This window comes from Lagenorhynchus albirostris, chromosome X, assembly GCF_949774975.1.
Source record: "Lagenorhynchus albirostris chromosome X, mLagAlb1.1, whole genome shotgun sequence".
In the NCBI taxonomy this organism is placed as follows: domain Eukaryota; kingdom Metazoa; phylum Chordata; class Mammalia; order Artiodactyla; family Delphinidae; genus Lagenorhynchus; species Lagenorhynchus albirostris.
In genome coordinates, this window is record NC_083116.1 from 36,300,708 (window position 1) to 36,589,065 (window position 288,358).

Below are 288,358 nucleotides of genomic sequence, written 5' to 3' on the forward strand. Positions count from 1 at the left end.
TGAGGAGTCAGTCTATATCATGAAGGTATACGTTTCACTTTGAGAAATTTCACACTGTCCAATAGGTACACCTTTTCTTCCAAGAATGAACTATCCTTTTCACCATAAGTATCTCGCTTTAACCGGAAATGCAAGGTGCTATATATGTTTATGCCAGAGGGGGAAACAGGAGATGATTACAGAATTTCAATAGAGAATTTTTCAGTCAGGGATTGGTAATGAGTATGTTTTATATGAGCAGAAGCCTCTAACATAGGGCTTTTCTGGTGGAAGTACAGTTTGAGAGTTGACCCCCACTGGTGCAGCGTGTTACTGCAGTAGAATTCTTAATTAAAGGGACAAAAATGCCCAGATCAATGCAGGGAGAGGGCAAAGTCTAGAAGTCCCCAAGGGTAGAGTTAGGTAACTTCAGCAACAAGAAAGACATCCCTGTGGTCATGAGGATGAGGGACGTGACCAGTGGTAATAGACACCTAATTTTCAAATGACAAGTGAACTGCCACAGGGCTGGAAGTTACTCTCCATCCAAGGTTCTTAACTCAGCCTGTTTGGGAGCTGTCTTCTGGTAACATGTCTCTAATTTTATGACGGCAGTTAGTAGGAAAATAGGATCTACGTCAGACTTAGAGGCTAGAATGCTTCTAGTTGATAATGTGAAGAATGTTTGATAAGTGGTTTCACAAGTGGATGCAATTAATTTCAAGTCACTGTTGAATTGACAGAATGATCAGTAATGCTTCCTTCTGTTATATTTCCTCAAAGTAGTAATTATACATTTAAAATGAGTATCTGTAGGTAGCCTCTCAAGGAACCTGGGTAGTCATTAAAAACAACAAAGCCAGCCACAAAAGGCTGTAAAGACAAATTGGAACAGCGGTCCCTCCCTTATCATTGCCCGCATCATGATCTACTTATTGCCCTGGTAGGCATGAGAAGAATGAGGAGTGATTGAACTGGGGAAAAAAATTCATTGCTGCTAAGTAGAAATATCTACCTGCAAGACTAAAATGATTGTTAAATGAGGAAAATTGCTCCCCTAGGGAGAAATCCGAAGTGATCTGCCTTGTGTTTGAACACAGAAACTTATCACCATTGTTCTGTGTTCTTCAATCGACAGCACTCTCTTAATTCTGAATGGCAGCATGGCTGACAGACATGGCGCTTTAGAAAGAAAGAAAAGCTCATGCAGCATGTTGGAGTCCTCTAAAATGGTACAGAGCCTAGAACTCGTATGGTGACACTATTTGGGAGCCATGTTTCCTTTTAAAGATCTGAAAGAAGATGAAACCAATGACATCACAATCCCTGGAGTTTGACTCGTGGGGTGATTCTAGGTGTATCATCTACTAGCTGCTCATTTTCAGGGAGATATAAATGAATAAGCTTTTTGTTTGTAGAAGAACTTGTATAGCAAGTATGCTACCAGTGATCCTGTGGGGAACCGATGTAGCAATTTGCTGACAGATGTCAAAATATTTTATAAATTGTAGTCAGGCATCTTTTTTTTTTTTTTTTTTTTTGCGATACGCGGGCCTCTCACTGCTGTGGTCTCTCCCGTTGTGGAGCAACAGGCTCCGGACGCGTAGGCTCAGCGGCCATGGCTCACGGGCGCAGCCGCTCTGCGGCATGTGGGATCTTCCCGTAACGGAGCACGAACCCGCGTCCCCTGCACCGGCAGGCAGACTCCCAACCACTGCGCCACCAGGGAAGCCCAGTCAGGCATCTTTTATCTCTGCTTTAGAGACAAGATCATTTTGAAGGTATGAGGAAGAAATATTTTTTGTATCCTGAAGTAGACCTTCAGATCATATTTCAGTAGATTACTGACATTTTCACAAACCATAAGGTACTTTTTGCTATATCTAGCTCCCCAAATCACTGAGATCTCACCTGTGTATACAGCTGTCACTTGTGGTCCTAAGGCAGACGGTTCCTTTTTAGCACCCAACACTTACATGGAATAAACCCATGCTGGGTGGGGCTGGCCAGCATGATCCTTATGTGATGCCAAAAATCTGTCCCCAGACTATAAAGCTAGACCTCAAGCCCCTAGTCTCACTCTGTCCCTAAAGCACCCAAGCTTGCTGGACTGCTGGTACTCAGAGAGCTGCACTTCACTTTGAAAGCACACCTCTTGAATGATCACAGCTGATTTCTGACGTGGTCAGTTGCAGTTAATAATAGGGTGCTTTTGTAGCAACCTTCATGAGTAAACAGATGAGATGAATAAATCAGCTGCCATCGTTATCTCACATATATTTGAGAAGTTCATGTTCTTTTCACCCTCTCTCCCCACTTAAAGGTTTACCTTTTTCTAGCTCCTCTTAATGTTCCACTGAAAACAGTGTTCCCATTCATACACAGATGGTTAGCATGACTCACAAAGTCACCAAGTGAAATGACTTCTAGTGGTACGTGTTCTGTCAACCCCCAGCCCTTGGTTATTTTTTCCCAACTGTGATATACACTATGTTTTGCTTCTCCTCTAACTGAAGATTTCTGCCTTTTTTAAAAAAATACATAGGCTTCATATATCCAAGAAAATGTTTTTCACAGTATTTTCTCAGGGACCTTGAGGTTGTTGTATAAGATGTCACTATCATTATGATAATTTAGTCTTTGTCCTGATGCTCTACTTTAAATGTTTTTTCAAGTGCTGTGGAACATTGGGAAAGGAATGCTTCACGCTTCCTGGCCATCTAGAAAGAATTTGCTGTGAATCAACAATTCAATGTATCAGAAGCCTAGTGAGGAAGCAAGCCGAACAAAGTAAAGTGACTTCTAGAAGGTGATTTAATGCATAAAAATTTCCATTGGCTATTGATACTCTTAGCGAAATGGGCTGCTGTAGTCCATTCTCAGGCCTCCTCCAGTCGCTTCCTGCTTCCCTCCCAGTGTGTTGTTTGGTGGTGGGAACGTTTTCCTGCTTCTTCCCCCAAATCCATAAACTCTTCCACCCCTTTCCCTAGTAGTTGCATTCCAGTCTACTCTTTCCTGTACACTTTGACTCTGTGTGTGTATCCCTGGCATTTGATGAAAAGAGAGTACCGAATTGTGGGAACGAGGGGACTCGGGTTCTCTTCCTAACGGCCACTACCCAGCTTGGTGACCTTTCTGGATCTCCGTTTCCTCACCAGGAAGCTGGAAAAGTTGGACTAGATAATTCCTAAGGTTTCTCAGGATGCTGACACAGTGTGACGCTGTGACTCCCGTTTTAAAAATGGCTTGTTTCGTTTTACTTCCAGGGAATCAATCACTGCTAGCCATTTAGAAGTCGTAAGAGGTCCCTAACTTTTAAAATGGCCATTGCCAACTTAAATGTAGGCAACAAAGTGAAAGATAGTCCAGTTTTAAAAATTTTACATTCTAGATTTCTTTTTCACAAAAGGATTTTCTTTAGGAAGAAAAATATTCTAAACCATATATGCTTCTATTATATTACTGCATCATCCTCTCTAAGTCAATATTATATGTATAAATCTAAATTAAGCAAACATATTAGGGAGTGATTATTCACTTTACAAATAGATATTTTCCTTTGCAGAAGGACACTAGGGTTTCTTTACTGTCCTCCTCATGACTTGAAGATTAATTCATTTACATAAGTTCAACCCATATGGAACTTTTTAGGAACAAATCTCTTTTGTAGACTGAGTGACACTATATTGAGTCAGATACTCAATGTACAGTTGTAATGTGTATAAGATTTTTCTCAGTTTCTTATCAGGCAAACATTATTTTTATATTGGGTACATTTGCAAGAGGTGTTTTTCCCTCAGCCTTTGAAAAGCAAACTAAATCACATCTCTAGGTTTTAAGAAAATTATTTTATTACTTTAGTTTCCTTGTCTGTAAAGTCACCCCCTTCCTCATTCCCTTTTTAAAAATGGTAGGAATGCACTTTTCTAACTTTTGACAAAAAGCAGGCTTTTTATTTAAAGGTCACCTGTGTTGCCTGAACTTTCCTTGGAAAGCTTCAGGTTGTTCAGTTTTTAAGGAATGCTCATTATAATTAATCATTACAGAGAATAGTTTTTTTTTTCCTTAATTGCATTCTGAGCTGTCTCTTGTTCCCTGCAAAACCTTAGAGTAAGAACAGTTTCTTTCACTGCAAATGATATATAAACATGTTTGGCTCCATAGCTTTTCAGAGCACCTCTTCATTAGCCATGCTTTATTTTAAAATCTTAAACTAATTCTTTCAGAGTTCATGGGGGTGATTATTAGCTAGTCCAGGTATTTTAGAGCTGCACGTATATTAGTTAAAATACAAGTTTTCAGATTGTTGTTCAGTGGCCTTTGTGAAATAAATTGGCAGCCTTATGTTCCTGATAGACAAGATGTCTAAGTCTCCTACATCTCCTACATGAATCAAAATTGGCACTAATTGGTGTTTTGGTAAGCTCTGCAAAAGCCAAGAATTGGTCCATGGAGACCAAACTAATTTCTAAGCTAAAGGTGTCCGATTTGCAGGGATTTTAGAGAAGAGCAGCTTATATGTATTTTGGTCAAGGAGACCTTTGCAGTTGTTTTCACAAAATAACAACAGGGGAAAAAAAAAAAACCTCAGCTGAGGTAGATGGTGAAGTGGAGTTTTTATAGTAGACTATATTAAAAGGTTACTTGTGCCCAAGTGACGGTTTTGCAGTCAATTACCCTTTTTGATTTATTTGTGTAGTATTTCTTGTGCTTTTAAGAGCTTCTCACTTGAAGGAGATTTGAAAGCAAGTACAGCTACAGGAACTGGTCAGATAATGGATAAAAACAGCCTAACAATATAGTCCTTGTTGACATCTCATTTGGTTCAAGAGAAGATTATTTTTTAAGTCACGAAGGCAAGAGTTGTCTCTAGGTGGTACTAGGATTACATGTCATCTTTATTTTCTCCTTTATACTTTTCAAAAGGGATTTTTTTTTTGGTAATATGCACGTACTATTTTTATAAACAAAAAAAAATCCATGTTTATAATTTTTAAGGTTTACAAAAGTAAAAATTACTGAGAAAAAAACCCTGAATTGCAGCAACACTGTTTTTAAAATTTATTATTTGGCCAGATTCTGAAGTGTTAATTGTTAACCATTGTTAATTGTTAAGTGTTAATTGTTAATCAGATGGGCACTTTCAAAACTTCAGACTTACTTCTGAAGTTGATGGGAGGATTAAAGCGATGAGGAATCACAACTTTGAGGATTTGATGGGCAGATCTGGACAATCAATACGTAGTCGACATTGTTTTTGTGTAGTCGACATTATCAGGATTGGGGGAAGTGTTTCATTAGGATCGGTGCAAATTGTCATCAGCCTTTATGATGAAAATGCTAATTTTACTTGCTCAAATAAGAACTATTCTTGGTGGAGACCCAAGTTTGGAGTATTTTCTTCTTTTATGTGGAATTTGCTTTCATTGGGAAGAGGAAGAGTCAGTCTGCAGAAGGCTGAGCTGGGGGTGGGGCAAAAGGTACCGTGGGGCTATGAGCGAATGAGTTGAAGGTGCTGCGTTATGGGTTTTGTGCTTTCAGGCAAAAATATCACTTGTGGCTTTGTCCTCCTACAAATATTAGAAACACCAGACTCTGGGTCAGACCCATGGGTTGTCCAATGCAGTGTTTGTTTCTGTCCGTGGTACCACAGGCTGTTTTGTGAGAGAGCATGTGTGTCTCCTATGATGCCAGCCTCTAGAAGTTAGGGGTGCCCTCTCCTTAGAAACAGAGTCCTTCCATTCAATTCAATGGAACTGGCAGACTGAGCCTGGCAGGTCAGTCTTACATGAATGACCAGCGACTGGCTGCTTTGTTAATTGCAAAGCCTATTTTGCCAAATGATATCAGCAACAAAGCCATGTCAGACAAACGTTTGATTCTTTGACCTCCTGATATTTTTTATTTTATTCAAGGTGAACCCACTGAAAATCAGTGGAGTGAGCTATGGCCATAACGTTACAGGGAAACCCAACATTTGGTTCTGAAAATGGGGACGAGTGGGACTAACTGTGACATTGCTAAGACAGGATGAACCTGAGGAAGTAAATTGGTTTTATTGGCCAGGATGTGATCAGGGGCAGATTTAGCTTTGAGGGTCAGGACCGTGTAGGTAATTGGGGACCCAAATGGTCCAAGGCTTGCGTGGAGCCTACTACTCCACTTAACCAGAGCACATTTTATACTCACTGATGCTTTTAGCCAGATGACTTTTTCATGTTTCAGCATATCCAGATTGTTGGCTTGCTGATTAGGTTCACAAGTAAAAGCGAGACCCTTTTGTAGTGCTGCTAGTGAATTATAGGACTAACACTTGCCTTATAGACAGGCTCAACTTTGTGCAATTGAGCAGAGCATAATATGGACTACGTATTATAATGAGGAGGGAGAGGGCACTTATTTTTAATGTTCCTGCGTTGAGAGTCACTGCATTAGGGGGTAATAGTTTTAAATGAAGCCACATTTCTAACAAGGGACCAGATAACAAGGATAAATGAAATCTGCAGACAGTCTAGAAGCTTCATTTTAGCCATTATTTATAATCTCTTCTCCTACCAAACCTTTTTACTATGTAGCAAAATTGATTAATTTGCGTGTATCTCTTTTCCCTGTGCCCACGTGCTCTCCGATAGAGCAGTGAACAAATAGAGAGATGGACAAGAGACGAAAGAGGATGAGGCCGAGGCCAGGGGGAGTTGGGGATGCATAATCCCCACACTGAATAATCAACTCCAGAATAATCAAGATATATTTTAGGGTCCTAACATTAATCTTGATATTTAATCATTCTGGGTGATGTTAAAAACAAAAGATTGTATAATAGCATTAATAAAAATCACTTGCTTTGGAAAGGTTCGGAATAAATATGGCTTTCTTTTTAACATGAAATAGGAATCTGTTGAACTGCTCTTAATGTCTGCTCACAGCACACACAGATACAGCTCTGTTTAATTCCATATCCTCTTATCTATAAGTCCTACATTTAATTTGCTACCATTCGAGTTGATTTATAGCTTTGCTTAGCAAAAGTACAGTCTTGATTAAAAGGACATTATCACAGCTGATGGACCTTGAAAGCATTTTTCTCCCCAGACCTTCTAATAATTTTGAAAATGACCTGAAGACTCCGATAAGGCTAGATTTGCACGTCTCCAGCTTTTGCTCACCTGGCTGTACTTTGGGCAGTGGTGGCTAGGGGTGTTTGGTGATGTAGTTTTCCCATATGCTAACTCTTTATCCATCCTGAGAAATGGAAAGTTACTGCGATAGAGTTTTCTAGCAAGTTTGCCTCAAGGAATCCCAGACCCCTGGTTAGCTGATCTCTTATCTAGCTGATCATTGCAGCTAGAGCCTTTGTCTCTTGGGATGCTGCTGGCCTGAAGGATTCTCCAGTCTGTTGAAGGGAGGATTCAATTATTATACACGAGGGTTCCATTTTGGAGTTGCAGCTGTGACAGATGCCTCCCTCCAACAGTACAGAATTCGTTTTGGTGCTCATTTCAGTGGAGATGACTTAATTTGCAAAGCCAGTGATTACCACAAGTTGGCCAGATTGGGTCAGTCTCCACAGCAGGCCATTTTCCACTCTCCTGTTCTGATTGCGCAGTATGGCTACTTGGTGGCGTCTGTGGTTCTGGGAGCGAGATGCTGTTGCTCAACAGGTGACAAAAGGCTATATTATACTTTGATTCTGTTCAGAACGTTATTACCATTCTCCTGATTCCACTAGTTGAAAGAAAAATGAGTCACTCTGGCTTTGGCTTTATATCTCTGTGGAGTATATTTTTGACCTAAGAAATAAGTTATTTCTCACAAAGGAATCACTTGGATATCACCATACCTACAGTGCAATTTACAGGGGCTTTCGATTGTTCAGAATCGTAGGAACACAGAAAAGAATTAAAAATTGTAAATGTGGTACTAATTCAAAATGGGGGAATTTGGGTAATTTTTTTCATGTCAGATTTGACGGTGGGGCTTCTCAAAATACAACAGTAAATCAGTTTTATCCATGAGTAATTTTTATTTTGGTCAACATGTCCTTCCAGTTTGGTCTTAACCTCTTCATATGCATATATCTTTATTAAGATATTATTTGCATACCATGCAATTGGTCTTACCTCTTTTCATTTTTAAATTACTAGGCTTCAAAATCTCTGTCATTTTTGTTGAATAGCACAGAATGTACTCCTATGAAGAAAGGATTTATGTCTAAATCACCTCCAATTTGCCTAAATCACTTTTTTTCCCCCAATACTTAGCCACAGTTTGTCGGAGCTCGACTGATTATTAGAGGTTATCTAGTTAACCCGGAATAAAGATCACTTGGGGAGTTATTCTTTTTACAAACTATACTTGCTGAAGTAGGAAACCTGAAATTCTGATAACCTTCGCAGCCCGCACCCCGACCCCATACCAATTAAACAGCACTGATTGAGTCTAACATTCTCATCTCACAGATAGGGAAACAGTCTTCCTCTCACAGTTTAGATGAGACACCTTAATAAACACCAAAACTCTTTTCAATTTTAACATGACAGATTTTTTGATACATTGAGTTGAAGTTGCAGAATTCACCTCAGTGAATGATGGGAGCATAAATTATTTATGCTGTATGTTTTTAAAAACAAATTATGAAGGATCTAATATTGTTGAAGGAAAAAATTTCAAAGTCACTGATCAGAAAGTCAGTATACAGAAACGGTTGCAAATTTGTCATTGTCTCCGTAACGTGTCAGGCACTAGGGAGATTAGTAGATGTCCTTTATCCTGGAAATGCCTGATAGCTAAGCACTCATATTTCTTCTCAGCTGTCCATAGTCATTTCCCACAGGGTATGAGAGGCCTTACTGTGTTAGTTTTTAAACAGCTGCCCTGATTGCATTTTCAGCAGAAGGATATTCATAAGAATACTGATATTAGGTAGAAGAAATAGCCACAGAGATAGGCTTTAATAAAAAAACATCAACTGCTCATAAGATCTGACAGACTCTAATGGATGGATGTGTGAAGACCTGGGGAAAAAATAAAATGGATTTTCCAGAGGACTTCTTATTCCCTGAAAAACTGGGAAATTTCAGGCTAAGCGCAGAAGAAACAAAAGAAGTCTTCATGGACCCCTTTTCCTCTTCTAGACCTTTACCTCCATACAGATGAATGGATATAGCCACCTGCTCTGAAAAGAAGCCCCTTTCTCTGGTAAAAATGTTTACCCTCCTGGACCTTGGACAACCTTAAACTCCACCTGGGAACCCTTGATCTAAAGCAACCATAGATTTGGGAGAGCAGAATGGAGTTGTTACACTTTTGAAATGTCATTTTTGTTATCACTGTGTATAAGGAAGATAACTTTTTGTGATCTTTAGCACTATACACTATTCTATGTGAGACATGACGGGAAAGGACAGATTCCTTTTGATTGAGTGCTAATCAAAGAAAAAGTAGATTACTTTCTTAAAACATTAGCAAGAAATTGCCCACACTTACTTAGGAGACCACCTTTTTTAGGGTACCATCAAAAGTTTGTCTTTCACATGATAAAGTTATAGTGGTCTCTGGGTTAGTATATAAGAAACTGTGTAAAAATGCCCTGCCCCAAAGTCATTTGAAATCTTTATTGCTCTCGGATTTGGCAGCAGTGTTGTAGATATACAGTGAGGGTTTGCCACCTGCGCACTTGAAGCCATAATACATTTTTTTAGAAATGCCGTAATGGGTGACGATGCAGGATTTGATTGTTAGATTTTTTTCAGTCTTATCTGTGTTTGTTTATCTACATATAATTCAAGGTTTCAAAGAGACTAGACAGTTTGGGAAGAGAGTCAGCAGTCCCAGAAGTTTTGAAACTCGATCTGAAATGGTGATTATCCCTGAAAGCAGGATGGTTGCTTGCTATCTCTCTGAAGTCGGTTCCCTTGGTCTAGTTCCTTATTGTCATGAGCCACAGTTTGGGGGTGGGGGCAGGACTCTTGCCATCATCGATTGTCTTATTCTACACACAGCCCCAGAATGGTGGTCCTGGTTCCAAACAGAATGGCATAGCCCGGTGCATGCTGGGCACATGCAAAAATCAGTGTTTTCAAGTCTCCATGGCCATCATAATGGCCTTCAATCCTCAAAGTCAGTGTTTCGGAAAGAGAAAACAGATATGCCCTTCCAAAAGCAAGGGGAAGGGAAGAACTGCATTCTCTGAAAGTTAAATTATAACTTTTTCTTTCTGTTTCTGTGAAGAAGACTGTACTAATAAAACTGCCAATTTCTTTCAGGTGGGTGTACATGGCATTAGAATAGAATTCATCAATGAAAAAGGATCAAAACGCACCGCCACCTACCTACCGGAGGTTGCAAAGGAGCAAGGTCACTGTTGTACTTTATTTCATATGACCTAGTGAAGAATTTAAACAAATAATACATATTGAAATGCGCTATCTGACCTTGCAGTTGTATCTGGTAATTGATCACTGTCAGATTATAAGAAATGACTCTTCCATCGCTGCCACTGCAATGTCTGTATGAAATCGGTGAATTACACAGAAGTTGAATCTCTGCAGTGAAGTTTGGCAGCAAAAACATATAAAAGTATACTTTCAAAAAAAGCATAGATTTGTAAAAGGTGGGCTTTATTTTAGGCGATGGTCTGCTATGAATTTTAAGTGCCATTTTCCCATATTCCACTGGGCCGTAGCCTTGTGGCATAAACAAGCCTCTAGTTTGACGATCAGCCACACCGTTCATTGTCAGTATCAAATGTTTCCTTCTTAGGTGGTTGCCATTACTCCTTCTGCTACTATTAAGATTGTAAGTGTCCCATGAAGAAAAGGAGCATTGAGAATACATGAACTATTAGTGTTTTATATGTTCCTAATCAACAAACGTTTTTCGATTTTACAGATATAGCACAAACCTTTATGAACTACCAGTGTAACACAAAATAACGTTTCACTCTGTAGTATCTTGTCCTTTCTAGCCACTACTAAATTATAGTTTCATGTTAGTTGAAATGAATACCTCTTCTTTGTCTCATGGAGCTTTTCTTCTCATCAGAAAGCATTGGTAATTTGGTTTTCCCATATGTTTCATATAAATATGATATATAACTACAAAATTTAATATTAAACCCCCAAATGAGAGCGTTAGTCTTTAAAGCAGCTATCTGCAGATTTATTTGGGCTGCTTTCGAAAATTTCTTAATTCTGTAGTTCCACTGACTCTGTAAAACATACATAAGAGGTCGAGGGCCTCGGGTATGAGTGTGCATCCCGTGTCAGAACCCATAAAAATGCCTTTGAACGCTGCACACAGATGCACTTGATAGCCTGCAGAAGATACGGTTAGAAATGGCGATTACCATGAGTTAGTGTGGGAGTTCTAAGTACTACTGAGTTGGCTCAGTGAGGCTTTTCCTTCCCTTTTAAAGATGTCACTGTTAGAGGAGAGTACAATGTTTGTGGCTTGTTACTGAGACACGACCGAGCAGTTACTGCCCGCCAGCCTCTTAGGCTCCTTGCCTTCAAATGCAGTTGAGATAAAGAAGCCAATGTTGCTAGCCAGCAGGGATAGCTAGAATTTAAGGTGTCCCGTGGTGTCCCTGCTTCTGTACAGGATGAAATCTTAGCTCTTCTGTGTGACTGTTTTTAGGACCAAAGGGGTTGGTGACAGTGATAGCTGACCTCTACAGTCATTTTGTATTTAACCAAAAGTGCTTGTTACATGTGCTTGACTGGTATTTTATCTGGTCTGCTCTCCACAGGATGGGACCATATTCAGACCATAGACTCCTTACTGAGGAAAGGAGGATACAAAGCTCCGATTACTAATGAATTCAGGAAAACCATAAAACTGACCAGGTACAGAAAGTATTTCCTAGTGCAAGGCTGACCAGTACATTTTGATGCGTATACCTGTAACCTTTTGATTTCTTTGGTCTCTCTAACTATACTTGCTTCTCTTTTCTGAAACAGAGTGGAAATGAGTGGCAGGGCTGTACTGAGGGTGAATACAATGAACTCTGCTTGGCAGTAAAGCCCATATGATGTATGAGCCCATCCTTCGCATCGTAGCTCTGTGGGCTTACTCTGGCTTTGTTAAAGAAAGCCCTCTGAGCCTTTAGAGTACATTATTGAAGAAAGTTGCCTGAATTAGAAATTGGCCAGCTTTTGACATTGCTTAGCAGAACCCCAGGATCCTGATAAAGCAGTCCTCAAATTTGAATTTCACCTTAGAATTTTGGCAGTGATAGAAAGCTTGCTGAAAAACACAATTGACAAATGCTAAATGTATTTCTGCATGGGCTCATAGGGGTACTTATTTAAAAAGGAAAATATCAAACATTTTGGGAAAATGAGTTGCTGTTTCCATTTCTTTTAATTCCACAAAACCACATTGAATGCCTATAGTCTAAAAATGGACTATTCTCAGCTCTGAGGAGTTACAAATTTGAAAATGCCTGCATTGCTGCTCTCTCTGAGTTCATATTCTAGGAGAATAGAAGCGCATGTACAAAAATAATTATTAATATACAGCAGAATGTGATAGATGATATGAGATCATAGAGTAGGGAAAGAGGAATTCCAGGAGGGGGTTGAGGATAACAGAAAATTTCAAAGAGGAGGTAGATGCGAGGCTGGGCTTGAAGAATGAGTAGAATATTTGACAGGTGGAGAGTGGGGGAGCAAAGGGATTAACTTAAACAGAACTTGGTGAGTCAACGCATGTAGGTGGCGAAGTATGGGGCAAGTTCTAAGGAATCTTCAATAGTCTGATTTGGTTGGTCTCTCAGTGTACATAGAGAAGGTGGTCACTGGGGAAAATGTGGCCCAGAAGGTAGAGCGTAAGAAGTTTAAACCTGATGCTATAGTCAATTGGTAGCCATTGAAGGGTTCTGAACAGATGGATTTGGGGAAGTGTAAGATTAGAATTGGAAACAGGAAAAATAATTAGGAGACACTGTTATTATCTAAGAATCTGTGGCAGCAATCCAAAGAAGGTGAAATGGGAGCCTTAACACGAGCTGTGGCAGTGGGATGGGAAGAAAGGAAGGAAAAAAAATATTGTGGGGAAAATGAAAGGACTTAGTCATCATTCGGAAGTAGGGAAGAGGAGCCAGTCAAGGCTTTCATCTCAATAAAAGGGACCAAGGCAGTCCCTTCCACCAAGAGAGGGACCGCGTTGGGGAGAGTTACATTAACGTATTGATTCTGGATTTGAAGTGCTTCCTAGGCTATCTGTATAGAAATGTCCAATAGGTCACTGAAAATGTACGTGTGTAGAGCTCATGGCTAGAGATGGTGATTTGGATCATTTGTAAAGAGGACATAGTTGAAGCTGTGAGGCAAGAGTTCACTGAGCTGGGACAGAGCGTAGGGGCAGAAGACCTGAAGGTAGAAATGTAGGAAACTCCTACAAGGCGAGGGTAGGATGAGTAGTCAGAGAGATAGGGAGCAGTCCGAGAGGCAGGGGGAGAACCAAGGGAGTATGGAGTTGTGGAACACAAGGCACAAAAGAGCTTCCAAAAGGGAGTGCTGCGCGGTATCCTAATGGAGAGGTCAGGCATGATGAGGGGTGGCTTCTGAAAGAGCAGTTTCTGCGGAAGCGCGGCAGTAGAAGCCAAGAGGCACAGGGCCGAGGAGCGGTGTGAGATGAGGTAGAAAATACACGTTACTCCTCTGAGAAGTGTGGCAATGAAAAGAGACCTGAAGATGGGGGGAAAGAGGATTGAGATACCACGATCAAGACAAGTTTTTTGTTGCTACTGTTTTCCCTTAATGGCAAGACCTGAGACATGTGGACAGAAGGAAAGGAATGGTTAAAGAGGAAGCAACGGAAGATCCCGGAAGAAAAAGTAGTCAAGTGAATGAAATGCATACATGACAGTAATAGGCTGGCTTTCCTCCGTTCTTTCCTGTTAGCAAACCGGAGCTGAGGAGGGCAATACAATTTCTAGAACAATTTAAACAAGGAGTAGTAGAGTGCAAAGAGCACCCGACTCAGACTCTGGATTCCTGGGTTCTGATCTCAGCTTTGCTGCTTATTAGCTGTGTGACAGTGGGCAAGTCACTTCTTCTCTCTAGGCCTCTGTTTCCTCACCTAGAAAATTACCTCTAAGGGTCCCTCCTAGCTCTGACATTCACATGTCACCTATTTCGTGATGTTAACTTTGTCTCTTCCCTAACTTTCTTTCAGGTACCGTAGTGAAAAGATGACCTTGAGCTATGCTGAATACCTTGCTCATCGCCAGCATCATCATTTCCAAAATGGCATTGGGCATCCCCTTCCGCCATACAACCATTATTCCTGACACTGAGCCACACAACCAGTCACTGGGCCTCTCTGCAGACCTCTTCCCAGGAGACCCTACCCCTTCTTGGTCTAGCTATCTCTTTTACTGTACCATTTTATGATGATAGTTTCCGTTGCCATGGTGAAGCTTCGACATCGTCAGTTAAGATCATCATGGTAACGGGTAGGAAAATGGCATTTATTAAGATGATCCTGTTTTATTATATTAGGTCATTGATTTTTTTTTTTTGCAGCATATATGAATTTTGGGGTTTTCTTTCCTTACAATATTATGTGGAATTTTGCTTTGCTATCTCAGTCAGGTTTGTCCTTCTGTCCTTCTTGCCTTCCTTCCTGTCTTCTTGCCTTCCTTCTCTCTTCTCTTCCTTCCTTCTGTTGACTGTGGATGGAAGAATTCATGCAGTTTCTAAGGATTTCATTTAGGTGTTTCTTTCATTTTCCTCAGTAAGATAGGTCATTTTTGATAGCTGTGTTTGGGAGTAATTCATATCAAATTCAGGTATTTGTATATTACTCTTGAATTTGTCTGAAATTCATTTTGCTATGAGAGCTTAGTATGTGGGTCTTCACTGTTTAAGTATATGTTTTTCCCATGGTTAGAATAGATGAACTTTCGTTCTAGTGTAGAACATTCGAAGGTCCATGATAGGACTTGTCACAGAGAGTGAGAAATCATTTATGCCTATTGTGCTGGTTATCACAGGAAAAACTGCCTCATCACTTTATAGAACCAACTTACAAACTAAAACACTGTTTTAAGAAAGTACAAGCTACCTTTGAAATATGCTACAGAAATTATTTTGAAAAGCAGAGAATATCAGGAAGAGAGCAGATACAGAATTTAGTGCCTTTGAGAAGAATATAATTATGTGGAATTAAGAGGGGTTAGAAGAAAGGCAATTTAGAGAAATATTCTTAAAAATTTTATTGTTTCTATAATGTGAAACAACAGATTAGACAAATTGCTTACTCTTAAGTATTTTTTTAAGCTGAAAAAAATTATTTTGAGCAAATAACCAAAAAGAGACATGTGTCTATTATATATTAATTTAAATTTGTTAGCTTTAGGTTTCAATAAGTCATGATTGGCCAGAGACAATTTTAGCTACCATTTAAAGAAATAGTAAAGATAAACTAGTGAAACAAAAGTTAATACATGTCGTGATTTCAGACATGTTTGTCATGGGGACAATACTGGAGTTTTAGAAATACTATAAAATTGCTTGAATCTCTTTCTGCACTACATACTTTTGATAGAAACACATTTACTATATCGATAAGATGTTATGTTACCCCTGTAAAAACGGAGTCGGCACTTAGATACGATATAGTTGTTAGAGCCCAGCTCATTTGCAGGGCTAGTCTTCCCATGATGCATATGCAGAGAACTTCCTAATGTCAACGGGAGGTCTATATGTATATCCCCAGGAAAAATGACAGATGATTCTGGAGAAAGATTACCTTCATTTTATGGTAGTAAATATATATGTGTGTGTGTGTGTGTGTGTGTGTGTGTGTGTGTGTGTGTAAAATTTTTTTCAAACAGGAAACAAATATTTCAAGTGATGAATATGAGTGTGGTGCAGAATATATAGTCTAAAACTATGAGATGTCACTGAATATCAAGATGGCATAGCTTATACATGTAGTTGCTGTGACAAGTGACAGACTGCTAGTTCAGAATTTGAAAACCCTTTTCTAGTTTGTGAGATTAATCGGCTGAATTCCTTCTGCTTGTCCTTATGGCAAAGCAAACTGCTTTTGTTTTTGATGAGAGTTCTCAGAAGTTTGTTGGTATTCCTTCGTCCGCAGCATCTGTTGTTGGAATAACCATTTTCAGTCGTGATGCCTTAACCAAGAAGCCAATTGTTAGCCTGAAATGGAATCTCGGTAGCCAGTTCCACTGAACCTAGAGATTAGTCAGAGAAAGCTAGCTGCTGGGCTTTAGAAAGGGATTTTGAGTCCTTTCATTTCTACTTGGGAGCAGATTAGTCTTTCAGTATAAAAACAAGTGGCTACCTGATGGAAATTTTTTCTTGCCCTTATAGGGAAACTGAGCACAAGCTGAATGATATTGTCTGCTGCAAGAAAAAAAAAAAAAGTAAATAAAGCAAGCAAACCGAAGAGAGACAAAATAGACCAATATTGATCCATCTTATCTATCATCTCATCAGTTCAACAGGCTCCTCGTCCTGGGTGAGCTCATGGTTAGAAGTTTTTTTGTTTTTAAAGAAAAGATCTATCCCATACGTGTGTGTGTATACTTACAATACATACATATGTGTGTGTTTATGTATTTAACGGTGCTAATCAATTTTGAGCAGGTCACGTGACTGGTCATGCGGACTCTAAAATCATATCAGATTTTTAAAAATTCTTGATATATGCAGATGTTATACAGATTTTCTTACCAGTGTAATAATGTTATACTGAAGAAATAACCATCCTGCAGGCTTCAGAGGACGAGGTCAGCAATATTTCCCACCGTGGCTTGGGGGAAAAGGATAGTTTTGTCTCCTTTTGTGTTCAAATTAACGCACAGTGCATTTTTGTGTCTAAGTAGCTGTTGACTAAAAGACTTTGTAGTGTAAAGGGTGTTATACAAACTTGTAATGGTGTGCTTCAGACAAATGCTAGACCCTTTCACCTTTGTCGTATATTACAAAGCTGTTAAATATGTAGTTTGCATTAACTTTGAACATGTTGAAATATGTAGCATGTGTTTTTAACTCAGACGAAGATTCTGACTGCACAGGTTGTGTTCTAGCCAGTTGTGGTTTATTTGTGCAGAAACACAAATGTGAATTGCACTCTTGTCACCAGAATATTGTGTAAGTTCAGTGATCTCTAAACAGCTCAGAAGTAATACTTGAACTTCATTTGAGTAGCACAAAGTTTACATAGCCCCCCTTTTAAATGTTAATTAGTTCCATTTATGTTTTCCGTTTTCAGATGCAACTGGGTATTTTTTTCCTCTTGGAAAATAGTACGTATTTTACTTTGGTATGTAGCAAAAGGCTTCCATTTCTGGAAGGGTTTTTTTGTTCTTAGAAAAGGTCAGCCAGGTACCAGATTCTAGAAGAACAATTGCCCCTCCCCCCCCAATTAAGTGGCCTTCTGACTGCACGAGAATATGTGCTACTGCCCTGCCCGCTCCAGTCTCCGGTGTGATTGATGGAGGAAGTGCAAGGCTTGCTCTTTACCCCCCCCCCCACCCGCCCCGCCGCCCCACTTAAGGCAGTTTATAAGAGTTTCAGTCCAGAGCATACAGCCCCAGTGTGCAGCACACCGGAAGTTTGTATACTGGCCTCTGTTCATGTCTTCAAATGTGCAGGAAATCCGAAACTGTCATCTGGAATAGGCTCCATCTCTTGTGTGTGTTAGATCAAACCAAAGAAGCCCCCAGCCATGCCCAAATGCTGCTCCAAAAGCCTGCCTTCCAGTCCTTACAAAAACCTTGCAGGATTAAATGTGTTAACTTTTTTATTTTTGTACAGTTTCTAAGTGATTTTTGCTAGTGATGTTAAATTGAATTAAGTTTATTTGAGGGGTGTGAGCACCTCCTCCATTTAAATAAACTGGTGACTTTCCTTTTATTTTATAAAAGCAGAAACCCGTTGTGTGCCTCTCGATTTAAGGGTTTCTGATTACATTATTCTTAAGACCAGCATTGATCCTTTATATACAAAGATATGTTTTCCTTGTTTTTTATTACTGTTTCAGAAGAAAATAAACCTTTTATTTTGCTCTGGACCCAGTAACTGCGCTGGTACATAGACGCACTGAGAAAACAAACTTTTGTAACCACCTCTGACTGTTTTTGTATATGAAAGTTGATTACTTTTGAAATATTTGGATCTAGTTTCTAAGTTATTTTTGTGTTTTATATGTTCCCCAAAATTACTTTGAATCGGTCACCAGCATAATGAATTCTTGGTGATGCAGTGGTTGGACTTGTAATGAGCAAAGCTACCTGGAGTAGCTCTTCTCCTCGTCCCTTTCTTAGTACCCTGTTTTTTGATTACAGTAAGACATCACAGATTACCTGAAACCCCTTCAAGTATAACTAGATCCTCCTTCCTTCCACATTTAATTGCTTAATAGTTTGAAGAAACTATTGGAAATGGGCATTTTATATGACATGTATGGCTTTAAAATATTACAAATGAAGAAAAAGAAAAATGGGAAGGTTTATGTGGGTCTGTAAGGTATGGCTGTGGAAAGATATTGTAGTAGTTTTGACACTATTGTTATTACCTTTAAAATCATTTACCCAATAAAATGTTAAAACTGAGTTACCATTTGTGGTTTCTTTCTTTAACCGGCCTCATCAGAGGATTTGGGGCTCATGGGTACTTCTTACTAAAAGCTAACCAATAGTTGAAGCCTTTGAAATAACACACTTAGGAACTGATACGGGTTTCTTTCCAAACTGGCACCTGGGAAACCTCATCTGCTTACGGTTGCTCCCTACCGTGTGATTTACCTATGTCATTCTTTTACCCAGCCGTGAATCCTGGCCTGGTGATACAGTAGTCTGGCCTTTATTGGGCACCCTACCCTGGCCACGGAGCTGAGGCAAGCAGCAGACTTGAATTCCAGCGGCGGCATGGCTATACTTAAGCCCGCTCCAAATTTCTTCCAGATCAGTGTATTACTGGGTGTTTCCCTTTGTGAGCTGGTAGGGGGCAGCAGCAGTGCCATCCAGCACAATCATCTGGTGAGGTGGGAAGGCTTTCTTCTGCCGTCAAGGCTTTGCCGTTTTCTCAGTACAGGACAGAAACTAAACATGCCCAAGATGTGGCCGCTCGGAGCTTGTCCACACTCCTCATACACACGCTGGGCACATCACACACGTAAATGTATTTCCAGTTTTCCAGTTCCAGAGTGGTATGAGATGAACCCTATTCGCCACTTGAGCTTGGGGAAAATGTCTTGAGTGAGTATCGGGCAAGGCAACTAGTGCTACTGCCTTCCGAGGGCCAGATGGGAGCCTGCTTCAAGCAAGGGATCTCTCGGTGTGCTACCTCTATCAGCTGTTGCCTTAGCTCTTCCTCTATGGAAAGGCCATCAGGGACATTGCTGACATACCTCTGGCTCTTTCTAAATCATTTGCTGTCTCAGTTCCATCATGCATATTTCAGGATTAATTTCTAATGAATATATGCAGGACAATTTTCTGTTACGTTGCCCCAAAACCCCACACCCCATGTGAATTTGATGACACGTGCTCATGTCAATCACAGTGGCTAAAAACAGCCATCTCGGCTCTAGAGGACTGTTGTGGTTTGGACTAGTGCTCCATTAAGGCAGCCATCTGCTCAGGGCCAGTTTCATCATTCATGTTTAATGGTACACAGGATTTTTTAATGATTTAGACGATATTAATAGGTTCAGGTAGAATGAAGTAATTTAATGAGCCCACAGCATTCTCTTTTTATAGCATTAGTGGTTAACTCAGTGGTCTGGACAGATTTCAACTTCAGGAATCACACTCCACCTACCTAAATTCTCCCCAGAGTTTCAGCATTTCCTCTTTAGACTTCATGCCCCACTGGGCACCTTTTAAATTGCTCCACTGCTTCAGAGGGCAAGTGTGACTGTGTGAGTTGCGGCAGTTCCTCTCTGCTGATGGAAAATACTGTCATATCCGAGGGGTACCACCACTGTGAGCTGGGGGGAAGTCTGCTGTGAGGAAACCACACCTGGTCTCAGAGCTGCCAGTCAGGAGCGCTCAGTGAATGACTGCCATTCAGAGAATGGCTTCTCCCACTTTCTGCAGCTCTGACCGCATGAGCCGAGACAAGTGCGAGTTTGGACCAAGCTCTGACGGCTTCCCATCTGTCTGCCCAGGCTTTTCACCGGCCAGAGGAATAGCTGAATGGGAGGACGCAACTGAGGCAGGCCCTGGGTATACTGCTTTGGCTGCTATATTCAGCGGCCTTCCTTGATCCCTTTAGCGCATGGTACAATCCCCTGTTCCGAACCCCCCAGCCTGTTGGAAGAAATCTTTTTAAGAATCGGGGAAAAAAACTGCCTTAGGGTCCAAGCCAGTTGGACCCTCCTCATCCCAAGAACTTGGTTATAACCATGTTTCAAATGACACTTAATATATTATGTCCCGAGTAGATGGACTGTGTATCTCAAATGGTTTCAATGGACCCACCCAGAGGGCTGGTGAGCGCATACGCGTTATATGAAGAAACACTGACCTGCACTTGCAGATTTCCATCATGACGGATGATCTCACATTAGCTCGACAGAGGTTAGATGTAGGATGCACTAAGTCTGGAGCGCGCGCTGGGCGGCGGCTGCGTTACGTGCCTCCGTGCTCACAACTGCCCTGGCGTCCTTGAGTTCCTGCTCCCACTCTAAAAGGATGCAGCCAAGTCACAAGGGGCCGGTAATTTGTTTAGCCTTTAGTCTCCCTCCATGCTGGAAGAACCTCTTTGCTTTTTCATCAGAATCTTAGCTGCTACCTCATTAAGTTACAAGTACGAGACTAAAAACGGTATTTCACTGTTATAAAGTACGAATGCATACCAGTTACTTATAAAGTTAATGAGAACGACGAGGCTGTTTGGGTGACTATAAAAATTTGTAATTGGGGTGACAGATGACAGTTATAGTCTCAGCGCTCCATTGATTTCTATATTGTTTTGGCTGTACAGCAGCAAGAAGGTCCTGATTTGCAAAGAGAAAGAGGTGGTATCTTAATATAGTTTTATGAAAGTGAGTATCTATTGGCCTAAATTATAAAACCCCGGTGCAGTCACAGCCTTCTGAACCAGGCCTGACAAGGGAGACCTGCAAGAAGTCCAGGCAGGAGAAGCATCAGGCCTGAGGTTTGAACAGAATGTGTCAACTTGATGGTTCCTGCTGACCCACTGGGTGGTCTTCGATTGCCATTCTGAATGTAACACATTAGATGTTTTGGTTTTGTTTGTTTTTTTCAGTTTTTATTACAGTGTTTAAATATTATACATTTAAACACACACACGTTTTTTGAATCAAATGTTTATGGAAACTTCGATCAGTTCCAACAGAATGCCGGGTCCCGGTCCCGCGGGACAATCTGAAAACCACTGCTGCTGCCCCAACGTGCCCAGTTATTTTGAGAGCCTTTGGCAAAGCACCATTTCATCTCCTTTTCCATTTGGCCTTCTCCTCCCAAATGTCAGGCTCAACGTGATCCATCAATATTTACTGAGTGCCCGCCCCCCCCCCCCCCCCCGCCCAGAGGCACGGCACCGTGCTTGGTTTCAGAATAAAGATGGTATCATTTTGTAAGACAAATTAACAGTTCACTCTGAGCTAAGAGTTGTGAGTGGCATACAAGTTCGGTCTAGCTGGCAAAAGTCATTCAGACTGGGGCCCAGGTGACATTGGGCTGGATTTATAGTGTTTCCCTTAAATGGCTCCCACCTCAGAGTGGCATTAATGAGCAGAGTTGTAGCGGCCCTGTTGGGAAATGGCATTTCTTTGGCCCTCCAACGTGTTAGCAGCAGAGACCACCCAGAAACCGGGCACGGTCATAGTTCCTTGAGCGGAGGAGAGGATTTGTTCCCACAGTGAGGCTATCTTGCTCCCTAGCAGGAATGCCACGGTGGTTGGGAGAGAAATTATCAATACATGACCGTATAAGAGACAGGTCTGTGTACCTGCAGAGTGGCATTTGGTGGCTCAAAGTTTTGTTTTTTTTACTGCAGATCTGCCCTCTGAAAGGTATCAGGCCCTTCCCATGACCAGGAGAGAGAGAGCAGCACAGAGAGAAACTAGGCTGTTTGCTCTACGAGGCTGCCCTGAGGCCTGAAGAAAGGTTATAGTATGCTGACTAATGGAAAAATCCATTCATGAGGCAGGAGGAGAGATAAGATAGTGAGGGTAACCCACCCAGAGAGGGAAATCAGAGTCACCTTCTGAATCACCCGCTACATAGAAAGGGCAGGAAGGCGATATTAAATTTGGATATTATAAAACAGGAAACACAACTGGTACACAATAGAATGTTTAAATCACATTTTAACTGACAGGAAGCTGCGGAGAGTCGCAGTCATTGCCTGAACACCAGGCAGATTTGAAACTAGGAGCTGCTATCGTCACTTTTCATCAAAGTAGCATTTCCACCCCACCATATTCTGGAATGATCCAACGTTAGCGTATGTGTCAACATGTGTAAGTGGATTTGCGTGCGTCAGCACAGGAGACGGGCTGGCCGGACCGTTGGATGGGGCAATCAAAGTCCCCACTCGCACACAGCCTGGCAGGGTAGAAAGGGGGGTCTTGGATTAGAAAGAGCGGAAAACCCCCATCTTGTTTGAAGGACAGTACTAGTGTGAGTAACGCAAACGTTTCCCTAAACTTTCTCTACTTAAACATTCACGTGAATTCCAGGAACTCTGCATGGAGATATTGCCGCCCCGCTGGAACAGGCCTCAGCAATGGCCCCTTTCCCAGAATTGTGGTGGGGGACAGTGGTGGGTGGCCATAGTGACCTCTGTACATGAAGCCATGCCCCTCAGTGCCTAGCCTATGTGGTCCATGGTGCTCATGAATCATGGGGTTGAGAAGAGGAACACGGGGTTAATCCAGTCGTTCAAATAGGTTGGGACTGCTCCTACAGGGTACGTTGGGCCCCTCCTCCCCGCTTTGGGTTTGTACCACTCCAGAAGAATCTGTGGCCTTGGAGAAGATCAAATAGAAATTGCTAATGGTCAGCCCTAGGCTGGGAAAGTGCAGGCAACACATTTGCTCTTGGGAAGGTTACCCAGTGAGTCCTGTGAGCAGGGTGCACAGTGCACTTGAGAGTTAAAAAGAAATTCCTTTCTTTTCACCTCCTTTTGTTGACTTTTTTTTAATTGTGGTGAAATCCACATGACACAATTAACCACTTGAAAGCACACAGTTCAGTGGTATTTAGTGTATTCGCAATGTTGTGCAAACATCGGCTCTCTCTAGTTTTAAAATTTTTTCATCACTCCATAAAACGCTCCGTCTCTATTAAGAGGTCACTCCCCATTCTCCTTTGGCCATCACCTAAGTAACCTCTAGTCTTCTGTCTCTCTGAATTTGCTTATTCTGGACATATCATATAAATGGAGTCATACAACGTGTGACCTTTTGTCACTATCTTCTTTTACTTAGCATCATGTTTTCGAGGTTAATCCAAGTTGTTGCCCGTTTCAGTACTTCGTTTCTTTTGATGGCTGAGTAATATCTCATTGTATGTACAGACCACAATTTGTTTATCCATTCGTCCACTGATGGACATTTGGGCTGTTTCAATCATTTGGCTCTTAAAAATAAAGCTGCTACAAACACGTGTGTCTGAGTTTCTGTGTGGACTTTATGTTTTCATTTCTCTTGGGTAGATACTTAAGGATGGAATCGCCCGGTCATATGGTAATTCTATGTTAAGCTTTTTGAGAAACAAACTGTTTTCCACAGTGGCTGTACCATTTTACATTCCCACCAGTATGAAGGTTCCAATTTCTCCACATCCTCACCAATACCTGTTGTTATCTGTCTTTTTGATTACAGCCACTCTAGTGGGTATGAAGTGGTATATCATTGTGGTTTTGATTTGCATTTCCTTAATGGCCAGTGATGTTGAACACCTTTTCATGGGCTTATTGGTCACTTGTGTATGTTCTTTGGAGAAATGTCTATTCGAGTCCTTCACCCAATTTGTAATTGTGTTGTCTTTAAGAGTTTTTCATGTATTCAGGATATTAAACCCTTATCGGATATATGATTTGAAAATATTTTCTCCCATTTTGTAGGTTGTCTTTTTCACATTCTTGATAGTGCCCTTTGGTGGACAAAATTTTTAAAATTTTTATAAAGTCCAATTTATCTATTTTTAATTTAATTAATTTTAATTTTGTTGCTAATGTTTTTGGTGACAAATCTGTGACTCCATTGCCAAATCCTATGTCATGAAGATTTATCCCTATGTTTTCTTCTAACAATTTTAGCCCTTATATTTAGGTTGTTGGTCTATTTTGAGTTAATTTTCCTACATGGTGGTGTACTCCAATGGTTGATTTTCTTATGTTGAACCACCCTTGCATTCCTGGGGTAAATCCCGCTTTGGTCACGGTGTATAATCCTCTCAATGTGTCATTGGATTTGGTTTGCTGGTATTTTGTTGAGGATTTTTGTGTCTGTATTCATAAGGATACTGGTCTGTGGTTTTCTTGTGGTATCTTTGCTTGCTTTGGTATCAGGGTAATGTTGGCCTTATAGAATGTGTCAGGAAGTGTTCCTTCCTCTTCTATTGTTTGAAAGAGTTTGTATAGGATGAGTGTTAAAGCTTTAAATGTTTGGTAGAATTCACCAATGAGGCCTGTTTTGGTTTTTTTTTTCTTTTTTTTAAGTTGGGAGGTTTTTGATTACTGATTCAATCATCTCTTTACTTGTTCTGGATCTGTTCATGTTTTCTATTTCTTCTTGAGTCAGTTTTGGTAATTTCCGTGTTTCTAGGAACTTTTCCATTTCATCAAGACTAATTTGTTGGCATACAACTGCTTATAGTATTCTCTTATAATCCTTTAAATTTTTGTAAGGTTGGTGGTAACATCCTTGCTTTCATTTCCAATTTTAGTTATGTCTGTTTTTTCTTAATGAGTCTAGCTAAAGATTTGTCAATTTTGTTGATCTTTTTAAAGAACCAACTATTGGTTTCATTGATTCTATTTTTTTTTTCTATTCTCTATTTCACTTAACTCTGCTCCAACCTTTATTATTTCTTTCCTTCTGTTGGCTTTAGGTGTAGTTTGTTCCTTTTTCTAGTTCCTCGAGGTGTAAAGTTAGGATGTTGATTTCAGAGATCCCTTTTTAATACAGGTGTTTAAAGCTATAAACTTAACTCTGACCACTGCTCTCACTGTATCCCAAAGGTTTGGTACGTTGGGGAGATTGGGATTGACATATACGCACTACTATATATAAAATAGATAACTAATAAGAACCTACTGTAAGGGAACTCTACTCAATACTCTGTAATGACCTACATGGGAACAGAATCTAGGAAACAGTGGATATGTATAACTAATTCACTTTGCTGTACAGCAGAAACTAACACAACATCGTAAATCCACTATACTCTGATAAAAATTAATAAAAAATAAAAAAAGCATATCGCAAGAAATATATGCAGAAAAAAAATTTAAATGGTACACTGTATTTCCCTTTTCATTCATCCCAAAGCATTTTCTAATCTCCCTAGTGATTTCTTCTTTAGCCCATTGGTTAAGTGTGTTGTTCGATTTCCACGTACTTGTAATATTATCAGTTTTCCTTCTGTTTTTGATTTCTAGCTTTATTCCATTTGGTCAAAGAAGATACTTTGTTTAATTCCAATCTTTAAAAATTTAGTGATAATTGTTTTATGGCCTAAAATATGATCTATCCTGCAGAATGTTCCAGGTACACTTGAGAAGAATGTGTATTCTGCTCTTGTTGGGTAGAGTACTCTGTATATGTCTTTTAGGTCTAACTGGTTTATAGTGTTGTTCAAGTCTTCTATTTCTTACATATGTATTGTCTAAGTGCTTTATCCGTTATTTAAAGTGGGATATAGAAGTCTCCACCTATTATTGTAGAACTGCCTGTTTCTCTTTTCAATTCTGTCAATGTTTCCTTCATATCTTATGGAGCTCTGTTGTTTGGTGTGTATATGTATATAATTGTTATAGCTTCTTGATGAACTGATCCTTTTATCAATTTTATTTGTCTCTGGGTCTAAATTGAGTCTCTTGTAAGCAGCATATAGTTAGATCATGTCTTTTTAAAATCCATTTTGCCAGTATCTGTCTTGTAATTGGTGAGTTTAACCCATTTACATGTAAAGTGATTACTGATAATGGAGAATTTTTTTCCTGCCATTGTGCTATTTGTTTTCTACATGTCATATCTCTTTTTTTCCTCAATTCCTCCAGTACAGCTTTCATTTGTGTTTGATGAACTATTTTCTAGTGTACCATGTTGATTCCCTCTTCATTTCCTTTTCTGTATCTTTTATTTTCTTAGTGGTTACCATGGCGATAGAGTTAACATCCTAAATTTATAACAGTCTAGTTTGATCAACTTTTTCTTTTCCTTTTAAATAGACTATAATTTGAGAGCAGTTTTAGGTTCACAGCAAAGTTGAGCAGAAAGTACAGAGAACACCCATATACTGCCTGCCCCACCTCCTCTGCCTCAGACACACACAGCCTCTCCTACTATCAGCATCCCGCACCAGGGTGGTACACTGGTTGCAACTGACGAACCTACATGGATACCAAAGTCCAGAGTTTACATTAGGGTTCACTTTTTTTTTTTTTTTTTTTTTTTTTGCGGTACGCAGGCCTCTCACTGTTGTGGCCTCTCCCGTTGCGGAGCACAGGCTCTGGACGCGCAGGCTCAGCGGCCATGGCTCACGGGCCCAGCCGCTCCGCGGCATGTGGGATCTTCCCGGACCGGGGCACGAACCCGTGTCCCGTGCATTGTCAGGCGGACTCTCAGCCACTGCGCCACCAGGGAAGCCCTAGGGTTCACTCTTGATGCCGTAAAGTCTATGGGTTTTGACAAATGTCTAATGAAATGTATCTACCATTATAGTATCATACAGAGTAGTTTCACTGTCCTAAAAATCCTCTGTGCTTCACATATTCATCCCTGCCCCCAACTCCTCCTGGTAACCACTGATCTTGATCACCCCTTTTTAACAATTATAATAGCCAATATTTATGGAATGCTTACTGCACAAAGAGGACCAGGTTATACACTTTCAACAGCCTTATGAATTTTCGATTTTACAGACTCTAGATCAAAGAAGTTATCAGTTACCCAAGGCCACGTAGCTACAAAGTGGCAGAGCCAGGATTCAGACTGTGTTTTTCAGGCTCCAGAGACAGCTTTCCATCGTTCACTCTGCTGTCTTAATGAAGATGAAGATGATGGTGACAGTGGTGGTGGCAGTAGTGGTGGAAATGGTAGTAATGATGGCATCTAACATTTATGGAAGTAGTGCTTACAGTGTGCCAGGCACCGTGCCAAGTGTCTTATCTATTCACTCTTCACACCTGCTCTGTGAAGTCGTTATTATATTTATTATTATTATTATTATTGCCATTTTATAGACGAGCAAACTGAGGCTCCGGTTAGATAGCAATCTCCCTCAAATGGACAGAACCTACTAAGTAGAGGCTAGTGACTGTGACTGAAGACTTCGTTTTGCCTATCCGCCATCTCTCTCTAGGGCTGAAGATGGCAAAAACATAGGACAAGGTCTTTCCCAGAAAATTGGTCGGCTTGGTCTTTGAAGTTCAAAATCCAGGGACTTAGACTTGACGTTCCTGGGCTCTTTCTTTTCCAAGGACGCATGAGGTCTGACAGCACTGCTCTCCCGTGGGCAGGGCAGACTCTCCCCTTGGCTGTCCAGCCTTAGTTATTGTCTTTCTTGTCACAGGAGGACTGACCCCAGGCTTCTGGGTACACAACCAGGGCTCAGAAATAGCCCCCTAATCGGCCTCATCAGCTTTGAAGGAGGCCGCTGCAGGAGGGGCCTAAGTAGGCCAACACTTTAACCCAGTTACATGAGGGCGGCTGTAATCCGGGCTGATCATGTCTTGCTAAGCTCCCTCGGGGGGTGGTGCGGGACGGGAATGTCCCAAAACTGCTTCCTGTGCCCAAGTATCCCTGGATTTCACTGCAGACACCCCTTTCCCTTCTGGAAGAGCCTGGCCTCAAGGCTACAAGGGCCGAGCTTAATTAGAGTGGCTGCCAGGACTTGAGGGAAGGTTGGTGGCAATTTCCAACCACAGTGAATGTGCATGGCTTAGGCTACCCTAGGTGCTGCTTTTCCCCGAAAGGCCCACCGCCTAACTCTTGTTCCACCTTGTTAGACAAGGTGAGGAAGTCATCGTCTCCCTCTGCGTGGGCCAGACAGCCACTTACATCATCAACCCAGGGAGCTCAGGACAGGCTGCGCTCCCTTCCCCTGCCCCAGCCCTACCAGCTCATCTCTGGCAATGAGCAGCCCCGGGAGCTCCCCACGGCAGCAGGCTAAGCCTTCTGGCCAGGCTCTGGTTGGGAAATAAAGAAACCAGAGCTGCCGGGGGCAGCTGGCCTGGCTTGTGTGGCTCCCTCCCTGTCAGTTGGCACGGTGGGCTTCCCTGCGCAGGTGCACTCGGCTTCCTTTCTCTCACGTCCCACGGAACATCTGCCCCAAGAGACAGCCCAACAAAGGGGGCTCCCTCTGGTCAGGAAGCAGAAAGCTCGCCTGGCCTGGGTGGATGCCGGCAGGGAAGAAAGAGAGGATGGAGTGTTAGAAGGAGACTACATGCTAAAAGTTTAGAAGTTTTTTCGAACGGCCGTTCTCTACCAGGAGGGTGACTCTCGTGGAGAAGAGGAAGAATCGAAGTTAACAATGACGGCCCTTCAGTGACTCTAAGACACCTCAGATTGGAAGATGTCTGTTATTTTATGTACTGCTGAAAAAGAAAAAAATAAGTTGCCGAGTCAATTGTCATGCCGCTGACTGGTAAGGTGCCTCTCAAATTTGGAGATTTTTTTTAACACCTTTGTTGGAGGAGAATTGCTTTACAGTGGTGTGTTAGTTTCTGCTTTAGAACAAAGTGAATCAGCTATGCATATACGTACATCCCCATATCTCCTCCCTCTTGCGTCTCCCTCCCACCCTCGCTATCCAAATTTGGAGATATTAAAATCTTCTTTAAAAAGTGTCTTAGAGTCAATGAAATACAGAAAAATGCCTTAAATCTGAGGTTAGCGCCTCTCTCACACACCTCGACCACACAGGGTACAGGAAGGCGCAGCGTGTGAGTGTAGTCAAAACCCCGACCAACTCCTGTGCTCGGAGAACAAGCCTAGTAACCACGCTCTCTGGAAATAGGACCCCCTTACGTTGGATAGGACTTCGCAGTTTATAAAGCCCTCTCACACCCATTTATCTCACTGGATGTCTCCCACTGCCCCGGAGTTCAGAGAGGTCTGACTTTGTCAAGCACACCTGGGACCTAAGAGCGGACGGAGAGCTGGGACCACGGGCCCCATCTGCTGAGTCCTACCGCAAGGCTTTTCCAACGACTACAGGACCACTATCTCAGAGAGGGTAGAGACAGACTAGTGAGGGTGGAATTAAGTGGCTTTTAAACCCTCTTCCCAATGAAACTATTTACAGAGCCTCAGCGTACGAAGTGGAATAAAATTGGAGTTGTTTTGGGTGAAGCAAGGGGAAAGGCTGGAACTTCACCCACTCTGCACCACCAGCCCTGCAGGTCCTCAAGTTGGCTGCCATCCAAGCCATCCCGTTGGAAACCCATGGAAACCCACGATGGCGACCCTACCAGCAACAAATCCCTCTGTACCTGCCGCCCTTGCACCGAAGGAGGCCCTTCCACCTCCCTCCTCACCCTAAGGAGACCTGGCTGGTTTATAGCTCAGACACCTCCCCAGACTCCCTGAAGCTCTGAGGAACAATCTGGCGTAAGGGGCCTTCAACTCTCTTGGTAACATTCTTTTCTCAAAGCTGGACTTAGCTATTATTCTTCATACCTTTGGGTATGTCTTAAAATTTTCATGAAAAAACGGCACTTGGTGTAGATGGGCACGTCAAAGAGATGACTTCCAACCTGGAAGCTTAAAGTCAAAACAAAATCAAGCAGGAAGTTTGCTTTGAATTATGAGCTGGGGTGAGGCCTGGGCACTGAGTCTTTGTAAAGCTCCTCAGGTGATGCTAATATGCAGGAAAATTTCCAAGCCCCTGTATCAGCGGCATCCTGTCATCTCCAACACTCTGGAAATCTGAGGGAGGCCCCTCCATTCTCAGAGGGAGAAAAACTGGAGAGCCCAGGGTCTTTCTCAAAATGTAAGGAGACTGGGGACTCTTGCGACTAGGGAAGGAGCAGCTGAAGGGACAGGACAGCAGGCAGCACCTCTTACTGGTCCCTGGATGGAGAGGGAAGGGGGAGGGGAAAGGCGGCGGAGACCAGGGAGAACCAGCGGCTGGAGCAGTGGTACAGCTGGGGATGGGTCGTTGGAAAGGAGAAAGCCGACGCGGCCCATGCTATTGGCTCTGTCGCCTATCAGAGCTTTGTTAAGGAAGCATCTACCCTCCTTGCTATGACCTGCTGTATAGTGAGACTCCGAGGCCACCGGCCGGCTGCGATGCAGGCAGAGCCCCACTGAAGCTAGGAAGCCAGCTGTGGAGGGCAGAGCCCTTCGGGTTCATCCATCAGCAACAGGAGTAGCCTTCGCTACTGCCTTCCTGGGAGACGCTTCAGCCCCTCCGTCGCACAGCTCAGACACCCCAGATATGCAGTGGAGATGCTAGGCGAACGCTGACTGGGAGAGAGGCAGGTACAGGCAGTAACAGAGACTCCTTGACTTTGGACTAGGCCAGCCTTACTGGTTGCCAAGGTTAGTAAACCACATGGCCTTTGAGTAAGCCACTGCATTTGTCAGCCTGACATCTGTGGATCTCTGTCCCCCCACTGGCCTTGGCAAACCAGGACAAGGGGAAAACTCACTGGGGGATCAGGTTGTAACCATCAGCTGCTCCCTACGCCTCAGAGGGGTAGGTGACACATTCCATGGGCTGGTGGGGCTTTTGCCCCGGGGAGTGGAAGGGGGACCCTGGAGGGGATAGACAGCTACCAGGGATGCAGAAAAGCAGCTGGCTGCCTCACCCACACCCCGCCCAGAGGTCTAGCGAAGGGGCAGGCGGAACAGATGCCGTCTCTGTTCTCTTTCCTCACAACACGCCTCCTCACCCTGGATCCCAGCTACCCAGGGTCCCGCAGAGAAGGAGGATGGAGGCCCACCGGCTGGAGCTCGAGGTGCCCGGGCCATCAAAGGCACGGGGCCCCATGCAGGAGAACTCAGGGGATGAGCGACAGCTTGTGTGGCCTCCCACCATTTTGCAGGACTCTGGGATAAGAGCATCGTTCACCGAACACCTTCCAAGGACCAGGTCCTGGGCCAGGGGCTAAAGGATGCATCAGACCCCTCTCTGCCCTCAAAGAGCTCAACATCTACAGAGGGAGACAGCGCCCTGATGACTTCCTAGGAGGCCAATGGGGGCCCCGGAGTGAGCACCGGGGAGCCGAGTGGAGGGGTACCTAATGCATACTGGGGCTCAGGGAAGACTGCGTACAGGAGCTGACACTCGAGCTGAGACCTCTGGACAAGCAGGGAGAGCGGGGTAGCCGAGAAAACAGCGCGAAGAACGAGACAAAGCAGCGAGAAACGGCAGGGCACGAACAAGTGGAGCTCAATACGGCTGGGGCAAAGGGTCGGCTATGGATGGGTCTTTGTGGGACGTGAGGGCGAGGAGATGTTTACAAGGCCCCGCGGGAGTGAGGCTGTCAGGTCTCCATTGGAAACTATTGCCTGCAGTAGAGGGTACAGACTGGAGCAGAGACCTTCAGCAGCGGCAGATGCACGAGCCCAGGGGACGGGGGCCTTGGCCTAGGTCTTTCTGAAATGGGAGACACACAGAAAGGCCACGGGACCAACCTGCCGCACGTCCTTCCGGCAGCCTCTCCCCCCAGGGCCAGTCTTTGCCTGGCCCCCTGTAGCCCCATCCCGTTTACTTGTAGGCCTTTCAGCCGTGCTCTGCTCTGCGGCTCACCAGGGTCAGGTCTGCTGGCCACAGAAGAAAAGATGGGCTTGACCCCCTGCCTCGGCAGTCGTGGGGCCCGCCCTCCTCTCTCTCGCCTTCCACCTCACTGCCCGGTTCTCCTCCCGTTCCCCTCAGGCCTGGGGGCCCTGGGCGAGGGTCTGCCCGGTCATGCCAGCACCCAGACAGGCAGCAGAGTCCAGGGGAGAGTGCTGAGCACCGAGGCACTGGAGCCTCACCAAACTGGCTTCCCAGGCCAGCTCTTCCACTGATTGATTAGATCTGAGCCTCAGCTTTCTCCGTTTCTGCCTGTTCCACAGGGACAGCATGAGCAATCAGCTCGCCGTGTTTCTGAGGGGATTACATCCTGTAATGCATGTGGAGGGACCTAGCACCATGCCTGGCACACGGCTGTAGCTATAGCTTTACTGATGGAGAAGCTGGGGTCACAAGCCAACGAGTGACTTGCCCAAGCTGGTGGTTTTGTGGCCCAGGATGGCAGGGCCCAGCCTCTCCGATAACCTGGGTGCCCAACTACTGGCCAATGAGGAAATCCACCTGCACTGGGGACCGCTATGCCTAGCTGTGTCCCTTCTAGAAGCAGCCACAGCGGCAAAAGTCTGAGTAGGGCCTCTGTCTGGTGTAAAGGCGGGCTGGGCTGATCACAGTCACCACGGGCTGCTCAGTGGGGAGCCCTGGACAGCCGGGTCCGACTGTTCCCCAGGGGCAGGGTTACCTCCACATGGGACGGTCTGAGCTGTGTCAGCCTCGCACCTCTGCTGAACAGAGCCCGCCCTCAGGAAACCTGGGATGAGGGAGCCTGATCACGTCTGGTTTTAGAGCTGCCACCCCTAGCTCAGTCCTCCAGCCTGGCCCAGCGCACATGGGGCCCCGCGGGCCCAGCAGATGCCCCCAGCAGACAAGCCCTGCTAAGAGCACAAGGCCTGCTCGGTCCCTGGCAGCACTAGTGGAAGCAGGCAGCAGCGTGGGGGGATTCGAGGCCGCACGTCCGGCCACGCGACTCCCAGGGCAGAGCTGGACGACCATCGGCCCCTTTTGTCTACTTTTCAAAGCAGAAGCCCTACTGAGAGGGTTCTGAGAAGCAAGGCCAAGACTCCTGGGTTCTCATAAACCTTTTAATAGCAGTAAATGAAGGAAACATTTAACAGTGAGTCCCATGGTGAGGGTTCCTTTTCATTCAAGGATCCTCAACAACAGAAACACCTCAGACTAAAATTCAGAGTGCTAAGTACACAAATTAATGACCATTTATTTCCAAAGGTGACTGCAGAAACCACTGTGGTACAATCAAAAGGTTTTACAAAACAGAGAAAACATTACAAAATGCCCCAAGAGGCAAGCAAACTGGTAGGGGCACAGAGCACCCAAGAACCAGCTTGGCAAAAATACTCATTCTGCAGCTGTTTAGGGGAATCACAAAGACCGGTTCTAAAGGGAGCCGCTGCGGGGGCGGGGGCCAGGGAGGGGTGTGCCCAGCGCATAGCAATCCCACCCTGGGAATGAGGAAGGACCGGGGTCGGGGCGACGACAGAGGCACTGCCAATTTCCCGGCAGAAAGAATTACAAGTCGGACTATCTTATTCTCTCTACCACAGTAACACCAATAGAGATGAAGAATTCCTCCAAATACAATACAACACTGACACTGAAAGAAAGCAGGTTTCCAAAACCACAGCTCAGCTTGAAATGACTTTTCTTGTTGTGTTTGTTTCGTGCCACGAGTAGCAAACCAGTGTACAAAAATGTCACAAGAGCAGCAACAAGCGACTAGGTTTTCCTGAGCACAAGTGGCTCACTCTATATACAGAAGAGGAAGGTTCGCTCCCTCTCATGGACCCTACCCACCCCCACCCCCCAGAGGGCGGGGCAGCGTGTGCAGTGAGGACGCCCCTTCCCGGTAGTCCAAGGAGCATGCGAGGGCCTGCAGGACAGACGTCCTCCCTTATGCCTGGCTCCCGATTTACCAAAACCAGCACCGGTGTCTTGTCTTGTAGGGGCCACACTGGCCCTTCTTCTCCCCTCGCCCGCCTCCCCATCTCCCCTTCAGATGACTCGGGATCAACACGTACACATCCATGGAAGTCTTTTTCTGGCCAAGGGAGGGGGAGGAAGGGTCTTCTGCCAGCCTCCCCCTAACACCAGCGCGCAGAGACGTGCTGACAACCTGCTCTCCGTGGGCAGCTGTGCCCGCTCCGCTAAACACTGGGCCCCGACGCCCCACACGCCCTGGCCACGCTGCAAGCAGCTTCTGTGAATGCTGAGAAGTCCCAGGAGAAAGGGAGAAGGTTGACTTCGGGGGACAGAAGCCGTGGCTTCCTCACAAGCTGACAGAGGAACACATCACTGGGCCTCCGGGAAGAAGATAGGCCAGATCATCTTTGGTGTACAGAAGCAAATACCACGGGGAATGGAGAAGAGATGGGGGCCCACAAGCAGGCATGACCATCTGTTATTCTGAGCTGATGTCCCAAGTTGGCCAGCTGAACACACTGATCTCACTGGGCCAATCCTTAGCCAAGGCTACCTGGGGGCTGGAGGGAACACTCCTTTGCCTTCCCGGGGCCACTTTAAAAGAAACTGTCCACTTCCACAAACACACGGAGCTCTCACATGCTGGCCAATGGCACATGGAAACTTGGCCAGGATGGCTGGGGAAGCCCCTTGGCACCGACAGGAAAGCACAGGGGACGTGCCGGGCAGCCCGGGCCCACTGCTGCAGGGGCCATCCTCCAAGGCAGGCCGCCGAGGGTCTGGCCAGGTAACCTCTCCGCATGGGCCTGGCCCAAGGAGAGTCAGGTAGAGACCAATTCAGACGCCCGCTGCTGCCCAACACCTCCAACGCAGGCCATGACTCCCTGTGCAACCTGGGACGGGACTTGCTCTCTGTTCCTTCCCCCTACATGTTTCCGAGCCAACCAGAAGCCCTGTATCTCCCCTTCTCATCCCCTTCCCCCAGACAGGTGCACCTGCCTCTGACCTGGCCCAGCCAGGCACGTAGCTTCCACTTTCTTCTTTCCCTCTAAGCAGCTGAAAGCTGCCAGCCAGCGTGGCGAACTTTGAGAGGCACGCCAGTGCAAGGGAAGCTCGAGCTGACTAGCACCCCGCACCAGGCCATGGAGACACGGAGGAAGAGGCCAAGGGGCACTGAGGTCTTGCCTCATCAGCCACGCCTACACGCAGCCAGTGGGCGGGGCGAATCCAGCCCCTCAAGAGCTGCCTCTTCCGGAGGGCAACCCAGGGCTGAGAGGCACTAAGAAAAATTCGGCCAAACCCTCAAAGATGGCAGAAAATGAAGGTCATGCATCTTGAGGAGCTCACGGGTTCCCCCTTCCTGCAACCCCACACCCTGGGGATTGATGACCTCACTGCCAGCGTACCTCTGCAAAGGGATGGGCCCCGCCGTGGTTGCTTCCCTGGGCCTCGCCTTGCTAGGAGAGACTTCTCCATCCTGCTGCCTCCTGTAGGTCCACTTGCTAAAATCATGACCACTGAGTCCCTGAAACTCAATCTAGGTCTGATACAGTAACACCTGAAATACTGAATGGGCCCAGGGCAACTGGGCTGCCTAGAGTGGGAGAGGGAGTGGGGGGGCTCATCAGAGGAGGTCCCAGAAATATCTTTTCTGTTATTAAGTAATCTATTCTTAGTAAGAGCCAACAGGGAGCCAGCAAATGGTACCACCTCCTTCTTGAGGTCCATGTATGACTGAGGCTGCCTTGCAACAAAAGGTCTCCCTTTCAGAGCACTTGAACCTCCACCCATGGGGACCTGATTTTTTGGTACCTCCCTTTCAACCCAGACGTGGGCTTTCGGGCTGGGGAGCATGTGATGCCCCCCACCCCCATGCTAAACAATTCATCTCTGAGTCTGGCCGCAGTGACGACACCTGGCCCGAGGGAAACAGCACTGCAGGATCTGTATGTTCCCAAACCTAGGATGCCGAGACATGCTGCAAAACCACGAGACGGATCGACAGGTGTCCCTCCAGAGACAGGCCCTGATTCAAGGATGCTCCGAACTCAAACATCCAAAAGCAAATGGACAGACGAATACACAGAACTCCAAGAGCCAGAAAACCCAACTCTAGCTCATCCTTCCCTGAAGCTGCCTTTAAAAGAGAGAGAGAGAACATTTAAGGGGCACTCAAAATTAAAACGTCATCTATTATCAACATTAAACTAAAAGCAAGCATATGATTCAGATCACAGTTTTCTCAAGTTACCACGGCTTTTGACTCATTTCTACGCTCACTTCTGATTGGGATATGGGTCAGTTCTCAGCTCTCAAGCAGAATTTACCCAAGGTCCTGCCTAGCATTAGCTGTGGACATTTCAACCTTGCGCACTTTGGATTTGCCATTGCAATAGTGGAATCTAGCCCCTGGGCTGGGTAGCGCCCCACACCTCCCACCTCTGGCAGCATCCTGGAGGGAGTGGCTGGTTGGCCGCTTGCTTTGAGTCATGGGACACCAGTGGGAAGAATCTGGCCAGCTCTCTTTTGGCCATGAGCTGGGAAATCCCTTGGCTCTCGGCTTGCCGCTGGTATAGAAACAAGGCCTCAGTCCTCTTATGGTGAGGGCTGTGCTGGAGACAAAAGGGGACCCCAGCATAAGCCTGGAGGTCCCTGGCAGTGGAGAAATGAAACACAGCCCAATCTCATCGCTTCGATGCCAAAAGAACTACTGCTTGTTGTTCCCTTTCTCCTCAACCAGATGTTGTTAAAGCAGCAACTAGCAGAGTGAAAGCCACTGACTACTGTCTCGCCATTTAAGGCCACGAGGAGCAGGGAGAGAGCGGCAAAGGGAAGGAGGAAACGTGCGGCCCTCGGCACTACAGCCCATACTCCAGCACTACCGCCCAGGCTCCAGGACTACCGCCCAGGCTCCAGCACTACCGCCCAGGCTCCAGGACTACCGCCCAGGCTCCAGGACTACAGCCCAGGCTCCAGCACTACCGCCCAGGCTCCAGCACTACAGCCCTGGCTCCAGGACTACAGCCCAGGCTCCAGGACTACAGCCCATGCTCCAGCACTACCGCCCAGGCTCCAGCACTACAGCCCTGGCTCCAGGACTACAGCCCATGCTCCAGCACTACCGCCCAGGCTCCAGCACTACCGCCCAGGCTGCAGCACTACAGCCCAGGCTCCAGGAGCCGTCCTGGGGGAAGAGCCGGGGAAGGAAGAGTGGTGGAAGAAAGGGACAGAGAGGAAGGAAAAAGAAACACACCAAACGTCCTCCTGCCCTCTCCCATGATGTCATCAAGAGCTGGGTGTCCTCCAAGTGGAGTCAGGACTTGTTTCCTCAGGGGCAGAAGAAAAAAAAAACCCCAAAACAAAACAAAACAAAACAACACAAGCACCTTCAGTCTATTTTCTTGGCTGGAAGCCGGAGCAAATCCAGCAGATATTTACACAAGGGCCCAGCCATGTATGAGAACAGGATGACCAGCTTCCCGTGGGTCATGGTCATGAGAGTCTGGTGTCCCGAGGCCCAGATGCGATACCAGGGGCCGTAGAATGGGTCTGAGATGGCCGGACACAGCATGTTGTTCAAATTCACTTCGGTGACCTGCAGGGACAAGGGAGGTAGAGTGAGCGTTCACCATCCTTAGGCTTTCTCTGGCTTCTGCCAGTTCAGCCGTGTCTACCTCATGGGGACTAGACAAGGAGGGATTGTCAAATCCCCACCTGTTCATAGTGGGATCTTTCTCCCCTAGGTTTTCTGAGTGGGTCAAGGCTAGAGCCCTTTGGAGGTGACGGGGGAGGCCGTCCAGTGGAAAAGCTGGCCGGTTTTGCTCAGTCTTGCCTTCCAGTTGGGCCCAGTGCCCGTTGCCATTCCTAAGCATTTACTGGGTGCCTAGACCCGGAGGGGTGTCATGGGATAAAGGCAGTCCGCGGCACGGCCCCTGCCTGCATCAAGGTGGGGTGATCGGTCTACCACGTGTGACCTCAAAACAGACGGTGCTCACCAACTCTTGCCCACCATGGGATCTGAGGGCTGTACAGGACGGGGGCTGAGTTCTCAGAGAAGATTTCACGAGGGCAGTGACACCTGAATGGACTCATGAAGGATGGATGGGGGTCATGGCGAGAAATGGAGTGAACGGAGCCTTCCCTGTAGGAGGCCCAGAGGTGACACCGAGCACGGTACGTATGGTGACGTGAGCACACCGACTCCTCTGGAATCGAGGAGTCCCAGTGGAGAGCAGGTGTGAAGGTCATACTGCTTCCTCCCTAGAGAACAGGAAGCATTCATGCTATTGGCAAGGAGCTCCAACTAGCCCCCAGGCCAACCAGAGCAGAGCAACACGCCGGGATGGGGAAGACAAAATGACTGAGTGCTTCAACAAAGGCGCTGGTGACATCGGTTACACGCCCTAGTCCTGCCAGGTCCACGCGGCTAACGCTACATTAGTGCCGCTCGCACACAAAACCCGGCATGCCGCTCCAGCCTCGAGCACGGCCACGGCCACGGCCCCTGCCTTCCAAAGCCCTTCAAGCACGTTCTCCTTAAAGACAAGTCCTCACCACCTCTCGGGGTCGGGGGTGCGGGCCTGGGCCGTGTCACGGAGGGTGGAGAGCGCACTGCACTCGAGAATGAGGTGACTCACCCAGAGCAGTGGCAAGGCCAGGACTCGAACTTGGGTCTCCCGACCCCAGCCCCAGCCCCAAGCTCTTGCTACTCACTTCGCCACCACTAGTCACACCGCCCACGCACTCAGCGATCCTGGGCTCTGGAAAACTCGACTACTGAACACCCCAGAATGCCACGGGGGTCACCCGACACCACACTTTCACTGGACACACAGCTCAGGGCCCGGTAGTAGACCCAGAATGGACCCGAGGTCAGAAGCCTCCCCCAGGCCCAGGGCCCGGGCTAGCATCCTGCCTCGCATGGGGTCCACAGCAAACCACTTTCCAGCGCAGCTCTCTAGCTCCGATCCAAGCGGCCGTGAGTGAAGGGCCTCCTTGCCTCCCCAGGGGTGAAAGAAACAGTCATTACTGAAGGATTCAGAAAACTCTTCGGAGAGGCCAAGGCTGTGGATCGTAAATCAAGAGCCCAGACACAACACTCTGACAGCCTGGCCTTTGGCATCTTGTATTTTCAAAACAAAACGATACACCAGCGCCAACCAGGATTATCAAGATTTATGAAGAACGCCAAACAGAAGGGATAGAAGGGGATAGAACCAAACTTACCAGGCCCAGGATCTGCAAGACGCTGAAGTGATAAAAGAACATGAGGCCAGTCGAGAGAAGGGCCCAGCGGAAACTGCTGAGGGGCTCCGGGGTATAAGCACCTGGGGGGAAAGTGGAGACAGTGAGACAGCACGTTTGGTGACCCTCTTCTCCTCCCTTGTCCCACGAGGGTGCGGGCGCTGCGGCCACTGCTACCGCCTGCTGTTTACCCCCTTCTGCTGCCCTGCGACGGCTGCTCGAGAGACAGCCCAAACCGATTAGCTGGGTCCTCCTATCACCCCTTCCAAAGTCTGTTCTGCCACGTAATGCTGGGGCCATTACAAAGAGGGATTTTTTTTCTTTTTTTACTGTTATTATAAAAGTAATACAGTCGGCCCCCCTCTGTATCTGCAGGTTCCACATCCACGGGTTCCACTAACCGGATCGGTCCACGGTTAGTTGAACTTGTGGATGCGGAGTCCACGGATCCGGACGGCCGACTGTACTACCCCGTTTTCTATAAGGGGCTTGGTCAGCCTCGGATTTTGGTACCCGCAGGGGTCCTGGAACCAGTCCCCCTCGGACACTGAGGGATGACTGCACGTGCTCACTAAAGGAAACTTAGAAAATGTTAAAAGGTAGAAATGAGATGGAGGAAACGAAGAAGAACACCCCCAGCGCTCTACTGAATGTGACCACTGCTAGCACGTGGGTGTGTCTCTTTGGTTCCTGTATGCCTTGGGGGCTTCTTTTCTTTCTTCTTTTGATTACTAATCGGAATTTTACTGTATATATAATTGTATAGCCTTCATGTCCACATTTATTTTAATCATTCCCTCATGTTTCTAAAGAGAAACGTCACCGAGCAAGTATGGCATGGTGGTCGAGATGTCACACAGATGTGGTTTCAAACCTGGATTCTACCACTTACTGGCCGTGTGTGACCCTGGAAAAGTTGTTTCAACTCCCCGAACCTCAGCTTACTTGTCTGTAAAATGGGGCTACTTCTGAGAGTTGTTGCGCCATTTCCCAACCATTAGACAACCCTCTCCCCTTGGAACAGCAAGAATGATGTACTTTCCCTCTATCGGCACTCAGGAACTCCTATCCCAGTAGGCTTGGATGTAGTCTAGACCCTGCAGAGCAGGGGTGTGGCTTATAGGATGCTACGGGTGCGTGCATCCATGGGGGTGCTCCGGAATGGAAGGAACCTGGAACCCCTCTACCTCAAGCAAGTAGGTGGCGACAGGACATCCTGGAGTAGTGTTTTCCCAAGTCAGTCTTTCACAGATTCATCCATTCATTCACCAGTTATTAGGCACCTATTATATTCCAAGCCCTGCGCCAAACTCTGGGGAAAGGAACATAAAGAAGACGGGCTCCCTGCGGCCTCAGATGCGCGATCCGGCAGAGGAGGCAGACAAGCCGCTAACAATGAGAACCGGTGTGATGGGTGTGATGACCCAGGTCTCTGCCACGCGTTAGGGGAGGACGGAACTCAGCTTGGGGGGCGGGCGGGGAGACTGATTTTTGGTGGAGGGGGCACCGAGCAGAGTCCTAAAGGACTAAAAGAGAGGCCTAGGCATTCCAGAGCAGCAGCCTGCAGGAAGGCAGACATCTGGGGGAACGAGCCAATTCACAGAACTATGGGGAAGAGTTGAGACCACAGGGGAAGAGGACTCAGAGGTTGGCAGGGCTAGGCTGCTCCCAGCTGGGCCAGGTAGGACCTTAGGAGCCCGGCTGAGGGCTTTCGGCTTCATCTTGTGCCACAGGGTCATGACCCTAGATGCCTCAAACCTCAGGCAGGCAGGTAACTGGGAGCAGGGGGATGACTGGACAACAGGGATGCTGGAGATGGGCCAACTGGGAAGCCCAGGCCCCTTCTGAAGAGGTCAGCCGCCACTCAGTTCCACCCAACCATTGCCCTACGGGGACGTGGGCCCAGAGTTGCCAGTGTTTTCACTTTTGCAAGAGAAGCCAGAAATGGGAACTTTCATATGGAATTTCCTGATTTTTAAACGTTGGCAAATCATTCAGATTGTTTTAAGAACGCTCAACGGACCACACGAAACATGTCTTCTTGGATGGCTTTCAGCTCATTGGTGGCCAGCTTCGAGCTCTGCCGCAGAGCCACAGCAAGCGGCGGAGGGGTCTGAAGCGGGAAAGTGATGCGATCAGACGTGCGCTTGAGAAAGATCTGCCTGGCCGGGGTGCGGGGTGTGGGCTGGAGCAGAGAGAGTCGAGGCGGGGGACTGAGACAGAGACTGCTTCAGGAACCCGATGACAGAGGAGGATGGATAGCTTTGAAGACAACGGCGGTGGCCCTGGGTTCTAGCTTTGCATCCCTGGGTGGATGACGCCGTTTACTGAGATGGAGAAGAGAGGAAAAGGCAGATTTGGGACAGAAGGTGGAGAAAGGAGGCCAATGTTAGACATGTTGAAGTTGAGGTGTCCGTGAACTCTGGGAAATGCAGCGTGACGGGTAACAGTGTGGGCACTGGAGCCGGGCAGACACAGGTTCTCAAATCCTGGCTCTTGTCGCTTATCGACCTCAGGGCCTTGGGCAAGCCTCAGTATCTCTTGAACTCAGTTTCCCTCATCTGCAGAATGGGGTGCTGCCGCCTACTTCACAAGGTCGTCGGGTAGATAAGATCATTTAAGCCATGACTGGAGTGCCATATCTGGGATCTAAGAGATGCTGATTATTTTCATTATTATATGAATCACAAACTCAGTGAAAAGGACGGGGCCGAGCGTCCATATATAGGTGTCATCAGCACAGGACAGTAACTGAAATCACAGGAGCATATGCAGACCGAGTGAGGAAGAAGGTCAGAGGCAGAACAACAAGGAACACCACGGTGGGGAGTGTCGAGGGAAGGAGAGGAGTGAGATGGGGGTGACGGAAGCCCCCCGGGTCTTCTGGGGGGAGAAGCTCAGGCTTGCTCTGTGAACAAGAGGCAGGCTCACCGCACATCTGAGTCAGACGGCCCTTTGCAGGGACTGGACACATCCGTCCACTTTGTAGATGGACAAACTGAGGCTGGGAGATGGGCAGTGACACAGCCAAAGTCAACAGCAGAGCACTGGGCTCTCAGACACAATGCCAAAGGACTCACTGCTCAGTGCCCCCGCTGCCACTTGTCACAGACCTCCAGCACACCACGTCGTACCAGCTCTTTGTCTATCTACCGGTCTAGACGAGCGCCTCGGGTCGAGGACTGCGTGGGATTCGTTTCTGTGTTCCTAGCAGATATCTAGCACAGAACTTGGAATGCGCTTATACTGTGTGCACTTTCCTGTCTGCTGGATGAGTGGGAATTGGGTACCATGTTGTCACCCTGACTGCTGGGGACGTAAAGGGGAAGAGGGCACCTGGAGGACCGACAGCTGCTTAGAGCCCTGAGCAGTTTTCCCCAGGTGTCCCTTCCCTCCAGCCTCTGCTTGGCTCCCCCTGGTGGCAGCAGGGCAGTAGTGACAGACCCCACGGGCCTGGTGGTGGCCGCAGGGGGAAAAAAAGGACCAGAGGGGGAAGTATCCTCCGCCAGACTTCGGCAGCCCTCCCCCACCCTCCCCTGAAGCCCCTGAACCCTGTCCTGCCCTATATATGGGGGAAAGGAAGGCCAGGCACTGACAAGGGGCTCTCAGTGCTCTCACTGCAACCTCAGGACCATTCATTCTGTGTTACATCACCCGTCCCACGTCGAGACGATTAGTTCTCTGAGGGAGGGGCCGTTTCTGAATCGCCTCTTCACCTCCAGCACCGGCTGCACGGTAGGCACTCAAAAATCATCACTGCTTGGGAAATGAATGGGACAGGCTTTCTGGAGCACCTGTAACACTATAACCCGTTGGCTCGACAATGCTACTTTGAGGACTACCGTCCAATACCTCAAACACCCAACACATGGCCCTTATTTGCACAAAGATATTTACACCTGCACTACCCACTATACTGAAACACTGGAAACAAACCAATTGGGGAGATAAGTTAAGTAAACTCTGGTACCTCAGTATTGTGCAACAGTCCACTGCCATTCAAATAACAACCAGACAAACTATATACCTGTGTGGCCAAGTCCCTGGCTCGTGATGGCAAGTGTAAATGACAGAACACCAAACAGTACATCAGTGATGGAAAATACAGCTTAGTGGTTTAAAACAAAGGCCTTGGGGTCAGACAGCCTTGGGTTTGAGTCCTGCCTCTGCCACCGCCTAGAGGGGTGACCTTGGGCAAACTGTGCCACCCCTCTAAGCCTGTTTCCTGTAGCAACGTCTATCTCTCGGGGCTGCTGAGTGGAATAAGAGATATAAAAAAAGTAAATACACCAGCTAGCCTGGCATACAGATGGCCGCTATTTTTATCATGGCAACCACAGCCATCCAACGTCTCATAGAAGACTGGAAGACGACAAGGAATCTCGTAAAGAGGTGATCTTTTTCTGTGAAGGGGGACTTTGTGGTTGCCTCTGCCTTTTCACTGCTGTTGGTTCTTTTCATTGCAAAGGTGATCAAATATTCAATCTCTTTGAAAAAATAGAGACAAAAAAGAAAGCACCATGAGAACAGATGACCCAGTCTACCCAGATATATGCAAATTGTATGCAAACGCACATCATTCTTTTTTTATATACCTGGATGTGGCCCTTGGGAAAATCTCAGTGAAAAACCAGTTTTCTTTTAAGAGAAAATAGAAACTTAAGCACTTTCAGAAAAATTAAACACATAAAACTTTTCTTTTTTACTTTAAGAAAAAAATAAATGTGACATTTTCTGCTAGCATCTTCTACCCCAGGAGGATAGAAGCATTTCAGCTCTAAAGGTAGGGGGAAACCGAGATAATAGCTTTTTCTGAAATTGATTTCTGCCAGAAGGAAGTTTTATGAGTGCTGGGAGAGACATCAACTGTGCCACCGACAGCCAAGACTGATCCCCAGAGGCCTCTCCCAAGGGCCCTTTCTCTCATCCTCTAATCCCACCTGGGAAGGGCTTACACTGAGGAGATGAGACTGGGCAGGACGGCATCCTATTCTCCAATCTCCTTCCTGCTCCCTTCAAGTCATTCACTTTTACATATTACCCATTCATTCAACACGGACTGGCTGCACGCTGGGCAGACTCCATGCTAGACAGTGGGGAGATGGAGGCCAAGACAGGCCGTGCCCTTCAGAACTACCCTGCAGCTTACCCGTGAGCAATGAGATGGTGTGATGAGGTAAGCGCACTAAGTAATGGAGACACTGAGGAAGGGGAGCTGAAGAACATGACAGTTTGGGTGAGTTTTGAAGAATAAGAAGGAGATGGCAGCAGGAGCTTAAAGGAAGGAAAGGACATTCCGGGCGGCAGAGTACAGCCTGGGAAAAGACGTGGAGGCATGAAACAGCATGCCATTTGCATGTAATCCCAAGCAGGTCTGTGTAACTGGAGCATCAAGTGGGAGGGGACACGTGCCCAGAGATGAAGCTGGAGAGACCGGCTCAGGTCATGAAGAGCCTTGTCTGCCGTGCCCGGGACCTTGGCCTTTATCCTCTTCACAACGAGAAGCCATTGAGAGGTTTGAAACAGGGGAGTGCAAGGTCAGGTTTCTGTTTCAGCTAGCTCGACTGCTCTGGCAGCAGTGTGGGTGATGGACAGGAGAGGGATAAGGTTGAACACCAGTTCGGATGCTGATGCAGAAATGGATGACTTGGCAATTCGTAGGACACAGAGGAGGCACCTAGGCTGACTCCCAGGTCTATGAGTTCAGTGACTGAGAGGTTGGGGGTGTGCTGACACCGAATGCCTATTGGATACCCACACGGACGTCTCCAATTGGCTGTGCAAGTCTAGGTCTAGAGCTCAGAAGAGGGAGATGTCCCAGAAACAGAGCTTTGGGGTATGGATAAGATCAACACGGAAGAGTCCACAGAATGAGATTAAAGGACCAAGGACAGAGCCTGCAATTTACATTTAAATGGGTTAAGATGAAATAAAATTAGAAATCTGGTTCCTCAGTAGCCCATCACATTTCAAATGCTCGATAACCACACACAGCTAGTGGCTACCATATTGGACAGGGCGGAGAAATAACACTTCCCATCATCACGGAAAACTCCACTGGGAACACGCTTCTTTGTAGAGGTACAGTAAAGACAGATACTTCCACTGGGTTTGGCGACATGCTGGTCACTGGTGATCTTTGCTGTAGCAATTTCAGGAAAGTAGCGATGCAGGAGCTGGGTTGTAAACAACTGAAGAAAAGCTTTCCAGGTGCACAAGGTAAGGAAGGGAATGCCAGGAAAAGGGAACAGGATACGCAAAGTCACAGAGAAAGCATTAGCCAAATTCCCAATGTTTCGATCACTTCTCTGAACGTTCCCTTCATCCTTTATGCTCTTCCCTGACCTACCTCTCCCCACAAGGAAGCTGCTTCATCTCTAGCCCTCTGAAGTAGTCACTGGTTTATTTTCCCCCTGGGCCCAGGGAGGGTAGGGAACGTCTTTCTTTGCATCGCTATTTCCAACCCACTACCCTTCCGTTTCACAATTTTCTACAGACTATGGGTCATGGTCCTTAATATTCCTCAGGGCTCTTAGTACCTGGCTCGGTACCTTTCTCTCCAAAAATACCCCCATCTTATCTCTTGATCTTTTCAACATATGCCTAACATGAACCCTCCGGTACCCTGGCCTCTCAGCTCCCTGGCCTCCTCTCCTCAATGATTTCGTCCCCGTCTCACTTCAGCCAGTCGTTCTCAAGCTTGTGCCTGAGACCTTATAATTATGAATATCTACAGCCCCTCGTTAAGTCAAGCATTCCCTCTTCATCCACCACTTCTGTCTTTCCAGCTGACCCCCTCTAACCCTGACCCTAACACTTCCTTGACCCCCCCTGGAATCTGTGATCCATTGGTCCTCCCATCTTTCTTGCTGTCCCTCATGGTTCCCTCTTCTCTCCTTCAATTCCATTGCCCATCGCTCAAATTATCCCTGGCATACACCTTTGACTTCATGGCATCTCTCATTAGCCCCGTACTTATCTTGAAAAAAACCCCAGCCCTGGTTAAGTCCCAATCTCCTCCCCCGCCTTGCCTGCACCTACACAGTTGAACACGGCTGGAGAAAAACATCTGTGCTGACTGTTCTCACATCAGATTCGTGATGACAAACCTCAAGTACATCTTTCATGTTGCCAGACAGTCATACTGCACTTCCCCAGCCCGTTCACTCTCTCAGGCCACAATTTAATAATTGTCTTCTGTCTTCTCAGATCTTCAACACTTCTATCCCATCCTCACTCTCAGATGATGACCCTGATTCCTACTTCACTGAGAAAAAAGGAATCAAAAACTTCCAGGAGCTCTCATGATCACATCTAACCACTTATCTGCACCGGTGCCCAATGTGCTCTGCCTTCACCCTGTTCCCATGGATGAACTGCCCAGGACCCCAGCCAAGGCAGGCCTTCCCTTTTGTATCCCAACCCCATCCGCTCTCACCTACTCAACATCACTCCAGAAACGGTTTCCTCTCTCTCTTACGTCGAGGAGTTCTTCTCCTCTACTGGATTATTCCCATTAGCATATAAACTAAACATACTGTAACAGCTTCCATTCTAAAACAAACACACACACACTTGACCTCACTTCGCCCCTGCAAGCACCTCATCCTCTGCTCATCTGCACAGCAAAACTCCTTGAGAGAAATGTCTATACCTGCCCTGTCTAACACGGTAGCCACTTCCATACGTGGCTGTTTAACACTGAGATGAGCTACTAGTGTAAACTACACTACTGTATTTCAAAGGATATAAAATATCCTGGTAATAATTTTATATTAATTATTTGGGGGTGATAATATTTTACATATAGTGGGTTAAATATCAGATATATTATTAAAATTAATTTCACCCATTTCTTTTACCTTTTTTTTAGTGTGACTACCAGGACATTTGAAATTACATATGTGGCCTACATGTTTTTATTGGACAGCACTTGTCTATATTTCGCTGTGTACAATTCCTCTCTTCCCATTCTCTCTCAACACGAGCTAATCAGGCTTCCGTGCCTACCTCCCCACCCCTCCCTCCACCAAATCAGCTCCCGTCAAGGTCACAAATAACCTTTTCATTGCTAAATCCAGTGGCCAATTCCCAGGCCTCATCTTATGCACCCTTTCTGTCTTGAAACGTTCTTCACTTGGCTTCTGGGATGCTGCTGTCTTAGTTCTCCTCCTGCCTCACAGCCTGCTTCTTCTCGGTCTCCTTTACTGCTTCCTCCTCATCTCCTTGACCGCTAAATGATGGAGAGGATCAGCCTGCAGAACTCGGAGCTTTTCTCCTCTCTAAATACTTTCATTCCCTAGGTGATTTCAACCAATCTCACGGCTTTAACACAATCGGCGTGCTGATGACTCCAACATTTACATCTCTGCCTGGACCTCTGCCTTGAACTCCAGGCTCGCATAGCTCACAGTCTACTCAATACCTGCACTTGGATATCTAAGCAGGCATCTCATTCTTAAACCCAGCTTTTGATTTTGGCTCCTGTGGTAGATTGTTACAGTACTGGCTCCCAGTGAATCACACCTTCCCAGTATCCACACCCTTATGTATTCCTCTCCCACGATGATTTGGCCATGTGGCCCATCTGGCTCAGCCAGGGAACTTGCTTTGGTCAATGGGACTTCATCAAAAAGATGCAATCAGAGGTTTCATAAGCTCTTATGAATTGGGGCTTGCCCTCTTGGAATGCTGCCCTGAGATCCCCATGCCATGAAAGGCCTTGTGGACAGAGAGGCCCAGCTATCCCAGCTGTCCCAGTTGAACCCAGGCAGGACCAGTAAGTAGAAAAAAAAAACGTCTTAGCTCAGGCAGCCATAACAAAATACCATAAGCTGGGTGGCTTAAACAACAGAAACTTATTTTTCATAGTTCTGGAGGCTGGGAAGTCCAAGATCAAGGTACTGGTAGACTTGGTGTTGGGTGAGAACCCACGTCCTTGTCCACAGACAGACATCTTTTTGCCATGTTCTCACATGGTAGAACGGGCTAGGGAACTCTATGGTCTCTTCTTATAAGGGCACTAACCCCATTCACAAAAGCCCCACCCCCATGACCTCATCCAACCCTAATCCAACCCAAAGACCCCACCTCCAAACATCATCACATGGGGGTGGTGGTGGTGGTTAGGACTTCAACATAGGAATTTCAGGGGAGGAGACAAACATTCAGTCCATGACAAAGAATGACCCAGTCAACCGACACAACTGTGAAAAATAATAAGTCATTGTTTTAAGCTACTGAGTTTTGGGGATGTTATACAACATTAGATAAGTGAAAGAGCACTTCCTCCCCCGACCCTCCAAAAAAGCAATAAACAAGCACAAAACCCCTTCTCCTAGTCTTCCTTATCTCAATAAATGGTAATTCATTTAAGTTACTAAGGTCAACAACCTTAGAGTCATCCCTGACTCCTCTCTGTCACATCCCACATCTGATCCATCAGCAAATCCTGCTGGCTGTGCCTTCAGCATGTATCCAGAATCCAATGGCATTTCTCTGCCGCTACTCTTAGTACCCAAGCCCAAGCCACTAGCATCTCCTTCCTCTTTTATTGCAAACATTACTTATAGGTGTCCCTGTTTCTATCCTGTGCCCGTACAGTCTAATTTCAGCACAGCAACTGGGTGACCCCTTGAAAGATTAACTCAGATCATGTCAGTCCTCTGCTCAAAAGCTTCCAATGGCCTCCCATCTCCCTAAAAAGAAAATGTCAAGTCCTTACAGTGGTCTATGAGGCCCTATATATGAGCTGCCCCTCACCTCTATCCCCTCTCTGACTTCATCTGCTACCACTTCCCCCTTCCTTCACATGGCTCTAGACACACTGACATACTTGCTATTGCTAGAACATTCTAGAAACACTTCTGTCTCAGGGTCTTCACACTCGTTATTTTCTCTGCTTGGCATATTCTTCCCCCAGATATCCAGCAGCCGACAAGCCTTCGCTCAGATGTCACATTCTCAGCGAGGCCTTCCTTTACTCTCTCCTCCGATTCTGCAACACTATACCCGTTGCCCTGCTTTTTCTCTTCCTTTATACACTTAACATCATCTGACTTACTCTCTATTTTACTTATTTCTATGTACTTATTTCTTTACTGTCTCCTGCCACAAAAGAATATAAGCTCCATGAAAGCAAAACTATATCCGCTTTACTCGCTGCTTTATCCCCAGCAGGTGCCTGACACAAAGGAGGGGTTCAATACATACTTGTTGAAAGAATGAATTGAGCAGCCCAGTATGTTCAAGAACTTTATACAGTTCAGTAGCAGTGGACTATCATGTGGGAGAAAGGGATAAACAAGAGACGAGGGCCAGTTCTTTAAGAAGACTGTTTGCAACATTAGATATTTTGGACTTTACAAATCGTCTTGAGATCTTGTTAAAAGGTGGGTTCTGATGCAGTAGGTCTGGGGTGGGGGCCAGAGCGTCTGCATTTCTAACTAGCTCCCAGGTGCTGCTGGTCCTCCGACCACACTTCACATTGTAAGGGACAGAGCTCCCCATCTGGCTGCTGATCGAAATAGGGCAAGACTAGAGGCAGGGAGACCAGTGTTGAGGCTCTTGTAGTAGACCAAGTCAGGGATGATCAGATGTGAACTAAATAGAATAGGAGTGGTAGGAATGAATCTGAGAAATGATCAGGAGGTCAGATTGACTGGATGCGGTGGGAGTGGTGAAGAGCCAATGGTTATGTTAACATTTCTGGCCCCGGGTAATGAGTGAGTGGTGGTACCACTCAGCGGGAATGGGGAGCATCGGAGAAGGTGCAGGGTTGGGTATGGGGGGAGAATGACAAGTCTAGTTCCTGACAACAATGCCATCCCATCTTTGGTGTCCTCTAAATGAGACACCCTCATTTACCCGGAAGACAGAGCTCTGGGGGGTGCAAGCCCAACATGACCCCAGATGTGTGATTTCCCATCCTCAGCTGTTGGGTGCAGGCCCAAGTCAGGCTGCTTTTCTTCCAGGCATTGGATCAAATGAACTGTACCCTCTAGTCTGCTTAATGTATAAGGCTGTCCCAAGCTGGGTGTCCATGTGGAAGGTCCACCTGGTTGACCTTCTATCCTGAGGGGCTGGAGAGCCCACTCAGGCCAGGCTTCACCCTCAAACTGCCTAGTGGAGGCTGACTGGGCCACCCAGCCTACGTCTAAGGCAACGTAAAGACCCACCTTCATCCATGAGGATCAGAGAGCCAGCCCTCTGCCCAAAGCACACAGAGTGAGGACCCTGAGCTCGCAGAGACTCCAAGAGGTAGACCTGGCCTAGCAAACAAGCACTGGAGTCCAGAGACCCAGGTCCCAGCTTCTGCTCTTCTCAAGTTGCTGTGTGACCACCTGTGTGGATCAAAATCCCTCTGTGCGTCAGAGTCCTGCTGGCAGGGAATTCTCAGGCTCTCTGCTCCTTGCAGGAGCACTGTAGGGATAGAAGAGCTAAAGGAGCACAGAGATACTCTAGGGAAAAGTGCTACTAAACATAACCCGCCCCGTGCCTCACACACGTTCTACAGTTAGTACTTGCTGGGTCTCTGGTGAGCTTTCAGCAAGGGGGAACCAGCTCTTGGATCGTTTGAGGCAGTGAGGCTAAACCTTCAGTCTGTACCAGAATCCCCTGGCGGGTGGCTCTCAAGCATGAGCTGGCATCAGAATCCCCTGGAGGGCTTGTTAAAAGGCATCTTTGCCGGGTCCCACCCAAGAGTTTCTGATTCAGTAAGTCTGAAGGGGGGCCTAGAATCAGGAATCTGAGAATTTGCGTTTCTAACAGGTTCCCCCGTTAGGCTGCTGCCGCTGGTCCAAGGACCAGACTTTGAGAACCCTTGCCCTAGAGAACCTATGGAAAATGCAGATTCCTGGGCCCTGCACCAGAGACTAGAATCCAGGAGATCTGGGTGGACCCCGGAATTTCCATCTTAGGAACAAGCACCTCAGGTGATCGATGCTAGGTCCTCCAACCACACTGCCTTAGGGGGAATTCTGGAGTTGCAAGAGGTGCCAAGAGGTCCGGGGAAAGCTACCGGTACAGGGGCAGATACTGCTCCTTGAATTAATTAATCCCCTGCTCCCACAAAGCACTCCTGAGCTCCAAATACTTCCTCTTCAGCAGCGAAAATCCCACAGTCTTCAGAAACTCACCGACCCACCCTCCTGCACAAGGACCAGCCCTGGGCCAATTTCTCAAATTCCCTAGCTTTTCCCTCTAACCCCCTAACCCATCAGGAGCCTTCAGAATCTACCTGAGTCCCTTATCCTTCCTCCTGCCCCTCGCCTGACCAGCAAAGTGGAACTGGGAAGCCATTGAAAGAGAACCTTCCCAGCATCCTAAAGCTAGACAGACAAGTGGGGCAGTGGGCTAACATTGGGTGGGAGAGAAACAGGGGACACCACCTGGAACTGAGGTCGGCATGAAAACTTGGGGACGTCACAGGCCAAAGTGCTCTGGCTTTAACTGTCCTAGAAGCTAGCACGGGGGCTGTGTCCCAGCCCTCATCCTGCAGGAGATAAGTGTAAAGTCCACTCAAGAGAGAAGTGGCTTGCCTGGATCAAACAACACTGGGGTTCTTACACCCCAGTTTCCTGAGGTGTCCCCAGAGGACATATGATTTGCTTGGACTTCAAAACAACCTTGTCACCTGGGTCAAGCCTGAGAGTCCACTGTTCTCCAAGTCTGAAACAAGAGCGCCCTCTAGTGAAACCTAAAGGGGTTTCCAAGCAGCCTGGAGGTGGGGCTTGTTAGCCTTCCTGTGCCTGGCAGGGACCCCTCAGAAAACATGAGGACACTGGTGAAGCCCTTCTTAGAACAAGGTTTTATATGCATAAAATAAGAGGCAAAGGGTTATAAATGAAGCCAATGACGTTAAAACACGGTTATCAAAATATTGAAACAGATTTGTAATATAGTACGTACGTTTCTTTATTAATGTGTTTAATAATAAGAGCTAGGCAACTACCGTAATTTCAAAGCAGTGATGAGCATAAACAGTATTCTGAGCTGTCTGCCACGACTGTAACGTGATAGGAAGCCATCTGCGATTGCTACTGACAACAAATCCGCAGGTATGGCTCATACCTACATTCATGGGCTGCGTTTCTGCTAGAGGTTAGTGAAAACAAACATGTGATTATTTTTCTCGTCCAAGTTAATGGACCCCTTAATTCCTATTTGTGGACCCCAGGTTAAGAAACCGTGCTTAAATAAAAACCAACCAAGAAAACCCCACAGGGATGGAGAAAAGGGAGTTCCCAGAGTGGGGAGTTGCACCACCAGCCCTGCAGGTCCTCAAGTTGGCTGCCTTCCAAGCCATCCGTTGGAAACCCATGGAAACCCACGATGGCGACCCTAGCAGCAACAAATCCCTCTGTACCTGCCGCCCTTGCACGGAATGGCCCTTCCACCTCCCTCCTCACCCTAAGGAGACCTGGCTCTCCTCTGAGGACACTGCTTCTCCCTCTGGCTGTTCTGAGCAATTCTTTCTCACAGCAAGCTTTTTTTTTGGCGGGGGGGAGGGGGGTGGTGGTGGTATGCGGTTGAGTGTTGGGGAGGTCCTCTAAGCCCCCATGATTGCTTCTAGATGTTTTCTCTTTTCTCCGTCTTTCAAGCGTCAGCCTCTCTCCCTCAACATTGTCGCCCGTTGTCCTCCAGGTCACTATCAGATTCATCCCAGTCTTCCTTTTCCACATTAGGCCTTTTGCTGCCAGCATCCTGGGTGATTTCAACATCCCCGCGGGTGCCACTTCCAACACCCTAACCTCATGGTCCGGTGAACCTTGTCGACTCTGCCTGCCGATCTGCACCTCTACTAAACCTCGCTCCACACAACTGGCTTCGGTCAGCACCGCCAACTGTCCCACCTCACACAGGAGCATCTGACCACAGCTGCCCAGACTTTCAGCTTTCACATCCTCATTCCTACCGTGCATGTGCCCGTGGACTTCCTCGTGACCTCCGACCCCTTGGTGCCCCTTTCCTCCCCACAAGGATTTCTTCCCTGGCGGGCATAGGGCACTCTTCATCCCTCCCGCCCCACACTTCTACCTCCCCACTCACTAGCTCATCCCCTAGCTTGCTGACGTGAGAAAAAACCCCGCAGACCACGTTTCATAGGTTTGTAGGCCGAGTCCTGACACATTAGCAAGAAGAAATCATGCTAACAACAGCAAACTTATGTAGTGCGAACCAAGGGGCAGGCACTCTTAGAAGCGCTTTACATACATTAAGACATTTAATGCGCATTACAACCCTCTGAGGAAGTACAGCCGAACCGGAAACAACACGGGTTTGAACTGTGCAGATCCACTAATACGTGGATTTGTTCAATAAATACGTATATACGCACTGTAAATGTATTTTCTCTTCCCTGATGATTTTCTTAATAACATTTTCTCTTCTCTAGCTTCCTTTATTGTAAGAATACGGTATATCACATATATAACATATAACATATGTGTTAATAGACTGTTTATGCTATCGGTAAGGCTTCTGGTCAACAGCAGGCAATTAGCAGTTAAAGTATGGGGGCGGAGTCAAAAGTTATACATTTGACTGTGCAGGGCACTGGCACCCCTAACCTCCGCCTTGTTCAAGAGTCACCTGTACTATTCTTCTTATTTTATAGACGAGGAGACTGAAGCACAGAGAAGTTAAGGAACTTAGTCAAGGTCACACAGCTACTAAGCGACAGAACCAAGATTTGAAACCACACAGTCTAGCTTCATAATGGGCAGCACGTACTTTTCATCATGCACATCTCAGAAGAACCTGTCTCTATGGGCACCCAGGCCTGTTCAGTAGACCTTCCTCTCTACCCTAGCTTCTCAGCTCCTTTGACTGGGTGGGAAATAAGTTGAGGCCTGCTCTACAGATCTGGCCACCTTAGATTCTTAGGATCCACAGGAGGAAGCTCACTTAGGTGTCCAGACCAAAGCTGCAAGCTCTAGCCCAGCCCTGCCTACACTGAGGTCCTGGCTGCCTGCTCAGCTAATATGAAAGTGGCACTCTGTTTCTCATTCTTACTGTTCCTTGGGGGACCCACCCTTGGTTGGAAACCCAAAGGCATGGTTACCAAAACTCTGTCCCGAACATCCCTTGACTTCTGGGTCTTCAACACCACTGACCTTACTTCCAAAGCCCCAACCTTGAATGGATCCCTCAAGCCAGATGTTCTGCTTCTGCACTCAGGCTGCTGAGACCTCCTGGAGAAAATGGGGTAACCGGACAAACCAGTACTGGAAGAATGCAAGGAAATGTGTTTCAGGAGCGGTCCCCTCAGTGCTAACCACCAACCAGAAGGTTGAAGAAGAGCTGCGCTGTCCAATATAGCAGCAGCTATTTCAACTGCCATTCAAGTTCCTTAAAGTTAAATTTCAAATTCCCCAGTCCTAGTGCTTCGACCGCACGAGCCACATTTCATCTGCTCGGGAGCCACCTGGAGCTCATGGCTGCCATGATGAACAGAGCAGATATAGAATACCTCTGGCATCTCAGAGCATTCCACTGGACAGCACTGGGAACAGTCTAGACTTATCTCCTTCTCTCATTTCCCACAGCACTCACTCCTCTTGTCATTACCCTTCTCAGTCTACCATCAAGCCCCTTCATCCTCAGCGGTTGTCATCACCTGAGTCATTCACTCCCCTTTCTCCCAGTGCCTTCAATGTGCCCTCTCATGACCGGCTTTCATCTTCGCACCTGAATGTGCCCCAAGCCATGGGCAGAGAGGGAGGGGGAAGAGGGGAAAGCAGGGGAGATAAACCCCTCCCTTGACTCTGCAAGGCCCTTCACCCCTCCTTCCTTAATGTCCTTAAGTGCTTCTGTCCCATCCTCACATCGCCAACGACCTCACTTTCCTGGAGCCCTCTGAAACAATGTGGCACTCTGGATCACTAGTCCTTTGATGACAATTGCTAGTGCCTTCGCTTCCAGAACAACCAGCCACTCCTCTGTTGCTCTGACCATTCCTACAATTTCCTTACCTTCTTCTTCCTGTCTATTATTTACAGGTTCATGTCCCACAAGGCCTTTTTCAAAGTTCTATCTCCTCCCCACCTACACAGTTACCCTGGATCATCTCATCATTCCCATGTTTATATCCATCACCTTTATACCGAAGCTATCAAAGACAGCCTCTAGCCCAGACTCCCCTGAACAGCTCCAGAATATTCCATTCAATGGCCTCCTGGACATCTCAACCTGGAGAGCCTAGAATTGCCTTAAACTCAAGTAAAATCGCCTTCCTCCTTAAAATATGCTCCTTCCTTCTGTGCTCCCTATGCATTAGGCGCAGCCAATCCCCCCGCCCATGGCTACCCAGACCAAAACCGTGTGACCTCAGAAGACTTCATCCTCTCCCTTGCTCCTATAGCATCTTAATTATAATAAACACTATTACTAATTTAAGGATTTATTATTAATTTAAATTACGATAAAATATGATTTTAATTCTACTGGCTTCGCCAAAAAGTTCGTTCGGGTTTTCCCCTAAGATGTTACGGAAAAACCCGAACGAAACCTGAACACACCTTTTGGCCAACCCAATACAGCTTCATCTCCTGAAAAAATGAAAAGACGAGACTGCCACCTAGTGGCGAAGCACAGATAAACAATTGGATATGGAATATAAAAAGTATAAGGAACTTCCAGGAAAATGTGCCTTAGGCTGCCTAGGAAAGTCAGACACAGATCCAGAGAGGAGGTAGCACCTTTGAGCTAACTTGTAGAGGAGGACGCTGAGTTTGCCAGGTCCAAAGTAGAGAAGCTGGTTTGTGTATTGGGCAGGGGACAGGGGGCGCAGGTATGACTTTGAAGGTAAAAGTGATGGGAGTTGAACTCTTAAGTGATGGGAAATTGGGTCCAAGAGAAAGGCAAGGGTCAGATTGTGAACAGTCTTGAATGCCACGTAAAGGAGTTTGGTCTTCATCCTGTATGGGAATTTTAAGCAGCGGAGTGAATTCTGATCAATTTGCGTTCTTTAGAAAGGTATTTTGGAGACTGGATGCAGGAGAGACTGCGTGGGAGGTAGGGGCAATCAGGGGGCAGGGAGATGAGAGAAGAATCAAAGTACTGGTCCCAGCAATGGACGCTGAGAACCTGGACTAGGACAGGGGGTTGGGGGCCAAACTGGCAAGCATTTTGAGAATCTGGATCCTCAGAACTTCTGAGCTGATTGGTATAGGGGATGAGGCAGAGGAGGGGGTCCGGGAAGCTGCCTTGGATTTTGGCACTGGATGGTTGGTGGAGCCACAAAGATAAGAAATAGAGGAAGAGGAAGAACAGCAGGTTGGAGGGAGGAGCATGGAATTGAGGAAGCTGATTGCAGATGTTTAATCTGAAGTACCTGTGGCGTTTCTCGGGGCCGCATCTATAGATGGGGAATGCCAGGATCTCTGGGGCAGGCAGGACAGAGGAGCCGGAGGAGAAACAGCTGGAGAAGGAGGAGAACCTGGAGACAGGGGTGTCATGGGGCTCAAAGGAGAAACGGGCATCTAAGAGGAGGGGTGTCAGCAGTGTTAAATCCACTGACAAACATGCACTTCGTATCTGCAAGCCTGTGGCTTTAGAAGTCGGCAAGGTACAACCCTAACCCCAAGAGCCCACAGTCTAGTTGGAAGACAGATGCGAAATTAACGAGAGGCAGTATAAGCGGTTAATAATAAGAACAATACACCGCACTTACCATGCGTCAGGCACTCTTCTATATACTCTACATATATGAGCTCCCTGACCCCTCACAACACACCTACTAATCCTCATTTTACAAATGAGAAAACAGACACAGACACGGATGAAATATCCGTCACATTTACAAATGCATATACTCTTTGATTCAGCAATTCCACTTAGGGGGAGGTATCCTTTAGACACACTTGCACAGACACACAGAAAGATGAAGGCACTAGCCCAAGTGCCAGAACCAGGATTCGAACCCACAGTCTGTCACATCCAGCAACTACATGCAGTGTGGTCATGACGCCTGCCTGCCTGGTTTCAAATGCCAGTTTAAACTCTAGTGCAGGGGTGTCTAACCCTTGGGTACCTTGGATCCCTTGGGCTGTTTGGGGCCCTCTCTCAGAATAAAGCTTTTAAAATATAAATATCTAAAATACATTACATATTAAATATATTATATTTATATATTAAGTATATTTTAAATATAAATATCTAAAATAAAAGATACAGGGTTATAAAAGAAAAAATACTATCAAAATACAGTTAGCAAAATACTTTTAAATAATAAATGTCTTTAAATATTGAGGTGATGATGAAGTGAAAATGATTTTTCAAGATTATCTGGAAAAAACAAACAAACAAACAAAAACTCGGGGCTTCCCTGGTGGCGCAGTGGTTAAGAGTCCGCCTGCCGATGTAGGGGACACGGGTTCGTGCCCCGGTCCGGGAAGATCCCACATGCCGCGGAGCGGCTGGGCCCGTGAGCCATGGCTGCTGAGCCTGCGTGTCCAGAGCCCGTGCTCCGCAATGGGAGAGGCCACAACAGTGAGAGGCCCGCGTACCGCAAAAAAGAAAAAAAAAAGATTATCTGTAGCGGCTGTAATCAGTAGAAAATATCTGTGATTTATATTAACGACAATATGCCACGTACTGCAAATGCAGCTGTGTGTTGCTGCCTGCGATTCAGAACTGAAGGAAATGCTGTATTTCAGTTGGAGTTAATGCAAATGAAAACGTGATTTTTTTTTTCCCCACATCCAACGTCATGGGCCCCGTAGGTCTAGTGAACTTTGTGCGGATTCAGTGAGCTCAAGATCATCTTGTAAAACTCTTACCCAGTGCCCAGTTCATGGAAAGTGCACAATAAATGTTAGCTTGTAAGATGTATAACAGGATATGTGCAATGCGTAGTGTGTGGATATACAGTCATTCATTCATCCCTGAGATATCGAGAACGAAAGAAAAATTCCTGTCCTTAGAGTGACGGGCATGTAAACAGACACCTGCACTGCAGTGTGACAAGTTCAGCCACAGAACAGTTTCAGAGGGCTGCCTGGAGAAGGTGACTGCGGAGGTGAGTTTTGAAGAAGGCATGCTTTCCTGGCCAACAAGCTAGACATGGGTATTCCTGCCAGAAGTCATGGCATTTTCAAGGGCACAGAGCCATGAAAGTTGCACAGTAAACTCAGGGGACCCTAAGGATTTGGGTATCACCAGAGTGCAGAGAACAAGGAAAGGAGGAACACGAAGGGAAGGGGGCAGGGCCAGGGCACACAGGGTCTTTTGTGCCCCTGGGAGGACGCACAGTGCTCTGGGGACAAGGGGGAATCACTGAAGGTTTCCAAACAGGGAAGTGCTATGAGCCAATGTGGGCTTTAGAAACAGCTTTGGGAGTTGCCAGGGCCAAAGGGCTGTTAGGAGGAGTGGGGGAGGCTGGGGGCAGGGAGATCACACAGAGCCAACTGCCACGGTGGCTCAGCCCAAGGTTGTGGCCCTAGAGACGGCAAGAAGGGGATGGCCGTGAGAGCCATCTAGGAGGTAAAAGTAGGAGAACATGGTGATCTCTGTCCACAGCACCGGCACGATCTTTTCCACAAGCAGATCTGATCAGGCCGGACTATTTGATAAACAGTGTTGGGACAAATGAGAGACCATCTGGAAATAAAGCTGGTCCCTTTAATACCAGGACAAATTCCAAGTGGATAAAGGACTTAAAGGTAAAAAAATAATAATAAAAAATAAATAAATGGAACTACTAACATAGCAGAAGAAAATATGGGATATATATTTTTTATGACGTTGGAGTAGGGAAGGGCCTTCTACCCATGACTAAAAATTCAGATGCCGTAAAATACTTGATACATTACATGGAAATGTAAACATCCTACCTGGCAAAAATAAACCATGAGCAAAGTTACAAAACAAATGACAAAAGTGGGGAAGATATCTGCAGGTCGTATCCCAAAGGGCCAACTTCTCTTTATAAAGAGCTCCCAGGATTTAATTTTGTAAAAAACAAAAGCAACAATGAGAAGAATGAGCACATGAGAGGAACACATAATTCAAGGACAAGGAAATCAAACGCCAATTTAAACATGTAAAAAGAGGCTCAGCCTCACTCAAAGTAAGAGAAATTCAAATTAAAACTACATCAATAAACCATCAGTTTTACCCATGAGATGGGCAAAAAGTGGAAAGGTTGGAAATAAGCCAAAAGCCTCTTTTGGTGAGGCTGTGTGGAAACAGACACTCTTCCACATTGCTAAGGAGCATTTAAATTGGTATAACGTTTCTGGGTTTGGAAATATCCGTCACATTTACAAATGCATATACTCCTTGATTCAGCAATTCCACTTAGGGGGATGTATCCTTTAGACACACTTGCACACCTGCAAAATGGCATAGGTTCAAGGTCGTTCAGTGCAGTGTTATTTATATTAGTGAGAGGTTGGAAACAACCTAAATGTCTATCAAGAGGAGATGGGATAAATAAATTACAGTAGAGTGTTGTAGCCTTGTGTTGTGTCTAAAAGCCGCACCGCCGAGTTCAAATCCCGGTTCGGCTACTTACTATCTGAGCATGTTTCCTCATCTGTAAAACGGAGATGACATAACACCTACCTGAGAGGATTGTGGTGGGGATTCAATGAGTTAATGTATGGGAAGAGCTTGAAACAATGGTACATCACAGTGCTACATAAAGCGTTGCCATTTTTATTACCCTGTATTTTATCACCCACCCAACAGAACGCATGCTGCTGTGAATGAGAAAGCTTCCTATGGGCTTACTTGGAAAGCTCTTTAAGACACAGTGCTAAGCAAAATAGTAACAGCAACAAAACAGTTGTGTGGTATGCTATTTGGGGATGTGTGTGTTAAGAAGAAAATAAAATATTTTAAAAACTTACTTATATATACAAAAAAAGAGAAATTCTGGGAGGATATGCCAAAAACAACAATGGTGGTAACCTGTGGACTTGTTGCTCTGAATGGGGGAAGGGGTGGGAAGGTGTTTTTTCACAGAATGGCTTTCTGTATCTTGGATACAGAGCTATATCAATGAATTACACAAGAAAAGAATCAATAGGAAAAACAAGCTGATGCTATGCCCCTTCTTAAAACTTTCACTGGCTTTCTACAGCTCTTAGAATAAAGGCCAAACCCCTGACCACAAAGCCCTCCATATCTGCCCCTCAGGCCCAGGGTCATCTGCCCTCCCTCCAGTTCTCCCTCCTGCTGAGGTGCTGGCATATCTGCCATTTTGTCCAGTTTCAAGGGTTCACCTCCCTTAATCCTACACTTACCTAGTAAACTCCTACTCATCCTTGAGATCTCAGTTGAAATGTCACTTCCTCAGGGAACTCTCCCCAGAACTTCCATACTAAGTCAGCTCGTTTTGTTCTAGGCTCTCATAAAAGCACGTTCCTTTCCTTCAGAGTACTTAGCTCAGTTCTAACTATATGTCCATTTGTGTGATTACTGAATTCACATCTGGCTCCCCCCACTACATTATGAATTCTATGAGGGAAGGGGTGGGGTCTGATTTTCGCTCATCAGGGCCCCCCAGTGGCCAGCGCAGAGGCTGGCAGAAAAAGGGCACGTGTAAATATGTTGCTATGGTTTGAATGTTTGTGTCCCCCAAAATTCATGTGGTAAAATTCTAACCCCCAATGTGAACGTATTAGGAGGTGGGGCCTTTGGGAGGTGCTTAGGCCATGAGGGTGAAGCCCTCATGAATGGGATTAGTGCCCTTATAAAAGACACTCTAGAGGGATCCCTAATCCCGTCCACCACGTGAGGGCACAGTGAGAAGGGGCCAACTAGGAACCAGGAAGAGGGGCCTCACAAGAAGGTGACCATGCTGGTGACTTGATCTCAGAATTCCCAGCCTCCAGAACTGTGAGCAATAAATTTCTGTTGTTTAAAAGCTACCCAGTCAGTAGTATCTGGCTATGGCAGCCCAAATGGATGAAGACGTATGTGTTAGATGAATGGATGAAATAGATGCGAGGGTAGGGATGATTCCCAGGTTCTGCCTGGGGTGACTGGCGGTGCTACCTGTCAAAAGCCGCAGGAAGAGAAGCAGAGTTGATGGGGAAGATAATGAGTGCGCACAGACGAGATGAGCTTATGATATCTTGACTATCTTGATATGATATCTTGAGTATCAAGCATATCTTGAGTATGCTTGACATATTCAGGTGGAGATGCTTGAGTTAACAACATGAAAAGGAATCTCCTAAGATTCCGGGCTGCAGAGGGCAATGTGGTGGCCATCGCTGCACAGACTGGTGGCTAAATTGTGTAAGCACATGAGACCATGCCGGGAGTAGCAGAGCGAGAGGTGAGGCCAGAACAGAACTCTGGGGGAAATCAACAACTTGGAGGACAGAGGAAAGAGAACTCCTGCAGGAGACTTGGGAAGGCATGGTCAGTGAGGTGGGCAAGCGGGAGCGGGGGCAGGGGGGGATGTTGGAAGCCCTGAGAGTAGAACATTCCAAAAAGGAGTGTTCAACAACATCCAACGTAGCAAAGAGTGCGGGCAGGATGAAGCCTGAGAGACGGCCATTAGATTTGGTCACACAGTTGTTGGTAATCTTTAGAAGTGCTGTTTCCACGAAGAGGTGGGCAGTGTGGGTAGACATCAGATGGCAACATTCTGATGAATGAAACGTAACTAAAAAGAGGGCTCATCAGATGCAGACAAGAGTCACTCAAAGTTACGTCCTACAAAGTGAGAGAGTGGCATGGACATATATACACTACCAAACGTAAAACCGATAGCTAGTGGGAAGCAGCCGCATAGCACAGGGAGATCAGCTCGGTGCTCTCTGACCACCTAGAGGGGTGGGATAGGGAGGGTGGGAGGGAGGGAGATGCAAGAGGGAAGAGATATGGGAACATATGTATATGTATAACTGACTCACTTTGTTATACGGCAGAAACTAACACACCATTGTAAAGCAATTATACTCCAATAAAGATGTTCCAAAAAAAAAGTTATGTCCTATTCATGAGGTGATTTCAGGTAGTAAACATTTTGTTTTTAATTTAAAAGTTATATATTTAAGGTGTATTAAAATAGATAACCAGTGTACTGAATCCAGGATTTCACAGAGAGTATAAGGCTTCTCTTAAAAACAAATATATCTTAGGAAAAAAAAAATCAACAGATCAAATATTACATATATAATAATACAGGTGATTATAATGAATAAGGCAAAACTTATTATGTCCAAAGAACTGAAATTCAGGAAATATTGTTTGGACTTTTTTTTTTTTTTTTTTTTGCGGTACGCGGGCCTCTCACTGTCGCGGCCTCTCCCGTTGCAGAGCACAGGCTCCGGACGCGCAGGCTCAGCGGCCATGGCTCACGGGCCCAGCCGCTCCGCGGCATGTGGGATCTTCCCGGACCGGGGCACGAACCCGCGTCCCCTGCCTCGGCAGGCGGACTCTCAACCACTGCGCCACCAGGGAAGCCCTGAACTATTTTTTAAAGATGCTTAGCTGACAGGGAGGATGAAAGATGGAGTTGTGTGGAGTTAAAGTTTTTTAGAATAGGGAAGACTGAAAAGCCAGTAGTGAAGCATTGAAAATCCAGATAAACAAGGGACTTACTGATGGGATGAGGTTCCAGAGGAGGTGGAAGGGATGCGAGGCAACCACACCGGGGTGTGGGACCAGCCATGTGCTGGAGGAACACCACTCCCTCCAAGACGGGAGGGAGGAACCTAAGGATGGGCGTGGTTAAAGAAACTTATCAAGTGGAGAGAGGTCGCTGCGGGAAAATTCACACCAGCAAGTCTGTATTTCCCCAGTCATTTATTGGGAGAACATCTACTGAAAGCGGAGAGGACTGGAAGTTTGAATAGACTGGACAGGAAGTTTGGGGAGGGCGGTAAAGCTTTGGCATATGACTTCTGAGGGCAGCGTGTGGAGGAGCCGGTGAAAGACAGAAAATAAGCGAGCGATGCTGTTGAGAGCACAATTATAACAGAGACCATGGGATTTCTGTGGCCCAAATCTGAGTGATCTGAGAGATTTTCTCAGTAGACTAAGACTGGACTCTGGGATTAGACACTAATCCCAGTGGATGGGACAAGGGAGTGAGACAGTCTCAGGAGCTGGTGAAGGGAAAGTTCCAGTAATTGGTCATAGTGGCACAAGCTGACCGGGGAAAAGGGGAGGTTGAAAGGAGTAGATATTTGGGTCAAAGAAAAGGCCATAAAGGCTTATGATCTCAGATAGAAGAGTTTTAGTGGAAAGCAAGGGCCAGGTGGCTAGAGGGGATGCAGAAGTCACTGCAATTAAGAAGCCCAAACCTTGAGAAGCTGGGGGTGGGATGAGTGCCCCTCACCGGAAGGCTCTCAGGATGCTGGCTAGCTTGTAATGAAAACAGTGAGAGAGCCATGGGCCAAAGGCATGGCGGAATGTGGGAGAAGTGACCAAGAGGTTTAGGTGGTGGTGGTAGTGAAAAAGAGAGATGGTAGAGGAGAAAGCACTGTCAGAGAAGGCAGAGGCGAAACAGTGGTCTGGAAGAGACAGTGGAGAGCCGGGCGGCACAAAGGGCCCAGCGGAGAGAACAGCCTCCGTTAAAGGGAGTTTCAGGCAAGAGCTGGGAGGACTTTGTGTTCTGTGAAGAGCTGGGGGTAAGGGTGGAGTTGCACACGGCCAAAGTCAGAGTTGGGAGGAAAGGAAAGAGAAATAAAGAGCCCGGCTGGAGGAAGAAAAGAGCAGTGTGGACAGGGGAGGTCACGTTTACTGTGGTGGTGCTGAAGGGCTGCAGAAACGAGGGGGGAATGAGATTCCCACTTAGCACCCCCTAGACACCCCCAAACCACAGGAGAAGCAGTACCTTGCCTTTCAGGGAAACAGGGTTCCCGGGCATGGGAGCTGTCTGGCCTTGGGTAAAAACTCCTGAGCCAGCTATCTCTGGAAAATTACAAGACTTTTATTAGGGAAGAGAAGCCCCAAACTCTCAGCTTTTTGGTTTTCAGGGAATACTCTTCCCACTGTTCACTCCAGATCCACGCCCACTCTGCAAGGCCTACATCCAAGGCTCACGTGAAGGTAAAACCAACCTCAGGAAATCCAGATTTTTTATTTCCTCTATATGCTCATAATTTCCCCCAAGTGAACAGCAGATGACAGCAAAGAGCCAGAAAGGAAGCCAAGAGCACACAAGAGCCCAGAAATGGTAAAGCAGGGAAGGCGAACAAGGCTTCGGAAATCCTATCACGCTCTCACAGTTGCACTTGTCACGCTGTATTACACCTGTCTGTCTTCTCTCTCAGACAGGGACTCCCTGTGGAAGGACTGGGCCTTTCTGGTTCGTCTCTGATTCCCTAGCGCAAACGCTCTGCACATAGTAGGTGTTGAACAAATCCCGGCACACCTCGGAGTTGCTGCGGGTTTGGTTGCAGACCACGGCCATAAAGCGAATAGCGCAATAAAGTGAGCCGCGTGATTCTTTTGGTTTCCCAGCACATATCAAAGTTACGTTTACGTTATACTGTATTCTGTTAAGTGTGCAATAGCATCATGGCTAAAAAAACAAAGTACATACCTTCATTAGAAAATACTTTATTGCTAAAAAATGCTAACCATCCTCTGACAATGCAAGGTTGCCACAAACCTTTAATTTGTAAAAAAAACAAAACACGATAAAGCCAAGTGCAATAAAATGAGGTACGCCTGTCTGTGTTGAGTGACTGGCTGAAGCAGGGCAGGCTGGAGGGCTGATTCCCAGCCTGATGTGGTCAGGAGACACACATCTGTCTTTTAGGACAACACGGTGTATGAGAGAATCAAGGCCAGGCTTTGAATTCAAGCTGCAGGGCAAGGTACCTAACCTTCCTGAGCCTTGATTTTTTTTTCTCCCCTCTGTAGAAGGAGGATTTTTTCACCAGGTTAGCTGTGATGGGGACATACGCAAAACATGCCTAGCACAGTATCCTGCACAGAAAACGCTCAATGAAAAGTAGGCATTGATAGTTACACTGTGGTTGCCATTACTGTTACTACTATTACAGCCTCTTTTCAAAGCCAGGGACCAGAGGAGAGGGGAAGGCTCACTCACAGTAAACAAATAAGTAAACTGGAACTAAGACTTTGGAATCCCTACTTCCTTAGCTCGGTTCCCCCAAACAGTGCGGCAACAGATTCAAAAGAAGGCTGCAGTGGGATCAGCCACTTCTAGAAAGTGTAGCTTCCCAGGTGGTGGGATTTTTTGAAGAGGCGGGGCGCGTAGAGGCTACTGGGTATTTTCCGTGTCAGACCACTCTGGCTCGGCCAACTGACAGACTTTTATGCCACCTCAGAGCACAAATAGGTTTAACTAATAGCCATGCGCATTTGGCCAGAACTTGCATCCCACACCTCAGAAACCAGGAACCATGAGTGGAGGGGCTCTGGAGCGCTGGGACAGCTTCCTGCCTGGTTCCCTTCCGAATGAGTGTATCTCTGAGACTTAACATATTATTAGGAAGCTATTTCCTGTGCCACAGGGGACAGACCTGAGAAATGGCACAAGTCACCTAGATATTGGAACGTCAGACATCTCTCTAAAAGCTCAGTGGGGAAAAAGAGTGTGTTTAGTGCAAATTAAAAGGAAGTGTTCTTTGACAGTGTGAGACCCCAAGTGGCTATACAGGGTAAAGACAGCCTCAAAGAATATTTAGAGACAGGTCCTAAGAAGAGTCCTAACTGACAGAAACCAGGGACCCTTGACTGTAAGTAGACTCCATTGAGAGCAACAGTTCCCATCCTCCAGCATGTCCCCCGGTTGACTGGTCCTTGAGGCTCCCTCGTGCCAGGAGTTCTTAAGATTTGCTAGAATTCCTGAGTTAGAGGAAGCACGACTTCCAAACGATCTCCCAGTGGGTTTTAGGGTCCATGTGGCTTCACGTGATAGAAATGAAACCCTTGCTGCCTGGGGTGAGGTTGGTCTCCCAGAAAAGTCCCAGCAACCAAGATAGAGAGGCTGGTGGCTATGACTAGAAGAGGATGATTTCCAGGTACAGGGCCTTCCGGGAAGGTCAGAACATCGACAAGGGGGCCCTCACAGCCAGTCTCCCCTTCTCGTTTGTCTACTACACAGTAGAGGGAGGAGATCATTTAAGGGTCCTTGTGAGGTCACAAAGAGATCAACTTCCTGACCAGGTTGGCGGTCTCCCCCCGATGATCAAATGAAGATTTTCGATGCTTTGTTTTACATGAAGGTCACTGCTCTTTCACCTGCCTCTTCCCTCAATCCCATAATCCCAGTTTCTGGACTTCTTGCCCGTTTCAATACCTTTTTTAGTTCTGAGAGGATGGGTATAACGAACAAAAGCACAAGGCCCTTCTCTTCTTGTACCCTATGCTGCACACTGAGGCCGGGAGAAGGCACAAGCAGAAGCGAGTGACGGAGTGCGTGAGGCTCCGTGAAAACCCAACGTCACAGAGCCTGAGGCCTCGGCCCTAGGACAGGCCGCCAGTGGCACCGAGCTCACCCACACAAAGGATGGTTCTGGAAAGCCACCAGGCTCTTTGCGGGCCTCACCTGTGCCCGTTGTTTTCCCACTGCCTGGTGTCTGCACAGACCCAGCCAGGCAGCACCTCAAGATTCTGATAGGCACCCAAGAGGTTGTGAGGGCCCCAAACAGAAGGGTGAGGCTACGTGTTGGGATGGCACAGGGGTGGGGCCTGCTGGCCTTACCTCCTTTCCAGAGCAGGTAGATGGGTACCACGTAGAGCATAACATGCTGAATGTAGTAAATCTCCAATTCAAAGGGGAGCTGTAAGGACAGGAGAGAGAGAAGTGTTTCAGAGCAGGAAGCACTCATTCCAACAGATTCTGAAGCTGAACGCCCTCGCTCCCAAGGACCCACATCTTAGCAACCCCATGCACTTCAACCAGTTCAACTCCCTTTGCAATTAGAGAAAAAAGAATGAAATGAATATACCTATGACCTACGCTGGCATCTTCCAAAGTGTATTTTGCAGAGATGGTACTTGAAAACTGCTCCACTGAGAAAGTTTGGCGAAAAATTTAAGAAATGTTACCTACAATCTATCCCCTTGGAGATTCACCATGTATATTAGTGGTAGATTAAGGACCTGTGGGGTCTGTGCAAAGAAGAAGACTGCTTGGGCTTCCCTGGTGGCGCAGTGGTTGAGAGTCCGCCTGCCGATGCAGGGGACACGGGCTCGTGCCCCGGTCCGGGAAGATCCCACATGCTGCGCAGCGGCTGGGCCCGTGAGCCATGGCCGCTGAGCCTGTGCGTCCGGAGCCTGTGCTCCGCAACGGGAGGGGCCACAACAGTGAGAGGCCCGCGTACCGCCAAAAAAAAAAAAAAAGGCGGCTGCTTAACACTGTTTATCCGGTGTGGCCCGAAACTTATTTAGCCAGTGCCTTTGTAAAAAAAAATAGCACTTAGTGTTCTGCAGAAATATACTTGAAGAAACACAGGCTTGCGTCACTTCCTGCTCCTGGTGAGTAGCTGATGGACTACTTAAAAGCTTATTTCTCATTTGACATGAAGAACATATGGGGCAGGATTTATTATTCCCATTTTGCAGATTCAAAAATATTGATTGCCAGGTCTGGTTAGGTCTAGATCCAAGAATAAAGAGTTTCTCCACGGGATACTTGGGGTCAGTCCAGGGTTAGCCCTAATTTTGGGTGAAGACCAAGCAGCTGGGCCAGTTCTGGCGTAGCTTGCCAAAAAGAATGTCCCCACCCTCCTTCCATCCAACGTGCCCACTCATTCACTCCTGTTTCCCATCTCTCTCAAAATGGAAGCTCTAAATTACCAAAGCAGAGTGCGCTTTCAACCTGGCACGGGGACCGTGCTGCAGCGCTTGGCAGTGGGGGGAGAGTGGAAACAGCTGAGCGGCTAACTCAATTTTGGGAAAAGAACTGCAGCTGCTGGCAAGAGGCCTGGCCTCCGGGGCTTACACAGCCCTACACAGACACACACACACACACCTCCCCCCCACCGCCAAGGGGAAGCCCAGAGAAACAAGGACACCCAGGGCAAGGGTCAGCTGCCTCACTGTGCCCAACAGGGCGAGCGCAGAACCAAACATGTGAGCTCATGAGAGGACCCAGTTCTGGGCTCCCGACACCCAGGAACCCAAGGGCCCAAACCAAAAGATGGCAGAGCTCCCAGAATGGGAGCTGAGATGACTGCAGACCCTGGACAGAGTCACCGGTCTGGCTCTTGAAAATGAAAACCGACTCAGAAGGAAAATTTCCCAAGGACCCAGATGATAATCGACTATTATTTTATGCTCACAGAAAGAAATGTAAAATCCCAGAAAGAGAAATGAGGTTCCAAGCGTCTCTGCAGACCTCGCCGGAGCAGCTTTAAGGGGTCCTGGGGTTTCACAGTGGAGGAAACCACCAGCAGGAGGTAACTCTGGAGGCCTGAGAGGCCCACGGGGACCCTCAGAGTAACGTGGTCTGGGACCACTCTACTACCTTAAATTAACTGACTAGACTGCGGTCACACAGAAAGCAGGCAAGAAGGCAAAGGGCTCGGGAAGGCTCAGCTCTCTGGCGCCTAAGGGACTAGACCTCTCCCTGCTGCTCCCACAGCAGGGAGCAGAGAACTGGGCTCACCCGGGTCCCAGCCAGGTCCCCAAGCAGTATCCCCATTGCTGAAGTCTCAGACTCCAGCCGCTATTTACCCACCTAGACTCACGGTGCCCGCTTGCTTTCCCTTCCCTCACAGCCCTTCTAGAAAGCAAACTCCCCACCAGGCAGGTCCGGGGAGGCAGTTCAGCATTGCGGCCGCCAAGCAAGGACTTTCGAGTCTGCCAAATTCCTATTCTAGATTCGACTCCGCCAGTTAATATCCCTGTGGCCTCGGGCAAGTCACTTAACCTCTCCATCCCAGTTTTGGCACCAGTAAAATTAAAACAGTTATGCTGTTATAAGATTGCTGTAAAAACATTTTAAAAAATTTTACTAAAACAAACATTTGTAGAATCCTTATTGCATGCCAGGAACCATTAAGCACTTTGTTAACTATCAGTTCACCTATTAATTCACCTGTAACTGTTCCCATTAACTCCACTTTAGAGATGAGAAATTGAGGCACAGAGAAGTTAGATAACTTACCCAAGGGCACAGGCCTCATCTGGTGACAGAACCAGGATTCAAACCCAGGCAGTCTGGCTCTCGAGTTTATACTCTTAGCTTGTACACTCCCCTACCCTACGCCCCGCTCCTTCCCTCCCACAAAATCCTGACACCTGGGAGATGCGCAGGGGAGATGCGCAGTGGAACTGTGAGCCCCTGTTAACAAGGGGAGTGGTAATCGAAGCACATTAGCAACAACAGCATCAGCAATTGTCCTCCACCTGGGGCCTGGACCCAGTCCCTCCCTGTTCACGTGATGCCCGCCCTCACAGCGGCCAAGCTTGGCCCGCAACACAGGTCTCTCAGCTCCCACCGGGACTCCGGAGACACCTCGGTCACAGATCTCAGCTGGGGTGGCCAGGAGACCGGCCCCAACAGCAGCGTCTTTCCTCTGAGGGCGGCCTCTCCCCCTATTCCAAGAGTTCTCTACCTCAGAAGGACACAGAGAGTGTTCAACTAGGTGTGGGCACCGCTGACAGCTAAGGCCAGGGAGAGGAAGGGAAAGGGATGAAGGAGAAGGAGGGCAACATAAGAAAACCACGCAAGTGGCAGGGAAGGGAGCTGAACGCAAGAACCTACCAGTGGACATTTAATAACAAAGAATATTTAGAAAGTACTTATGTACCACGCACTGCGTTAAATACTTTCATGTGTCTTATCTCACTTAATTATTGCAAGATACCCGTTTCATAAACACTATCTGTGAAGTGTCTTACTTCCCCCAGAAGAAGTTCCACTTGGCTAATTCGTCTCTGCCCTCCAGAACGCGCATCTGGAACTCGAGTCTAATGTACATATCTGGGCTCCTTTTCAGCTGGGGGATTCCCGAGGCTTTAGACAGAAAGTCCTACATCACTGCAATGGAAAGCCAAAGGCAATAAAAACATTTTAAGCTACATAAGTCATAACTTCCTTCTCACGTCCAAGTCAACATCTTTTTTCAGAACCAAAAGAGTAGACGGGTAAAGTTCTCCAGGCCTCTGGAATCGGACTGGCCGAAATATGAAGCGCACGGGTTCCATCCATGGCGAGATCTCCGACCTCCTTCCTACCGACCCTCCGCCCTCTGACAGCCACACCACCACACTCTGCCGTGAAGACCACCCATCCCAGTGTGCCGAATGTCCCTGGTTACTTCCGTTACCGTAAGAAGCCCAAGACTCCCAGGTCCCCGCCCAACAGCTGAACTCTAACCTCCACATGGCTCTCTACAAGCCCGAATCTGAGACCGCCTTCCACTGCTCCCCGACGCTGAAAACCCTTCCCCTCTATCCCCTGGAACCCACTATCATCTGCAAAATCCCCTCCATCTTCAAACTCTTCTCTGAGCGGTCCCTTGACCTTCTTACTTTGATGAAAACCTGGTCGCCCCTCTGAGGACACAGCTATCCCTAGCCCTCTCAAGTGGTGGGTGCTTTCCCTCCCATGTCACCTTGTACCCCTGGGCCGGGAGGGGTCCTGTCTGCCCCTCAATGCTGTCTCCTTCCTAACCGCTGCCCTGATCTGAACCTTATGTCGTCAGTCTCTCCCACCCACTACTCTCCTTGTAGAACTCAAGTCTGGACCCTCCCTGTCACTGCCGTCCAACATGCCTTTGTCAAAATTCCCGTGTTTTCAATATTTAGCATGCACTGGCTTCTAATGCCTTGAACTCCATTCCCCTCGAGGGTCTCACCTCCATCTCACCTCAGCCCTTTATCTCCATGATCATACCTGTCACTGCCAACACCTCCAACCCTTCCATAAACTCTGTCATGCACCCCACTCTCCAACCACCACCTCCTATCTACCCAATCACTCCGCGCCCCTCACATCCCGACTAATAATCCTCCACCTTCACTAGGACCCACATCTGATCCTCCACTGTTTTCCTGGCCGTCACCTACCTCATGTCCTCACTTCTATACTTGCCCATTACTCCCTTCCATACATTTTCAACCCTTTTCCGTGCCTCTACCATGCAAGTAAGCACGGCTGGAGAAAAACGTGAAGCTATGCTGTTAACCCTTGAAATTCATGACTGCAAACTTTGAGTGGGCCCTTAATGTGACCTTATAATCCAACTACATTCAAGTCTGTTCACTCTCCTCTCTCCTGAACGATTCCTATCACTATTTCATAACTTCTCCTGTGTTCCTCAAACGTTCCCCCATCCTCCCCCTCGGCTGGTGGCATGGCTTTCTAGTTCATTGGGGGAAAAGGGGGCAACTGGAAGAGAACATCAACAAGCTCCCACCTCCACGTCGCCCTCCTCCTTGCAGCGTCCCCACCCATGCTGCTGGCTAAGGCTAGTCCCCATTCCTGCACCAGATCCTATCCTTTCTCGTCTACTCGGGGACGCACCACCAGCAATTTGTCCCCCTTTTCACTGGATCATTCCTATCATAAAACAAGCTACAAAGTCGTTCATCTAGAGACAAAAGTTCTTTTTTTTTTAACATCTTTATTGGAATGTAATTGCTTTACAATGGTGTGTTAGTTTCTGCTGTATAACAAAGTGAATCAGTTATACATATACACATATCCCCATATCTCCTCCCTCTTGCGTCTCCCTCCCGCCCTCCCTAAGAGACAAATATTCTTGATCCCACTGCACCCTCCAGCTATCACCCCCATATCTCTGCTTCCCTTTATAGAGAAACTCCTCAAATGGTTTGTCTCTCCTCACTGCCATCATTTCTTCTCCTCTGAATTATCCTTCCATCCACTCCAATCAAATTTTCATACCTACCACACCCCAACCCCCGAAATAGCTTTGATTGAGGTTACCAATGACCTCCATGTTCCTAAGTCCTCTACATATTGGAGGGGCCCAGAACCAAGTCCTTGGCTTTCTTTTCTATCTACTCTCACTCACCAGATAATCTTATCCAGGCTCCTGGCTCTAAATACCATCTATATACTGATGACTCCCAAATGAATATCTCCAGCCTAGAGTCAGGCTGTTACGACTGAAATTCTAGCTCCATCATTTAGTTGCTATGCAACTTTGGGCAAATCACAATCTTGCTGAGCTTCGGTTGGCTCATTTGTAAAGTGGGAATGATAATAGAAGCTATCTCCTCAAGTTGTGATGAAATTAGGTGAAATAATTCGTGTAGAGTTCCTGGCCCAGTGCTGGCATAAAATATGTACTCAATAAATGCTAGCTGTTATTATCATCCTCCTTTTCAACATCAAGGCAGCCAGTGAGTGGTAAAGCCAGGATTTCAACTCCAGCCATCAAGACTAATGCCAGGTCTCTCTGGGTCAAAAGCTGAACCTCATTTCACCTCACTATTCTGCCCTAGCAAGAGCTTCCAGCTAGAGTTGGTGGCACCTGGGCCTGCCCACAGCCCTAAGTCACAAATCACTATTTTATCAGACGACTACTAGGATAACTTTAGCTTCCCAGCTCAATCCATTCTTTTGGCCCATCTCTAAGAGAGAGTTTCTCCTGGAGACTTCTCTATTTCTCAAAGGAGTATCAACACTGCTCTCCCCTTCTCACCCATGACAGTCTCATTCTTACTCTCGGCCAACCAATTTAAAAAAATCATTTATTGAGACACTCCTAGGTGGCAGGTCATGTGTCTGGTTCTGGGTACACGGCAGTGATGAAGACACAGTCCCTGCCCTACAAGAGCTCATAGTCTGGTTGAGAAAGCTAACAGATAAAGGGATAACATCAGCGCAGCAAAAGAGCATGGAAGGACCTGTATATCAAGCACTGGATTTGGTTTGATTTTTCTTTAAAAGTAGGGACGGTCCTGTACGATGTACAGTTGTGCAGAGCTCCAGCTGGTGGCTGTGTGTCAGGGACTGGGAATAGAAATGTCTAAATCAAGCTTGAAGGCAGAGGCAGCGAGAGAACAGAGGATGCGCAGGTTTGAGATAACCTAAGGAAGTTGAATCACCAGGACTGAGTAACTGACACAGATGGTGGGGGTGGGGGTGGGGTAAGCAGGAGTGACAGGACAGGTCAAAGATGACCCCCAGGCTGATGGCCTAGCTGGCTGGTGGGATGTTGGGATTCCTCCCTAAGTTGGGGCCGACAGTCAAGGAAGCAGGTTGGAGGACGAGGGGCATAAGGAAAGCTGAGACCGGGCTGAGTTTGTGAGCCCAGTGTGAGAACCTCGCAGAAATGCCCATAAATCAGTGGGAATGTGGGTCTGGATCTCAAGGAGGCTGGAGAAGATGAGAAGAGTTGAAAGGCAAATGATATACACGTATATGAAATACAAACAGAGAAAAGTAAATGGATGAAATCCTAAAAGGGATAGAAATGCTGATATTCTCTTTATGCACCCAAATAGAACACCTTATGCAGCCCACTTTGCAGACCCCTGTCCATGGTACTCTTTCAAGAGTGAATGGATGGCGAGAGATGGAAGTCGTAGCTCAAGGAGAGTATTGATAGAATTGGGAGATACTTGAACATAGTTATAGATGGAGGGAAGGTGCCAGTGGGGAGAGGGAGGTTGAAGAAGCAAGAGGGGCAGGAGGCACTGGATGGTGAGAGGTCCTGAAGCGGACAGGAGGGCTGGGAGCCAGAGCACATAGAGGAGCGGTAGCCTTGGGCTCCAGGAAATGAGGAGGGAAGGACGAGCTGAAGTGAGAACAGCTGCACGGGGGAGGGGTGTGCTGGGAGTGGGGGAAGTTCACAACCCAGGAGTTTCCCCTAGCCAGCTGGGGACTTGTGTTACCAAAAGGGTCCACGGCTGCTGATGAAGTGCGAAGTGAGGATGGGTGGTTACAAAGAGAGGACCTTGCTCTCAGCTGAGCCCCCGACTGTAGCCTCTCCAAAGAAATCAGAGAATCAAAACAGATTATTGCTATGGTCTGAATGCTTGTGTCTCCCTCAAATTCATGTCTGATGGGATGGTATTAGGAGGTGGGGCCTTTAGGAGGAGATTAGGTTCTGATGAAAATGGAGGCCTCAGAGAGCTCCCTAGCCCTTCCTGCCCTGTGACCCGGAAAAGGGTCTGCACTTGACCCTGCTGGTACCCTGATCAGACTTCCAGCCTCCAGAAGTGTGAGAAATCGATCTCTGAGGTTTATAAGCCACACAGTTTATGGTATTTTGTTATAGGAACCTGAACAGACTAGAACAATAATCAATCTTCCTTCAAGGGGAAAGGATGCAGGCTTCGGTAATTCTCCTGCCAACCAAGTTTGGCTTTGGAACACTTTATTTTCATTAACTGACCACAGACTTCTACTGTGGCTACCGGTGCCTCAAACTCTTTGGGACTTAATACCACTTGTGAGAGGAGCCACAAAAGGAATGCCTACAACCTAAAAATCAACCGCGATACATTCACAGAAGAGAATACCATGCTGCCATGAAAAACAACAAGGTGCCACGGCAAACAGACAAATCCCGGATGTGGAACATTCTGCAAAACAACGGGCCTGGATTCACCAAAATGTCAATGTCATGAATGAGAGGGTGGGGGAACTGCTCCTAGATTTTAAAAAGTGAATAAACAAAACCTGAAGAGAGAGAACAAAAGCAATCTTGAAACCTGACTGGATTCAGGAAAACACAAAAACTTAAAAAAACACATTCCTGGGATAACTGGGAAAATCTGAATATAAACAGACTATTAGATAAAGAAGACAGTGTTAGAGAATTGTTGATAATTATCTTGAGTGTGATTATGGTATTGTGGATATACAAGAGAATGTCCTTTTCCCCAGGAGCTGTAGGCTGAAGTATTTAGAACTGAAGTGTCAAGATGTCTGCAATTTGAGGGGAAATGATTCAGCAAACTTACAGGGAGAAAGAGAGAAAAGAAAGTGAATAGGGAAAAACAGTAATTGCTGAATCTAGCTTGAGGGTATACAGTCATTGTTCACTATACTCTTATTTCAACTCTTTGGGATGTTTGAAAATTTTTATAAGAAGTTGGGAAGTTTTTAAAATGTAAATAAATTTAAAGAAGGTAAATCTATATGAACTAATACAGCAAAATCTTAAGGTATAATTAACTGGAAGAAAAAACAAGGTGCAATCATTTTGGTTTCTTTGCTCGTGTTTTTGTGTTTTTTTAACATCTTTATTGGAGTATAATTGCTTTACAATGGTGTGTTAGTTTCTGCTTTATAACAAAGTGAATCAGTTATACATATACCTATATCCCCATATCTCCTCCCTCTTGCGTCTCCCTCCCACCCTCCCTATCCCACCCCTCTAGGTGGTCAGAGAGCACCTGAGCTGATCTCCCCGTGCTATGCGGCTGCTTCCCACTAGCTATCTCTTTTACATTTGGTAGTGTATATATGGCCATGCCACTCTCTCACTTCGTCCCAGCTTACCCTTCCCCCTCCCCGTGTCCTCAAGTCCATTCTCTACATCTGCGTCTTGATTCCTGTCCTGCCCCTAGGTTCTTCAGCACGATTTTTTTTTTTTTTTTTTTTTTTTGCGGTACGCGGGCCTCTCACTGTTGTGGCCTCTCCCGTTGCAGAGCACAGGCTCCGGACGCGCAGGCTCAGCAGCCATGGCTCACGGGCCCAGCCGCTCCGCGGCATGTGGGATCTTCCCAGACCAGGGCACGAACCCGTGTCCCCTGCATCGGCAGGTGGACTCTCAACCACTGCGCCACCAGGGAAGCCCAGCACGATTTTTTTTAAGATTCCATATATATGTGTCAGCATACGGTATTTGTTTTTCTCTTTCTGACTTACTTCACTCTGTATGACAGTCTCTAGGTCCATCCACCTCACTATAAATAACTCACTTTCGTTTCTTTTTATGGCTGAGTAACATTCCATTGTATATACGTGCCACATCTCCTTTATCCATTCATCTGTCGATAGCCACTTAGGTGGTCCAATCATTTTGGAGAACAATTTGTCAAAATTTATAAAAAATGTTAAATACCCGTTCACTTTGACTCACTAATTTCACTTCTAAAAATTTATACCAACAGAGACACTTGCATGTATGAACAAAGCTGTATGTATAAAGATGTTCACTACAACATTATCCGTAATAACAAAAAAATATCTAATAACAAAATAGCTAACTGAATGTCCACTGGCAGGAGACTCATCAAAAAATACTCTGGAAGATTAACTCTGCAACCATTTACAAAAAAGGAGGTACAACCATTTGTAGGTAAAACAGAACAAATCTATATCGAACACAGCATGATCCTTTTTGTAGAAGAAAAAGGCCAAATTAGTCTTTGTACTTTTAGATGACTATAAATGCACAGGAAAAGCACTGGAATGATATTTACCAAACTGGGTGGGGGAAGAGGACTGGGGAGGACAGGGAAGGGGAGACTTAGACTTGGATTCTATATATTTGTATAGCTGGATTTTTATGACAAATTAATGCATTAATTTATGAATCGTGTAGCTGAAAGTTTAAAAGTCAAAAAAAAAAAAAGGTCACAAGAGGAATGTACACCTTAGCAGCAATTATCTCTGGGGAGTGGGTGGAGGAGAATTTTCATGTTATATTCTTATCTCTGTATTGCAGGCATCCTTAACCAGGAGGATGCATTAAGCTATTAAGCATGATTAGTGTGAATTTTTTCTAGTTTTTAATCTGAGCACTGTAGTGGAATAACTGAGGACATGGAAAGGAGACGTGACCCATGAGCACCCCCCCACCCAGCAAACTGGGGGCTGGTGAATAAGCCAGAACTGCAAACAGTCCTGATTGCTTTGAGCCCCCCTGGCAAACCGGGGGCATGCGAATAAGCCAGAGCTGTGAACAGTCCTGAATGCTTTGAGCCCCCCCCCACCCCCGGCAAACCGGGGGCCTGCGAATAAGCATTGAGTGCTTTGGGCGCTGATCCATGAGATGTCCTCAGTATAATCAGAGTGGTGGGAACGCAAGGAAATGTCCTTGTGCTACTTCAGTATAATCAAAATAATGGTGGGAACTTTGTGCTGCTCTTGCGCTCAAGGACGAAGCACGGCATGTCTTCAAGAAAGCCCACTGTTGCTTGTATAATCAATAAAAGCATATGTTGCTACTTTGGCATTTCTGGAATGTTAAGAAAACAAGTCTTAAAGTGTAAACCTAGATAATGCTTTCATAAAAGCTCCCACAGCAGGACAGACGGCGCTGTTTTGCCTGAGCGAGCGGCAGCCCTCTACTGCCGTGCTTCGGCACAATTGACCTCGTGCGATGAGCTTGCTTTCGGAAACCCTGACATAAGAAAAACTACAACAGAGCACGTTAGAGACTCCCTCCCAAGTCCCTTGTTCTCACTGTAACTTCCCTTGTGAGCCCACTCCCAAGCCCCAGTACGGACAGATGCCCACAGTCCTACCAGGCACATGGAATTCCACCTTACACTCAAGGTCTGATGTGGAGAGAGGGAGGGGTGGGCAACTGGCGCGGGGGAGCTGCTCCTTCCTTTTGGAGTCCAGATCCTATCAGGGCTACTCCTTACTTCCTCCTCGGTGCTCAGAGCCTTCCAGAGGGAGAGCAGGAGAGCAGAGTTGTGGCTGCTAGCCAGCTCCCTAATGTCAAACAAAATATTCTAAGCCCATGAAAGACGTTGTTTGCTCTGGTGGTGCAGTTACTTGTGTAAGTGTATTTCCTGGTACAGCAGCCCAGGCCTGGCAAGCCCACAGAACTTTACTGAGTGGCAATTTCGGGTCAGTCAGCCACTGGCTCGCCCGCAAGGCCTCCCTTTGCTTGGTTAGTTTCCTTTAACCAAGGTGACAATGAAACCTCGTAGCTCCTCTCCTCTCACCTCTAACAGACTTAGGAGCTGCTGCCTATCATCCTGGGAAACCACAGAGTGCCATTCTTTAGTACTGTTGCTGGCATCAAAAGTCATTTCTGAAAAGGCAGGGAAGAAAACTCTGGGCTTCTGACCAAATAATAATAATGATGATAATAATAGTAGTAGCAGTAGTAGTAAGAGCTAACTTTTGAGTACTCCCAGGGGCTATGTCATAACAAGTCTGTTGCATTTTCCTGAGCTGTAATGATGGAGATAATGACGGTCATAATAGCTTATACTTACTGACCGTTATGGGCTGAGTTGTGTCTCCCCAGAATCCGTATGTTGAAGCCCCAACCCCCAGTGCCTCAGAACTTGACTCTTTGGAGATCCTTTACAGATGTAATTAAGATAAAATAAGGTTATATGAGACCTTATTACATATATATATATATATATATATATATGTATATACTGGTGTATATATATATATATATATATATATATATATATATATATATACACCAGTCTGACTGGTGTCTTTATAAGAAGAGGAGGTTAGGACCAAAGAGGGAGGCCCTCAGAAGAAAGTAACACTGCTGAAACCTTGACCTTAGACTTGTAGCCTCCAAAACTGTGAAGAAATGTTTCTGTTGTTTAAGCTTTTCAGTCTGTGGTATTGGCGATGGCAGCCCGAGGAAACGAATACACTGGCCAAACGTGTGCTATGAGCCAGGCACTGTTTTAAGCACTTCACAAGTATTAACTCCTTTCATCTTCATCACATACTTATGAGGTAGCTCTTATTTTTATTCTCCAATTTTAAGATGAGGAAATTGAGGACAGGCCGGTTTCTTGTAATAGCAAGATACCGGCAACAGCAAAATGCCCATCACGAAGGGAAGGAAGAAAGGCACTGTGGTATGTTTCTGCGATGGAATGTTACACCACAGTGAAACTGTAACTACACTTATACTCAATAATAGGGATGCATCTTACAAACAGAATGTTGACTAAAATAGGCAAATCCCAGAAGACTACATACAACATAATACCCTTTTCATAAGGATCGAAAAGCAACTACAATTATATAATACCTTATTTAGGACTGTTTTACATATATAAAATATTACATATTTTATTATATATATAATGTATATAATATATATATTTATTTTTCTGTGTACATGAGAAGAGGGATAAGATTACTTTTAAAAAGAGAAAAGGAATCATAGCCGAAGTTGAGGCTAGCGGTTCACAGTGGTGGGCACGGACGTAGGGAGCAGGGTGGGGGAAGCACATAGGCTCACGTCGGTAAGTTATGATCAACGTGGCTAGTTGTTGGGTTGAGTTCATAGTTGTTTATAATACTCACCATGAATAAATAAATGCACTCATGAATAAAATTAAAGCATGCCATAAACGGACCAATGTTGAAACTTGTTAGGAATCGAGAATTATAAATATGATTTATGATTTAAACAGACCTTTGCACCAAAGGTCTGTTTAAAAAGAAAAAGCGGTAGCGGTTTCATTCAATAACTTGCCCAAGGTCTCAAGGCTGAGCCAGGATGTGAACCCAGGCAACCTGGCTCCGGAATGCATAATCTTAAAACCACTGTTGTCTATTATATATCAAAACACCAGGCTGTTCCCCTGATGGAACAGAAATAGGGTCTACTGTGAAGCCTGAAGGCCTGACCCTACACCCAGCTACCACCATATGGGCACTAGCCATCCAAGACCCCAGGGGGGCTCCAGTCACCAGAACCAGATTTACTACTGCTTCAGACTGAGCCAAAGCTCGAATTTCATGTGGAAAAAGGAGAGAAGCTTTGAGTACACAAGAAGGTACTTCAGGACATAGAAGTCCGGCCCTGAACACGTTATTTGACTTTTTACTCAAGGAGGGAAAGTAAATATTTGTATGGCTCTCTCCACAGAACTCAGGGGAAAGGCTAATGACAGAGATTGTGCAAAAGCCCTACAGAGGAACCAGGGCAGCTACAAGTCAAAAGACAGTCAGCTTGTGTGTGGAGGCCAAACCACACCTGCGGAATGACTGAGCCAGGGCTGGCCTCCCTGCTCAGGGTGTGTGACAAGGGGACCCACGAGGACCTTTTGCACCACTGACAGGACCAAGGCCTCGTTCTCCTCGGCCTTGGGTTACAGATTCCACACAGAAAATGTGAGCCATGCAGAGTGGAAGGGACGAGAGGAAAGGTACTAAACTTCCAGTCCCTCATCAGCCCAAGCAGTCTGTGATGCCATCTGGCTCGATTTTAGCGTCTTCAAAGGACTTGAGCATCAGATGGCTTGAAATAAGGCCAACCCCACACTAGCACTAGAGCAAAGGGAGGGACGAACACATCTGAGATTTGGCTCTTAGCCCAGTCAAAACAGCTCAAGGGCACTCAGTAAACAGCCCACTTCCCTCAACCAACCAACCATGGAGTCTGGTTAATCTTCTACTCCTTGGGGGCCCTTGCTTGAAGGCAACCAGTGTGCCAGGCAGCCATTTGTAAGGCAGGCCTCCCTGCCCTGTTGTCTCCAACACCAGGCTACAAGCTACAAGCTGGAGACAGGTTCAGGAATCCCTAAATCAAGGGGAGGCAAACGTCACATGACCCCTTGAGGCATGACCCTTGAGAAGAGGCCGAAAGTTGGTATTTGACAACCTCCTGACATGAGTAGACTCTGCTCACTTCTCTTTCTACTTCTTTTCTTCTCTTCTGTTTAACTCTCCCATTCTCAATCCCTTCCCAGTCTCCAAGCCTGCTCCCAGGTTTTCTACGAGCACTGAAGGGTGATGAACTTAAGACTCACAGCAGCTCCTGGCTAATCCAACACACAGAGAATGTGCAGAATCTTGATTTTCGTCACTAATTTTTAGAGAAAGAATCCTTTCGACCTACTAGGATGGGGCCCAGCATTCTAACCTGGATGGAGGAGTGCTTAACTTACGCTTGGGGAAATGCTACAGTAGGTCAGCCTCCAGAAGTCTAAATGGTAGGTGTGAGATTAGAATATTTTCTCACAGAAATGACAGGCAGTTCCCAGGAAAATGTACCGACAAGAATAATGATGTGACTAGTGTTCAAAACAACAATAAAGAGAATAATAATCATTACTAATTGCTCGTACATAGCACTTCTCGGCTAGGCATTGTCCTAAGTACTTGTATTAACTAACACTTAAAACAACTCTATAAGATAAATGCTATAACCCCCTTTCTTTGCATGAAGGAATTAAGACACAGAGAGATTAATAACTGGCCCCAGGTTAGTTACAGAGCCTGGATATAAGACAGGCAATCTGACTCCAGAGTCCACGTTCCTACCCACTGACCTACATTATAGTACCCTGATATGTGCTGAGGCCCTTTACAGTACAGAGGAAACCCTTGATTTACAAATGACTCAAATCCATGATGGTCTGATCCCCTGCTACTGAAATATTATCCTCTCTCTTCCATACCCACTATGTGAACCCAGACCTGGAATCTTCTAACTATATTGCCAAGGGAACTAATCAACACTGGAATCCACCTCCATGACCTCCCAGACACCAACATATTCATTCATTCAATCAATCAATCAATCCACAAATATATATTAAGCACCTCTTATGTGTCAACTATTATGAACAAGATACAAACGGTCCCTGCCTTCATGCACTTACACCCACCTCACTCTAAATGCTGATTTCTAGGGTTTAGAAGGGCTCAGAAATCAAAAGATGGTTTAAATCAGTGCCCCAAGGGCTCACGACCTCTAATATTAATGTTTTGTCAGCTACATGACAGGTTAAATAGCTACCAGATACCTCATAGAACTTAGTACAATACTAGACAGACATATAGTAGGTATTTATCAACTTATATAGAGATATTTCAGGAGAGCACTGAGAACAGATAGATGGCCAAACCAATGAATAGAATTAGAACATCCTCCTGACTGCCCCCAACAGGAAGGACACAGACATAAGAGGGCTGGGAAACAAGACCCGGACTTCCATTTCTGGTAATAACAAAAGCTAGTTGGTACTTAAAGAGATCTATGACCCCAAAAAGCCACACTTCAGTGTAAAGGTGTACTGCAGATACAAATTACCCCACCCCTAGAATGGTAAGGAAAATCCAGTCTCAAATCTTAACGATGAGTTGGGGTAGTAGGGGAAGAAACTAGTTAGTTCCACTAAAATCCTGGAACCAGAACCCAGCCCTCTAGAGAAATCCAGGACTCAAAAAATTCCCACAAATAACATTTTAAAGAAAATAAGCAATGTACAATAAAAGAACAATAACAACAGTAATATTTAAAACAAAACCTAAACACACAAGTAAATAAGCCAAGAGCCAGTAAAAACAGAGCTTTAAGGACCTCAGAATAGTTATAGACTATGTTTAGGTCTGGAAAAGGGAAAAATAATTGAAATGAAAAACTCTATTGATAGTTTTAACTGATATGTTTAGTTACTGATTAGACAGCTAAAGAGATAAGTGGAATATAGAGCTGAAGAAATTATCCAAAATGCAACATAGTAGACAAGGCATAGTGGAAGATAGGAACAAAAAGGATTAAGAGATGTGGAAGACAGAATAAGATGAACTAACATAAGTCTAAACATAGTCCTAGAAGAAGAAGAGGAGACAGACAAAATAGCTGAAGGCATAATGGCTAAGAATGTTCAGAAACCTGAAGAACGACATGTACCCACAGTCTCTCAAACAGAATAAGCCAGAACAAATAAACATCGAAACAAACCCTAGTAAAACTGCAGAACGCCAAAGACAAAGAGAAGATCTTAAAACCAATCAGAAAGAAAAGAGATTACTTTCCAAGGAGTGAAAGTTAAGACTGACCAATGACTTTTCAAGGCAACCGTGGAAGACAGAATATAGTAAAATTACATCTTCACCGTGCTGGGAGAAAAATAATTATGAACCAAGAATTTTATATCCAGTGAAAATATCTTTCAAGAATGAAGAAGGAATACAAACATTTTTAGGCAAAGAAAAACTAAGAGGGTTTGTCATCAGCAGATCATCTCTAAAGGGAATTCTAAAGAATATATTTCCAGCAAAGGCAAACTAATGTCAAATAGACACAATACAAAATAATGAGCAAAGAAAGTGGTAATTATGTAGGTAAATCTAAATGAACATTTTTTTCATAAAATAATAATGTCTTGTATTATTTTTAAAAGAAAAGCTAAAATAATACAGAATTAAAATACATGACAACATAAGCATATAAGTTGAGGGTGATGAATAGAGTTAAAATATTATAAGGTCCACATGCAAAAGAATCAGGTTGTAACCCCATTTCTCAGCGTATACACTCCTGTGGATATACCCAAGAGTAAAAAAGAACAAAAACAAAAACATGTCTACACAAAAAGTTACACATCAATGTTCATAGCAGCATTATTCACAACAGCCATAAAGTGGAAACAATCCAAATGTCTACCAACAGGTGAATGGATAAAAAACAATATGGCATATCCATACAATTGAATTTTATTAGCCAGTATAAAGAAACGGAATATTAATAGATGCTACAACATGGATGAATCTTCAAAACATTATGCTAATGGATATATGTATATGTATAGCTGATTCACTTTGCTGTACACCTGAAACTAACACAACATTGTAAATCAACTATGCTCCAATAAAAATTTTTCAAACATTATGCTAGACACAGAAGCCAGACACAGAAGGACAAATATTTTATGATTCCATTAATAGGAAATGTCCAGAACAGGCCAATCTATAGAGATAGATATTAGATCAGTTGTTACTTAGGGCTGGGGGCGGGCAGGAGTTGGGGAGCGCTGTAAGGGGACAGAGAGATGATAGCTAAGCAGTTACGCTTTCCTTTTGGGGTTGATAAAAATGTTCTAAAAATTAATTGTAGTGATGGTTGCACGATTCTGTGAATATACTAAAAAACTTTACATTCTACACTTTAAATGAGTGAATTTCATGCTATGTGAATAAACTCAGTAAAACTATGACCAAAAAAATGTTATAAGATCCTTGTATTATTTGAGAGAAAAAGTCTGACTGACTCTAGAACTGGGTATTTATGTTAACATTGGTAGGATAAACATTAAAAAAAACAATAACTGAAATAGTGTGTATAACTTCTAAACTAGTAAAGGGAAAATATCCAATAAATCCCCGCAAAGGGCTAGACTGAAGGGGAAAAAAAAAGACAAAATGCTCCAACCTGGAGTTTACAACCTGTATCAAATGGTGGCAGACCAAGTGACATCCAGCAGTCACATCTGTGCTAAGAAGCAGACCCTCCTCTGTGTGCCGGAGGTTGGGATGAGTGGAGGCTCACGCTCTACCCAACCCCCTTCATCAGCAGGGTCCCTGGAGAAACAAACTCCTTATGGAAGGCCTGGATCCTCCAAGAAAATACCACCTCGGGATGAGACAGCTTCCTTTGGTCACCAGGGATCAAAATTATTCCTCCAATGAGTTGAGGCCTATAGGTCTTAGGTTCTAAAGGAGAATAAGTAATTCTGCGCTGAGAGGTCATCTGAATTGTGACACACAAACTAGTTTGAACTATTAAAAGAGTGTAATGGCTGGATGATTTGTACACGTAGCCCAGTAATCCCCGGCTGCTTCAATAAGAGCCATGAGTGCACCTCGTGTATGCCATCATAGACAGGGTCCCTGCATCTCCCTCTAGGTCAGCCTGTTGTCACAGGACACGTATTTGTGCTGTAGTTATTCCACGTATTGGAGCTGACTGATGGGAATGCTGTCTAGCCCCTGACCAGAGGAGGTGGGTGCTCCCCCAGTTCTGGCCGGACGGTGGGGATCCTAGCTCTCCCGCTACCCTTGCCTCCCTGGTCCTTCTTCCCTCCTGCACTGGCATTGCAGGGCAGGGGAAGTAAAACTGAATCACATCTGGAATGACTCTTCTTGCCTAAGGGCCTACTCAGTTAAAGGAAAAAGAATCTTCCCTGGTTCCACCTTTGGAACTAAGAGTTTAGTCTTTAACCACATGAAAGCAGCCTGCCAGGATAAAGTTCCAGGCCGTATTTTACAATGGACAGCTCTGGCCCTGCGTCTGCCAACAGCAACCCCCCTGGTCTCTGCTCCGCAGAGCAAGTCGCCATCCCTTTGCTCAAGATTGGAAACAGAACAGGGCCCATCCCTTTGGCCCAAGTTGCAGCTGGCTTCTGGCTTAGCTTGGAGAGCAGGAAAACAGCAGCTACATACAGTGAATGTGGTTCGATACCCAAATGGGAGTGGCCCAATTCTTCTGACACAGTCTAGATCACCTACAAATTAGCCCTCTTTGTCATCGGCTACACATGCGCACGCACACACACATCCCTAAAGCCCTCTTCATCAATTACCGTATCCACTGGTTGCGTTTCAGTGTGCCTCGGGAAAATGGAAGTGGAGAGCAGTATTCATGGCTACTTGGAAACAAATCCTGGAAATCAGAAAGTTACGGATAAACCCCTTTCCCGGCCAAAGATGTCCTGGTGGCTCCTGGAGTCACCAGTCTGTACCTGTCACAGGGCAGGGAGCTGCTGTGAATCCGCGAGTTGTGGGTTTCTCCTGCTTTGAGACTCACTGCCCTCGAAGGAGGAGAGGGGTGGCCTCTGGATCAGCAGGGGGAGGGAAACAGCATTCTCCCCACCCTCCTGTCAGCTGGACCTCTGCTCCCATGGGACGGTCCCCACAGAGGGCAGCCTGTGAGTCAGACCAGAAGCAGGGAGGAACCAGGCAGCTTCTGGAAGATTCATGGTCTTCTCTTCCTCTCCATTCACCCTCCAAATAGCCATTCCTAAGTGGCTGTCATCTTAAAAAAAAGCATACTCCTTGGTCTATATGGACATGTTCCGCTTCTTATAGCCCCCCTCTATATCTCCCCGCCCCCGCCTATTTTGGGCCAACATAATTTACAATTCCCAGAAATGCCTGAGAAGCAGCGTATGCACTTCTGGTGCCAAGCCTGACCGGTTTTACAGATTTTCATTTAGCAGGTGTCTGTTGCTAAATCAGCAGCAGCTGCTAATTGCTTTTCCTCCCTTGAACCTTCAGACAGAATGAAACATCTGGTGTTCTCTCACTTTGGGTTAAAATCAGATACCTTATCACCCCTCCTTTGGGTTCCATTTTTATTAAAAAAGCTCTCAGCTGATGCCTGGAACAGGCAGCAGAGAGCAAGCCCGCCCCAGAAGCAGGGGAATGATTCTAAGGGCAACCCAGCAGGATGAGGCTGCCTTCCATTCCCAGACCTCAGGCACAGATGCAGGGTAGCTCGTGCACCAGTCCCCACAAGGTGGAGCTTTAAGCCCATGGCCGCCCAGGTTACTTGGGGCTTCATTTCTTGAGCAAGGAATCTGTTCCAAAGCTGACACCCTATGTCCCAGCCCGCTCGCCTCTCTCTTTAATATGCACATGCGTCTACCGCCATGAACGGGAAGCTCAGGGGGAATAAACTATATATGCCACCTTTTGGTTTGGGTTTTTTTTTCCCCCCCAAAAAAAGATCTGTTGGCAAGGCCCCAAATCTGCTTCTTGATTCTAAGCCAAAACCACTCTTAAAGGTACCTTAATAGCAACTCAGATATTTTACATTATTAATAAATAATAATCTTAGCTAAACTTTATTGAGCACTTACTATTTTTTTTTTTCAGGAAAACAAGGTTCATCATACTCATAGGTCAGAAATAGGAGGCACCCACGCCATGCAGAGCCATACGGGGAAGCACCAGTGTTGGTCAGGAGGCAAAGGGACAGGAGCGAGGGGAGAGCCTAGGCCATGGCCTTTATGAGTTTCTGCATTTCTGCAGGACAGGCAAGGCAAGGCAGGGCAGGGTAACAAGTTAGGACTGCTTAGTTTGAATAATTACAGTAGGCTCTAAGCGATACGAGTGGTCTCTGGTTGCCTGGTACCTGGTCCTGGGATGATTAAGGCAGAGGAATATTGCTTCCAGGGGGGTAAGGGCCAGGTAGTACAGGTATGGCTCTGGATTGGTGAGTTTTGAGCATTTACTATTGTGCATCAGGCATTGTGGTAAGCACTTTACATGCATTACCTTATTGAAGATTTAGGAATTATTAAGATAGTCCTCATTTTACAATACGAAACAGGCTCAGAGAAGGGCTATTGATGTTGTGGAAGCAACACTGGAACTGTGTTCTGGCTGGCTTAGAAACCTGTGCTCCGCTGACTGGGTATTTGATAATATGAAGGAATTACTGATAACGATTATAGATATGATAATGGAATTGTGATTATATTTATATATATATATATATATATATATATATCCTTATATTTTAAAGATGTATAATGAAATATCTATAGTTAAAATTATATGAAATTTCCCTTAAAATCATCCAGGTATAAGAGTGAGTGGTGGGAGGATGGGGGGGGAAGCAGTTTGAGGTAGAATAAGGCGTATTGATTAAAAAAACATTGGCTATGAGTTGATAATTGTTGAAACTGGGTAATGGATGCACTCGGATAATTTTCTTTTTCTACTTTTACATATGTCTCCATTTTCTTTAATATAAAATTACAGATCTATAGAATTATACACATACTATCCATTGCATTTTAGAACCTCCTGACTTAAGATTTTCCCTGCCCCAAACTTCTTTGCTGGCTCAGCTCCTCTGGCCTGCTCCTACCATCAAAGTTTCCTCAGCTGGTACCAGTGCAGTACTGGGACTCAGAAGTGACCACCCTCCCCTTGGACTTATAAACCCTCAGTTTGTCTTCAAGTCTCCAGTCACTTTACTCAAGGTCCTAGGTGCGTGGGACATAAAGGGAGGCTGGGAGGACAGCTGCTTTGGGAAATAGTTTGGCAGTTCCTCAAAAGGTTAAACGCGGAGTTACCGTATGACCCAGCAATTCCACTTCTAGGTATATACCCCAAAGCAGTCAAACAGATACATTTACAGAAATATTGACGGCAGCACTATTCACAATAGCCAAAAGGTGGAAACAACCCAAATGTCCACCAGTGGATGAATGGATAAACAAAATGTGACACAACCAACAGGACCTACAGTATAGCACAAGGGACTACACTCGATATTTTGTAATGACCAATAAGGGAAAAGAATCTGAAAAACTGAAGCACTGTACTGTACACTTGAAGCTAGCACAACATTGTAAATCATCTATACTCCAATCTTCTAAAAATGTGGTATATTGTACAAAGGAATATTATTCAGCCATAAAAAGGAATGAAGTACTGATACACGCAACAACCTGGATGCACTTGAAAACTTTATGCTACGTGAAATAAGTCAGTCAGAAGAGGCTACATATTATGTGATTCCATTTACATGAGATGTCCACAACAGGAGATTAGTGGTTGAGAGAGAGAAAGGAGATTAGTGGTTGCCAGGGTCTAGGGAGGGGAGAGCAGAGAGGTCACTAATGCTTTTTTGGGGAATTATGAAAATATTCTAAAATTAAATAGTGGTAATGGTTGACAACTCTGTAATAGACTAAAATTAAACATTGAATTGTACACTTTAAAAGGATAAATTTGTATTATGTAAATTATATCTCAATTAAACTCCCCTCAAAAAATGATTAAAGGGAGAAAGAAATAGGCAAGGATTCATTTGTGGAGTGCTTTTAAATGTTCAAAGCTCTTTGCTAACTCTTCTTTGTTATCTTTTGTTGTCTGCTATCTTTTCTTCCATAACACATCTGTGAGGTAGATGTCACTAAGCCCATTTGACACACGGGGAAACTGATGCTTGATGAGGTGAAATGAACTTGGTCAGAGCCCCAAATCCTAGTCAGCAGTAGCTGCACACTGGGATTGCCTGGGGTGCTTTTTGAAAAGCTTTACGTCTTGAAATTGGCTCTGGTCTTGGAATTAGCTCTGGTGATTCTTCGGTACAGCCACGGTTGAGAACCACTGGTCCACAGACTGGAGAGAGTGAACTCGCCCACTAGCTAAGGCTTTTACTGCATAAAGAAACACTGCTTGGGGGTGTGGCTCAAGGTTGAGCGAGAAGTGTTGGTTGGACGAGCCAGAGGCTGTGCCTTCTAATCGCTTTTTAGGAATAGAACCAAGGCAAAGAACTATTAAGCTCCGGAGGCAGAGGCTACTGCCTTCCATTCTCATTCACGGCTGCCACCTTCCCTATGGGTTGGGGGGCTTGGGCGTCCCTGACAAACCCAAAGGTCTCGATGTTTCATTCAAATGGGAAGAAACATCAGGTGTGGGCCTAATTCACCTGTCATGAGGGAGGAGAGGGAGCTGGCCAGTTCCCTAATCAAACAGGCTGTCTGGGAAACAAATGCAAAAAAAAAAAAAAAAAAAACCAAAGGTGCTATTAGTCAATGTGGAAAAGAAATCCTGCCACGGAATTTTAATCTCACTCGGCAACGCTAATTCTGAAACAAAGCCCACTTCACTTCACCATCACCCAACCAGGAAGCTGGGGCCAAGGTCCTGAAGGCTAATATCAAATAGCACATGCCAATAGGAACACGCCTCGATTTCTAAGATAATGTTAGGAATAGTAGTAACAACGACAGCATCTGATACTTACTAAACACTTACTATGTGCCGGACACCGGGCTGAGTGCTTACCCCACATATCTCAATTCATCTGAGCACCAATCTACAGATAAGAAAATGATATATATGGAATCTAAGAAAAAAAATGTCATGCAGAACCTAGGGGTAAGACAGGAATAAAGACACAGACCTACTAGAGAATGGACCTGAGGATATGGGGAGGGGGAAGAGTAAGCTGTGACAAAGTGAGAGAGTGGCATGGACATATATACACTACTAAACGTAAAATAGATAGCTAGTGGGAAGCAGCCGCAAAGCACAGGGAGATCAGCTCGGTGCTTTGTGACCACCTAGAGGGGTGGGATAGGGAGGGTGGGAAGGAGGGAGACGCAAGAGGGAAGAGATATGGGGACATATGTGTATGTATAACTGATTCACTTTGTTATAAAGCAGAACCTAACAGACCATTGTAAAGCAATTATACTCCAATAAAGATGTTAAAAAAAAAACTTAAAAAGCTTAAGAAAATGAAGCCACAGAAGTTTGTAGCTTACCCAAGGTCACATGAATAAAGGCAGAGGAGCCAGCCACAAAAGCAAGGACAGGCTGGCTCCAGGGCCAGCAACTTGACCACTACATTATGCTAACTCTTAACAACCAGGCAGAGACGAGAAGACCTTGAGAATACGCTGCAAACAATGTGAACGGTTGTTACTGCTCAATGTTTTCTGTTCTATTTTGGTGTTTTCCTGTATTTTCTTTTTTTTCCATTATGAATATATTACTTCTGTAAAGAAAACATTTATACAGTTGTAACGGCAGAGGCACAAAAGCCTCATGCTTTGTGTTTTCTTTTTTCTTGTTAAAACATTGAAAAACAACCACTTTTGCATTGGTGGTGATTATTTTTCTATTTCTACTTTTCTGTATTTCACAAATTTTCTTCAGTAAATATGTCTTCAGCTGTAATCAGGAAAACGTCATTATTTTATTAATTTTTTTTAAATATCATTATTTTGAGTGGTTTAAGAAATAATTCACCTGGGAAAAATATCATCTATCGTCCCTCTGTCTTCATACCTAAGATTTTATCCTGGACATGTGTGTGAAAGATCCCTGGAATTTCTCTGAGCAAGACAGAGGTTCGAGTTGACTGACTAATTCACTTACACTCTCTGTGGATACCTACCATGTGCTGGGTGCCCTGCAGGGGACAGATACCACAAAAGACACTATCCCTGCCCGAAGACACTAGTTATGATGCAGTGCTGAGAGCCTGGCAACAGGCTGAATATACAGTCCAACCAAACTATGGAATGCTAAGCAGCTATTGGAAAAGAATGAGCTACATCCATACCTGAAGAGATTACAGATTCTACTGTTAGGTTAAAGGAAAATACTCCGGAGAGATGTTTATAGTGCAATGCCAGTAGTGCAAGAAACCTAGACCCAAACAAACCAACAACCCTAGAAATGTGAACATCTTTATCTGCATTTACGAGCAAAAGAAAAATGTGGCAACATATACAAACCCTTAATACAACTTACCCATGGGGGGACAGGATTGAAAGTTGATGGGGTTAAAAGATTGGCTTTCTCTTTATACTCATCTGTTTAAATGGTTTTTCAAGGAGCGTATATTATTTTTGCAAAAAAAAAAATTCTTGAAAGTATAATCAATCCTCCAAATCTCTAATGGATGTTGTATAAAATTTCTGCGAAGACTTGACTTGACTTAATACTTGAAAATCAATCTTATCAATTAGGAAAGAGGAGGAAGGAAGCCCATGAGGTTTGGTATCAGAAAGACAGAAGTTCTCAGGCCAGTTCTGTCCATTCCTGTGTGTCCCTGGGCAAGTTATTTAAACTTTCTAAGGCTTATCTGTAAAATGGAGACACTAATGAAACCGAGCGCAGTCATCAGCTAGATTCCTTAACCCATAACTTGCTTAATAAATAATATTCTGTCACCTGCCTTCACCGACCAAGCTCGCCTTAACTATTCTTACAAACTGTATACCCTCCAAGCTGCATGAAGCTTAAAGATTATATCACAAGACTCCCTTCACCACCCCCTACGGAGGTGTTAAGTTGCTTTTCAGGAACGTGGAACTAGTCTTGCCCAGTTGAAACTGGTCGAGACCGCCAACCGCTCAACTGGGCCTGAGAGTGCCTGATGCATAACCTTTTGATATCAGAGGGCCAAAAACTCCACCCTCAGATCATGCTAAGGTCACCATTTTTCTGAACCTGCAGTCCATGAAGAAGCATGTAACTCAGATACACTTGCACAGAACACAGATTACTTCACCTTCTTGCCACCAATCATTTTACCCCAGGCCTCAGACCACCCTCCTTCCTTGTCCCATTAATATCCTGAGCCCCTCGCCTTGCGGGAGGTGGATTTGAGATCTGTTCTCCTTGCTTGGCTGCCTTGTGAATACATCTTTCTCTGTGGCAAACCTCAGCATCTCAGCATTTGGCTTGCCGCGCGTCAGGCAAATGAACCTGGCTCAGTAACGCTAATACCCACCTCGCAGGGTTTCTGTGAAGACCAAAGACTAATAATTAACAACCGATGCTGCTTGAGGGCTTCCTATCCGCCAGGCGCTCTGCTGCGTGCTTTACACATATTAACTGATTTAATCCTTGCAGCAGTTTTAGGAGGGAGGCACCCCCATATCAGAGATGAGAGCACAGAAGCCCATTCAAGTTAAGTAACTTGGCCAAGTTCCCTTCCTCCCTCCCTCTCTCTTACACACACACACAGGCACACACACACACACATGAGTAGCACAGCCAGGGTATGAACCTACAGAATCTGATCCCTGAGTCCATACTCTTAACAACTACACTAGGGTGACATATTTGTATTCGTGAAAGCTTTTGTGGTTGCAAAGTGCCATCTACTTGCAAGGAATTCTTAGCAGTGGTGGAAAAGATAAGAAATACACATAAAAGCTAAACACTACAAGGGCTAGAAGATGTGACAGAAGCGGTGTCACAGGATGTCTTCTGGTGATTGGCAAATAAGGGGCAAAGTCTATATATACGAACTGGAGTTCATGACTCTCCATCCTGCTCTTCAGACTCTCAATGAGGAGTTTACTGGTTCCTACCTCCATGCCTCTGGCCCCAGCATTCCTTTGGTTGAACTACCTCCTTCCCCTGCAATTTGCATGCACATTCTAATAGCGCTTCAAGGTTTGGTTCAGGCTTTACTTCTCCATGAAGCCTTTCTGGACCACCGCATCCAACGACCTCTCCAGGAGACAATGCATTAGAGTGCAAAGTCCTCGGGTTTAGCTTTAGTACCTACAAACCATGTAACCCTGAGCAAGTCACTTAGCTTCTTTGAACTTCAGTTTCCTCATAGGTAAAATCGGGTTCTTGTGAGAATTAAATAAGAACATCCATAAATTGCCTGGCACATGGTAGGTGCTCAAAAAATGCTGCTAATGTTAATCCTTTTCCCATTTTCTTAGAGGTCGGAACAACTGCAATTGAGCGATTGAGCCTGAATTGCCTTGCAATTTTCCTTTTTCACCATTTTGACTCTAACATTGCCATCACCTCTCAGGCACTTATGCCTCATCTTTCTAACTAAACTGCAAGTTCCTTCAAGGCCAGGAATGTATTCTGGTTGCTTTTGCATCTCCTGCAGCATACGGCACAATACTTAACACAGAAAAGTGCTCAATAAAAATCTGGACTGACTGGTATGGCTGGGCTGTATTCATGGAGGATGTAAGACCCTCAGAGGTTAATCTTGAAGTACAGGCAGCAATTAGACATATTCTAGGGCAGGCCCTAGAATTTGGTGGAAGCCCAGGCCTTCTCACCACCTTCCGCATCCCTGCACACTTGGCATTCATCTGATCAGAAACACGCTGGTGTTTGTAGAAGGTTGAGGCGCAATTTTGCCCAAATCAATTCTTCAGAAAGCTAAGGCCTCTTTTGAAAGCAAGCTTTTTCTATTTTAAGTACTATTAAGAAAGCAAAGGGAATTATAGTTTTACTTCTTTGAGCTTAAATAAGAAAAAGAAATCAGATAGCTAAAAATTACATTAACTTATCGGTCACATTACTTAAAAAAAAGCCCTCAAAAATTATCCTAAAATGTCTTGTATTTGTAATATACAATTTTTCTGTTTCAAAAATAAACTCTCAAAAATGCAAAAAAAAAAAAAAAAAAGCAAAGGGACGTTCTGTCCGTAGTTCAGGTCCAAAACCCCAAACTATAACTTTTTAAAATAGCTCAATTTCCCACTCACAGAAATAACTTTTCTAGGTCAATTAGCATGTTTCAATATGCCAATCAGCAGAGTGAGAGCCGATCTGCATTGGTGACAGCAAAGTTTTCCCAGAAGCCCACACGGGTACAAGGTGTGCCGGCGGCAGTTACATCCCAAGAACATTGAAATAATGATGGTGGATGGGGAGTAGTCACCCCAGTAATGAAAAAATCATTACTAACCTCTTCCACTCAGTCTGAGAGTTAGGAACATTCAGGAGAACCATCTAACAGAGAAAAAGAACTGGGTAAAAGGGGAGGGGTGGTAAAGGAGGAAAAAAGGAACTAATGTAACAGATCAACATGGATACACAATAATGGGCAATTTTGATAATGAAATAATAATATACTTGAGGCTTTGAGCCTTGAAGAAGAAAGGAGCTCGATGAAAAGAATCATTATTCTTTTTCTCCTTATTATTCTAGTAGAAGACAGATGGCTGCAAACATAAATACTGGCCAGGCCAGAGTCTCTGGTCTGAGAAGGGGGCTGATACAGTGTCTTAAGTTTCTTTTCTGTTTCCAATCTCCCTTGCTCAGAACACATCGCATTTATAAGAAACTGTCATGGGCATTTCAGGGCAAAAGGCACAGGTCTGGGGATGCAGCTTGGGCCCAGTGCCTCATTCTGAGGACCAGACCACCAGCTTTGCAAGGTAAGAGCTATAACTGAAAAGCTAATATGCAGGCAAGTTCCACAGGCCCCCTACTTAACCCGCCCCCCCCCGCCGTCTCTTGGCTTGCACTTTCCAGAAGGTGGTTTAGCCTGGCGTGGATGATATTCTTTGCAAAGTCCCAGGCATAGATAAGGAACCCCATCACCATCAGACCAAAAAGCCACTGGCTATAACAAGGAGCTCACAAAAGAGGCAGCTCATCTATTCTCCAAGCCATGGACTACTGACAGCTTGGGCTGGGGGGATCTTAACATGGGATCCATGGATGGGCTTATGGGCAAAAGGGGCAGGAGGTGGCAGTCTGTGTCCCCCCTGAAATTGTATGCAAACCTGTCTCTGCGCATCTGGGAAGAGGCTCTATGGTCCTCATCAACTTATCAAAGAAGCCTATGACCCAACACTTTTAGATGGAGAGAAGCTAAGCAGCATCTCCAGCATCTTGACTCACTAGTATTCAAACTCACACTGGATTTCAATCAGACAACAGGAAAAGGGCTCTGAAGTCTGAGTCAGGAGACCTGGGTTCGAGGCACACCCACCTTGGCTTTTTAGGCAAGTCATTTATCCATCTAAGTTCCCCCTCTAGAAGGTTAGACCAGACAAGCTTTCAGCTCTCTGCTGATCTAATAATAGTTCTGTGATGCATTTCCCCTCCTTCCCTCCAAGAAACAAAAGGGAAATCGCCCTTGAGACACTTCATCTGAAGCCAGAAAGAGACCTACTCTGAAATCCTGGAGGCAAAGAGCACTTACTTGTAATATGGGCCATTGGAATACACGTTCCTTCTTCTAAGGTGTCAGCTTCTAAGATGAAGAACCAGGAGGAAGTTGGATCTGGGTATTCTCTAGCTGGTCTGCAAACCCCAGTGCCAATGAGGCACAGGACAGAGTACTACAGCACATGGAAATTCACTGATGACCCAAATCCTTTAGCTGACTGTGGCAACTTCCTCCAACTCCCTCACTCTCTGTCTTTATATATGTGAGTGTATGTATGTCTGTGTTACTGGAATACACACCAATTAGTTCATTCTGCTTTCCTTGTTTCCTCATTATAGCTAATTAGGAAAAAAAGGATTAAAAAGATCAAGGGCCAAGAAGGAAGGAAGGGCAAAAGAGAAGTCAAAAGCTGACTTCCTGCCTAACTGGATCATCAGGCTTAAAGAGTTGCCTACCTTCCTGTGTCTTATTTTAAGTCAAACAAGAGGTCTGAGTTCAAATAAGGGGTTGCAAAGCAAAAAGTCTGGAAAGCCAGGGTAACCCAGGAGTGGTCCCAACCACTTAAAATAACCAGACCAAGACCAAAGCCAGTTGTCAAGACATATGCAAATGGAGCCACCATTGTGAGCTTTTATCGGCTTCAGTTTAGAAAAAGAGGACCAAGATTATTTACCAGAGTGATTGGAATCGCTAGTGAAGAGAGAGCTCATCAAAGAAATCTCAATGTTAAGGAAAGTTACTTGGACATTCTTGATAAGCTGGCTGGCTATAGCTTGACATTTATTTGGAAAGTATTAGGTGTCATAACAAATATAATAGAAAATCTGCCATTAGAGAGGGGAAGAAGGGCAGAGAGGGAAAGGGAGGGAGGGAAGGAAGGAAGGAAGGAAGGAAGGAAGGAAGGGAGGGAGGGAGGGAGGGAGGGAGGGAGGGAGGGAGGGAGGGAGGAATTTCTACTGATGTATATATAATAGGCACCTAGAAAAGTATAACCATCATAAGGGTATACATGAGTATTTGTGGAGAGGGAGTGACTAAATCCTCAGAGAGAGTGAAGTGTAGCTGTGGTTGTAGGATCTGAGGCTTAGTCTCCACTCCCAACTCTGCCACTTAGAATTTGTGTGTCTCCCTGAATGTCAGTTTCTTCTATAACAAGAGGCCATAATACTTGCCCTCACCCAGCTTAATATCTACGTTACGCAATTGTTATTGGAAAAGACCTTGTACACTATAAAATGCTATCCAAAGAGGAAGGGTTATCATTATGAGATTTAAACTATGATCTTAATGCATGAGGCAAATTTAAGTCATGAAAACAGAAAGCAGTAGGAAGGATTTCACAGGTGATTTCTTTCCCTGAGCTTTCTAACCCAGCCTGCTAATCCCTCTGCAGTCCCACATATGGGAGTCTGAGGACAGGGCCCAGCCACTCCTGTAGCTTCTGCTTCCCCTCTGCACTGGTTCATCACCCAGCCACCTGCCACAGGGGGATTCTACCTGCTAGCCACTGGGGGGATGTGTGGGCCAGACTGCCCTGTGGGTTTGGAGGAACAGGGAAGGAATCCAGTTCTTGCCCAAAGGGGCCTTTGGCAAAGCAGATTATTCTGGACCAATGTGGCCGAGTCCACACTAGAGGCCCTTAGGACACCTAGAAGCCTCTGTCGAATGGGCGGGGCCCCCTTTCTCTTCACCAAACCCTTCCAAGAGCCTCTGTAGGCTTTTTTGGTCCGTTTTGGTTCTGGCCTAAACCCTTATTAAAGCCCTAAGAGTTCCACACAATACTCTCGGCCCCATCAAGCTCCACTGTACCCAAACAGGGCTGCATCAGACCTCAACATTGAACGTGTAGCTATTTAAAAACTTACATGGAGGGGGAAGGGGTAGAAACTACTATGTGTAAAATAAACAAGCTCTAAGGACACACTGCACAGCACAGAGAATATAGCCAATATTTCATAATAACTTTAAATGGAGATGAATCTATAAAAATATTGAATCACTATGTTGTACACCTGAAACTGATATAATATCGTAAATCAGCTATACTTTAATAAAAATAATTTAAAAAATTAAAACTCACACGGGCACATGAGCTAAGGATGAGCAAGCAAATACCGTTTTGTATGTTGCTGGTATGTTCCTAGAAGAGGTTACTTACCAGCCGCGTATTTACCACAGGAAACAGCAGGGCAAGAAGAGCTCCATTCAACATGTGCATCTGTAGCCTGGAGAGGAAAAGAGATAAAGTGCAGGTCACACCCTGACTCTGATGCAGAGGCAGACAAAACTGTGTCAGGTTATGCCATGGCAGATGGGAGAGCATGTAAACAAGTGGCTCTCTGTGTAAAATGGCACTGGCGTTGGCACACACGCATAAATAAATGAAAAGCAGCATCTTTTGCATTAACTGAAATATTCTGAAGAGCACCACCGCCACCTCAAAATCCCCCAACCACTTTGTGAACACGCTTTGGTTACAACACTTCATTGCATAATGAGCTCTGGGCTCCCTAAACATGCGGTCAGTCCCAATCTCAGCTCCAACTGCTGCGGATCAGGCAGCATTACAAAGGGGAACTGCGGGAGCCAGGTGTTATTACACTAGTGTGTTATTACAGTAGAGACCTGTTTCTTAGAGCAAGGCTGCTTATTTCCACAGCCATGCCCAAGGCTTCTCCTCAGACAGAGACCTGGGCATAAAAAGGCTAGCTAATACAACCCAGGGAGCCAACTGCAGCGTTTGCAAATGCGCTCTCCCACCTTCTTAGAAACACCTTCAGGGGCTGCTGCGGGAGGTGGGGAGGGCAGAAGTGGCAGCCTTCCAAACTTTCCTTCATCTATTTTACATACTGGGTTCTGTGATTTAAAAGCAAAACACAAAAGAAAAAAGAGACAGAGACAAGAAAACCACGGGTCTCCAGCATCGGGTAGGGATACCGTTTCCCAAGTCCAGACTTGTTAAAACCCACACTAGGAACCCTTTGTAAGGGGGTTCCTGATTGGCTCAAGAACAAGCAAGTCAGGAACAAATTCTGCTTGTGTGAGCTGTGGGGATGGATTTAAGCAGCTTCCTTCATCCAGGCAAGTGGTCCTTTACTACTGAGGGAGAAGCAAAGAATGACAGTCTGTTCCTCCTGGAGAAAAGCTAATTTGACGGGTCACGTACAACCATCGCTGAGTCAAAGTGGCTTCTGGGCCTCAAGCTCACTCTCGCGCTCTCTCACACCCACACTCACAGCAGCCTCGTGATACCAGGATCTCTGTTTTGCCCTGACTGGGACCTAGAAGAACTTAAGCTCTTCTCTTGGCGCTCACAGACGTGTGCCTAAGACTAACAGAAATGTTGTAAGGAGCCCCAAGGGAACAGCACACAAGCCCCAAGGCTGCTGTTTGTTTCTTTCTGCTGCTTGTTGTTACCAATGCTGCGATGATGGTGACGATGTGCACTTAACATATTCCAGGCAAGTATCAAATTAACTGCTTTAAGTAAATTCTCTCGCCGAATTTTTACAGCAATCTTATGAGATGGGTACAATTAGTGTTTGCATTTTGTGGATGAGGAAACCAGGCTCAGAAAAGTGAAGTGACTTTGTCAGTGTCACACAGAGGACAGTAGAGCCACAATGCAAACCCAGGTTTATCTGACTCCAGACCCCTCTCACTGTCTTGTATCAGAGCCTGACTCCCTTCCTCCATTGCAAATATGACCTCAGGTAGAGAGTCACAGGTGCTCCATTTTCTTTCCTTTTGGTTACAGGGGTCTCTCTTACCACCTCCTTGGAGGTACACCAATGCAATGGCCCTCCCTGGGTTGGCCAGACTACCATGCTTTCACAACAGCATCCTTCTAGGGGGCACCCCACGCTCTCAGAAACTGACTGTTAAAAACTCTGGCTCGAGCCTCAATGCCTGGAGCAGGGCTCATTAACAGCCGTTCCAGGGCTGGGGTGAAGTAATGTTTGGCCTAACTCTGCCCCCGGACCCTCCTAAGTGACAGTCACAGCAGAAACACTCGCCCTGGGAGAGGAAACATCTCACTGATAGTCGAGGTAAAGCTGAACTCTAGTGCCAGGCTTTGCCACTGACCTTAAAAGAATGCTGGCATTTACACAAGGCCGAGGAGATATTTGGGCAACAAAAGTTAAATCTTGAGGATAATGGAACTGATCCCAAAGGCCCACGGAAGGCCAGAGATAAAGAAGATAAAAGCCAACATCAAGATTCAAAATAACCAATAAATTCCTAGATAAAGATAAGCCTTGTTCTGGGTCCTCAAAATTCAGTTCCACAAGCTACATACAGGCCAAAGGGTGAATTATACTTAATATATAAAAGGGTCTTGCATATCACTAATTATAAAAAGTATCTAACATATATTGAGCACTTTCATGTGCCAATCACTGGACTAAGTATTCAAATGCATCATCTCATTTAATCCTCACAGTTTTTATTATAATCAATATCATTTTCAATTTCACAGCTAAGAAAACCAAAGCACTAAGTGATTAAGTGACTTGCCCAAGATCAAACAGATAATAAATAAGTGGCAGAGGGAGAAGTCACACTCACCAAGTTTCAAGACCGTGTTTTTGCTGCTGTACCCTGCACTTCAAATCCATGATATGAACATTACACGTTGCGTGTGTGTGTGTGTGTGTGTGTGTGTGTGTGTGTGTGTGTGTGTGTGTGTGAGACAACAGACCAGGTAGGAAAAAAGGTTCTGGGATGCCCATGGGACAGGGAAGGTCATGCCTAAGAGCGACGGAACCCCTAGTGTGTTCTGGGGCAAAACTGCCCCAATTACACAGCTTCACTGGCCTCTACAGACCCAGGGCACAGCCCAACAGGTAAATGACTGACCACATCAGAGGCAAAGGCTTTTGCTTTTGCTTTATACCACCTCCAGCCTGCCACTCAGATTTCTATTGGGTATTGGAAATAGAAAATGAACCACTAGAAAATCCAGTGAGAGTTCCTTCATCTGTACAATGGGAATAATAACAGTACCAACTCACAGAATTATTATAAGGAGTTGATATGTATAAAGTGCTTACAAAAGTACATGGCATACAGTAAGACTCAGATACATGTTTCTTAAATAAATGGTGAAGAGCTCACCTAAAAGCCTCATATTAAAAGGCGAGAGGAATCATGAACCATGGAGGAAAGTCGAACTGTTTTAAAAATTCGAAGTGTGAGAAGGAGATCGAGAGAGAGCAAAAGGACAGACTGAAGGCCAGAACCAAAGAGTAGAGCTTGGAGATGGACTCCAGGTCAGTTCGTCACACTTATACATCTTCTTCTTGCTGGCTAGAACACTTGGCCATTACCACTGTCACAAATATTCTGTCAGCTTTTTTTGTTTCTGTGTAGGATACTGTACTAAGTTACCTTAGTTGGTAACAACCTGGGGCAATATGGCAAGTGTTATGGGTTTGATTCTCTTTCAGGTCAGTTAATTTCATTAAATTTAGTCCACACACATTAGTCCCTTAGTGCGTGTCTAATATCGTTCCTGGTGCTATAGAGAAAAGGAGATCAATATAATTAAGACCTAGTATTTGCCTTCAAGAAGCTGACAATCGAAAAAAAAAAAAAAAAAAAAAAAGAAGCTGACAATCGTATTGAGAAGCCAAGAAATAAAATAACTAGAGGAAATGTATTATAATGGTTAAGAACTTGGTTTGGAATCAAACCTACATTCAAATCCCAGCTCTACCATTTACTGGCTGAGTTGACTCTGGACAAATCACTTAAAATATGTGATTCAGAAACTTCCCTGGTGGTCCAGTGGTTAAGACTCTGCGCTTCCACTGCAGGGGGCATGGGTTTGATCCCTGGTCAGGGAACTAAGATCCTGCATGCCCCACGGCATGGCCAAATAAATAAATAAATAATAAAATTTTCAAAAATAAAGAAAAATATATGTGATTCTGTCTCCTCAGTAATAAAATGGGGCTAATAACAGTATCAACTAAAAGAGTTGTTGAGAGAATTTAATGAGGTAAGACCATGTAAAGTGATCAACATAGTGCCTAGGACATAGTAAGCACTCAATACATGATAACTATTATAATCCTTAATAAAGCAAGGTAAATGAATATCACATTATTATTCACAATGACAAATGAAGTTATTAAAAAACCCTCATCAAATGACATATTTGAATTTAGCACTTGATTATAACCAAGAATCAGAAGACATGGAACAGATAAAGTTCTCTGAGTGCCTGGAAAGGAAAATTCATAGAACGAAATTCTCAAAGGAAATTATAAAATATTTTGAACTGGACAAAAATTAAAATACGATATGCCCAAATGGGTGAGATGCTTATAACATGAAATTCTTATATTAGGAAAAAAGTATGGTCTCAGAGCAGTAACCCAAGATTCCACCTTAAGAATCCAAAAACAAGAAGAGCAAAATAAACCCAAAGCAAGCAGAAAGAATGAAATAATAAAGAGCAGAAATCAATGAAAGTAAAAACAAAAACAATAGAGAAAAATCAATGAAATCAAAAGCTTGCCTTTGAAAAAGGCAATATAATTGAGAAACCACTAGGCAGAATGACATGGATAAAAAGAGAGAATGCAAAAGTTATCAATATCAGGAAGGAAAGAAGGGATATCACTACAGTCCCTCAGGAATTAAAAGGATAATAAGGATATACTATGAATATTTCTATGCACATAATTCAAGAACTTAGAACAAAATGGAGAATTTCCTCTAAAACCACAAACCACTAAAACTCACCAAAGATGAAATAGATAACCTGCACAGTCCAAACCTTGCCATTTGGGACAACATGGATGGACCTTGAGGGGATCATGCTGAGTGAGGTAAGTCAGAAAGAGAAAGACAAATTACTGCATGATCTCAATTATATGTAGAATCTAAAACAAACAAATAAACAAAATAACAAACTCATAGATTCGAAGAACAGACTGGTGGTTGCCGGAGGGCAGGGGGTTGGGGGTGGGTGAAATGGGTGAAGGTGGTCAAAAGGTACAAACTTCCAGTTATAAAAGAAATAAGTCATGGGGATGTAATGTACAGCGTGGTGATGACAGGTATTGTACTGTGCTATTTGAAAGTTGCTAAGAGGGCATATCTTAAAAATTCTCATCATAAGAAAAAAATATGCAACTATCTGTGGTGATGGATATTAACCAGACTTATTGTGGTGATCATTTCACAATATATACAAATATCAAATCATTATGTTATATACCTGAAAGTAATATAATGTTATATGTCAAGTATATCTCAAAAAAAAAGAATCTGTAAAAAAAAAAAAATCTGTGAAAAAAAAGAATCTGTAAAAAAAAAATCTGTACAAAAAAAAAGAATCTGTAAAAAAAAAATCTTCTGAATAAGACTCAGATGGCTTCAGTGATCAATTCTACCAAGTATTTATACAACCTGGTCCAGAAAATACAACAGAAGCAAAGCATTTCTCAACTCATTTTATGAGGCTATTATTACCCAGATACAAAACCTGGGGGGCAGGGGGAGGGGAGGTGGGAGGAGGAGGAAGAAGAGGAGGAGGTGGAAAACTAAAACTAAACCAATATCCCTCATGAACACAGACCCTAAAACCCTCAGTAAAATGTTAGCAAATCTAATGCAGCAGTATAAAAAGAACACTACTCTACGACTAAGTGGGGTTTGTCCTGGTAATGAAAGGTTGGCTCAGTATCTGAAATTCAATTAATGAATTCTACCAAATTAACTGTGTAAAGAATAAAAAAGTATATGATCATATCAACTGATACAGAAAAGGCATTTGTCAAAATTCAACATCTATTTATGATAACAAAAATACCAACAAACTAGCAATAGGAGGGAACTTCCTCAACCTGATAAAGGACATCTAAAAATTACTATGCCCAAAATCATACTTAATGATACCGAATGCTCTCCCCATTAACATCAGGATCAAGATGAGGGTGCCCACTCTCAGCACTCCAATTCAACACCATGCCAGTAGTCTTAGCCAGTGAAATAAGGTAACAAAAATAATAGAGATTGGAAAGGAAGAAATAATACTATCTCTGTTTGCAAAGAATTATTATATTTATAGAAAATCCCAAGGAATCAACAGGAAAGTTCCTAAAACTAATATATGATTTTAGCAAGGCTGCAGGATTGCAAGGTCAACACACAAACATCAATAACATTTCTACACAATAGTGGTGTAAAACTGGAAACCAAATTTTTAAAAATATATACTATTTACATTATCTTCCCCAAAACTGTAATACTTAGGTATAAATCTAACAATATACGTACAGAATCTGTACACTGAGAACTGCAAAAGGCTGATTAAAGAAATCAGAGATCTAACAAATAAAAAGACATACCATGTTCAAGGATTAAAGCGCTCATCATAAGAAAGATGTCAATTCTTGCCAAAATTATCTATAGATTCAATGCAATTCTGATCAAAATCTCAGCAGGATATTTTGTAGATACAGGCCAACTGACTCTACAATGTGTATGAAAGGGCAAAGAAAGAATAGCTAAAATAATTTTGAAAACGTAGAAGGTAGATGAAAGAATCACACTACCTGACTGTAAGCCTTATTATATAAAATTATAGCAATCAAAACAATGCAATCTGGCCAAGAAAAGACAGATCAAGCGATGAAACAGAATAGCCCAGAAATAGACCCACACTGATAGATTTTGATTTGATTTGATTTTTCATCAGATTTGATTTTTCATCAGATTTGGAGGCCAGAAGGCAGTGGGGCAATGGGCAGATATATATTCAAAGTGCTAAACAGGGGCTTCCCTGGTGGCGCAGTGGTTGGGAGTCCGCCTGCCGATGCAGGGGACACGGGTTCGTGCCCTGGTCTGGGAAGATCCCACATGCCGCAGAGCCATGGCAGCTGAGCCTGCGCGTCTGGAGCCTGTGCTCCGCAGCGGGAGAGGCCACAACAGTGAGGCCCATGTACCAAAAAAAAAAAAAAAAACAAAAAAAACCAAAGTGCTAAACAGGTGTGTGTTGGAGGGGGGTGCTTGTCAACCAAGAATCCTATATCCAACAAAGCTATCCTTCAAAATTGAGAGAGAAATTAAAGACATTTCCAGAAAAGCAAAAACTGAGGGAGTTTGTTATGACTTGACCTGCCCTGCAAGAAATGCTAAAGGAAGTCCTGCAGGTTGAAATGAAAGAACACCAGACAGTAACCCAAAGCTGTATGAAGAAATAAAGATCTCAGTAAAGGAAAATACATGGGCAATTATAAAAGCTAGTACTAGTGTAACAGCAGTTTGTAACTCTAATTTTGTCTACATGATTTAAGAGATTAATATATTTTTAAAAACACAATTATTAGTCTAAAAGTTAGTGTTACTGTAACTTTGGTTTGTAATTCCACATTTTGTTTTCTACATAATTTAAGAGACTAATGCATTTAAATAGATTAAGTTTGGAGGCATACATGTATAAAGATATAATTTTGTGACATCACTAACTGAAAGGGGTAGGGATGAAACCGTAAAGGAGCGGAGTTTTGTATATTATTGAAATTAAGCTAATAAATTCAATATAAAATGTTATAACTTTAGGATGCTAAATGTAATCCCCATGATAACCACCAAGAAAATTGTTGGAGAATATATGCAAAAAGAAATGATTAGAGTATTAAATTGTTACACTACCAAAAAAAATCAGCTAAACACAAAAGAGGACACTAATGCACGGAATGAGTGACAGAAAGTTATAAAGCATATAGAAAACAAATAGCAAAATGACAGAAGCCCCTGCTTATTAGTACTAACTTTAAATGTAAATGGATTAAACTCTCCAATCAAAAGAGATTGGCAGAAAGGATTAAAAAGAAAATATGATCCAACTGTATGCTGTCTACAAGAGACGTACTTTAGATCCGAAGACAGAAGTAGGTTGAAAGTGAAAGGATAGAAAAAGATATTCCATGCAAATGGTAACCAAGAGAGCAGAGGTGGCTATAATAATATCAGACAAAATAAACCATCAATCAAAAGAGTTTACAGGACTTCCCTGGTGGCGCAGTGGTTAACAATCCACCTGCCAGTGCAAGGGACACAGGTTTGATCTCTGGTCTGGGAAGACCCCACATGCCACGGAGCAACTAAGCCCGTGCGCCACAACTACTAAGTCTGCACTCTAGAGCCCACGCACCGCAACTACTGAAGCCCACACGTTCTAGGGCCCGCACACCACAACTACTGAGCCTGCGTGCTGCAACTATTGAAGCCCGCGCACCTAGAGCCCATGCTCTGCAACAAGAGAAGCCACCGCAATGAGAAGCCTGCGCACCGCAACAAAGAGTTGCCCCCACTTGCCACAACTAGAGAAAGCCTGCGTACTGCAACGAAGACCCAACACAGCCAAAAAATAAATAAAAATTTATAAATAAATAAATAAATGTCTGCCCAAATAAAAAGAGTTTATAAGACAAGGAAGAAAATTATTTACTAGTAAAAGGTTCAATACAGCAAGAAGATATGACAATTATAAACATGTTGGTACCTGATAACAGACCATCAAAATATCTGAAGAAAAAATGACCAAGTTGATGGTAGAAATAGACAGTTCTACAATAATTGTTGGAGACTTCAATACTCTACTCTCAGTAACAGATAGAACAGTCAGACAGAAGAAAAGCAAGAAATTAGAGGACTTGAACAGCACAAGAAACCAACTAGATCTAACAAACATATAGAGAACACTTTACGCAACAACAACAAAATTCACGTTCTCTCAAGTGCATTTGGGACATTTCCCAGATAGACCATATGTTAGGTGGCAAACTAAGCTTTAACAGATGTTAAAAGATAGATATTACACAAAATATCTTCTCTAACCATAACAGGATGAAGTTAGAAATCATTAACAGAAGTACAGTTGACCCTTGAACAACACGGGCAGGGGGTGGTTTAGGAGCACCAATACCCCAAGCAGCAGATATCTGCATATAACTCTATAGTTGGCCCTCCATATCCGAAGTTCCACGTTCACAGATTTAACCAACCGCAGATTGTACAGTACTGTAGTATTTATTGAAAAAAATCTGTGTATAAGTGGACCCATGCAGTACAAACCCATGCTGTTCAAGGGTCGACTGAAAAATGGGAAAATTCACAAATTTGTGAAAATTAAATACATTCTTAAACAATCAGTGGATCAAAAAAGAAATCACAAGGGAAAGTAGAAAATAAAATGCAAATCAAAATCATAATAAGATACTATCTCACACCATTAGAACGACTACTACCCAAAACAGAAAACAACGAATGTTGGCAAAGATATGGACAAATTGGAACTCTTATACACTGTTGGTGGGAATGTAAAATGGTACAGCTGCTGTGTAAAACAGTATGGCAGTTCTTCAAAAAATTAAAAATAGAATTACTATATGATCCAGCAATTCCAATTCTGGGCATATACCCAAAAGAATTGAAAGCAGGGGTTCTCTGGGATATTTGTACACTGATGTTCATAGCAGCATTATTTACAATAGCTAAAACATGGACGCAACCCAAGTGTCCATCAACAGGTGAATGGATAAACAAAATATGCTATATACAGACAATGAAATGTCACTCTGCCTTAGACATTGTGACACATGCTACAACAGGGATGAACCTTGAGGACATTTTGCTAAGTGAAGTAAGCCAGTCACAAAAGAACAAATACTGTATGATTCCACTTGTATGAGGTACCTATCTAGAGTAGTCAAAATCGTAAAGACAGAAATGCTGGTTGCCAGGGACTGGAGATAGGAGGTAATGGGATTTATTGCTTAATGGGTACAGAGTTTCAGTTTTTGCAAAATGAAAAGAGTTCTGGAGATGGATGGTGGTGACGGTTGCACAGCAACATAAATGTACTTAATGCCACTGACCCCGTACACTTTAAAAATGGTTAAGATGTTACATTTTACGTTGTGTATTTTATCATAATAAAAAAAGATCTCATAGAACTGTATGCCAAAAAGTCAACTCTACTGTATGATAATTAAATAAAATTCAAAAATATATGAGAAGCAAAACACTCAACTCTCCCAGCCTCAGCTTTTCCACCTACAAAATAAGTGATCCTAGATTCTAAGCCTTTCAAATAGTGCTTTTTCCCTCTAGTTTTAACACTAAAATTTTCCAACATACATAAAAGTATAAAAATAATATAAAAGGAACCTCTGCGTCCAGCATCCCACTTTAATAAATTTGAACATTACTGATTTAGCTGAAGTTCCATGTAACCTTCCTGAATACCATTCATCTCCTCGACTCCCTAACCAGATGGAGCCTTTATTCTGAAGGAGTTCGAGTCCTTCCTATGTTTTTTTTTTTTCTTTGCGGTACACGGGCCTCTCACTGTTGTGGCCTCTCCCGTTGCAGAGCACAGGCTCCGGTCGCGCAGGCTCAGCGGCCATGGCTCACGGGCCCAGCCGCTCCGCGGCATGTGGGATCTTCCCGGACCGGGGCACGAACCCGTGTCCCCTGCATCGGCAGGCGGACTCTCAACCACTGTGCCACCAGGGAACCCCCTTCCTATGTTTTTATACATTATTACATTTGTATATATCCACAAACTATATACCTTGTTGTTTCATGTCTATCCCATTAAATAAATGATAAATGATATACTCTGTGTGTGTGTGTGTGTGTGTGTGTGTGTACATGCATATCCATCCCCTTCTGCAAATTACGTTTCATTCAACATGGCTTCTTCTAATTGTCCATGTTAACACACTCAGTCTGTTTTTCACTGCTGTATATTATTCAATTATATGAATATATTACAAGTTATTTATACATTGTCATGTTGATTGACGTCTGGATCGACTTTTTTCCCTTCAGCCAGGAACTACGTTAAGATTTGCTTTCTGTAATTTGTATTATAAAAACAATAGATATATTTCTATCATCCCAGAGCCTAGGGTCCTTCCACTCTACTTCTGTTTCCGTAAGCCCTTGGTCTCAGAGTATATACGTTTTGCCTGCTGTGTGAGGCCCCACAGCACAAGCCTGTCATGTAGCAGGGAATGCAGTTAGGATCTTACATCTTTGAACTCACTTATCAGAAAGCATGCCAAAAGCCGCTGAATCTAGGTGGAGGTCATAACCGTGCTTGGTGTACCGCCCTGTTCACCTTTCCAAAGGTTTGAAAAATTTCAGAATAAAAGTTGGAAAATAAAAAAAAACAAGTAAAGAAAACCAAACAAGTACAACAGGAAGGCTTGGCTGGCTTTGCCTGTGGGCACGAAGATAAACTTCCTGGTTGCAACTGGTGGTTTCCCACTTCCTTGTTCTGGACCAAATGGGGCTACACAACTGCAGGGGCTCCAAAACCTTTCTTCCTGTGAATTTCATGAAGTTGGCCCAAGGCCCAATCTGGAAAGTGCCCAACTAATGAAAAGGGTTACTTCTCCAAAGGCAGTTTTCATTCTGAAATTCTACTTATCTGCATGAAAGCAATTTTCCTTCCCTGGGATCCTAATTCTAACAGTTAGGTTAGTACACAGATGGTGAAGCCTAAGGACAAGGATAATTCTATATATTATTAACACCTATTGATTACTGAGTCTATGTTAGGTTTCACGCTAAGAGATTAACATGGATCATCTCTCATCTAATTGTCACCACCAAAGAAGTAGTTACTATTCATATCCTTCTTTGACAAACGAGGAAATAGATGCTAAGATTTAAGCCTTGCTCCGAAGGCTTAAGAAATAGCAGAACTATAACCTGAAGCCATCTACTTCCACTGCTCTCAAGATTCCACAAATCACATCTATCCAACAAACCAAATGTCGAATAACAGGGCACGGTTTAAATACATATTATGTCCATTCAAATGATGAAATACTATGCAGTCATTAGAAATCATGTTTAGAAGAATATTTAATGACACTGGGAAACAATCATAGCATATTAACTTTTACTATATTACAAAGTAGCATGTATAAAATAATCCCAATTTTGTTTTTCATAATGGGCATATATACACAGAAGACTGGGAGGAAATTATACCAACATATTAATGGAGGAATTATCACTTATTCTTATTTTCTTCTCTATTGTTCTGTAACGCTTGATGTTTTCCTTATAGTGACTGGATTACTTTTATAATGAGAATGAAATGTCTATTTTTTCTTTTCTTTTTTTTTCCTTTCTCTCTCTCTCTCTCTCTCTCTCTCTTATTTTTTTTGGCCACACCGTGCGGCATGCAGGATCTTAGTTCCCCGACCTGAGATTGAATCCGTGCTCCCAGCAGTGGAAGTGCAGAATCCTAACTACTAGATCGCCAGGGAATTCCCCCTACTTTTTCATTACCCACTGAACAGCTCCTACATAGCTTACCCAAACCTTATCTACTATCCTGTACTGTTTTTCCCTCCTGGAATTACTTTTGCCCAATAATTAGCACAGTAGATTCTGAACTTTGCTTCCAAAAGGATTAGGTGTGCTGACAAAGTACAAAGAGGCCCAAAACGATCAGTCCCCGCTCCTCTGCTGAGAACTCCTTTTCATGCTTCCCCAGATGGGAAAGGTCATCTGTATCTCCGGCCTTGCTTTTACCGGGAAAATGTGTACGTTCAAGCACATGTTGAAAGCAGAACAGCCCAACGAGGGAGAAAAAAAGGACAAAAGCAGTCCCTGCTCCAAAAGCCTTCAGAGAGACTTCCAGGAGAGAATTTGGGGAGATGAAAATACTGAATCAGAATCTGTGGGTCAGGGACTTCCCTGGTGGCACAGTGGTTAAGAATCTGCCTGCCAATGCAGGGGACACGGGTTCAAGCCCTGGTCTGGGAAGATCCTGCATGCCATGGAGCAACTAAACCCATGCGTCACAACTACTGAGCCTGTGTGCTGCAACTACTGAAGCCTGTGCACTCTGGGGCCCATGCTCCACAACAAGAGAAACCACCGCAATGAGAAGCTCGCACACCGCAACGAAGAGTAGCCACTTGCCACAACTAGAGAAAGCCCGCATGCAGCAATGAAGACCCAACACAGCCAAAAGTAAATAAAATTTAAAAAAAAAGAAAGAAAGAGACTGTGGTCTAAGACTGTAGAAGTCAAAAATTCCCAGGAGAGAACAAAATTGAATATGTACACGTGGGGAGAAAGGCTGCTTCTGCTGTGTATGGAAGGGGAGGGGAGACCCGTGAACAATCTGAAAGCTTCTTCCCTCTTCCATGCATTAAGGGAGAATATGTATAGTTGCAGGCAGCAACGTGGCAGTGGCTCAGAGGACCGCAGACACCAGAGCAGCTTCCGTATCAGAAAGGAAATCGGTGTCCTTGAATTGCTGTTTATTTACTACGGATTTTAGGTTTCCAGTATCTTTCCCTTTGAAATCTACAGCATTCATATGTACGGCTTCCTCTCCCATGCCAAGAACAGTCTTAATAAAGCTGCCCAGGTCAGAGACAGTCTCTCAAACACCCTTTTCAGTCATGAGTCCAAAGCTAGACCAAAAAGCAGCTACCTCTGAGGTGAAGATGCCAAAAGGCTGCTCCTTTGGGGCTTCCAGAGCAGCGGGTCTGTTGAGCACTAGGAGAGGGGGTGCTGAGACGGCGAAACCATTAAGACAGCAGCTTCAGCCTGAGCCCACCTCATGAACTCAGGACAGTCCTAGAGATACGAGTCTCCCTGGGGAGAAGACTGCTGTTTAAAAATTTGAGTGTATAATAAATGGGATCTAGAGAAAGAGAGGGTCACGGGGCTACTGAACTCTCATGATACCATGTGGCCCCAAGGCCAACAGGGCATCAGTCTTGCAACGCCAAGGTCACATGTCAGACTGTCGTTAATTGCCCTCACGCACCCCCATGCTTCCCTCACCTACCTTGGCTCACACCCGGCCTCCAGACCTCTTTCCATCCAGCAATGCACCCCTGCTCTCTGTAGCACAGATGAAATTTCATCTCATCTCCTTCAAAAGCCTCTCCAGATTGAGTCAGCAGACACTCATGACCAAATAATACTGCTTGCATCACAGGTCCACTCCCTTCCATGGGTACATGAAAATAAGCAGATTTAAGGGGTTCAGCGTTGGGAGGTGGGGGTGCCCGTACCCTACACTTCCTGAGGCAGAGGATGTAAATCAGCTCTGGGCTATGCACTTTTCTTACCTGGGGTGGGGTAGGGGAAGAGTTCTCTGCCACGGGTGCTCACAAGACAGCTGAGTTGACTGATTACAACCCAAAGCTAGTCACTCCCTTTTCCTCCATCTATTCCTTCAAAATACCCCAGCTCAGAGACGGGAACGTTCCAAAAGGCTGGCTTCTCGACGAGGTTCCTAGGCCCTTGTGAAACCAAGAATCCCATCGTTTTCTAAAGCCAGTTTTCAGCTTGCTTTTCGGCATCCTGGCTGCTAAGAGGCTACTGGCACTCAGAGCCCTCTATGGTGGCGGGATCCATGGAGACGGGGAAGGGGGAGTGAAAGCTAGCTACCAAGCGATGACGACCTCTTCCTTCCAACAGAGAGCACGAAACTCCGAGCTACCCAGCGCTGCCCAAGGCTGCCCTGGCCATGCCTGCAGTTCACATGACTGGTGGGCCTTCAGCTTCAGATGGGGCACGACCATATACATGGATCTGGATATGCTAACTCTGCTCTAAGAACAGCATTAAACACACCAGAGACCTGCTTCCCCCAGGGAGATGGGAGGCCACGGTTAGACTTCAGTCTCTTTCCAGGTCTTAGAAACGCTGAGGGCTGCCAAGGCTAGAGCTGGGAAGTTGGAGAATGTTTTCCACACCACTGAGAGAAATGTGGCTTGGGGTCCTGAGAGCAGCGTTGTTTCCAGAGGTGAAGGGCCCAGGTCTCCAGCTGACAAGTAAATCCTAATGGCACAAGAATCTTGGAAAGGAGGTGCAGCAACAGCTGACTCAGACGAGCGGCTGTTCCTTTTTATCCAGTGAACCTGGATAAACTAGGATAAACTAGAAACTAGGAGTTTCTAGCCTTGGGAAGAGACCAGATCATCTACAGGAAGCATCGCCAGCCGCCAAGAAGGAGGGACTGGCTGGCTTTTCGGTTGCATCTGATATGAACACTTTTGACAGCTGCAGAGGTTCCCCAAGCCTCGGGGGGAGAAAATCCCCGCTCTGATCCTTATGCCAGAAAGTGTGACTATAAACTCTGGGTATCTCTATCCCTAAAGAGCATGGGATGATATCACCAGGATGAACTGCAGCTTTCCAGAACCCCACCCCACTCCAACTATGATATTCCTTTTAAATACTCGAGAAATCTGCCTCACTGCCTTTGAGCTTTGAGCAAAGTCCCTGTACACATGGAATTTCCTCTTCCCTCCTCCTCTCTTTCTGTGTGCTAGACCGAATGGCTCTAAACGCAGGGTCAGCAAAATATGGTCCTCCTGTTACGTTTGGGTCAGGAGGGGGGTGATTTGTGTGGTGAAATACACATAATATCAAATTTACCATCTTAACCATTTTTAAGTGTATAGTTCAGTGGCATTAAGTACCTTCACAGTGTTGTGCAACCATCACTGTCATCCGTCTCCAGAACTTTTTCGACCAGTCCTCCTGTTTTTGAAAAGTTTTATGGGAACACAGCCAAACTCATTTGTATACATACAGTACTGTCTATGCTGCTTTCATGCTACAACAACAGGTATGTAGTTAAAACACAGATCACATCACCTACAACATCTAAAACATTTATTATCTGGCCCTTCATAGAAAAAGGTTGCCGACCACTACCCTAAACCAAAATATAGGGAATTCCTTGGCAGTCCAGTAGTTAGGACTCTGCGCTTTCACTGCCAAGGGTGTGGGTTCGATCCCTGGTCGGGGAACTAAGATCCCGCAAGCTGCACAGCGCGGCCAAAAATTAAAATACATATATATTTATACACACACACACATATATACATACATACACACACACTGGATTTCTAGTTTAAAATAGCATTTGCTTAACCACCACTAACACAGCCTCTCCCAGCTTTCCACTGAAATACCTATCAAGATACAGAAAATGAGAAAACTCCTCCAAATTACTGAAAACTTAGACTAATGGCCATCTTGTTACAATTATCTGGAAGAAATCTCCATTAACAATAAACCTAAGGCTGAAATGAGAAAAAAACAACCTGGGGCCAATTCGTGCAGCAGAAACCTGAAACGAGATAGTAAAACACTGAGACCTTACGCCACTGTCAGCCCCATGGCTTAGCAATGGAGAGTTCATCTAGGAACCAGCAAACTGGACGGCCATGCCTCCACTACAGGGCTACTGTTTGCAAGGAAAACCAACAACTCCCAAAGCTGGTCTATATCCATTTGGAGACTCCTCCCACACACCGAAAGGGCTGAAGTGATGGCTTTGGTACTGTCACACTGCATTCTGGGAGTGGGAGACTTCACAAGTAAAACTCAGGGACCAATGCATGTTGGAGGCTGTAGTTTTTCACATACTTTATATGTTCAGCGTGTCAGAGAATCTAGTAGTAGGACTAAGCAATTCTATATGCGTCTAGCAGAACCCACCAGATGAAGCCGCTAGACACTGGGAAATGGGTTGGAAGCTCTGTGCATCAAACTGGCCACCAGGAGTGGAGCTGAGAAGGGGTTCTAACCAATACCAAAGAGAACATGAGGATACTCAAATGAAATCCACGTGCCCTGTGTCTTGAACAAAGAATAAATCAATCTTCCTTCTAATATGCATAAACATACCCCCAAAGACAGCATGCTTCCTATGAAAACCTCTAGCAGCAGAAGGGAAATGTGTATCATTCTGAAGACTTGGAGGAAGCACAAAAGTCTACATTTAGTGTCTGAACCAGAAGAAATATTTTAGAAGATGGCATCCTCAAGAGAACACAAGAAAACATGGACTCTGTGAAACAGGTATAGAAAGCCACTGGAATCAAAACATATTGAGAAGGAAAGACACCAAACTGGAGTGAAGAGAAAGCTCAGCAAGCCAAGGAAGAATTACAAAGAAATATTGTTGCAGCAGAATTAAATTTCACATTGGAGATGGCAAAGAGCAGAATCTACCAAATTCATAGTATGGTGGTCAGATCTGAACCTCTCCCAAGTGTGCAGAGGAAAAGGAAAGCTGACCTTAGAAATCCAACAAAGGTTGTTATTAGGAAATCTATTAATGTAACGCACCAAATGGGAAGGTCAAAGGAGAAAACCCAAATGAACCTCTCAATAGATTCTCAAAAAGCGTTAGGTAAATTCAGCAACCATTCCTGATTTTAAAAGGGGGGGGTTGATAACTTAAGAATAAATTCTTTAACATTATAAAGGATGTTTAATCTTAACCAACAAACAACATGAGAGTCAACAGAGAAAACACTAGGAACATTTCCACTAAAATCAGAAACAAGGCAAGAATTCCGGCCAGTACTACTATTATTTAACATCGTCCTGGAAGTTCTAGTTAATACAATCAGACTTGAAAAAAGTTGCTCTTTGAAGGGAGATAAAGTTATCATATGGAAGTTGATACTATTAATTTCCAAAATAATCCAAGTGAAGCAGCTGAAAAACTACTAAAAGAGTTAAGCATGGTGGCCAAATATAAAATAAACATATAAAAAAATCAAAATCTTTCCTATGTACCAGTAACAATTAGTTTGAAAATATAATAAATAAATGATACCACAAACGACAAACTGTCCAGGAATGACGTTGATGAGAAATCTGCGGGATACACCATCCACACACACACCCTAGAATAAATTAAGAAATCTACCATATGTCTTTTCCCGGATAGAGAGACTCACTATGGTAATGACATTAATGAAATTTTAGATTTAAAGTAATTCCAATCAAAATGACAGTATTTGGAGGAAGAGTCTGACAAAAACATTTTAAGTTCATTTGGAAGGAAAAAATGGTTCGGACTAGCTATGAAAAAAGTGTGAGTAAAGGAACAGTCTGGGAAGAATGGTGAAGAGAAATCTGGCCTGCTGGCTGTTACAAATACAAGAGTCTGAAATTGGTGGCAAACTCAGCAGAGACGTCGATGGGATAGTATAACAAGCCACCCAAATAAACCCTAGTTTATCAAAAGCATTTGGTAAAATACAGAACCATTTCCGTTTAAAATATCTCCAAGTAAATGTGGAGACTATTTAAATATAATAGACTATTTGACAAATACCAACAGCAAATATGGAGGAACACCATTTCTATTTGAAATTAGTTATAGACAGAGTGGCCCACCAGCATCATTTTTATTTAACGCTGTCTTTGAGTTTCTAGCAAAAACAGAAGAAAATGAAATAAATGATATAACCATTGGAAAGAAAAGATAAAACTAAAATAAAAGTTACCAGAACTAACAAAACAATTAGGTAAGATAGCTAGATATAAAAACTATTTTTAAAATTAATAAACTTTTTCTATTCTAGCAAGAGGCATTTAGGAACGGAAAGGAGGATAGTATTCCACTCATAACAAACAAAAAAGTCCCTAAATCTTTAAGAATGAATGTATCAAGAAAGGCATAAAACAAGATCTGAGCAGATGGAAAGAAATGCCATTTCTTAGACAAAAAGAGCTATAGGTTTTAAAAAATCAATTCTTACAAAACTGAAATATAAATTTAATGCAATTCTAATTAGAATCCCAATAGGGTGGGGTTGGGAGGGCTGAATAAGTGATATTAAAATGTGCAGAAAAGAAAAAATACCGAAGAATAGCCAAGAAAAATATTATTGAATCTAATGTAATCCAATCAACATGATTTAGGTACACAAATAGACACACAGATGAAACAGAACAGAGACTCCATAAATGGATCCTCGTATATAAAAAGTTTGATGACACAAAGATAGCAGTTCAGTTCACAGGGGAGAGTAAGGATTACTTAACATATTACGCTACTGTCACTGGTTATCCATCTTTGAGAAAACAGTCTTAACAAAGACTGGGAACCCAGAAGCTCTAAGAAAATAATCATATTTGGATATGAAAAAGATTATGTGGAAAAATATACCATCAGTAAAGTCAATACATACAGATTTGGGGAAGATATCTATAATAAAGATGGTAGACCAAGGGCCAATATCCAAAATATACAAAGAGGGCTTACAGGTTAAGAAAAATATAAATAACCCCTAGGAAATGGGCAGATAATATGAACAGATAATTCAAAGAGAAAATCCAATTGGACCAAAAGAGAGAGAGAGAGAGAGAGAGACAAAACCAAAATGCATTAGTAGCCAAGGAAATACATCCATTAAGTTGTCAGAATTATAAAAGAACCATAAAACCTTATGCTAGTAGGGATGTGAAACAAACAATAATCTCATATGTTACATATAAAAGGGAAAAGTGAATTATAACAGCCTGTTTTTGTAAAGCAATATGGAAACAAATATTTATTTATATATAAACATTTGTGTCTGTGTGTATAAATTGAAAGCACCAGTATATAAGGGCATAAGCACAATGATGTTTAATTCAAGCATCGACTGTAGTGGCCGAAATCTGGAAAGAATGTAAATGTTCATTAGTAGGGGAATAGCTAAATAAATTGTGCATCCATGAAATATTTTCCAGTCTTTTAAAAGAATAAGAGCCATACCAAGAGGCTTTGATAGATTTTCATGAGATGAAAAAAGTAGGATGTGTTAAAGTATATACAGAATTCTATTTTTATAAAACAATTAACAAAAACAGCAAAACATTCCAAAACCCGTGTGTGTGTGTGTGTGTGTGTGTGTGTGTGTGTGTGTGTGTGTGTGTATGCGTGTGTATACCTGTGAGCATGGAGAAAAATATGGAAGGATACATATTGGTTTGGTAATATACAGGGCAAGGAACAAACCAAATAAGGAAAAGGACAGGGTAAAAAGGACCACTATAAAAAAATAAATCCAGCAGTTATATTTATGTATTTTATATGTACAAACACACATAAATTGAATTCAATTTAGAAAAGATACAATAAAAAAAACTAAATGTGGTCTCTGCTTGTTAAACTTTAAAAAAACCAAAAAAGGAAGGCAATAACCAAAATAATCTCTTGGTGGGATTAGGGGTGGTGTTTATTTTCTTCTTTATGTTTCTGCATTTTCTACAATGAGAACTGTTACTCTCATAATAATGAAATAAAACCAATAAATGTGACTTTTAAAACATGCCACTGAAAAATTGAGCCCATTTTGGGAAATCAAGGGGGGAAAACAGGGTTAAATACACCTTCCGCTTAGAAGCTGTCCAAGTAAGAGCTTATGAAATCAGGATCCATTACCCCTCAACCAGCAGAAAGTTATTCACCTTAGGCAAGAGACTAAGTGGCTATTCCAAGGAGCTATCTGAAGCAGCGAATAGGGTATATTTTCCCCTACCTAACACTTAAAAGACTTAACTAAATCAGAAAGCCATTTTTACACCACTCTCAATTATCTAAGGATTGGCTGGGCTCTTTACTTTTTGCCCTCTCTCTCTGGCTTGCAGCCATTTCCCTGCTCAGAAACAGCTCCAAAATGGGGGCCAGAGAAGGGGGAAAGAGACAAAATTAATTGGCTCAATTTAGCTTCTCATTAGCAACTCTAATAAAAGGTTTGATAAATGAGATGGTCACAACTCGTGGTTAAAATGAGGCTTCCGGGACTCTTGAGAATTTCATTTAAGCAAACTTGCCTTCAGACAAACATGATTTGCCTGCAATACACTTTAATGGATCTGATGCTTTTCAATTTTAAAGAAAGTCAGGACTTGTAATAAGGTGATATTTTTCTCTCCTCAATTTAATTTGCACTTTAACAACAAAAAAAACCCCATAAAAACACAAAACAAAGTCCTTCAAAGTATCCTCAGTGGAACAGCAGGACCACAGTACAAAGATTCGCTAAAGGAGGGGAGCTGTCTCAAGAGAAACTTGAGCACACTCAAGAGAAACTTTACGAGGGCGGCAAACTTCCAAGGGGGAATGTCTTGGCCATAAAACACCACCACAAAGAATCGCTAAAAAGGATCTGTCAGGGCCTGACAAAAGCACAAAGGCCAAATCTCCACATACAACATTTGCCTGTTTCATTGGACCCTTGAAGACTTTTGTCCCTTGGGAAGCCCAGACACAAAGCACTGCAGGTTCAAGGTGGTCACAAGCAATGTGTTCATCATCCTTTGTTATCAAACAGACAAGGCAGTTCAGCAATGGCAACAGAAAAACAATCTCCCCTTACTTGAAGACGACGACAGCTCCCGGACATGGAGGGCAGGCCAGGAGAAAGATCTGCAATGGAAAAAAAATTAAGTATGGTTATCAAGAGAAATGCTGGACACAGTGAGACAGTGTTATTTTAATAATAATAATTAATAACCAAACTCTTACACAGAAAATGTAACATAAAAGTCTTTAAAAGACAAGCAGGTGGTGTTCCAAACATGTCTGTGTTTGCACATGCATCTGTGTGTGCCTGTCTGTTCCGGCTGTGTGTGTGTGATGGGGAAGGGGTAGGTCGGGGAGAGAGGGAAAGAGATGGATGAAGAGCGGAAGAAGTAATTGGTGGAGGGGTAGGAGATGGGGAGAGCTTTTCTTAAGCCATTTCAGCCTCTAAAACACTTCCTCTTAACCTCTAGAAGACTCAATTTTTCAATTCTTCAAGTTCAGCACGACACGAGTAGCCAGTATGACAAGCTTTTAACCTAGGACAAGTAAAAATGGATTCTGAGATAGGACAGATACACAAATGCCATCTGGTTTGCCTCCCATGGGGGAAGGTGGGTTAATCAATACCTAGCTTTACCAGATTTAGAAAGAAAAATACAGGATGCCAAGTTAAATTTGAATTTCAAATAAACAATGAACAATGTTTTAGTATAAGTATATCCTGAATAGTGTATGGAACGTACATATACTAAAACATTATTCATTGTTTATCTGAAATTCAAATTTAACTGGACAGCCTGTATTTCATCTGGCAATCCTATCAATATTGCCACCCCCCAGGCCCTCAACCTCCCTTTGATTTTGAAGGGGAGCAGAATTTGCTACCCCAAAGTTTGTTTCTTTGGCATAAGGATTCCTTTAGGCTGGTTGTTTTTAAGAAACAACAGACATAGGAAAAGCTCTGAAAACTGTGTAGAAGTTACCCTTCTGTAAGAGACATCTACACTTATAAGGAAAATCTCCATTTGCTAAGGTGTCTCCCTCTAGGAAAAGAAGGAAGACTTTAAATCTCTAGAAACTCTCAACAATGGAGAAGGCAAGGACCTAAATCTGCCTAACAACCTTACCCTTGTTCACTGTGCTTTTCCTGGTCACCTCCAGGAACTGGTCTCCGCCACCCCTACCCACCAACCAACACTCAACATCTTTCTTTTAACTTTGGCTGAAGATGGTTATTTAAGGTGGTGGATTGGGCCATTTCAGGGAGTTAGTCAGTTTTCCTGAGTCTCCCTCATGCATACAGGAGGTATACATGTTTTTAAACTTCCGCTGTTTTTCTTCTATTATTATTATTTTCTTCTTCACATTTGATTGGTTTGTTTCGAAGCATGACTAAGTGGGTCCTCTTCTAGTCTCCCTGCTCAAACCAAACAAAAAGAACCTGGTCCTTCTAAGAGACCATCAGTTCCATGCTACTTGGTTTGAACTAGGCCTGGGTTACAGCCTTCAAAAACCTACAGCCGTGGCAGTCTGACTGCACCAAAGCACTGGTTCTCAAGAGGGACAAGGAAAGCCCTGCAGAGCACTTATAAAATGTGCAAATTCCTGGGCTCCCCCCATTGGGAATGCTGATTCCAGAAGTTTGGGGTTCCGGGAATCTGCGCATTTTAACAAATGCCCCAGGAGATTCAAACACTCCAGGCAGCCAGATGTGCTGAAGGTTTGATCAAAGACATTCAGGAAAAAAAAAAAAAAGACATTCAGCAGGAGAAGGATTGACAAAAGAATGAAACTCATGTTTATGGAGTTACCTTACCTACAGTGACTTAATGGTGAGGATATACAAAATCATTGATATGTGTCCCTCTCCTGTGGTGAGCATTTATGAGCAGACATTATCTGCATTATGGGCTAGTTTGGCTTTGTCACGAGTATATTCTTTATATTCTGTCCTTCAGTTCTCTCAGAATCTACACTTAAGAGGAAAGGGTACTATAAGGAAAATCACTATAAGTAGAGACACCTGCTTGAATCCCTGCCACGAAGAAGAGAAAGAATGGAAAAGAAAAAGGGTCTTGAAAGGAACACGGCCAGGAGTCCATTACCCACACAATACTTCATCAGAGAACCCCGCCAAGAAAATATCCATCGAGAACATGCCTTTCCCCTGTGGATCAATTTGATTAAAAGTGCAAAACCAATGACAATTGCAGGTCCACAATTCTTTAACTGCAATCGCCAAATCCAAAAAGCTCTAAAAACCAAAAGTCTGTTTTTGGTTTGTTTGGTTTTTTTTCAAAACTAATTTGGTAGCAGATATGACTTGAACTGAGCTGGGGCTACTTATAGACTTTCTTTATTCCATTTATGGTGAGTATACACACATTTTCCACAAAAAAGAATGTATTTTGAATACGGGGTGCTGTCCCAGACCCCACTGGGAGTGTCTGTAAAACACGTTCACTGGGGCTTCCCTGGTGGCACAGTGGTTGAGAATCTGTCTGCCTGTGCAGGGGACGCAGGTTCAAGCCCTGGTCCAGGAAGATCCCACATGCCGTGGAGCAACTAAGCCCATGTGCCACAACTACTGAGCCTGAGCTGTACAGCCCACGAGGCACAAGTACAGAGCCTGCGTGCCACAACTACTGAAGCCCGCGCACCTAGAGCCCGAGCTCCTCAACAAGAGAAGCCACCACAATGAGAAGCCCGCGCACCGCAACGAAGAGTAGCCCCCGCTCGCCACAACTAGAGAAAAGCCCACATGCAGCAACGAAGACCCGACGCAGCCAAAAAAAAAAAAAAACCACGTTCACTGTATTGCCTTTCTAAAATCCAAATAATTCAGACTTATGAAATACATCTGACCTTAATGGTTTGGGACAAGGATTGTCAACTTGGAATTTCAATCATCCAGACATGAACTTAACCCCACTCCTCAACCCCACCTGTCAGGAGCAGTCCAAGAAAGAAACAAAGCTGGTATTCTTTACCACTGTCCCAGCAGTAAAGTTACTCACCGTAGGCAAGGGACCAAGTTGGAGGCTGTACAGAGTTACCCAGCATCAGGCCCATCAAAGGCTACATTCAGAAGCTACAGTATATAGAAAGCAGACAGGGGCCCCTAACCACCTTGGAAAGAATACTTCTAGAGTCACCTAAGAGCCATGCCAGCAGTCTTCCTGAGCTTCTGGAATACCCTAGATACTTCTGGAATACCCTAGATACTTCCAACATGCGAAAACAGAGAAGCAAAAATGCGACACTGGGCCCCACTGTTCACTCTTACTTTTCTATACCCACAGCCAAGAGGAGATAAGCAGATTCTTGGGGGCCAATTTCCCTGTAACTGCTCCACTTGGCTGGTTCTGATCCACGACAGCCCTATGCCAGAGGCCCAGAAACCTACTGAAGAAAGCAAGCCTCCAGTCCCAACTCACTCATGCATCTGATTTCTCTTCAGGTAGCTCTGCTAGTCTTGGCTGGTAACTGAGTTTTCCAACAGTTACTTTCCTGTGGCCATTTCCAACCAGCACGTTGGCCTTCCTCGTCTTGCCTGTCTATTCCCAACACCAGGAGAGAGGGTATCTTTTTCAAGCAACCTTTAAAGCAGATACCTGTAGACACATCAAAAAAGGAGATTTGAAAAATGACCCCAGGGACTTCCCTGGTGGTGCAGTGGTTAAGAATCCGCCTGCCACAGTGGTTAAGAATCTGCCTGCCAATGCAAGGGACACGGGTTCGAGCCCTGGTCCGGGAAGATCCCACATGCTGCAGAGCAACTAAGCCCGTGCACCACAACTACTGAGCCCGTGTGCCACAACTACTGAAGCCTGCATGCCTAGAGCCTGTGCTCTGCAATGAGAAGCCACCGCAATGAGGAGCCCGCGCACCGCAATGAGGAGCCCGCGCACCGCAACAAAGAGTAGCCCCAGCTCGCCACAACTAGAGAAAGCCCGCACTCAGCAACGAAGACCCAACACAGCCAAAAATAAACAAAATTTAAAAAAAAATTTTTTTTAGTTTATATGAAAAAGGATCCCAACTCCATCGTATCTTTTTCCAGTAAACTCACAGTCTCCTCTGGCAACTTCATAGATTTATGACACTAAACCTCTCTGCTTTGTCATGCTGGAGGCATATCCATAATCACCATTAACCAAAGGAGAGGAGTGAAGATAACATGTTAATTCAGAGGCCCAGAGGCCCCCAGCCTTGGCCCGAATATCCCTGCTCTCTTCTTTGATTGGCTGCCAACTGCCTCCAAATTTTGCCGGCGTTTGTTTCAGCCTAGCAGACGGAAGGCTAAACTATCCCTTAAGCTGAAAATAGGGTGGGAAGAGAGGACACTTGGAAGTACAAACAAGGACGGCAGGAAGATGAGAAGGCATCTGAGCACATCCCAGCACCGACTCGGCACTCTGTGTTCATGCTGCCATCCGCCCAGCTGGGCACCTGAAGAAAAGGGCGTGGGCAGGGAGCACACAGAGAGATGCTACAAAGCACTTCCACTTACCCATCGCCTGGGAGGTAAGCAGGGCCTTGCTATGAAATCCCATTTTACAGATGGAGAAACCCAGGGGGAAGGTTCTGACAAGGTTTCTGGCAAGAACCCAGGTCCCCTAACTCCCAGATCAACACGCTTTCCACCTCATACCTGACATGGTCCCGGCCTCACGGGGGCTTCTCTTCTTTAGACTCTAGCCCTGCCCCTAGACCCCCCAACAGAACACATGGTGCCACCGCAGGAGCCCCACACCTGTACCACCACACAAAAATCTACTCCTCACAGGCGAGACATCTCAAAACACAAACCTGCCTGGACAGCAAATTATATTTACGCAGATGGATTTCACAGTCCAGCAGTCTCTAAGGACAGGCTCATCTTAGCTCCAACCTGCTTCATTCCCAGATCTGCTGGGTGCTGGCAGTTCCTGAATCCTTACAGAACTGGACTCTTGTTTGGCTGGGTTTTCCTGGAAAACCCTTCAGGTTCCATTCAAAAACCACGCTTCCCCAGGAGAGAGACTGGCTCTCTAGCATCTTGCCCACAAACTCGAAAATTCAGCTTTTTCCTAAGCACCTAATCTAGGCACCAGCAGCTGTTCCAGTTCATCCTCTACCTCTGAACCACTCTGGTACCAGGTTCCCACCTTCCCTACCCGAGCTCTCAGCATCACTCGACCCACTCCTGTTCCTGTCTCTTGTTCCACAGTCACATCAGCCCCAAGTTCACTGGCATCAATATCCAGCTCCCTGTCAAATTCTGCTCTACCCAAACATTAGATTCAGTAAACCCCCATGGTCATAACGCGGAAAGAAGATAATTTTTGTTCACAGGAGGAAGCGGTAACACTATGAGAGATGTATTTGGGAAGGACAGCCAGTCACCAAGACCATCCTAATTGAAGGGCTAGCCAGGTTAAGCAGTGAAGAGGGATGGGAAAACGAAATGAAAGGGAAAGAGAGTGAGAGAGGGACAGGAGAGTTGTGTTTGGCCTGCAACACAATCTTCCGAGGCCCAGCCCTTGCAGCTCCAATTCTCCTGGCTCCACCGCCTATGAGAGCACCCGACCATTTGGGGGTTCCTAAACAGGAGTGCTTACAAACATTACCCACCATAGCAAAGATCCATTCCTTGGGCTGCCCAAAGTCTGTCCTAGGCTCTGTTCACCAATGTTTATACTCTTGGGTCCTCATCTTCTCTCTCCCTGGACCACTGAAATAATGTTCACTGGCCTCTTGCCTCCAGACACATTGCTGCAAGAGGGATCTATCTAAAATGCAGCTCTGAGCTACCCTTTAAAATCCCTTAATGGCTGGCCAGTAACTACAGGAAAAGCTCAAGTTCCTTAGCATGGCCTCATGCATTGCCCCAAACTGTATCCTGAACATACTCCATGTCATAAACATGCTTCTACAATCTCATTTTCTAATAGCTTCATTTTATTCAATTATATGGATATGCAACAATTTACTCAACCAATCTCCTCCTGTCGCACACGTAAGTTACGTCTAAATTTTCAGATCCTTCTCTATTTAGCCTCCATTTGTAGAATAAGAATTTCTAGGTCTTCAAAGGGAATATACATTTTAAGGCTTTTAACGGATAATTCTAAACTGCCTTCCAGAAAATGTCTTTGAATTTATACTCCCGCCAGCAACATATGAGAATGTGTTTCTGCTACAGCCTGGCCAAATAGGTCATTATCACTTTTTAAAAGGCAAAACACTGAAGGGGAGCAGAATTTGCCACCCCCGAATATGTCTCTTTGGCATAAGGACTATTTTGAGCTGGTTTAAAAAAAAAAAAAAAAAGCAGATACAGGAGAAGCCCTGAAAATCAAGTATATAAGACTCTTTCTGTAAGAGACATTTACATTTATAAAGGAAAACTCCATTTGTAAGGCTGTCTCTCTGTACAAGAGAAGGATGACTCTGAATCTCTAGAAACCCTTATCAATAGAAAAGGCAGCAACTTAAATCTGCATAACAACCTTACCCTTGTTTACTGTGCTTTTCCTGGTCACCTTCAGGAACTGGCTCCCTCCACCCTTTTGTCTTTAGCTGCAGATGATATTTGAGGTGGTGGCTTGGGCCCTTTGACAGAGTTATTCAGTTTTCCTGGGTCTCTCCCATGAACACAGGAGGTATACAAGTTATTAAATGTCTGTTTGTTTTCCTCTTGTTATTCTGTCTTTTATTACAAGGGGATCTCAGACAAGAATTTAGAAGGGTAGAAGGAAAATTAATTTTCCTCCACTACAACACACACACACTCTTTATTGCTTTAATTTGCATGTCTCAGATTACCAGAAATATTAAACTATTTTCTAACATGGTTTTTGGCCAGCCATATTTCTTCTTTGGGGATGTGACCATCTGTGGCCTTGCCTATTTTTCTTTTTTTCTTTTTTTCTTTTTTTTATTTATTTTTTCTTTTTTTATTTTATTTTTTATTTATGCCTATTTTTCTTTTTTTATTTTTCTTTTTCTATGTTCTTTTTCTTATTGGGTTATAAGAGCTATTTACATTTTAATGACATTGAATACAGACTATTTGACATTTACTGCAAATATTTTTCCCATGTTGCCATTGTTGTAGCTCTGGTTACGGTAGTTTCGTATGGAAGTTTTTATATCTTTATGTAATCAGATATACTTGTTATTTCCTCGATGGCTTCTATCTTTGACGCCATGCTTTGAGTCTTTTACAACCCTGGGATTAAAAAAAGAGTCCCCGATTGTTTTCATAATATTTTAAAATTTTAAATCTCCAAATCAAGAAATTGTATCACTGCTAATCCTACTCACTCTTCCATGAGAATGGCCTTCTCATCTTTCTTCTTTTAGCTACCTCTTTTTTACCCTTCAAATAACAAAAGAAAGCATCATTTCCTCGATCCTCCCATTAATTCCTTCTGTTTACCTCTTTCTGAGAAATTACCATTTTTGTCAGTATAAGGAGCTGACAAAGAGCCTTCTCTCAAGAATTTAGACAAAAGGGAAATTGGAGTACCTGCTAACAAACCCTCAGGCTTCAAAAATCAACATACGATAGATTTAAAAGACTGCAAATTCATTTTAAAGCCAGAATGTTCCCAGACTTGAAAGACCACATTGTAACCTGTTTGAATTATACCCAAAGAAAGAACGGGGTTGGCCAACGACTGAGGTATAGAAAAAGGAGAGTCACAAAGGCATATGTACTTGGTAGTGTCCACATCCAAGCACTATCCAGGGACCAGAGAACCTTAGCTTAAAAACATCAAGTTTTCTGGTCCCACTGCCAAATTCATCCCTATTAAGAGAATGGAAGCAGGATAGGGAGCATTGCTAAGTGGTTAAGATTATGGGCTTTAGAGTTAAGACAGACTCGGGTCCACATGCTGGCTCTGCCACTCACCAGCACTGTAACCTTGGACAACAGACTGGAGGAATTTTCAACTCTAAAATAGGGATAAAAATAGCACCTATGTCTCACGAGGTTTTGGAGAGGATCAAACGAGATAAAGCAATCAAAGCACTTGGCACAATGTCTAGCACATAGCTAGCACTCAAGACATAGTAGCTATAATTATTCTGATCTCAAAAGAAAATCCATCCCTACTGTGAGCTACATCAGCAAGAGCTTAGATTAAACTTCCAATTCATCTAACTACACTTGTTCTATTTCCATGCTTGTACTATAATGTGCTAATATATTACTTGGCTTCCCTTGTCCAGCTGCCTACAAGGAGAGAATCCTTAAACACTCGAGACTCAGTTTCCTCGTCTGTCAGATGAGAATTACACTAGTACTATCTCATAGGGTAGAGGTGAAGATTAAAGCACTTAGTTTGAAGCACTTAGTTCAGTGCCTGGCACATTGTAAGGAATAAAATAAGTATGAGCTATTGATAGCATCATCATTCTTGGATGCCCTTTCTGTTCTCCACTCACTGCAAATTCCATCCAGGCCCATAGCAAGTTCTAGTTCCCGCACAAAGCCTTCTCCAATAACTCCAGATAACACCTCTTTTTTCCCAATGGCCTATACAACTCATTAGGTACTTAGATTTTATTTAATTTGGAATATTAAGCGGCTCCCTACGGCTGCACACAGTGCTATCAAGAGCTAGGATCTGATTATCAATTGTTCCCTCCTGGCGAATTTTTAATTGGCACTGGTGAGTCACTGAACAAATTCCAAAGTCATCTGTCGGGTAATTAAGGCTCTAGACAATGTGGCCCTCAGCTGCCTTGCCCACGATGCCTCAGGTTTTCACCCTGAACCTCAGTTTCTACATTCTAAAACAGAAAATAATAATAGTGCCTGCCTCCAACATCTTAAACTCAACTGTTGTTTGATGCAGATAACAAATGCTTTCTGGATATTTCCATCTGTATGTTATACAGGTATCTCATGCCTACCATGCCTAAATCTGAACTTGCCGTCTTCTTTCCCTAACCTCTTCCCTCGCTTAACTGCTCCCTCAAAAAATGGGAGAGAAGGGACAGCTCTTCCAACAATAGAATTCCGACTGATAAAGGCAGAAGGCATGAGGGAAGCAAAATCAACATTAGGCAAACACTGCAGCAATAACTGTACGCAAGAACCATTGATAGATGCTGATTAGTAGTGAAAGATGATCATTTTTGCATGGAAAGTACTTGTTAATTACAAAGGTAAAAGAGTAACTTTACGGTGGAAAGATCTGGCAAATGACCAAGGTTAACATCACCAGAAATAACATATATCATCATGTACCCCCTGATATTATGCACCAAGAAGGGGAGGACATCACTTCTGTGGTATTTTTGCCAAAATTACTCAAATCTAATCATGAAAAAAAAATCAAGTTAAGTCCAAATAAGGAACACTTTACAAAGTAACTGACCAGTACTCTTCAATACTGACAAGGTAATAAAAGACAGAGACTAAGGAATTGTCGTGGACGGAGGAGACCTAACAACCAAACGCAATGTGGGATCCTGGACTGGATCCTGGAGCAGACAAAGGACGTGTGTGGAAAAACTGGTGAAATCGGAATAAAGTCTATAGTTTAGTTCAAGCACCAATGCTAATTTCTCAGTTTTCAGGATTTTACCATGGTTATACAAGATGTTAACACTAGGGGAAGTTGAAGGAAGGGTATATAGAAATTCTCTGTAGTATCTTTACAACTCTTCTATAAATTGAAAATCATTTTAAAATACAAAGTTTTTGCAAACTACTATGTATAAAATAGATAAACAACAAGGTCCTACTGTATAGCACAGGGAACTATATTCAATGTCTTGTAATAACCTATAATGGAAAAGAACCTGAATATATATATATATATATACGTATATAAAAGTGAATCACTTTGTTGTACAACTGAAACTAAAAAAACATTGCAAATCAACTACACTTTAATTAAAAAAATTAATTAAAAAAATAAAATACAAAGTTTTAAAAAACAGCAGTTATCCAATCAATTAGCCTATCTTCAAGCCTCAGAGCTATCTTTGATGCCACCCCTCTTTCTCAGGCCCCATATGTAGTCAGTCTCCAAGTCCTGTCATCTTGACATTTAACCTTTTCGTATATCTCAAATCCACCCTCATTATCTTTTCCTAGTTCACTCGCTCTCATTTTCTTCAACTACTGTAACAGTTTCCAATCTGATCTCAAGGCCTCCAGTGTCTTCCCTTCTTCACTCTAGTTCATACAGTACTGCCAGGTTCCTCTTCTTAAAACAAAGCTCTGATCATGTTATACAACTCACAAATTCTGGATGATAGATTCAACACAATCTCTATCAAAATCCAACTGATGGGGACTTCCCTGGTGGCACAGTGATTAAGAGTCCGCCTGCCAATGCAGGGGACACGGGTTCGAGCCACGGTCCGGGAAGATCCCACATGCCGCGGAGCAACTAAGCCCGTGCGCCACAGCTACTTAAGCCTGCGCGCCTAGAGCCCATGCTCCGCAACAAGAGAAGCCACTGCAATGCAAAGCCCACGCACCACAATGAAGAGTAGCCCCCACTTGCCACTAGAGAAAGCCCACGCACAGCAACAAAGACCCAAGGCAGACATAAATAAATTAATAAAAAAATAAAAGTTAAAAAAAAATCCAACAGATGTCTTTATACAAACTGGCAAGCTAATAATTCTAAAGTTAATATGGAATTGCAAGGTACCCCAAAGAGCCAGAAAAACCTTGAAAAGAAGGTTTAATAAGTAGGAAGATCCACACTGCCAGATTTCAAAACTTACTACAAAGCAACAGTAATAAAGACAAAGTGGTGCTGGCACAAGGATAGAATTCGAAGTCCAAAAATAAACCCTCCCAACTGATTTTCAACAAGGGGACCAAGACCATTCAATGAAAAACAATTCTCTTCAACAAACAGTGTGAAGCCTCGTAGATAGCTTCATCCACCAGAGGGCAGACAGCAGAAGCAAGAAGAACTACAATCCTGCAGGAACGAAAACCACATTCACAGAAAGACAGACAAAATGAAAAGGTAGATGACAATGTCCCGGATGAAGGAACAAGATAAAACCCCAGAAAAACAACTAAATGAAGTGGAGATAGGTAACCTTCCAGAAAAAGAATTCAGAAATAATGACGGTGAAGATGATCCAGGCCCTTGGAAAAAGAATGGAGGCAAAGATGGAGAAGATGCAAGAAATGTTTAACAAAGATCTAGAAGAATTAAAAAACAAACAGAGATGAACAATACAATAACTAAAATGAAAAATACACTAGAAGGACTCAATAGCAGAATAACTGAGGCAGAAGAACAGATAACTGACCTGGAAGACAGAATGGTGGAAACCACTGCCGCGGAACAGAATAAAGAAAAAAGAATGAAAAGAAATGAAGACAGCCTAAGAGACCTCTGGGACAACATTAAACGCAACAACATTCTCATTATACGGGTCCCAGAAGGAGAAGACAGACAGAAAGGACCCGAGAAAATATTTGAAGAGATTATAGTCCGAAAATTCCCTAACACAGGGAAGGAAATAGCCACCCAAGTCCAGGAAGAGCAGAGAGTCCCAGGCAGGATAAACCCAAGGAGAAACACACCAAGGCACATAGTAATCAAGTTGACAGAAATTAAAGACAAAGAAAAATTATTAAAAACAACAGGGGAAAATGACAAATAACATACAAGGGAACTCCCATAAGGTTAACAGCTGATTTCTCAGCAGAAACTCTACAAGCCAGAAGGGAGTAGCACGATATATTTAAAGTGATGAAAGGGAAGAACCTACAACGAAGAATACTCTACCTGGCAAGGATCTCATTCAGATTCGACAATCAAAAGCTTTACAGACAAGCAGAACCTAAGAGAATTCAGCACCACCAAACCAGCTCTATAACAGATGCTAAAGGAACTTCTGTAAGTGGGAAACACAAGAGAAGAAAAGGCCCTACAAAAACGAACCCAAAAACAATTGAGAAAATGGTAATAGGAACTACATATCGATAACTGCCTTAAATGTGAATGGATTAAATGCTCCAACCAAGAGACAGAGACTCGCTGAACGGATACAAAAACAAGACCCGTATATATGCTGTCTACAAGAGACCCACTTCAGACCTAGGGACACATACAGACTGAAAGTGAGGGGATGGAAAAAGATATTCCATGAAAATGGAAATCAAAAGAAAGCTGGAGTAGCAATACTCATATCAGATAAAATAGACGTTAAAATAAAGAATGTTACAAGAGACAAGGAAGGACACTACATAATGATCAAGGGATCAATCCAAGAAGAAGATATAACAATCATAAATATATATGCACCCAACATAGGAGCACCTCAATACATAAGGCAACTGCTAACAGCTATAAAAGAAGAAATCAACAGTAACACAATAATAATGGGGAACTTTAACACCTCACTTATAACAATGGACAGATCATCCAGACAGAAAATTAATAAGGAAACACAACCATTAAATGATACAATATATCTCATATATTTACTTGATATTTATAGGACATTCCATCTGAAAACAGCAGATTACACTTTCTTCTCAAGTGTGCATGGAACATTCTCCAGGATAGATCACATCTTGGGTCACAAATCAAGCCTCGGTAAACTTAAGAAAACTGAAATCATATCAAGAATCTTTTCCGACCACAACACTATGAGATTAGACATAAATTATAGGAAAAAAAATGTAAACTACATAAACACATGGAGGCTAAACAATACGTTACTAAATAACCAAGAGATCAATGAAGAAATCAAAGAGGAAATGAAGAAATACCTAGAGACAAATGACAATGAAAACACGACAAACCAAAACCTATGGGATGCAGCAAAAGCAGTTCTAAGAAGCAAGTCATAGCAATACAGTCCAACTTCAAAAAACAAGAAAAATATCAAATAAACAATCTAAACTTACACCTAAAGGAGCCAGAGAAGGAAGAACACACAAAACCCAAAGTTAGTGGAAGGAAAGAAATCATAAAGATCAGAGCAGAAATAAATAGAAACAAAGAAAACAATAGCAAAGATCAATAAAACTAAAAGCTGGTTCTTTAAGAAGATAAACAAAATTGATAAACCTCCAGCCAGACTCATCAAGAAAAAGAGGGAGAGGACTCAAATCAACAAAATTAGAAATGAAAAAGGAGAAGTTACAATAGACACCAAAGAAATACAAAGCATCATAAGTGACTACTACAAGCAACTCTATGCCAATAAAATGGACAACCTGGAAGAAATGGACAAATTCTTAGAAAGGTATAACCTTCCAAGACTGAACCAGGAAGAAACAGAAAATATGAACAGACCAATCACAAGTAATGAAATTAAAACTGTGATTAAAAATCTTCCAACAAACAAAATCCAGGACCAGATGGCTTCACAGGTGAATTCTATCAAACATTTAGAGAAGAGCTAACACCCATCCTTCCCAAACTCTTCCAAAAATTGCAGTGGAAGGAACACTCTCAAACTCATTCTATGAGGCCACCATCACCCTGATACCAAAACCAGACAAAGATACTACAAAAAAAGAAAATTACAGACCGATATCACTGATGAATATTGATGCAAAAATCCTCAACAAAATACTAGCAAACAGAATCCAACAACACATTAAAAGGATCATACACCATGATCAAGTGGGATTTATCCCAGGGATGCAAGAATTCTTCAGTATACGCAAATCAATCAATGTGATACACCATATTAACAAATTGAAGGAGAAAAACCATATGATCATCTCAATAGGTGCAGAAAAAGCTTTGGACAAAATTCAGCACCCATTTATGATAAAAACTCTCCAGAAAGTGGGCATAGAGGGAACCTATCTCAACATAATAAAGGCCATATACGACAAACCCACAGCAAACATCATTCTCAATGGTGAAAAACTGAAAGCATTTCCCCTAAGATGAGGAAATAGACAAGGATGCCCACTCTCACCACTTTATTCAACATAGTTTTGGAAGTCCTAGCCACGGCAACCAGAGAAGAAAAAGAAATAAAAGGAATCCAAATTGGAAAAGAAGTAAAACTGTCACTGTTCGCAGAGAACAAGATACTATACATAGATAATCCTAAAGATGCTATCAGAAAACTACTAGAGCTAATCAATGAATTTGGTAAAGTTGCAGAACACAAAATTAACGCACAGAAATCTCTTGCATTCCTATAAACTAACAATGAAAAATCAGAAAGAGAAATTAAGGAAACAATCCCATTCACCATTGCAACAAAAAGAATAAAATACCGGGCTTCCCTGGTGGCGCAGTGGTTGAGAGTCCGCCTGCCGATGCAGGGGACACGGGTTCATGCCCCAGTCCGGGAAGATCCCACATGCCATGGAGCGGCTAGGCCCGTGAGCCATGGCTGCTGAGCCTGCACATCCGGAGCCTGTGCTCCGCAATGGGAGAGGCCACAACAGTGAGAGGCCCGCATACCACCAAAAAAAAAAAAAAAAAAAAAAAAAAAGAATAAAATACCTAGGAATAAACCTACGTAAGGAGGTACAAGACCTCTACTCAGAAAACTATAAGACACTGATGAAAGAAATCAAAGGTGACACAGACAGATGGAGAGATATACCTTTTTCTTGGATTGGAAGAATCAATATTGTGAAAATGACTATGCTACCCAAAGCAGTCTACAAATTCAATGAAATCCCTATCAAATTACCAATGGCATTTTTTACAGAACTAGAATAAAAAAAACCTTAAAATTTGTACGGCAACACAAAAGACCCTGAATAGCCAAAGGAATCTTGAGAAAAAAACAAAACAAAAACAAACAACGGAGCTGGAGGAATCAGACTCCCTTACTTCTGACTATACTACAAAGCTACAGTAATCAAGACAATATGGTACTGGCGCAGAAACAGAAATATAGATCAACAGAAGAGGATGGAAAGCCCAGCGATAAACCCATGCACCTATGGTCAACTAATCTATGACAAAGGAGGGAAGGTTATACAATGGAGAAAAGACAGTCTCTTCAATAAGTGGTGCTGGGAAAACTGGACAGCTACATGTAAAAGAATGAAATTAGAACACTCCCTAACACCATACACAAAATAACCCTCAAAATGGATTAAAGACCTAAATGTAAGGCCAGACACTATCAAACTCTTAGAGGAAAACATAGGCAGAACACTCTATGACATAAATCACAGCAAGATCCTTTTTGACCCAACTCCTAGAGAAATGGAAATAAAAATAAACAAATGGGACCTAATGAAACTTCAAAGCTTTTGCACAGCAAAAGAAACCATAAACAAGACGAAAAGACAACCCTCAGAATGGTTAAAATAGTTGCAAATGAATCAACAGCAAGGGATTAATCTCCAACATATATAAATAGCTCATGCAGCTCAATAACAAAAAAAACAAACAACCCAATCAAAAAATGGGCAGAAGACCTAAATAGACATTTCTCCAAAGAAGACATACAGATGGCCAAGAGGCACATGAAAAGCTGCTCCACATCACTCATTATTAGAGAAATGCAAATCAAAACTACAATGAGGTATCACCTCACACCAGTCAGAATGGCCATCATCAGAAAATCTATAAACAACAAATGCTGGAGAGGGTGTGGAGAAAAGGGGAACCTTCCTGCACTGTTGGTGGGAATGTAAATTAATACAGCCACTATGGAGAACATTATGGAGGTTCCTTAAAAAACTAAAAATAGAATTACCATATGACCCAGCAATCCCACTACTGGGCATATACCCAGAGAAAACCATACTTCAAAAAGACAGATGCACCCCAATGTTCATTGCAGCACTATTTATAATAGCCAGGTCATGGGAGCAACCTAAATGCCCATCAACAGACAAATGGATAAAGAAGATGTGGTACATATATACAATGGAATATTACTCAGCCATAAAAAGGAATGAAATTGGGTCATTTGTAGAGATGTGGATGGACCTAGAGACTGTCATACAGAGTGAAGTCAGAAAGAGAAAAACAAATATTGTATATTAACGCATATATGTGGAATCTAGAAAAATGGTACAGATCAACCAGTTTGCAAGGCAGAAATAGCAACACAGATATATGGACACCAAGGGGGGAAAAGGGGGGTGGGGCAGGATGAACCGGGAAATTGGGATTGACATATATACACTAATATGTATAAAATAGATAACTAATAAGAACCTGCTGTATAACAGGGAACTCCACTGTACAGTAGAAACTAACACAACATTGTAAAACAACTATATCCCAGTTAAAAAATAAAATGGTGCTGGGACAACTGGATTTCCACATGTATAAGAATGACATTTGGACCCCTACCTCACAATTGTGTTCAGAAATTAACTCAAAATGAATCAAAACCTAAATATAAAAGCAAAAAGTATAAAACTCTTAAAAGTAAACATAATGGTAAATCTTCATGATCCCAATTTAGCAATGGATTCTTAGATGTGACACCAAAAGCATGAGCAACAAAAGAAAATATAGGTAAACTGGACTTCATGAAAATTAAAATATTTTCTGCCTCAAAGTATATTATCAAGAAAGTAAAAAGACAACCCAAAGAATGGGAAAAAATTTTTGCAAATCTTGTCTCTGATACGGGTCTAGTATGCAGAATACATAAGTGGCTCTCAAAACTCAATAATAAAAAGACGATAGTTAAAAAGTGGGCTAAGGATTTGCATAGACATTTTTTTCTAAAAAGACATACGAATGACCAATACACACATGAAAAGTTATTCAATATCATCAGTCATTGGGAAATGCAAATCAAATATACAGTGAGATACCACTTCTCACCCACAAGCAAGGCTAAAATAAAATGACAATCTCAAGTATTCATGATGATGCGGAGAAATTGGAAACCTCATACACTGCTAGCAGGGATGTAAAGTGGTGCTGCAATATGGGAAAACAGGTTGGCAGTTCCTCAAAAAGTTAACAGAGTTATCATATGACCCAGTAATTCCACTCCTATGTATATATCCAAGAGAAATGCTCATAAAAACTTATACATGGATGTTCATAGCAGCATTATTCATAATAGCCAGAAGGTGGAAACAACCCAAATACTCATCAACGGACGAATGGATAAACAAATGTGGTATACCTATACAATGGAATATTATTTGGCCATAAAAAGGGATGAAGTTCTTGTACACACTGTGACATGAATGAACCTTAAAAACATTATACTAAGTAAAAGAAGTCAGTCAAAATAGACTATATATTATATGACTCCATTTCTGCAATGTCCAGAATAGGCAAGTCTATAGAAGCCGAAAGCAGCAGGGCAGTCAGTGCTTCAAGCTAGGGGGATGGGAGGACAGGTAGGGGAATGTTAGCTAAAAGGTATGGAGCTTCTTTTTGAGGTGGTGAAAATGTTCTAAACTGACTGTAGTCATGGCTACACATACCTGTGAATACACTAAAAACCAATGATTGAACACTTTAAGTGGGTGAACTGTACGGTAATGAATTATATCTCAATAAACCATTTAAAAAAAAAACAAACTTCAGATGGCTCCTTATTGCTTGTTGAATAAAGTCCAAACTCTTTAATTTGGCATCCAGATCCCTCCCCTCCCCCATCATCATTTGATCTTCCCCACCAGCGTTATCGCTCACTACCCTTTTTCACAAACCAAACTGAATTATTTACCATTACCCATATACTCCACGCAGTTTCCTATCTTTGTCTTTCCTCTTGCTAGTCCTTTCCCCTGGAACTCTCTCCTCACAATTCATCTTCACATGTTTATACTCTGCTTCTCTTACAAGGCCCAGTTCAAATGCTCCCTCCTATGCAAATCCTTCCTGTTCTTCAACCCTCTATGAGGGCCTCAAAAATTTATTTACTAAAAGAATGAACATAAGTAGTCCTCCTGTATGATGGTTCCCACTGCCAGATGATAATCCTCTCAAAGCCATAACTGCACTTCTCTCTTCCTTTCCTAGCTACAGCAGCAGCTCACAGCTTCAAGCCCCACCCCCCCTTAATAAGTCCCTGAGAATGGTTCCAAACTGCTAGTCTCTACCTCTCCCAGAAACCTGCTCAAGATGAAGAAAGCTGACATTACATTATGCCAGGGCCGCCGAGTACAGTTGTGTAGGTTGTGCCCTGCACAACCCTAGTGGCGCCATTCATTTATAGTCTATGTGAATGGCATCCTCTCCTAGGGTTGTGCAGTGCACAGCCATTCGTGGCGGCCCTGCTTGGAAATATCAGAATTTGGGAACAAAGCCAAAAAGAGCACTCAATGAGAAGAAATCACTCTAACTATATTGTTGTTGAGAAGTGGGTATTTTCCAAATCTTATGAAGAAGATGGAAAAGAAACTCAGGAGAGTAACATGGTCTTAACACACACAGTGTTTGCATGGAAATAGAAAACAGAAACATCCAAGAGAAAAACTGTCACTGATGTTTTTTCCAGCGGTGGAGAGAGAAAAGGACCCATGTTCTTGTCAATACAAAGGTGTGATATACCTACATGGTCTCTTTCATAAGACCCTTCAATTCCATTAGGTTCTGATTTTAGGTTATCAAATAAGCCCCTGTTTAATTTGGCTTCAGGAATCTTGCTATCAGGAAAGGTATGACCTGACATAGACACAAGTGTTATGTGTCTATACAGATCTCTCTCCCATCATCGATCCATTCATATTCACCTTGTGGTTAATCAAGCAGTCTTTTGTAAGGTTGGGAGCGTGAAACCAACATCCCTAGGCAAGCTGATAAAAATTAGGCTTTGAACCCACCAACCAAGTTGCAGAGTTGGGACCCATGTCAACTCTACTGTGGCACAGACACCTTCTAAGTCCCAGCCAGAAACAAGTCCCCCTCTGACTACCACATCTAAACCGCAAGCCGTAATGTAGGACTCCTATGGGGAGCCATAAATAGCTGGAAAGATGGGCCGTGAAGACAGGTGAGCTAGTAACAGGGTCCAAATATGCCAGATGTTGGGTTTGTTACTTTTCGTCCCCACTCCAGTCCAGTTCGGCCTCCTACTTTCATATTTGCTCTACCCGGCATATTTCATTCCACCTCTACCTCCTCCGGACAGTTCCTGGATAACACTTGCCCAATTGATCATTCCTTTTCTGAACACCATCTGCATGTATTGCTACTATACACTTATCGCACCTTACTGTTGTAAATAATAACGGTAGTAGTAGTGATGATGATGAGATTAATGTTAATAATAATAATAACAGCAGCAACTATTATTTATTGAGTGCTTCACTAGGCACTATATTCATGTATTCCTCATAGCAATCCTATGAGGTAAGTGCTATTCCCCACCCCAACTCACCTCCGTTTACATGAGGAAACTGAGCTAAGGAAAGGTTAAGTAACTTGTCTAAGGTCACACGACTAAGTCAGTCAGGCCTTGAACACAGAACTGTCTGATTGCAAAGACGTGTTTGTAGCCAATACTACCTTTTGTCTCCCCCATTTGCCTTTTGAGAAGTTTCCTCTGCCTCCACGCCCCATAGTCCCTAACATAGGGTCAGACACAGAAACGCTCCCCAGGAAACCTGTGCAAGTGTGACTCTGTTCCCTGTCTACAGCACAGCCCAAGACACAAGCTGGAAGAGGAGGGAAGAGGGGCAGTGAGTACAGAGACGCATGACCATTGGGGAGCCACGGGAGTCCTCCTCCTCTGGCCGATTTAGGACAGGATCATGCTGCTACCTTGACCTCAATCCCAGAAAAATATTTAGAACAGGACAGATAACCTGGTTGTCTTAAAACTCTTCCAGACAACTCTGAAGGAACAGAGCCTGGGCCAACCTGTGGGAGGGATGGATGGTATCCAGTTCCCTGCAGGAAGGGAACCAACTGTGTCAGGGTCACAGCCACGTGGGCCAGCAAATGTTTGCAGAGCTCTGCCACCGAGAAGCTCTATGACTATGGTCATGGAATTGCGGGGGGGGAGGGGAACAGGAGTATTTTTAAAGAAGGGAGCTATAGGGCTTCCCTGGTGGTGCAGTGGTTGAGAATCCGCCTGCCAATGCAGGGGACACGGGTTCGAGCCCTGGTCTGGGAGGATCCCACATGCCGCGGAGCAACTAGGCCCGTGAGCCACAACTACTGAGCCTGCGCGTCTGGAGCCTGTGCTCTGTGACAAGAGAGGCCGTGATAGTGAGAGGCCCGCGCACCGCGATGAAGAGTGGCCCCCACTTGCCACAACTAGAGAAAGCCCTCGCACAGAAACGAAGACCCAACACAGCAAAAATAAATAAAATAAATTAATAAACTCCTACCCCCAACATCTTCTAAAAAAAAAAATAAAGAAGGGATATATATATATATATATGTATACACATACATACGTACATACACACACACACACACACCTGCCTCATTAAGCCTCAGTTTTCTTATTTAAAAATGGGAATAAGAACACCTACCTCTTGAAGTGCGGCTAAGGTATAAAATGAAAACATAATAAAAGGACCTGTTGCCTAGTACCTGCATCAGTTTGTCCTTGCTGGCATTCTGGGCACACACAGAGATGCAGGACATAGTTCCTGTCTGCAAGAAGTTCAGTCTGTCTGACAAGGGTCTGATCTAGCATACTGCCAGCACTCTGTCAACCAAGTACAAAGCTGGCTGGTAGATTATTACCCCAACTCTCAGCAGGCCGTTTTGTCGGATGAAAATTCTGGCGGGAAAGAAAACTGCTGGCAAGAATAAAGGTTGCAGTTTATGTCTTTGCCTCCAATCTCCCATCCACACCTCCACGTTAGAAAATTGGGGAAGGGGACTCTACCAACCACTGTTTTGGAAGTGACACGTGTAAACTCCATTCTTTACCTTCACAACACTCATCACCATTTCTCATTTGACAGTAGCTGTTTCTTTGTTAAGTGTCAATCTTCCCTGCTAGATTGTAAGCTCCTGGAGGGCAGTGGCTGTGCGCTGGTCCTTATTAGAGATCCAGAAGCTGATGTAATGCCTGGAACATTCAAGATGCTCAGATACTTGCTGAACGAATAAATGAAACAAACAAATGTCTCTTGTAGGTGGATAGATGTGATTACCTAATCAAAAAGTCACTTTAAAATATTCAAGCCTTCCCTGGTGGCGCAGTGGTTGAGAATCTGCCTGCTAAGGCAGGGGACATGGGTTCGAGCCCTGGTGTGGGAGGATCCCACATGCCGCGGAGCAACTGGGCCCATGAGCCACAACTGATGAGCCTGCACGTCTGGAGCCTGTGCTCCACAACAAGAGAGGCCGCGATAGTGAGAGACCCGCACACCGCGATGAAGAGTGGCCCCCGCTCGCCGCAACTAGACAAAGCCCTCGCACAGAAACTAAGACCCAACACAGCGAAAATTAATTAATTAATTAATTAATTCCTACCCCCAACATCTTCTTTAAAAATATATATACATATATATATTCAAGCCTTGTTTATGCACAGAATGCCTCTCAAGATTTCCAAGAAACTGGTAATGCTGGTTTGTTTCTGGGGAGAAAAAAATAACAGATTAGGGGTAAGGGGTTGGAGAGAATTATACACGCCCTTCTATTCCTTTCAAATTGTTTGAGTTTTTCAGTAACAACCAATCAAACATAAAACCTGAAGGAAAAACACACTGATGGTGAGAGACAGACTTGTAGGGGACTTTTATTTGCTACATGTCATATTCTTGTAATGTTTCAGGTTTGGATCATAGGCTTGGCGTTGCCTCTATGTTAGAAAAACAATTAAAAAGGAAATTTCACAAAGAATAAAAATATTGGCCCCGACCCTGCTAACTTTCTGCAGTATGAGAAGGGACAGATTCAAACACCCGGAAGGCTCTGTCCAAAGTGGGGCAAGTGAAATCGCTGTGCCTCCCCATAGATAAGCTCCTTCTTCAAGCAACTGGAAGATTTATTTTAATCCCCGAGACTGCCTCAAGCCACCGTTACGGCCCAGACACCAAACCAGCTGGATACTTGGATATTTTTTTTTGAAGGGAAGGTACCACTCTTTTGTATGTGACAGCAATGACAGGGCAGTCACAGTGAGACTCTGTAGCTCCTCAAACTTTGCTGGCTGCATCTTCTAGGCAGGAAAAACTAAGGTACAAAAAGGTTGATCCTATTTTCCTCACCTGTCTCAAACAGCTCGGAACCCAACCGTTTGGCTTTGCTGTTAAAACTCAATGGTTCTGTGAGGGAGGTTCAAGAGGGAGGGGATATGGGGACCTACGTATGCATATGACTGATTCACTTTGTTGTACAACAGAAACTAACACAGTATTGTGAAGCAATTACACTCCAATGAAGATCTATTAAAAAAAACCTCAATGGTTCTAATGATACAAATGAACTTATTTACAACACAGAAATAGATGCATAGACATAGAAAACAAACTTATGGTTACCAAAGGGGAATGGCAAGAGAGGAATAAATTAGGAGTTTGGGATTAAAATGTATACACTACTATATATAAAATAGATCACCAACAAGGACCTACTATATAACACAAGGAACTACATTCAATATCTTGTAATAACCTATAATGGAAAAGAATCTGAAAAATACATACATATGTATAACTGAATCACTCTGCTGTACACCTGAAACACTGGAAATCAATTATACTTCAATAAAAAAAAAAACACCTCAGTGGCTCTAAATGCCGAATGCACATTAGAATCACCTAGCCAGTTAATTTAAAATAAAATCCCAATTCCTGGGGCCCATTCCCCAAAATCCTGATTCAACTGGGTGAGCCTGGGGCCTGGGCAGCAGTATTTTAGAGCATACTGGGCGATTTCAAACTACAACCAGGTTTGCAAACCCTAGTTCTACCCACTGCTGAACACCCCAGTATCTTTTGAGAAAGAGCCCTCAGTTGCTATTTTTAAAACTCTTCTTTAAGCAGTATATTCCCCTCAAAAAAAAAAAAAAGGCAGGCCAAAGAAGTCTGTAACCAAGACAACAAGCTAGGAGCACAAAAGACATAGGTCTTCTGTGATTTGCAACCAAAGGCAGCAGAAGAGGAAAAGTAGACACTGAAGAATGGACAGGAAACTAGAGAACAAAAGGCACAGTGGCTGAACAAGCGCCCGAACACCAGCACATCAAACTCCTGCTTCATCTTCCGGGCTGGGTACCTTGACACACATGCCCTCAAGATGGAAAGCAGCCCTGGATTAGCAAATGAATCCCTTAAGAACACGCTTTCTTCTGAATTGAACTTCTGATCCCCAAAGTGGGAATGTCTGTTTTGGTGAACCAGTTTTTTTCCTCCAAGGCCTCTCTACCTTCCCTACCGGCAGCTGACCCTGTATCGCAAAGCAGTATGACAATGAAACATGAAATCCGCGTGGGCTTAGAGTTTGAAAAAGCGCTCTTCCTCCATATGTGTTCTGACCCTGGAGCTTGGGTTTTGTTCCCAACTAGAGGAGATAGATGAAACGGCTGGGGATGCTGCAAATTGAAAGCCAAGGAGTTGGCCTTTTGTTCCCTTTTTACAGTCGAGGACTATTCTGGAAAGCAGACATCAAAAGGAAAATTCAGCCTGCGATGAGCTGAAATTGGACAAAATGTGATAAGGCATAAATGAAAAAAAAATAAGAAAGAATAAGGAAAAGGTGCCTTTATTTACCAGAAGAGGCTCTTTTCTGAGAACTGCTTCAAATTACACTTTTCACATTTGGTTCACTCCAGAAAGCTTTGCATTGTTACTTAGAACCAAAATGCTTTTTGTCATGTTACAAGGAGAAACTGAGGCAGATGCAAACAGCCCAGAATTTGGTGGTGCGTGACTTCAAGGATAGCCCTTCTAGGTTCATTCTGTTTCCCTCAATCCAGACAGACAGACAGACGAGAGTTTATTCAGTGACATTAAAGAAGTGGCATAGGGGCTTCCCTGGTGGCGCAGTGGTTGACAGTCCGCCTGCCGATGCAGGGGACACGGGTTCGTGCCCCGGTCCGGGAAGATCCCACGTGCCGCGGAGCGGCTGGGCCTGTGAGCCATGGCCGCTGAGCCTGCGCGTCCGGAGCCTGTGCTCCTCAACGGGAGAGGCCACAGCAGTGAAAGGCCCGCGTACCGCAAAAAAAAAAAAGTGGCATAGAAGCAAAACTGGGATGGAGCAAAATACTGGCAGTTTGAAGGACTACAAAACCATAGGTTACCTTTTCTTAAAGGGGAGTAGGGAATGGTGCTTTCCGTTCTCACTCATTGTGCTATTGGCCCACCAGTCTCCGAGGACTTTGGGTGGCCTGGTGGAAGGAGGCTTAGCTCTCGCAAGCCCTTGAGGTTGGCTTTGGGGCTTATGATCCTTTTAATTAGCCACCTGTTGGCTGTCTTCTTCACCACAGGGAGAAATACCCAGCCTGATATGAGACTTGTGGAGTGTGTCCTACAGAAAGGCAGGTGAGAAGTGAGCTATGCTGTCCTCTCCAGCCAACCACATACCTTCCACAAGAATCCGACCTTGGGTCACAGGTTTACACCTGGAAAAGCCCTGCTTTCCCTTCCTCTCCAGGGACCAGCAGATCGGCACTTCTAAATGCCTGTGAACTTTACTTAGGTAAAGTTTACTTAGCGTGACCCATGAGGCTGTTTCCTTTCATTCAGTCCTATGGCGGATTCTGTTGTGAGCAGAAGAAACACATAAGAATCATAACCAGAAGTACAAATAACATTAAGCAACAGGTATTTAAGGTCCCCATGTACTTTTTAATAGCTGATGCGGGGTCCCAAACCAAATGGCAGAAAGGCTCCTCCTAACTCTACAGGAGCTCCTTAAAAGTAATAATAGTAATAACAGCCACCACCTCATTTATCAAACCACATGCTTACCAATTAAATGTTCAATGGTATAAAAAATTCTAACTGGTATTATCATCACACCAGAGGAGTGATTTTTGTAAATCGCATAATCAAGAAATACCCACTGAGCATTCAGTCACGCTCTACACTCCGTGCAGATGTGGAATCCTAGCATAATGAAGAGCCATCTGTTAAGCCTCAATTCCGTAAGCAGTGCCTTGGGTAAGCTGGACTCCCTGTGCTCTGCCCCCAGGCCTTGCATTAATGAACCAAACCTAAATGAGAGAATGTACTTTTTGCATTACTTCACCCTCCTGTTGCCCTCAATCTATCACCAGTAGTGACCCTGGTCAAGTGATCTGAGACTGCCTTGAATATCCACGGAAGGATTAAGTTGTTTTCAATGCATGCTGACTTTATTTATAGAACATATAACCTCTGGAAGAAAGTACAATGGCCTGGGAGTCAAAAGCCTTAGACTGTATTCCCAGAACAGCTGTTCACTGAAGTATGGACTCGGGCAAAAGACTTGTCCTTTCTAAATCTCAAAGCCCACATCAGGACTGGACCAGATCTGTGTTTCTCAGAACCATGTAGCAGCCCATGGGTAGGACTCATCAGGCGAGAGAGGTGAGGCAAGTGATCTATGATGAATAATAGTTAGAGGACTGAAGTTTGAAAATTATTTACACATCTATTCATTTTTATCTTATCCCTCCGACAGCTCACTCTTTCTCACTTGCAAAATGCTTTTTTGCCACATGTTATGAGGAGAAATTGAAGCAGATACAGATGCTTTCATATGCTTTCTTGAGTCAGAGAGCAGAGGTGAGTCACAGATACAGCAGTTGGGAATTCTATATAACCCAAATATTACCTTCTTATTGACACAGCCCTCAGCTTAGTCTGCTGAGCACACGAAGACCATCTTGTGTACAGCAGCTACGAAAATGTTGAGAACCCCTGGGCTAAATCATTCATTCACTTGCCATATTATGAAGAACCTACCTCCTGCCAGACACCATGCTAAGTGCTGGGGAAAGAACAGCGAGTTAACATAGACATGGTCTTGGCTTTTGTGGCGCACTTAGTCTGGCAAGAGGAAAGAGAAATGACATAAAACAAACAAATCACAGCATAATAAAACCTATGATCAGAGTTTTGAGAGCCTGTAACAGAGCCACCATTGGGCAGCAGGGAAGGAGGTCGCTGGCAGAGGGAATAGCAATGGGTAAAGCCTTCAATGGCCCAGAGGTTACAAAGACACGTTCAGGGAACTCAGAGTAGCTCCTTTTGCCTAGATAATATAGAGTGCCAGGGGAAACCCGTAAGAAACAATGCTGGAGAGGTGAGCACACAAGGTCTAGGAAGCCATGTGAAGGAGTTTGAATTGTTCCCTCCAACAAGTTCCCTCCAACTCCCTGATTCTGCTCAGAGAGTGAAACTCGGATGCGTAACGAGGATCATAGGTCTAAAACTCTGGTGCTTTTTTTTCCCATAGAAACACTGTTAGGAATTCTGGCTAGGGGCTGAGGAACTGCACTTCCATTCCATTTCAGATTAAATAGGCTTTTGCCAGCTGGTCTGGGAACCAGACCCCCAAGAATATTGTGTCCATGGGACAATGCAATCTGAATTCTAAATAGATTTCCAAAGAAACTTTTGGAACAAAACCCATTCAACAGTTGTTGGGGAATGCTTGGAAAGCAATGAAACACAGGACCTTGCTTTCCTCCACGGAACCAGTGTTTGAAAAAACAAGACTGAACACTACAACCACTGTCTTAAAATAAACACAATATCCTCATTTTGATTAGTAGGGTTATATTTAGGTACAGCCATTGAGTGGCACCATGCAGTATCTATTTATATATTTAAATTACCACAAAACCCCAAATATGTTGGAGATGACCAGCTACTTTCATTCTAGATAAAGACAATGCAGAAATGGAGAAGAGGGTGGTCTCTTTAGAAGGAAACATAGATGCAAACCAAGTCTGTAACTTATACACAACATTCCTGTGTCCCTGCTCAATCAACTGTCAATTACTCAGGGAGTAATTCAACAAATATTTGAATGCTAAGTACCATCTAATTTTGCATGGCGGAGTCTCCATTTTTCTTCACTTTCCTTTCAGTAGAGAAGCCCTATCTATCTGCACTCAGAAAAATACTCTCTGACGCCAGGGATGCCCCATCTTCCCTATCCGCTCACTTGGTCTACTAACAGTGAGGGAAATGGAAGTGGTGGTAATTTTCCAGAACTACCCTCCAAATCCCCTCAGGTCATTTTACAGAGCAGTCATTCTCAAAGTTCAGTATGCATAAACATCACCCGGAGAGGAGTGGAGTAAAATTCATGTTCCCAGGTCAATTCCTCTCCCCCTTACCTGGATTCACTAGGTCTGGGGTACAGCCCAGGAATCAACATTTCTAAGAAACACCCAAGGTAACTCTGATGCAAATGGCTCAAGAACCAAACCTTGGGAAACTCCACTGTGGAAATTTTAGCTGGCTGAGTCCCGAACCTTGAACTGAGAATATCAGTTACCAATCAGAAAGCTGGGTGATCTGACGTGAGACACTGACAGAGGGTGAAATAGATGCAAGAGAAAGAATTGCATCCTGGTCAACTTGCCCCCAACTGTATTTTAGTTTTTCAAAATCCCGTATTTTTACACTAATCCAAGCAGATGGCACTGGCTTTCCAGCAATCTCCTACTGGCACCAGAAAAGGAACTCAACAGAGACAGCCTCCTTACCTCTCCTGATGGTTGGTTTCCATTTTTTGGAATTTAATGCTGCTGTGGCAGAGAAGAGAGGCCAAGGTGGGGCGGTCTTCTATTACTCCCATTAATGTTGTCCCCGATTACATGAATAATCAAGAGTTGACTGGAAAGAGGAATAAATGAAAGGCAAATATTCTACTGAGAGCTTAAATTGGATAAAGGAGGCCCCCTGTTGGTTGAGAGCTGTGAGGTGATAAATGAACAGTCAGAATCCCTGCCTCTTTTCATTCTCAGTTTGCCAGGAACACAGATTTAAAGCCCATAACGTCGGCATTGAGCCTGAGAGAAATAATCAGGTATCTGTGTTTTTTCACTGTTTCCCCATAATACCCAGAAGAGTCTTCAACACTTGATGTTAACCCTAAATGTGAAACGACTGTTGTCAATCGAGCCCCAAAGTCTCCAATTGTGGACCTAGATCTGGTCTGACTATTTTATTTGATTGTGATAAGAACATTTAACATGAGATCTCCCCTCTAAACAAATCTGTAGGTGTACAATAAAGTACCGTTAACTATAGGCACAATGTCGTACAGCAGATCTCTGGTACTTGTTCATCTTGTATAATTGAAACTTTAGGCCCATTGATTAGCGATTTCCCAGCCCCTGGTAAATAACCCTTCCCTCCCAGCTTCTAGCAACCTTCATTCTACTCTGATTCTATGAAGTTGACTATTTAAATACCTCAGATAAGTGGAATCATGCAGTATGTGTCCGTGTGTGACTGCCTTATTTCACTTACCATAACATCCTCAAGGTTCATCCATGTCATAGCATATGACAGGATTTCCTCCTTCTTAAGGCTGAATAATATTCCACTGTGCATATATACATTTGCTTTATCCATTCATCCATCCTTGGATGGCATCTGGATTGTTCCTACATCTTGGCTATTGTGAATAGTGCTACAGTGAACACTGGAGTGCTAATACCTCTTTGATTTTCTGATGTCAATTCCTTCGGCTAAATACCCAGAAGTGGAATTACTGATCATATGGTAGTTCTATTTTTGAGGAATCTCCATACCGTTTTCCATAGCAGCTGCACCATTTTGCATTCCTATCAACAGTGCACGAGGGTTCTGATTTCTCTACATCTTCACCAACACATACCTTTTTTGTTCTCGCTATTATCAAGAAATCGAAAGACAAGTGTTGGACTGACAATTTTTATTGAAAGAAAACAGTCCTATTCAAGCTGGCTCAACAAAAGGGAGGTTTATGGTAAGAAGACAGGTATCCCATGAGAATCCTAGTGCGGGATAAAGCTTGGCCTCCGGAGAACTGGAAGGTGGCTCTGGGTTCAAGGTGGCGGTAAGGAACAGCTACACTGTCTCTCAGGGCTTCTCTCCTTCTCTCTTACTAGCTTCTCGGTTTCCTCATGGCTTCTGTCTCCTCCTGGCACCAGCTTGGACTTGGCCTGACATGACTGCCCCCCTCCCCATCATCTTTTGGCTCTCGTCCAGGCTGCAAACTGTCTTATTTAGTCTCTCAGCTTCCCAATTCTAATTTCCTAGGAGAGGAAAACGAATGGCCCAGCTCATCTTATCAAGCCCATACTGCTCACCAGGTGATCAACGGGCTGTTTGGGGGACAGGGGGCCACTCCCTGGCACAGTTCATGGCTACTGCCCCCCAGCACAACTGGCATGAAGCAGTTTGCCTTTGAAGGGGATATGGAGCAGAAGGCACAGTAAAATATATCTGCACAAACCTTAGGCTTCACGTGTAATCTGAAAGTTAATGACATGTCCATTAATGAGCTTCAAACACCCATATTTCTACCTTTGTAATTAAGAAAAAAGCATCTGACCCCAACACAGACCTCTTAGCCCTCCACCTCTACTATAAACTAACCTCTTTAAACTGGTAAAAGAATGCAAATGTGTTGTATTAAAGGGAAAAACAGTATGCTGCCAGCTCCCTGAGACAAGAGAAAGAGAAAGAAACCGTGAGATAGACAAATCCTGATAAACGGATACCTCTGGCCTTTAGCCCATCTCTCTTGACAGGCCTTCTGTCAGCTATGATCATCTTATCTCCCTCGAAGTTTCTCCAAGTGGCATGTGAGGTCAGTGTTCAATGTTAACTAGAACAAGCAAGTAGCATCACAAACCGACAGATGGCAACTGAGAGCTTCTCATTCTTGGATTATTTCATTCCCTGGAGTGATACATGCCAGAGAGTAAAAGCATTCTATTTTGACAGCCACCTAATAATGGCTGTCAGACACTTCTACTACTCCCAGGCTAAACCTTCCCCTCCATAACCTTCTTTCTTCCCATGAATTCCCAGTTGCAAAAATCATAAATGCCACGCCTGCTAAAGTCAATGGGAGCTTTGCTAGTGACAAGTGCGTGGACCAAGGAGAAAACAAAAACACTGACAACCATGGAGAATATCAGAGAACCAACAGGTCAGAACGAGAAGATCTGGTGGTGGCCATCTTGAAGAATGAGCGGGAGATGAAGAGAAATTCAAAGTTTGTGTTGCTTTGAAAACAATGTTTCTCAAATTCAGAGCAGGTCCTACTGGAGTTGAAGAAAAAGATTCCAAATAGGGTTTCTAAGACCAGAGCTGCAAAGCCCTAAAGACCCGTGGAAGATTTTCATACATAGTCTTATCTCACATTTATCCCCGAGTCGCTTAGTTTATTGAAGAGTTTTCCTGGAACTCTTAACAACATTAATTGTTAAGTGCATCTTATCACTCCAGGTAAGTAAGTTATGGTAGCTCTGGAGGAGGGAGCAGACAGAATGGTGCTCTGTTTCTGGTACCCAACAGCGGTTATCAACCTTTTTGTCCCATGTGCCACCTATGATCCCTTCTTCAAAACAGCCCTTCAAATTCCCTTATGCTTCTTTCTCACCAGAGACATTATGTAGCTATTAAAAGGAATGAAGTTGTCTTACATGCACTGGCATCCAACTCTACTGTCCGATGAGAAAAATTTCAGATTGTAAGGAATCATCTCAGTTTTGTTAAAAAAAAAAAAAAATACAGAAAAAGATAAAAGATCTGAGAGAATAAATGCAAGCTGTTAATAATGATTATCTCTGATAGATGGGATTATGGAGGATTTTCACTTTCTATTTTTGACATATTTCTTACAAAACTTGGGAGGTTTTTTTGCAATCAGGAAAATGATTTTTTTTGTGTGTGTGGTACGCGGGCCTCTCACTGTTGTGGTCTCTCCCGTTGCGGAGCACAGGCTCCGGACGTGCAGGCTCAGCGGCCACGTCTCACGGGCCCAGCCGCTCCGCGGCACGGGGGATCCTCCCGGACCGGGGCACGAACCCGTGCCCCCTGCATCGGCAGGTGGACTCCCAACCACTGCGCCACCAGGGAAGCCTGAAAAGGATATTTTTAACCCTCTACAGTTCATTGATAGGTAGTACCAACATGGCTTTGGTTTTTACCTCTAATTTGTAGGTTTTGGAGAGGCTGAAGGCGAAAGAATAACACAGAAGGGTCTCTGAGGTTAAAAGAAAGCCATTCGCTCTGTTTATGGGAGTCAACACTCAATAAGTAAATTCCACGAATGGGACAGAAGGTAGTGTAAACAGAGGTCAAATGCAGTGGCTCTGGAGTCCAGGTTCAAGTCTCAGCCTACTCTGAACTTGCTTTAAGCTTCCTACGTTGACTGATAATATGCAAACACTTGGAACATGTCTAGCATATGATGAGCTCTACAAATAGTAGCTATTCCTAAAGAGTTGTTAATTGAAAATCTATTTCATTTAATTTTAGTTATAATATCTGCAATTCAATTTAAAATACTTTCAGCATAGACACTGTGATATGTATGTGTATATTCGTTTTCTACACTGTAGGGCAGTTAATTAACATTTAGTGCTGTGCTGGAAACCCAATAGCACTGGCTAGTAAGAGTCGATTCTGTGCATCCCTTCACAATGCCTTTGTAACTTTAGCGAGGACAGTCTGGTAATTTGAAATGGACCACATGAATTGGCAAATGCTATAAATCAAGGCTTTAAATGTTTATCAGTACGCCACTGTTAACATCTGAAGAACCCTAACTGAGAATACACACTCCAGGGGTGATTAATTAGCAACTGAAATCTCTCATCAAAGCCCACAGTCAAGAACTCAACAACAAAAAGACATACTATCCAGTTTAAAAAAATGGGCAAAGGACTTGAACAGACATTTCTCCAAAGAAGATATACAAATGGCCAATGAGCACAACATTAGTTATTAGGAAAATGTAACACAAAACCACAGTGAGATACCACTTCATGCCTACTAGGATGGCTATAATTTTCTACAAGGAAATAAGTGCTGGCAAGAATGTGGAGAAATTGGAACCCTCGTGCGTTACTGGTGGGAATGTAAAATGGCTCATCTGCTGTGGAACAGTTCTGCAGTTCCTCAAAAAGCTAAACACAGAATTACCATGTGACCCAGCAATTCCACTCCTAGGTACATACCCCAAAGAATTGAAAACAGAGACTAAACAGATACTCGTTCATGACAGCATTATTCACAATAGCCAAAGGAAAACAACCCAAGTGTCCACAGACAGATGAATAAACAAAATGTGGTGTATCTATAAAATAGAATATTATTCAGCCTTTTTTTTTTTTTGGTGGGGTGTGGGGGGCACTGCGTGGCACGTGGGATGTTAGTTCCCTGACCAGGGATCAAGGATTGAACCCGTGCCCTCTGCAGTGGAAGCGCGGAGTCTTAACCACTGGACCGCCAGGGAAGTCCCTATCATTCAGCCTTAAAAAGGAATGACACATGTTACAACGTGGGTGAACCTTAAAAACACTGTGCTAAGTGAAATAAGCCAGACACAAAAGGACAAATATTGTATGATTCCACTTATATGAGGTAGCTAGATAGGCATATTCACAGAGATAGAACAGTGGTTCCTAGGGCCTGGGGGAGGGGAAAATAGGGAGTTACTGCTTAATGCCTAATGGGTACAGGGTTTATATGCGGAGTGATGAAAACGTTTTGGAAATAGTGGTAATGGTTGCAGAACATTGTGAACATAATTAGTGCCACTGAATTATGCACTTAAAAATGGTTAAAATGGCAAATTTCATTACATATATATATTTACCACAATTTAAAAAATTAATAATGTAACATACCAAAAATCATTAATTATACACTTAACATGGGTGAACAGTATGGTACATAAATTATATCTCAATAAAGCTTTTTTAATCTCACAAGCAAGTCATAAGGGAATTTTTGGGAGGGGGGTGACGAAAGCATTCTCTATCTCGATTATGGTATATATTTATCAAAACTTGTAGAACTCTATCCTAAAAAGGGTGAATTTTACTATATGTAAAACACACCTTAATTTTTTTAATGGCTATAAAGCCACACTCAAATGTTTCAGCGATGAACTCTTCAAATGGTTTGTTAATTAGAGCAATGGATACTAGAAATGATATTTCATTAGGGAACTCCTTGGTGTTCAAGACAAGTGGATAAGTTAGAATTATTCAGGCACTCCCACCCTTGCATAAATTGGATATAGGACTCAGCTGGCCCAATGACCTTCACCTCTTAGGGAATGACACATTAGGCTCAGGAGTCCCAACAAATCTTATGTTCAGACACTTAATGGAGGATTTGGATGTGCCCTTTAATTAGAAGGTAAGCTGAATCCTACAGCTAGACTATCGTCACATCTACCTCCAGTGAACCTTTCACACAAGATGGTGGTTGGCAACAATAAGAGATGGAATGTCTCTGGACATACAGATCAGGCTGTATGACTTCTTTGTGCCGGTTATTAATAAATGTTTGTGTGGTAGAATGGATCTGAATTGCTTTCACTGTAATATACCGGTTGCAGGGAGGAAACCTTTATAGCCCTCACCTACCTCTAACTATTGAAGATGAATGATACCCACCAAAATAGAATCGAATAACTGTAGACAACCAAATTGGTTTATTAGATCAATTTGCAACAAATATTTTGCGGACTTCTGGACAATCAGGGATGTGTCTGATTTTGATAACTTACTTCAAGTAAAATCAAAACTGAGGAAACAAAAAACTGATCAACTTTCCCATTCAGGCCGTACGGCTAGCAGGGGTGAGGGGATGGAAGCTGTTCATGTTTGTTACTTGTTTACAATGTAATACTACTTTTTTAAAATTGAAGTACAACTGACTTACAATATTATGTTAGTTTCAATTGACAACATAGTGATTCGATATTTTGATACATCACAAAAGGATCAGCATGATAAGTCTAGTTACCATCTGTCATACAAGGTAATACTATTAAATGAATTTGTTTCATGGAAAGATTTCCCATTTAATCCATTGCTCACCTAGGTGTTTTATCCAAAGGGTCAAACTTTACCATAAAGATCCAGGAAAAAAAGATGCCATTCAACAATAGCAACTCTTTAAATCGAGCTGAAAGTTAGGACCCAAATATCAGTGTTTGGGCATGTCCACTAGCCTCAGAGGCAACGTGGTTATGAGCCCAACCAGTAGGTAACCTCAGAGGATGGCTGAGCGTAGAGGGAGGGAGGTTCAGTGAAACAAGAGAAGGCAAAGACCAGCAGAAAGAAGTAGAGGCTTCATTCTGTTCTTTTTCTTTTCTTTTTAATTATATTACCCTGTATTCTGTCATCATGAAGTGACTGTAGACAACTCCTTAAAATACAGACAGATGAAGGCTGCTGGGAAGTCACATTCTAACAGAACTAACAGTTGCAGTTACAGCTCTGAGGTCTTAAGTCTCTAGGGACCTAGATCAACGGGGACCATGACGTGGTTCCATTTCCCTGAGTATTTTATAAAGGGGACATACCTCGTCGTTTCACTAAAAGGAGGTTGTAGCCTAAAGCATAAGCAAACTGCTTGAAGCAAACCCAATACATTAAAAATCCAGATTTCACAACCAAGAAATTCAAAGGTTATAATTCACATTACCAAAGGATTTTTTCTAAATGGTATCTGTGGAAGTCCTTACTTTTTTTTTTTGAAGTCCTTACTTTTGCAAGCTGCCCCTCTGCACGTGAAGCAGGACTTAACATAAAGATTTGTGTCACGAGCAGTTTTTTTTCATTCTTACAGAAGAGACAGCAACAGAGATGAATAAATTTGAAGGAGAGGACATTTGTAGCTCTTAGAGGGATGTCCTCTTAACATTTAATTTTGGTATCTGTGAATATATCTCCGAGCTGGTGGCAATGATCCAGTCCTGTTTCTGTTCGCTAGGGTCCCCCATTAGGGCAGTAGATGTGGACAACTCCTCAGTCTTGCTGAGGGATTTCAGTGTTACTCTTACACAACCCTCAACCTCTGAAGCACACCTGGCCACTCATCCACACACCAGGTGTATCACTCTCAGAAAGTTTGACCCAGATAGTACAGAAAACCAAAATCTAGACCCACTGAACCCCTAGAACACAACTCTGCATAGTTTTCTGTGGGAGGTGATAGCCTACGTGACTTCCAGTGTTATTTCTGAAGATTAAGAGGTCAACTGGAAAGCTTTCCTTAAAGCCAAACCAACAGAGCATCCTAAGGTGGGGAGACCATGACCACGCAAATATGGAACAAAAGGTGTCCCTGACTCAAAAACAATATCCCCTATCCACCCACCCATTCAACTTCCTGGGAAAGTGGCCTCTACTTTGTGCAGTTACTCGAAGGCAACTCTAGAGCTTTCCCCAGCTCAGTCATCTGGTACCTAGGAACCTTCTTTCCATCAAGAAAATCATATTAAATCCACCACACCCAATGCCTCTTATTCTGAGTATGTAGCTTCAGAAAGGCAAAAGCCAGGATGCTGAAGGATGAGGAGAAAGGATGTTGGATCAACAGGCTTAACCTTGAGGTTATTACAAACTGAAATGGACACCTTAATAATAACAACAGTTACCTTTTATTGAGTCCTTACTAGGTCCCAGCAACTGTACTGTACAGATACTCTCTAATCCTTACAACAACCATACAAGGTAATAAGCATTATTACTCCCATTTTACAGGCAGGTAAACGGAAGTTCAAAGAAGTTAAACTCACCTAAGCTCAAATAGCTAACAACTGGCAGAACCCAAATTCTAACCCACTAGTGTCAGATTCTAGTACCAAGCAGAATTACTTGGCAAACAGCACATTCTCAGTAAATGCGTGTTACAAGAATCCATGCTCTTCACTCGTAAACTATACCAGCTCCGTGATCAGGATAGAAACCATTAAAAGACCATCGATCTTTGCAAAAATCTTACATTGTGTAGCTCAACTCTTTCCTTTAATCGGGCAACTATGAGGAAGCCGCTTTCCTCTGCCGAGGGGAGTGGTACTCACAGTTATTCTAGCTGTAACTCAAGAGCAGGAGGTGAGCTGAGGCGCATCCAGACCACCTTTACTCTCAGCAACTAGCCCCTGTTTGCGGGAATGACGTGGACAGGGCACTCTGGTCTCAGTAGCAAGGCCTGATGACACACGGAGATTTAACTGTCAGACATCTCCAGGGCCCGCTCAGGTCAATGGTTTCTGCAGGCTTGTGGGTTTGACTTTGTTAAACCACCTTTTCCCTAAAGAGAGGGTGTTTCTGAGCTAGGCTGTGTCCCTGGGCCAAGCTGGGTCTGGAGGTTGGGAGGCAGATGAGAACGGTTGCCTTAGCTGGGCACAACGGCGAGTGTGAAGAGGCAGAGTCCTTTTGACAGTGGTTTTCCTTTCCCTAAAAATGAGTCCAGAGGCAGATCTTTAGAACAGTGCCAGCCAATCATCAAGCCTGTGTGCTAAAGTCAGGACAGGGTTATGAAAATATAAGCAAAGTAGTCAGGGACACGGTAGGACCAAAAGGAGCAGACAGAAGGAAGAAACACAAATGTTCAGCCGAACTGAAAAGTAGGGAGGGGGGAAAGCAATGAGATTCGAAATATTCTAACAAAAAAACATGAGAAATTTTCCACTGGTCCTTAAAGGAAGCGGGCCAGTGGGAACAGAATGAGTGGGCTGCCAGGTTGTTTTGAAGGCTCCGGGAGCCATCCAAGACACACCTTCCAAGGCACCAGGACCACACAGGCGGCCTTTCTCTCCCACCTCCCAGCTCCGAGCCTTCCTTGCTAGATGCTGGCGTGGATCTGAGCCACAGGAAGGCACACAATAACTGGAAGCTAATGCAAAAATAAATCATTTTTGTTTTCTGATGGGACTGGGTTTTGAGGGCTTTGGTGAATCATTACTGCCCAGCCCTACCCAATAAAGGAGGAGCTAGTAACTCACATCCTCTCCCAGTAGCTTGCATGCCCCTGGCAGAGGCGACCTTGCAACACCACTCCCTCCCGGCTCTCCTCTTCTCATGAATTGTTAATGGCTCCCTATTACCGACCATATCAAGTCCACATGTCTCCTCTGGATGTTCCAGCTCGTCACGCTCTGCCTCCACTCTATACCAATCTGGCGCCATCTCCCTCCTCTCCCAACACAGATCTGCCACTGGAGGCAGCTTCCATGAACCAAACTCACAGCCTCTTCTCTCACCACAGTTCTATCAGGATCTGGGCTGCCTCACCAGAATTCTGGACAGCCACAACGTCAAGATTACGTTAGATTACTATAAACACGGAGCTTCTCTTGCCCATACAAAAAAGGGACTGTACCTTCAAATATTTTGTAAGATCCTGCACTTTCCAATATGGTAACCACTATTACCCGTGGCTATTTCAATTTAAAGTACTTAAAATTAAATAAGGGACTTCCCTGGTGGTGCAGTGGTTAAGAATCTTCCTGCAGGGGACACGGATTTGAGCCCCGGTCTGGGAAGATCCCACATGCAACTAAGCCCGTGTGCCACAACTACTGAGCCTGTGCTCTAGAGCCCGTGAGCCACAACTACTGAGCCTGCGTGCCACAACTACTGAAGCCTGTGTGCCTAGAGCTCGTGCTCTGCAACGAGAAGCCACCACAATAAGAAGTCCATGCACTGCAACGAAGAGTAGCCCCCGCTCACCGCAACTAGAGAAAGCCTACACACAGCAACGAAGACCCAAAGCAGCCAAAAATAAATAAAATTTTTAAAATAAATAAATTTTTAGAAGACACCTTACTAAAAAAATTAAATGAAACAAAAAAATCAGTTCCTCAGTTGCAGCAACAACGTGTCAAGGGCACAGTAGTTGCACCTGGCTAGTGGCTACTCTATTGGAGAATACAAATATAAAACATTTCCATCATCATGGAAACGTCTATTCGATAGTGCAGTACTACACTATACATGCAAGAGAGGAGTAGCCTAATGTGTGTGAAAATTGTTGCTTACCACCCCTTGGAAAACTTGAGGATCCAGATTTAACATAAAGGAATGCATAGGACTTAGGGATACAGCCCATCTTAAGTAACCAGGAAAACATTCTTATTACTGATCCCAACCAGCTCTGTAAACATCGCAGGTAATTACAACATCTTTTTTTTTTTTTTTAAAGTCACATGTAGCAGACCTCAGGAAACCTTCAACAAAGCATTCATAGACTAGTCAGGCCTCTGTATCCTAAGCTCTTTGCTAGGTTCTGGAAGCCAGTACAGAGCACATGACCCAGTCCCTGCCCTGGGAAGAAAGTTCATATACAGAAAACTACAGGAGGCAGAAAGGGATAAAGGCCATAAGAGGGGGACTATGGGGCAGAGAGATCAAATGAATGGGAGGAACAAGGGAGGACTGCATGGACAGAGAGATGATTTCAGATCTGGGTTGGGCCCTAAAGGATGACTACAATTTTGAAAAGGAGCTCAGAGGATGAAAGGAGAAAACTGCATAAGCAAAAGGGGGAGCGAGTTAGAGCCCAGGGTACATTTATGGCCGAGTGAGCAAAGGAAGAAATATGACAGCTAATCAACAATTCTTTGAAATTTTCCCTGAGCACCCTAATAATCAAAGAATACATTAACTTAGATTCCATTTTCACAAAGATTTTGCTTTAGTGAGAATTTCTGTTGGCAAGGACAAGGTGAAATGGGGTCTCTTCGACACTGCTGGTGGGAAGTAAATGGGTACTACTTTTTTTGAAAAGCCCATATGAAGCTCCTTAAAAACATTCATACCCCCGATCCAACAATTTCGCAAGAAGGAAAATGTCCTACAAAATAATCTGAAATACAGAGATTTATGCACAAAGCAGTTTTTTGCAACGTTATTTATAACTAAGAAAATAATAGGCAATGATTAAGTAAATTATGATCTAGTTATAGAATGGAGTTTGATATAGCCATTAAGAATTATATTTCTGACAAGTTTTAAATGACATGGAAAATGTTTATGAGAATGTTATGTGAAAAAATAATCAGGGTATAAGTTTGGTAGTATACAAAACATAGTCACAACCATGTAAAACAATATGAGTAGTCGATAGCCTCATCCACCAGGAGGCAGACAGCAGAAGCAAGAAGAACTACAATTCTGCAGCCTGTGGAAGGAAAACCACATTCACAGAAAGACAGACAAAATGAAAAGGCATAGAACTTTGTACCAGATGAATGAACAAGATAAAACGCCAGAAAAACAACTAAATGAAGTGGAGATAGGCAACTTTCCAGAAAAAGAATTCCGAATAATGATAGTGAAGATGATACAGGACCTCAGAAAAAGAATGGAGGCAAAGATCAAGAAGATGTAAGAAAGGTTTAACACACACCTAGAAGAATTAAAGAACAAACGGAGATGAAAAATACAATAACTGAAATGGAAAATACACTAGAAGGAATCAATAGAAGAATAACTGAGGGAGAAGAATGGATAAGTGACCTAGAAGACAGAAGGGTGGAATTCACTGCTGTGGAACAGAATAAAGAAAAAAGAATGAAAAGAAATGAAGTCAGCCTAAGAGACCTCTGGGACAATATTAAACGCAACAACATTTGCATTATAGGGGTCCCAGAAGGAGAAGAGAGAGAGAAAGAACCCGAGAAAATATTTGAAGAGGTTAGAGTAGAAAACTTCCCTAACATGGGAAAGGAAATAGCCACCCAAGCCCAGGAAGCGCAGAGAGTCCCATACAGAATAAACCCAAGGAGAAACACGCCGAGATACATAGTAATCAAATTGACAAAATTAAAGACAAAGAAAAATTATTAAAAGCAACAAGGGAAAAACGACAAATAACATGCAAGGGAACTCCCATAAGGTTAACAGCTGATTTCTCAACAGAAACTCTACAAGCCAGAAGGGAGTGGCAAGATATATTTAAAGTGATGAAAGGGAAGAACCTACAACCAAGATTACTATACCCAGCAAAGATCTCATTCAGAGTTGATGGAGAAATCAAAAGCTTTACAGACAAGCAAAAGCTAAGAGAATTCAGCACTACCATACCAGCTCTACAACAAATGCTACAGGAACTCCTCTAAGTGGGAAACACAAGAGAAGAAAAGGACCTATTAAAACAAACCCAAAACAATTAAAAAATGGTAATAGGAACATACATATCAATAATTACCTTAAATGTGAATGGATTAAATGCTCCAACCAAAAGAAACAGGCTCGCTGAATGGATACCAAAAAAAGACCCTTATATATGCTGTCTACAAGAGACCCACTTCAGACCTAGGGACACATAAAGACTGAAAGTGAGGGGATGGAAAAAGATATTCCATGCAAATGGAAATCAAAAGAAAGCTGGAGTAGCAATTCTCATATGAGACAGAATACACTTTAAAATAAAGACTATTACAAGAAACAAAGAAGGACACTACATAAGGATCAAGGGATCAATCCAAGAAGAAGATATAACAATTATAAATGTATATGCACCCAACATAGGAGCACCTCAATACATAAGACAACTGCTAACAGATATAAAAGAGGAAATCGACATTAACACAATAATACTGGGGGACTTTAACACCTCACTTACACCAATGGACAGATCATCTAGACAGACAATAAGGAAACACAAGCTTTAAATGACACAGTAGACCAGATAGATTTAATTGATATTTATAGGACATTCCATCCAAAAACAGCAGATTACACTTTCTTCTCAAGTGCACATGGAACATTCTCCAGTATAGATCACACCTTGGGTCACAAATCAAGCCTCAGTAAACTTAAAATTGAAATGATATCAAGCACCTTTTCCGACCACAACGCTATGAGTTTAGCAATCTATTACAGAGGGACTTCCCGGATGGTGCAGTGGTTAAGAATCTGCCTACCAATGCAGGGGACACAGGTTCGAGCCCTGGTCCGGGAAGATCTCACATGCCACAGAGCAACTAAGCCCGTGCATCACAACAACTGAGCCTGCACCCTAGAGCCCGCGGGCCACAACTACTGAGCCGGCGGGCCACAACTTCTGGAAGCCCGTGCACCTAGAGCCCATGCTCCACAACAAGAGAAGCCACCACGAGAAGCCCGTGCACCACAAGGAAGAGGGGCCCCCGCTCGCCGCAACTAGAGAGAGCCCGTGCACAGCAATGAAGACACAATGCAGCTGAAAATAAATAAATAAAATAAAATAAATAAATTTATTTAAAAAAATAAAAAGAAATTAACTGGAGTGAAAAAAATGTAAAAAACACAAACACATGGAGGCTAAACAATACGTTACTAAATAACCAAGAGATCAATGAAGAAATCAAAGAGGAAATGAAGAAATACCTAGAGACAAATGACAATGAAAACACGACAAACCAAAACCTATGGGATGCAGCAAAAGCAGTTCTAAGAGGGAAGTCATAGCAATACAGTCCAACTTCAAGAAACAAGAAAAATATCAAATAAACAATCTAACATTACACCTAAAGGAATAAGAGTAAGAAGGACAAACAAAATCCAAAGTTAGTAGAAGGAAAGAAATCATAAAGATCAGAGCAGAAATAAATGAAATAGAAACAAAGAAAACAATAGCAAAGTCAATAAAACCAAAAGCTGGTTCAAGAAGATAAACAACACTAATAAACCTTCAGCCAGACTCATCAAGAAAAAGAGGGAGAGGACTCAAATCAACAAAATTAGAAATGAAAAAGGAGAAGTTACAACAGACACCACAGAAATACAAAGTATCATAAGAGACTACTACAAGCCACTTCTATGCCAATAAAATGGACAACCTGGAAGAAATGGACAAAGCCTTAGAAAGGTATAACCTTCCAAGACTGAACCAGGAAGAAATAGAAAATATTAACAGACCAATCACAAGTAATGAAATTAAAACTGTGATTAGAAATCTTCCAACAAACAAAAGTCCAGGACCAGATGGCTTCACAGGTGAATTCTATCAAACATTTAGAGAAGAGCTAACACCTATCCTTCTCAAACTCTTCCAAAAAATTGCAGAGGAAGGAACACTCCCAAACTCATTCTATGAGGCCACCATCACCCTGATACCAAAACCAGACAAAGATACTACAAAAAAAGAAAATTGCAGACCAATATCACTGATGAATATAGATGCAAAAATCCTCAGCAAAATACTAGGAAACAGAATGCAACAACACATTAAAAGGATCTTACACCATGATCAAGTGGGATTTATCTCAGGGATGCAAGCATTCTTCAATATACACAAATCAATCAATGTGATACACCATATCAACAAATTGAAGAATAAAAACCATATGATCACCTCAATAGATGCAGAAAAGGCTTTGGAAAAAATACAACACCCGTTTACGATAAAAACTCTCCAGAAAGTGGGCATAGAGGGAACCTACCTCAACATAATAAAGGCCATATATGACAAACCCACAGCAAACATCATTCTCAATGGTGAAAAACTGAAAGCATTTCCTCTAAGATGAGGAACTAGACAAGGATGTCCACTCTTGCCACCTTATTCAACATAGTTTTGGAAGTCCTAGCCACGGCAACCAGAGAAGAAAAGGAAATAAAAGGAATACAAACTGGAAAAGAAGAAGTAAAACTGTCACTGTTTGCAGATGACATGATAATATACATAGATAAACCTAAAGATGCCAACAGAAAACTACTAATCAATTAATTTGGTAGAGTTGCAGGACACAAAATTAATGCACAGAAATCTCTGGCATTCCTATACACTAACAACAAAAAATCAGAAAGACAAATTAAGGAAACAATCCCATTCACCATTGCAACAAAAAGAATAAAATACCTAGGAATAAACCTACGTAAGGAGGTACAAGACCTCTACTCAGAAAACTATAAGACACTGATGAAAGAAATCAAAGGTGACACAGACAGATGGAGAGATATACCATGTTCTTGGACTGGAAGAATCAATATTGTGAAAATGACTATGCCACCCAAAGCAATCTACAGATTCAATGAAATCCCTATCAAATTACCAAGGCATTGTTTACAGAACTAGAATAAAAAATCATAAAATTTGTATGGAGACACAAAAGACCCTGAATAGCCAAAGGAATCTTGAGAAAAAAACAAAACAAAAACAAACAATGGAGCTGGAGGAATCAGACTCCCTTACTTCTGACTATACTATAAAGCTACAGTAATCAAGACAATATGGTACTGGCACAAAAACAGAAATATAGATCAGTGGAAGAGGATGGAAAGCCCAGAGATAAACCCACGCACCTATGGTAAACTAATCTATGACAAAGGAGGCAAGGATATACAATGGAGAAAAGACAGTATCTTCAATAAGTGGTGCTGGGAGAACTGGACAGCAACATGCAAAAGAATGAAATTAGAACACTCCCTAACACCATACACAAAAATAAACTCAAAATGGATTAGAGAACAAAATGTAAGTCCAGACACTATAAAACTCTTAGAGGAAAACATAGAAAGAACACTCTTTTTTTTTTTTTTTTTTTTTTTTTTTTTTTTTTTTGCGGTACGCGGGCCTCTCACCGTTGTGGCCTCTCCTGCTGCGGAGCACAGGCTCCGAACGTGCAGGCTCAGCGGCCATGGCTCACAGGCGTAGCTTCTCCGCGGCATGTGGGATCTTCCCCGACCGGGGCACGAACCCGTGTCCCCTGCATCGACAGGCGGACTCTCAACCACTGCGCCACCAGGGAAGCCCAGGAAGAACACTCTTTGACATAAATCACAGCAAGATGTTTTTTGACCCACCTAATAGAGTAATGGAAATAAAAACAAAAATAGACAAATGGGACCTAATGAAACTTCAAAGCTTTTGCACAGCAAAAGAAACCACAAACAAGACAAAAAAACAACCCTCAGAATGGTTAAAATATTTGCAAACGAATCAACGGACAAGGGATTAATCTCCAAAATATATAAATAGCTCATGCAGCTCAATATCAGAAAAACAAACAACCCAATCAAAAAATGGGCAGAAGACCAAAATAGACATTTCTCCAAAGAAGACATACAGATGGCCAAGAAGCACACGCAAAGCTGCTCAACATCACTAATTATTAGAGAAATGCAAATCAAAACTACAATGAGCTATCACCTCACACCAGTTAGAATAGGCATTAACAGAAAATCTACAAACAACAAATGCCGAGAGGGTGTGGAGAAAGGGGAACCCTCTTACACTGTTTCTGGGAATGTAAATTGATACAGCCACTATGGAGAACAGTATGGAGGTTCCTTAAAAAACTAAAAATAGAATTACCATATGACCCAGCAATCCCACCACTAGGCATATACCCAGAGAAAGCCATAATTCAAAAGACACATGCACCCCAATGTTCATTGCAGCACTAGTTACAATAGCCAGGTCATGGAAGCAACCTAAATGCCCATTGACGGATGGATAAAGAAGATGTGGCACATATATACAATGGAATATTACTCAGCCATAAAAAGGAACAAAATTGTGCCATCTGCAGATACGTGGATGGAACTCGAGACTGTCATATACAGTGAAGTAAGTCAGAACTAGAAAAACAAATATCATATAATATCACTTATACGTGGGATCTAGAAAAATGATACAGATGAACGTATCTGCGAAGCAAAACAGAGACAGACATACAGAACAAACGTATGGATACCAAGGGGGGAAGGCGGGGTGGGCTGAACTGGGAGATTGGGATTGACATATATACACTACAGTGTATGAAATAGATAATAAGAACCTGCTGTATAAAAAATAAATTAAGGGCTTCCCTGGTGGCGCAGTGGTTGAGAGTCCGCCTGCCGATGCAGGGGACGCGGGTTTGTGCCCCGGTCCGGGAGGATCCCACATGCCGCGGAGCGGCTGGGCCCGTGGGCCATGGCCGCTGAGCCTGCGCGTCCAGAGCCTGTGCTCTGCAGCGGGAGAGGCCACAACGGTGAGAGGCCCAGGTACCACCCCCCAAAAATTAATTAATTAATTAATTAATCAATTTAATTAAATTTTAAAAAACCAATATGAGTAGAAAGAGGAAAGTTAAGCAAAAATGTTAACACTCTAGTAACAAGATTATGGGCGATTTTTATTCTCCATACCAGGGCTCAGCAAACTATGGCCCACAAACCAAATCTGACCCACTGACTGACTTGTATATAGTTTTATTGGAACACAAACACACATGTTTACTTCTGTATTGTCATGTCTGTGGCTGATTCTGTGCTACAAAGGCAGAGTTGAGTAGTAGTGACAAAGACAAAATTATTTACTATCTGGCCCTTTACACAAAAAGGCTGCCAACCCTTGTATCTTCAAAATTTTCTAAAATGAGTAGGCATTACGTTTGCAATCTTTTCCTAAAATGTCTATTTCCACATTGTGAAAGGCCAGAGGAACAGGCTAACAACTTCAGATTTTATTCTACAAGTTACTGGGAGCACTAGAAGTTTCTGAGGAGGACAGGACATGATCTGACATGATGTCCACCAGTAAAACACAGAACACCAGATCATTTAAGAGGATGGAATTTAAACTGTATGCCAGGCAAAGTCTGATTCATCAGCAGCTGTGACTCTGGGCCACTCCTCATTTAAAGGGGAAAGTTAACTTAAGGTGTGGCTTGTCATTGTTTTCAAACTTCCTCCTCTGAATAAACCCTATGAAATGGTCTCTTCCCTGTAGTAATGACCAATCAAATTTTTTCCGAGACAGAAAGGCGGAGGCCATATGCAAATTTGTGACTTTTGCCTGGAGAGACAGTTTGAAAGTTCAGGGTGGTAATCCTGTATTCATGAAGTCAGTCCTCCATCTTCCAAGCTTTTTCCTGTCTCTTACTTTTCTTTTCTTTTCTAGAAGGACACAGGGAGATGACATTGGGTAAAGGGGGGGGGAGGAGGGGGAGGGAAAGGCACAAAAGGAAAGAATAAAAAGTATTAGAAGCTTCTGTCTCAAGAGTCCTTAAGAAGTCCCTAGATCTACCCACCCTTAGAATGTGGCCAAGGCTCTAAATCCTATCTCCAGGGAATATGGTCCACCTGACTTTATCTTTAGAAAGAGGAAAGACCTGTTTCTCTAAGAGAAAGTCTCCTTTCTACAGGCTTTCTCCAGGTTCTCTGTGCCCTCACCACCTGCCTCAGGCCTACTTCCCCAGATGTACTGCAAATAACCAGTTCATACAAACCACTGTTTACACATTCTCTCAGGAATGAACACAGTGAAAGGATGGTAATGGTCTGAAGACTAGTTTCCTTGCAAATAAGCACACAACCCATCACAAAGAAGATTAATCATCTACAGAATGAGAAACTCCAAACTACCATAATTTCAGGTCCGGATGCGATTAAAAACACAGTAAATAGGTCTCTGGGTTTTGGTTGTTGTTTTTTTTTTTTTTTTTCCCTTTTAAACACATGATAATTTTTGGATTTCAGCAAATTAAAGTTGGGAATTTCATTTGGGACACTTTATAAAACAGAACCATTTGCATGTAGCTCTGCTAGCAGTTTTTTAAAATTTGAATTACGTTGTATTTTATTGGTTCATGAGAGAGACTGGATACAGAATGCACTGAGGTGACCAATTATTTAACAGACCATACTTAACATTTCACATTTTAACATATACCCGGTGCCAACAATCGTCCTCACGAGCTTTCTGAACCATTAAGCTGCACTGCTCTCCTTGTTCTAAATCAAATATAAGTAATTTGTTGTCATAGCAATGCTTCTTCCCACTCCAAAATCGTTCAATACAGGCTTTATTTCTGCAGACAACTATCTGTCTACCAAAAATTGGTCATTATCTGCCATCTTCTTGACAAATGTCTTATTAAATTTAGCTGCCTGGCTTTTACAGTCATCAGCAGCCTGTATTGCTGTGGCACTTTCTAGCACCTGTACAGGAAAGGGGCTTATAAGACCCCTGTGGAATTGCCTGGAAGCATATCACAGTCGCTGGGTGACAGCCAATCTCCCCAGTCATGATGGCAACAATCCTTTGCATTATTACCCAGCTTTACGGTTTATAGAGTGCTGTCACCCACTTTACTGTATTTGAGGCAGTACTAGGTGACGCTTTCTTATATGCTTCTTCAACTGCCTACATCGAGTGGGTTATTTAACTGTGCACATCAGTAGTAAGTTACACTTGTTCTGATCTTTCTCCTCTAAGGCCAAGTTCTGCTTCTCTACCCTACTGATGAGGTATATATTAAGCCGCTGAGAGTGATTAAATCAGCTTTGGAATTGCAAATAGAAGGAACAACTGAGGCACAGGATACCATTTTGCTAGTCGCTTGTGCAATGGCCCACTGACAGATATTAACTGTTTAGATAAACACACAAGACTGCCCCTCCCAGAGGCAGCAACAACATTCGTGCTAATCTCATATTTGTAGAGCATGTTCGTTTACAAAGCAGTTTCTCAGAAATGGTCTAATTTGGACTATACCTCTTGTCCACCCACCCCCTAAGACACATAAACACAGCTAGATCAGGATGTGGGTACCTAAAATCTTATTCCCTGCCTTACAGTTGATCCATTTTTAAATAAGGATGAATAACTGGTGTTTCCAAATCCAGTTCATAAGGCCTGGCCTTTATTTCATACAGCCATATTCCGTAGAAGCTAGAGCCCCCCTTACCCCTGCCCCCACAATTAGGTTGAAATTTCTTTTGCACTAAACTTCGGTAATAAAAGCAAATTGGAAGGAAAGGACCAGAGGGTGGGGAGGAGGGATTCTTTGACATTAGCCAAAGACTTTAAAAAGAAAAAAATGGGGTTGAGGAGGTGGATTCCCAGGAAATTTCCCTTTTTCTTTATCCATTCCTATGTTTTTAAGGTTTTTTATTTATAATCACATGTTACTTCTATAATCAAAAGATAATAATAATGAAAGTTGGTCCTAACTGGCTCACCTGCTCCCCCTTCTTTGAAACTCTCTGGGAGGGAAGGAGGCATGAGTGAAGAGGACCAGCTCAGAGTGCTTATTTCAGAAATACGATCGGAATACGGGGCTGCCCTAACAGTCTGAAAATGAGATTTCACAGAACCACACCGGCTCAAGGGCTGGAGCTGAAAAGTTCTATTCCCACCCAAATGTGACCAAATGTAATTTGTCTCTCTGTATGACTTCCAGCTTCATGTGGGCTGATTCTATTCGAAAATCTAATAAAAGGTGTAGTCATTGCCATCATTTCTGTTGCTTGGTCCTCGTGAGCGCTTGTCTCCCACAGACTTGATTTTCCTTCTGCAGAGTGAGCGGAGGAGCTGATTAATTATTTAGAATCCCTGTACAACTATTATCTCAATTTCTGCACACCTCACCTCTGTCAAGTGGAAGGGGAATGAGTACTACCCACATAATTACCACTGAAACTAAAAGGCAGAGAGGTTAACGGGGTTTGAAGCAGGTCCCACAGAAAACGCTAGGCAATAAGAAGCAGAATGCCTAAGGGTCTGAAAACTGTCTGACCAACCAATAGCAATGTCTGTAAGGCCCAAGAGAAATAAAGCTCTCCTTCCCAACCTCTCGCCCAACCCAAAAGGAATACCGCTTTCAAAACTGTTTCGATGATGACAAAAAGCCTCTGGCACTTGAGGATATGAGGGTGTTAATTTTGTTTGGCAAAGTCAAGTTGCTTTAAGAATTTAATTCTGTAACTGGGAAGGTGCAATTCTGATTTTAAATGTCTTTCTTCCCTGGAGCTCAAAATCCAATTTACCCAGCCCACCTAGAGGGACGCTTCTGCTTTCACCAAGTCACCCTTACTAATCTACAGACTAAGCTGCAATGGGAACGCCTATATTGAACATTTGGTCAATGGACCTAACAAAGAAATGTAAAAAGTAACTTACTACCCCTAATAACATAGCTTCAAAATATATAAAGTAGAAGGTGACAGAACTAAAAGAAGAACTAGATAAATCCACCTTTGTGGTGGTCAATTTTGAAAACTCTCCCAACAATTGATAGAGTAAGCAGATGAAAAATCGGGTAAGGCTGTCAAAGCGGAGCAAAATTAAAAAGGTTGATCTAATGGACACTGGCCTCATGCTGGGCCACAAAGCAAGTCTCATCAAATTGCAAAGAACCAGACCACAGAGACCACACTCCCTGATCACAGTGTTATTAAGTTAGAAATCAGCGACAAAATAACTTTAGAAATGTTTAGAAAAATTTTTAAAAATCCTTCGAAACATCCCATGGGTTAGGAAATCACAATGGAAATTATAACATACTTGGAAGTGAACAACACAACAAAGTACTACATACCAAAATCTGTGGGATCTAGCTAAAGCAGTAGGTAGCTCAAAATTATTAGCCTTTAATGCGTATAGATAGTCAAATAAAGTCTGAAAATAAATGAGCTAAGCATCCGACTTAAGTTAGAAAAAGAACAAGAGATAAAACTCAAAGAGGGCTTCCCTGGTGGCGCAGTGGTTGAGAGTCCGCCTGCCGATGCAGGGGACACGGGTTCGTGCCCTGGTCCAGGAAGATCCCACATGCCGCGGAATGGCTGGGCCCGTGAGCCATGGCCGCTGAGCCTGCACGTCCGGAGCCTGTGCTCCGCAACGGGAGAGGCCACAACGGTGAGAGGCCCGCGTACCGCAAAAAAAAATAAGAAATAAAAAAATAAAGTATTTTAAATTGGTTTAAAAAACAATCTTTTAAATTAGCATAAATTAACAAAACAGAAGACTAACACACTATAGAGAGGACAAAGCCCAAACTGCTTCCTACAAGAGATAGTAAATAAAACTTATAAATTTCTGTTGAGATTGATTTTTCAAAAATAAGTAATGTTATGAATGAAAAGGGGATTATCTTTTTAATATCTGCAGTTTTTATAGTTAAGAGGCTATTAACAATTTTTAACCAATAAATATGAAAGTTTAGGCAAAATGGTCACATTCTTAGAAAAACAAACTACCAACACTAATTAAAGAAGACACAGAATACTTGAAAATTCCTATCATCGTGAAAGAAACTGAATCAGCAGCCCAAAATCTTTCCACAGGAAGACACCAAAGCCCTGATAGTTTTAGTGGCAAGTTCTAGCAAGCATTCAAGAAACAAATAACTCCAATCTCATGCAAACTATTCCAGAGTTTAGAAAGAAGAGGAAGCACTACCCAACCCAGTTTATGAAGCTAGCATAAATACCAAAACCTGACAGGGACAGTATGAGAGAGGAAAACCAGAGCCATATTCATTCATGAACATAGTTGTAAAAACACCAAATCAAATACTAGCAAACCATATCCAGGAACAAGAAAGATAATGCATCATGGTCGAGGCCATCCGATTTCAGGAACGCAAAGTTGGTTTAATATTAGAAAATCAACATAATTTACCACAGTGAAAGATTAAAGAACAAAAGTAATATAATCATCTCAATAGACGAAGGAAAAGCCTTTGATAAAAAGCAACATCCATTCATGATTAACAAAAAACAACTCAGCAGGGCTTCCCTGGTGGCGCAGTGGTTGAGAGTCCGCCTGCCGATGCAGGGAACCCGGGTTCGTGCCCCGGTCCGGGAAGATCCCACATGCCGCGGAGCGGCTGGGCCCGTGAGCCATGGCCGCTGAGCCTGCGCGTCCGGAGCCTGTGCTCCGCAACGGGAGAGGCCACGACAGTGAGAGGCCCGTGTACCGAAAAAAAAGAAACAAAAAAACACAACTCAGCAAACTCAGGATAGAAGGGAATTTCTATTGTCTGATAAAAGATGCCAAAATAATTTACACCAAACACCATACTTACCCATGAAACACTGAAAGCATATCCTTTAAGACAGGGGAAAAGACAAGGGTACCCACTACTGCCACTTCTATTGAACATTATACTAGTGGTCTTAACCAGAACGGTAAGGCAAGAAAATGAGGGGTGGGATAGGGAGGGTGGGAGGGAGGGAGACGCAAGAGGGAAGAGATATGGGAACATATGTATGTGTATAACTGATTCACTTTGTTATAAAGCAGAAACTAACACACCATTGTAAAGCAATTATACTCCAATAAAGATGTTTAAAAAAAAAAAGAAAACTAAAACAACAGAACAGAATGAATAGTTCAAGACATAATTCAAGAAAAAAAAAGAAAGAAAATGATATTAAAAATAAAATGACTGCAAAGGAAGAGACAAAAGTCTCATTCGTTGTAGATTATGATTACCAACATAGAGAACCCAAAAGAATCCTCAGATAAATTAATTATAATTAATTTAAAAGCATTCAGCAATGTTGCTGGGTACAAAAAAAATGAGCAAAAATCAATTGCATTTCTGGACACCAGCAACTAACAATTACAACGTGTAAGTTACAAAAGAGAAAGGAAAAAAAAAAAACACTAGAGACTTTACAGGGGAGTTGGTGAAGGCCCTGGTTCTGGTGTCAGACTGCCTAGTTTCTAAAAGCAGTCCCACCACCAGCTGTGAGACTTTGGCAAGCTCTCAGTATTTAGCTGTTTTGTGCCCTACCTTTTAGACTTCTTGTGAGGATTAAATGAGTTAACACATGTAAAGCACTTAAACCGGTGCCTGGAACAAAGTAAGAGCTAAATAAATGCAAGCTGTTATTATCACTGTGAAGAAGTAGTTAACAGGCCTGTTATCAAGGGCCCCAAGGTTCAAACTATTGGACTCCAAGACATCTCAAGGGTAAAAATATCAAGGAGCCACCTGTCATAGGAGCCAATGAAACTCACCCATGTTGTCCCTTAGGCTGGGCACTGAACTCCCACACGCAACATACAGCTCATTACTCATACACCCTGCTGTCTACAGCTTAATTAGCAAAAGCACACACTTTTTCTCTGGAGATTTCCACCCCTATCTTCCCAACTCTTTTAACTGGCAGCAAAAGTCAACAACTTCAAGCTTCCTGTGAGGTTGAAATCCAGAGTTCTGGTTGGTTACTCTTCATCATCAAAAGACAAGGCAAACCTCAGCCCCTTAGGGCAGACTAATGCCAGGAGAGCTTCTGGAGATATTCGAAGAAAGGCTGTTATTTGTTACTGGCTCCACTTCTTGGGGCGAAGGGGATAGACAGTAACTAATATTTTGTGAGCACCTATTATGTTCCATGCACTCTTCTCAGGGCTTCACCAATATTAACTCATTAAAATTCTTTCCATAACCTGAGGGGATAGAATTCTTAGCCCCATTTTACAAATGAGACAGTGATTAGGTGACTTACTTAAAGCACAGAGCTCATGAGTGACAGAAATTAGCTTCAAACCCAGATCTGTCTGCAAAGCCCTGCACCAAGCTAGTAGAGAAAGAAAGAAAGGAGGGAAGTGGGTACTACGTATATGAAGCTGTGGATTTCAATTCTCCTTCTGACACCAGAGACCACAATTCCAATGGGAATGCAAATAATCATTATGTGAATAGAAGACTGAAAAATCAGCAGAACAGAAGGGTATCCAAGTTGGTGTTTATATAAAATGCTGCTGCCACTCTGTGGCATGACTGAGCAATATTTTTTAAAAACCCACAGAAAGGGACTTCCCTGGTGGCACAGTGGTTAAGAATCCTGCCAATGCAGGGGACACGGGTTCAAGCCCTGGTCTGAGAAGATCTCACATGCTGGGGAGCAACTAAGCCCGTGCGCTACAACTACTGAGCCTGCGTGCCACAACTACTGAAGCCCATGCACCTAGAACCCGTGCTGCACAACAAGAGAAGCCACCGCAATGAAAAGTCCACGCACCGCAACGAAGAGTACCCGCCGCTCGCTGCAACTAGAGGAAGCCTGCACACAGCAACAAAGACCCAACACAGCCAAAAAATTAATTAATTAATTTTAAAACTAATGTTTGTAACTCTTTAAAAAACAAAAACAGTAATACTGCCCCTGTGTGGCCTCATTTTACCCATTCTTTCTCTGAAAACCAAGATATTCATGGCCGGAACATACACTCCTATGAGCATACGCAGACCCAGGTGATCATGAATAACGTAAAATTGGGTTGGTAGCTGAAGAATACGATGTGCCTGCAGCTTGGGTTTTGATGCCACCCGGTTTTTAACTCCTTTTTTTTTCAACTTAATAATATCTTTTTTTTTTGGTAAGTTTTTTTGATTTTATTCACTCTAATGAGTGACACTGTATCTTACTGTAGTTTTTTTTAATAGATCTTTTTAAAATTTATTTATTTTATTCATTTTGAGTTTTGGCTGCATTGAGTCTTCGTTGCTGTGCGCGGGCTTTCTCTAGTTGTAGCGAGCGGGGGCTGCTCTTCATTGCAGTGCGCGGGCTTCTCACGGCAGTGCCTTCTCTTGCTGCAGAGCACGGGCTCTAGGTGCACGGGCTTCAGTAGTTGTGGCATGTGGGCTCTGTAGTTGTGGTACACGGGCTTCGTTTTTCTGTAGCATGTGGGATCTTCCTGGACCAGGGCTCGAACCTGTGTCCCCTGAACTGGCAGGCGGATTCTTAACCTGTGCCACCAGGGAAGCCCCTAACTCCTTCTGTATGGCAACACTGCCAGGCTAACCGACTTGATGGCCCACGAGTGATGAATATCCCAAGGGCTTTGTCCTGGAACCAGTGAGCACAAGGCTAACATCTGTGCCACACTATGCACCAATCACCAGTGCCGTCACAGCCCACCTGTCAGGGCTTCCCCTTCCTGTCCCCAAGTAAATAATTTTGCTCCTCCTAATGGCAGAACCTAATCTTAATGGGCAGAAGAGGAGACCAGAGCCTGGCTTTGGGGGCAGCCCCTCACAGCCCTGCCTGATGCAAGCTGATTGATATACCCGTACGATCCAAAATAAGAGCCCCCAGGTTCAAGAACACACGTGCCCACACACCCCAAGGATAACATAAAAATACTTTTTAAGATCAAAGTTACCATTCTAACTGCAGCATCACATAGGTTTTATAGATGATTAACCTTAAGTGTTCTTGAATCCAAGATGATTTTTGATGACGAAACAGATAAGTGCAAGGTCAACAACACTAGACCTAGTTACGGATCTACCTGCTCTTAAACTCTGAAGGGAGATAAAAGTTGCACGTACAACCTTCTGTTTAGATTGCTTCTCTTCTAGAAACCACCGTCTCCCAAAGCCCTCTTGCAAAACAGAACACAAATTCTAGTAATTCTAACCCAGACCAATAAAATACGAGCACCCCAGATTTAGGTGCCCTGCTACCCTTTCAGTCTTTACTTGATCTTTAGAAATACTTTCAGCGACTACGAAGGGCTGAAATTAAATAACAGCCACTTTAAGAAAGCTGGTAATTTTTGATGTGGGGAAGGAGCTAACTGAAAAGAAACTATTTCAGGCTTCCCTGGTGGTGCAGTGGTTGAGAGTCCGCCTGCCGATGCAGGGGATGCGGGTTCGTGCCCCGGTCTGGGAGGATCCCACATGCCGCGGAGCGGCTGGGCCCGTGAGCCGTGGCCGCTGAGCCTGCGCGTCCGGAGCCTGTGCTCCACAGCGGGAGAGGCCACAACAGTGAGAGGCCCGCGTACCGCAAAAAAAAAAAAGAAACTATTTCTTTATAAATTCCTGAGGAAAACCAGAACAAATGTGTAACTGCCTAAGCATGATAAAGCCATCTGAGGTTAACTGACCCATCCAGGAAGCTCCTGGGAGCACTCTGAGATTCTCCCCACTTTTACAGTTCTGATGCATTCTATCCCTCATCCAATTCCTTGACTTCCATTCTGCCTGGAAGTGAGAAATGAACCCAAGTGTCACTAAATGTATGAGCTGGGAGGGATCTTACACATCATCTGGTCCAACTCTCATTTACAGATGTGGAAGGTGAATCCCAGAGATGGGAAGTGACTTACCTGACCCTGCGGTGCTGGTGACCGGCAGGTCTCCCAATACAGTCTGCCCCACCGTGGAACAGAACTCGACTACATGGGACTCTTCCCATCTGACTAGTTCTTTAAATGGGCTTGCAGAAAATTGTCAGATAGTTCTTCATCGATATGAAGAATGTCATTGGTAATCTCTTTAAATGGCAAACTCTACTAGCCTAATAGTTAACAAGACCAGCCTTGGAGTCAGGCAGACCTAGCTGTCCAGACCTAGCTTGGCCACTTTCTAGCTGTATGACCTCGGGCATGTTACCTAACCTCTCTGAATCTTATTATCTTCACCTGTAAAACAGAAATGCCAATAATAGCATTGATCCCACAGGGCGCTCAATCAATATTAGTTGTGACTATTACCACAACCTGGCACAGCGGAAGGCAGAGCTGTCAGCTCCCTAAACCCTGTCTGTGTGGGGAAGGGGCTCGGGGAAGAGCAACCCAGAATCTCTACCTTGAATTACACCTGACTCTTCATAGAAAGCCCCAGACTTGGAACTGAATTTTGGACTTGGAAACCGGCAGGAAACGGGGCTAAAAGAAACAGCCTGACGCTGTCACCACTAGGAAGCCGCCCCACGGCACTAATTCTCAGGACCGTACATAACACCTCCTTCCTCTAAGGTAAGCTTCACACACACACACACACACACACACACACACACACACACACACACACAAAGGAGTGACTGAGGCATAAACCTACTAAGCTTGGGAAAGCCCCTTAGAAAGAGTAGAAAAAGTACCATAATTAGACACAGAGGGCTTAGAGTCAGTGGCTGTTTAAGTAAAGGGAAAATGTACCATCTTTAAGGCCTCTTGGGCCTGAGCTATAATTCTAGTGGTAACCAGTGCTGGCCCTCTCCAGGCAAGGTTTTAAGAAAGACTAAAATGCAACTCCCCTCCCTCAACCATAAGGAAGCTGGGAGCATAAAGCACAAAGTGGAATTCTAGTTAAAGTTTTAACATGGGCCATTAGGTTCACTTGTCGTTCAGCTGATCAACAGAACACTGTAACAGGACCTCGAAGAGAGACAGCCCGGCACGCCAGCCCTGGCTCTGCCCCATCCCAAGTGGTGTGACCTTGGGCGAGTAGCTTCCCGCTCTGGGCTTCTTTTCCTCACTGCAAAATGAAGGGTTTGAACTACAGGATCTTCAAAGGCCCTCTGACCTCTATCATTTTCCTGTTGTAAGTTCTCCACATAAAAATGTAGTAATTGGGGGCTTCCCTGGTGGCGCAGTGGTTGAAAGTCTGCCTGCCGATGCAGGGGACACGGGTTCGTGCCCTGGTCTGGGAAGATCCCACATGCCGCGGAGCGGCTGGGCCCGTGAGCCATGGCCGCTGAGCCTGCGCGTCCGGAGCCTGTGCTCCGCAACGGGAGAGGCCACAACAGTGAGAGGCCCGCGTACCGCAAAAAAAATAAAATAAAAAAAATGCAGTAATTAGACCATAAATGAGCCTTGATAATAAGCTCCCTGGGGAGCAGAAACCATATCTGATATTCCTTGTGTATCTCACAGTCCCAAGTATGATGCTCGGCTCAGAGTAATTGCATAATAGATGCTGAGTGATACAGATTCACCGCACAGTGCCTGGCATATCATAAGCTTTTCACATGCCAGGCAGTTTGCAAGCCTCTCTCCCACCAGACTTTTCAAATATGTCAGATTTTACCATTCCCCGGCTTTTAATAAAAAGCAGCATTGCACAAGAAAACAAAGCTCCTTGTCACTTCACGTGACAATGATTGAACACGTAGGTGCCAGGCACTCTGCTCTGTACTGCAAAAGGGGCAGACCTGGGCCTAGTGCTGGTACTCGTCCTATAAGCTTTATGAGTCAGGGTGAGTCAGTTAACCTGACCCAGTGCGAGGCCCAGTGAGCACAGTTACTATTATTGAGTAACTCCTGAATTTTACATCTTAGATCTTAGATCTCCCCCGATAGGCTAGCAACTAACTAGCACACAGTGGGACGAGCGCTTTACTAGTGATGCACCCACAGGCTTTGGGAATACACAGGACAAAATACGTGTATTGAAATAGTGTTAAATACACACACACACACACACACACACACGCAAACACACAAGCTTCCGAGGGCCAGTCTAGGCTCAGAACACATTTAATCCCATCTTCTACACTTGTGGCTTCTAATCCTAGTTGCATACTAAAATCACTTGAGGAGCCTGAAAAGTTGCTGGTGTCCAGGCCCCCAGCCCATACAATTAGATAAGAAGGGGTGAGGGGAACAGGTATTGGTATTTTTATTTTTTTATTTATTTTTTATTTTTTTGCTGTACGCGGGCCTCTCACTGCCGTGGCCTCTCTCGTCGCGGAGCACAGGCTCCAGACACGCAGGCTCCGGACGCGCAGGCCCAGCGGCCATGGCCCACGGGCCCAGCCGCCCCGCGGCACACGGGATCCTCCCAGACCGGGGCACGAACCCGCGTCCCCTGCATCGGCAGGCGGACTCTCAACCACTGCGCCACCAGGGAAGCCCGGTATTGGTATTTTTAAACGCTTGCTTAATGACTGTAGGTGCAGCCAGGGTTGAGGACTCCTGGCCTCCGCCTTCTCCAGCTCCACCTTTAGTCCCAAGCTTAGTGACAGGTCCAGCAGATAACTCAACTCGCAGGCCTGCAAAGCCACAGAAATCCTATTTTGGTCACTCAGCAGACTATTCTCTGAGCCATTAAGATGACTGTGCCACTACCAAAACATTTTTGGCCACCGAAACTTAAAGAGGGGCTTTCTTAACCCTCGGTCAGTCAGAGAAGGTAATTAGCTAGTCCAGCCTCTGCCCCAAGCACTCTACTGGAGGCTGAACTGGCCTGAGATCTCATCCTTTTGGGGGAAGCTTCTCTACTCCTCAAGTTGATATTTAATTTGTCCCTTCTTAACTGTGCTACTCCTTGCCTCATGCGGATGTTTCCTTACAGCTATGAGTGTGCTCAGCTCCCACTGCAGCTGGGCCCCCTGCCAGTCTCTCCCCTGACCCCATCCTCTCCCTTGCCCCCCTTATATACACACGCCCACTTTGGTTTGCTTTTCTAATTCCTTCTTAATCAGCCTCCGCCTGCCTCTAGGCCACCTTGCTACTCTTCTACTTGATCCCTCCCCTTTCAGCTGAACCTCCTGGCCATAGGGTTGCTGCCTTACTCTAGCTCCTTTCCCGCCAGCCACACAGGCAGCAAGGCCCCTGTGGGCACAGCCTCCCAAACACATGATGCTTTCTCAGTTGCCAGATCTTCTCTCGTGAGTCGGCTTCCTTCATCCGCTGACTCTCTTCTACTAACTGCTCTCCCAGGCTGCCAACCATCTCCTTTCTTTCTTTACAAAAATATTTCTTCTTAATTACTCAAGAAATTTGTACTCACACCAAATTCAAACAATACAGAAATGTGTTAAGTATAAAGTGAGCGTGTCCCCCCCCCTTTCCCTAATCACTCAGGAGTAAACAGTACTGGTACACATTCTTCTAGGCTTTTGCAACGTGCTCAGAAACACGCACATATACAAGGGCTTGTGGTTTGTTTTCTTAGGAAATGGGTTCCTATCATACATACTGTTCTGCAGTTTGTCTTTTTTTTTTTTTTTTTTTTTACCGGTACACGGGCCTCTCACTGTTGTGGCCTCTCCCATTGTGGAGCACAGGCTCCGGACGCGCAGGCTCAGCAGCCATGGCTCACAGGCCCAGCCGCTCTGCGGCATGTGGGATCTTCCCGGACCAGGGCACGAACCCGTGTCCCCTGAATCGGCAGGTGGACTCTCAACCACTGCGCCACCAGGGAAGCCCTGTCTTTTTTTTTTTAATTTTAACAATATACTGTGAATATCTTTCAAAGGGAATACAGAGATCAGCCTCCCTTTTAAAAGCTGCACAATACTCCACTGGCTGGATTTACCATTCTGCCACTGGCAGGCTGTTTCCCAGTCTTCTCTGATGCCATAACGTCCGTGCACACAACTCTTCACACACAAACATTTCTAAGGTAACTATTTAGAAATGGGTGGACGGCTGCCCACAGGACCAGCCTGTACTCACCAATTCCAAGTGCCTTTTCTCAAGTCCTCCTTGGTCTCAACCTCTTTGCCTCACATGACAATAGAGGACCTGCTTCATGAAACTCCTTCCTCTCTTGGGTGTCTTTCCACTTTTGCTTCACTGAGTCTTTTCTTCTGCCCACAAAAGTAGGCATTTCACAGAATCCTTTTCTTCTTTCTCTCCCCTGGCTTCCATGATGTTTGCATCTTCTGCCCCTCCATCTTCTCTAAATCACGTTGCTAGCCCAACCACATCTCAATTACCTGCTGTTCACTCCAGCCTCAACGTCTCAAACATCTGAGACTCAACAAATCCCCGAATGAACACCTGACCTCTTCCTCTAAGCCTCTGTTTCCTCATCCGAAAAACAAAGGGAATGGACTAGACTCGATTAAATTTTCTTTGAAAATTAGGAGTCTAGTATGTACTAGATGCTGTGCAGGTTAGAAAAAAAAATTAATAAAAGACAGATCTTGTATTCAGGGAACACGCAAACTAAGGAGTCGGGGAGAGACATAAACAATTATGTAATATAAGGCAGAATAAAATGCTAAAGTAGACAAGAATGGCTAAATCTGGCATGAAGGCTTGAAAAAAGCTACACAAGAGGGAATGTTTAGGCTGAGCCCTGAATGATGACTGGCATCTCAACAGGGAAGAGAAAAGAAAGTATTTCTGGCTGAGGGTACAACATGAACAAAGTATAAACTCAGAGTCAAAGAAGCATGGAAGTTCATGGTACATGTGGCTGGATCAGAGCACATATGAAAGAATGTATCAATACTAGAGGACAGGGACTTCCCTGGCGGCACAGTGGTTAAGAATCCGCCTGCCAATGCAGGGGACACGGGTTCGAGCCGTGGTCCGGGAAGATCCCACATGCCGCGGAACAACTAAGCCTGTGCACCACAACTACTGAGGCTACTCTCTGGAGCCTGTGCACCACAACTACTGAGCCTGCGCGCCACAACTACTGAAACCCACGCGCCTAGAGCCCATGCTCCGCAACAAAGAGAAGCCGCTGCAATGAGAAGCCCGCACACCACAACGGAGTAGCCCCGCTCGCCGCAACTAGAGAAAGCCTGCGCGCAGCAATGAAGACCCAATGCAGCCAAAAATAAATAAGTAAATAAATTTATTAAAAAAAAATACTAGAGGACAAAGCTGGGAAGAAGGTTGAAACCAAGATCATAGAAGATCCTGAATCCTATCATAAGGAGTTCCGGCTTTCCCTAAAGGGTTTATCTATCTGCCACTCTCTGACTGAGTAATAGTTGCTGCCTAATATACTATGCTAAAGGCAATTCTGAACTGACATGGAGACACACGTTGGGAAAGCATGCTCATGTTTTGATTAGCACGGTTGGCCTGGGGCACCGTAAGGTGTATTTGTCTAGCTATATCTACCATCCTTGCCGAAGGCAGTAGGGAGCTATTGAAGGCTTTTGAGCAAGGGAATGGCAGGACCCAACATGAATTTTCCTTGTATCATTTCTGGCAGCAGTGTAAGGGATGGACAGAGCAGAAAGACCCCTAGAGAAGGGAAGATCAGTCAGGAAGCTGCTGTTAATAAGCCAGATGGTGGTGGCGATGATGATGATGATAAACAACCAGACGAATTAGGGCAGAGAAATCAAAGAAGAAAAGGAAGAGACAGATGGGAGAAATGATGGAAGACAGAATCAAAATGACTCAGAGACTATGATGATGGAAGAGAGGAATGGAAATGTGTCAAGGTTTCAAGGGACTTAACCTGGGTCACTGATGGACCGCAGTGCCATTAACTAAGATAGGGGCCATGAGGGAAAAGTATAATCCTTGCTTTTCACTCCAAATCCTCCAACCACTTTACTTGGCTTTTAAGCACTCTTAAGTACACTAGGAGGGAAAAAGCAGGACATACATTGCTTGATGGCCCCAGCACTTATATAACCCCACACATAAACCTACTATTCTTCCTTTGGCCAGATCGCCAAAGAAATATCCACGAATATCTGATCCTAAAACCAATGGGCGAATAATCCTTTGAATGTTCATGCCCCCAAAAGATGATTTTTCCTATTTAGATCGTGCTTTCTAGTTACAAGACACGTTCAACCTATCTTATTTTACTTGACTGTGAGGTATGAAGGGCAAAGATCATCCCTATCTTACAGATACAACAGCCATAACTCATATTTATCATATATACTCTACGCTTGCTATGCACCAGACACTGATCTAAATACTTTACATGTAGCCATGTACTGAATTCTTACAAGAAAACCACAAAGTAGATACTATTATCCCCATTTTACAGAGAAGGAAAACAGGCCCAGAGATGTCAAGTAACTTACCCAAAGTAACACAGCTAGAAAGCAGCGGAGCCAAGATTTGAACCTGGCCAGTCTGACTTCAGAGCCTGAACTCTTAACTACCACACTTTGTATCATATAAGAAGATCAGGCACAGAGAGGCTACCTGACTAGCCAAAACTACTAGGTTCTGTCAACCAGAAACCTACATCCAAGGCCCACGTCTGTCTAATACTTAATCCTGTGCTCTTTCTATTACTCTTCATTGTTTACCGAGATGAACTGACCTCTTCCACTGGGTTAGCAGATTATTTTGACCTTTTCCCTCTTCGACCTTTGTCACTCACTTCTGCCAAAGTTTCTGATTTTGCTCCCCTGCCGTGGAGCCTCATACAACTGTTCACTAGGATAGGATGCAGGTCTCTACTTAGAGGAAAGAAATGATGACCTCAGTTATAGTCCCAAGTGAATGGGTCTCATTTCCAAACAACCAGTTATCTCGCAGCAGATCACACTGGCTTGACATACAGGCTAACTGACCGTACACAACTCCCTGGACTACCTGTCCAGGACAAGCAGCAAGCAATGGTGGCACTACAGCCTGGCTCCTCTGTGGAAGAGAGGGAGCAAGGGCAGAAAAACACATTGAAAAGCAGTCGCTCTAGCAGTCAGGCAGAGAGGTGGCCTGCAGCCGTGAGATCCTCACTTTCAAGGCTGTAAGACAATGATGCTCAAAAAACACATGATTTCTGTTTCTCTACTAGTGGGCAAGAACAAAAGTCCATCTCCCTTTATGCTGGAATAGCTAGGGGTGGAAGGAGGCCACGTATGGTACTAGAGAGAGACAATGAACCGGGAGTCAGGAGATCTACCTCTGCTTCTACTGAGCTGTGCGACTTTGGGCAAGTCACTTCACCTCTCTGGGTCTCAGTTTGCTCATCTGGAAAAATGAGGGAGGAGATGATCTCTGAGGTTTTTTTTCAGCTCCGACCTGGCATCACTCTGCCATTTCAACCCAGGAAAGTATTGCTCGAATATTTTCTCCAGTATCTATAAGGCGACCAAAGGAGAAATCAGCTAGAACCGAGAGAAAGAAGGATTAGATAAAACAAAAATGACCTTTTTGTGGAAGGCTGCAAATTAACACAGAGATAACCAAAAATTATAACGAGCTCTTTCTCTTAAATTTAACTCCTTTTTGTCCATCTGACCCTAGTCCAGGTTTATGGTGTTTAAAAGGTCTGGGTGAGGGAGGACCCTAAATGAGCAGCGGCACCAACTGTCCTTAATGTCGATGGACAGTTATGACTGGAAAGTGAGAACCCAACCCCAAGGGAAACTAAAGGGAAAATGTAAGTGGGAGGAGCCAGGCTTAATCCTCAGTTTGCTGCAAACTGGCCGTGGAAAGGGGAATTAAAAAAAAAAACAGCAACAGGTGTGGACCACAGTGTACTTTGCAAATTGTTTTTCAGTTCAGACCCAAAGCGGGGAGTAAGAAACTTGGGAAGATGATCCCAGCCCGGTTTCCACGTGTGTCCATCTGAGCAAACACAGCCCTGACTGTGAGGTATGGCCAAACACCGTTCAGCCAGGCAGGAGACCCTGTGACCCGGGTCACAGGGCTTTGCATTCTTCCCCAGGAAGCGAAAGCAGCCTCGGCCTAAAGGTCACCCCTGACTTCCCAGGGCCAAGACAGCACCCCTCCCCGCCGACAGCCCCGCCCCGGGAAGGACAGCCACAGGGCTGGGGGAGTCAATCTGTTTCTCTTTGCTCACTGGCCAGAAACCCCACCAGCAAACAGGGAAACATGACCTTGGCTTGGTGCTAGCTTGCAGGGCTATGCTGAGGAGAGCTGAACTGTAAAGTCCAGCGCGGGGCCGCGAGGGGAATGGAAATCCAAAGGTAAAACCGGGCGCCCTTTCCTCAGGGGACCCTGAGAGTCCTCCTGCGACTGGGGGCCCGGGAAATGGGGAGAAAGGCCCACGTGAAGCAGCAGCCGGTAGCAGCGGCAGCCCAAGGGGCCAAGTGTAAAAGTGCTGAAGATAATAAGGCACTTATGCACATGACCCCGAGCAACATTCCTGCAGGGCGCAGGGAATAAAGCACAGCAACAGGCAGGCGCACACACGCTCAAGTGCCTGGGACTTAAAAAAGGAAACTCTTGACAAATGCAAAGCGACAAGGAACAAGTGGTGATATGAAGGAGACCCTTCGGTACAGTCTCCCCTAATTTCTCAGGGTTGCTCTTTGTTTTAGGAATGCCCTCCAAGCCAGCTCCAACCAGGGAACCAGGATTATTACATTATTAAAACATGACCTTAACCTAAGGAACTGCCTATTTACCCACAATGCTTGGGAACATGCCTGGGGGTCTTCCAATGGCCTTGCTGGGTGGGATAGGGCACTCCAACCCCAAGGCTGTGAAATCACATGACCCAGGCCTTGGCCCTGGAAGGCTACACTTAATTAAAGGGGACCTCCCTTTAGTGACTCGTGGCTGAGGTCCCAGTTCTGAAAGAGTAGCTGTTCTTCAAAACTGAGAGCGGTTTCCCATATCCGGGAGATACTGAATTGTCTTTTTTTTTTTTTTTTTTTGGTCCATTTGCTGACATGTCAGGCAAAGCACTGGTCTACTTTTAACCTGTCTTTCTCCTAGGAGCTCTGGGAGCAGCCCTTTCTCCTCCAATAATTTCTTAACCCTGAGAACAGGCGGCACTTGAGCAAGTTGCACTCCCCTCGGTCAAAATAAATTAATGAAAAAGGAAAAAGTAAATCCACGCACCTGTCTCTGCCCACACCCAAACCACTCCTTTCCTACTTCTGTCATGTACTCGTTGGTTTCCTAGGCTACCAATCTCAAGACAGCAGGCACCAGAGAGCCGGCCCATTGATGAAGAGCAGCAGTAATTAAGCCCAGAGGTCCCTGGAAAGCCAAACTTCCTACCAATGACAGCCATCCTCCAAATGCTTCAGAAAGGGCTGCGTGATTTACAGGAACATCCAAATTCCCCACAAAACCGTCCTTAGGCCTCCAACAGTCGAGCCACCCTGCCCTGCAGAGATTATGTGGGTGCCACCTTCATGGAACCAATATTTTTGCCTACCACATGAAACAAAGATGCCAGGGAAGCTGCTCTTGGGTGAGATTTTTTTTGGGGGAGGTGAGATTCTTAAAGCTGCCTTCCTGTATCTAATCTCTATCATCTTATCTCAGCATCAGGCATCCAAGCTCACAGTAGCAATAATAAGGATAACGAAGCTCATGACCATCATCACGCATCACATCACAGCAAAAAATTTATTGACTGTCTACTATCTTAAGTGCTTTATTAGTATTGTCTCATTTTTTCTCATTTAATTCTTACAACAGCTCTGCAGGGTAGGTATAATTATTATTCCGTTTTACAAATGTGGAAACTAGGGGTTGGAGAGGTTAAGTAACTTGCCCAGGGCTACACAGTTAGTGGTAGGATTTGAACCCAGGCCTTTACCACCCTAGAGCCAGCTTCTACCCAGTATGCCTTGAAATACATTGTACTGCTACTACTACAATAGTCCCTTGCTATCCGCAGGGGATTGGTTCCAGGACCCACCACGGCTACCAAAATCTGTGAATGTTCAAGTCCCTTGTATAAAATGGTGTAGTATTTGCATGTAACCTCGCACGTGCTCCTACACACTTTAAATAATCTCTAGATGACTTATAATACCTAATACAATGTAAATGCTATGTAAATAGTTGCAAACACGATGTATAAAAAGACTTATAATACCTAATACAATGTAAATGCTATGTAAATAGTTGCAAATACAATGTAAAAGAAATGTAAATAGTTGCCAGTGCACAGCAAATTCAAGTTTTGTGTTTTCAAACTTTCTGGAATTTTTTTTTCCTAAATATTTGCAATCTGTAGTTGGTTGAATCTGCAGAAGTAGAAGCCACGGTTACAGATGGCCAACTGTACTATGAAAAACTGCTAACATTTATTGAGTGCTGACAGTGAGCCAGAACTTCTGCTAAATGCTTGATTTAAATTATTTCATTTAATCCTGGCAACAGCTCTATTAGGTAGGTACTATTTTTACTCCCGTTTTACAGATGAGTGAAACTGAAGTTGATTAGCAGGTAAGTAACATGCCTAAGGTCACATGACGATGGAGCTCAAATACATACCCAGGAAATATGGTCCAAAAGCTCAGTCCACTAAGCTGAATTTGCATTAGGAAAAGGAGGCATTACTAGTGCCCTACTTAACTTAGCCAGTCTCCTTGCTGTGTCCCAATCCAAACCTACCGGGTCCCAGTGAGAACTTCACAAGTAAATGCCAATGAGGAAATCTGTCTAGCCCTTCCACGTATATGCCAGCAGCTCGGACCTGACGAGTCTAGGAAAAGAGGAGCAAGACCCTTTCTAGACCCTTTCTCTCCTAGCCAATTTCCCCTAACTTGATTTTTGAAGAAAGCACCTCATGTCCAGCAGCCTCTGCTAATACTCTGCCCAGAACATCTAATAAGTGTTTACCCAGGGGCTCCCAGAGCCGTAGTTAAGGGCCTAATGTGCAACCTGGCTCTGCGCCTTATTTAATCAGCACCTGAATGAAATGTCTCTTTGCTAGCAACAGCCTGAGCACACAGTCTTTCTGCAAACACAGCTGGTCGACTGGCAAAGGCGATTCTATTCACAGGCAAAATACACCCTGAGTTTACACCACCACTGATGTGCGATGGAGACAGGGAGACTGGAGGCACCCGGATGGAATTAGAATGGGCTCATGCCTCCTTTCTCCTCCAGATAATCCCGCTTCTCGCTCTTCTACCCACCTAAACACCTGCCCATAGGACACGGCTTGAACTGTTTCTGCCCAACAGGCCAGTCCTCTCTAACCTCCCGTCTATTCCCTTTCCACAGAGCCACAGGCCCAGGACCAGACTCATCCCACCCTTCCTCCTCTGGCATTTGCTCCAACAGCGCACAGCCACCGGAGAGATCCCCCCAACCCTCCCCTTCAGGATCTCCGGTTCGCAACAGGTCTGCGTCCCCTGACACAGCACACGCTGACAGACATGCAAGCCATGCCCTATTTAGCTGGTAGCTCTTTCCCTGGGAAAGAGCTGAGTAAACAGAGAGGACCATACCCAGAAGAGGAGGAATCCTCCCCAGGCCTTCAGATTTAACTGCTGCATCCAAGCACCCTGGAGGGAGACTTACCCTGGGGGTCCAGCAAGTAGGGTAGCAAGACACTGATAACCCCAGTTCTCGGGGGGATGGTGGGGTGTGGAGCGGAAAGGAGGCCAAAAACCGGGTAAGGAACACGGGAACGACCACCTGCTCAAAAACACTGGGCCTGCTCAAAAACACCCCACCATTTAGAGTAAGGGTAACAAGGCCCTTTAAGAAATGCCTGCCCTCCCCCAGCCCAGCTGAGTCTATGAGCCATTCGCACTTCAGTGTGAACCTCCTAAATGGAACTGACTTCTTCCTGATTTCCTCGGCGATACGACCTCCTCTGATGAAACGGGCATTTCGAAATGTATCAATACAAGGGGTTGATTCGGAGCTTTGAGTACTCTGGAAAGAGGCAAACCTGGATGGAGTGGGTCGGGGGGAAAGACTTGGAAACGGGGAAGAGAATAGAAAGGAGAAAGGTAGAAGGACAGCATCACATTTCATCAGTTCTGCTGTGGAATCCGTGGGGACAGCAAGCACCCCATGAGCCGCTAAAAATCATCTTCTGGTCGCAGGTGGGATGCCTGCTATCTCACCTCCTGTGTTTAATGTCGGCTCACTCTCATCAGTGTTCTGTGTGTCTGTCTTTGACCGTGTGAGCCCTCCTTGGGACAGCACAGAGAACACAATTCTCTATCTCACAAGCCCCCTATCAAGGATTCGTAGGCAACTGCAGCTGTCTTATCAACGGGCCAGAAATGACAGAGCATTCCTTGGTTTGCCAAGGGAGAAATATGAAAAAATATCTTCCCCTGATAATAACAACGGAATGACTCCAGGTAAGAGTTGAGAAGCTTTCCTGTGACACAGGAAGCAACTCTGGGCCTTTATATGTATTGTTTCCTATGCCTGGAATCCCTTCCTTCCTACAACACCCCTTCCTTCCTGCAACACCCCTTCCTTCCTACTCATTCATTCATACATGTTTACTGAGCACCTACTATGAGGCAGGCCCTGTCTGAGACGCTAGAATAGAAAACAAGACAAACAAGGGCCTCTGCTCTCAAGGAGCTAACATGCCTCCTTTGTGAGTCAAATGTCACCTCTTCTAGGAAGCTATCCTTAATTGCACTAGGAAAAAAAAAAGAAGACCCTCTGTCCTCTATGCTTTGTTCAAATCTGTTACCATACATGTCATGTTGTAATTTAGTTGATCTTTTTTCTTGCCTGTCTCATCTCAACTGTGAGGAACATGAAAGCAAAGAATGGTTTTTATTTATCTTTGAATCTCCAGTGCCTGGCACAATGTTTGACACACAGCAGGCACTGGATAAATGTTTGCTGAATGGATACATGAATGAATACATTCCCATGAGCATTTAAAACAAAAGTCCTGCACATAGAAAATTAGCATGCAATAACTCTGTGTCAGTATTTCCTCTCGTTAGTTCCCCAAAATCTCAGACACTGGAAGGCTGGGAAGGGAGTGTAGAAGGACTGGAAATCCTCCACTGACATAACCCCTAGGGACCCAACAAGCCACTGGAACTCTAAAGCTACCGTAAAATCCACCTCACAGTATCTCGGAGCCCTCAACCTCTAATTTCAGCCACATTATTTAACACCCACACAAATACTGAGGTACTACCAGAAAACTAAACGCCCGCCCAAAGGCCACCAGATTCACACCAGTCAGGAGGAGCATTTGAACCGACAGCCCACCTCATACTTTAGCCTCTAGATAATGTCTCTCCAAGCAGGGTCCAATGCTCACCAGCATCAGAATCACTTGGGAGCTTGTAATAAATGCAGATTCCCATCCTCACCCTACAGGCCCTAGACCTACTCAGACTCCCTGAGTAGAGAGCCAGGCATCTGCATTAGAACAAGCTCCCAAGGAAATTTTTCACAAAGAAAGTTCGAGAAGCACTGCACTCCACACCCATAGTCTCTTCAGGTCCACTCATCCAGTGACTGGCAGAAGATGCTCTCAATTCAACAAAAGATATGAAAGACCATGGATATCCATGGGGGGTGGGGAATCCTTTCACAATGCATACGTACATCAAATCGTCATGTTGTGCACTTTAAATATCTTAAAATTTTCTTTGTCAATTATACCTCACAAAGCTGAAAAAAAAATAAAGTAAAAAAAGAGATATGAAAGACCAGAAGTTGAGAAGCCTGGCTCTTCTTGCAGAGGGTGTTTCAGTGAGGTATGACAACAGTGAGCTACCTACTGAAAAATACAAAAGGGGAGAGAAAGAGATGGAAAGTGAGTCACCAGACTAATAACGTTTTTTTAACGTGTCTGATATTAAAGAAGGAAAGGAAGAAAGTAGACACTTCCAGATGTCAAACCAAGGGATTTCAGACCAAGATCCAACAGCGTAATTTCCTCACAGCAATGAAAGGGAGCAGATACTTGGGGCAGAGAATGGGCTGCAGTTCCTAATAACCAGCTCTTTGTGATGGAACCAAAAGATGTGTGAGCTGGAGGCAAAACCACCTCTCTCCTCTGGCTATTTCAAAAACCAGACAGGAGATTCTCTTAATGGGTACAGGAGACATAGGAACAGTGCCCAGGAGACCTCAAGGGAACACAGACAGAACCACCAGAGGGAAAATGAAAAAGCGGAAGAAAACAGTCAGCTCTGTCAGTCAGTCAGCCAGCATTATCCAGGCACACATTAAAAAATTAATGTGCATGTATTGTATTAAGCTCTGCAGGGAGTTACAGAGGGAAGAGAAAAACAAAACACTACTCCTTTCCTTAAAGAAATGTGTTTACGCTAATGGTGGAAAATGAACAAACATGCAAAAACAAGCAACCCAGTCGAAGACTCACTGAATTACCTACATGTATACAAAGGCATATGTTGAAGAGCCAAATAGTCTGAGGAATATTCAGAGGGTCAGGAAAAGAGGACAAAAGCTGTTACTGGAATGAATGGAATAACTGTGGAGCCAAGGTCAACTGGAAAGTTTCACAGAGGAGACGCTTCAGGGGGATCTGCAGAGGGGAGGAACTCACGACAGATCCCACGAAGACAGCGATGAAAGAGACACATCTATGGCAAAGGGACAAAAACCCAGGGACCCTGTGGGTCACCCCAAGTAGGAGCCAGCCACATGCTGTTACTTAATAGCAAGCTCCACGCTGGGTTGTATTAACAAGTGCATGGTGAGAAAAGGCGGAGAAGGAAAGCTTTCCTCTGCTGGGTGTAGGCTGGACCTCTGGTCGCAGCACCCAGTTTTATAGGCTGTGCATGAGAAGGGTATGCAGGCACGGGCAAGGATCCAGAGAAAAGCAACAGAAATGATTAGAGGAATGGATTCTAATAGCTGTCAAGAAAGGTGAAAAGGTGTTGAGGTTTGTCAGTTTCTGAGCCGGAGGTAAAAATCTATTGTTCATCGTCCAGCTCTGATCAGCTGTACCTGGAATCTCTGTTTAAGTGACCACAGAGTTATTCAGAGGATTAAAATGCTTTGTTTCCATGTGGCCCGTTTCATGAAGATGGAGATAGGAAAAGGTTAAATAATTTGCTCAGGTTCCCTAGCAAGCCACGAGCCAAACTGGCATCATAATTTTAAATCCCAGGGCTGTCTGTGGCTTGTTTAATCCACCAATCCACACCACTTCCCTTTATAATGGACACCACCACCACCCCCCGCCAAACACTGTAATTATGAAAGATGGAAAAATTCTCTGCAAATTTCCTTGGGGGAAAAATAAAACAAACTAAAAAGGAATGTCATGCCTCACCGCTGGGGCCCATATAAACATTATCCCCTTGTGTCCCCCTGGACTGATGACACAGGACACAGTCCATCTGATAAGCCGTCAGCAGATGGCTGGATCCCTCATTGTACCCATTCCCCACCGACGTCAATTGCAAGCGGGAGCAGTTATCAGCACTCCAGACAACAGATGGGATGAGGAGGTGTGGTTGGTCTGAAGTCAAGGAGGCGGGGGACAAAAATCCTAGTTCTCAAATCTATCAGGTTTTCTCTCAAACAAATCCATCACAGAGCAAATGGAATACACCCGTGTATATTCCATGAGTTCCAAAAGGTGTCACAAAAAGCTCAGGGCCATTTTGAATATGTGCCATTCTACGCTTTCAGCAAAGAGGGAAGAAGTAGAAAAATAAACAGTGAGCCAAAAGCAGGTTAGCCACATTTGGTGGAAGTCAGCCTTCTAATATATCGTAAAGACAGAAAAATAAAATAGCAATGGAAACTCTAAAAGAAGGATGGGGCTCACTAGGTATTACAGGCTAAAAACCAGAGGCTTGGCGTTCCAGGGTCAATAGCATCAATTATTATTTGGCAAATGTCCAGCTGAGATCCAGCCTGCCTTATGCACAGAGACACGGAGGGTTAAACACCATATGCAGTGCCCCACTCAGTTCAGCGCCCAATCAGGAGACATTGACACAGACACACACAGAACCAACCGGAAGCGGACAATTGGGCAAGACATCCCAAATTTGATCTTTTCGTTAAGTTCCTAAGACAGAGACAATATAACTGGATGCAAAGGAGATAAAAGGCCACCAGTCTTTATGGACGCGATCAGTCAAATTGTCTGGCATTTTAACCCTTCTGCTAAGAACGTGTAGATTTTCGGACTTAAGTAGCTATGAGAATCTCTTCCTGCTAAGCCCCAATACCCACTGTGGCAGCTCGGTTCTAAAGCCACCTCTGCCACTAACTTGCTGGGTGATTTTTTTGGTAAACAGCAGAATCAGTCAGTAAATTCATTCCCTGTAACCCACACCTGCCTAAATAATATGCACAAGGGGACTAGCCACACTTGAAGAAATACTGGTGCAATGGGTAAACACCATTGATATTCAGCGAGGGCTTTAATAACAGTGCGTTAATCCTGGTGCTTGCTGATCCCGAGAACCCTCAAGCATCACCGGCCTGAGCTCAGATGTGGGAAGGTGCTGCTGTAATCATACAAACCTCCGCCAGACCCCAGTTCCAGGGCCCTTGAGATATCAGATGAGGCCAAAAAGAAACCGGACAGCAGGAATATTAATCCAGAACAGACCTCAGATACAAGAACTGCCCTTCCTTATGCTTCTAAAGCTGGCGGTCACCCAAAGGCAGCATGGCTATGATGAGGGTCTGCGTAACAAGGCCTTGGAAATAAATATTTTACAGACTGAAAAATGGGAGATAAGGAGACTAACCACTTTCCCTCCAACTCTTCCATTTCCTGGCCTAAAGCAATACTGTCCTTGTTACAAACTTACACTGGCTCTGAGGAACAAGGCCTTTCTATAAAGCCATAATTGAGTCGGTCTGTTGAGAGACACACATCAGAAATGCCTCTGCTAAGCTCCCGCTTTCATTTCAGCTAATGTCTCCCTTTCCTTATTGGGACCTCTGAACTCCACAGAATTCACTGCCATAATATGGCCTAACTCAGCTAATTCACTTGCCAAAGCATTTCTTTGTACTCAACATCTCCCCTGTGGAATACACACAGTCACAGGAAACATTTTAACAACCCCCTCTCCAGGCTCAAGCTTATCTAGCATAACCCTAAAGAAGATAATGCATGTGAAAGTGTCTTATAAACAGTTAAAAGCTAGATAAATGTAAAGTATTACTAACCATACTTACTACCATTAGTCATTGCTGTAACCGAGTCAGAAAATTGTTTCCAACCATCTGTTGTTAAATTTCTTTTAAGGACTCACATGAACTTTTAAAAATCCATACGTCCCTGCTTCCCAGGAAGAGCCACAGGTAAGGTATGGAATGTTGGATTCATCACAGGCTAGGTCCCCCACTAGGCCGGAAGTTACTATTTAAATGACACAAAGCAGTGACTTAGGAGTAAAGGACAAAGCAGTACAATCCTGCTCTGGCCCAAGAATTCCTCAGCCTGACTCTGTTCTTTGTACCCCACCCTCTAGCTTCAGAGTTTAAGCTAAGCACAGGACAACAGCAAAAGCACAAGTAACAGGAATCAGTCCCTAGTTCCCCAAACATCTGTCTCTCTGCAGCTGTCAGCCCCGAGTGCCAACATCATCTACGTGTGTCCCTAAGGGTGGCCTGGTCATGTGTACTTTACGGGGAAGACACAGGGAGCAAAAGATGAACGAAGATGAACAAGGCCACCTGAAATCGGAAAGGAGGCCAAAAGCATTTCTAGAATAGCTCTCTGTGGCATCCCCGGACTCTGCTTATGAAGAAAAGAATCACAGAACATAGGCTGTCAAGAGCTAGGAATGCAACTCTGCCTCGTTTTGCAGCTGGGAGAACTGAGACCCAGGAAAAGTACTTTCCCCAAAGTCACACAACTAATTAATGCCAGAACGGAGTCTCCAGCGTCTTCTAAAAGCCTCTAAAAGCCTCTGCACTAAAAACCGTGGTGCTGGACTTCCCTGATGGCACAGTGGTTAAGAATCCGCCTGCCAATGCAGGGAACACGGGTTCGAGACCTGGTCCGGGAAGATCCCACATGCCGTGGAGCAATTAAGCCCGTGCACCACAACTACTGAGACTGCACTCTAGAGCCCACGAGCCACAACTACTGAGCCCGCATGCCACAGCTACTGAAGCCTGCGTGCCTAGAGCCCGTGCTCCACAAGAGAAGCCACCGCAATGAGAAGCCCGCGCACTGCAACAAAGAGTAGCCCCCGCTCGCCGCAACTAGAGGAAAGCCCACGCGCAGCAACGAAGACCCAACACTGCCCTAAATAAATAAATAAATAACTTTATTAAAAAAAAACATGGTGCTGCCAGGTTTGACGTAATCACACCAGCAGCAGCCCCAGTCAGGCTGAATTTAGTTCTTTGTTGACCTTCTACGTATGTGGTTGTCAGAGGCCTCAAGACCCCTTTGTAGAAAAGGCACCCTCTGACCCTCACCACCTGCCAACCAAAAAAAAGCTCTCCTGTCCCAAGAGCCTCACATAGCAGCGGCTGAGATGCGTTGTTTCCTTTCATTAACAAAAAGCCCATTCATCAAAAAAAGGAAAGAAAGAGGACAGGCTCAAATTTACACAGAAGGTCTAGCTGGGAGAGCCCTGGGTTTCCTGTGAATGGCATCACTCCCCAAGAAGTCCTCTTTGGAAAATGCTACCCACTCCAACTCTGCTGGATGCTTATAGCCATCCCATCCATAAGAGCTGCTTTATTCCAAAGTTGTCTACACCTCCTTGCCACATCTGCAAGACTGGAAGGGGTTTGTGGCCATTCACATTTTACAGACTGGGAAACTGAGGCTAGGAAGCTGCCATCAAAGGAGTTCCTAGAACACAGAGCTAGCAAGCATGCCGGCCACAAGCAGGCGGCGCCATGCCCATCAGCATCGGCCTCTCCCCAGAGACCGCCCTGCCATTCCGCAAAGAGGGTAGATTACCTTTCCAACCCGGAAGGCTAATTCATCTTTTGGCTGCAGGCGAGCGACCTCCCATCCCTGGGCTCCACCAGGCCTTTAAAATGGAGATAAGCATCTCGACCTCCTGCCCCACACGGGGTTATCACAAGGCTCCTGAGAATAACCTTCTACAAATATAAAAGCAATCAAGATGCTAATGACAGGTTTCAAAACTGTCCCTGGATAAAACACACCAGGTTTTCCACAGCTTGAAATCTAAAAAAGCTTTTTCTTCCCTTTCTCCTCTTCCTCCTCCTCTATGATTTTATAGTTTTAGAACATCTCTCTACACAGGCTGAGTACAGAAAGACAGTCTCGCTCTTGGTCCTCACCCAGATTATTTTTATGTATCTGGCAACTTTCCTTTTCAATCTCATTTGTTTTTCTTAGCGCCACTAATGGGAGGTAAAGAAATCAGCTGTCTGGGCACCCCTGGACCGTGACCTCAGGAGAGAGAATAAGAGTGGTAAGATGAAGAGGTTTGCAGGAAATAAATACCCTCTCACCATGGACAGAGAAAAGTTCATGAGTCTGCCTGGGGTCGGCTTCAGAGTGCAGTTAGTAGGAGCTTGGGGCTGCTCCAACACCGCAGAACTCAAAGGCAGACCTCACCCCAGGAGCGTAAACTCCCAAATGAAAGAGTCATTAAGAGAAACCCGTAAAAGGATTTCCCCAAAGTACGACAGTGGAGACCAGTAACCTTATGTGACCACCTCCAGGAAAGAATGTCACCAGGCCTCTGGGAAATTAACTGTGGCAGAGGTAATGGGGGAATGGGCCATGGTTCCCCACTGGTGATTCAGAAAGGGCACCTGGCTGGGGCTGGACTTCCTGCTTGTGAAACACCAGGGCAGGCCTGGGAGGGGAGGGGTCGTGGCCTGAGTGCTAGTCTTTCCTAGTGCCCACCTCCACCGTGGAGCTGACGCATTGTGCAAAGGTAGAACAGAGCCAAGTCTGAAATCCGCACACAAACTGCCTCGCTGGAAAATCATTTGGGAGGGTCCCACTTCCCGCAGGGATGAGGTGCTCTACACTGCCACGTGTCCTGAGCACACAAATGACTCCGATGGCTGAGGCTGCCCGGGGTGGGGTGGGGGGGAAGTCAACAGACTCACATGCATCATGGTGACCAGGTGACAGGGGTTGAGCAGGTAGATGACGGTCTTGGTGGCGAACTTAAAGCCCACCTCCACCCCGAAGGTCAGGCACAGGGCTACTAAGAGCAGATTCTTGCTCAGGCTCTCTTTGCCTTCCTCTGGCCGCTGGGTCACCTGCTCTGGCTGGCAGCCACGGCCACCCCTACCGTCCTCCTTCGTCTGCCTCAGGATGTGCCGCAGGGCCACCAGGATCTCCAACAGGGCCAGGGTCAGGACCACCACACTTTCCAGCAGCCGCTGCTGCCAAGAGAGGAAGGCAGCACAGTCGGGGCCCCCATTGCCTGCAAAGCTGGGGTCCACGCCCCCATAGAGCCAGTCCAGGAGACTTTGGTAGCTATACCGGGACATGATGCAAAGTGGTTCCCCTCGACCACCGTGCAGGAAGCAAGAGCGAGATGGAACACAAGCCCAGAGGGTGGCCCGGGTGGTGGGACATGTACGGAGGGCACACCCCCGCACCCGCACCCCCCTCCGGACACCAGGGCACCTAGAGCAGGGGACGGGAAGCTACACGCGAGGCCCGGGGCAAAGTGCTGGCTCTAACTTGTCCCCACGGCTGTCTGGGGAGCCCCCCGCGCTTCTCCAGTGGCCACCAACGAGGCAGGGTGGAAACGAGCCGTTGGCCAATCTAAAAGGAAGGAGAGGAAAAAAAAAAAAGGTCTCAAAGAGGCAATTGCATCGGGAATTTACGAGGCGGGGAGGGGTAACTAGCGAGGGAAGAAAAGGAGAACAGGGGCAGTGGCGAAGCAAGCAGGGGTCAGGGGAAGTCGGAGGCCGGGAGGGTCAGGGAGAGGGCCGAGGGGAACCGGCAGCGCGGCGGGAGCGAACCGGGGGCGACGGCGAGGGGACACGCGGAGGCCAGGAGGGGAGCTGGCGGGGCCGGGCAGGCGGGGAGGGCGACGGGGCTGGCGGGGACGCCGGACTCCTCGTCTCAAGCACTCGCCACAGGGGGATCGCTTACTCCTGCAACCGCGTGGCCGTCTCTGCCCGCAGCGAGCAACTTCGCCGCCGACTGGCCCCTCCGAGCCAATTTAGAGCCGTCCCTGTCCAGCCTCCCGCCCCCGGGTACACCCCCGAGCCCCCAGCTCCACCCCCCGGCCCAGACGCCCGCCCTCCGGGCAGCACCTCCCCCAGCCCGCGGCCCGCCCGGGACCTGCCCCCCTCGCGCGGGCAACGGCGGGAGGAAGCCGGGAGGGAGAGAGGGAGGGAGGGAGAGAGGGAGGGAGGGAGGGAGGGAAGGCGGGCGGGAGGCCGGGCCAGCCGGGGGCTGGGCTCCGGCCGGCCCCCTCCCTCCATCCCGGCGCCGCATCTTCCCGCGCCTCCCGCCCGGCCCCAGGGACTGACAGCCGCGCCCTTCGGGGCTCCACTCACCGGCAGTCGGCCTGCAGCCCCGGCTGGGCACTCGCTTGGATCCCCGCGCTCCCCGCGCCCGGGCACTCGGCTCCCCCGGCGGCTGCCGCGGCCGCCGCGCACGGCTCCTCCTCCCCGTCTTCCTCCCCCTGCAGCCGCCGCGCTTGCTTCCTCCTTCTTCCCCTCCCTCTCTCCTCCCCCTCGCCGCCGCCGCCGCCGCCGCCGCCACCTCCCCCTCCGGTTCGGCTCGGCCCCTCGGGCCGCGGCCACCCCGCCTCGCCTCCTCCCCTCTCCCGCCTCCCTCGTTCCCCCTGCCGCTCCCACCCTTCACACCTCCCACCCTCCCTCTTTGCGCCTCTCCCTCCCCTCCCTCCCCCGGGCTCAATCCCCGCCTCCTTCCCCTCCTCCCCGGCCTGCCTCGCGTTCGGCACTCGCCGAGCCTGCACGCGTGCACTGCCACCTTCTTGCACCACCGTCTACGGAATTCGCCTCCTCCGCGAAGCCGTTTGGACCGACTCCACCTCCTGCAACCCGGTTCTCCAGGGCATTTCTTTGTACACCGGGCACCTAGTAGGCGCTTAGCCAGCCCTCGCTAAGTTCTTGGGGGAATGGACGAGCCTGTCTAGTGATGAGCAGCTGGTCAAGCTTGGCTTTGGGGGGGGGGGGATCTGCTGGGTGTGACCTTCTACTGTTCGCCTCTCCTCCAGTCCGCCCTGAAATAGCAGACTCGGGCGGGGCCCGGAAGGCGTCTTCTCCCACCTTTCTAGCCACAGCCCTACTCTCCAATACTAGGACGAGGCTTCTTTTCCTACTTTGCCCGGCCCTTCCCCCTCCTGCTCCGCCCCAGCGTTTCTCCTTCTAACCTCCGGACACACAGCCCACCGCTGCCGCTGCCGTCTCTGCCTCTGCCTCCCTCTCCAGGCCCTCTGTCTCCCCTTTCTCCTGCCACACCTTCGAGCTCAATCGTACTCTAGCTGGAGGAAAAGAAGCTTCCCCTGACCTCTTTCCCTCCTCCCTCTTTGCGACGGAGCAGCTGTTTCCCAACCTGAACTTGGCCGAGAGTCCTGCCACTGAAAGGCCTGCCAGGACGGTGTGGGTGTGCAGGGGCCCCAGAACTGGATAAGGGCTGCTGATTGAAACAGGAGCCCCTCTTCCCTGCTGCTTCCTACCCATAGACTGTGGTTTGCTTTTCTTTGGGCAAGGAAATGGGAAAAAGACCTTGTAAGAATCTACCTCGTGTTGGTTTAATATTTATTGAAAACTCAAAAAGAGAATATCCAGAAAAACACAGTTAGGCACCTCGCCTGGGAAACACTTTCTGGTGTTGGCTGCAAGCCAGACTCAAAACATAAAATACAATCTACTGTATTATCAGGCCATTGTCTTCCCATCCTTTCCAAGTCTGGTTTTCCCCACGTAACCTCAGAGCCCTGTAACCTTGTCTGATTCCAAGCTTTGTACAGCATCAACCATACACCTGATGCTCTCCAAGTGCTAATTAATAAAGAACAACAACAAACAAGGATTGATTCAGCGGCTCTCCCTCCGTAGGTGTTTTGTTAAATCCTCTGCACCATAACATTAAGGATAAAGCTGTGGAGCTCCTGGCAATGACTGCAGCCTGAGACCTCAAGTTCCTATCTTCAAGGAAATTAAGAATGAGGTTGTAGCACTCAGCAAAAGGCTTCATTAATCCATGCAGAACTTCCTTGGGAATTTGGCCTAGAGGGTCCTGTGTTTGCAAGATGACTGTCTTTAGTGACTGTAGCCAGGCCAGCTTCCTCACCTGAGGCACAAATTCCTCTCTTGCCAAGTGTAGAATAGCCAAGTGTTTTGATGACTAGGATTCTAGTTCTAATTATGCCATTTACTTGCTATGTCACCTTGGGCAATTTACCTCCCTGTGCCTCAGTTTCCACCTCTCAACCGAAGGGTTATCAGTGATCTATTATCTAATTCCTAGGATTATACACATTTAAAATGAGTTGAATTATGCAGCACATTATGTAGTATCTGGTGCATAAAAAGTGCTCGATAAATGCTATCCGTTAGTTATCTTCATCCAGTTCTGCATCTGCGCTGGCAGGCCTGCATGGGTGCAGACACACTCACATTCAGTGCCCTCCCCTACATCTGCATAAACAATCCTACCCAGCCTTCAAAGCCCACGTGAAATTGCACTCTCCCTACCCCCCACCTCCAGCTCCCAGAGCTCTCTCCCTCCTCTGAACTTCAGCAGCAGTTATTGCCTGCACTACTCATTTTATTCTGAATCACATACTGCCTTCCATTGTTCTCTCATTGTTAGTTCTGTCTCCCACACTCAGATCTTTGACAGCAGGGATGGGTCTTCATCTTTTCTAACCCCCCCTCAGCACCTAGCAGAGTGGCAAACATAGTAGGCACTATGCATAGACACTGGGGGAGTGTTGTCCCCATAGGTAAAAGGCAAACAATGATTGAGCTGAAATGGTGGGTCAGATTTTGGAAACTCATAAGCTCCAGACAAATGTCCTGATCATTTCCTTGCTGGGACAACAGGCCATTGGCTTCTTGTCTCCAAACCGTAACAAGAGCACATGAACTTGGTTTTTTAAGTGGAACCTTGAAGCGCAGTGATAAGGGAACTGGGACCTTAGGGAAAGTCATCTCTCCGTGACTCCATGTACTCAGGTAAAATGAGTGGGGTGGACTGGAATGGATTCTAAGATGCCTGTCGGCTCTAAGATTCTATGACTCTAGGAACTCAGCCTTGCTGCCTTTCATCCAAGTCATCTTTGAACCTTAAGGCAGAAACCTGATCTAACTGGCTTGGTGATCCTAGCCACCTTCCTGCCTGTTGAGACAGTACCTTAAATTCCTTTGTCCAAAGTACCTTCCCAGCTATGAACTCAGCTGACCTCCTATGGAATGCAAAGAGTCAAATTATTACCTCTGTCATACCACAGACGAGCAGCTCAGAAAGGTGTAGTGACTTGCCTAAGATCACACAAGTTCGTGGCAGAGCGAGGGCTAGAATTGGGGGTTCAATAGCACGGACCAGAGCAAGCTTGCTCATTGACTTGGCCATCGGACCCTTTCTCCTCCTGCACTTCATATTCTTTGAATCCACTCCTGCCCTTCTACGCACAATCTAACCTGAAAGTTAAATGCGTGCGTGATTGCCCACAAGCAAAAAACAACGCACAATCCCCATATTATACAAAATGTTATCAGTAAAAATAAACTGTGTGTATGGGGGAGAATGAAGAGAGAAGCCTTTGTCTTGATCTGACTATCTGCTTACTGCTTCTTTTTTCCCCCTCATTCATTCAACACTAGCGTTCATTCCACAAATATTTACTGAGCCTCTATTACAAAATGACATATTGCATAGGAATATCCTAGACTTGTAGGCCATCTCTGCCTTCAAGGAGCTTAAGATCTAGCTAGGAGACATGACAAACAAGGAAGGCTGGATAACAATACAGGAGGGAGGTACAAATACAAACCAAGCAGGTGAGAGGTGCTGCCACCAGAGCAAATCTTGCATATTTCAAGTGAGCTGCACAGGCAATGAGGGTAAGAATCCAGTAGTTCAACACCAGGCAAAACTCACAGCAGTAAAGGGGAACAGAATCTGTCACCCCGGAATATGCCTAGTTGGCATAAGGATTATTGTAGACTGATTATTTTTAAGAACCAGCTGACATAGGAGAACTTACCCTTTTGTAAGAGATATTTACATTTATAAGGGAAATCTCCATTTTTAAGTGTGTCTCCCTCTCTGTACAAGGTAGAGAAGAAAACTCTAGAAGCTCTCTAGAAACTCTTATCAGCAGAGGAGGCTACAATTTAAATCTGCATAACAACTTTACCCTTGTTTACTGTGGTTTTCCTGGTCACTCGCTTTGAATAGCTGGCTCCCTCCACCCTCAACATCATTTGTCTTTATAAGATGGTAGTTAAGGTGGTGGCTTGTGCCATTTCAGGGAGTTACTCAGTTTTCCTGGGTCTCTCCCATGTACTGTATACAAAACCGAGTCTCCCTAAAACTGTTTCCATGCTGAGTTTATGATTATCCTTTCTATCCAAAACTTTATTCCCTTTCCTGTCCTGCCCCTGTTCCCCTCAGGATTGAGGAGTATCAAAGAAATGGGGGGACTGAAACTGAGCAGGACCCTGCGGGGCCCTCCCCAGTACAAAAGTCCCTCCATGTCCCCATTTCTTGTTTGTAGAAAAGGGTTTTAGTCTCCTAGGCCTTCCCTGAGTTCCAAAGAGCAGACTCAAGCAGTTACTAACAAGTTCATGTGCCCAGCACACAGTGAGGCCAAACAAACAGAAATGTCAGAGTTTGGGGCAGAGAAAGGTTTATTGCAGGGCCAAGCAAGAAGAACAGGTGGCTCATGCTCAAAAAACTCAAACTCCCTGAAGATTCTTGGGGAGAAGTTTTTAATAGGCAAAATTAGGGGTGAGGGCTGCAGGGTGTGTGGCTTTCTTCTGATTGGTTGGTGGTGAAGTAACAGGGTGGTGCTCCAGAAATCTTGCGCTCAGCCTGAAGTTACCATCCTCCACCTGGGCCGGGGTGGGGGGGTGGGGGGGTGGGGGGGGTGGGGGGTGGGGGTGGGGGTGGGGGGGTGGGGGGGTGCTTAGTTCCTGCAGAAGAACTCAAAGAAATGCAAAGATTGTTATGTATATTCCTTGAGGAGGAACCAGGACCCTGCACTATTGTTCCTTAATTGCTCCTCCTTTGTTTATACATTCCCTTACTTCTCTGATTAGCAACTGTTTGAACCTGCCCTATGGTACTCAGGGAAGTTCTAGAGGCTGAAGCCTTTTTCCAACGCATAAGAAATGGGAGACCCAGAAAGGATTTGTACCCAGGAGGGCCTCAAAGGATCCTGCTCGATTTCAGTGAGGGAATGCAGAAACAAAGAAAAAGCAGGTAAACAAGAAAAGTAATGACAATAGTTCAGTGATAAAACAGAGTCCTAGTTCCTCCTCAAGAGATATACATAACAATCTGACATATATCTTTGAGTTTTCTGGAGGAACTAAGACACACACACACACACACACACACACACACACACACACACACACACACACAGGTGGAGGATGGTGACTACTTACTGAACACAAGCACATAGACCCCAGACTGGTTGGAACCAGAAGGTTGATGATTAAGATTCCAGAAACATCACCCTGTTATCTCATCACCAACCAATCAGAAGAAAGTCATGCACCCTGCAGCCCTCCCCTCAAATGTTGCCTTTGAGGCAACCCTTCCCTTAAAATCCCTTCCCTGAAAGCCTTTGGGAAGTTCAGGTCTTTTGAGCATGAGCCACCCATACTCCTTGCTTGTCACCTGCAATAAAAGCTGGACTTTCCTTCACCACAACCTGGTGTCAGTAAATTGACTTTGCTGTGCCGCGGGTGAGCAGACCCAAAGTTCAGTCCAGAAACATATACAGGAGGTATACATGTTATTAAATGTCTGTTTGTTTTTCTCCTGTTGATCTGTCTTATTGCAAGGGAGTCTCAGATAGGAACCTAGAAGGGGAGAGGGAACATTATTTTTCCTCTCCTACAGCAGTTCCTCTTGGGGGGCACTGACAGGGAAGGTGAAGGAAGTCTTCCAGAGTATAGGCAATGCTTATTTCTTGATCTGGGTGCTGTTACATGGGTGCACACATATGTGAACATTCATAGACCCCCAAACTTGAGAGTTTTGCACTTTACCACGTACCAGTTATACCTCAGTTTTGAAAAAAGTTCAGAGAAGGGAGAAAACATCTAGAGCAGGAATTGACAGGAACTTCTTCATGGAGGAAGTGGTGGTATTTAATTGGAGTTGTGAATGAATCTAGGCCAGTGGTTGTCAGCTCTGTCCATGAAACCAAGCAGGACCCTGTGGGGCTTTCCAAGGTACAGAAGCCTTTCCATGTCCCCTGTTTCTTGTTTGCAGGAAAAAGGCTTCAGCCTCCTAGACCTTCATGAATACCAAAGGGCAGATTTAAATAGTTGCTAATCAGGGAAGGGAAGGGATGCAGAAACTAAAGAGGAACAATCAAGAAACTATAGTGCAGCCTCCTGGCTCCTCCCCAAGGGATATACATGATAATATCTTTGAGCTCTTGTGCAGGAACTAAGGCCCCCACCCAGGTAGAGGATGGTAACTTCAGGCTGAGCACGAGATTCCTGGAGCACCGCCCTGTTACCTCACCACCAACCAATCAGAAGAAAGTCACATACCCTGCAGTCCTCACCTCAAACTTTGCCTATTAAAAACTTCTCCCCAGAAGCCATTGAGGAGTTTGGGTTTTTTGAGCATGAGCCACCTGTTCTCCTTGCTTGGCCCTGCAATAAATTTTCTCTGCTCAAAAGCCCAACGTTTCAGTTTGTTTGGCTTCACTGTGCATTGTGCACATGAACTTGAGTTCAGTAATAGGTACACTTAAGAATCAACTGAGTAGCTTTTTAAAAATACTGAATCTGGGGGCCCACCCCAGACCAATGCAATCAGAAGTTCTGGAAATAGGGCCTTAGTATGGTTTTTTTCTTTTTCTTTTTTAATTAAAGTGGAGAACTACTATGTGTCTGGTCACTACAGCAAGAATATCTAACTAAGGCTGATGAAACACCAGTAAGTGGTATACAGTATCTCATTTAAGCCTCATGATAGACAAACCTGAGAGATAGGTACCATTATTATGATCCTCATTTTACAGATGAGAAACTAGAGGCTCAAGTCATACTGCCTATAAGTGTCAAAGCTGGATTTCACCCTAGATCTGTTCACCCCAAAGCCTGAACCCATATACACTATTGCCTGGCAGCCGATCATGTCACTGGGGAAACATAGGCAAATGCTCTTGACAGACGAGCTGGCTGTCCATGAAGAGATCATTGCTTTTCTTTTTTTTTTAATTATTTATTTATTTATGCTGTGTTGGGTCTTCTTTTATGTGCGTGGGCTTTCTCTAATTGCGGCAAGCGGGGGCCACTCCTCATCACGGTGCGCGGGCCTCTCACTATCGCGGCCTCTCTTGTTGCGGAGCACAGGCTCCAGACGTGCAGGCTCAGTAATTGTGGCTCACGGGGCTAGTTGCTCCGCAGCATGTGGGATCTTCCCAGACCAGGGCTCGAACCCGTGTCCCCTGCATTGGCAGGCAGATTCTCAACCACTGCGCCACCAGGGAAGCCCAATCATTGCTTTTTAAATGTTCTCTTTTTTTATTGAGAGTTAACTTACATACACTAAGATGCATTATTAGTCTTAAGTGTACAGCTCCATGAGTTTGACAAATGTATACACCCCTATAATCACCACTCAGATCTTGATGTCCCACACCCAGTCAATCCCCACCCCCAGAGGCAACCATTGTTCTGATTTCTATCATCATAGATTAGTTTTGCTTAAACTTGAATGCCATATAAGTAGAATCATAAACATGTACTTTATTGTATCTGGCTTATTTTGCTTACCCTTCTGTCTGTGAAGTTCATCAGATTACTTCTTATGTCAGGAAATAAATACTAAGAGTATAGGAGATGCCAAACCAATTACACTTGGGACCCACCAGGGCTCAGGGCTTTCATTGCCAAGCTGGGAACTGTTGTAACTGGGAAGCCCCTTCTCTACCCCCGTCACTATAGTTCCCAGCCATCTTCCCACTGCTGATATTAACAGTGGGGCCCCCATGTTGTATTTCTACTGAATTGTTCAAGACACATTAACCTCATACAACCTGGGAAGCAGCAGAAGCCAGCTTCCTGGAGTCAGAGAGAGGTATATACTACAAAGAAATTGGCCTCTGGACTCCAGGAGCCCCAGGAAGATTTCCAGTCCTCCCAGTTTTGGAAAGGTCTCAAAGAACATTAATTAACATTTGGTAGGAGGTGGGGAGGGCATTTCTGCTGCAACCCCACCTTAGTAAAGTTTAATAAAGTCTTTATATTCCCCTCTACTTCCCATCAGAACTGAGCCCAGAATGCCATGGCTGATCCCCAAATAACACAAATTGGACACAGCTACTCTCTCTCTCCTTCCGTCATCCTTCCACCCCAAGCTAATGCCAGCCTCTTGTGCTCAGCTACTCTATTTTTGTAGGCAATTCCAAATTTCTAGATTTTCTAAGTCCATTTCTACGTGCTAGCCCTTCTTCTCATGGTAGAAACAATACAACTCTTTTGAATGGGTTTAGTCATATGGACACAGCTTTACTCTCTCTCTGTTCAGGGTCTCCAGCATGAGGCAACAATAACTCCAACTCTCACAACGTGCAGAGTTCTTTCATCAGGGCTGTAAAAGGCAGAGAATCACAATCCTTGCACTCTATTTCCTGGCTTTATTTTAAGGGTTTCCTTTCTATAACCTTGAACTTTGACCTTTGGACTTTATTTGTAAGTCTCCTGGAGTCTCCAGACATCAAGCTAACTTTTTGATATGGTTCCTTAGTATCTGATGGAGTTTTTTCTTTGATTGTTTGCTTTGTTGTTTGGCTCCCTAACTTCTAACCTACTTTGATCCCTCTAGCAGCAATTTTCACTTGCCCTCCACTGGATCGCTTGATAAGAGACCTGACCCACTAGTTGAGAAAATCATTGTGTTCAGAGACAAAAACGATCCAGGTTCTAGCCTTGTGTCCTTGACTTCCTACCTAACCGACTTCACCCTTTGGTTTCCTCATATTTGGCAGAAAGGTACAAATTCCAAACTCTCCTTGTTTCACAAGTATATGTACAGGACAAATAAGAATATACACCTGAGGGGACTTCTTTGGTGGTCCCGTGGCTAAGACACTGTGCTTCCAATGCAAGGGGCAAGGGTTTGATCTTCGGTCAGGGAACTAAGATGCTGCATGCCGCACAGCATGGCCTAAATTAATTAATTAATTAATTAAAAAAGAATATACACCTGAGGTGCTCTGCAATCTGGCTGATCTATAAATTCAAAAGATTATTACCATTGTTAAATCTTAAATAATGGGAAAGTCATTCTTTTACAAGGGAAGCCATTTAGAAGTACATATATCAGGTACACACCAAGAAAAGAAAGAAAAACTTCAGGAACAGCACAGACGAAAAAGGTCTTTGCTTTGGGGTAAACTAACTGAACAGAACTGACATTATTAAACCTTTTATTTATTATCTAGAAAGCCCAAGCCAAGCTGAAGAAGAAGTTCAAGATTAACAAATTACGCCTCCAGCTTCCAAATTTAAACTTTGCCTTAATTCCTTTAATTGGCTATCAGTGGAGAAATGTTTTCTTGGCTTGGAGTCCTAAGTTACCACTTACTGTGTCATCAGAAATTCAATTTGGCATTATTTGGTTATTTAAATCATGAAGCAGTCAGGTGGTTGTCTTTTCTCCAGGGGTTCCAAGAAAGGTGTGTGGTTAAATGTCACAGACTCAGGCAGAGCCAAAAACTTGCTGTGGCATACTGGGCAGAGCAGGGAACCCTTCAGGACTTGGGTTGCTTGCTCCGTCCTTCACACAGTCTGGGAAAGGCTGGCTGGCAGAAATGTCATACAGTTCAAAGCACAGGAGAGAACTAGCAGCCAGGAAACCTGGGTTGAATTTGATTAGCTTGGGCTAGTCACTCCCTTTCTTTGGGGCTCTACTTTCTCTTTTGGAATCCGAAAGGATTTCAGTCACTCATCTCTAAATTCCCTTCTAGCTTTAATAGTCCTTAAAAAAAAATCAGGAATGTTGGTGCGAAAAAACAGGCCTTAAAAATATGGGCTGCAGTTTGGAATCCTGACTATCTAGCTCATTTGTCTCTTTCTATGCCACGATGCGGGAAGGAAGAAATTGCTCCATTGAATAGAGACATAAGCTGATTGATTCCACGCTAAGCTAGTCCCAGGTGCATGGAAGATGGCAGACCCAGCATCTTCCTGAGGGAGGCTCATATCTACTGGTTGTATTTCCTCACGTCCCTTGTTATCATTTTTTTTTAACATCATTATTGGAGTATAATTGCTTTAAATTGCTGTGTTAGTTGCTGCTGTATAACAAAGTGAATCAGCTGTGCGTATACATTATTCCCCCTATCCTCTCCCTCTTGAGCTACCCTCCCACCCTCCCTATCCCACCCCTCTAGGTGGTCAAAAAGCACTGAGCTGATCTCCCTGTGCTATGCAGCTGCTTCTAACTAGCTATCTATTTTACATTTGGTAGTGTATATATGTCCATGCCACTCTCTCATTTCATCTCAGCTTACCCTTGCCCCTCCCTGTGTCCTCAAGTCCATTATCAAAGTCTGCATCTTTATTCCTGTCCTGCCCCTAGGTTCATCACAACCTTTTTTTTTTTTTTAGATTCCATATATATGTGTTAGCATACAGTATTTGTTTTTCTCTTTCTGACTTACTTCACTCTGTATGACAGACTCTAGGTCCATCCACCTCACTACATATAACTCAATTTTGTTTCTTTTTATGGCTGAGTAATATTCCATTGTATATCTATGCCACATCTTCTTTATCCATTCATCTGTCGATGGACACGTAGGTTGCTTCCATGTCCTGGCTATTGTAAATAGAGCTGCAACGAACATTGTAGTACATGACTGTCTTTGAATTATGATTTTCTCAGGGTATATGCCCAGTAGTGGGATTGCTGGGTCATATGGTTGTTCTATTTTTAGTTTTTTAAGGAACCTCCATACTGTTCTCCACAGTGGCTGTATCAATTTACATTCCCAGAAACAGTGCAAGAGGGTTCCCTTTTATCCACATCCTCTCCAGAATATATTTTTTGTAGACTTTTTGATGACAGCCATTCTGACGGGTGTGAGGTGATACCTCACTGTAGTTTTGATTTGCATTTCTCTAATGATTAGTGATGTTGAACATCCTTTCATGTGTTTGTTGGCAATCTGTATCTCTTCTTTGGAGAAATGTCTATTTAGGTCTTCTGCCCATTTTTGGATGGGGTTGTTTGTTTTTTTTATATTGAGCTGTTTGTAAATCTTGGAGATTAATGCTTTGTCAGTTGCTTCGTTTGCAAATATTTCTTCCCTTCTGAGGGTTGTCTTTTCATCTTGTTTATGGTTTCCATTCCTGTGCAAAAGCTTTTAAGTTTCATTAGGTCCCATTTGTTTATTTTTGGTTTTTTTCCATTTCTCTAGGAGGTGGGTCAAAGAGGATCGTGCTGTGATTTATGTCATAGAGTATTTGGCCTATGTTTTCCTCTAAGAGTTTTATTGTGCCTGGCCTTACATTTAGGTCTTTAATCCATTTTGAGTTTATTTTTGTGTATGGGGTTAGGAAGTGTTCTAATTTCATTCCTTTACATGTAGCTGTCCAATTTTCCCAGCAACCCTTATTGAAGAGACTGTCTTTTCTCCACTGTATATCCTTACCGCCTTTGTCATAGATTAGTTGACCTTACGTGCGTGGGTTTATCTCTGGGCTTTCTATCCTGTTCCATTGATCTATATTTCTGTTTTTGTGACAGTACCATACTGTCTTGATTACTGTAGCTTTGTAATATGGTCTGAAGTGCAGGAGCCTGATTCCTCCAGCTCCGTTTTTCTTTTGCAAGATTGCTTTGGCTAGTCAGGGTCTTTTGTGTTTCCACACAAATTGTGAAATTTTTTGTTCTAGTTCTGTGAAAAATGCCATTGGTAATTTGATAGGGATTGCATTGAATCTGTAGATTGCTTTGGGTAGTAGAGTCATTTTCACAATGTTGATTCTTCCAATCCAAGAACATGGTATATCTCTCCATCTGTCTGTATCATCTTTAATTTCTTTCATCAGTGTCTTATAATTTTCTGCATACAGGTCTTTTGTCTCCTTAGGTAGGTTTATTCCTGGGTATTTTATTCTTTTTGTTACAGTGGTACATGGGAGTGTTTCCTTAATTTCTCTTTCAGATTTTTCATCATTCATGTATAGGAAGGCAAGAGATTTCTGTGCGTTAATTTTGTATCCAACTACTTTACCAAATTCATTGATTAGCTCTAGTAGTTTTCTGGTAGCATCTTTAGGATTCTCTATGTATAATATCATGTCATCTGCAAACAGTGACAGTTTTACTTCTTCTTTTCTGATTTTGATTCCTTTTAATTCTTTTTCATCTCTGACAGCGGTGGCTAAAACATCCGAAACTCTTTTGAATAATAGTGAGCATGGGCAACCTTTTCTTGTTCCTGATCTTAGTGGAAATGGTTTCAGTTTTTCACCACTGAAAACGATGTTGCCTGTGGGTTTGTCATATATGGCCTTTAAAATGTTGAGGTAAGTCCCCTCTATTCCTGCTTTCTGGAGAGTTTTTATCATAAACGGGTGTTGAATTTTGTTGAAAGTTTTTCTGCATCTAATGAGACGATCATATGGTTTTCTCCTTCACTTTGTTAATATGGTGTATCACATTGATTGATTTGCATATACTGAAGAATCCTTGCATTCCTGGGATAAACCCCACTTGATCATGATGTATGATCCTTTTAATGTGCTGATGGATTCTGTTTGCTAGTATTTTGTTGAGGATTTTTGCATGTGTGTTCATCAGTGATATTGGTCTGTAATTTTTTTTTTTTGTAACATCTTTGGTTTTAGTATCAGTGTGATGGTGGCCTCGTAGAATGAGTTTGGGAGTGTTCCTCCCTCTGCTGTATTTTGGAAGAAGTTGAGAAGGACAGGTGTTAGTTCTTCTCTAAATATTTGATAGAATTCGCCTGTGAAGCCATCTGGTTCTGGGCGTTTGTGTGTTGGAAGATTTTTAATCACAGTTTCAATTTCAGTGCTTGTGACTGGTCTGTTTATATTTTCTATTTCTTCCTGGTTCAATCTCTGAAGGTTGTGATTTTCTAAGAATTTGTCCATTTCTCCAGTTTGTCCATTTTATTAGCATATAGCTGCTTGTAGTAATCGCTCATGATCCTTGTATTTCTGCAGTGTCAGTTGTTACTTCTCCTTTTCCATTTCTAATTCTAATGATTTCAGTCTTCTCCCTTTTTTTCCTGATGAGTCTGGCTAATGGTTTATCAATTTTGTTTATCTTCTCAAAGAACCAGCTTTTAGTTTCATTGATCTTTGCTATTGTTTCCTTCATTTCTTTTTCATTTATTTCTGATCTGGTCTTTATGATTTCTTTCCTTCTGCTAACTTGGGGCTTTTGTTCTTCTTTCTCTAATTGCTTTAGGTGTAAGGTTCGGTTGTTTATTTGAGGTTTTTCTTGTTTCTTGAGGTAGGATTGTATTGCTATAAACTTCTCTCTTAGAACTGCTTTTGCTGCATCCTATAGGTTTTGGGTCATCGTGTTTTCATTGTCATTTGTTTCTGGGTATTTTTTGATTTCCTCTTTGATTTCTTCAATGCTCTCTTTGTTATTAAGTAATGTATTGTTTAGCCTCCATGTGTTTGTATTTTTTACAGTTTTTTTTTCCTGTAATTGGTATCTAGTCTTATAGAGTTGTGGTCGGAAAAGATGCTTGATACGATTTCAATTTTCTTAAATTTACCATGGCTTGATTTGTGACCCAAGATGTGATTTATTCTGGAGAATGTTTCATGAGCACATTAGGAGAGTGTATTCTGTTGTTTTTGGATGGAATGTCCTTTAAATAAAAATTAAGTCCATCTTGTTTAATGCTTTGTTTTAAAGTTTAAGTTTGAAGCTTATGTTTCCTTATTTATTTTCATTTTGGTTGATCTGTTCATTGGTGAAAGTGGGGTGTTAAAGTCCCCTATTATGATTGTGTTACTGTCGATTTCCCCTTTTATGGCTGTTAGCATTTGCCTTATGTATTGAGGTGCTCCTATGTTGGGTGCATACATATTTACAATTGTTATATCTTCTTGGTTTGATCCCTTCATCATTATGTAATGTGCTTCTTTGTTTCTTGTAATAGTCTTTATTATAAAGTCTATTTTGTCTGATCTGAGAATTGCTACTCCAGCTTTCTTTTGATTTCCATTTGCATGGAATATCTTTTTCCATCCCCTCACTTTCAGTCTGTATGTGTCCCTAGGTCTGAAGTGGGTCTCTTGTACACAGCATATATATGAGTCTTGTTTTTGTATCCATTCAGCCAGTCTATGTCTTTTGGTTGGAGCATTTAATCCATTCACATTTAAGGTAATTATTGATATGTATGTTCGTATTACCATTTTCTTAATTGTTTGGGGTTTGTTATTGTAGGTCTTTTCCTTCTCTTGTGTTTCCTGCCTAGAGAAGTTCCTTTAGCATTTGTTGTAAAGCTGGTTTGGTGGTGCTGAATTCTCTTAGCTTTTGTTTGTCTCTAAAGCTTCTAATTTTTCTGTCGAATCTGAGATCCTTGCTGGGTAGAGTAGTCTTGGTTGTAGGTTTTTCCCTTTCATCACTTTAAATATGTCTTGCCACTCCCTTCTGGCTTGCAGATTTTCTGCTGAAAGTTCAGCTGTTAACCTTACGGGGATTCCCTTGTATGTTATTTGTTGTTTTTCCCCTGCTGCTTTTAATATTTTCTCTTTGTATTTAATATTTGATAGTTTGATTAATATGTGTCTTGCCATGTTTCTCCTTGGAGTTATCCTGTATGCAACTCTTTGCGCTTCCTGGACTTGATTGACTATTTCCTTCCCCATATTAGGGAAGTTTTCAACTATAATCTCTTCAAATATTTTCTCAGTTCCTTTCTTTTTCTCTTCTTCTTCTGGGACCCCTATAATTCCAATGTTGGTGCATTTAATGTTCTCCCCGATGTTTCTGAGACTGTCCTCAATTCTTTTTTCTTTTGTCTGCTCTGTGGTAGGTATTTCTGCTCTTTTATTTTCCAAGCCACTTATCCGTTCTTCTGCTTCAGTTATTCTGCTATTGATTCCTTCTAGATAATTTTTAATTTCATTTATTTTATTGTTCATCTTTTTTTTTTTTTGCGGTACATGGGCCTCTCACTGTTGTGGCCTCTCCCATTGTGGAGCACAGGCTCCAGACGTGCAGGCTCAGCAGCCATGGCTCACGGGCCGAGCCGCTCCATGGCATGCGGGATCCTCCCGGACCGGGGCACGAACCCATGTCCCCTGCATTGGCAGGCGGACTCTCAACCACTGCACCACCAGGGAAGCCCTGTTCATCATTGTTTGTTTGCCCTTTCGTTCTTCTAGGTCCTTGTTAAATGTTTCTTGTATTCTCTCCATTCTATTTCCAAGATTTTGGATATCTTTACTATCATTACTCTGAATTCTTTTTCAGGTAGACTGCCCATTTTCTCTTCATTTGTTTGGTCTGGTGGGGTTTCCCCTTGTTCCTTCATCTTCTGCTTATTTCTCTGTCTTCTCATTTTCCTTAACCTACTGTGTTTGGGGTCTCCTTTTCACAGGCTGCTTGTTCGTAGTTCCCATTGTTTTTGGTGTTTGCCCCCAGTGGGTGTGGTTGGTTCAGTGGGTTGTGTAGGATTCCTGGTGGAGGGGACTGGTGTCTGTGTTCTGGTGGATGAGGCTGGATCTTGTCTTTCTGGTGGGCAGGTCCACATCTGGTGGTGTGTTTTGGGGTATCTGTGGACTTATTATGATTTTAGGCAGCCTCTCTGCTAATGGGTGGGGTTGTGTTCCTGTCTTGCTAGTTTTTTGGCATAGGGTGTCCAGCACTGTAGCTTGCTGGTCGTTGAGTGGAACCAGGTCTAAGTGTTGAGACGGAGATCTCTGGGAGAGCTCTTGCCAATTGATATTACGTAGATCCGGGAGGTCTCTGGTGGTCCAATGTCCTGAACTCGGCTCTCCCACTCAGAGGCTCAGGCCTGACACCTGGCTGTAGCACCAAGACCCTGTCAGCCACACGGCTTCAAATCTTCTTCAGTGTGTTCTTTGAGTTAGTTTTCCAGTCTGTTGGATCAAGGAGTTTTCCTTCTTCATATTTTACAAAGAAGTCTCCCTTTTCTTTCCCTTTGTGTTTTCCAGTTTCACTCGTTCATTTGGTGCCGGGGGCAGAGGCCTCACACCTGGCTCTTCAGACCAGAATCCATAGTGCAAAATGGCTGCTGATCCCTCAGCCAGACGGGCTCTGTTATCATTCTTTTTAGTAAACATGTATTGAAGGCCACTCTGTGTGAGGTAATATGTACAAACACGTATTTTACAGCTGAAATTTCACAATGTATATTTCGGACATTAGAATGCATAAACGCACTTCCCTTTTTTTTTTTGCAGAAGTCGAATAGTGCGAGAAATATTTTAAGTCCCTGATGCTGAAATTAATATAAAAATAAGTATTGACTTTATTTCATGAATCAATATTTGAATAATCAATTAAACAAACAAATCAGGCTTGAAATCAGAGAGACATGGGTTCAATTCCTTGCCATCGTTCCTTGATGAGCTTTTGCAACTCCAGGCAAGTGACTTAACCTCTCAGAGCCTTTTTCCTCATATGTGTTATGCTATTCAAAGTATCCACCTTGCAGGGCGGTTGTGAGGATCGATGAGGTAATACATATGGAAAGTAGCTAACATGCTGTCTGGTAAGTAAGCCATTCAATAACTGTTTGCTTTAGGGATTTTCCCCTTTTTCAATTCCAGATATTCATGTTTTAATCCTAAAGCAGAAATCAAATCTATCCCAAGTTGGTCAAGTGGGCCGATCTTCTGTGGACTAGAATACCCTTTTACTTCTGTAGCGTCAGGTGAAACTGCCATCCTGTCCCAATACAACATTGCAGGAGTGTTATTAGAAACCACACACTTTGCTGCAGGGGAGGAAGAAAAAAGGAAAGAAAGAAAATCAAGCATCTGGTACATGTGCGATTGATTTGGAGATGTGGGCAAGCGGGCAGTTTGTACTTGCTCTTTTCCTGAAGTGCAGAGCTGTCAGAAATCAATATGCTAAAAGCAGTTTTGGAAAGCAATCTCAGGAACCCCCCGGGGGATTCTGAGAGCTGTTGCTGCATTCATCCTAGCTCTATGCAATCCCCTACCCTAACCTGGTACTCTGTAAGATAAGCAGTCAGTGCACTATCTCCTCCCTCCCTGTTACAGAGAAGATAAAGCTATTCTGTCCATCCCTCGTGGGTAGGCCCAAGAGCTTTGAATCACTGTTCCAGCAGTGGAATCAGATTGAGGATAGGAGATTGATTTCATTTGACTTGAAATTACTAAGGGGTACTGATAATAGCACCCTCTCTTGGAGCGTGTTAAACAGTGACCAGGGCCAGGTGAATTTGCATCTCTTCTGAGAATTCTTGAGGGGAAGTGTGGCAGTGGCAATCAACTTCCAAATTTACACTTAGATCTCAATCTACACTGAGAATTGTAACGCTATGGGTGATAATAAAAATAGTAACAGCTATCATGTATTGAGTAGTTATGTGCTAAATTATCACAACCCTGTGGGGAAACCAAGGCGTAGAGAGAGAGAGAGGATAAGTAATTGGCTTAAGTTTCCACTGGTAATAAGGAGGAAATAACAAGGGCAAGTTTGCAAGCCAGATCTGTCTAAATGCAGAGCCTGACCAGCTACACTCCACACCACCCTGCCTCTTGCCCAGAGTTTTATAGGACCTGTGGCTTGTTCTTGCAACATGACTGTCTAGGTCTGGAGGACTCATTTGTGGACAGGGGCACAGTCACTACTGTTTGGAGCTGGGGAGTCAAGAAGCAAATAAGCCACATAGGGTTTCAGCCCAGGACCTCAGCCTCATGATCACAATATTTTAATCTTCTGAGCACTTGGTAATACCTTCTACCATTAAAGGTGGGTAGGCTTCTTACTTGCTGCTTCAAATCAGGAAGTGATTGAGCTCTTTCAAGGACTCATTTGGCATAACTGGCATCTGCTTTCAAAACACTTGGGGATTGAATATCTTCAGAGCAGTTCCCTCTTGGATGGGGTTCTCCCGATATTGATGGATTTGTTTCTAAGGAAACAGAGACAGAAAGAACAAAGGAATAAGAGACAGGAGTCCCCATTTTGCCCTTGGATTGGCCCCTGGCATGCTAATCGCTTATCTACACCAGGGGTTCCAAAAATGAACGTTTTATACTCAGATTCTTAGCTTATCCCCATGCAGCTCAGCCTCTTTCCAGAGCCTCCCCCATTTGGAGTTACCCTTTGTGGCGGAGCCTTAACTTCAGGGCCACCTCCTGCTCCTTTCCTCCATCCCTTCTCTTCATCAACTCTCCACCTATTCTTTCATCCAGATTTCACCTCCAGATGCCCTCCTTCCCCTGTAAGGGATACTCAGCATGACGTGCACGTGACCCGTACAACTCATGATACACTATTAGTCCACAGCACAAGTATGGATTCTCTTCCTTTCCATATTTGATATTTCCTTTACTCTGGCTTAGAAATTTACAGGAACTATATGTAGAGAAAAGTACAATTTGTCATTAAGGCAGGTGAATAACAAGATGCAGTGACCACATGAGACTCAGATGGAAGCTTTCTGTTTTCCCCTTTGGAATGGGCCATCTCTGACTTGGCATTTCCTGGTTCTTCAGAGGTGTGTACAGCACAACGTTATATGAACTTAATCATGCAGATGAAGAGTGAAGGGGTCCACTAAAGAAAATTCTAATCGGACTTAAAAAAATGAATATAGTACAGCATAGTGCCTACAGTTAATACATAGTGCCTGTATTGTATATGTGAACATTTGCCAAAAGGGTAGGTCTTGGGACTTCCCTGGTGGCACAGCGGTTAAGAATCTGCCAGCCAATGCAGGGGACATGGGTTCGAGCCCTGGTCCGGGAAGATCCCACATGCCGGGGAGCAACTAAGCCCGCGTGCCACAACTACTGAGCCTGCGCTCTAGAGCCCGCGAGCCAGAACTACTGAGCCCACGCACCAAAACTACTGAAGCCCGTGCACCCTAGAGTCCATGCTCTGCAACAAGAGAAGCCACCGCAATGAGAAGCCCATGCACTGCAACAAAGACCCAACGCAGCCAAAAAAAAATAATAATAAATTTATTAAAAAAAAGAAAGGGTAGGTCTTATGTTGTGTTCTTATCTCCCCAAAAATAAATAAATCAAGAGGGTAGGAGGAAGCTTTTGGAGGTGATGGTTATATTTATGGCATTGATCGTGGTGATGATTTCACAAGTGTATACTTATCTCCAAACTCATCAAGTTGCATACATTAAATATGTACAGTTTTTTTGTATGTCAATCATACCTCAATAAAGTTTTTTTTTAAAAAAAGCAAACATAACTGGATAGAGGGTACCCAGGGTCTCTCTGTATCATTTCTTACAACTGCATGTGAATCTGCAATTATCCCAAAATAAAGTATAACTTTTAAAAAGAAAAGAAAAGAAGATCTTTATATATAGGATTTAGTCTGGAGTTCCTAAGAGAAAGAGATCAGTGGAAAATCAGGTCCAAACACTTCTGTTTCCCTCAAAGATCAAAGAAACTCTGATTCTGAGTGCAGAAACCATGACCTTATTAATATTCAATTGATTAAAGGTAAAAGAAGAAAAACGAAAACAAAAAATAGAGAGAGAAGAATGAGCTACTTCTCATGGTGTTGTTTATTCTCTTTTTTGACCCTCAACGTGATGTTTTCCCCTCAGTTGCGTCCACTGCAATAACTGATTATTATCTGATTGGGATGGTCGGGTCAACCCCAAACAGAAGGGATATCCCCCAAATGGTGATTCTTTAAAAAAATAAATAAATAAAAAGGATCTATCAGCCTTCTAGGGCCATTTGCGTCCTTTGGGCCTCTCCCAGCCCTATCGGCCTCTCTCCCTCTCTCTCTCTCCCTCTCTTTCTCTTTCCACCCCCATCACATCATCCAAAGATTGGATTTCATCCTGTTTTCTATAGAAGACAGACCAGGCTTGCCTGGAAAGAAAACATCCCTGGAGAGATTAGAATCTGACAAGTTCTCATTTCCAGCATCTAAAGGCAGAGGATTAGATTAAGAAATAAATAACATAATACTGTGCTGCAACTGCACTACACAAGGTCCCTAATATATGGCGTTTTTAATGGCGATCGGCCAAGGTGGTTCTTAGAAGCAGATGGTTGGTACTATATTGGATCAAAGGCCCTGCACACCTAGGAAGAGGACAAGAGGAATAACTTAGATTTAGAGCAGAAAAATGACTTCTGTTTTTTCTTCCTGTTCTGATATAAACATTCAAAGTCATAAGCTTCACATTGAAGTGTGTGTTTGTGCAAGCTGGGGAGAGGAGGGAGGGCAGAAATGCTAGTTTGTTATAGCCAGCACCTGTGGCTAAAGGGGCCCAATAACTACCATTAAGCAGGACAAGCCTGAGTTTTCGCTTCCTATTCCTCCTGACGCCCCTCCAAAGGTCTTTCACTGCTCCTCCCTTCTTACTTTTATCTTCTTTCTCTTCCTTACCCTGTCTCCTTCCGTCTCTCCTTTTCCCCTGGCCCAGAAAATCATACTAACCTTAAAACTCATCCTAAAAATATTCAACTAGTGTCACCTGACTTGGAAACTCAGCAGATATCGTCATCAATCTCTCATCTTTGTCCCCTCCCACTCTGGGTTGGCTTCCATCTCTGGGGTGACACATCCCAGCCACCCTAAATAGCCCACAGAGTAACACATCTGAATCTGCCTGCCTTGTGGTTAGTGGAGGGGGAGCTTGCCTGTGTTAAGGGGACTTCCTTGGCTATTCTCCAACCCTACAGAGAAGCACAGTTGCCCTGTCATTTCCCTGCTTCCCACCCTCCTCATGTTCACCTGACAGGATTCTTGCCTATTCCTCTGGGCAGGTGAAAAAACACCTGCAAAAATGACTCTTCTTCTTAGATTGCTATAACCACCAGTGATAGCAACGTTAGAGGTCTGTAGAGGATGAGAGGGGAACAGTGGAAGGGAGAGAAATGGTCTCCTCTGCCCATTAGGCCAGTATTACACATAAGACCAAGCTGTCAATGGGCTTCTTTTATGGAGTCCCTTTCCTTCCTGTAGTGACAAACGAAAGCAGAAGGGGGAAGGGAGGGCTTTCAGGGAATCAGAAAAGAAGCTGAAGCTATCCTGCTTCATAGAGTTAATTGTTCCCCTTATCAAAGACTTGAATCCCAAGTAAGGCAGTTGCCTGAGTATGTGATGAAAAGAACAGAGCCAAGTGCCTGGCGCTACCTAATGGGTGTTGTCTGAGTAGCACTGTAGAATGATGGTTGAGTGTAAGAGCCTCTGAAGTAAGGGACAGCTGGTTAATCCTGGCTCCTTCCCTTACTAGCTCCACTCGTGCCCTTAAACTTATCTCCCACCTGCTTAAGAAGACCACTCCAGGAATTCTCACCTCTCGCATCAATAATATCTTCCTCTCTATATGCTGCTGTATCTACCAAGTAAAGTCCTCCATTCACCCCACATCCCTCTCCAGCTTCTGTCCCACCTCTCTTCTTCCCATTACAACAAAATTCCTTGAAAGAGCTGTCTATATTCACTGTCTCTAATTCCTATCTTCTTCTCTCTCGAATCATCTTCAATTAGACGTTTATCTCTATCACTCCATGAAAATAGCTCCTCTCAAGGTCACAAATGAACTTCTGTGTTGTCAAATCAAATGGTCAGTTCTCAGTCCTCATTTTGCTTGACGTTTCATCAGCATTCTAAAGAGATGAACCCTCCCTCCTCCTTGAAAAACTTTATCTCCATGGCTTCCAGGGACCATTCTCTCAACAGCTACCTCACTGGCTACTCCTACTCAGTGCCTTTTGTTGATTTCTCTTCTCAATCCTGACTTGGCACCACTGGAGTGCCCCAGAATTCAGACCTCGGGCGATTTCCTTTCTGTATACTCTGCCCCTAGGCAACCACATCCCATCCCATGGCTTTAACTACCATCGATACATTGAAGATATCCAAATTTGTATCTGAGTTCAGACTTCTCTCAACTCCAGATGCATCTATCCAACTGTCTACTCAACATTCCCTCTTGGAGATCGAATAGGCATCTTAAATGTAGCATGTTCCAAGAGAATTCCTGATTCCTCCTCCACAAACCTGGTTTTCCTCCATTCTTGTCCATCTCTGTTGATGGCAGCTCGAATCTTCCAATTGCTGAAGTCAAAATCCTGGGGTCATCCTTGACTCCTTCTTTTTCTCCCACATTCCATACCCAAGACATCTGCAAAACACATCAGTCTTTCATTCAAAATCTGACCAGGTCTCGCCACCTCAATCACCACCACCCTGATCCTGGCCACCATCATCTCTCATGTGAACTACTGTAAATTGCCTCCCACTTGTCTCCTTGCTTCTGCCCTTAATCTCCTAAAGTCTGTTCTCACTCAACACAGCAGCTGGAGTGATTCATTTAAAATTTAAGTTACATCATGTCATTCCTCATGCAATATTCCCCCATGGCTCCCAATTTCACTCAGCATAAAAGCTAAAGGTCATATAATGCCCCATAAAGCCCTACATGATTCAGCGCCCCTCCCTCCCACACCATCATTCTTACTATTTTCAACCTCTGCACCAATCACACTGGTCTCATGGCTGTTCCTTAAACATGCCACACATGTTCCCACTTTTGTGCCATTGCACTGGCTGTCCCTCTGCCCAGAAAACTCTCTCCCTGGACAACCACATGGATTGCCCCCTTGCTTCCTGAAGGTCTCTGCACAAATGCTATCTCCTCAGAGAATGCTTACTCACTGTTTCTCTCAACAAATATGACCATCTGCTACATTAGAATTTTATTTGATTCATGTCTGTCTCTTCCCAATGTAAACTTCTTGGGAGCAGGGACTTTGCTTTATCCACTGCTCTACTCGTTAGCACTAGGAATGAAGCCTGGCACATAGTATTCAATGAATATTTTCTTTTTTTTTTCTTTTCTTTTTTAAACATCTTTATTGGAGTATAATTGCTTTACAATGGTGTGTTAGTTTCTGCTTTCTAACAAAGTGAATCAGTTATACATATACCTATATCCCCATATCCCCTCCCACTTGCGTCTCCCTCCCACCCTCCCTATCCCACCCCTCTAGGTGGTCACAAAGCACGAGCTGATCTCCCTGTGCTATGTGGCTGCTTCCCACTAGCTAGCTATTTTACATTTGGTAGTGTATATATGTATATGCCACTCTCTCACTTCGTCCCAGCTTTCGCTTCCCCCTCCCTGTGTCCTCAAGTCCATGTGTTAGCATACAATGTGTTAGCATACAATATTTGTATGTGTTAGCATACAACATTTGTATATGTGTTAGCATATATGTGTTAGCATACAATATTTGTATGTGTTAGCATACAATATTTGTTTTTCTCTTTCTGACTTACTTCACTTCTGACTTTCTCTTTCTGACTTACTTCACTCTCTATGACAGTCTCTAGGTTCATCCACCTCACTACAAATAACTCAATTTTGTTTCTTTTTATGGCGAGTAATATTCCATTGTGTATCTGTGCCACATCTTCTTTATCCATTCATCAGTCAATGGACACTTAGGTTGCTTCCATGTCCTGGCTATTTTCAGTAGAGCTGCGAGGAATATTGTGGTATATGACTCTTTTTGAACTATGGTTTTCTCAGGGTATATGCCCAGTAATGGGATTGCTGGGTCATATGGTAGTTCTATTTTTAGTTTTCTTAGGAACCTCCATACTGTTCTCCGTAGTGGCTGTATCAATTTACATTCCCAGAAACAGTGCAAGAGGGTCCCTTCTCTCCACACCCTCTCCAGCATTTATTGTTTGTAGATTTTTTGATGATGGCCATTCTGACTGGTATGAGGTGATACCTCACTGTAGTTTTGATTTGCATTTCTCTAATGATTAGTGATGTTGAACATCCTTTCATGTGTTTGTTGGCAATCTGTGTATCTTCTTTGGAGAAATGTCTATTTAGGTCTTCTGCCCATTTTTGGATTGAGTTGTTTGTTTTTTTTTGATATTGAGCTGCATGAGCTGCTTGTAAATTTTGGAGATTAATCCTTTGTCAGTTGCTTCATTTGCAAATATTTTCTCCCATTCTTGAGGTTGTTTTTTTGTCTTGTTTATGGTTTCCTTTGCTGTGCAAAAGCTTTGAATTTTCATTAGGTCCCATTTGTTTATTTTTGTTTTTATTTCCATTTCTCTAGGAGGTGGGTCAAAAAGAATCTTGCTGTGCTTTATGTCATAGAGTGTTCTGCCTATGTTTTCCTCTAAGAGTTTGACAGTTTCTGGCCTTACATTTAGGTCTTTAATCCATTTTGAGTTTATTTTTGTGTATGGTGTTAGGGAGTGTTCTAATTTCATTCTTTTACATGTAGCTGTCCAGTTTTCCCAGCACCACTTATTGAAGAGGCTATCTTTTCTCCATTGTATACTCTTGCCTCTTTTATCAAAAATAAGGTGACCATATGTGTGTGGGTTTATCTCTGGGCTTTCTATCCTGTTCCATTGATCTATATTTCTGTTTTTGTGCCAATACCATACAGTCTTGATTACTGTAACTTTGTACTATAGTCTGAAGTCCAGGAGCCTAATTCCTCCAGCTCAATTTTTCTTTCTCAAGATTGCTTTGGGGGCTTCCCTGGTGACGCAGTGGTTGAGAATCTGCCTGCTAATGCAGGGGACATGGGTTCGAGCCCTGGTCTGGGAGGATCCTGCATGCCGCGGAGCAGCTGGGCCCGTGAGCCACAACTACTGAGCCTGTGCGTCTGGAGCCTGTGCTCCACAACAAGAGAGGCCACGATAGTAAGAGGCCCGTGCACTGCGATGAAGAGTGGCCCCCGCTCGCCACAACGACAGAAAGCCCTTGCACAGAAACAAAGACCCAACACAGCATAAATAAATTAATAAAACTCCTATCCCAATATCTTAAAAAAAAAAGATTGCTTTGGCTATTAGGGGTCTTTTGTGTTTCCATACAAATTGTGAAAATTTTTTGATCTAGTTCTGTGAAAAATGCCATCGGTAGTTTGATAGGGATTGCATTGAATCTGTAGATTGCTTTGGGTAGTATAGTCATTTTCACAATGTTGATTCTTCCAATCCAAGAACATGGTATATCTCTCCATCTGTTTGCATCATCTTTAATTACTTTCATCAGTGTCTTTCAGTTTTCTTCATACAAGTCTTTTCTCTCCTTAGGTAGGTTATTCCTGGGTATTTTATTCTTTTTGTTGCAATGGTAAATGGGAGTGTTTCCTTAATTTCTCTTTCAGATTTTCATCATTCATGTATAGGAATACAAGAGATTCTGCACGTTAACTTTGTATATGCTACTTTACTAAATTCGTTGATTAGCTCTAGTAGTTTTCTGGTAGCACCTTTAGGGTTCTCTATGTATAGTATCATGTCATCTGCAAATGGTGACAGCATTACTTCTTCTTTTCCAATTTGGATTCCATTTGTTTCTTTTTCTCCTCTGATTGCTGAGGCTAAAACTTCCAAAACTATGTTGAATAATAGTGGTGAGAGTGGACCACCTTGTCTTGTTCCAGATCTTAGAGGAAATGGTTTCAGTTTTTCACCATTGAGGACGATGTTGGCTGTGGGTTTGTCATACATGGTCTTTATTATGTTGAGATAAGTTCCCTCTATGCCTACTTTCTGGAGGGTTTTTATCATAAATGGGTGCTGAATTTTGTCTAAAGCTTTTTCTGCATGTATTGAGATGACCATATGGTTTTTCTCCTTAAGTTTGTTAATATGGTGTATCACATTGATTAATTTCCATATATTGAAGAATCCTTGCATTCCTGGGGTAAACCCCACTTGATCATGGCGTATGATCCTTTTAATGTGCTGTTGGATTCTGTTTGTTAGTATTTTGTTGAGGATTTTTGCATCTGTGTTCATCAGTGATATTGGCCAGTAGTTTTCTTTCTTTGTGGCATCTTTATCTGGTTTTTGTATCAGGGTGATGGTGGCCTTGCAGAATAAGTTTGGGAGTGTTCCTCCCTCTGCTATATTTTGGAAGTGTTTGAGAAGGATAGGTGTTAGCTCTTCTCTAAATGTTTGATAGAATTCGCCTGTGAAGCCATCTGGTCCTGGGCTTTTGTTTGTTGGAAGATTTTTAATCACAGTCTCAATTTCAGTGCTTGTGATTGGTCCGTTTATATTTTCTATTTCTTCGTGGTTCAGTCTCGGAAGGTAGTGTTTTTCTAAGAATTTGTCCATTTCTTCCAGGTTGTCCATTTTATTGGCATAGAGTTGCTGGTAGTAATCTCTCATGATCCTTTGTATTTCTGCAGTGTCAGTTGTTACTTCTCCTTTTTCATTTCTAATTCTATTGATTTGAGTCTTCTCCCTTTTTTCTTGATGAGTCTGGCTAATAGTTTATCAATTTTGTTTATCTTCTCAAAGAACCAGCTTTTAGTTTTATTGATCTTTACTATCATTTCCTTCATTTATTTTTCATTTATTTCTGATCTGATCTTTATGATTTCTTTCCTTCTGCCCACTTGAGGATTTTCTGTTCTTCTTTCTCTAATTGCTTTAGGTGTAAGGTTAGGTTGTTTATTTGAGATGTTTCTTTTTTCTTGAGGTAGGGTTGTATTGCTATAAACTTCCCTCTTAGAAATGCTTTTGCTGCATCCCATAGGTTTTGGGTCATCGTGTTTTCATTGTCATTTGCCTCTAGGTATTTTTTTGATTTCCTCTTTGATTTCTTCAGTGATCTCTTGATTATTAAGTAGTGCATTGTTTAGCCTCCATGTGTTTGTATTTTTTACAGATTTTTTCCTGTAATTGCTATCTAGTCTTATAGCGTTGTGGTCGGAAAAGATGCTTGATACAATTTCAATTTTCTTAAATTTACCAAGGCTTGATTTGTGACCCAGGATATGATCTATCCTGGAGAATGTTCCACGAGCACTTGAGAAGAAAGTGTATTCTGTTGTTCTTCGGTGGAATGTCCTTTAAATATCAATTAAGTCCATCTTGTTTAATGTATCACTTAAAACTTGTATTTTCTTATTTATTTTCATTTTGGATGATCTTTCCATTGGTGAAAGTGGGGTGTTAAAGTCCCCTACTATGATTGTGTTACTGTCGATTCCCCCTTTTATGGCTGTTAGCATTTGCCTTATGTATCGAGGTACTCCCATGTTGGGTGCATAAATATTTACAATCGTTATATCTTCTTCTTGGATGCATCCCTTGATCATTATGTAGTGTCCTTCTTTGTCTCTTGTAATAGTCTTTATGTTAAAGTCTATTTTGTCTGATATGAGCATTGCTACTCCAGCTTTCTTCTGATTTCCATTTGCATGGAATATCTTTTTCCATCCCCTCACTTTCAGTCTGTATGTGTCCCTAGGTCTGAAGTGGGTCTCTTGTAGACAGCATATATATGGGTCTTGTTTCTGTATCCATTCAGCGAGCCTGTGTCTTTTGGTGGGAGCATTTAATCCATTCACGTTTAAGGTGATTATCGATATGTATGTTCCTTGTACCATTTTCTTAATTGTTTTTGATTTGTTATTGTAGGTCTTTTCCTTCTCTTGTGTTTCCTGCCTAGAAAAGTTCCTTTAGCTTTTGTTGTAAAGCTGGTTTGGTGGTACTGAATTCTCTTAGCTTTTGGTTGTTTCTAAAGGTTTTAATTTCTCCGATGAATCTGAATGAGATCCTTGCTGGGTAGAGTTATCTTGGTTGTAGGATTTTCCTTTTCATCACTTTAAATATGTCCTGCCACTCCCTCTGGCTTGAAGAGTTTCTGCTGAAAGATCAGCTGTTAACCTTATGGGGATTCCCTTGTGTGTTATTTGTTGTTTTTCCCTTGCTGCTTTTAATATTTTTTCTTTATATTTAATTTTGGTAGTTTGATTAACATGTATCTTAGTGTGTTTCTCCTTGGATTTATCCTGTATGGGACTGTCTGTGCTTCCTGGACTTGATTGACTATTTCCTTTCCTATATAAGGGAAGTTTCCAACTATAATCTCTTCAAATATTTTCTCAGTCCCTTTCTTTTTCTCTTCTTCTTCTGGGATCCCTATAATTCCAATGTTGGTGCATTTAATGTTGTCCCCGAGGTCTCTGAGATCGTCCTCAATTCTTTTCATTCTTTTTTCTTTATTCTGCTCTGCAGTAGTTATTTCCACTATTTTATTTTCCAGGTCACTTACCCATTTTTCTGCCTCAGTTATTCTGCTATTGATTCCTTCTACAGTATTTTTAATTTCATTTATTGTGTTGCTCCTCATTGTTTGTTTGCTCTTTAGTTCTTCTAGGTCCTTGTTAAACGTTTCTTGTATTTTCTCCATTCTATTTCCAAGATTTTGGATCATCTTTACTATCATTACTCTGAATTCTTTTTCAGGTAGACTGCCCATTTCCTCTTCATTTGTTTGGTCTGGTGGGTTTTTACCTTGTTCCTTCATCTGCTGCATATTTCTCTGTCTTCTCATTTTGCTTATCTTACTGTGTTTGGGGTCTCCTTTTCGCAGGCTGCAGGTTTGTAGTTCCCGTTGTTTTTGGTGTTTGCCCCCAGTGGGTATGATTTGGTCAGTGGGTTGTGTAGGCTTCCTGGTGGAGGGGACTCGTGCCTGTGTTCTGGTGGATGAGGCTGGATCTTGTCTTTCTGGTGGGCAGGACTGCATCTGGTGGTGTGTTTTGGGCTGTCTGTGAACTTTGTATGATTTTAGGCAGCCTCTCTGCTAATGAGTGGCATTGTGTTCCTGTCTTGCTAGTTTTTTGGCATAGGGTGTCCAGCACTGTAGCTTGCTGGTTGTTGAGTGGAGCTGGGTCTTAGTGTTGAGATGGAGATCTCTGGGAGAGCTTTTGCCATTTGATATTATGTGGAGCCGGGAGGCCTCTGGTGGACCAATGTCCTGTACTTGGCTCTCTCACCTCAGAGGCACAGGCCTGACACCCAGCTGGAGCACCAAGACCCTGTCATCCACGCAGCTCAGAAGAAAAGGGAGGAAAAAAATGAAAGAAAGAAAGAAAAAAAGAAAAGAAATAAAGTTATTAAAATAAAAAGTTAAAAAATTATTAAAAATTAAAAAGGAATAAAAAAAAGGAAGAAAGAAGATAGCAACCAGACCAAAAAACAAATCCACCTATAATAACAAGCGCTAAAAACTATACCGAAAAAAAGAAAAAAAAATCGGACAGACAGAAGCCTAAGAGAAATGGTAAAAGCAAAGCTATACAGATAAAAACACACAAACAAGCATAAACATACACACTCACAAAAAGATAAAAAGGAAAAAAAAAATATATCTGTATATATATAAAAAGGAAGAGAGTAACCAAATCAATAAATAAATCCACCAATGATAATAAATACTAAACTAAGATAAACATAAAACCAGAAACCAGTCAGTTGCGTACAGCAAACCTCAAGTCTACAGTGGCTCCCAAAGTCCACCTCCTCAATGTGGGATGATTCCTTGTCTATTCATGTATTCCACAGATGCAGGGTACATCAAGTTGATTGTGGAGCTTTAATCCGCTGCTCCTGAGGCTGCTGGGAGAAATTTCCCTTTCTCTTCTTTGTTCGCACAGCTCCCGGGGCTCAGCTTTGGATTTGGCCCCGCCTCTGTGTGTAGGTCACCGGAGGGTGTCTGTTCTTTGCTCAGACAGGACGGGGTTAAAGGAGCCGCTGATTCGGGGGCTCTGGCTCACTCAGGCGGGGGGGAGGGAGGGGTACGGATACGGGGCCAGCCTGCGGTGGCTGAGGCCGGCGTGACGTTGCAACAGCCTGAGGCGTGCCGTGTGTTCTCCCGGGGAAGTTGTCCCTGGATCCCGGGACCCTGGCAGTGGTGGGCTTCATAGGCTCCCAGGAAGGTAGGTGTGGATAGTGACCTGTGCTCGCACACAGGCTTCTTGGTGGCGGCAGCAGCCGCCTTATCGTCTCAGGCCCGTCTCTGGGGTCCACGCTGACAGCCGCGGCTTGCGCCTATCTCTGGAGCTCGTTTAGGCGGTGCTCTGAATCCCGTCTCCTCACGCACCCCGAAGCAATGCTCTCTTGTCTCTTCGGCAGTTCCAGACTTTTTCCCGGACTCCCTCCCAGCTAGCTGTGGCACACTAGCCCCTTTCAGGCTGTTTTCACGCCGCCAACCCTAGTCCTCTCACTGGGATCCGACCTCGGAAGCTGGATCCTCAGCTCCCAGCCCCGCCCGCCCCGGCGGGTGAGCAGACAAACCTCTCGGGCTGATTAGTGCTGGTCAGCACTGATCCTCTGTGCGGGAATCTCCCCGCTTTGCCCTCCGCACGCCTGTGGCTGCGCTCTCCTCCGCAGCTCCGAAGCTTCCCCCCCTCCGCCACCCGCAGTCTCCGCCCGCGAAGGGGCTTCCTAGTGTGTGGAAACCTTTCCTCCTTCACAGCTCCCTCCCACTGGTGCAGGTCCCGTCCCTATTCTTTTGCCTCTGTTTATTCTCTTTTCTGTTGCCCTACCCAGGTACGTGGGGACTTTCTTGCCTTTTGGGAGGTCTGAGGTCTTCTGCCAGCGTTCAGTAGGTGTTCTGTAGGAGTTGTTCCACATGTAGATGTATTTCTGATGTATTTGTGGGGAGGGAGGTGATCTCCACGTCTTACTTCTCCACCATCTTGAAGGTCCCAGCTGATTTGTTTTGTGCTTCTGTGATTCTGGCTATGAGCCAATGGATGGAAAAGCAGCCCACAGCGATTGTTGCTCTCTGCTGTCCTGATGCAGCTGCCGATCAAGAGCTATTCACCTTTTTCTTTCCTTTGTGTTTAGTCTAGTTTCACTGGCTCACAGGATGCGGCATGCAGCGGCCTCACACCTGGCCCTTCAGATCAGAGTTCCTCATGCAAAAGCTCAATGAATATTTTCTAAGTGAATGAGTGACTGGATGAATAAATCTCTCTATCAAGACTCTTCCATATAGAACAAGTTCTCAATAATGCTTAGGCAAAGCAGCTGAAAAGAAATGCTCACCCCAAAACAAAACAGATCCACATCTCAGGGAAGAATAGCCTTTTGTATCAGAAGAAATATTGACAATTCTTCACTTGCTTTTTATGCCTGATCCTCATACCTGGAAGTAGGGATATGAATCCATTTTCAGATGAATAAAATGATGAGGCTCAGAGAACTTAAGCAATGTTTTCAAGGCCACCTAGTTGGTAAAAAGTCATCCTCTAATCCATTCATTTGTTCATTCCTTCAACATTTATTGAGCACTTACCCTCCGCCAAGCACAGTTCTAGATACTGGAAATACAGCAGTGAACAAGAGACATGGATTTTCTGCCCTTCCTGGAGTTTAAACTCCAGTGGAGTAAATGATCCTATGAGTAAAAGACACTTAAATGTTGTTTCATTGACTTGATTTATTGCTAGTGGATCAGCTGATAGCCCTAGGACAAATCTTTTTTAAAAGTGCAGATTTCCACCTAGTAGGCCTGGGGTACCGAGACTCTGCTGGTATTGCTGGTCTAGGGACCACACGTTGAACAAAGTCTTAGTGTAAACACAATCTCTCAAGGAAATAGGAACATCTACTTGGCCCCTGTCCTTTCATAAAACAGTCTAGACAGAAAGGCTAATTACAGCATGTGGAGAAAATTTCAAGTTACCAAGACTTGGGATTTCCTGACAGGTGTGTTCAACAGGGCGCTGGGAACTCTAGAAGGAGCTGGTATTCAGAGATGCAGCTGGGCAGGCAACATCAGGGAAGTAAGTCACAAGGTTTCAAGGCCACAGCCATTGGAGCATTCCAATTCCTGTGAGGGGGGAGGAAAAGGACTTGAAAGAACAGAACAGATTCCCAGTTACAGAGGATTATCAAGGCCCAAACAGAAGCTCAAGACCAATAGGCCAGAATCAGAACAGAGAAAGACAATGGAGACTTGAACTCAGGACGAAGGTAGAAGTCATCACCACAGTGTTATGGCAGGACTTGTCTTGAACTTGAGCTTTGAATTAGAGGCCCTTAAATCACTGGGGGGCAAGATTGGCCCCTTAGATGGGGCAGAGCTCACTGGGCCTATAGATTGTGGTTCAAGTGGCTCCAGGGGGAACTATGGAAAGAGGAGGGCTTTGGGGACGGGAAACCAAGCAGATTCCACACTGTTCCTATCAGTAATTCTTAGAACTCACCAAGAGATGGAAAGTGTGTTGGACTTTGTTTTGAATGGCATGACCCAAAGGGGGAAATTTAATATTGATTATTGGCCAGAGATAATGAAAAAAAAACCAACACTGATTTCTCTCTTATCTGTCAGGGTAGAAAGCCCTTGGATGTGAAGAATATTAAACTAATATTGGGAAGGAAGAGATAGCAGAGAGCTCTGTTGAGAGAGAACTGATGGGAGAGACTGACAAAAGAGGACAAAGGGAATCTGGTGTTTATAAAACTATGCCCTTGATGAGATAAGAGGAAATGTAGGAGGGACCCGAGGAAACCAGAACCTAACACTGCCAATGTCACACCAGTCTGTGTGCTCCAAGTGAACTCGGCAAAGAAGGGTGACTAAGCCCCAATTTCCTAGAAACTCACTGAGTGAGTGGCCAGGGAAGTCTGTCATCTCTCCTTCAAAAGGAGCCGGAAAGGCCGTGTAGCCACACTGACTCAGAGATGGATACTGGGAGCAGTACTGATTATGAATGTGGTTCCTAGAGCCAAACAGGCTTGGGTCCAAATTCCCGCTCTGCCACTTTAGGTCTCAGTTTCCTCATTTGTAAATAGAGATTATAATAAAATCACATACATCACAGAACTATGGTGAGAATTCAATTACTTGATGCACAGAAAGGTTTTTCTTTAATATTTATTTATTTATTTATCTATGGCTGTGTTGGGTCTTAGTTGTGGCACAAGGGATCTTCTGCTGGGCACAGAAGCTTCTCTCTAGTTGTGGCGTGTGGGCTCAGTAGTTGTGGTGCACGGGCTTAGTTGCTCCACGGAATGTGGAATCTTAGTTCCCTGACCAGGGATCGAACCCGCATCCACTGTATTGGAAGGCGGATTCTTAACCACTGGACCACCAGGGAAGTCCCCACAGAAAGTATTTAGAACAGTGCCTGGCACACTGTAAGTGTTTGCTAGGGGTTAGTTGTTACTGTTGTCGCAACAAGGAAGAGCTGGAAGGAATGTGAGAGTCCAATGCCCTCATTGGCTAGGAAAGGAGCATGAGGTGCAGAGAGAAGCAGGCAGGGGCTCCAGGTCACCAGCAAGCTCAGAGCAGGGCTCAGAACAGAAACTGGGTCTCCTGAGTGCTCTACTCTTCCCACCACACAACATTAACTTTTCAGAGGAATGGCTTCCCAACTTCTTAGATCACACATAATTTTTTTTTTTTTTCGGTACGCAGGCCTCTCACTGTTGTGGCCTCTCCCGCTGTGGAGCACAGGCTCCGGACGCGCAGGCTCAGCGGCCATGGCTCACGGGCCCAGCCACTCCGCGGCATGTGGGATCTTCCCGGACCGGGGCACGTACCCGTGTCCCCTGCATCAGCAGGCGGACTCTCAACCACTGCGCCACCAGGGAAGCTCGATCACACATACTTTTTACACTGTAATCCATCCATACACGCACACTGACACAAGATTTATGTGAAATAATACATTCATTCTACATTCATTCACTGTAATATTTCCTATTCTATGAACAACAACAATAACAATAATTAGGAAAAAAACCCATTAGGGTCAGGAGGCAAAAGTTGGAACTGAGCGAAGCCAGCTGGAGAATATTACACTTGTGAGGGGTGACACGTGTAAGAGCCCATGAGGCACTTGAATGGCTATCAGGCAGAGGACAGAAGAAGCCAAATCTGCCCCCACTAACACTATATCACCATTTCCCTTTCCTCTAATCACCACATCACACTGCCCCTATTCTGGAGAAATCAGAAGCATTAGGAGGGAAGGACTGAAGGACAGACAGAGTTCAAGACCTGCTGGCCACCGGACGTGCCTGAGCTGAGGGGCATGGGAAAACGTGCTCTGAATCCGAAATGGGATTGAAGATTGCAAGCAGGACAAGACTGGATTGAACATGATGTGATATAAAATTGGCTAGAAAACCAGTGATGATGCCCACATGAGATCATGTAAGAGAAGGGAAGGAGATTGGAGCTAATCAAAAACATTAAATGTAGAAGGAAACATTTCATGTTGGTCCCCTTGTGTTCAGATTGCTCAATAACCTCTTCACATTTGTAGAGGTACACAAAAATATACACTCACACACAGAGAGAAACCATGTTTTTATTAATAGAGAACTGATTATATAAATTACCACAGAGCTGTATGATGGATTGCCATGTCACAGTTGAAAAGTATGAAGTATATCAGTAATGCTGATGGGAAATCTCAAACATGCATATTTTTCTTGACAAAAAAAAATACAGAGGTGTGTCCATGGATTTGGCTATTCCAGATATTTCATATGAATGGAACCGTGCAATATGTGATATATTATGTCTGGCTTCTTTCACTTAACATAATGTTCTTCAAGGTTCACCCATGTTGTAGTGTGAATCAGTATTTCATTCCATTTTATGGCCAGATAATATTCCATTGCATGGCTATATCACATTTTGTTTGCCCATTCATAAATTGATGGAAATCTGGTTTGTTTCTCATTTTTGGCAATTTTGAATACTACTGCTATGAACATTCATGTACAAGTTTTTGTGTACACATATATTTTCAGTTCTCTTGGTACATACCTAGGAGTGGACTCGTTGGGTCATATGGTAACTCTACATTTAGCTTTTTGAGGAACTGCCAAGCTGTCATACAAAGTGGCTGTACATTCCCACCAGCAATGTATGAAGATTCCAATTTCTTTACATCCTCATAAAAACTTGTTATTATCTGTCTTTTTAATTATAGCCATCTTAGTAAAAGTGAAGGGGTATCTCATTATGGTTTTAATTTGTATTTCCCTAATGATTAGTGATGTTGAGCACCTTTTTTTTGTACTTATTTACCACTGGTATATCTTCTTTGGAGAAATGTTTATTCAAACTCTTTGCTCAAAGGAAACCATAAACAAGACGAAAGGTCAACCCTCAGAATGGGAGAAAATATTTGCAAACGAAGCAACTGACAAAGCATTAATCTCCAAAATTTACAAACAGCTCAATATCAAAAAAACAAACAACCCCATCCAAAAATGGGCAGAAGACCTAAATAGACATTTCTCCAAAGAAGACATACAGATTGCCAACAAACACATGAAAGGATGTTCAACATCACTAATCATTAGAGAAATGCAAATCAAAACTACAATGAGGTATCACCTCACACCAGTCAGAATGGCCATCATCAAAAAATCTACAAACAATAAATGCTGGAGAGGGTGTGGAGAAAAGGGAACCCTCTTACACTGTTGGTGGGAATGTAAATTGATACAGCCACTATGGAGAACAGTATGGAAGTTCCTTAAAAATCTAAAAATAGAACTACCATACGACCCAGCAATCCCACTACTGGGCATATACCCTGAGAAAATCATAATTCAAAAAGAGTCATGTACCACAATGTTCACTGCAGCTCTATTTACAATAGCCAGGACATGGAAGCAACCTAAGTGTCCATCGATAGATGAATGGGTAAAGATGTGGCACATATATACAATGGAATATTACTCAGCCATAAAAAGAAACAAAATTGAGTTATCTGTAGTGAGGTAGATGGACCTAGAGTCTGTCATCAGAGTGAAGTAAGTCAGAAGGAGAAAAACAAATACCGTATGCTAACACATATATATGGAATCTAAAAAAAAAAAAGTTTCTGAAGAATCTAGGGGCAGGACAGGAATAAAGACACAGACATGGAGCAAGGACTTGAGGACACGGGGAGGGGGAAGGGTAAGCTGGGACGAAGTGAGAGAGTGGCATGGACTTATATATACTACCAAATGTAAAATAGATAGCTAGTGGGAAGCAGCCACATAGCACAGGGAGATCAGCTCGGTGCTTTGTGACTGCCTAGAGGGGTGAGATAGGGAGGGTGGGAGGGAGACACAAGAGGGAGGAGATATGAGGATATATGTATACATATAGCTGATTCACTTTGTTGTAAAGCAGAAACTAACACATCACTGTAAAGCAATTATACTCCAATAAAGATGTTTAAAAAATTCTTTGCTCATTTTCAACATTGAATTATACACATTTGAGGTGGCAGAATATAAAAGCATTTATAAAGTCTCGCCTTGTGGGCAAAATTTTATGTAATATAATCTCCAAATAAAAATTGTTAAGGATGACATAATTATAAAGATGGTGGGTAGAGGGAATTTCAAAGTGTACTTAACCATTGCCGCATGATTTGTGACTCTAACTGGTAAACTGAGATTGCTACTAGACTTTCTCAGAATATTCTTGATTGATTAGAGATTTTGAATGTTGCAAAATCTTCAGGAAGACTCTGGAATAAAATACATCCACCTTCTATAAACAGAGCGTGCTTCTGAAAAGAAACATGGTGGTTGGCTTTTAAAAAAATGTCCTAATCATGAGTGAACAGCTTGATGAATTTTTAAGTACGTATGTACTTGTGTAATCACTGCCTGGATTGAGACATGGAACACTTCCATAATTCCTCAGGCCACTTCCCAGCCTACGCCCCGACTCCAGAAGTAACATTATTCTGACTTGTATCACCATTATGTCCTATTCTTGAGCTCCATTTAAATAGAATCAAGCCATTTATATTCTTTGGTATCTGATTTCTTTTGTTCAACATAATGGTTGTGAGATTCATCCACATTGTTATGTGTGGGATGAGAAGGGAATCTGTGCAGAAAGAAATGGTGATAGCGGAGAGTGTGTTTGGCTATGTACAGGAAGATTAAGGATGAAGGGAGTGAGGTTTCTCACAGTCAGAGAAGGGAGTTAAAAACAAGGAAAAGGGTAAGACTAGAATGAATCTTGTGGCACTGGATTTGACTTGGACATATTGATATGAACTCGTAGTGTATTAATTTCCTGCTGTAACAAATTACCACAAACTTAATGGCTTTAAAACAACATACATTTATTCTCTTATAGCTCTGGAGGTCAAAAGTCTAATAGCAAGGTGTCAGCAGGGCTGCATTCCTTTGGGAGACTTCAGGGGGAAAATCTGTTTCCTTGCTTTTTTCAGCTTCTAGAGGCTGCCTACATTCCTTGATCCTTGGTCTCATTCTTCCATCTTCAAAGTGCATCACCCTGATCTCTGGTTCCATCATCACGTCTCCTTTTTCTGTAGTCAAATCTCCCTCTGTCACCCTCTTGTAAAAACATTTGTGTTTATATTGGGTCTACCCAAATAATCCAAGAAATATCCTTATCTCAAGATCCTTAACAATGACATCAGCAAATTTCCTTTTACAATGTAAGGGAACATATTCAGAATATCTGGAGTCAATATTCAGCCTACCACACAGAGTGTAAATATATACATGGCTAGATATAGAAATAAATATAGAAATAAGTGTGTGTGTGTGTGTGTGTGTGTGTGTGTGTGTACCCGTGCACATACAGATCTTGGCTTCTAAATACCATTGTCCAGTAAAAGAGCTGGGGCTCCTTCAAGAAATGGTTGATTCCAAAGCTGTGGCAAGAAAAGAACAAGATAAGCTTGAAAAATCTTATTGTGCTTTTGAAAAGCAATGAAGTAGGGACTTCCCTGGTGGCACAGTGGTTAAGAATCTGCCTGCCAATGCAGGGGACACGGGTTTGAGCCCTGGTCTGGGAAGATTCCACACGCTGCAGAGCAACTAAGCCCGTGCACCACAACTACTGAGCCTGCGCTCTAGAACCCGCGAGCCACAACTACTGAAGTCCGTGCACCTAGAGCCCATGTTCCGCAACAAGGGAAGTCACCGCAATGAGAAGCCTGCGCACTGCAACAAGGAGTAGCCCCTGCTTGCCGCAACTAGAGAAAGCCCACGCACAGCAATGAAGACCCAACACATCCAAAAAATAAGAAAGAAATTTATATATTAAAAAAAAGGGGGCTTCCCTGGTGGCGCAGTGGTTGAGAGTCCGCCTGCCGATGCAGGGGACGCGGGTTCATGCCCCGGTCCGGGAAGATCCCACATGCCGCGGAGCAGCTGGGCCCGTGGGCCATGGCCGCTGAGCCTGCGCGTCCGGAGCCTGTGCTCCGCAGCGGGAGAGGCCACAACAGTGAGAGGCCCGCGTACCGCAAAAAAAAAAAAAAAAAAAAAAAAAAAAAGGCAATGAAGTACTAAAAAAAAATAATAATAGAGGCATGTCAAAAGAAATATAAGCCAGCTGGAAGGGGCTCCCATTGGCCAAAGTGGGACATTTTGTGCATTAGAATAAACAATGAAAGTAACTGATTGTAACACATTGATTTATAAGGGAAATAATGAGTCTGTACTCATATAAGGAAATATATGAGAAACGAGAAAAATACACTGAATGGAATTAATAGTAGAACATACACTGCAGAAGAAAAAAATTTGCAAACTTGAGGACATAATAATTGTATGTCTGGCAAGAAGGGCCAGAAAGAGAGAGTGAGAGCAAGACAGAAGTCAGTCTTTTATAATCTAACCTTAGGAAAGACATCCTACCACTTTTGCCTTATTCTATTCATTAAATGCAAACCATTAGTTCTAGCCCACACTCAAGGGGAAGTGATTACACCAAAACATAAAAGCAGGAAGTGGGAATCATTGGGAGCCATTTTAGAAGCTGACTATCACAGCAATAGAAACTATTCAGAATAAAACACAAAGAGAGTAAGGAATTTAAAAAAATGACAGACAGTGCATCAATAAGCTGTGGGACTACTTCAGGTGGCCTAATACACATGTAATTGGATAGGTGAAGGAGAATAGAGGTGGGAAGAGAAAAAACATTTGAAGAAATAATGGCCCCAAATTTTCCAAATTTGATTAAAACTATAAGCTTACAGATACAGAAACTCTACTAACCTCAATCACAAGAAAGACAAAGATAACTACACCAAGGTACATCATAATCAAATTGCTCAAAACCAGTGATAAAGAGAAAATCTTAAACACAACCAGAGGGAAAAAGAGACATATTGTATATGGAAAAACAAAAACTAAGGAAGACAACAGGTTTTTCATGAGAATCGTTGCAAGTGAGAAGACAGTAGAGGAACATCTTTAATGTACTGAAAAAAATTGTCAACTTAGATTCCATACCAAGTGAAAATATCTTTCAAAACAAAACATTGCTTCTCATCACGAGAAAAAAGAATTTTGTAACTATGTATGGCAACAGTTGGTAACTAGACTTATTATGGTAATCATTTCACAGTGTATACAAATATTGAGTCATTATGTATACAAATATACAATTTACAATATACATTACATAAATATTGTCATTATGTATACAAATGTGTATATATGTACACATTATGTATATAAATATACAAAATACAATATACAAATACTGAATTCATTACATCTGAAACTAATATAATGTCATATGTCAATTATACCTCAATTAAAAAGAACAGAAACAAAACAAAAATTAAAACATTGCTGAAAGAAATTGAAGAAAACATAAATAGAAACGTATCCTGTGTTCATGGATTGGAAGACAATATATTTTTTTTCTTCAGATATTTATTTGAAAAAATGGGCTTCCTAAATTTGGGAATAGTTAACTACCATGTTAACTCTTCACTGAACATTTTTGGATGTCTTCTTTTTTCTGTATCTGAAATGCCTTTTTTTTTTCTTTTTCTTCTCTCATTTGCAGATTTCCCCTAAGAAATATTGAAAACTTTCTGCCTGTTCCCTGCAAGGCAGCAATTCTCTTTTCATGAAGTTCTCTCTTTCATGAAGTTCTCTCTTTCATGAAGTCATGGAAGTCAAAGCACATTATGTAAGAAGAATCTCAGCATTGTGTAAATAAGTCCAATTTCCATCACTTGAAATGTGGAATCATGGAATTCTCAAAGTGAGAGATACCTTACAGATCATTTGAATAGCTGGCAACTTTTCAGAAATTCCTTCTGGTCACATTTGAAAGAAACCCCATCCAGTCACCAAATACATGTTGGAGTCCTCAAGCTACCACTGGGGATCCCTTCCTTCATTCCAGGAATATTTACTAAGGTTCTATCAAGTTTTGGCACTGAGATTTAACAGATCCAATCTCCAGGTGTCAACTCTTTTCTTCCCCCTTTCCAGCTTTATTGAGGTATAATTGACAAATAAATTTCTATATATTTAAAGTGTACAACGTGATGATTTGATACAAGTACACATTGTGAAATGATTACCAAACTCAAGCTAATTAACAAATCCATCACCTCACATAGTTACTTTTTTTTCCCATTTGGTGAGAATGATTTAGGAGCCACTCTCTTAGCAAATATCAAGTATACCATACATTATTATTAACTATAGTCACCATGCTGAATATTAGATCCTCAAAACTTACTCATCTTATAACTGAAAGTTTGTATCCTTTGACCAACACCTCCCCATTTCCCCCATCTCCCACCTCTGGCAAACACCATTCTACTCTCTGTTTTTGAGTTTGACTTACTTTTCTTTTTTTAGATTTTTCTTTTTTTAGATTTCACTTACTTTTCTTTTTTTAAATTTAGATTTTTTAGATTTCTTTTTTTAGATTTTTTAGATTTATAAGTGAGATCATACAGTATGTCTTTCTTCCTTTGTGTGATGCATTTAGCGTAGCATACCTAATGCTCTCTGGGTTCATCCATGTTGCTCCAAATGGCAGAATCTCCTTTTTCCTTCTTTTATGGCTGAATAATATTCATATATCTATGATATATATAACACCTTTATCCATTCATCTGATGATGGACACTCAGGTTGTTTACATATCTTGGTTATTGTGAATAATGCTGCATTGAACATGGGGTTCAGATATCTCTTCAAGACATTAATTTTATTTCCTATGGATATATACCTAGAAATGGGATTTCTAGATCATCTGGTAGTTCTATTTTTAAATTTTTGAGGAACTTTCATACTATTTTCCATAATGGCTGCACCAATTTATATTCCCACCAGCAGGATAAAAGTGTTCCCTTTTCTCCACATCCTTACCAATATTTGTTATCTCTTATCTTTTTTATGATAACCATTCTAACAGCTGTGGGGTGATATCTTATTGTGGTTTTGATTTGCATTTCTCTGATGATTAGTAATGTTGAGCACATTTTTGTGTACCTGTTGCCCATTTGTATATCTTCTTTGGAAAAATAGCCTGTTCAGATCCTTTGCCTACTTTTTTTTTTTTTTTTTTTTTGGCTGCGTTGGGTCTTCGTTGCTGTGCGTAGGCTTCTCTAGTTACGGTGAGCAGGGGCTACTCTTTGTTGTGGAGCACGGGCTGTAGGAGGTTGGGCTTCAGTAGTTGTGGCTCGCAGGCTCTAGAGCACAGGCTCAGTAGTTGTGGTGCACGGGCTTAGTTGCTCCACGGCATGTGGGATCTTCCCGGATCAGGGCTCGAACCCGTGTCCCCTGTATTGGCAAGCGGATTCTTAACCACTGTGCCACAAGGGAAGCCCCCCTTTGCCTATTTTTAATCAGATTATTATTATTATTATTTTGCTATTGAGTTGTATGAGTTCTTTATATATTTTAGATATTAACCCCTTACCAGATATATGGTTTGCAAATATTTTCTCCCATTTGGTAAGGTACCTTTTCATTTTGTTGATGGTTTTTTTGCTGCCCAGAAGATTTTTATTTTGATGTAGTACCGCTTGTTTACTTTTGCTATTTTTGCCTATGTTTTTGGTGTCATCCAAAAAAATCATTGCCAAACCAATGTCAAGGAGCTTTTCCTCTATGGCTTTTTGTTGTTGTTTTGGCCACACTGCATGGCTGCACTGCATATGGGATCTCATTTCCCTGACCAGCGATTGAACCAGTGCCCCCTGCATTGGAAGCGTGGAGTCTTAACCACTGGATGACTGGGGAAGTCTCCTCTATGTTTTCTTTCTAGCCATTTTATAGTTTCACGTCTTACATTTATGTCTTTAATCCATCTTGAGTTACTTTTTGTGAATGGTGTAAAATGGGGGTCCAGTTTCATTGCTTTGCATGGTGTTATCCAATTTTCCCAACATGATTGGAAAACTTAATATTCTTAAGATGTTAATACTACCCAGAGAGGATCTAGAGATTTTTTTAAAAGTCCTAAAATTCATATGGAATCTCAAGGGACCCAAATAGCTAAAACAATGTTGAAAAAGTGGAACAAAGCTAGAGGCCTCACAGTTCCTGATTTCAAAATTTACTACAAAGCTATAGTAATCAAAACAGTGTGGTACTAAAAATATAAAATGTTAGGATATTAAAAGACTTTTCAGCAATTATTCCAAAATATTTACCCAAGTTCATAACAATTTCTAGTCCATAATCATAAGGCAAAAAAACAAAAACAAAAGCAGTGTGGTACTGCCATAAGACAGACATAGAGATCAATTGAATAGAATAGAGAGATCCCAAAAATAAATCCTTGCATACATGGTCAAAAGATTATTGCCAAGATCAATCAATGGGGAAAGGACAGTCTTTTCAATAAATGCTGCTAGGAAAACTGGATATCCACAGGCAAAAGTTGGATCTAACACCAAATTACCAATTCATTACCAATTGAGACAAATTACCAATTAATGAAAGAGTTGACATCAATATAGATATTAAAAGGAAAGTAAGGGAACGTTATGAACAACTTTATTCCTAAAAAGTCAACACCTTAGATGAAAGACACATTCTGTGAAAACTCACTCAAGAAGAAATAGATAACATGAATAGCACTATATCTATTAACGAAATTGAATTTGTGGTTAAAACCCTTCCCACAAGGAAATTCTAAGCCCAGATTGCTTTGCTGGTGAATTCTACCAAACATTTAAAGAAGAAATAACATATATTCTACCCAAACCCTTCCAGAATATTGAAGAGGAGGGAAACCTTCTAAACTTATTTTATGAGAACAGCATTACTAAAGTTGGTACAAGGAAAGAAAACTACAGAACAATATCCCTCATGAACCTACATGCAAAGATTCCAAACCAACTTTTAACAATTTGAGTCCAATAATATGAAAAAAGGATAATACATTATGACCAGCTAGACTTTATCTCAGAAGTGTAAGACTTATCTAATATTTGAAAATCAGTCAATATAATTCAACATCCACGAAATTAATCTCACAACTCAATAATGTGTTATCAACTGCAGTTTGATAAACATTGTGTGGGAGAAGCTATAGACCATTGCTTTGCTTGTTAGCTTACTTGTTGGCTGACCACCATTCATTCTCTTCCTATTTGAAGGGAGATCTCCTAAGATGGAGATACTGGTACAAAGTATACTGCCTCAACTAGAGAAGTTGAAGAATAGAGATCTTCTCCCCCTCTCCCCCCATTCCTAGGATGAAGAATCTGGAGCAACTGACCAAGAGACAGGGATGATTAGTATCTCGTCACTGTAGTCTTGACAATGCTTAGCCTCACCCACAGTGTCCCAGCCATACTGTTCCTGCTGGAAGAATGTTGTGTGTTTCTTGGTGGCCCCTGGAACCCTTATCATATTGGAAGATTGAAGAAGATTCATATCATCTTCCAAGCCTGGCCCTCTAACCTCCTCTTGACTTGGGGAGCTCCCCCTGCCACACCAACATCCTTTCAATAAATTCTCTTTTGTTTTTTTTGTTTGATTAGGTTAGCTGTAGTTTCTTGGTTTCTTCTACTTACAATCAAGAACCCTGATAAAACAGAGAAGAAAGGGGAGAGTTATGGAGAAAAAAAATTCTGGAAAGCCCACCAAACTTCAGTCAAGCAGGAACTAAATACCTATTTTGTTTAATAAAATTCAAAGCCACTGACATGAAACCCTAGGGTAGCTTTACTTAGGGTTAAGGAAAAGAAAAGTATGTTCAGCAATTTTTATACAATAAATAGAGCCTGCTAGTTTGCTCCAGATGTCTGGACTGCAATGTCATCTTCAAAGACACTTCCCACGGGGCTAGCTTGGGTGGGTGGGCATTGAGTCTTGTTTTTCCTTTTCCTTGTCAATAGAGAGAAGGTTGGGTTTATAGAGAGTGGACAGAGTGGTAGTGGCTGTTTGCCATTGTTAGGTAGTGGGAAAGATGGCTCAGTGACCCTGGATTTGGACCTTCCCCAAAGCAGTCAAGACCAAGTTCTCTGTCTGAGCATATCAAGGCCTTCACGACCTGTCCCAGCCTGCTGTTCTTCCATTGCTACCTGTCCCTTCCCCTCTATATAACCACATCTTATTCACTCTCATCCACTGGTTTTCAAATTGTGACCTGATTAAAAGGCTCTAAGGTTTGATGGAAATTAAACTCAAGCCAGGAAAGTTTAAAAAACACTGCTCTGGGCCACAGTCACCTCTTTCTCCTCTGATCTTGTCTTTTTTTTTTTTTTAATTTATTTTTTTCTTTATTTTTTGGCTGTGTTGGGTCTTAGTTTCGGCGTGCGGGATCTTTGTTGCAGGTCGGCTTCTCTTTAGTTGTGTCATGAAGGTTTTCTCTCTCTAGTTGTGACACGTGGGCTCCAGGGCACGTGGGCTCTGTAGTCTGCAGCACACGGGCTCTCTCGCTGAGGCACACAAGCGCAGTAGTTGTGGTGCATGGGCTTAGTTGTCCCGCGGCATATGGGATCTTAGTTCCCAGACCAGGGATTGCACCCGTGTCCCCTGCATTGGACCACCAAGGAAGTCCCCTCTGATCTTGTCTTGTTTTGTTTGTCATGGATCACATTCAGCTTTTTATTTAACATTTCTTAGGTTATATGATTTTTTTTTTCTTTGCGGTACACGGGCCTCTCACTGCTGCGGCCTCTCCCATTGCGGAGCACAGGCTCTGGACGCGCAGGCTCAGCGGCCATGGCTCACGGGCCCAGCCGCTCCGCGGCATGTGGGATTTTCCCGGACCAGGGCACGAACCCATGTCCCCTGCATCGGCAGGTGGACTCTCAACCACTGCGCCACCAGGGAAGCCCCATAAGTTATATCTTTTTCTTAAATTGAGGTAATGTTGGTTTATAACGTTGTATATGTTTCATCTGTACAACATTATATTCCTACTTCTGTATACACTATATCATGCTTTCCACCAAAATTTAGTTTCCATCCATCACCATACAGTTGACCTTCTTTACCCATTTGGCCCTTCCCCCACCCCCCTTCCCCACTGGTTACCATTACACTGGTCTCTGTATCTATGTGCTTTCTTTTGTTTAGTTTGGCTTCCTCATTTATTATTATTATATTTTAATATATCCCACATATGAGTAAAATCATATGGTATTTGTCTTTCTCCGTCTGACTTATTTCACTTAGCGTAATACCCTCAAGGTCCATCCATGTTGTCCCAAATGGCAAAATTTCATGTTTTTATGGCTGAGTAGTATTCCATTATATATATACATATACACACACCACCTCTCTTTATCCATCTGCTGATGGGCATTTAGATTGCTTCCTTATTTGGCTACTGTAAATAATGCCGCAATGAACATAGGAATGCATATATCTTTTTGAATTAGTGTTTTTGTTTTCTTCAGGTACATAACCAGAAGGGAATTGCTGGATTGTATGGTAGTTATATTTTTAATTTTTTGAGGAATCTCCATACTGTTTTCCAACTTAAATTCCCACCAACAGTATATGAGGGTTCTCACAGGTTATATATTGTCTTGGTTTCCCAGTGAAATTGGAAGATTTTGGAAAGCACAGTGCCAAGCTTATTTCCAGCACTTAATAAACACCCATTGAATGAATGAGTGAATGATAATAGTTAACAGGTATTGATTACTATGTGTCAGATACCATGTTAAACAATTTGCATGCATTGTCTCATTCAATCCTCACAACAACCTATGAAATGGGTTTTGTTAATATACTCATTTCATAAATGAGGAAAGTGAAGTTTAGAAGATGGAAGTGACTTATTCAAGGTCACACAGCCAGTAAGTGGCTGGCCGGCATTTAAACTACTACTAGTCTCAAAGGTAGCATGATTCAGAGAGGGAGAATGTTAAGGACTTTCAAGATCTACAGTTCTGAGATACCAGATGTTCTCAGACAGAGTTGGCCGGTAAAGTCTGGAAAAAGTGGAGGAAACTCATTAAATTGAGTTTTAATGAAGAAAGAAGGAAATGGAAACCATATTAGGGCCATTGATTCACTTTCTGCTGGCACTCCGCCCCCCTCTAAGCCCTTTGCCAGACACTCAGCAAGTTTCTATTAAGTGAGAAAAGTAGCCCACATTCATTCACAAAGCCAGAATTAAGCATCTCTTTGTAAAGAAGTTTTCCGTGGTTCTCAGATACTAAAACATGTACACGTGAACAGCTGTTTATATAGAAGCTAGCACAGTGCCTGGCACATACACAATAGGCACTTGATAAATGAATCATTCGTGTTGTTGTTGGAGTTAATAAATAGAATGTGTATTGAGTGTCTAATATGCAGAATATTCTGGGTAATTTAATAGTTCCTGACTCACATAATCCTCACAACCATCCCTTGAATTAGATGATTTTACCGCAGTTTAACAAATGAAGAAACTAAAGCACAAAGTGGTTACAATTTCCTCAAAGCCACACTGATCTGATACCCAAACCCATGCTCTTTATAATACTCAGTACCAATAAATAACGTGTATGCTGATACGAATAAATGGACCAAAAAGGAACATGGCAACCAGTTCTTACCAACACCCTAGAAAAAATGCCTATGGTTTGAATTCAACTGAAGGATGAAATTCATTCAAAGTTGTTGGTGGCCCCCTCCAGCATCTCGATCAGATTTTACAGACGATAGCAGCTTGGAGAACAGATATTCTGTCCCTCCAGGAGTCAAAGTCCACTTGAGGCTGGCCTAAGGCCCATTTCATAGCAGACCACAGGACTTTGTCCTACCCCTTTCATCAAGAACCTTCTTGCTTAATCAAAACTACAATGAGGTATCACCTCACACCTGTCAGAATGGCTGTCATGAAAAAGTCTACAAATAACAAATGCTGGAGAGGGCGTGGAGAAAAGGGAACCCTCTTGCACTGTTGGTGGGAATGTAAATTGTTACAACCACTATGGAGAACAGTATGGAGTTTCCTTAAAAAACTAAAAATAGAGTTACCATGGGACTTCCCTGGCAGTCCAGTGGTTAAGACTCCACATTTCCACTGCAAGGGGCACTGATTCGATCCCTGGTCAGGGAACTAAGATGCCGCAAGCCAAGCAGTGTGGTGTGTGAAAAAAAAAAATAGAGTTACCATATGATCCTGCAATCCCACTCCTGGGGATATACCCGGAGAAAACTCTAATTCAAAAAGATACATGCACTCCTATGTTCATTGCAGCACTATTTACAATAGCCAAGACATGGAAGCAACCTAAATGTCCATCAACAGAGGAATGGATAAAGAAGATGTGTGTGTGTATATATATATATATATATATATATATAAATGGAATATCACTGCCATAAAAAGGAATGAAATAATGCCATTTGCAGCAACATGGATTGACCTAGAGATTATCATACTAAGTGAAGTAAGTCAGAAAGAGAAAGACAAATATCATATGATATCGCTTATATGTGGAATCTTTAAAAAATGATACAAATAAACTTATTTACAAAACAGAAACAGACCCACAGACATGGAAAAGAAACTTATGGTTACCAAAGGGGAAAGGGAGGGAGGGATAAATTAGAAGGTTGGGATTAACATATACACACTACTATATATAATATAGATAACCAACAAGGACCTACAGGGATCCGTACTCAATATTTTGTAATAGTCTATAAGGGAAAATAACCTGAAAAAGAAAATATGTGTGTGGGGTGTGTGTGTGTGTGTGTGTGTGTGTTTGTGTGTGTGTAAACGAATCACTGTGCTATACACCTGAAACTAACACAACATTGTCAATCAACCATATTTCAGTAAAAATAAAATAAAATAAAAATAAAACAGAAGGAACCTTCTTGCTTGGTTACAGCCATGGGGAACAAGCCAGTGAACCAAGGAGTCTTTGGGGAAAAAGAGATAAGCAAGGTTATTCATTCATAATATAGTGCTCTGCCACAGACTGCTTGTTGACTCCTCACAATATTTATCCTCATGTTTTTCAATAGAAATAGGAACTTTGTAAATTTATTTATTTATGGCTGCGTTGGGTCTTCGTGGCTGGGCGCGGGCTTTCTCTAGTTGCGGCGAGCAGGGGCTACTCTTCATTGCGGTGCGTGGGCTTCTCATTGCGGTGGTTTCTCTTGTTGCAGAGCACGGACTCTAGGCGTGCAGACTTCAGTAGTTGTGGCTCGCAGGCTCTAGAGCACAGGCTCAGTAGTCGTGGCACAGGGGCTTAGTTGCTCCGTGGCATGTGGGATCTTCCCAGACCAAGGCTTGAACCTGTGTCCCCTGCATTGGCAGGCGGATTCTTAACCACTGCGCCACCAGGGAAGTCTGTAATAGGAGATTTAACTGCATATGCTAGGCCAGGTAAAGATTTCATTTTCCAACATCCCAGGCAAGTAGATGTGGCCGAGTTACTGGGTTCTTAGCCAATCAGACTCAAGTAGAATGGATATTTGCAATTTTTGAGTTGTTTCCTTAAAAGAAAGATGCATATGTTCCATTCCTCTCCATAGGTGAGGGAGATTAAGAGGTACAAACTTCCAGCTGCAAACTAAAATGAGTCACAGGTATGAAATGTACAGTGTGGGGAATACAGTCAACAACTATGTAATATCTTTGTATGGAGGGATATTGTAACTTGACTTATCTTGGTGATTATTTTCAAATGTATAGAAATACCAAATCACTATGTTGTGTAACGTAGTGTTGTAGATCAATTACAGTTCAAAAAACAAACAAACAGGGACTTCCCTGGTGGCGCAGTGGATAAGACTCCGCTCTCCCAATGCAGGGGGTCCGAGTTCAATCCCTGGGATCATGTGAACTAGATCCCACATGCATGCTGCAACTGAGAGCTCGCATGCCACAACTAAGGAGCCCACCTGCCACAACTAAGACCCGGCGCAACCAAGTAAATAAATAAATATTAAAAACAAAAAAACCCCAAGCAAACAAACAAACAGAAAAAAGGATGAGATCTGTGGTTACCAGAGGCGGGGTTGGGGGGTGGGAAGTCAGGGGGGAGGGGGAATTGGATGAAGGCAGTCAAAAGGTACAAACTTCCTGCTATAAGATAAATAAGTACTAGGGATGGAATGTACAACAAGATAAAGATAACAGTGCTGTATGTTATATATGAAAACTGTTAAGAGGGTAAATCCTAAGAGTTCTCATCACAAGGAAATATAGTTTTTCTATTTCTTTAATTTTGTATCTATATGAGATGATAGATGCTTACTAAACGTATTTTGATGATCATTTCATGATGTATGTAAGTCAAATCATTATGCTGTACACCTTAAACTTACACATTGCTGTATGTCAATTATATCTCAATAAAACTGGAAGAAAGAAAGAACGAAGTGTGCCTTTCACTGTCCATGTGCTCTGTCTCTATGAGCTGGAATGTTAACAGGGTGGGGAGAAACAAGATAGAAGGAGCCTGTGCCCTTAACATCTCCAAACCTCCATGTCAGCCCTGGACCACCTCCTTGGATTCTTAAGTGAGTGAAAAAAAAACCTTCTGTCTTGTTTCAACTACAATATTTTGGGGTCTCTTATTAGAGAAGTTGAGCGTGTGGGTAACTAATAGGAGTACTAATGTGAAGATTGTTCTGGAAGATTGGCTACTTTGGGGGTTTTGCTCTAAACGATTAGAGATAGAAGGACCTTTGTCTGTCATCTAATCCAAGGCCTTGCTATTTCAGATGGGACCCAGAGAGGAGGAAAGAACTTGTTAAAGAGTCCCCATTTAATTGGGGTTACCATCTGTTGCCTTCCAGGGAGGTTCTCCTCTTTAGTTATGTACTTGGCATTATTAGAGGCCAACAACACATGCACTTTCTAAAAATAACAAACTCAACTTGCCCTCATTTCCAGATAGGCCAGTTTCTAAAAGCAGGTCTGTTTCAGCCCCTTGAAGGCTAGCCTGCTGGTGGACTGAGGTGGACTGAGGTTCATAAAAGCAACGTATTATGAAGTGATGGGGTGAACTGTAAATTAGTGCCACTCATTTGTTAAAATAATAATGATTTTTTTCATCGCCTTTTTTCCTGGGAATCAACATAAATGCACAACCAGATATCCAGCACTGACTTTGTAAAAGTGGGAGTTAGAAAACTTAGCAGAAGTAAACATTGAGTTGGCCAGGTTGGCAGTTGAATGACAAGCGTTTAGGGTGTACCTCAAGCAACTGTTACATGGAAAGCAGGCTCTGGATTCACTCACTTTTGTAACAGAGCATCAACCCAAACAAATATCAAGTGTCCAGAATGCTGAAAAGTCAAGTAAGCAAAGGAGTCCGATTTACCTTCAGCAAGTAGGAGTGAGCACCAAAGATGGTACATGAGGACAGAGAAAGAAGATTTGAAGAAAAGATCTGGTGGCAAAATGATGTTACAAAGAGGCAGCATTAGAATGATTGTTTGAGGCAGGGTATAGTAAAGGCTCAGATCATGGCCTTTGGAGATGGGTAGACTTCAGTTCGAATCCCAGCTCTGCCACTTACTAGCTGTTTTTCCTTCTCTTCTTCAAGCCTTGATCTTCTTTTTTTTTAAACATTTTTGAAATGGCATAATGTTATTTTATTTTCTTAATTTATTATTGAAGTATAATTGATATACAATGTTGTGTTAGTTTCTGGTGTACAATGAAGTGAGTCAGTTATACATATATATAATAGTTTGCATCTGCTAATCTCAAACTCCCAGTCCATCCCTCCCACACCCCCCTTTCCCTTTGGCAACCACAAATTTGCTCTCTACGTCTGTGAGTCTGTTTTGGTTTCATAGATAAGTTCATTTGTGTCATATTTTAGATTCCACATATAAGTGATATCATATGGTATTTGTCTTTCTCTGTCTGGCTTACTTCACTTAGTATGATAATCTCTAGATCCATCCATGTTGCTGCAAGTGGCATCATTTCATGCTTTTTTATGGCTGAGTAGTATTCCATTGTGTATATATATATATATATATATATATATATATATATATACCACATCTTCTTTATTCATTCCTCTGTCGATGGACAGTTAGGTTGCTTCCATCTGTTAAACCTCAATCTTCTTATCTGTGAGATACAGATAATATCCCTTGCCTCACTTGGCAACTGCAAGGATTATATATGCAATAGTAATGTCCAAAGCACTTAGCACAGAGGCTGGCATAGAGTAAGTGCTCAGTTAACATGCTCTGCCATTATCATGGTGTTTATACGTGATTATGACCCTGAAACCTGTTTGGGCAGAAGGAGTAGGAACCCCTAAACAAAGTCTCCTCATAGTAAGGGCAGCAGTTGTTGTCTTTTACGGTATCACAGATTTAAGCAGTAAACATGAAGAAAATGCAGATACCTGGGTCTTACTACCAGAGATTCTGATTCAGCGGTCTGAGGTGAAGTTGTTTTTTTTTTAAAACTAGATTACCTGTTTATTAGAAAAGAATATAACTTAGGAACAGTAAGATGGAAGAGATGCAAAGGGCAAGGTATGGGGAAAGGGCGTGGAGCTTCCGTGTCCTCTCAGAGAGCTCCACTCTCCCCAAATCTGCACATGTTCACCAGCCCAGAAGCCCCCAAGGCGAAGCGTTTTCTCACAAGCTTTCCACATGATTCTCGTAGATGTGTTCCAAGAACTCTACTTTGAGAAACAGAGGCCTACGGTCCTAGAATGCCTATATAGGACCTGGGGAAGGGCTGTCAGATGATTTCAACAGTCAAGCAGGTCTCGGCTAAGCACCGTGAGACTGACAAAATCCTACTTCACCCTCTTGCTTGGGAATGGGGGCGGGGTGAAGGTCTCCAAGCTCTGGGCTCTCTTGGTTCCATTAGGTCATCGATGTTTCAGAGTTGAAAAACTTACAGTTTAATTTCCTTCAGCTGCTTTTACCTGTTCCTTTCCGAAGGCCCTCTCTCCCACTCCCGTCTCTCGGGAGACACAAGGGATTGCTGACCAGACAAAGGGGAGGCTGTTATAGCTAATGGTTCATTAAACTGTTAAGTGAGGAGCTCCACTTAACAATTGTCTTGTTCTCATCAAAATTAGAACTGGAGAGTGGCTGATAATGGGATAAAGAAGGCATCTTCTCAGACTGGCGCACACAGCCCCTGCAGTTCAAAATCCCAGGCTCCCCTGATGCCTGTCTGAACTCTTCAGCTAGGATATTTGCTCCTTTTATGTTGAAATCAGACATAAGGACAACAGACAAACCGTCCTGCTACTTTATGTAAGACCTCCCCCGCAAAAAACGATTAGCTTGGTTTTAAACACACTCGCGCACGCACGCACACACACACACACACACACATCTTCTTTATTTGGCTAAGATGGTGAGAAAAGAATCTATAAGGCTTTAAGATTAACAAGGTTTCCTTTTTTTGGCCACTTGGCTTGTGGGATCTTGGTTACCTGACCAGGGATTGAACCCAAGCCCTCGGCAGTGAAAGCATGGAGTCCTAACCACTGGACCACCAGACCACTTGTTGGGAATTCCCAACAAGATTTGCTTTGACACCATCCCACCTTACCTTTGTGATGGATACGAGGTGACAGAGACAGCAAGCATCTCATAGAGGCCATAACTGAAAAAAATGAATCTCTAATGTTAGGCAAGAGAGTCTCGGGTAGGAGGACTTTGAGAGGGCACTTGTTCCTTCTAGAAGATCTTGGTTTTCTCAACGAGGCTTTCTATACATTGTGAAATGGACCTACAGAATAAGAATGGCACCTCCATTGAGATTTACCAACCCCAAATCATCTCCCTCAGGACTTTGGTCTTCAGTAACAAGTCACTAGCTACACCTTCCCTTCCCCAGCAAGCCCATTAAAGAAGCTGTGCAGAAACCCAAAGCTTTTACTCTTTCCAGAATTTGGACTCAATTAGATGCATAGAGAACCATTGGCCTCTCTCCATCCTGTGGAAAGAGGTCAGTGGCTCATAATAGCTTATAGAACAGTTTGCTTAATTCTGATATTGTCTGAAAGTCTGCCATCCCAAGACCGCATAGATCTGGTGTTTCACACCAGCTACGAAGCATTATCTTTCCCGTGTGTGTGCCCTATCTGCTGCAACTAGAGACCATCGTACACCTTGCTGGGCGCTCCACATTTGCTTGTTGATGATAATCACAGGTAGCAGAACACCGGCCTATGAGTGAGGAGACCTGCGTTCCTGTTTCAGCTCTGCTACCAGCATGCTGTGTAACCATGAGCATGTCCCTTCCCTTTCTGAGAATCGATTTCCTCATCTGTAAAATGAGGAAGAAGGTCTCTAAGAGCCCCTCCAGCTCTGCCATTCTCTGAGTCTTAACATAAAGGCTTAATCAAATGTAAATTAGTCCTATCACATCAGCAACCCCTAGGCCGGTGGTTCCTAAATTCCAGCGTGCAGCAGAATCAGCCAGGGAAGCAACTCTAGTTTTGGAAATGTATCTCACATCTGAAAATGGTGCATGTACAAGGTAATTCATTACATCCATGGATCGTATTAGTTAGCAGAGGATTGGAGACAGCCCAAGTGTCCATCAAAAAGTGACTGGTGAGGGAATTCCCGGGCGGTCCAGTGGTTAGGACTCTGTGCTTTCACTGCCGAGGGCTCGGGTTGGGGAACTAAGATCTGACAAGCAGCATGGCACTGCCAAAAAAAAAAAGTGACTGGTGAAATAAAGTCTCCTCTTTCCATATAATGGAATAGTATGCAGTTGTGAAAACTAGTAAGGAAGTACTCTGACAGTTATGGAAAGATCTTTAAGTTATATATGTACTTATTTTATTTTTTTATTGCAGTATAGTTGATTTAAATGTGTTAGTTTCTGGTGTACAGCAAAGTGATTCAGTTATATATATGAACATATATACATATTCTTTTTCAGGTTCTTTGTCGTTATAGGTTATTGTAAGATATTGAATATAGTTCCCTGTGCTATACAGTAAGACCTTGTTTTTTTTTTTTTGCGGTACGCGGGCCTCTCACTGCTGTGGCCTCTCCCGTTGCAGAGCACAGGCTCCGGACGCACAGGCTCAGCGGCCATGGCTCACGGGCCCAGCCGCTCCACGGCATGTGGGATCTTCCCGGACCGGGGCACGAACCCGTGTCCCCTGCATCGGCAGGCGGACTCTCAATCACTGCACCACCAGGGAAGCCCAAGACCTTGTTTTTTATCTATCTATCTATCTATCTATCTATCTATATATTTATTTAAAGATAAAGAACAGTACGCAAAGCATTCTAACGTTTTTGGGGGGAGAGTGAAAAATGTATTTCCTCTTTTGCTTGATATCTGATAAAGAACCTGGGAAAGGATTCCTAAGACTTGAATAGCAGTGGTTACCTAGGTTTGTATGGCAGATGAGGCTGCGGAAAGGTCGGGACTGGTCAGCTGAGGACAGGGATGGGAGTGACACTTTCACTCTATACATTTTTTTATATTTTTAAAGTTTTATGCCGTATGAATGTGTTGTCTGTTCAAAAATTACATAATAGAATAACAATCCACTTGAAAACTAGTTAAAAATGCTGAGCTTCATGAGTCAGAACTCCAGGGGTTCAGAACCTGCATTTTTAGCTAGTTCCCCCCTGTAGATTCTGATGTACGTGGTGAGTGAAATATACTTAAAAAAACACTGGGCTAAACACTTTGCAGAACAGGAAGGACAGCAAAGATGCCTGCAGTGTAAGTAAGGGCCTTCTCGTTAACGATTTCTCTACCAAGCAGGCCCACATCACGATGAAATTCTAAGACTTCCAGATCCATACCTTACCTTTCTACTTTCCTACATCTTCCAGTGACGTGACCAAGCCTTCTTTGGGAAATCCTGATATTTCTTGACAGCGGAGAATATCAGGTCTCCGGCACTTTTGTTTGTGTGGCTTTTCTCTTTCAGGCTGGCAGGACTTGCTCATCTGGAGGAATAAGGGTTGTTGGTAATGAGAAAATCCCCTCCAAAAGATGAGATCAAAGCGTGATTTCACCTGCCCTACTGCCAGCAGCAGTAGGGCAACCCCTGCCTCCTAGCGAGGAGACCTGCTTGTGGATTTTGAGTCAGGGTGTGGGCAATACGTAGATTTTGCCTGGAATTGATTTATACTGATACTTTGAGCCAAATCGATGTGCTTTTAAAAATAATATTAAGCAACATTTATTGCTCGTGTGTGTTAAGCACTTGCCATGTTATCTTATTGATTTTTTCAACCTTGCTCTATTTCACAGATATGGAAGCCAAAGCTGGAGTAAGTGAAGTGAGTAGCCATAGGCTACACAGCTAATAGGCAGCACGGTTGAGATGTACATTCAGGCAGTCTGCTGCTAGAGTGTGCTCCTAACCGCTTGACTATACTGCCCCTCTTTGCTGGTGGGAGGAGGGTCATCCCTACTCAAAGACAAGGCTCAGTCACCCAATAAGAAGTTTCTGCAACTCTGTCCCAAGAGCTCAGGGAATGTCCATAGGCTGCCTTTGACTCCCAGTCCAGATCCCTCTTGCGCTGGTCTGCCGTGCCTGGTTTTCTCACTAACGTTGAAGAGCCCAGATTCTCTCCCTTTGGTCTGCCCGTGGGATTGGCACTTCAGCTGGACTGTCTGATGGGATTTAATGTTCAGCTTTTCCCTTGATCACTGGCTTTCAGATCACCTTTGGCTCCAAGCTCTGATGCCCCCAGGCGGGTCTAACCTGAAGCTCAACACTGGTTCCCAGCCCAGGCCCCCAGCATGAATGTAGAATCCTGGCATCCTGCTTGTCCTACCAGGAAGAGAAGAACAGACTTTCTTGGTCTCTCTCAGACTGTTCTATCTTAACTAGCTGCTTCTGCTGACCCCTCACCCTCAGTCACATGCAGCAAGGTCTCCCAAGCCTTGTCAACAAGTTGACTTCCTCCAGCAAACCACAAAGAAATCAAGCCACCGGCAATGACTTATTGGTGGCCCAGCATTGTACCTTAGAGCTATAATTTCATTTGAGGGCATTTGCTGCCCCTTCCTACTAACAACTGGCATACAGCCCAGGCAGTGTGGAGACAGGAAGAGGAAATAGCATCTCATACAACAACCATATAGTTCATGCACTTCTTGTTTTCTCAGGATTGGGGACGAATTTGCACCAAACCAATCATTTGTTATCGCCTTGTTCTAGGGTGGGGTGCATTTGAAGATAGTTGGCTACAGTGGGGGAGAGGTGGAGTGTTTGGACACGGGATAGAGTAAAACAAACTGGTTCAGCCTCAGGGTGCTCTGAAAGCTTTAATCAATGGTGTTAACTAGTCCCCAGTAGGGTGACAATAACTACACCAGCTCACTTTTGGAGAATGCGTGCTTGGTTCTGTTAGCCATGGTGAGAGCCAAATGATGCTGTGCTAATTTGTCCTTTTTAGCATGTCCTTGTCATCAACCAAGTCCTAGGGGCTACGTGGAGTAAGACCACTTTATCTCCTTTTGCTGCTTTGACCGCATCCTTCCCCTTCTCAAAACCATTCAGCAGTTCTCTCATCGGAACACCAGAAAAACTAGATCCCACCCGTGGTCCATTAACACGGCGTAGATAGCCTGGGTTTGGGAGCCTGAAAGCCTGAGTTTTGAATCCTAGCCCGGCTACCTACAACCTGTTTAATTTGGGGCAAGATACTGAACCTCTCTGGTTCCCAGTGTTTTCCTTTGTAAAATGAGAATAAGAATGCCTCCTATCTTACCGGGTTGTTATGAGGAATAAATGAGTTAATATTCGTAAAGTGCTTGGAACGGTGTCTGACTATAGTAAATGCCATGTAAACGTTTGTTAAATAAATCAATAATAAGTATATCCATCCATTAAACAGATATCTGTCGAGTATCCACGAGCTAGCCGGGGATTGGCAAATTTTGCTGTGGAGGACCACATACTAAATATTTTTTTAGGCTTTGCGGGCCACGAGATCCCTTGCAACTGCTTGACTCTGCCATTTTAATGTGAAAGAAGTCGTAGATAGTATGTAAATGAGATAGTGTGGCTGTGTGCCAATTTCAATTTATTAAAGAAACAACAGACTTTGGACTAGATTTGGCCCACAGGCCATAGGTTGGTGACCCTATGCTAGGGAATGGGGATCCAATGGTATGCAAAACAGACCCACTCGATCGTTCAGTCTAGTGTGGGAGACAGATATGAACGAAATAATTATGCACTGTGTCAATTATGATAAATATGGGAAAGGAGTAGGGATGGGAGTAGGGGTAATGCACTCTGGAGGATCAGCCAAAGTTTCTGAGGAAGTAGCTTCCAACAGAGATCAAGGTCAGACTTAGAACAGGTGAATGGGGGTGTGTGGAGGGGCATGTGTGAGATGCCCTCCATTGACATCACCCTCAAAGACTAAGGATGTCCTAAACACCTTAAATATCTCCATCGTTACCCTTCATTGAGTCTATGGAGAAATAATTGAGATTTGTATTCAGTCCTTTCCTAAAGTTGTTTTTAACTTCGGCATGTCTTATGTATTGTGAGAACAGCAGAACTGTTAAAAGCACAGACTATTGCCAGGCTCCTTGGCCCTACACAGTACTTGTGTAATCTTGGGCACGTTTCTTAACTTCTTCTTTTTTTTTTTTTGTGGTATGCGGGCCTCTCACTGTTGTGGCCTCTCCCGCTGTGGAGCACAGGCTCCGGACGCGCAGGCTCAGCGGCCATGGCTCACGGGCCCAGCCGCTCCGCGGCACGTGGGATCCTCCCGGATCGGGGCACAAACCCGTGTCCCCTGCATCGGCAGGCGGACTCCCAACCACTGCGCCACCAGGGAAGCCCTCTTAACTTCTTTGTGCCGGAGTTTCCTCCATCTTTCAGATGAGGATGACAATGTTGGTAGTATCCACCTCATGGGGTAGTTATGAGGATTAAATGAGCCAATGTACGTAACCTACTTGGAATAGTGTCTGGCTCATAGTAAGTGTGAATATGTGTTAGCTCTTGCTATTGTGGTCGATTATGTGTTTGATACTCTTTGTAGGGTTCACTAGGGCTTCCTTTTCTTCCTGCTAACATTGCCCCCTTGCTACCCTGAGGAGTACCACTCCACTAAATTCTCTTATTTCAGGATTTAGTTAATTAGCCAATAAGACAATGACTAACATGTGTTGGGCACTTATGTTCCAGAGTTGGCGCTAAACCGTTTACGTACAAATCTCACTTAATTCTCAAATTCAAAGTTTTAATAGCCCATTTAAATTGAGGAAACTGAGGCTCAGAGAAGTTAGGTGATGAGACAGAATATGCAAATGGACAATGACCATAGCGTATATAAAAATAAAAGGCTGGGGGCTTCCCTGGTGGCGCAGTGGTTGAGAGTCCGCCTGCCGATGCAGGGGACACGGGTTCGTGCCCCGGTCCAGGAAGATCCCACATGCCGCGGAGCTGCTGGGCCCGTGAGCCATGGCCGCTGAGCCTGCGCGTCCAGAGCCTGTGCTCCGCAACGGGAGAGGCCACAACAGTGAGAGGCCCGCATACCGCAAAAAAAAAAAAAAAGTCTGACCCACAACCTGCAGCAAATGCCTAGGAAACCACCTCCTTATCTACAATAACCAGCCCAGGAAGGCAGCCTGCTATGTCAGACTCACACGAAGTCAGATTGCTACCTCTGGTAACAGTCAAGGAAGCCAAATGCTGACCCCTGTAACAATCAGCCCCAAACGGCCAGGACCTGATTAGTAATTGACAGCTCCCCTAAGTTTTGTTCCAGCTTTCAGCTTGGGACCAACCAAAGAAAGCCAAATATGCCCCTCTAGTCAATCGCATAGGATGCCCTTCTTCTAGTTAGCCTGCCTACAGCGTTCCTATGCCAACAGCCTCCAATCAGGGCATACCCAAAGCCTTTCCTTTTTCCACTCTGAAACTTTCCCACTCCTCTGCCTGCCTTTGAGTGGCTGCCTAATCCTAAGTGACAGTGACTGACTCTTTTGTTGTAGCAAGCTCAGAATAAATAGCCTTTGCTTGCTCTTACTTGGTTGGTCTTCATTTTGTCACACTGACACCCTAAGGGTCACAAAGCTAATAAGTGGCAGAGCTAGGATTCACACCCTGGTCTATCAGTCTGCAGAGTCCCAAGTCCTTAACTTCTATACTATACTGTCTTCCCACACTTGCTTTTGGGATGTTCTTGAATTAAACTTTTTGATGGCATCCTCTTCACCTTTTCCCACTGAAAAGAGGTAATCTGTTTAGGGTTCCCTTATGCAACAGCCCCTTCCTCCAAGAAAATTGGAGGTTCCCTCTCTGTACCTTCTCTAGCTCACTGCACGGTTGGAGGTGCAACCTACATATAATAATTACAGGGCTGACAGCACCCAGTGTAATACGTGGTTTTTTTTCAGGGCTGGCGCTATGAGTAGGTAGTGTAATCAAGACAAAGATATAATAGTTGTTGAGTTCTTCTGATGTACCAAGCACTGTGCTAAATACTTTATATACATTAATTATCTCATTTAATCCTCAGAACAGCTCTAGCAAGCAAATAATGCTATAATGCCCGTGGTGGGGATGATGAATCAGAAGCAGAGAGAGCTCCAGCAGTATTACTGTGACTTCAGGGGATGGAGAAAACTTCTTCGCTCCCCATAACACTTCTGGGTAGCTCCTACCTGACTTCCCATTATTAATAACCATTGGTTTTATCAAAATGCAAATCTCCCTGGAAGAGGTAATACAGTCAGCCTTCCCAACCCTTTACACTTCACTTGGAATGAACATATCACAGTCCCATTTCTGATTTCTGACAGCTGGCTTTGACAGGCAGAAAAATGGAGAGAGCAGGGACGTATTCAGTGAGGTGACAGACTTTGGGACATTTACTATCATATAATGCAATCAAGGGCCAGAGAGCTGGTCCTAGCTTCTGTTTCATTTCTGCTACCCTTCCTGACTAAGAACACCATCAGAACTTCCCATTCCTGTTCTCCAAGCTTTCTTTAAGCTCTGGACCAGACCATTCCTTCCCTTTGATATCTTTTTCTGCTTCATGAAAATCAGGTTATAAAACCTTTCCCTTAAAGCTCCTTTATATCATCACTTCCTCCAAGCAGCCTTCTTTGATTAAGATTAGATCTGTTTTCCTGAGGAACCAGAGCAAACTATTGACAAAGTTTCCAGTTCAGCCTGACCATTCTGTGTTTATCATCCAAGGACCACTGCCTGTTCCAATCTGTGTATTAATGAACTTTCACAAAGCCCACAAGCTGATTGGATAGACCTGATTTTTTAAAAATAAATTTATTTGTTTTATTTATTTACTTTGGGCTGCATTGGGTCTTCATTGCTGTGCGCAGACCCTCTCCAGCTATAGAGAGCAGGAGACACTCCCCGTTGCAGGTCACGGGCCTCTCACTGCCCTGGCCTCTCTTGCTGCGGAGCACGGGCTCTAGGCACGCGGGCTCAGTCGTTGTGGCTCGAGGGCTCCAGAGCGCAGGCTCAGCAATTGTGGCGAACAGGCTTAGTTGCTCCGCGGCACGTGGGATCCTCCCAGACCAGAGCTCGAACCCGTGTCCCCTGCATTGGCAGGCGGATTCTCAACCACTGTGCCACCAGGGAAGCCCCCTGATTTTTTTTTTTGAAATTGATTTACAATGTTGTATTAGTTTCTGGTGTACAGCAAAGTGATTCAGTTATACATACATACATATTTTTTCATATTCTTTTCCATTATGGCTTATTACAAGATATTGTATATAGTTCCCTGTGCTATACAGTAGGTCCTTGCTGTTTATCCATTTTATATATAGTAGTTTGTATTTGCTAATCCCAAACTCCTAGTTTATCCCTCCCCAACCTTCCCCTTTGGTAACCATAAGTTTGTTTTCTATGTCTGTGAGTCTGTTTCTGTTTTGTAAATAAGTTCATTTGTGTCATATTTTAGATTCCACATATAAGTGATATCATATGGTATTTGTGGATAGAACTGGTTTTAATATTATCTGGTTGTCCCATGTAGTCAGAGTGTAAATCACCACCTTGTCTTCAGCCCTCAGTCCATTCCATCTCCATTCCTCTTTTTAGGAAGTTTCCAAATTGGTGCTTCAGAGAAATCGGCTATCACCCACTCAAAGCAATGGAAAGGAGAGAGAAAAACTGACAAATCAATATCTGTGTCCACTATTAGCTAAGCTTTTGATCTATGGTCCAGAAATCATGCCTGAATTGGTGTTTTCTTAATAGCTGCCTTCCCCGTGTTGCTGCCTAAACTAGCTGAGGGAGACAGAGAGAGAAAGAGAGAGAGACAGAGAGACAGAGACAGAGACAGAGAGACAGAAAGAGATGGAGAGAGAGAGAGAGAGAGGAGGCCGGAAAGAGAGGAAAGCGAAGAGAAGAGATGTCTAAAGAAAGTCTGCCTGTATGTCCCATTCTGCACCATCCTTAGCCCAAACCCCATCCCCTAAGTGAGAATGGGACTAGACAGTTGAAGGAGGCTCTGCGTTGGAAGGGAGCAGGTGGTTGGTTCTCCCAGTTCAGCCTGAGATTTAGGGACATTCTTGTAGACCACATGCCCTCTGTTACATGTGCATAAGAACACCGTTTCCAACAATGCTTTCTCACCTTGACTTTAACCTCCACCCACACAAATATACACGCAGACTTCCACAGTTCTCGGGCTCTGTGTACCAAGTAGAGGTGGCTGAGCCTAGGAAGAGCATTTAAGTCTGCTTGTCCACATTCCTGCCCCTTGTGCCCAGCCAGTACTGGCTTCCCTTCAGCAGTGTGTGTGTGCGCGTGCGTGTTGGTGTGTGTGTACCGGGGTGGTCGGTGGAGGGAAGGCAGGAGAAGAGAAGAGGAGGAGGAAGGAGGAAGCATCCCCCACTGGTTTAGGACCAGCTCCAAGAGTGGTCTAAGCCAGGGGTCTGCAAACGTTTTCTATACGTGACCAGATAGTAAATATTTTCGGTTTTGTGAGCCATAGAGCTTCTGTCAGCTCTCCAACTCTGCCATTGTAACGTGAGCGCAGCCATAGACAACATGTAAATGAATGAACAAGGATATGTTCCAATAAAACTTTACTTATAAAAACAGGTGGTGAGCTGGATTTGGCCTTTGGGCTGTAGTTTGCAGACTCCTGATCTAAACTAATGCGAACGCTGGAGATCATGAATGGACAACCATTGCCTAAGCCTCTGTTGAGTTGAGTGTCTTGCAGTTTCACAGGTCAACACCTCTGGTTACTATCCAGACACGGAAGTGGAAATCACGCTGGAGACGGATGCAGGGGATTAGGCCTAGTGTGGCCTGACCTCGAGACATATTCTGGTAGTGCTGTTTTATTTATTTATTTAGTTTTAATTTTTTTTGTGGGGGGGCTGTGCCTCCTGGCTTGCAGGATCTTAGTTCCCCCACCAGGGATTGAATCCGGGCCCTCGACGGTGAAAGCACAGAGTCCTAACCCCTGGACCGCCAGGGAATTCCCTGGTAGTGCTGTTTTATTTTTATTTTTTTAATTTTTATTTAATTTAATTTTTATTTATTTATTTATTTTTGGCTGTGTTGGGTCTTCGTTGCTGCACACCGGCTTTCTCTAGTTGCAGCGAGCGGGGGCTACTCTTCGTTGTGTTGCGCAGACTTCTCATTGCGGTGGCTTCTCTTGTTGTGGAGCACGGGCTCTAGGCACGCAGGCTTCAGTAGCTGTGGCACACGGGCTCAGTAGATGTGGCACACGGGCTTAGTTGCTCCGCGGCACGTGGGATCTTCCCGGACCAGAGCTCAAACCCGTAACCCCTGCATTGGCAGGCAGACTTTTAACCACTGCGCCACCAGGGAAGTCCCGGTAGTGCTGTCTTAAAACAGGAATCCTGATAGGAGCTTACTTTCTTTCTATTTCTTCTACTTCCTGAAAGTGTAATGTGTTTTTTGTTTGGGGAGGGGAGTAGAAGAAAGGAGGATAATGGGGAGGTTTTCAGTGACTTGAGGGTCTGATGAACTGGATTCCACTTAACTGAGGTCTGTCTGCCTCCCAATCAGCAGCGCAAGCTTGCTCTCCAGTCAGGGCTTAGCACTACCAGGGCCGGTGGACTTGCCCATCCGTGTTCGAGTTTCACAAGTGGCTTGATCATAACTCTTGCAGGCCTAGAATATCCCTGGATCTCCATGCCCCTGGGTGGACTCTGTGACATGCTGGCAGTGCACTGTGCCCCAGAAGGTTTGAATGTGCTCAGGACCTGGTATGGCAAATAAGCCATGCCAGCTGATTGGTAGGTAGCTGCTGTCTTTTGAGGGGAATTTTGAGGCTACATCTGCAGAAAATGGGAAGGTGAGTCTGCTTGATTAATGAGGGCTGCTGTGGGCATGGGAGGACCGAGGGGAAACATAAGGGCACCAGCTCTGCTGCAGGTCTGGAGAACTGAAAACGGTATCTAGATATGCAGACTATTTGCTGAGTCCTATCTGTTAGTGCCTGGCTGGCTGGTGAGAAACATTCCTTCAAACATCTGAGTGAATCAAGTGGCTCATTGGGAAGATGGCCCGGTTAAGGCCTATATTTGTGGCCATTATCACCCACCATGCTGTCGTCTCCTGTAGTATAGTCTAGAGCACATGCCTGCTCAGGGTGTCCTGTAAGGAGGGTTGGGTCCCCTTTACTGTGGAGCATCTGTATTCATTGTGCCGGCACTGAAGGGTGCAGACAGAGATGGGGAAGAGAGAGTCTTAATCACTGAGGTTAAGACTGATATGCAAATTAGCATCTAAACCATAAAGCAGATTGAAATACATCCTAGAAGAACAGATTAAGGAAAATGCTGTTGGAGCACAGAGGAATGAAATGAGCTTTAACCCATAGGAGATGGGATTGGGGCCTCAGAGACAGAGGGCATGGAAGTCCCTTTGGAGGAGTTAGCCTATGAACCAGGCCTTGAAGCTGAAGTCAATTTTAAGGTGTGGAGAAGATGTTGAGGAACTGCTTTCTTAAAGGTCTCCTGTCTGTGGTCCAGTGGTTCTCAATCTTATTTACACCCCAGCCTCCCTGAGGAATATGATGTGTCCCATCCATTCACCTGTCGAAATTTTCGAGCACCTCCAGCATGCCAGGTTGTGAGCCAGAGGCTGTGGTGGTGTGGCTTAGCCCCCCTCCTAAGGGACCATGCTTCTCAGTGGGAGAATCGCCACTCCAGTCTCCTATTCCGCCAACCCACCCTTCCCACTGCAACCACAGTCTGCCTGCTTGCTTTAGTTTCAATTTTTTTAGCATTTTATTTATTTTTAATAAGAAATACATGCAAATGATCCAAAAAATGCAAGAGAGTATAAATAAAAAGGAAGTTTTTTCCCCCCAAACCCTGTCTTGTCTAACCACTGTTAACTGTTCCTTATGTGCTCTGCAGGAGAGAGTCCAGATAAACACAAGCAAATAGGCAAAGACTTTTACAAATGGCAGCATATCATACACATTGTTCAGCATCTTGCTTTTTTCACAGAACTATGCATCTTGAAGATGCTTTCCATAAGCACATAAACGACTAGCCATTTTATAGCTGCATACTATTCCTTTGTATCGATTGCTGTGAATTATTTAACCCACCTCCTATTGACAGATATTTAGGTTTTCTGCAACCTTTTTTTTTTTTTCGCAATCTTTTGCTAATGAATGATTTTTACACATGTGGGAGTATGTTTGTAAGATAAATTCTTAAAAGTGGAATGGCTCTATCAAATGCTGTGGGCATCTGTAACTTTTATACATATCATCAAATTGCCCTCCATAGAGATATTGCAATCTACACACTCACCAGCACAGTGTATTGTCACACTTTTTCATATCCCTCAATCTGGTAGATGAAAAATGAGATCTCATTGCAATATTAAATTGCATTTCTCTTATTATAGCGACATTGGGAAACTTTTCATATGTTTAAGAGCCATTTGTGTTTCCTTTTCTGTAAACTGTTCACATCCATTGCCCTTTTTTCTATTTGCTTAGTGGTCTTTTCTTTTCTTTTTAAATTATATTTTATTGAAATATAGATGTACAATATTACATAAGTTACAGTTACAATATTACATATGTACAATATTTTTAAAATTTATTTCAATTTCCTATAACATTATATTTATTCTATTTATACAGCATGTTCTTATTAGTTACCTACTTTATACATATTAGTGTATATATGTCAATCCCAGTCTCCCAATTCATCCCACCATCAACCCGCCCACCCCACTTTCCCCACCTGGCGTCCACACGTCTCTTCACCACATCTGTGTCTCCAGCTCTGCCCTGCAAACTGGTTCACCTGCACCATTTTTCTAGATTCCACATATATGCGTTAATACGATATTTGTTTTTCCCTTTCTGACTTACTTCACTCTGTATAACAGTCTCTAAGACCATCCACGTCTCTACAAATGACCCAATTTCTTTCCTTTTTATGACTGAGTAGTATTCCATTGTATATACGTACCACATCTTCTTTATCCATTCATCTGTCGATGGGCATTTAGGTTGCTCCCACGTCCTGGCTATTGTAAAGAGTGCTGCAATGTACACTGGGGTGCATGTGTCGTTTTGAATTGTGGTTTTCTCTGGGTATATGCCCAGTAGTGGGACTGCTGGGTCCTATGGTAGTTCTATTTGTAGTTTTTTAAGGAACTTCCATACTGTTCTCCATAGTGGCTGTATCAATTTACATTCCCAGAAACAGTGCAAGAGGGTTCCCTTTTCTCCACACCCTCTCCAGCATTTATTATTTGTAGACTTTTTGATGATGGCCATTTTGACCGGTGTGAGGTGATACCTCATTGTAGTTTTGATTTGCATTTCTCTAATGATTAGTGATGTTGAACATCCTTTCATGTGTTTGTTGGCAATCTGTGTATCTTCTTTGGAGAAATGTCTATTAATGTCTTCTGCCCATTTTTGGATTGGGTTGTTTGTGTTTTTGATATTGAGCTGCATGAGCTGCTTGTAAATTTTGGAGATTAATCCTTTGTCAGTTGCTTCATTAGCAAATATTTTCTCCCATTCTGGGGGTTGTCTTTTCGTCTTGTTTATGGTTTCCTTTGCTGTGCAAAAGCTTTGAATTTTCATTAGGTCCCATTTGTTTATTTTTGTTTTTATTTCCATTTCTCTAGGAGGTGGGTCAGAAAGAATCTTGCTGTGCTTTATGTCATAGAGTGTTCTGCCTATGTTTTCCTCTAAGAGTTTGACAGTTTCTGGCCTTACATTTAGGTCTTTAATCCATTTTGAGTTTATTTTTGTGTATGGTGTTAGGGAGTGTTCTAGTTTCATTCTTTTACATGTAGCTGTCCACTTTTCCCAGCACCCCTTATTGAAGAGGCTATCTTTTCTCCATTGTATATTCTTGCCTCCTTTATCAAAAATAAGGGGACCATATGTGCATGGGTTTATCTCTGGGCTTTCTATCCTGTTCCATTGATCTATCTTTCTGTTTTTGTGCCAGTACCATACTGTCTTGATTACTGTAGCTTTGTAGTATAGTCTGAAGTCCAGGAGCCTAATTCCTCCAGCTCCGTTTTTGTTTTTCAAGATTGCTTTGACTATTTGGGGTCTTTTGTGTCTCTGTGCAAATTTTAAGATTTTTTGTTCTAGCTCTGTAAAAAATGCCATTGGTAATTTGATAGGGGTTGCACTGAATATGTAGATTGCTTTGGGTAATATAGTCATCTTCATAATATTGATTCTTCCAATCCAAGAATATGATATATCTCTCCATCTGTTTGTGTTATCTTTGATTTCTTTCATCAGTGTCTCAGAGTTTTCTGATTATAGGTCTTTAACCTGCTTAGGTCAGTTTATTCCTAGGTATTTTATTCTTTTTGTTGCAATGGTGAATGGGATTGTTTCCTTAATTTCTCTTTCTGATCTTTCATTGTTAGTGTATAGGAATGCAAGAGACTTCTGTGCATTAATATTGTATCCTCCTACTTTACCAAATTCATTGATTAGCTCTAGTCATTTTCTGGTGACATCTTTACGGTTATCTATGTATAGTATCACGTCATCTTCAAACAGTGACAGTTTTACTTCTTTTCCAATTTGTATTCCTTTTATTTCTTTTTCTTCTCGGACTTCCAAATCCGTGTTAAATAATAGTGGCGAGGATGGCCATCCTTGTCTTTTTCCTGATCTTAGGGGAAATGCTTTCAGTTTTTTGCCATTGAGAATCATGTTTGCTGTGGGTTTGTTGTATATGGCCTTTATTATGTTGAGGTAGGTTCTCTCTATACCCACTTTCTGCAGAGTTATTATCATAAATGGGTGTTGAATTCTGTCCAAAGCTTTTTCTGCATCTATTGAGATGATCATATGGTTTTTATTCTTCAATTTGTTGATATGGTGTATCACATTGATTGATTTGTGTATATTGAAGAATCCTTGCATCCCTGGAATAAATCCCACTTGATCATGGTGTATGATCCTTTTAATGTGTTGTTGGATTCTGTTTCCTAGTATTTTGTTGAGAACTTTTGCATCTATATTCATCAGTGATATCAGTCTGCAATTTCCTTTTTTTGTAGTATCTTTGTCTGGTTTTGGTATCAGGGTGCTGGTGGCCTCATAGAATGAGTTGGGAGTGTTCCTTCTTCTGCCATATTTTGGAAGAGTTTGAGAAGGATGGGTGTTAGCTCTTCTCTTAATATTTGATAGAATTCACCTGTGAAGCCATCTGGTCCTGGGCTTTTGTTGGAAGATTTTTAATTCCGGTTTCAATTTCATTACTTATGATTGGTCTGTTCATATTTTCTATTTCTTCCTGGTTCATTCTTGGAAGGTTATACCTTTCTAAGAATTTGTCCTTTTCTACCAGGTTGTCCATTTTATTGACATAGAGTTGCTTGTAGTACTCTCTTATAATGCTTTGCATTTCTGCCGTGTCCATTGTAACTTCTCCTTTTTCATTTCAATTTTATTGATTTGAATCCTCTTCCTCTTTGTTTTGATGAGTCTTGCTTAGGGTTTATCAATGTTGTTTATCTTCTCAAAGAACCAGCTTTTGGTTTTTTTGATCTTTGCTATTGCTTTCTTTGTTTCTATTTCATTTATTTCTGCTCTGATCTTTATGATTTCTCTCCTTCTACTAACTCTGGGTTTTGTTTGCTCTTCTTTCTCTAGTTCCTTTAGGTGTAAGGTAAGATAATTTATTTGAGATTTTTCTTGTTTCTTGAGGTAGGATTGTACTGCTATAAACTTCCCTCTTAGAACTGCTTTTGCTGAATCCCATAAGTTTTGGATCGTTGTGTTTTCATTGTCATTTGTCCCCTGGTATTTCCTGATTTCCTCTTCGATTTCTTCAGTGATCTCTTGGTTATTTAATAGCTTATTGTTTAGCCTCCACGTGTTTGTGTTTTTTTGGTTTTTTGTTTGTTTGTTTTTGCGGCACACGGGACTCTCACTGTTGTGGCCTCTCCCGTTGCAGAACACAGGGTCCGGACGCACAGGCTCAGCGGCCATGACTCACAGGCCTAGCCGCTCTGTGGCATGTGGGATCTTCCCAGACCGGGGCACGAACCCGCATCCCCTGCATCAGCAGGCGGACTCTCAACCACTGCGCCACCAGGGAAGCCTGTGTTTGTGGGGTTTTTTTCCTGTAATTTATTTCTAATCTCATAGCATTGTGTTCGGAAAAGATGCTTGATATCATTTCAATTTTCTTAAATTTAATGAGGCTTGATCTGTGACCCAAGATGTGATCTATCTTGGAGAATGTTCCATGTGCACTTGAGAAGAAAGTGTAATCTGCTGTTGTCAGATGGAATGTCCTATAAATATCAATTAAATGTATCTGGTCTATTGTGTCATTTAAAGCTTGTGTTTCCTTATTAATTTTCTGTTGGGATGATCTGTCCATTGGTGTAAGTGAGGTGTTAAAGTCCCCCACTATTACTGTGTTATTGTCAATTTCTTCTTTTATAGCTGTTAGCATTTGCCTTATGTATTGGGGTGCTCCTATGTTGGGTGCATATATATATTTATAACTGTTATATCTTCTTCTTGGATTGATGCCTTGATCATTATGCAGTGTCCTTTCTTGTCTCTTGTAACATTCTTTGTTTTAAAGTCTATTTTATCTGACATGAGTATTGCTACTCCAGCTTTCTTTTGATTTCCATTTGCATGGAATATCTTTTTCCATCCCCTCACTTTCAGTCTGAATGTGTCCCTAGCTCTGAAATGGGTCTCTTGTAGACAGCATATATATGGGTCTTGTTTTTGTATCCATTCAGCAAGCCTGTGTCTTTTGCTTGGAGCATTTAATCTATTCACATTTAAGGTAATTATCAATATGTATGTTCCTATTACCATTTTCTTAATTGTTTTGGATTTGTTTTTGTAGGTCCTTTTCTTCTCTTGTGTTTCCCACTGAGAGAAGTTCCTTTGCATTTGTTGTAGAGCTGGTTTGCTGGTGCTGAGCTCTCTTAGCTTTTGCTTGTCTGTAAAGCTTTTGATTTTTCCATTGAATGAGATCCTTGTCAGGTAGAGTAATCTTGGTTGTAGGTTATTCCCTTTCATCACTTTAAATATATCGTGCCACTCCATTCTGGCTTGTAGAGTTTCTGCTGAGAAATCAGCTGTTAACCTTCTGGGAGTTCTCATGTATGTTATTTGTCATTTTTCCCTTGTTGCTTTGAATAATTTGTCTTTAATTTTTGTAAATTTGATTATTATGTGTATCGGTGTGTTTCTCCTCTGGTTTATCCTGCCTGGGACTCTCTGTGCTTCCTGGACTTGGGTGACTATTTCCTTTCCCATGTTAGGGAATTTTTCGAGTATTATCTCTTCCAATATTTTCTCGGGTACTTTCTCTCTCTCTTCTCCTTCTGAGACCCCTATAATGCAAATGCTGGTGCATTTAATGTTGTCCCAGAGGTCTCTTAGGCTGTCTTCATTTCTTTTCATTCTTTCTTCTTTATTCTGTTCCATGGTAGTGAATTCCACCCTTCTGTCTTCCAGGTCACTTATCCAGGTTCTTATTCCAGGTTCTTCTGCCTCAGTTATTCTGCTACTGATTCCTTGTAGTGTATTTTTCATTTCAGTTATTGTATTGGTCATCTCTGTTTCTTTGTTCTTTAATTCTTCTAGGTGTTTGTTCTTTAATTCTTCTAGGTCTTTGTTAAACATTTAATGCATCTTCTTGATCTTTGTCTCCATTCATTTTCTGAGATCCTGGATCATCTTCACTATCATTATTCTGAATTCTTTTTCTGGAAGGTTACCTATCTATACTTCATTTAGTTGTTTTTCTGGGGTTTTATCTTGTTCCTTCATCTGGTACGTAGTCCTCTGCCTTCTCATTTTGTGTATCTTTCTGTGAATGTGTTTTTCAGTCCACAGACTGCAGGATTGTAGTTCTTCTAGCTTCTGCTGTCTGCCCTCTGTTGGATGAGGCTATCTAAGAGGTTTGTGCAAGTTTTCTGATGGGAGGGACTGGTGGTGGGCAGAGCTCAGTAAAACTTTAGTCTGCTTGTCTGCTGATGGGTGGGACTAATTTCCCTCCCTGTTGTTTTTTTGGCCTGAGGTGACCCAGCCCTGGAAGATACAGGCTCTTTGGTGGGGCTAATGGTGGACTCTGTGAGGGCTCATGCCAAGGAGTACTTCCCAGACCTTCTGCTGCCAGTGTCCTTGTCCCTGCAGTGAGCCACAGCCACCCCCTCGCCTCTGCAGGAGACCCTCCAACACAAGCAGGTAGGTCTGGTTCAGTCTCCTATGGGGTCACTGCTCCTTCCCCTGTGTCCCGATGCACACACTACTTTGTGTGTGCCCTGCAAGTGTGGAATCTCTGTTTCCCCCAGTCCTGTCAAAGTCCTGCAATCAAATCCTGCTAGCCTTCAAAGTCTGATTCTCTGGGAATTCCTCCTCCCATTGCCAGACCCCAAGATTGGGAAGCCTGACGTGGGGCTCAGAACCTTCACCCCAGTGGGTGGACTTCTGTGGTATAATTGTTCTCCAGTTTGTGAGTCACCCACCCAGCAGTTATGGGATTTGATTTTATTGTGATTGCGCCCCTCCTACCATCTCGTTGCAGCTTCTCCTTTGTCTTTGGATGTGGGGTATCTTTTTTGGTAAGTTCCAGTGTCTTCCTGTTGATGATTGTTCAGCAGTTAGTTGTGATTCTGGTGTTCTCTCAAGAGGGAGTGAGTGCACGTCCTTCTACTCCACCATCTTGAGCCAATCTGTGTACAATATTATACACTGTCTTTTCTTTATTAATTTGCAACAGTTCTTTATATAGTAAGGAAATGAACTCTTTGGATGTAAATTGCAAATATTTTTTTCACAGGTTAAAGATCCTTCATTTTAGTTGTGATATATATGATTTCTCCCATTTCTCAGTCAGAACAGGTATAGCAAGGTGACTTTTTTTGAGGATCTTTTCCTGCTTCAATAGTGTATACATTCTAGGGACATTTCTTCCCTCCTTGCCCTACCGCTTATATTCTGGATCCTATTGTTTCTATTCCTTGCTAAAATATTTCCTGGTTAGTGATTATCTGCCTTTTCAATTCAAGGAGACTTTCAGAATCTGATTAAAGCTCTGTACCCAACGCCCAGAAATACACTCACATATAACACACCCACGAGTTTGCATTTACTTTCAGGGAGTTCACGGTCCTTCTGAAACATAGTGTTTCTTGAAGTGTTGCCTAAGGACAACCTGTATAGCAATCTCTTGAGAGCCTTGTTTAAAATACAGTCTTCTGCGTACCACTCTAGGGTGAAGGAATCAGATTCTTTGCAAGTGGATGGGGACATGGAATTTGCATGTAAACACATTCTGGTAATTTCGATGCACACTAAAGCATCCCACAGCCTAGGGACATCCATGGATCCTGGTTAAGAACCCCTGGTTGAAGTCTCAGTCCCCAACTAGAGTACAGTTGTCCCTCTGTATCCACAGTTTCTGCATCCACCTATTCAACCAAATGCAGATCGAAAATATTCGGGAAAAAAATTCCAGAAATTTCCAAAAAGAAAAATCTGGATTTGCCATGCACTGGCAACTATTTAAACAGCATTTACATTGTATTGGGTATTATAAATAATCTAGAGAAGATTTGACGTATACAGGAGGATATGCGGAGGTTATATGCAATACTCTGCAATTTTATACAAGGGACTTGAGCATCTGCAGATTTTGCTATCCACAGGAGTGCTGGAGCCAATCCCCCTCGGATACTGAGGGACGACTATATCTGAATTCTGATAGGAAAATTTGAAAGAGGAAAAATCCTCAAGATTCAAGACTCAAATGAAGCTCTAAAGGAGGAGTGACTGATGGGGAAAATGATACTTTTGTGCAGAGATCTCTCATATTGTACCATGTGGTCAGTCAATTTTAATAGCATCCCACTGTGTGTGTGTGTGTGTGTGTGTGTGGAGAGAGAGAGAGAGAGAGAGGAAGAATCACACCTGGAATTCTTTATCTTTTTTGATATGTAGATAAAGAATGACCTTTTCAATATTTCTCCCTCTTTTTCCCTCTCTCCTCCTCCTTCTCTCTCTTTCTCTTTTCTTTTATTAAAGTACCACCAGGGACTTCCCTGGTGGTCCGGTGGCTAAGACACTGCACTCCCAATGCAGGGGGCCCGGGTTCCATCCCTGGTCAGGGAACTAGATCCCACATACCGCACCTAAAAGCCCGCATGATCCCGCCTGCTGCAATGAAGATCCCATGTGCCACACTAATACTCAGCACAGCCAAATAAATAAATAAATATTTTTTTAAAAAAGAATTAAAGTACAAACAAAGCACATCCTTACCCCAAGAGGAGAAGGTGCTGGTGAAGGGGGAAGTAAGTGCTTCCTGTACAAAGCAGGCTTTAGTAGAGGCCTGAGTCTTGCTGGAACAGGCCACGGGTAAGGGTGATTTGACTAGCATTTGACTTTTTCACAGAAGAGTGTGCTAAGAGGAAACAGTTACTTGGTTGTCACTGGGGGCCCCAGGGCCATTCTCCTGGTACTTTCTCCTCCTGTAGGCAGCCTCCCCCAGGGACCCAATGGCCTCCTTTGTTGATCAATGTCTGCTTCTTCCCAAGAAATATATATTATGTTCTGACTACTCTCTTAGAACAGTGTCTTTTAATTGTATGTGCCTCTATCTGGATGAAAGCACCAAATACACAATTTGCATAGAGTTCCGGGGGTCAATGAAGTTCCTGAAGCCCATCCAAGAGCTCCCAAAGCACTACTTCCCAAACTCTAGCCCAGGACAGCTGAGAATCTGTGTTACTCGGGAGCTTGTTAGAAATCCCTGGGCCCACACCTCACTCCACACCTAGTGAACAAGAAAATCTGGGGCCTCTGCCTGGTCCAGCTCTACAGGTGGTTCTGATACATACTAAAGTGTGGGACCCACTGAGTCAGAGGTAAGAAGTCTGCCCGAGGATCCCTTCCTGTGTTGACTGGTGGGGGGTGCAGTCTTTCAGTTCCCATGGGAGTCTTCTCCGAGGGAAATCAGTGAGCCCAGGGGAATGCAAGGCACTGGGGGCCATCACATGGACCTCACATGCGAATCTCCAAGAAATGAGGCGAGCTCACCGATTTTGTTTTATTCCCAGATCAGGCTGTATCGGGGAGCATGCTGAGAGGCCAGGTCTCCTTGGGAGATGAGAAAATAGAATAGTCCAGCCTAAGAGCTCTTCAATGATTCTCTTTATAGACACAGTCTATCTCAGCCCTCTCTACTGTAAACATGGGCTTGGAAATTGAGGTGGACAACCGCCTGCTGCTAAGTGAGGAGAAGAGGCTCAGGTGAACCAAAGCCCGGGTAATAACAGAGTGTCTGGCCATGGCAGTCTGCCTAGCTTCCAGCAGCCTGAGAGTGGGAGAGGGCGAGGGCAGGGAGGCACGCTCTCCCCAGCTCCACTGCCCAGGTGTAGCACCCCCAGCTCCCTCAATGCAGCTCAGAGATAGGCTGCTCTCTGGGGAGCTGTCTGACTTTCCAGGGCAGCCTCCCTGCCCCAGCCCTCCCTGCTACCTTCCAGCTAATAAGAAGTCTTTGAGGAGCTGGGAAAGGCAGCCCTCCTGGAGGGCGGCACGTGCTCCTCCTGTCAGATGTCTGGAAGAACTACAGCACGGGGAGGGAGGGAGGGATGTGCAGGCTGCTTAGAACGCACACAGAAGATGGAAGATTCCACCGAACAGCCATTGCCAGGTCTTGCTGCAAGAGAAGTGTTACTGAGTCCAAGCTCGCTCTGCTCGCCACACGACAGGCCAATAAATTGGAGATGAGGTGTTGAGGCAAGGAGTATGACTTTATTTGGAAAGCCGGCAGATGGAGAAGATGGCGGACTAGTGCCTTAAAAGAACCATCTTATCGGGGTCTAGATGCCAGTTTCTTTGATAGAATCAGAGAGGGAAGTAAAGTAAAAAGGCAAAAAAAAAAAAAAAAAGGCAAAATAGAGAGGGAGAGGCAACGAGGAAGTAAAGTAAAAAGGGCAATCAGTCTTGCAAAACATCTGGAATGGCCAGCCTTGGTGAGGGCATGTGTTCATTTCAGCCATTTACAGGTGGGCAGGGTCAGATTGTCTCCCTGTGAGCTGAACGAAGACACTTTAGTTCAACATTCAGGCAGAGGGGCAGGGTTCCCTGTGTCAGGCCATTATGTACGATTATAATAACAAAAGCAATGAAAAGCAAAGGTTAAGGTCAAAGAAACAGATCCAACATGGATTCCGATTTAGCTCTTCCCTGTTACGGAAGCACATCGATGTTTGTTTCATGGAACAATGATGTACTTCCAGGTGGTCCCCTTTGGTGTGGGGTTTTGCTCTGCCATCCGGAACCCAACTCAGCTCTCAGTCCCAGGAAGAACCATTGGGTTCCAACGGAACCAACCAAGGATAAATAAACAAGCGCAAAAGACTGATTCCCAAACTCGACCTCTGACTTATGAAGTATCAGTGACGGTTCTATCTGCAGCGGACATAAGTTCCCTGCTTAATGTGGTTTGGGTTGGGGGGCTAATTCCTCCCAGCTCCCAACTCTCAAAAGTCTCACAATGGGCTCTGCCGTTGTGTCTAAAATCTTCACCATCTGAAGTGCTTCTTTGCATTAGGGGGATGCATTCTCAACAGGAGTGATATCACCCCCTAGGGGAAAAAAAATTGGTCCTTGGGTGGGGGGAACACTGGTCCAGGGGAAAGGTAAAGAACTTCCAAGCCCAGGGCCAGATCTGGTTCTTGGCCTGCTGTTTCTCTGGTCATTGCTATAGGAAGCCAGAAAATAACGTTTTCCTAGGAGACTGCCCTAGCTGAGTCATTTGGAAGGAAGCAGTAGGTTGAAAGATGAAGAGCAGTTGAAGATTTGTGACTAATAACTTAATTGGAATTTCAAAGGGTGAAGCCTAAATCCTAAATTATTTTCAAAAAGCAGTTTATCTTGCTCACACTCACCTCAGAATTCTCAGAATTTATAGTGTCTCCTGACTCGAATTAGATGAGGGTGCTCTAAATCAGAGAAGGGCCCTGAATGATCTTTGTTGTGGGTCGGTGACGTCAGATGACAAAAGGCCTCCCCACCACTTGGTTGAGGCATGGATCTCCTCACCGAATGTTCTTTACTCCTGATGCCTTAACTGATGCGTGGCTTCCTGAGCGGACCTCTCTCGTGAAAGTGGGGTAGGTGTCCTCCTTGTTCCGAAGTGCTGCTTCCAGACCACTCCTCCTTCAACCTCAGGTCAAAACCTCTACTGCTTTGAAGCTCCTTCAAGCCAGCAATACCACATTTCCCCCTTGTGAACCATGGTCATCTGCTAAAGTTCCCATCATTCAGTGAATACATAGGCACCTACCTCTCCGTCTTCCTCTCCATCCCAAGTCCTGCCATCTCTTTGGACCTCCATTCAGCCCTTCAAAAATTCAGTCTATGTTCTCCTTACAGCAAAGAAATCTTTTTAAGACCTAAATTGGGGCTTCCGTGGTGGCTCAGTGTTTAAGAATCCGCCTGCCAATGCAGGGGACATGGGTTTGTTCCCTGGTCCGGGAAGATCCCACATGCCGCGGAGCAACTAAGCCTGTGCACCACGACTACTGAGCCTGCGCTCTAGAGCCCGTGAGCCACAACTACTGAAGCCCACGAGCCTAGAGCACGAACTCTGCAGCAAGAGAAGCCACCGCAATGAGAAGCCCTCTCACTGCAACGAAGAGTAGCCCCCGCTCGCCGCAACTAGAGAAAGCCTGCGCGCAGCAACGAAGATCCAACTCAGGCAAAAATAAATAAATAAATAATAAATAAAATAAAAACTAAATTTGATCCTGTCCCCCATTTGCCTAAACCCTCCAGCAGCTTCCCATTGCTCTTAGGATAAAGTCCATATTTCTCACTGTGCATGGATTACAAGGCCCTGCATGATTGGTTCCCACCTACTTCTGTTCTCTCTTCTTGGGTTTTCTCACTCTGCCATAGCCACATGAACTCACCAAGCTCATTCCCTAACGTTCCTTACATTTACTTTTCCCTCTGCCTGGCAAGTTTTTCTCCCAAATTTTTGCATGGATAACTACTTCTCATCCATCCAGTTCACAGCTGAAATGTCGCTTCAGAGAGGTATTCCATGGCTACCCGATCTAAACATAACCCCCTACCTCCACCCCACCTACTTGCTCTCTTCTACATTATCCTATTTTATTATTTTCATAGCACATACCATGTTCTTAAATGATCGTCTGTTCGTTTTTGTCTGTCTCCCGTCAACTTGAAGGTGTTAAGAAAAAAGGCTTTTGTCTGCCTCAATTCACTGCTGAATCTCGAGCACTTAGAATAGTGCCCTGTACAGAGTAGGTGTTGTAGGCAGCCTCTCAGATGGCCCCCATGACCCTCACCTCCTCTTATTCACACCCTCGTGTAATCCTCTCCCCTTCCAGAAGCAGAGGTGACAGATGTCACTTCAGAGATGAGATTACAAAAGATTATGGCTTCTTTCTTGAATGCCCTCTCACTCTTTTGCTTCCTGACTCTGAGGGAAGCCAGCTGCCATGTTGGGGGCTGCTCTACGGAAAGCCCCACATAGTAAGGAACTGATACTTCTGGTCAACAGCCAGAGAGGGCCCAAGGCCTGTCAGCAGACATCTGAGTGAGCTTGGAGGGGAATTGGAAGTGGATGTTTCCCCAGTCAAGCCTTGAGATGTAGCCCTGGTCAACACCTTGATAGCAACCTGGTGAGAGATGCTGAGACAGAGACATCTAACTAAGCCACACTCAGATTCCTGATTCACAGACAATGTGAGATAACAAACGTTTGTGGTTTTAAGCCTCTAGATTTGGGAGTAATTTATTGCACAGAAATAACTAGCTAATACAGTAGATCTTTAATAAAGCAAATACCTATTGACTTAGTGAAGTCTTGGTGACTTCCACATGCATGTGATTTTCTCATCCTCAATGATCCTGCCTTTCATCCCACTTTAGCCACTTACTCTCTTGGCCACACCCGTGTCCTTGGTCATCATCCAGAATTGTTCCACCTCTGAAATCATAAGACATTCCACCCTACGACCACACACTTCCATCCTTTCACCTCATTTACTCCCAGTACAGTGACTCCGTACACAGACACCATGTCACAGATTGGTTTCCCCAGGAAGCAAACTCTCAGGGGGAGTTTAGTGTGCAAGATGTTTTTTAAGAAGTGCCCTTGGCAGGACAGGAATAAAGACGCAGATGTAGAGAACAGACTTGAGGACACGGGGAGGGGGAAGGGTAAGCTGGGACGAAGTGAGAGAATGGCATGGACATATAGACACTACCAAATGTAAAATAGATAGCTAGTGGGAAGCAGCCGCATAGCACAGGGAGATCAGCTCGGTGCTTTGTGACCACCTGGGGGGGGGGGGATAGGGAGGGTGGGAGGGAGACGCAAGAGGAAGGGCATATGGCGATGTAGGTATACGTATAGCTGATTCACTTTGTTATACAGCAGAAACTAACACACCATTGTAAAGCAATTATACTCCAATAAAGATGTTTAAAAAAAAAAAAAAGAAGTGCCCTTGGGATTAATACCTGTAGAAAGGAGGAGAAAGAAGCAGAATTGGGCAGAATTTGGGATGTAATACAGGCCTAGTGACTGTATTGGTCAATCCCACAGGGAAGTTCTGAAACTACCATGGTCCTTAAGTGTTGTTCTGAGTTGGGCCAAGATGACCAGGCCTTTAATTCATGTCTTGGTCAGTCATTGAAAGTGGGCCACTGGGGAAGGGGTGTGACTTCTTTGTGTAAGGCAGCTATCTCTCTGCAGCTATGAAGTAATCCTTGAAGGCCCTGGCAGCACAGCTGAAGGCATTCCCAAACTGAGGCAACAAGACTTTTGTTGAAAGGTGGTCTGGGTGGTATATCACAGTGTGTATCACACTTCAATCTACCAGCCTCCTTCCTGTCCTCATTTCTTTCCTTACTCAGCTTATATGCCATTGTTCATCACTCCAATTATACTCAAGTAAGTACTCTCAAATGCTCGTTCCATTGTCTTTCTGTGTTACCTGCTCAGGCAAAACCTCCAGTCTTAAGTGAATTCAAGTAATCTTTCCCATTCCTGCACCTGAGTTGCTGAACATAGATAGAGAAAATCAAATAATGTGAGATATCACCACACACCTGTTTGAATGGCTATTATCAAGAAGACCAGTGTTGGCTAGGATGTGGAGAAAAGGAAACCCTAGCGCACTATTGGTGGGAAAGTAAATTGGTTCAGTCACTATGGAAAACAGTAGGCAGGTTCCTCAAAAAATTAAAAATAGAACTACCATATGATCCAGCAATCCCACTTCTGGGTATATATCCAAAGAAAATGAAATCACTATCTCAGAGAGATATCTGCACCCCCATGTTCATTACAGCATTATGCACAATAGTCAAGATATGGAAATAACCTAAGTGTTCATCGATGGATAAATGGATAAAGAAATTGTGGTGCATTTATATATAATGGAATATTATTGGGCCATAAAAAGAAGGAAATCCCGTCTTTTGTGACAACATGGATGGGCCTTGAGGGCATTATGCTAAGTGAAATAAGTCAAACAGAGATAGACAAATACTGTAGGATCTCATCTATATGTGGAATCTAAAAAAATAACAAAGCTCAAATTCGTAGAAATGGAAAGTAGAATGGTGGATGCCAGAGGTGAAGAGGTAGGAGGGGAAAAGGGGATCTACTGGTCAAAGGGTACAAACGCCCAGTTAGAAAATAAATAAGTTCTGGAGATCTAATACACAGCATGGTGACTATAGTTAACAATAATGTATTATATACTTGAAAGTTGCCAAGAGAGTATAGGTGTGTTAGCTAACTTTATTGTGGTAATCATTTTGCAACATATATGTGTATCAAATCATCATGTTGTACACCTTAAACTTACACAATATTTTTGGTTTTGCTTTTTTATATTCCACATAAAAGAGGTCATATGGTATGTCTCTTTCTTTGTCTGGCTTGTTTCACTTAACATAATGCCCTCAAGGTCCATCCATCTTGTCACAAATGTAAAGATTTCATTCTTTTTTTCTGGCCAAATTCTGTTATGTATGTGTATGTGTGTATATATATAATTAAAACATTATATATATATATATATCAAGTATCATCTATCAGTGGACATTTGGGTTGTTTTCATACATTGCCTATTATATATAATGTTGCAATGAACACGAGGGTGCATGTAACTTTTCAAGTTAGTAGTTTCATTCTCTTGGAATAATACCCAGAAGTGGAATTACTGGATCATATGGTAGCTCTTTTTTTTTTTTGGCCGCTCCATGTGCCCCCTGCAATGGAAGGGTGGAGTCTTAACCACTGGAGAGCCAGGGAAGTCCCACATATGGTAGTTATATTTTATTTATTTATTTATTTATTTATTCTTGGCTGCGTTGGGTCTTCGTTGCTGCGTGCAGGCTTTCTCTAGTTGCAGCGATCATGGGCTACTCTTCGTTGCGGTGCGCAGGCTTCTCATTGCGGTGGTTTCTCTTGTTGCGGAGCACGGGCTCTAGGCGTGCGGGCTTCAGTAGTTGTGGCACGTGGGCTCAGTAGTTGTGGCTCGCGGGGTCTAGAGCGCAGGCTCAGTAGCTGTGGCTCACGGGCTTAGTTGCTCTGCGGCATGTGGGATCTTCCTGGAAAAGGCCTTGAACCCAAGTCCCCTGCATTGGCAGGCGGATTCTTAACCACTGTGACACCAGGGAAGTCCCTGGTAGTTCTACTTTTAATGTTTTGGGAAACATCCATACTTTTTTCCATATAGGCTGCACCAATTTACATTCCAACCAACTGTGCACAAGAGTACCCTGTTTTCCACATCCTCACCAACACTTGTTATTTCTTGTCTTTTTGCTAATAGCCATCCTAACAGGTGTGAGGTGATAGCTCCTTGTGGTTTTGATTTTCATTTCCCTGATGATTAATGATGTTGAGCACCTTTTCATGTACCTGTTGGCCATCTGTATGTCTTCTCTGGAAACATATCTGTTCAATTCCTCTGTCCATTTTTTAGTCAGATTTTTTTTTTTTTGCTATTGAGTTCTATGAGTTCTTTATATATTTTAGATATTAACCCCTTATCAGACATATGATTTTCAAATATTTTCTCCCATTCCATAGGTTGTCTTTTCATTTTGTGAAGTACACAAAGTTATATATCAATTATATCTCAATAAAACTGGGGAAAAAAGAAGTTTGGGAAATGTTAAAAGAAAAAAAGAGACATCAACCAATTGCAATGTATAGATCTTATTTTTCCTGATTCAAAATACTTAAAAAGGGAATTCCCTGGCTGTCCAGTGGTTAGGGCTCCGTGATTCCACTGCAGGGAGCATGGGCTCGATCCCTGGTCAGGGAGCTAAGATCCCACATGCTGTTCAGTATGGCCCCAAATAAATAAATAAATAAAGTTTGCTTAAAAAACCTATTTAAAAAACACACAAATTAATAATATGTACCCTGGATATTTAATGATATTAAGGAATTTCTGTTAATGTTTTTAGTGAGATGATGGTATAGTTATTTTTTAAGGAGTTCTTATCTTACAGAGATACACAGTGAAATAATTATAGTTGATATAATTTTATATATATATATATAATTATATATATAATATTATTTATATAATTATATATAAATAATATAATATAATTATATTTATATAAATAAATAAATAATAAATAAAATTATATATATAATATAATATAATTATATTTATATAAATAAATAAATAAAATATAATTATATATATATATATAAAATGATATAATGACTGGGATTTGCTTCAAAATGATACCAAGGGAGTGGAACATTAAGGGAAACAAGATTGGCCTTGAGTTGATAATGTCTTAATCTGGATGATGAATAAATTGGGTTCATTGTACTATTCTTTCAACTTCTGTAACTTTGAAATATTCCATAGATAAAGTGACAAAAGTTGGAGGAGGAGGCATTCCATGGCTCAGAATGTGAGCTCTAGAGTCACATGGCCTGACTTCATGTACTTTCTCTGCCTTTAACACTTATGTGTCTTGAGGCAAGTGAATGGTCAAGATAGAAGGGACCTTGAATGACGGAGGCTCCGCCATCTTGTAATACCACCATATCAACATGGTCTCTGAAGATGCTGCAGAAGGGGAAGAAAAGGCATGAGGGATTTATGAGATGTTTTTAAGAACCAGGCCTAGAAATGACTTACATCATTTCTGTGCATATTATGTTGGTCAGAAGCCAGTCACATGGTCTTAGCCTAATTAGAAGGGAAGATGGGAAATGTATGTCCAGGAAGAGGAAGATGAAACTGATTAGATGAAACATGTTTTGTGCCACGAAAAGTTACTTAACTTCCTGTGCTTTAGTTTGCTCCTCTGTAGAATGGGGAAGATAATGATAACATGTATCTCACAGGATTACTCTAAGTATTCAATGAGTTAATATATGTAAATCTCTCAGACCAAGGCCTAACCCAGAGTAAGTTCTTAATTTTATGTATATATGTGTTTATCTAAAAATGGGCCTTGACACATCAGGAAGATTATTATCAGCCAAAGACAGGGATTGGTGAAGCAGTCTATTTCACAAACATAGGGGACAGCATCAGCCAAAAAGCAAAAGGAAAGCACGGGGTGTGTTCAGGAAATAATGAGTATGTGGTGTGCAGAGGAGGATGGGGGACATATCTGGAATGGCTGGTTGGGGATTGATCATGGAGGGCCTCAAATGCCTAAATTTACCAGGCAATAGACCACCAGTGAAAAAATGGTGGCAGTCAGATGACAAAATATCATAGAATCATCTAAAACTATAACACTGGAAGGATTACTAGGTAACATATAGTCCAATCTTCTCATTTTACAGAGAATATAATTAAGACAAAGAGAGGATTAAATGACTCATCCAATGTGACACAACTTGCTGATGGCATGACTGAAATGAGTTCAGCCTCCTTAACTCCCCAGCCTCTGGTTTTCCACCATACTTTGCTCCTCTTAACAATTGTAAGAGACTTTAGGAAGATGAATTTGTCAGGTTCTCATCTCAAGTGACTATGGGCAAGTTACTTCATCTCTGGATCACAGTTTCCTTTTCTGTAAAATGTAGGTTGTGCCACACAATCTATAAGGTGCCACTTCTAGCTCTAAAATTAGATTTAAATTAGAGTTGAGAAAGTTTGGAACCAGTTCTTTTGATAGTCTAAGACAGAGATTGATACTTGTCCCCTAGTATCAGTTCTCCTTCCTTCATATAGAGCACACAATTTTAAACTGGGAATATGGCTGCTAGAATAAATTTTATATCTCCAGCCTCCCTTGGAGCTATAAGTGGCTATGTGACTAAGCTCTGGCCAGTGGGCTATAATCTATGTTTTGGTGGTGAATACAACTTTCAGGAAGTATCCTTCAGTGGGGAATACTTCTGTCTTTCCTTCTTCCTCCTGGCAGGAATGCAGACATGACAGATGGAGCTGGAGCAGCCATCTTGAATCATGATACGTCATTGGCCCTTGTATGGAAGCTGTGTGTTGAGAAATGTAGAACTACATGGTGAAAGAACTCTGGATGCCAGTGATCGTGGAGCCTTCACTAACTCTGGACTTCCTATGTTTACATTCACAAGAAATAAATACCTACCTTGTTTAACCCACTGTCATTTTGGGCATTCTGTTACTTGCAGCTGAACCTATATTATAACTGATACAGGAGATAACTGATGTACCAGATTAGACTGAGAATCTGAACTATCAATAGGCTGGCAGCAGTGACTCTACGAAAGCACAAGTGAGTTGATGTTTATTCCAAGGTTTTGAGCCTGAATGGCTAATATCAGAAATAATGAAGTGGGAGGAAGAGATGGTTTTAGAGGAAAGATCAAGAGATCACATGAACATTGCCCAGATGACACCAAATGCAGGCTCTCAGAGACACTTGAATGGGGAGGAACTCAGCCTTCTCCTGAAGACTCCCCCAGTTACTTCTGTGAGTCTCCCTGAGCATTTCACTTTATTCTTAGAAACATGTCCTCTCATGTCCTTTCACTCTAGCTTCCTTATCAAAGCCCCTTATTATTGCTTCTGGCCCCATGAGAACACTCTGGACCATGCACAGCTGTCCTCTGCTGATGGCCATGCTGAATGGCACTGTTGTCTGTAGCAGAGAGGTAGGAGGCAGGGGGTGGAGGCTAGTCTTTCCTCAACTTTGTGACTCACTTTGTCACCTGCCAGGAAGAGCATCCTTTATGCCAAGAATCACACAAAGTACACAGCTTTTCCGGCACCTGGTTCTAATCGGACTCAAAACCAATCTCTTTGGAACCACTAGGGCACAGACCCAGTAGCTTCAGTGAACAGACTCTAAGATGGCCCTTAATAATCCCTATCTCTCGGACTTCCCTGGTGGTGCAGTGGTTGAGAGTCCGCCTGACGATGCAGGGGACGCGGATTCGTGCCCCGGTCCAGGAAGATCCCACATGCCGCGGAGCGGCTGGGCCCGTGAGCCACGGCAGCTGAGCCTGCACGTCTGGAGCCTGTGCTCTGCAACAGGAGAGGCCACAACAGTGAGAGGCCCGCATACCGCAAAAAACCCCACAAAAACCCAAAAAAGCAATAATCCCTATCTCCTGGTATATCCTTGCATAATCCCCTCCCCTTGGGTGTAGGCTGGCTTAGAAAGTTGCTTCTAACCCATAGAATATGAAAAAGGTGATGGGAATTCACTTCTGTGATTATGTTACATAAGATTTTAACTGTCTTGCTGGCTGATTCTTTCTAGTATCTTCATGGTTTGCATGCTTCCATGAAGCAAGCAACCTGGTGGAGAGACCCAGATGGCAAAGAATTGAGGGAGGCCTCTAGTCAGCAGTGAGAAGGGAACTGAGGCTCTCAATCCAACAACGCATGAAGAACAGAACCACACCAATAACCACATGAACTTGGAGTGAGACCCTTACCCAGTCGAACCTTCCAATGAGACCCCAGCCCTGGCTGACACTTTGATTGCAGCCTTGTGAAAGACCCTGAAACAAAGGACCCAGTTAAACTATATCCAAATTCCCAATTCACAGAAACTGCGAGATAATAAATGTGTGTTGCTTTTAGCCACTAAGTTTATGGTCATTTTTATGCAGTGATAGATAACTCATATAGTAATATTTCCTCCATTCTCGTCTCCTCTCCTTTGGCTTCTGCCTCCTCCACCCCAAAAATCTCCACCATGTGCATCAACTTATGCAAATATGTGTCTTCAGGGATCACCAGCCCACTGGTTCTGCAATCACAGAGTTTTGGCATCTTATTTTGGGCTACGATCTGGAAAATAAATAATCTAATATAAGGGTTTATCATTCCCTTACTTGTACAGCACAGCTTAATTTAACTCTAGATTCACCTTCTGGCTTCTCATATTTTTTCATCTTGATGTGTTCAATTTCTTCTAAAGTTGTCCTGGGTTCTGAGGCTCCACAGAAGGTCAATTATGAAGTCTCTAGATGCTTACAGATGCCTCTCTCAGAGCCTCAACTGGTTTATTCAGTCGGCTTCAGTTCATAGAGCTATTTAGTGTTTAGTTTGATTTTCCAGCCTCCAGGAAAGAGGATTCCACTCTTGGTCTTTCAGACTATCCATGTCTCCATTCTTCTTCTGGGCTAAGTATTCCCATTCAGAAGGTATTTATAAAAACTTCTATGCTCTGCCCAAGTCTGCCTCCACTTCTGATTCATCCTTTATTTTCATGTGCTTTAGTAACCTATAACTTTCTCAACTGGTCACCCTCTGTTGAAGGCACATGTACTTTTCCACAAAAAAAAATTGTTTTTTAATTTAACATTTTTCATAAAACTCTATATTTTGGAAATATATTTCTTTTTGATATGTTAACATTTTTTCTATCTCTTCCTAATAGCTATGCCATTTCCTTTAACCTATCTGCACAGCGCAAAAAAAAAAAAGAAAAACAGTTATTTGTGCTGTATGCCTCTTGTTTTCATTTGTAGGTGACACTGAATATCCTGTTATTCATTGTCATTCAGTATTTGTAATCCGTGTTTACCACCTATATGTAAACTCTATGGAAACATCTTTCTCAGGAATTTTTTCTAGTCTAAATTCAATTAATTCAACAACAAACATCGTACAGGAAACATGGGCAATGCATCTACCATGAGTTGGATGCTGGGGATACAAAGATGACTAAGACATGAATTTTACCCTCAAGGAGCCCACAAACAAGAGCTCTCACTTGTCTGTATGAGGGACAGATAATAAACCAATATTTGTAATACCACGTGTTAAGTGCTATATTCAAAGTGTATAAAGGGCTACGGGAGCACACCGGTGGAAGTGAATAGTCTCCCTAGGTGGGAGAGAGAAATTTTATCTATAAGGTAGCTTCTGAGATGAACCTTGAAGCCTGAGTAGCATTTTCACATGTGGTGAGGGACAATAGTGCATTCTAGGCAGAGAGAACATAATATTATGCATGTTCAGGAAGATGTTCATTGAAAACCACTTTTAAATAGAGCTTTACAAGATTTTAAAATCGATTTCAAGTGGTTTCATTATGCCCTCTCCAAATGTTTCAGAGCTACTTCAAATGATGAAAAAAAAATCTTAGGATTTGAAGTAGGTGGTGGGTATATTTTTCAACACCCAGATTAGGACACATGATCTGAAAAATACAACTGTAATTTTGGGAATAATAGAACCAAATGTTTGAATTTGGATCTGTCTGGGAAAATCAGGTCAGAACACACGTTCTCTTAGATACTAGTATACAGAAATGCCAGGTAGAGAAATTCATGATTACAACCCTTGACAATCAGGCAACTAAATCAGAATGTCTGAAGACTGCTTCGTGAAATTTACTGGCTCTTTGGAACCAGTCACATCAGAAGCTCTACCATGGGAGTCCAGCCATTCTGATAGTCTTTTATCTTTTGGCTGCAAGTAACAGACAGTCCAGGTAGCTCAAGGGAGTACAAAGTATTGAGTGGAATGCTTTGTGGGATTCTGGGATATCTCACAGGACCAAAGATAGAGTGAAATAATCAAGGCCCAGGAACAGCAGAAACCAGGATATGCCAGTAGCATGCCCTTGAGGAGCAAGGATGACAAATTCGGAGGGTCAAGTAGGGTTGAAGTGAGCTATAGTGATCTGGAGCAGTTGTTACTTCCTTCTAGCCAGTTGTTGCCATGTAAAAATCTGGGACAGTGCCATCAGGTCCAGTAAAGTCAGAATTGTGGATTGTTATTTGACATTCCCTGTTTTAAAATATTCACTAGTAATCCACATTAAAACAAAAGACATTGTAAGGGCCCAAATAAAACCATGTCTTCAGTGTCTGCTCCAAAGTGCTGCCATTAAAGTGACTCAACTCCAACATCTCGTCCTCTCTGACTTGCTTCATTCACAGTTCATGTTTCCTGGAGAGAGAATTCCATTGACCCAATCCGTGCCAAGGATCTGCTCAGACTCATTCAGCTATGACGGGAGGGCAGAGTCACTTAGCATAGGCAGGCTACTGGGGGTGTGTGTGGGGAGTTCCACCTTTACGTATAAAAAGAATCCTCCTCAAGGAAAAATAATCATGACTAGCACATATTCAGTGCTTACCATGTGCCAAAAAGTGATCTAAGTATTTAATGCACATTATTTCATTTAAGCTGCACAGCAAGCAAATGAGGGGACATTCTCATTCCCATATTACAGATGAGGAAACTGAGGCTCAGAGAGGTTATAAGGGATTTGCCAGAAGTCACACAGCTAGGGGTGGGAAAGCTGGACAGTCTGCTCCCTGATCCCATGCTCTTAACTACTTCACCAAGATTTCTCCCTAACAGAAGGGGGGATTCTGAACCAGGAGGCCACTCCACTTGCTTGATTGGTGAGAAGTTTCAGGAACTACGTGCATGACAGAGTTAGAAATGAAAGGACCACAGGTCTGCCAGATTCTGACATCCAGGAAAGTGATTCTCAGGCTGGAAAAGTGGCTTGTCCAAGGTTACACAGCTCATAGCGGGATAGGGGTCCTCCAAATCCTCTGCCTTTCCACCACAGCCTCTCATTCTCAGCCAATCAGCCACAATATTCACGCCCCCTAACACCTCATTTATATTTGTGGGGGTCCCCTAAAAACACCCTTCCATTTTTTTCATTCAGTTCAGCCTCTTAGCTGCAATTCTGTGTATTCACCCTTTTATCCCAGATCAGCCTGTTTATTTATGAAAATCGAGGGAAACCCTAGAACGCCTTCCAGGGCAGGAAGCACATTATTTCCCATCTGCATGACTTTTTCCGCTTGTCAGAGCTTACCAGTCACGGAGAAGAATCAGCAACTTTCCGACACTGGCCAGGAGAAGTCCAAAACTGTAAATAAGTACTCAGAGGTTAAACTCTACAGGCCAGTGTCCACTGCCGTCATTGCCACACTGTCAGGCTAACCTTGGGTTGAAAGCACATGCTTCTCACAGATCTCAGAAATGAAAAGAATGGGTTCAGGGAAAGTGCTGGTGCTTGGGCCAGCCTTGTCAACTGGCCTGGAACTTCAAAACATGTGGCAAATCTCAGGCCTGCTATTCCATCCTGCGTGCTTTGGGGAGCTGCCCTTGGGCATCAGCTCCTCTGAGAGATGGCTGTAGTGAGGAAAGGGCCTGAGAGTGGGTCAGATGGTGGAAAGCAGAGAGTAGGAGAGAGGCAGAATTGAAGTTAGGCAACCTTTTAAAAAAAATTTTGGCCATGCTGTGCAGCATGTGGGATCCTAGTTCCCCAACCAGGGGTGGAACCCGGGCCCCCTGCATTGGAAGCACGGAGTCTTAACCACTGGACCACCAGGGAAGTCCTGGAGTTTACCTGCATTCTTATGTTGCCCTCTTTGTTAAAGCCTCCGGAATGAATCTGTTATACTCATTCCCACCGATAGATGCTGACCTTCCCAGGGGGATTGGTGTTGTCATCAACTAACCTCACCTGGGACTCTTGTACCCCTAGACAGGTGGTGCGTGAATAGACTTTAGAAAATCCAAGAATCTTCTGAAATTGTATGTAAAATGTTGTGGGTATGTGCATTTTTCTAAGGAAAGCAGTCATACATCTGATTAGATACTTAATGTGTCCAGGATATGTTTTAAAAAAATGTATAAACCACTTGGCCTGGAACTTTAAGGTGAAGGAATGCATTACGATTCGTGTCATTTCAGGGGCTGTGAGCTAGGGTTGGGGGTCAGGGATTTCTCCCAAAGTCCTTAAAAGCCTCATGGAACGCATGAATAAAGTCACAGAGAGTTGGCCTGGGAGAGGTAGGCCGTCTTGAAATGGACCAATAGAAACTGGAGGGTAAGGCAGTCACAGAGGCAGCAGAGATGTTGCAAGATTTGAGGGGGGTTGGAATCAAATCAAAGCCAGACATTTTAAAATAACTCGAGCAGAGGAACCAATCTGAAAGTGCTCTGCAGAACTCAGCTGAATGAGAGGGATGAGATCTGAATGGCTGGGAGCAGAAGCTGTCTTGAAGAAGACTTGTGTTTAACTGTGATATTTAATATTCCTTTGCAAGGCAAAACAGTAGCAATCAATGTGAAAGTAAGGGAGCAGCTGCTGCTTCCCAAATACTGTCAACAAGACAGAAAATGTGTGAGGTATTGTGAATAATGGCTGTAATTAAAGCAGTGCAGCGATTCTGGTAGGATAAGCAGGGCTCCCAGGGTTATGATTATCAAGTTCAGTCTCCAAAGCACTGCCTCTGGGTGTGTGTCTCCATGTGTGCAAGTGTACGTGAGGGTACACATATGCGCACATATACCTATGTACAGAAATGTGGAGACTTGAAAGAAAAGAAAGGTAGAATCTGGAGAAAGTATCATGGGGAGGAAGATGAGATAGATGAGACTTGACTTTATGGTAGGGAATTATAAGAAAAGAGGAAAAGGGAGAAGATGAAGAAGAGAGAAAGAGAGAGGAAGAGTTGGCTTTTTGCTCTGTGGGTAAAGGGTCAGCAATCTACATTACCTGACCACCTATGTAAAGTAGGTACACACACACACACACACACACACACACACACACACACACACACACAGGTAGTCATTTTCACTACATACTATTTCTTGCAATAATTTCCCTCTCTTTCTCTTATTTTTCTTACTTATTTACTGCTTTCTTCATTGATTTGTACATTCCATGAGGGCAATGACCACATCTGTCCCATTTACAACTCAGTAGTAGTCAGTTTAGGCTAAGTCATGCTGCAGTAACAAACGACTGCCCAAGACAAAGATGTATTTCTTGCTCATATTTTTACATGTTGGCCATGGGTTGATAATGGTTGTGCTCCATGCATCTTCACCCTGGGACCCAGGTTCACAGAGTAGCCCTTATCTGGGATATTGGTGTTCACATAGCAGAGAGAAGACAGACCATAGTGTTATCATGCAAGGGCACTGAAAGCTTCTGCTTGGAAGTGGCATAGTCACTTCCACTCACATTTCATTGGCCAAAGCAAGTCTCATGGCTTCTCCTGAGTTGAACTGGATGGGGAGGTATAATATACCCTCAGGCATGGGTGACAGTAAATTTAGACAGTAATACAATCCGCTGAATCACTGCATTCTCAGCACCTAGCACCCTGGAGCAAAGTAGATTGTCCTATCAATGATGCTCTGTGGTCCTTGGCTATTGGGAGGTTTCATTCTAATTTGTGATGTGAGATTGGACATAAGAACTTCCTCCTGGTTTGCATTATTTTATATAGAAAAGTGATATTTTCTCAAGCTTATGTAATATGTAAACAAAAGCATCTTTAGAAAAAAATAGCTCTTTTCATTGCTTTGTAGCACACAAGCCAAGTGAAAACCATGTGCTTTTTATGCAGAGGCAGCGTCAAGAAAAGCCCCCTAAAAAAAAAAGAAAAAGAAAAGCCCCCTAGCTCCTTTTTAAACAGATTGCATTCTTTAAACTCCTTCGATGCAAAAATCTCAAAACCACCACTAGGTATGGTAATGGAGTAAAGGGCCAGTGGTGGGGGTGTGGGGGGCTTTGGAGCTTTCCAAACAATTCAGGGAGATGGAGGTATTGTTATTCTTTCAAAGTATAAAACTTAGGATAGTCTACGGGGAAACGCTGAACTATGAATTATCTAATAGGCCTGCCAAGCTCATTATGTCCAAAGCTGAATTTCTGATATCCCCCCACCAAAACCTGCTCCACCTTAAGCCTTTTCCATTTTATTAAATGATAACTCTGTCTTTCCAGTTGCTCAAGCCAAATTGTGTGGAGATGTCCTCGAATGTTCTTTCTGTCGCTGCTTCTCTTTCATACCCCACATCTAATTCATCTGCAAATACTGTCAGTTCTGTCTTCAAAATATATCCAGAATCTGATCAGTTTCTATCATCTTCACTGCTATCACCTTGGTCTTAAGCATCGTCATCTCTTAGATGGATTATTGCACGACCTCCTCTATCAGTCAGCTATTGCTATGATGATACTTCCAAACAACCCCCAAATGTTAATTGCTTACAACATTTATTTTGCTTGCTCAGTGGTCTGTGGGTTGGCTGGAATGGCTCTGCTTCAGGCTGAGAGTCAAGTTCACATCCTCTCCATGAATCTCTTTATTCTAGGACCAGCAGCCAGCTGGGGCATGTTCTCCTCACAGCAGATGGCAGGTGTACAAGAGGCCAAGCTAAATCAGGCAAGTGCATTTAAAATCTCTTCTAGCATCATGTCCATTGACGTTCCACTGGACATGGCAAGTCATGTGGCCATGTTCAGCGGCAATGTGGTGGTGAAATACAGTCTACTTGTTCTAGGAGGAAGTACTGCAAAGTCACATGACGAAGGGATGCATAAAGATTCTGTAACAGGAAGGGAGTGGAAAATTAAGAACACTAATCCAATCTGCCACGCCTCCTAGCTGTTCTCTTTGCTTCTGTCTTTTTCTTCCTGGAGTCTATTCTCAAGGTAATTCCCTCCCTCACCTCTTTCTGGTCTTTGCTCAGATGTCACTTTCTCAGAGAGGCCTTTCAAATTGTCACCCCCCCCCCAAACCATCCCAGCATCTCTACCTTCCTTTCCTGTTTCATTTTCCTCTAATAACACTCAACAGCTAACTTGCTGTGTATTTTGCCTATTTGTTTATTGTCTGTTTCATTTCAATGAAACGTAGGCTCCCCGAGGGCACGTATTTTGGTCTGATGTGTACACTGCTGTATCTTGAGTGCCTAGAGCAGTGCCTAGCACATATTAACCCTCAATAAATGTTGAATGAATGAATGAGCTATCAGTAGCTAGGCAGTGGAGTGACACTTTATGCCAAAGGCCCTGCCTATTTTGAGGAGGGGAAAGGAGGTAACAAAAGCACCTCTGGGGGAAGGGAGACAATAAAGTATCACTTTATTCCTGACCATTTGGGGTCCATAGGCTAGGCGGTGAGGTGACACGATAACGCACAAATAGCTTCCACACCGTTCTGCTACCTCCTTCATGTCTGGCCCCTACTCACATGCAAAGAAGCAGAACCAGGATAACAAATTCATGTTTCCTGAGTTCCTTTGGTCCATTATTTTCCATTGGCACCACACAGCCAGGAATCTTCAGTGACTGAAGCTTCGCTTAAAGCAATGAGGTCTGCCAGGCTGGCTGGTTTTTCCCGTGTGAGTGCCAGGGGGTTACTGCCTTGGGATAGAACCTTATTTGAGAAGACCCCTGGTTTCTGTCTCAGAAGAAACAAGCGATTTCATGCAAGTAGGGACCAGGCTCAACCCTAGAATCATGGTCCTCTAAGTCACTGGGCTCTGGGAGAGCTGGCTGAACTACTGGAAAAGACACTAAAACACTTGATAGAATCCAGGCCTCGGAATGAATTCCAACACTCACGAAGCATCCTGAAGTGGGGTCAATTGTTGCAGAGTATTGGTCAAAATATCTGCAATTTTTGGCTTTTTTAATCAAAATTTTTTGTGTGTATATATACAAACATATGAGGTAATGAATTAACATGTATATATAAAACATAATATAAATAGTGTGTATGTAAATAATATGGTAGTCTCCAAAGATGGCCACTATTATTATTTCTTTCCATGTACCAGCATGCTACTCCAGTCATCAGAGTGGAGTCTCTTTTTTCTCCTCTTAGAGATGGTTCGGTCTCATGTCTTATTTGACTAGTAGAATGTGGTAGAAGTAATACTGTGCCCAGTTCCTGGTCTAGCTTTTTCAGAGTCCTCAAAGCATCTGCATTTTCTCAGGGGCAGCCAGCTACCATGTAAGAAGTCTGACTCTTCTAAGACCACCATGCTGTGAGGATGCCCAAGCTAGCCACATGGAAAGGCCATGTAGAGGAGAATCCAGTGTCCCAGTAGACAGTGAGAACTGAGGCCCCAGGTACAGGAGCCCAGTCAAGACATCCTGACCAGTCCCCAGCTGTTTGAGTCATGCCAGCTGAGGCCCCGGAGATCCTGGAGCAGAGGCAAGTTATCCATACTGTGTTGGGATTCCTGACCCACAGAATCACAAGCAAGGAAAACGATGGTTGTTTTAAGCCATTAAGTTTGAGGGTGGTTCTGTAACAGTGGAAAACAGAAACAACAGAATGTATGGCAGTGAGAGATATAGTGCGGTGTCAGGCCCATGGAGCCTGGATAAAGGCTGCCCAGGTACCAGCTGCATGACCTTAAGCATGGCACTGAACGTCTCTGTATTTCAGTTTCCTTTCCTCCAAAACAGGGTGAATAATATGTCAAATCAGAAATGTGATGATTGAGGCCATGCACGTAAAGCCCTTGCCTGGCACATAATAAGTTCTCTGTAAGTGTTAGCTATCTTTGTCATGATGATGATGATGATGTATAATTTGCATTATGGGTCAATCTGTTTCATGCATATTTAACTCTCTTTTGTCCCTGGGACCGCTGAGAAACGAAAAGAAGCCACGTAGGACGAAGAAAAGTACTGCCTCTCTAGCTACCAACATAAGGCTTTTGCACGTGGTGCGCAGTTGGCATTTGGGAACTTAACTGAAGGCCCCAAATCATTTCTGGCTGACATAGGAAAGAATCAAAGGATTGTGTGTGCCCCTTTTCCCCCGTCGAATTTTCCTCTGTATTTCCATTTGCGTAGGCAAATGTTCAACTTTGCATTCCTTAAGCACACAGCCACAGGCTGTCATGGGAGTGTGGGGGGTGGGGACAGCTCACAAACCAGCTGGAAGGCAGGGGAAAACCAACCCAGAGAAAGGCATCATCCTCAGATAATCCGTGAAGTGGATAAATCACAGGAGGAATCGAGGGTTGACTTGAGTAAATTACCACTTCCCAAGCACTCCCAGTGGCCTGAAAAGTTCATGCATCCTCTCCAAGTACCTACCGCTGCTGGAGAGGAGTAGTGTGGGCCCCGGGAGGATTGGCTTCAATGTAAAATAGATAATAAGTATTTCCACCCTTCTTGTCACTATCATGGAGATGTAAGTTGCCAAAGCGGAGGGGAGGTGGGTGTGAAGCGTTCATCTGACTAATCTGTAAATCAGCACGATGCAGCCTGGGCCCAGGTAGTAGGAGGCAAGTCGGAGGAAAGAGCTGGGGCCCTGAACAACACTTGCAAGTGGAGGTTGGGAGGCTCCCCAAGAGGCACAGGGGACATGGCCGGAGCTGGAGGTCAGTAAGAGGGGGAGAGGTGGAGTAAGATGTTAAGGTAGGCAAAGTCCTCCCCCCGACTTTTCCGTCCCCTCTTACCGCTTGCATCCGTTCCCCTCATTTCCCCACCGCCT

General features: G+C 43.6%; 2 protein-coding genes across 31 annotated transcripts in view; one reads left to right on the forward strand and one right to left on the reverse strand.

The window, feature by feature from the left end:
• Nucleotides 1-18,571, forward strand: part of AMMECR1 (AMMECR nuclear protein 1) — a 106,631-nt gene extending 88,060 nt beyond the window's left edge. For both annotated transcript variants that reach the window (XM_060138355.1, XM_060138356.1), the window contains 3 exons: nucleotides 10,245-10,335; nucleotides 11,729-11,825; nucleotides 14,161-18,571. In XM_060138355.1, coding sequence (XP_059994338.1) covers nucleotides 10,245-10,335; nucleotides 11,729-11,825; nucleotides 14,161-14,275 — 303 coding nt within the window. In that variant the 3' untranslated portion in view covers nucleotides 14,276-18,571. The remainder of the gene's footprint in view (nucleotides 1-10,244; nucleotides 10,336-11,728; nucleotides 11,826-14,160) is intronic.
• Nucleotides 18,572-33,028: 14,457 nt separating this feature from the next.
• On the reverse strand, nucleotides 33,029-194,435 carry TMEM164 (transmembrane protein 164). Of its 29 annotated transcripts, none has more exons than XR_009538469.1 (10): nucleotides 194,304-194,435; nucleotides 192,887-193,560; nucleotides 118,311-118,360; nucleotides 112,617-112,677; nucleotides 110,972-111,133; nucleotides 97,280-97,346; nucleotides 95,155-95,205; nucleotides 93,910-93,953; nucleotides 66,789-66,867; nucleotides 39,174-39,225 (listed from the first exon to the last, which is right to left on the reverse strand). XR_009538469.1 is itself a non-coding variant. In XM_060137745.1 (8 exons), exons 2-8 carry the CDS (start codon nucleotides 193,366-193,368, stop codon nucleotides 37,287-37,289), a joined length of 882 nt encoding a protein of 293 aa, XP_059993728.1. In that variant the 5' UTR covers nucleotides 193,369-193,560; nucleotides 194,304-194,435; the 3' UTR covers nucleotides 33,029-37,286. The 29 variants fall into 29 exon arrangements, 22 of the variants coding, with proteins under 22 accessions (XP_059993728.1, XP_059993748.1, XP_059993739.1 ...); XR_009538468.1 differs by having other exon boundaries at nucleotides 93,910-93,970; XR_009538471.1 differs by lacking the exon at nucleotides 39,174-39,225 and adding an exon at nucleotides 67,036-67,099 and having other exon boundaries at nucleotides 66,807-66,867.
• Between the last annotated feature and the right edge of the window lie 93,923 nt (nucleotides 194,436-288,358).

Coding starts and splice junctions, on each gene's coding strand:
- TMEM164 (XM_060137743.1), bottom strand. CDS start 193,280: ATGTCCCGGTATAGCTACCAAAGTCTCCTGGACTGGCTCTATGGGGGC. Junction 97,347..118,310: donor GGAGCTGTCGTCGTCTTCAA/GTAAGGGGAGAT, acceptor TTTCCTCTCCAG/GCTACAGATGCACATGTTGA. Junction 66,868..97,279: donor CTGTGGTAAATACGCGGCTG/GTAAGTAACCTC, acceptor CTGTCCTTACAG/CTCCCCTTTGAATTGGAGAT.